This window comes from Cygnus atratus, chromosome 11 (genome assembly GCF_013377495.2).
Source record: "Cygnus atratus isolate AKBS03 ecotype Queensland, Australia chromosome 11, CAtr_DNAZoo_HiC_assembly, whole genome shotgun sequence".
Taxonomy (NCBI): domain Eukaryota; kingdom Metazoa; phylum Chordata; class Aves; order Anseriformes; family Anatidae; genus Cygnus; species Cygnus atratus.
The window spans coordinates 21425523-21699899 of NC_066372.1; the positions used below are offsets into that span (position 1 = coordinate 21425523).

At 56.8% G+C, this 274377-nt stretch overlaps 13 protein-coding genes and 1 long non-coding RNA gene across 28 annotated transcripts in view; 5 read left to right on the forward strand and 9 right to left on the reverse strand.

The window, feature by feature from the left end:
• The first annotated feature begins 9950 nt into the window (after positions 1-9950).
• Positions 9951-91215, forward strand: FRMD5 (FERM domain containing 5). Of its 9 annotated transcripts, none has more exons than XM_035568943.2 (15): positions 9954-10296; positions 73664-73768; positions 75777-75819; positions 75947-76025; positions 78296-78393; positions 80088-80211; positions 80770-80857; positions 83092-83180; positions 83871-83934; positions 84587-84678; positions 85997-86071; positions 86624-86692; positions 87164-87270; positions 90311-90660; positions 90840-91215. In XM_035568943.2, the coding sequence occupies exons 1-15, from the start codon at positions 10195-10197 to the stop codon at positions 90885-90887; spliced, it is 1533 nt and encodes a 510-aa protein (XP_035424836.1). In that variant the 5' UTR covers positions 9954-10194; the 3' UTR covers positions 90888-91215. The 9 variants fall into 9 exon arrangements, with proteins under 9 accessions (XP_035424833.1, XP_035424834.1, XP_035424836.1 ...); XM_035568942.2 differs by adding an exon at positions 61189-61325 and having other exon boundaries at positions 9955-10296; positions 90311-91215; XM_050713040.1 differs by lacking the exon at positions 9954-10296 and adding an exon at positions 34860-35024 and having other exon boundaries at positions 83871-83919.
• Positions 91216-94118: 2903 nt separating this feature from the next.
• Positions 94119-104022, reverse strand: WDR76 (WD repeat domain 76). Its single transcript, XM_050713050.1, has 13 exons — positions 103801-104022; positions 103241-103549; positions 102471-102563; positions 101419-101474; positions 100450-100573; positions 100035-100136; positions 99889-99932; positions 99650-99803; positions 97853-98005; positions 96714-96928; positions 96003-96155; positions 95208-95261; positions 94119-94397 (listed from the first exon to the last, which is right to left on the reverse strand). The coding sequence occupies exons 1-13, from the start codon at positions 104020-104022 to the stop codon at positions 94139-94141; spliced, it is 1938 nt and encodes a 645-aa protein (XP_050569007.1). The 3' UTR covers positions 94119-94138.
• A 1525-nt stretch (positions 104023-105547) lies between these two features.
• Positions 105548-122877, reverse strand: BLM (BLM RecQ like helicase). The gene is made up of 20 exons (XM_035568934.2): positions 122472-122877; positions 121489-121678; positions 120914-121035; positions 120015-120147; positions 118244-118992; positions 117116-117292; positions 116578-116696; positions 115725-115838; positions 114892-114990; positions 114646-114794; positions 113815-113921; positions 112980-113140; positions 112244-112439; positions 111608-111798; positions 110628-110775; positions 110060-110259; positions 108689-108881; positions 108235-108357; positions 106729-106933; positions 105548-105766 (listed from the first exon to the last, which is right to left on the reverse strand). The coding sequence occupies exons 1-20, from the start codon at positions 122812-122814 to the stop codon at positions 105589-105591; spliced, it is 3897 nt and encodes a 1298-aa protein (XP_035424827.1). The 5' UTR covers positions 122815-122877; the 3' UTR covers positions 105548-105588.
• Positions 122878-123778: 901 nt separating this feature from the next.
• CTSH (cathepsin H) lies at positions 123779-130986 on the reverse strand. 2 transcript variants are annotated; one of them, XM_035568920.2, is made up of 12 exons: positions 130834-130984; positions 130589-130620; positions 130318-130423; positions 130156-130226; positions 129928-130032; positions 129601-129687; positions 128895-128950; positions 127680-127761; positions 127529-127597; positions 126735-126841; positions 125238-125363; positions 123779-124594 (listed from the first exon to the last, which is right to left on the reverse strand). In XM_035568920.2, the coding sequence occupies exons 1-12, from the start codon at positions 130904-130906 to the stop codon at positions 124519-124521; spliced, it is 990 nt and encodes a 329-aa protein (XP_035424813.1). In that variant the 5' UTR covers positions 130907-130984; the 3' UTR covers positions 123779-124518. The 2 variants fall into 2 exon arrangements, with proteins under 2 accessions (XP_035424813.1, XP_035424812.1); XM_035568919.2 differs by having other exon boundaries at positions 129601-130032; positions 130834-130986.
• Positions 130987-132071: 1085 nt separating this feature from the next.
• RASGRF1 (Ras protein specific guanine nucleotide releasing factor 1) lies at positions 132072-164631 on the reverse strand. Its single transcript, XM_035568948.2, has 27 exons — positions 164356-164631; positions 152976-153082; positions 152420-152567; positions 149548-149640; positions 148375-148628; positions 147482-147561; positions 146810-147003; positions 146228-146337; positions 145534-145652; positions 144924-145084; positions 144120-144183; positions 143320-143456; positions 142405-142487; positions 141702-141950; positions 140965-141335; positions 140554-140679; positions 139807-139977; positions 139386-139492; positions 138475-138587; positions 138051-138111; positions 136462-136565; positions 136200-136284; positions 135701-135898; positions 135004-135083; positions 134451-134568; positions 134175-134243; positions 132072-132164 (listed from the first exon to the last, which is right to left on the reverse strand). Exons 1-27 carry the CDS (start codon positions 164629-164631, stop codon positions 132072-132074), a joined length of 3771 nt encoding a protein of 1256 aa, XP_035424841.1.
• A 57147-nt stretch (positions 164632-221778) lies between these two features.
• ANKRD34C (ankyrin repeat domain 34C) lies at positions 221779-223359 on the forward strand. The gene has a single exon (XM_035568925.1). It carries the CDS (start codon positions 221779-221781, stop codon positions 223357-223359), a length of 1581 nt encoding a protein of 526 aa, XP_035424818.1.
• Positions 223360-224820: 1461 nt separating this feature from the next.
• TMED3 (transmembrane p24 trafficking protein 3) lies at positions 224821-227894 on the forward strand. The gene is made up of 4 exons (XM_035568928.2): positions 224821-224885; positions 225095-225341; positions 225849-226097; positions 226556-227894. Exons 1-4 carry the CDS (start codon positions 224821-224823, stop codon positions 226790-226792), a joined length of 798 nt encoding a protein of 265 aa, XP_035424821.2. The 3' UTR covers positions 226793-227894.
• Positions 227895-229355: 1461 nt separating this feature from the next.
• On the reverse strand, positions 229356-231447 carry LOC118259413 (gonadotropin-releasing hormone II receptor-like). The gene is made up of 4 exons (XM_035568926.1): positions 231414-231447; positions 230457-231010; positions 229962-230166; positions 229356-229792 (listed from the first exon to the last, which is right to left on the reverse strand). The coding sequence occupies exons 1-4, from the start codon at positions 231445-231447 to the stop codon at positions 229356-229358; spliced, it is 1230 nt and encodes a 409-aa protein (XP_035424819.1).
• A 1353-nt stretch (positions 231448-232800) lies between these two features.
• Positions 232801-234199, reverse strand: LOC118259414 (mesoderm posterior protein 1-like). The gene is made up of 2 exons (XM_035568927.1): positions 233294-234199; positions 232801-232863 (listed from the first exon to the last, which is right to left on the reverse strand). Exons 1-2 carry the CDS (start codon positions 234197-234199, stop codon positions 232801-232803), a joined length of 969 nt encoding a protein of 322 aa, XP_035424820.1.
• A 3005-nt stretch (positions 234200-237204) lies between these two features.
• On the forward strand, positions 237205-238943 carry LOC118259441 (mesoderm posterior protein 1-like). The gene is made up of 2 exons (XM_050713051.1): positions 237205-238096; positions 238909-238943. The coding sequence occupies exons 1-2, from the start codon at positions 237205-237207 to the stop codon at positions 238941-238943; spliced, it is 927 nt and encodes a 308-aa protein (XP_050569008.1).
• Positions 238944-239280: 337 nt separating this feature from the next.
• ANPEP (alanyl aminopeptidase, membrane) lies at positions 239281-248612 on the reverse strand. 2 transcript variants are annotated; one of them, XM_050713029.1, is made up of 22 exons: positions 248469-248612; positions 248237-248293; positions 244346-245310; positions 244006-244148; positions 243793-243929; positions 243589-243715; positions 243291-243445; positions 243104-243217; positions 242803-242946; positions 242617-242682; positions 242403-242468; positions 242025-242197; positions 241851-241927; positions 241599-241732; positions 241445-241500; positions 241202-241349; positions 240970-241061; positions 240677-240787; positions 240431-240598; positions 240216-240356; positions 239989-240070; positions 239281-239726 (listed from the first exon to the last, which is right to left on the reverse strand). In XM_050713029.1, the coding sequence occupies exons 3-22, from the start codon at positions 244987-244989 to the stop codon at positions 239574-239576; spliced, it is 2931 nt and encodes a 976-aa protein (XP_050568986.1). In that variant the 5' UTR covers positions 244990-245310; positions 248237-248293; positions 248469-248612; the 3' UTR covers positions 239281-239573. The 2 variants fall into 2 exon arrangements, with proteins under 2 accessions (XP_050568986.1, XP_035424824.1); XM_035568931.2 differs by lacking the exons at positions 248237-248293; positions 248469-248612 and adding an exon at positions 247045-247167.
• A 638-nt stretch (positions 248613-249250) lies between these two features.
• AP3S2 (adaptor related protein complex 3 subunit sigma 2) lies at positions 249251-256228 on the reverse strand. Of its 2 annotated transcripts, none has more exons than XM_035568932.2 (6): positions 256023-256228; positions 255658-255749; positions 255453-255564; positions 253937-254008; positions 250711-250818; positions 249251-250039 (listed from the first exon to the last, which is right to left on the reverse strand). In XM_035568932.2, exons 1-6 carry the CDS (start codon positions 256089-256091, stop codon positions 249908-249910), a joined length of 585 nt encoding a protein of 194 aa, XP_035424825.1. In that variant the 5' UTR covers positions 256092-256228; the 3' UTR covers positions 249251-249907. The 2 variants fall into 2 exon arrangements, with proteins under 2 accessions (XP_035424825.1, XP_035424826.1); XM_035568933.2 differs by having other exon boundaries at positions 249251-250036; positions 256023-256225.
• A 6256-nt stretch (positions 256229-262484) lies between these two features.
• Positions 262485-264439, reverse strand: LOC118259430 (uncharacterized). Its single transcript, XR_004782028.2, has 2 exons — positions 264332-264439; positions 262485-262777 (listed from the first exon to the last, which is right to left on the reverse strand). It is a non-coding gene; the product is annotated as an uncharacterized LOC118259430 (long non-coding RNA).
• ZNF710 (zinc finger protein 710) overlaps positions 263850-274377 on the forward strand; it is a 27255-nt gene continuing 16727 nt past the window's right edge. Inside the window, exon 1 of one of the 4 annotated variants that reach the window (XM_035568945.2) lies at positions 263850-264014. The gene's annotated coding sequence lies outside the window, so the exon portion shown is untranslated. Of the gene's footprint in view, positions 264015-264234; positions 264312-264526; positions 264700-265408; positions 265978-274377 lie in introns of those variants that run through there. The other 3 variants (XM_050713035.1, XM_050713031.1, XM_050713032.1) reach the window with 3 other exon arrangements.

Genomic DNA, 274377 nt, shown 5'->3' on the forward strand with positions numbered 1-274377 from the left:
AACAGCATTGGGTCAACAGACTCTTTTCAGATTCAGGTGTTCCCGATTGCTGCTGCTTAACATCTTCCATGGCCTCGGATTTGTTCTTTGTTCTCCTGGGCTGGTCGCTGCCCTCCGCCCCTCATACCTTGGATGACTTTTAATTGACCAGCTAATGCCTGCTCCCCCATTTCTCATTTTCCAGGTATTGGTTTTTCATTTCTGACTACAGACTCAGAACAAGAAGACATTTTTACTCAGAAATACTTCACTATTGATTGCAGAGTGGCAGTTATTGACTGCCTGCTGAGCTCCTCACAGAGAAGCGTTAGCTTTCAGTCATATTTTCCTATCTGTGTTTTCTTCTCAATCTCTTTGTTCGTAATTCAATTGATTAGAAGCATCAAGTATATATAAAAATATTCCTGCAGTTAATGACTTTAATAAACTTATTTAATAGGTGTATTTAATACCATATTATATATAACTGTGTAAATGTAATGCACTTTCATTTTTGTAGAGGTTTGGCTTGGTGCAGAATGACATTCTGATTGCAGGGAGACGTTGGCTGTGTCTGGACACTGGGCACACCTGTCTGTCCATCCATATACACGTCCTGGGCTGGACCATCCTCTTCTGCTCACACTAAATGCAATCAGGCCGTGATTGCTGATCCCTAGGCAACCACGCACAGCCTGCTCGCTGATCATTTCTTCTTTATTCCTCCTAATAAAGGCCAAAAAAGAGCTGCAGCCTTTGGGGTGTACTTCAGGTGTCCCTGTGCTGCTACTGTTGTTCCCTGAGCTGCCGGCCCATGGTGCAAGGCGAAGGCTGGAGCCAGGATGTGGCCCCGGCTGGCTGGTCTGGGACAGGGCAGCGAGGGGGCAGACGATGGGGAGAGCAGAGCGTGGTGTGTCAATGGGGAGAACCGAGCGTGGTGTATCGTAAAGCTGGAAGAGACAGGAGATGCTGGGTGGGGGGGTGTGCAGCATCAGCAGCGAAGGGGCTCGAGGCATATAGGAAATTAAAGGAGGGGATTTTACCACGGTTCATCTGGATGAGCACAGCCACGGTCCCTCGAAGCTGGTGTCCCTGCAGCCTGCAGGAGCAGCCAGGCTGGTGGGGCCATGCTCCAGCTGCCCCCAGCTTGCAGAGTCATGAGCGTTAAATGGTTTGGAAACTGGTTAATATAGATGCCAAATGCTTTCCTAAATATTCTTCCACTTGGGTATTTTTTCTTACGGGAAAGACTTATTTTTCCTATGCACAATACCTACTCTTTAATTTCTTTTCTGCGGCTAAGCACAATCTCTGAATCCCAGACAGCAGTCAGAAATCTGGAGGGACAAGGGGATTTCATATTGACTCTAAATAAAAGGATAACTATACACAAAGAAAAAAACAACTACAAAAGCAGAAGCAAAAACCCAAGGGTTTCCTAAAGTGGAAGGGAAAGTTTAATTTGCTACCCAGCACCACCACTGCAGCACCAGAGAATGGTCCTGCTGTGGCTCCGAGAGCTGCGCAGCTCTCACCCTCCCCCAGCCCCTCCGGTGGCTAAAATCCCCTGAAATGCATCTTTTTCCTTGTAATTCATTAACCTCTAAAAAGGATCTGTTTTCTGGAGAAAAGGCTATTTACCGAATAACCAGTGTGCATCATCACTGCATTGATTTTCCAGAGCCTTATCAATAGAAACAGCAGTAAGCGGCTCTGGCAGACTCAAGGTTGGGGAATAACACACTGGATTCACCTTGTTAGATTCGAACGCCAGCTCTGTGGATGGTGCATTTGCAAGAGGAGAAAACAAAGAAAACCAAAATAGAGGAAGAACTGGCCGGTGGCACCGCCCCTGGCCTCAGCTTCAGCAGCTGCCTTGCCCAGCCCGACTTTATTCTCTCTGCTCGCTGTGCAGCCTGAGGTGGTCAAATGTGGTCGTGCCACCAAAATGCTGGAATGTTTGAAGATAATTCCTAGGAGCAGCAGTGCCTGAAAAAGTGCGTTTGCTGCCTCTCAAGGTGGGCCCCTAAATAGCCTTCACAACCCTCCTTATCTCTTTCCACCCGAAATATGCAGTAAATGCACAGGCCTCGGAAATGTGAGGGATTATCCACTCCCTATTGACAACCTAATGACATGGTTGTAAACACACAAATTATCTTTGCAGTACCCTTGCAGCTGAAATGGCCAAAAAATCTGTATATTAAATGATGATGATGAGCAGTAAATATTCAACCCAGGCTGTTGAATTTTTAGATGCAGAAGCACCCCAGGAATCCATTTACTTCAAACAGAAGGGTTCTACTAGAAATGCTTTGAAGGAAATAATTTTAAACATATTTAAGAGAAAAATAAAAGCAAGCTAAAAAAAAAAAAAGTGATGCCCATTGCCTGAAACACTCTCATCATACAAATGTGTTTTCCTTACACCATGCCCTAGCGCTGGTCATTTTAGCAAGGCCTCTGACTCACTTCCTTCATGCTCCTTACACAGTAAATGTTGGTTTGAAGTGCATTGGACCTGTGCAGAGTGCCTTCCGACACGTGGGGGGTGCAGGCTGCAGGTTGCAGGGTGCGGAATATGGGGTGCAGGATGCGGGATGTGGGATGTGGGTTGTGGGATGTGGGAGCTGCCGCAGCACCCCCAGCCCCACCGCTGCAGGAACCAGGCAGAGCCCAGTGCAGCCATGCCTCAAGTCGTTGAGATTGAATCTAAATTAAATCCAGCGCTTGTCAAACCCTATGAAGTTACCGCGAGTGGATGGAGCAGCATTTGGCTAGTTGCTGTTAATAGGGTCAGGCTGCAGCTGAACAGACTTGCTCTGCCTTTGGGCAGCTTTTCCTCCCTGCTGACCTCAAGAGAGATTTTGGGAGGGCTCCCGCAGGCTCGTACCCTACCATCCGCTCACGGGGCTGAGGAGCAACCTTGAATTAATGCTGCGGGATGTGTCATGTTTTTTCCTGTAGAAAAGCATGGGCTTGACCGCACTGTGCAGCAGCTCTCTGAGCCTGCTAAAACCTGCTGGAGCATGGTCCTGGGGGGACAGGAGCCTCGCACAGATCAGGATCCCCGCGGGCACCCAAAGGATGGGGCTTAATAGAGTTTTGGTGCCCAGATCCTGCTGGATTCTGTCTCTGGGTCCCTTGAGCTTCCCTGAAAATCCCTTCCTGATGTATTTACTTATGCTTGAATTCTTAAATGTTGGTGGTAGCATTAGCAAATCCAAGACCTCATGCCTGAAAATCAGGACCCAGGGGTGTGAATCATGGGACGGAGAGCAAAAATCCCCAGGGCTGCATTTCCCTGCTGTCTTATTTCTGACCCCCTGCTGAGCACACTCTGCTGTGTATGCCTCACATTTTCAAGCATTCTTTCTCAATCAAGAGAGAGAAATATATATATATATATATTGACAGAGACTGTGATTACTTCTCAGTCATGGAGAGCAAGAAGCAGGACTTTCAGAAAAAATACCACTAAATATGACAATCATAAAAGCAGTCACAAGCACTGGCCAGGATGCATGGCATGGTGGTGGGGCACAGGAAACTTTCACTGGTCATGTTGGTGGGGATGCAGCTTCTCACCGTGCCCAGTGCCAGCACCCATGGACACGCACACCTTTAATGCATTTCTGAGAACCCCCATTTCACAACCCCGCTTCTGCACAGCTGTGCACGGCTCTTCTGCAGAGCTCTGGTCTTAGAGCCGCTACTCTGCAAGGAGAACGATGCAAGAGAAAGTTAAATGTGTGCTGCATGCTTCCAAGGGAGGGCCTGGGCTTCATTGTCCCCTGCCCTTCATCTCGATCTCCCTCCCCTCTGCAGTGTGCCCAGCGCCAAGCTGAGTCCTGCCTGCACGTGCAGTGCTCCCAGGGAGCAGAGAGGCCTCCTACCTGCTGGCAACAATGCTGACAGAAGCAGCCAGTAAACAGAATTATAGGAATATTTTAAATGGATTGCTGGGCTGGATTCGGAACTATTCCCCAGTTGTATTCTCTAGATATAAAACAGAGTGTACCTTGCTAGCACAAAACCAACAAGAGCATTTTCTCGTGTTACCTCCATAAGTACCCAAGGAGACTGAGAGTTGTATTTGCACTTTTAAGGACTGGTGATGTAAATGTCTGCCAAAGCAGTGACTCAGAAAGAGGATAAATCCTGCATGCCCCATCCAGCCAGTCACAAGAACAGTGCCTCCAATCTGGAGTCTCTGCTGCGAGCACATGGAGCAAAGCTTTTTGTGACAGACTTATCATTAGCTCTGCAAGCGGAAAAAAAAAGTCAAAGCAATTGTTTGCTGTGAATTGCTGGCTTGAGCAGTCACACTTCTGTGCTGTCTCTCTCCTTTGCAAGTGAAGTGAAGAAATCCATGCATAGAGAGCCTAAAAATGATCTCTAGGACCAAAAAAAGGCTGGTGGCTTGGAGCCCACAGGGAACCTTGCAGGCTCTGCCACAAGAAGGAAGGGAACTGTTTTTCAAGAAGCCCCGAGCCCTGCTGGATACGATCAGGAGTGAAGGTGGGGAGATGTCTGGCAGCCTGCACACTGCCCGAGGATGGCGGGGCCCCCAGGACGGGAAGGAGAGCTCAGTGACGCTGCACCATGAGGCGCTGGCCTGCAGACACAGTGGGAGGCAGAAGGAGCAAGGTGCTGCAGTGACCAGTGGCACAAACCGCATCTCCTGCAAGAGCCCAGCATCCTGGGCAGGCATCCCCCCGGATGAAATGCTGCCTGCTTCTGCTGATGGCTGGGCAGTGCGGTACCTAACGCCCTCTGGAGAGATGCTCCTGCTCCGGGTGACAGATCGTGCCCAAGAAGCAGGGTGTTATACGGGGTGGCATCAGGCTGAGGCTTGTAAACGCTGCTAGCACAGAAATTGCACTGCTGTAACCCAGGTTGTTTATGGAGGCTTGTTGCTGGTTCCTGCCGAGCAGAGGCTGTTTGGTACCAAATCACACCGCTCACAACCGAGGCTGGAGCATGCCGTCCCCTGTACTGCACCCGTGATGGGGTTCCCAAGCACAGGACCCCCCAGCCCCTCTTTCTTCACCGTCATTGCAACGGGTGACCACAGGGAGGACCTGCCCTGTGCCCGCCCTGCGTGGGGCTGCAGGGAGGGTGCCTGAGCTTGGTGCTGCTCCCCCAGCCCTTCCCAGCTCCTTCCCCACGCCGCGAGCTGCTCCAGCATCCCTGCAGCGCCAGGAGGCGTGGAAGGGTCTCTGGGGCCGACTGCTGTGACCTGTCTGACAGCACAGCTCCGTAATTACTCCCTGAAACACCCGCCTCAAGCCAAAAACTTTGTGCTAGGACTGAAGGAGACCTCAGCCTAATGAGCCTGTCCCTGTATGTCAGCAGTAATTAATCTGCATCGCCCTGCAGGTTCCCACCTCCTCCTAACAGGCTGAAATGCTATCTTCTGGTTATAATTGCAAATTATGGCTAAAATTTTACATGCCTGCAATTTGGGAAGCTCGATGCTACAGCCCATTCCCCCCTGGGTACTTGCGGGGTGGTTGCTGGGACGGTTCCAGCCCCGTTTTCACTTCTGGCCCTCTTGCACCTGAATCTGTCCTCACTGCCCTGCTCTCCTCCGTCATCCCCTGTTCTTCCCTTTCTCCCACTTTCAGCCTGCTCTTCTCCTCACCTTCCCTTGCCCTCTGTCTTTTCTCCCTGGCTCAGCAGGAAACTCACCCTGCAGGAGCGTGGTGGGAGATGCAGGTCCCTCATGGCACACGGAGCCCCGCCGAGCGCAGCAGCCCTTCCCCATCAGATGCTGCTGCTAGAAGTGGTCTCAGGACATACAGACCTAACAAAGGGACCCCACGTCTGCTAGCGGGGTCACGCCAGCACACGACAGGCAGCGATTCAGTGCAATCGGTCACCTACCTGGGGACGATGTATTCCCCGGCTAGCACTTGGGAGAAGGACCAGACTGCCATTGCTGCCCCGTGTATCAAATATAATTCATTCCAAGCTTAATTCACCTTGCCTGTAAGTCACTGTTAGAGCATTTTCTCAGTTGCAGCTCAGGCAGACACTGTGTCTTTGCACAAAGACGCATTTTGAGGAGGTTGGGAACAGAGAGCACCCTTTGCCAGCCGCCGTCCCCCAGCCCCGGTGCAGGGCTGAGCCCATCCTCATGGGCTGCCTGCGGTCTGGGGGACATCAGATATGCCTGAATGAGTACAGCTTGCTGGCCCAAACCTGCTGGAGGAGGCAGTGTGGTTGCTGGCCCCAGTGTTTCCTATGGCTGTTGGTGTTCAGCTGAGGACGGAGACGTGCAGACACGTGCTGAGGGGCTTCCATGCTCTGCGAAGACCAACCGGCAGCACAGCGCTCCCCAGCTGCACCCCTGGCAAAGTGTCCCGGCTGTAGCCAATGTGCAGTCCTAAGGTACTGGCCTGGAGCCAGTGATGGGTCCCCTGTTGGTTACTGCAGTGTTTGTAACTGCTTGTTATTCTAGAAAAATACTGTAAAATAGTACAAGGAATAATCCAGTATTTATTCCAGATTCAGACCAGGTCAATGTAAGGGGACTCAGACATGAGAGTGAGCTGGTTGCAATAGATGCAGGGGAGGGAGCCTCTTTCTGGAAGAGGTTAAGTCTTACCTTCCAAAACTGTTCATCAACAAGAAGTAATTAAAGGATAGCAGAGATTTTGGTCTTCGGTTTCTATCCCTTCTCAGTGTACAGACACTGAGAGCAAGTGTGAGTCGATGCCTGCTTCACGCTGCAGATAGCCTGGGAGAACAGGCCAGGGACTGTGAATTCAGCTGATTTGGAAGTATAATGACAGTGATGACGGTACTGTTGGCTATTTAAATGATGAGCAAACCCTGTGAGCTGGGCCACATTTTGACATCTCATCTGGATGGCACTGGGTTCATGTTGGAGCTAAGATAATAAGGACCATTGCTTTTCTGTAATTTCAGATGGGGGTGCCTGCTGAAAAGCAAAGCAAAGTTGACAGCCTCATTTCTCGGCTCCAGATGAAGAAAATGCAGAAAGTATCTAAACAGAACAGGTTGCAGTTAAACAAGAAATGCCAGCGAAAGCAGAGGTCTGTATTTCGGTCATCCAAAGCCCAAGAAGCAGCTCTTACTGCCAAACTCTGGCGTACCTTAAGACGAGCAGTTGTCGGTGGAGGCTGTGCCAAGCTGGTTGTTTGTTACGGGTGATAAATACGATGTGTGACATTTTCTACTGAAATACCTGAGACAGGCAAAGAGTAAGGCATGGCTTTGAATTTAAGGCAGTTTTGGGGTCTTTGGCCTCGGTAACATTCAATAGTCGGACAGCTGAGCACTTCTGCGCCTGTGGGGAGTTCTGCTCCTGCCCTCCGAGCAGCGAAGGCAGCCACGCTGTCTCCTCCCCTGGGTTTTAAGGCTGAGCTCTCAGTGAAATCTAACTGACCAGAAAACAAATGCATCTCAGATTTTGCTTTAAATATCCATTTGGAAATCTGCCTTTTGGATTTTTGAGCTCAAAAGTGCAAGTCACGGGGAATCCAAGTATGGAGAATTGGTAGGATTTACTGTGTTAATTATTAAAAAGGGGAAAAAATGACATTACTCATCCGAACTGCATTCTTGTCGATCAAAGCTGGGGAACAGAGAACACTGTTATAAAGGCATCTCCCAGTCTCTGATATGCTCTGCAGAAACCTTTTAGGTAGGTTGAGAGAGAAGAGCAAAGCTCCCCTCAGGTGTCTGACTGTCGCCAGTGCTGCTCCCTGTTCAGAGACGAGTCCGAGGCAGCAGAGGGGGACGAACGCGGCCAACAGGCTCCTGCTCGCCCCAGCGATGAGCTCTAAAAAAATACAGTTTCTCTGTCGAAAACTGGAATCTCAGCAAAACTGTTCATTTGGTTGAGGAACAAAGTTAATAGCCGAGCTGTGGCATGGGTGAGAGGCTCCCTGACAAAGCCGTGGCTGCTGTGGCATGAATGCCGCTCTTCATTAAGCCGCTCAGCTGGCTCAGAGGCTTCTGTTCTTTATGAAAGCAGCACCTGCTAATGCTGAGGATCCCATTCTTCATTAACAGTTCAGCTGGTTCAGAGGGGGAGCTCTAAGGCAGATGAACAATTTATGCAGAGTGGGATACATGACAAAGTAGCAGCTACTTTAGTGAATACAAGCATCTTTGTAAAAGTGCCCAGATGGTTCAGGAGCAAGTCCCATTCTCTGTGAAAAGCGCCGTTGTTGTTCTGGGCTCTGCATCACGCCTCCCAACAACACGCCGGGCACAGCTCACCTTCCCGGGGGGCTGCAAAGCTCGGGGTCCTGACAGGCAGCCCATGGAGGCCAAGCCTCTGGGTTTGCCTTGAGTTCTTCCAGCAGAATAAATTCCTCTCCACAATGCTGCCCAGTCTGTGTCTCATTGCTGCAGTACAACCACCTGCAACGTCTCGTTCCCACTCTGCCATTCACATTAATTGGCCATTTGGAGTAATTGTCTTTAGGATACTAAGGTAACCCAGCCTGGTCCCCTCCATGGTCCCTCCTGGAGCACACAGGGCTGTGTCCAGCCTGGCGGGCAGAGCCGGTGCAGTCGGATGGGCTGGGAGCAGCAAGGCTGGCCTGGAAAGACTTTCCCTGCCACCTGAGTGGGGACAGCTCCCAGCCTGCATGGCCCCAGAGCGCAGGACCCTGCCCTACGTGCCGCAGCGGTGCTGGGTCAGTGGCACCGCTCCTGCAGGGAGGCCAACAACGTGGCTTTGTGAGCCATCTCTCTGGCTGGGAAGGCAGGGAATGAGCAAAGTGGAGCGGAGCTGTTGTGGGACAAGGTAGGACAGCTGCATGGTTGGAGCTTAAGGCTGGGGCGCATGAAGAAGGGACAGGAGCTGCACTGCAGCCTGGGAATGCAGCTGGAGGGGTAGAAGCTCTGGGCACAGCTGAGCTGAGTCAGGAAGGCGCAGCTGGATGGGATCTGTGCTGCCGTGGGCCAGACCAGCAGCTTAGCGCAGCCCTGTGTCGTGGCCTGTTTGAGGTGGGCATTTGTCAGCTCCTGCAGAGCCGGGTGGTGGTGGGAGCGCTGCTGAACCCTCTGGTGGGAGCCGTGCTCCGTGCAGGGGTGGCCGTGGTGTGAGCGTGACACCCAGCCGGGGTCAGCGAGGGCCGGACGGGGGGAGATCTGCAGTGCTGCTGGGGGGCTGCCACCACGAATTTCACTTCTCCAGAGCAGCACCGACCGCACCTGAGTGAGCACCGATCACTTCTAGAGTCCATTTTGCCCAACAGCCACAGATACAAAAGTTTCCATCCAGAGGGAACGAACACCGGGAGAGGACCGTGTGCCCTGGGGACTGTCTCAGCTCGGTCTGCAAAGCGCTCTGCTCAGAGGGCCGGCAGCTGCCCCCCCGTGCAATGCCCCCTCCTTGCCCAAACCTCTCCCCGGCAGCAGAGCAGAGCGCAGGCGGCCCGGCAGTGCCTGGCAGTGCCCTGCAGGCCTGCGGGACCGTGCTTGTTCACCCACCGTCCCCAGGGACGCAGCCTCCTCTCCCCACAGGACGGGGGAGGCCGCCCCCCACCTCGCTCCCCCCCCGGCGGGCCCAGGGCGAGGTGCCCCGGGCTGCGGGGAGCGGGACGGGGGCCGCTGTGCACAAGCGGCGGGGCCGGCGGGAGTGGGGGCTTTTTTTTGGGGGGGGGGGGGAAGGCGGGCGGTGAGCGGGGGCTGCCCACCCCCGCAGGGCGCACGGCACAGCCCCAACGCCCCACCGGGCGCCCCGCTGCCCCCGCTACGGGGCCAGGCGCTGCCTCCGTCCCGGTGCCCCCGGGGCGCCCCCCCCCAGCCCGTGCCGTTGCGCCCCCGCGAAGCCCCCACCCGCGCGGGGCTGCCCGGGGGAGGCGGTGGATCCGCGCCGCCCCTGCCGCATTGGTTTGCGGCGGAGCCCGTCACAGCCGCGGCGCCGAGATTGGCCCCCGCAGCCGGCGCCCCCCCGGGCCGGCCTCCACCCCGCCCGCCGTGCGCCGAGCGCCGCGGCCCGGGCACGGGCACCGCGCTCCGCTCCGCTCCGCACCGCTCCGCCCGCAGCGGAGGCAGGGCCGGCCGGGCCGAGCCGAGCCGAACCGAACCGAACCGAACCGAACCGGGCGGGGGGGACCCGCCCGCAGCACCGCACAGCACCGAGCAGCTCCGCGCCGGCTGCGGGGATGTGAGCGGAGGCTCCGCCGGCAGCGCCGCCGCTCCGCGCCCGCTGCGCGCCCCGGGAAGATGCTGAGCAGGTGGATGAGTGGCAGCAGCAGGAACCTGGACCGCGAGTACAACTGCACCGTGCGGCTGCTGGACGACAGCGAGTACACCTGCACCATCCAGGTCAGCGCAGCCGCCGCGCGGCGCGTCCCGGCCGGGCGCGGTGGGCAGCGGGGGCGCGGGGCCGGGGCAGCCCCGAGCCGGGCGGGCCGGGGGCGCGGTGCCCCCGCCGCCGCACGGAGCCGGCAGACAAAAGGCGCCCGGTCCTGCCCCGCCGCCGCGAACAAAGGCGGAGCGGCGGCGGCCCCGGAGCCGCGCGGAGCCCCCTAGCCTCTCCCCCCATCCCCGGCTCCCGGGGCGGCCGGAGCATCCCATCCCCATCCCCATCCCCGTCCCATCCCGCCCCTTCCCCTCGGGGTAGAGCCCGGTGCCTCGGGGCAGGGGGAGCCGAGCCCGAGCCCCGCCGAGCCGGGGCGGCCCCGCGCGGCCACTCCGGGACCGGGGAAGGCTCGGGGGGGCTCGGCCGTGCCCCGCGGAGCGAGGCGCTGCTCGCCCCCCGCTGCCGGCCGCGTGTCGCGGCGAGCGCTCGGGTACGAAGGGAAGCCCGGGGGCGGCTGCCGAGCCGTGCCATGGCGAGCCGTGCCATGCCGAGCCGTGCCGAGCCTGCCCGCCCCGCCGTGCCCCGTTCCGCCTCCCGAGCGGAGCCCCGGGCCGGGCCGGGCCGCGGCAGGGGGCGGCCGGCGGGCGGGGACCCGGAGCGGGGCAGCCCCGGCTGCGGCGCCCTCGCTTTGCGCTTCTGCCGTGGCGGCGGGGGCGGCGAGGAGCCTGCCGGGGGCGGCTGGCACGGCGGAGCCCCTGTGCGCCGGAGCACTCGCGGCTGTTCCCTGCTGGCATCGGCTGGCTCCGCTCCAGTCCGTAGGCAATGGAAAATTCGGGGCAGAGTTTTCTGAGTAAAGGTGACTCAACGTGTAAATAGCGACAGCTCCCACCTGCCGGTTCGGGTTGTGGATCTCCCGAGTTCCCCGCTGTCCTGCAACTCCGAGGAGGAGGGAGCATCTTTTAGTTTGCGGGCAGAAGCGTGCTTTAAAATGCAAAGAATGGTGAGGGAGGAATGCTGCAGGCTATGGGAGGCACGGTCGGCTTTGCTTTAATAGTCTAAAATGGGTAAATACGGTGTTTTGTACAAAGAGCAGCCGAAGAACACTGAAGCCGCTCGTTCCTCACTCACCTCCCCCACCTAGGTTGTAAAGTGTGACCCCGTAAACAGCTGGGGTGGCAGCCGGCTTGTTTCGCACAAGCAAACTCATTTGTCTCTCAGAGGTTGTTTTTGATACAAATGAAATAGAAAAATGTAGTTTGGAAGAGAAAATGTAGGCAATGCAGTTTAGAAAAATCTGGATTTTCTGTCCTTAATTTCGTTTAACAAGGTGTCTTTATTTTGCGTGCCTTTATTTATTTTTTTTTAAGAGGAAATAGTACTTGATCACGTATTTCAGTGGGTTATTTCATGTTTAGCATAGTAAATAGCGAGTCCTTGTGTTTAGTATGGATGACCTAAGGTATACAGAATTAGCTGTATTACCCTCACAATCAAGGTTACCGTAGTTAAATATTTGTTTTCTATTTCTTTCATGCTGTCTTATAAGCAAAGTATTTATAGTCCATGCAAAATTAAAGCATGTATAGTGGGAATGTCTAATGTGAGAAAAACCGTCAACGGAGAGGCAGGGAACAGTGAATGAGTTTTGAAGGTCATTCCCTCACGAGTGCAGATATTTCATGTCTTGCTGAGATCCGTAGTGTTTCCTCATCCAGGCTGTTTCTACGCCCGTTGTTTCTAATTTATACATTTCTATTTTTACTTAAATATGGAGAAACCGTCCAAAGCAAAAGTCATTGTTTTCGACTGCAGTGCTGTTGATCACAGTGCACATCTGGGGAGAGAAGCTGCTCGGTGGAAGTTTGTATCGTGCGTTTGTGCGGCTGTGCCCGTGTGTGTGTGTGTCGCTGGTGCCAGCAGCGCGAGGATGTGCGTGCGCGCTCTGCCCTCCTGAGCCGCGGCCAGCCTGACGTGTTGTCTGGCTTCCACATCGCTGTGAAAGAAAAAACACTCAAGAGGCCGATCTGACTGTAAGAGGTCTTATATATGTTTCAGATAATAGCACTGGTTAAACCTGTCAACAGAATTAACCTCTGGCTGTGCTTGACAAAAGGCGTGTGAATAGGGTTTCTGTGCTGCTGGATCATAACTTGGAATATTCTCTTTCTAAATAAAATCTTTTTTATTCGATTATCCAAAGTTTACTTTGGTAATATTCCCTTGTTAAACAAGCAGTTCATCATCTGAGCTTGGACGAGTCCTTCATCTCTCTTGTCCTAATTTTCACTCCCAAACACCCAACTGAGCAGGCGGAGGAGCCTCGAAAGCGCTTCCCGCATCCGTCCCGCTTGGGGTCAGCTTGGTGGCTGTGCTGTTGGTCCACATCTGTTGGAGGCAGAGAGTGTTTGCAGTGAGTCTGGACCTCCATAAATATATGTATATTTATATATATGTATATTTTCCTGTATATTCTAGTAGTCTGCCCCTTCGGGGAGCAGGAGGATGCGGCCCTGGCTGCGCTGTGCTGTGGGGACGGGGCCGTGCCTGCCTGTGAGCAGGGCTGTGCCTCAGCCGCTCGCAGGACCTGGGGCTCCCAGCAGCTGTCTGGAAGAAGACAAAGATGTCATCCTGTCTGGACTCAGAGAATCTTGTATTTCAGTAATATTACGTGCCCCTGAGGTGCTTTAGAAGCAGTGGAGTTGGTGGTCTGTGACATGGGGCTCGCCGGAGGTGGGAATGCCGCGGTGCCCATCAGCGCTGCCCCTCGGTGTGGAGCTGTTGCAGCTCGTGGTGGGCTGCTGGGGTGTCCCCGCTCCCCGTCCCAGGGCTGCTGGAGGTGGGCAGCCCTTGCTGACGGCTGTTTGCTCAGCTCAGCGGCACGCTCTGGTCCAGCACCGTAGTTACCGTGTGCTCGCCGTGCTGCGTCCCACGGCTCTGGGCGCAAAGAACGCGCGGCTTGCCAGAGCGGGCTGACAACAATCGGAATAAAGCGTGCATTGAAGACAGCAAGAAATGCTCTTGTGCTGCGGCTTCTGTGTGACTGAGCTGCTTGTCTGAGGAAATGTTTTAAATTCTTCTCTGTGGTGTCAGTCGTAGTATAAAGGGCTTGAAATAATTAACGATTTGCCATTGCTTGATGCATCAAGTATTTTCCTGAAAAGACACTGGCATTTTGTTTCAAAACTCACTCGTACTATGAGAACGTGGGGAAGTGAGAAAATAGATAAAAAGCGAGGTTTCCTGGGTTCAAAATGCAACAACTTTCTTATGTAAGACTGGAAATAAAAGAAAAAGAGCACTTAGCCATGTGCTTGGACAAAACCCATGTTTTCCACATGAAGCACGAAGTTCATTAGAAGACGTGACAGGGTTGTTAATAACAGGCAGTCAACACGAGAGAAACCTCAACTTTTTGCAGCGCTAGCTACTGTGAAGGTTATTTGTTCATTATCTTTTTATCTTCCCACAGTTTCCAATTGCCTTTGCTGGGAAATAGGTTAGCGGAGCGCTGCGTGCGCAGCGGGACCTCTTGTCAGAAGCCCGAAGCAGGTGATGCGTTCGGTGTCTGAGGTTTCCTCCCGCTGCCGAGGGCTGTGGAAGCCACGAGGCTTCGTGGTGAGATGCTTGTGTCAGCTCCCAGTGCCTTTCTTCTCATGCATGGAGACGTTTGTCCCTCCTTGTCCCGAGGCCTGGCTGCGGTACCTGAGCACTGCGCGGTCTCGGGGCTGGGGAAAGGCCTTAGGGCACCATAAGGGCAGTGGTGGTGGGCGAGGAGAAATCCTGGCCCGTGGGAAGTCTCTGGTGAAGTCTCCTGGGCCACAGAGGATGTGGGATTGCACTGCTCCTAGCCCATGGGTGCCGGTGGGGGTGGCAGCCACAGCGCCAGGTTGCTTTTGCCCGTTTGCTGTTGACTCCATCAGAAGTCATGTTTTTATTTATAACGTTTGAAATGTTTTTGTGACAAATCTACCAATCTCGCTCAGCTAAATCTCTGCAGAACGGCGTGCTGTCTGTGCAGCACCCTTCGTTCCCTGCTCAAACATTTAAACACATATGGCTCGTGGGCTCCGAAAAAAGGAGGGCTGCCTGAAATGCACAAGTTTGGAGACAAAGTAACAGTCAAAACTGAGAGTTTCTTGCGTTTCATCTCCTTTTTCCTTTAAAATTCATTTCCAATTTTAAATACAAGGGATACAAAAGCCAACTGATGAAAACATCCACTAAACGTCCGCTGGAAAACTAGTGACATATTTGCTCACATTTTAATGGGAGGCAGAAACAGAAGTTGTTATGGAGACCTGTTGAAAATATTTCTAGTGCTGCTATTTCTTCACCAGTTGAAATGTCTGTTTTCTGTTAACTTTTCATACTTGTTCTACAACGTTACCTGCTGTGAAACTGCCAGCTATCCCCCTTGGAGGAGCCAGTTTTCCAAAAAGAATTGCTTTGGTTATCACTTTTCCCATATAAGATCCTGAAGACAAATATATATATATGTACACACTAGGTGTTACCACTGTAGAAAAATATGTACCTACAGCATCATGAAAGAAGAAATTTTCTGCTTCTGTCATGTAAAAATTAGGTAATACGCAGTAGGAGGCTGCTTTTGAGTTGTCTGGGGAATACTGAAAGTGCCTTGAACAGCCCACTTATTTTTAATTTTTGACTCACTCTTCAGCAGCTCAAAGCGATCGCGTGGACAGGGCTGACGTCTGTGGCCGTGCTCAGGCAGAGCCGCCTCCTCCCATGGAGACCCCCACGTGCCTCGATCGCCCTGCGCCGGACCAGGGGCACCGAGAGAAGAAGCTCTGAAGCCACCACTTCATAGTTTTGAAACAGCAGAGGAAGCGTGGCACTGCTGTCACTGCTTACGAATGGCAGCTCCTTACTGAGGAAGGCTGGGGAACGAGCAGGGATTTGCCACTTGAGAAGTGCTGTGTTTTATTTGCTACCAATTCTGTCAAGAACGGACAATACCTTGTTAATGCAAAGGTCAAAAGCTGGTGCTTTTATAGAAATAACTGAACTGAGCTGTCATCAGCCATTTGGTCGTGGTCAAAAAAAAACATTATTGTTGAGTTACAAAAAGCTTTGGAGTTGTTTCTGCAAATAAGAAGGTTTCAGGTCAAATTCTTTTCTTTGAAAATTTTCCAGAGCAAATTATCACAGCAGTATGAAAGCAATTTCATATTGATGATCTGGAGTTGCCTGCAAGGCTGATGAATCCACAGCAAGTGTCTGCAGAGACTCAGACTCTTGCATTGCAAACAAGGCAAGGGGACGTCGTTCCTGGCCGGCAGAGATGCTGTGAATGTGTGGGTGTGCATGGACCTGGGTTTGTCCTGCCGAGGCTGGGGGCTGGTTTGAAAGGAAGGGGCCAAACCCCCTCTTGTGGTGGGATTCTCTTTTATTGGTCTGGTTGTTGTCCTTCATAGCCTCTTAGAAACATCAGAACTCAGGAAAAACACCCTAATTTGTTTTCACTTCAGACACCTCTTGTGGATTTCCCCCTTGTGCTCTCAGCAGCATTACAGCTGATGTGGCTCTTTGTGACTTTTTTTATGACTACTAAAATCTACGTGGTGCCTTCATCGTCCCAGGAGATCTCTGCTTGTGTCTCTTCATGGCGGCAGAGCTCTGGCTATTGCCTGCATGAGCACAAAGGGGAAAGGCAAAAGCTGGCTTAATTCAGGACAGAAGGGAATTAGTACTTTGAATATTCACTGGAGCTTTCACCTCGGCATGGCAACGTCTTAACCAGCCCTAGATCTTACACAAACCACTGCTAGCTTGTGCAGTCTGGTTTTGTTATATTCCTTATAGAAATGGCTAAACAGCTACAGAGCAAATTGCTGTTGGGAAGAGGACTGAAGCAAAGGTTTCTTTGCTCAGAGCCCCAGGACCAAACAGGACACGTGAAAGAAGTAGGGTGTGTTTTAAATGAGAAAACTTTGCATGCGCAAGTAAGAGCATCAAAATTAGGGTTACATGGTCTGCATTCGTGCAGAAACTCGGGGTCCTTCTGGGCGGGGGATGCAGGCCAGGTTTTCCTTTGGAACTAACCTTCTGCCAGCCCACGAGTGCTCCGCGGCTGCGGGGGCAGCGTGCTGGGGACGTTCCCAGAGGTGTGTGTGCCCAGGTGAGGAAGAGGAAGAGGAGCACGAAGGCAGTGGCTGCAGTCCTGCGAGGCGGGGATGCGCAAGCTCCTTGCTGTCTTGCTGCACAGGTGGGGTAAGGGGCCTGGGCTCCACCATCCCTGCCGAGCCACCTGGTGTGAAACGCTGCCATTTCTAGAAAACATGCAGGCATGAGACGGCTTTATCTGCTTTTAAAAGCTTGTGCTTGTAACAATTAAAAATGAAGTGAAGTCTCACGAAATACATTATCCGAGAGATGGTTCTTTTCTCATCAGTCCTTGGCATGAGGTGGTGTTGTTCTGTGAAACCAGTGCCAAGGAGCCGTGCCCAGATGGGCAGGCACATGCCTACCTGAGCACCTTTAATGAAAACGTGCTTTTAAGCTTCACACTCAAATCCTGTGTGTCTCTACCTGCTGCCATCACGAGCAGCCTCCTATTAGAACAGGTCTGTCTCTTATTTTTTATTTTTTGGGACATTGGCACAAGGAGTTCTCGCAGTTGAAGGCAGATATTGAATATTCATTATGGTGCTTCCATTCCTGGGCAAGAGCAAATGCCGCCTTCTGCATTCGGTGGCAGCAGCGACTGGGAAGCAGAACAAAGTGGTGCCGGTTTGTGGGCGCACGGAGGTTGTGTGATCTTCCTGTCCTGTGGCCCTGTGGCGCGGTTTTGCGATGATTGGATTTCCAGTTCTCTGTTGGGTGAGATGCACCAGGCTGTGGCTTTTTCTCAGACAACCTGTGGGATTTGGGGCTGGCTGGGCACTTTTCCTGCATACAGTGCAGGCGTTTTCATGTTAGTTGTATAATTATGGGCAAGGCCAAACTGAGAATCTGCAAAAAATACCTGGTCTTTAGTGTCTGATTCTTCTCTGAAAAGGGAGAATGAAGTTCTGTGAACCACGCTTCAAGCTGGCAGTGGAGAATTGCTCTTTTTTCTAAGCAAAGATAGGATTTTTGTAACTGCCAGTGGAATGAACTCGCGTAGTCCTGGGAACAGCGAGGCTCTTTGTTCCTCCCGCATCATCGTTTTTAAAGACGCAGACCATGCTTTGCCCTTAATTACACTTTGGCAATTACAGTCTGTGTAAATTACCTTCACTGGTATCCATTGCCTTCATTTGCAGAAGTGACTCGGCAGCTGACATTTCGCAAGGAATGTGGTTCATTCCCCATGCACACACAATGCAAGATGCCATTGTGCTTCCTCGCACTTGTTATCCGTAGAGAGGCAGCCGGGATAAAATTCAGTAAAATCTTATTTCACTCAATAAAGTCAGCAGCTGTCTCTCCAGGTACACATCAGGAGTTGTGCTATTGAGCAAGATGGGGCCATTTTTACATAATCAGGCTTTAGAGCAGAGTCGTATTTTAAGCCACGGGATCTTTTTGCTGCCTCAAGGACCAACATTTTGTATCCTTCGGTGTCTGTCCCAAAACAGAGGGCTCTACTTTACCGAGCCGCTCGGTCCCTTTGGTCCTGGCCAGGGAAGTGGCAATAACGTTGGCGAAGATGGAAACTGCTCTTCTGAGGGTGAGGGAGCAGAGCGAGGAGTCTGTCCATGCACTGTGGGATGCGCGTTAGGCGGTGGGAGCGCGGTGTTTCCATGTGCCGCTCTGGGGGGACGGTGTGCGTTGGAGCCTGACCCAGGCAGGAGGAGGAAAAGGAGCAGAAAATGCTCTCCAAAGACGTGAGAGCCCCACAGGGCCCTGCCAGGGTGAGTGAGCTAAGCCTGCCTTGTAAACAAGGGTGAGGACAGGCCTCTGTAATTTTAACATATTTTCTTTAAATTCCTGAGCTGGGAGCACGGGGTGTCTTTGCTACCTCCCATCACCTCCCTGCGCGCCCGGCTGGGTTGTGCTCTCGCTGAGACCATTTTTCTTCCCTGAGAGAGCCGGGTTCCTGCATCGACCGAGCATCTCATTGGAAATTCAAGGTTGGCACATATTGTAATCTCTCATATATGGCAGAAAAGAATTTCATCACCAGGCCCCTGAGAGCAGGGAGGAACCTTAGGATGCCTTGGTGTGCTGAGGGAAGGAGCATACTGTTGTGGCCGGCACTCGCCAGGTGCCTGTGCCTCAACAGACATAAGAGGCACTTTTATAAATGATAATTAACAAAAGCTTTGTGGCATAGTGTTTTTTGAGTCCAGAGAGAGCTCAGCTACTTAATATTGGTTGTCAAAATTTGATCAATGCTGCAGCTGGAAATAGAAAATTTTGGCTGCATAATGTCTGTTACCAAAGACTTTAATTATAGTGGCATATCTGTCATATTGATGAGGGCTTTCTATTTTTCAGAGGGTTTATAACGGGGCTGTTTCAAATCAGATTGGCTTTTAGCTTGGCACATAAGCTGTGGTCCCAAAGGAAATATCCATCTAGCTGCCTATATGAAATTTTTCTTTAATAAAAAATTACGGAAATTGATTAAGCTATTCCGGAGCTAGAGAGAGACTTTAGGAATATACGGATTGGGTAGTTCATAGAGGTACTAACTATACGTTATCTATCTACTTAACTCATAGAATGGACAGTGCATTGGGACTGAAAAAAAAAAGGCAGAATCCAATATAGTTATGTTTGAAAAACAGATAATAAACATGCTGAGCAGGTACTTCTCATGAATCGATTTAATTCTCATTAACATTGCACTATAGAGCATGCTGACTAATATTTCTGGCTTGCAAACAACAATGGATTTCCAAAGGAAATGTGTAATGAGAACAGAATGTCTCTGGGACCTGAAATTCGGGAGGTCCTGGAGCTGTTGGAGTGGAGCAGAGAAGCTGCGAGGGCAGCAGAAGGCGCAGTGAGGGCTGGGGCTGGAGCAGGCTGGGGGGGCAGAGGCAGGGCAGTGCCCGTGTTGTGCTGCCCTCCCCAGCCCACCCACCTCCCTCCATACCGGGACAGCTCCGAAAATCTGCATGTCCCTAACCCCAGTGCCATCCGGGATGGCTGTTCCAAACAAGCCTTTGTCACAGGCTCAGCTCCTGCTGTTTGCAGTGCCCTCAAGCTTCCCCAGAAAGTACCTCCAGAACCGATTTCCTGCCTAAATCATTGCATTCCTGGGCTGTTCCTCAACATTTAGGTTCTTCTCCCGACCCAGAACGGATTTTCCTTTCGGTCTGTTCCAGGTCCCTGTTAGTACCGTGCTTTCCTTTGTCCAGCTGTGTTATCACTTGCATGTTTACAGTTTTGTGCCATTCTTATTTGTGGGTTGGTACCAAACCCCGAGACCTACAGGGGAGAGATTCCCCAGCCTGTCACCGCACCTCGGAAGCAGCTCCCTGAGCCCGCTGCCGGGGCTTTCACTCATTGTGACTTCTGCTTGCAGATGACAGATTTCTTCATCTGGGGCTTAAGAATGAAACAGAGGGTCCTTGGGGCAGCTGCCACTTTGAGAGGATTAGCAGTGACTGACAGCCTTCCTTCTGGATTTCCTTGCTTCCCGAGGCTTAAGTTGGAGCTTTCGTGTCGCCTGAGCAGTGCTTTGATTTTATTTGGATGCTGTGTCCCCCAGCCTAGCATCTGGTTTTGTTACAGACATAAATAAGGCGCTAATACAATATTAATCCCAGTGTAGTGTGCCTTAAATAATGGTGACAGTGATCTCTCTCTGCCCTCATGGGATGCCTTCCACCATCTACATTGGCCGCTTGGGCACATCCCACGGAATTAAAAATGCCACCAGCAGGGCCTGGAGCACAGAAGGGAGCTTGGAGGCTTTCCCTAGGAAACCCCAGTGCCAGCGAGCGGAGAGCGTTCCTATTGCTATAGGGCTTTTTAATTAACACGTGGCATTTTGTTATGAGGATGTCAGTGAGCTTAATGCCTGACCCATTTTAAGTTGATTTGGCTTTAAACTTTTCCTGGGGACCCAGTGCTGCCTGGTGAAGTGCTTGGGCCTCTGGGCTGGCCAGGCCGGGGCAGTGGGCAGCGGGGACAGTTCGGTGCACGAGGCCTGCGCTGCTTTTGCAGGGCAGCGAGGCAGGGGAAGGCAGAGCAGCACAGCTCGTTGTGTGTCCCAGCGCAGGACGTGTCCTGACCATTTGTCACACTGGGTGAGGAGGCTGCGCCCCTGGCTCCCCAGCGAGGGGCAGCTCCAGCAGCCTGGTGCTCCCAGCTCCTCCTCCGCATGTAACCCGGGACAGTGCCACCACCAGAAACGCCGTTCTGTGCCCGAAGGCTGAGTGTGATGTTTCTGAGGATGAGGTGATCCCTTCTGGGGCTGAATTGCGGCCAGAAGTGCAAAACCCCGCCGTGCCGAGTGGGTGCCCCATGTGGGATGGCTGCAGAGGGGGCAGCGGCGCTGAAGCCCCATTGGCATCGGTGACAGCGCGGGGACGGCTGGGGCCTGGGGCAGGGTTTGCCCCCAGGAACCTCACTGCAGGAGCGCTCATCAAGGCAATCCTGCAACTCCATTACGTTACCGCATCGCTGGGCAAAGAGGGAGCAGGCGAGGGCTTTGCCACAGGAGTGCATTAGTAACTGATAGCATAAGCAATTAAACCTTGCGCACTCAAGACAGAATTCCCAAATCCCTCTGGCTCTGTGTTCGCCCCCCAGCAGCGAGCAGGCAGAGGACGTGTTCTCGGAGCCTAACGCGTGTGCTGCGAGCTCTCAGTGAGCCCTTGCAGCTGGAGCAGTGGTGCTGGGGCTGGAGGAGCCCAGATGGGGAGGCTCTGGCCACGGGGTGGCAGCTCAAGGAGGAGCGAGAAGGTGGCCCTGGTCATCTGCAACCCTCTGGTGCCCCCTGCGAGGGTGTTGCCAGGGGGTTACATGGTTTCGGGGGACCCAGCCAGGTTTTGGGTGTCTCACGCTGCCTGGATGTGGGAGGACACCAGCTGCACTCTGCCAGGCCACCACCTTCCCTCCATGGCTTTTGTCTGTTACAGCTCATTGAGCTCTCCTTGACTTGAATTTGGATTCCCCAGGGTGGATGCAAATGTTGTACCCCAAGTCCAGAGCTGGGCCGCTCCTCCCAGCACTCAGGTGCCGTGACCCCGAGCTTCCCCGAGTGCCACGGTGCTGGTGTTCCCTCGCTGAGCCACCGCCAGTGCTAGGTGTCAGCTGAAATCACAGGCTCGTCTTTTAAGCAGTCCTGTCAACACAAGACTTCCCTTCCCTCTTTGTTGTGTGCTTGTTCTTCCCATACGAGGAGCAGTGCATCCTGAGGCACGGCCTCGGGCTGGGCAGCAGTGGTGCCACGGCGCCTGCTGAGCAGTGAGAGCAGCCGGGGAGCGGAGCCTGCTGCCGTCCTGCGCTCCGTGGGGTTTCCAGAAGAAGGGAAAAAACAAAAAGCAGCTCGCGATGGCTTCCAAGTTGGCTGCTGCATGGGGCTGGGGAGACCGTAAATCAGCCCGAAGGCTGTGACTGCGCGCTGACCCCACAGACACTGCCCGATTGTTGGTGTGGTTTTGTTCCACGGGTTTCTAAGGAGAGGGAGAAAAAATCGGCGGTGCGGTGCTGCTGGGGGCCGGGGGCTGCCATGGGAACAGGGCAACGCGGCCAGTGGGGCACAGGCACAGCCTGGGAGATGCCCTCAGCCCTGCTGCTGCTGGTGGGGACGTGGTGCTGGGGGCTCACCCGAGGGGCGCCCACGGCCCCCCGTGGATGGGATCTCATCCCTCCGCTTTGATCCTTATTTATTTCCTCTGTACCACCTGCGATTGCATCCGGGTGGGACACGGAGGTGCTGAGCCCCAGTGTGAGTGTGGGAACGTCCCTGCTTCTGGGCAGTTTTGCAGGGGCCGGTCAGGAGCTGTGATCCTGCTGCTGCTGGCGATGGTGCCAACGGGGGGAGCGAAGCGCTGGAGGGGCACACACGCTTCCATGAATCTTCTTGAAAGGGTTGCTTGGGTTTAAAGCACCATTTAGGCAAGTAAGTTGCACTGAAATAGCGTTTCTTTAATTAATGCAGTCAGATTAACCGGTATGGCAGATAAACCTCTCCTTAAATTAGATGTTACTTGAAACTTTATTGTCCTGGCATAGTTAGGTTTTTAAAACACTTCCATCAGCACAGCAGCAGCAATTCTGCTCCGACAGTGAGCGTGGGGGAAGGCGGCGGTGCCTGCCCGGGTGCTGTGCCCCTGGGCAGAGCCTGGCAGGGAGGTGAGCGGGACCCCCGGGTGGCAGGGAGGGGAGCAGGACCCCCAGGTGGCAGGGCAGGGCACGGGCGCCCACCCGCAGCATCCAGTGCAGGGCACCCGAAGAAGTGCCGCTGCTGAGCAGCATCTGTAGGGCGTGCGGGGAAGGAGCCGGCTTGCGCTGTAACAACAAGCGAAGCAGGTAAAAATAAACATGCAAAGTCAATAAATCAGCTCCTTCGCGCTTTTGGAGGAACTACACACACGGCCGGTAACTGCCGTGGTGCTGAGCACATCCCCATCGTGGTGCCTGCTTTGTGCTGCGAGCTGGCGGTGGGGACAGAGGCGTGCGGCAGGAGGATGCACCAAATGGCGTCTGGGCGCTGCAGCGTGTGGTTTTCCTTTAGGTCCTGTGGATCCTGTGCTGAATTACGGCTACCTGCCAGTTACTGTTGGACATTTTTATGAACTTTTTTCACGCCTGCCTTGCTGACATGGTCTCCTGCTCTACGCTGTCTGGTGGGCTTCTGGAGCGACTGCACGCAGCTATCGGTGGTGCTTCCTCCTTCTCTTTGTGCTGGTATAACAGTATCCACGCATAGACATTTATTGTGCTACAATGCTAATAAACAAAATGCGTATCTGAAGGATTCTATTGAATCCTTTGAATTACACAGAGAAAGGGAAGTTCATGATTGCAGTCGTATATCTGGGGGCTGAATAGGACCAGAGGTGTTTGTGATGCTCCCCTTTCTGCAGTGCTGTGCCTTACTGAGCACCTCGCTGCTGGCTCCCTGTGTTCCCGAGCAGGTATCTTGCTGCCAGCTAGAGCAAGGTTACTCCTAGCCTGGAGGCAGGCACCGAGATGCTTTTTTCTGGGTATGTAGATACAGTGAAGCTGCCATATGTTGTGGGGAGGCAGTTGCGCACGCATTATATAAGTCCTGGTGATTTAAAAGGCTGTCTCATTTCTGTTCACGGTTTTCCAAATGCTGGCTGGTGGCATTCTCAGTGTAGTTGGCTGCTTTACATACCTGTGGCTACAATCTTTATATTTTTGGCATACGATGATGATTATAAAGGATCTGCTTCTTTTGCCAGCCTCTCACACACTCAACACACACACACAGCTCGGCAGGCTGGGCTAGGACGTGGCGTACTGCGTGGCATGGGCTGCTTTGGCAAAACCTGGGGTCCCTCTGATCATACCTGGATAAAAGTTGCAGGGCAGGGGTGGGTGGAGGTTTGCTCCTCCACCTGGCACCAGGCTGGGACACACAGAGCCAATGCCCCGTGCTTGCTATAGGGCAAGATTTTTGCATCCTGCTCTTGCTGGATGCTCGAGTGTGCCAGATCCAAAGGGATGGATTTCTCTTTGGCCCTGGCCAGAGCTGACCCAAAGTGCTCTCAGTGACGGTAACAGCTTGTCTGCAAATAATAGGATTATTTAAGATCTGTGACAGCTTCCTGGGCAAAATTGTGCTGGTGCATCATGTACTGTGTGCGTGGAGTGCTGGCGTGTTGATATTGCTGAGAGCTGTGCGCTTTCCTTTCCCGATGTTTTCTCACTGGCTGGGCAGAGGAAACACGGTGCCATTTTGCTGTTGCAGTCTTCCAAGTGAGCAAGCTGGCATGAATTAAAACACTTGATACAGAGCAAGCATGAAGAGGATGAGTGCTTACGGCATGCTGTCTTTTAGGTGTGTTTGGGAAAATAAAATCGTCTGATAAACTACAGAAGCCAGAAGAGGCTATTTTGAAGGGACTTGGTTCTTCTGTGAGTGCTACAATTATTCTGGCATTTGTTTAGAGTGTCAGTTAGACACAGTGATTGCACCAAGGGGGAAATACGGCGCTTTTGCCTGGACTGTAGAGGGAAGGGCTGCGAGGGCCAGTGGAGCTTGGTACAGGTTAACAACAGAGTCACTCCAGCCCTTAAAATATTTACCGTGTTGTAATCCATACACGTTCTAAGCATATTGGACAGCGTCCTGCACTGCGTTTGTATCTCTTGTTGCTCATGGAGAGGCTCCAGAGAGCATTGCTGCACGGATGGCAGGAGGTGGCTTCAGGCAGCCTCGTGCTGTTTGTCTCTGCAGCGGGGTTTGGGAAGAACTCAGCCTGCTCCTGGGGGGCTCTCGGCGGTGTGAGGAGGGGCTGCGCCGCACCCCAGCATCTCCTGGCCACGCACGGGGCTCTGCACAGAGCCACACAGGAGGCAGGGTTGGTCCCACAGGATAGGTGACACTGGGGGCTGGGACAGCGCACGGGGCACATGGGGCTCCACGCCAGCCTGGAAGGGAGCTGTGAAACCCGGACACCCCAGGACCATGGCCTGCCCTGGGGACCAAAGTCTGCCTCTGCCCCTGCACGAGGTCTGCTGGTGGTGCCCCGCCTGCGGAAGGGACAGGAGCTTGCTTGCCAGCCAAAAGGAAGCCAGTTTCAATAAGCCGGTTGCCTCGTTGCTGGAGGGATAATTCTTGTCAATCTGCCACTTTTTACTCTGATGTGCTAAAAATAGTGCATTATTTCCAGGCAGTAATTGCACATCCTGTAGTCATAATGAGCTCTTAAGGTAATTACCTTTTGGTGAGAAAGAGCTGAAGATAAGGTGTGTTTGGCTGGAGAAGAGAGGGTTTGCAAGAAGCCCATCCAGTCCTGTGCTTCCGTTGGGGGCAGGCACCCCGTGGCGGGGACGGAGCGTGTGCTGGCAGGGCAGCAGCGGCACGCACGGCACGAGGACCCTTCCCTGGTGCACCCCGGTGCTGGGAGGTGATGGCCCCATTGCCCATCAGCAAAGTGCACTGCTTTTAAGGGAGATCCTGGGATACACAGTGCCAAGGTGGCTGGGCGTGGGGATAAATAAAAGGCAAACATTATCGGGAACAAGGTGCGCTGCCAAGGTGATGGGAATCCGCTGTCTGCATGGACACCTGCAGCTTCCCATCTGTAAAAGATAGCCCAATGTGTTTAACGTCTTCCAGCCGGTGTTTGGAAGTGCTTTTCCAAAGCTTGGGGTTGCCTTAATGGGACTTAGGATGCAAATTGAAAAAGGAGGATGTGCCACGCACTCTACCAATTTTTTCCCTACAAGAGGTGACCCTAAAAGCCACCACCTCGTGTGCCTTTCGAGGCCCCCTCCCGCCCCCGGGCAGCTCTCGGTGCCGTTGCATCCCGCAGCCCCACACGGAGGGGACCCGATGCCGCCTGCTCCCCTCCCGCCCAGCAGGTTGCTATCGCTGGGTCAATAATCATCTCTTGTAGTACTGTTTTGCCTCCCAGCTTTATAAATCAATTTACCGTGTTGTAGAGTATCTCGTCCTTGCACGGAATAGGTAAATTACATCTACCGCTGTTACATCTTTGTAACTAATTTGATAGCATATTAAGAATGTAAACCATTTAGAATGCTTTTGTCTGAATCAATTTTCCTTTTGTAAGTCAGAGGTGCCGATCTCACAATGCAATGCGTTTTCCAATCCTGTGTAATCCTGTGGCTTTTCTTTATCTCAGTCTCCAACGTATTTCCACAATTACAGCTAGATTTATATATCTGCAGTTCCTCTCAGGCACCGTGATGCTGGCCCATAACCTCCCCAGCAGCCAGGTTCCTGCAGCCACCCCGGGCGCCGGAGTCGTTGCTACAAGGGGAAAAGCTTGTAATGCCGTAACTCATGCTTTATGGGGACAGTATTTCCTCATCTTTCCGGTTTTTCCGAATGTGGCTATAGCCTGTAAAGTGCTTATATAAAGCCGCCCCCCTCCCCGCTGCCGTTAGCAAGTTCAATGGCTGCAGGCTGGAGCTCTCCCTCAGACATCAGAGTCTGGCGGGGGGGCGCTTTGGACAGGAGCTGCCTCTGCACGGCACTGTGTGCGCTCGTGCATCTGCCCTGGGCTGCTGTGAGCAACGTGATCTTTTGAAGTCCTGGACTGTCAGCGTTGCGCATTATTTTGCAGAACCTTCTTTAAAAAGGGAAAAAAAAAAAAATTAGAAATCGGGCTTCACAGCCCTGTCGTGACCATTGTTCTTCAGGACGAAGCTGTCAGAGGAAATCGCACGGGTCTGGTTGACGTGCCGGCTCTGGCTGCAGCGCTCTGAGGACAAAAGCCTGCTGCTTATGTAATCCCCGCAGAGGGGAAGAGCATCCGCGCCCTCGTCCCCGGCCTCTGAAGGAGCCCTGGCCGCAGCCAGCAGAGTGACGGGCGGCGTGAGGCAGACTGACAGCCGGAGCTGAGGCGCACAAAAGCAATGACGCACCGCGCTTAACGAGCTCCTCCTGGCAGGTCGCCGGGAAGGCTGGATGTGTTTGCCCAACTTTATCTGCTGATGCCAACAGGCTCCCCCTGCCTGCCGTGTCAGCGTGTCCCCGTGCCCCGCGGGCTGGTGGGGACAGGTCGGGGCCTGGAGCCGAGGCAGCAGCAAGAGGCAGGTGGACACGTGTGGACGGGGCACTGGTCCGAGCCCACGGCGGCCCCGCGGGTGGGTGTGATGCACGGGGCGTGCATCGGATTGCAGCACCTTGGGGAGGGGATGGAGGCTGCGGCACCCTCCTGCAGGCAGAGCCACCTGCAACGCCAGCATCAGCGTGGTAATAACACCGGTGGCCTTATGTTGCTCACAAATAACAGCTCCGTGTGTTATCGACGTGAGCGAGGCATTGTGTTAGCAGTGATCATGGTCCTAGCAGTCAAAGGGAAGTGGCAATGGCACGTGCTTGTTTCAGGCTGCATGCGTGCAGGCCAAGGCATGAAATGTTTATCTTTTAGCTGGTTAATGCTGCGTTTCAGCACCGTGGCTGATGCAGGACATTCACAGTAATTAATACTAATGGGCATGTCCATTGGAGCATGCGGTGGGAGGCTCTGCATCCTTGCACTGCTCTCTTCATCTCTCGCTGCTTGATTTTAGACCAGACACCCAGTGCCATCCACCCCTCCCTCTGTTCTGGGAAGGGTGCGGAGCTGGGGCTGGTGGCAGTGCCCACGGCAGGTCCCTGCTGGTGGCAGAGCCTGGTGGGCTGGGGGCAGAGCCCTCCTCTGCCCGACCACCCCTGCACCCCCAGCCCTTCCCGTGGGTGCTGGGCGAGAGCCTGTGCTGTCCCTGGGCAGGCAGGACCTGCTCCGGAGACCGGGGAACTGCAGCCAGGGGCTGCTCTACAAAACCTATTTTTTTCCCCTCCGTACCTTATCTAAAATGTCTTTCTGCTGGTTTGCTGCCCTTCCAGGCTGGGTTTGCTCGATACCAGGCCCTGGGTATTTTGCTCTGAGTATTTTGCATTCTGAGCATTGCTGGTGCAGGGCTGGCACCCGGAGCTGGCCTGCCCCCGGCTGACAGCCTCGCTGTGTGCCCTGAGCCCCAGCCTCCCCCCCACCTCTGCACCACCTCCTCCACAGGGCAGGCGGCGATGGTCCGCGAGCACAGTGCCGCGACCCCGCTCAGACACGCGCGGGGTCAGCCCGTGGTGCTGCGACATCCCGCTTATATGGTGTTTGCAAAACCAAGCTGCATGTGGCAAAGCAACCGAGAATGGGTAAGAACGACGGGTTTCATTACCTTATTTCTGAGCTTTCGTTGTCATTGTGTAATGAAATGCTCGAGCTGCTGCCTGGGTGGAACAAACCATCCTGTCTAGGAATGAGCAAAGTCGCTGAGTGTCTGGCAAGTCCATGGCAGCCCATTTTTTTGAGAGCAATGTTATGTAGGGTGGGCTGCTGTGCTTCTGAGTGCTTGCCATCAGCGTGCGATTGGCATGCACAGGAGGTGGATGTTTTCATCCAAGCTTTGAGGGCCAATTTGAGGGCTTTTAGTGCTGGCTGGGTAGCCTGCTGGCAGGAAGACATCCTTTGGCAATCACTTACCAACGGGTTTTGATTCAGGGTGTATTGGGAGAAGATGGCCTGAAAGGCTGAGAATGTTTATTTTCATTACAAAGATGCTCGCTCTTCTTCTGCGCCCCATGAGCAGCCTCTCTTTGAAGCCGTGCTGCCTCCAGGCTGCTCCTGGCTCTGGTGCTCCTCTCCCCTAAATGTCCCAAGGATCCAAGGGCAATGCCAGCCTCCATGGCAATGCCTGCCTCTGTGGCAATGCCAGCCTCCATGGCAATGCCTGCCTCCCTGCCAGCACCGTCTGGCTGCTCCCAGTCTGTGCCTTGCCCTGGGCTAAACTGGGAGCACTGGGAGGGGAAGGAGACTGCTTCTGCTTCCTTGGTGAGTTCTCCTGGTCCCCCCCACCCTTTGTTTGTATTTACAGTCTCTGCGAAGGAAGTGTTTCTGCCAATGATTGACTAAGCAAACGTGCCTCTGGGCATGCTGAAATATTCCTGCTTTGCACCCTTGTAAAATCTGGGTGTTTCTGAAGACAGTTTAGATATGTGCATCTTCACAGAGGCTTTAAATTAAATCTCAGACAGCCCAGAGCCTCTGTTTCTTTTCCTAAACTCCAGCAACTTTGTCTGAGCGATAGATAGCGAGTGGATCTTGGAGATAGTGAACGGCTTGGAAATGTGTTTCTGTATCAGGCCTGATACGAAGGCTTGCTTGCAGGGAAAGGCACTGCCCTGATTCCAAGGGGAATTCACAAATCTTAAAACGCCGAGCAATGCTTGTGCTTGAGTCTCTCTCTCTCCTCTGCATATTTTTGACGTGCAATCAACACTGACCATGCAGCCTTCTTAATTTTTCAGGAGCTGAGAATGACAGGGTTGTACTCCTCGATCTATTTACCCATCTATTTCTGCAGAGTAAGGACCTAATTGAGCGAATAATGTACGAGCTAACAGCGCTGAAAAGCAATGGCACAGCACTTTATATTTTAGGGAAAGCTTTTTATTCTGAGCCATTTGCAGTGTGCCTGCTCAGGGCGTTCAGCGGCTGACTGATGGCCCCGGTCAGAGTGTGGGTCGTGCATCCTGCCCCCCGATGGTCCCGGGGGTCCCCGGCAAGGGGATGCCTGCCTCACGCAGCTGCGTACCGTGGGGACGGGGCCCTGCAGGGAGCAGGATTTGGCCACGGTGAGTGCCCGTCCTCCAGGACCCCGGCACGTCTGTGGCATCCCTGCAGCTCCTGGGGGAGACCTCGTGCTGGGGACCTGGCACTCGCGGGGCCTGGCAGCATCCCGAGGAGCAGCACCGGCCCCCAGGAGCAGGTGAAGGACGGTCCTGGGCAGGGTGCTGGAAATGTGTTCTGCTGAGCCCAGAGAGAGAGAGGCTCCTTCTGGAACCCAGTTTGGTTTGCGCTCTGCAAACACAGCGCATGTAGCTGGAAAAATGAAATCTCAGAGCAGAAAAAGCCCCTGTGTAGCTCAGTGAAATACGACTGCGTTGTCTAATCAGGCAAGTGACTGACACAATTTGAAAAGTCCTTGAGGGTGTTTTAAAGGTCAGTAACATGAAATACGGAACCAGCCCAGCGTGAGTCACGCATGCTAAGCTGGCCTTTGCTGAAGACACAAGACGGTCCCCTCAATTTTTGTTTTACCTTTCCTGCTTTTGCATAGAAAGCAACATCTGAGAACGGATCTGTATCTTCAAGGTGTAATTGAAGTGGTCTCAACTGCCATGAGGTGACAGGGAAAATCCGTGCGGAAGAGATCTTTAATAAGGCCTGGGGAACAAGCACAGGCGTTCTGAAAAACAGACTACACTCTTTAGTAGTTCTTTGATCACTGAAGAGAGGCTGGCAGTTCAGGAGGCACGAGGAGGGCAGCACTTCGCACTTAGGCCTTGGACTAGAGGTGGCATGGCTCTGCGGCAGCTCCGCTCTGCACAGACACGAGGGGTGGGGATCCTGCAGTGCTGCACGCCTGAAGGCAGCACCCACCTGCAAGGCCAAGATTTACAAATACTCCGTGGTAAAGCAGCATTTATGGCTTTCACAGGAGCAGGCGTGAACAGTGGCTGAGCTGGGTCTGCCCTGTAAGTGATAAGGTGTGCGCAGATCACTTTTATGGGCAGCAGTTTCTCCACTGCATATATAATACAGAAATCATTTCTGTCTCTTCCTCTGCCACCAACATGTGTTTTGTGTTTGCGCAGAGACACGTCGGTATTTATGCTGTTGTGTTGCAAGAAAGCACCGCTTGTCTCGGGCAGCAGCCAGGGTGCCAGTGCTGTCTGCATGCTTTACTGTGCTGTCTTTTCTCCTGTTAATGGATTAGAGATTCATGTGGCCTTGTGACTCTAATTCTTATCTCCTTTCTCCAGTGTAACTTGGTCTGAGTTTGTGGGATGGCTCCACTAAGTATTTCCATGAGCAGCGTCCCTGCATGTGCGGGGACTGAGTGGGGACATGCTGTCCCCTGTCCCCGCTGGCAGCAGTGAAGGAGCCCTCTCCTCTCTGACTCCCCTTCCCCAGCTCTTTAAGCCCAAATTCCTCTGTAGTGCCTCAGTAGGTAGGAAACACAGCCATGCTGCAGTGCAACTTATTCAGCACACGACCAGACAGAATAGCGCTTGGTTGCATTTTTTTTTACTTCTGCTGTCAGCAAGAGCGTCTCATTTTGCAGAACTGCACCTCCCAGGAATTTTCTAATTTGGGAGTTTCTAAAAAAATTGAGGTGTTCTGCGTGGTTTGCATCTCAGCTGCATGACCAGTGCTGGCGATGCTGAACCATGCAGGCTGGGGCAGGGTTACTCCTGGCCCCCAGGCTGGAGGAGGGAAGGTGCCACTGCAGGGCCCCGTGGGTGGGGGTCCCCTGTCCTCCACGGGTCAGGGATTCCCTTCGGCTGGGACAGACAGCCAAGATCAGTGAGATCGAGAGCAAGATCCTCCCTCTGCCTCCCCTCCGTGCATGCGTATGGGCTGCCCGCTGTTCTAAGGCTCTTGGGGGGTTCTTACATTGCACATAAACCATCAAACAGAAAATGTAATTAGATTTTTTACTCTTGATCAGATTAGTGTAACTTGCTTCAATTTCTCTAGCCTGTGTGAGCATTTCCTAGGTGTACTCTTATTTTTCTTACTACAGGTTTCACAAAACGTTGCTTTCCTTCATCAGAGACACTCTCTAATCATATGTGAAAACGTGGTCTGATGTGAGTAAGTGGAACAGACAGCCAGAACCTTTTTTACATTAAACCTGAGTAGCAGAGTCTTGTGCACACGCTGTGCTGGATGAGTGCTAGCTGTAGACATGATACCTCTGGCTCTACGTGCTCTCGGGATGCGCGGATCCACATCTGAAACATCACAGCTCGCTTGCTTCTTGAAAATTATGAGGCTCAACTATTCAGAGAGAGTCCCTAGTTCTCCTTTGGAGTGACCATAAAAAATGCATCCTTTTGCCCAGCACGGGTTTCTTCTCCAGTCAGGTTACCCTTTGTTTTCAGTGCAGCTCATTCGGGCAGGTTTTCCTAAGGGCACGTTCAAGGCTGGCATGCCCAGCAGCTGTCCCGTCACAGTCCTGACACATCCCGAAGGTCCCCGGAGGCTGCAGCCAGTCTTTGCTGAGTAGGAAGCGTGGAACAGGATAGCTGAGACATCGTTTTCTGTTGGACTGATGATGAAGAAAGTGCTTTGTGTGCTCTCTGCCCTGTCTTCACGTCTCTGCATTGCCTGTGGCAGCCCCTTTCCATCCCAGCCCCAAAACACCCCACCAGCACCGGCGGTTCTGCAGTTCTGCGGGGTGCAAGAACAGAAGTCAGAGCAAACTCTTAGCTCAGACAGCGTGTTAAGCTCTGGGAGGGAGGTGGCAGAAAGCAGCCCCTGAGGTGGGGCTTGGGGTGCTGCTGGGGGCAGGTGTGAGGGCAAAAAGAGTGAAGTGGGAGTGAAACAGAGGTGTTTTTGTGCCGTGTCCTCGTTCTGCAGGTGAGGAGTCGCTGCAGAGGAGGAGGAAGCAGGTCGCACTCTGTGTGTGCAAGCGGGGTGGAGGGAGAAATTGCGTGCTGGAGGTGCAGCGAGGGAGAGTTGTGTTAGAGACATGGAGAAAGTGAACGCTGGGGGGTGCCAGGAAGGGTGCCTGGTACTGGGGGGCTCTGGTGGGGCTCAGGGTGGGCAGGGGGGGCCCGCAGAGTGCCTGGGCCAGACCTGGGGCTGGGGCTGGGGCTCTGCCTGCTCCCTGCTCTGGGCTGTCTGGGAGATGCAGTGGGGTGGGCGGCTGCATGGGGTGGGCAGCAGGATCGGGCATCCTTCCCCCGGATGCCATTGAAGGTCCCGGTGGAGCTGGTCCTGGGAGAGGATGGCTGCAGGACCCACTAACATTTGCTCGTGGGGGCCCAGCGGTGTCTGCAAGGTTTAAGAGCTCAGGGCAAAGCGTTTGCAGGAGCTGCTGAAGGGTAAAGACTCATCAGCCTGGGTAAATATTAGCACAGCTAAGAGGGGAAGGAGGAATGTGAGCGGGAAGAAGACCCAGAGGGGTGAGGAGATCGCAGCACTCTGGGGACGGGCCGAGAGTTGGGTTGTGCCCAGGAACGGCCCAGCAGGAGGCAGGAGCAGCTCCCGGCCCTGCAGCCGGCTGCTGCGCGGGGCTTTGGTGCCCGTGGTCACAGCAGGCCGCTTCTTTTCTTTTCTGGTTCCCAGTTCCGCATTCCGCTTTGCAATCAGCTTTTGCAGCGCTCCATCACCAGCAGCACCTCAAATCATTAAGCCTGAAATAATTTTAATTGGATCCAGGATTCACGAGGGATTGTTTTCTGTGTCTCTCTGCTCCTGCCAGTGTCGGGAGCTGGACTAGTTTCTCCAGTGTCGTGGCAGCCATCCGAGCACGGTGAAGCTTTGGAGTGCCTTTGGATCGTATGTTGCTGTGTCTACCTCCAGTATGGCAGGGTTTAAAGACTGTGGGAGAAATACATATATAATATATATATAATATATATATATTTATAAAATATATATATATTTTTCCTTTGGAACAGGTAAACGGCACTTGAAAAGCTCTAAATTGCAGATTTAATTTCTTGAGACAAATTCTGTAGTTTATTGCAGAGACAGCCTCTTGGCACCCTCTCACACGGGAAAAAGATGTATATCTGGGGGAGACGTACCCGCGGCTTCTCCTGGGATTGGTTAGGTATGTGCAGAAAAGATAAGATTTCAATTAAATATTTTGCATGTCCCAATTAAAAATGAGGCATTTGTCTTTGCAAATTGAAAAACAGATCAGTAACCCTCACCCACACAGACGGACATTTCGGTTAACGTGTCTATAGAGTACATGGACTTCCTAAAATAAATTAGGAATTAATCAAGCAGAGATGATTCAGAGACTACACAGAAAGGTGGGGAAAAAAAGTAAACATTAAAAATTCCATTTAAATAGACTGCCCTAAGAACATTTGCAGCCCATAATGCAATTTTTCTCTATATAACAGTGATGAAAAGCTTTAGCTGCTTCTGCACACCTTGGAGACAGCAATGAATTAATGTAGGAAAATTCAAGAATGTCATGTGGTTTAAAAATTAAATTGTCCCCTCGCAGAACTGTGTCGTATTTTCAGAAGGATATTTGTGCAGCTGCTGCTTTGGTTCCTGCACCTGGCCAGGTAAGGCCCTTGCGCAGAGCTCTGCAGGACAAGGCACAGGGGAGGCACATGAGAGCTGGATCCCTCCCTGGCACACTTGTTCCTCTTTTCAAACATTATAGAAAAAAATATAGTACAGGGAGCTGCTTGTACTGAGAAGCTTCTTTAACAGAGAGCTGTTTCTGGGAAGAGAGCAGGCAGCATTTTCCCGAGCTCCCCCTGCAGAGCAGGATCATGCCCGCAGGCTGCAGGGGCTCCTGCGCTGAGCCCTTTGCTCGGGTGAGGCTGCTGGGGACTGGGAGAGCCACTTCCAGCGCTGCACCTGTGCTTAAGCTTCAGCCAGGATTTGGAGGTTCCCCAGGTCCGATCACGGCAATAAACTTCCCACGTCGTGCTTTGAGGTGAATGTCAGAACCGCGGTTGCAGAGGTTCTGCCCACGCCGCCTGGGGCTCTGCTAAAATACAGGCACAAGGCAGAAAGCTGGACGGAGACTTTAAAAAGACTGGTGCTTTGTTCGTCCTGCTAGCTTGCTGGAATCCAGCTCCCATGAGAGTGCAAATTCCTGGCTTTTGTTGCAGAAATCTGCAGCGAGCCTTGAGCAGGGTCTGTCAGTGTCAGGCTGTGGTCTAGCACCCCGAGCCCAAGCTGGGTTGGAGTGAGGGTGCCCCAGGAGGGTGCCACAGGGCAGTGCCATGGGATGGTGCAATAGGACGCTGCCATAGGATGTGCCACAGGATGGCTGCACAGCCGTGGGGAGAGGAGGGTGATTTGCTTTCTGAAGTGCCTGTGACAAGCAGGGTGGTTTGAATGGGAGGAAGCTCTTGTTCAGGCGTCTGCATCCCTCTGATAAGCAGCGAGAGGAATTAAAAGCTGAAGTTATATTAAGAGTCCCTGTCTTATACCCTGTCACCTTGCCCATCGACAGGATATAAGACAAGCACGAGCCACTGGCGCTGGTGCAGCAGTGCGGGGCTGCTTCCAGCGTGCTGGGCTCGGCACAGCACCCCGAGGCGTTCGCTGAAACGCGATTACAGATGCAGTGGTTTGGAAACGCCAAGGTGATGTTCCTCGTTTTGCTGAAGTTCACAGCGCACTGGGCAGGAAGCCCATGGAGCGCGCACCCTGGCTTACGGCTGGGTTACGGGGGGCAGGGGGCTCTGCTGCGTGCTGACGGGTGGCGCGGGGCTTGCTTCCTGGGAGCAACCAGGGGATGCTCTCAAACATATGTCCCAGGGACAACCAGGGGTGTGAGGAGGACTCTGGTCCTCAATTTAAGTGATTAACAAGATGCTTCAGTACTTAACTGTACATTGTGTGCTATGGGCGTGTGTACCGTGGAGACGACACACAGCTGAACGATGTTACTGGATGGGAGCTTCTGAACAATGTTACTGGATGCGGGGTTTCTGAACAATATTATTTATTTCACCGTGCTGCCCCAGTTTGCAGAGCCCATTTTTATTCTTTCCGCCGACTTCCCCACAAGCCCCCTTTCTGCTGCACCTCGGTGCAGGGGTTTGGGCTCTTGGCCCCGGTGCCTCCTTGGAGAGGGCTCAGCAGCCGCGTGCCGCCTGCAGCTGGGCTTGTGCAGAGCCAAGCTCAGCACCGCTCCATTGCCTCCCTGCTCTGGGCCATCTGCAACTTTCCGCACTGTGGTAGCGTTTTTGTCCTCTTTTTGGGATCAACTGCCAGCCCAGCTGAGGTCACAGCTCCGGCAGCAGAACAAAGCGCAAGGCACGGGAGCTGTAACGAGCGGTCGGAGCTAACCCGAGCCTCCCCAAGGCTCGCTCCCTGAGCCTTGTTCTTTCAGCTTGCGACTCCTCGTTATGCAACCCAGAAACTCTAGTCCTATTTTTATTTGTGATTATTGGCTTGATCCAGTAGGAAGCTCCGTGTGCATTGCTGCGGTGGGGTTGGCGGGCCCTCCCGTGCCCTGGGAGGACGGTGGCAGTGCTGCAGGCGCACGTGTGCCCTGCCCCTTCCCTGTGGGTTTCAGCCAGCTGCCACTTCTGGGGCTGGGGCTGCAGCGACTCTAGGGAGAGTCCGAAGCATCCCTAAATTTATGAGCTGCCCCTGTAGCTGCCCTGAGGTTAATAAGCTGTTGCTGACCAGCTGGCATGGCCGTACATCTGACAGGAGCTTGGTGATTTTGAGGTGCTGCTACTCTAAAGGTGCTCAAGCCTTATAATATTGTGTTTTTTTGCTAAAACAAGTGGTGTGCCCCTGTGTCAGAGATGCGCTGTGCCTCTGGAGCCCCGCAGGTGCTGGGATGTGTGCTGCAGGCAATGCACCTTTGCTCTGTTTTCTGCTCACATCAGACATCATCTCTGGAGCGGGGAGAGCCTGCTCGTGGCAAAATCAGCCCAGTTCTTATCCGCAGAGCTGCTGCCCGAGCTACTGCAAGACCACCAGGGAGGACAAGCACCATTTTCTGTGGAGTGTTCATTGCTCAGTGAGGTGCTCATTGCTCTCCATAGCCCGGAGGACAGCAGGGAGCGGGGGCCTCCAGTGCCATGGGCACAGTGGTGCCCTTGGCTCCATCGTGCTGGGTCACCGTTGTGGTGGTTTCCTGGGCTCGTTTCTCCCGTGTCTGCTGAGGAGAGGAAGGGGCGCGTGTGGCTGACCCCACCATCTCTCAGAAGGGACCTGTGGCCATAGAGCAGGGTCTCTCCCACCCCGTCTGTTCAGCAGCACCGGGCTGGGGCCTTCCAGCAATGCAGACATCGGTGCTGGAGGCAGCGGCAAGTGCCTGACACTTCTTCAGGCAGATGGGAACCTTATCTACTGCATGGGTTGTTTCTGTATATCCCGTTCTGGGGATGAATACAGTAGGTTTATGGAGGGAAGAAATTAAACGTTTCCTGGGTTTGCATCCTGGATTGTTTCCCATCGCCCGCAGAACACCGATGTGACCAGACTGCATAATCAGCCTGCCAAGCAGAAGTGCCTACCTCAAGGCCATTTCGTACTGTTGCAAGCCCAAATCAAGCTGGCAAATCTCTTCAGCTACTTCATTTTTCTGGAATTTGAAGTCAAAATCTTCTTTAGTAAATACTTACACATTAAAAAAATTCCCAAGGCTGAGCTCCTCCACTGCGAGCTCCATTCAGTACGAACGCTTTCAGTTAGCGGCCCTGGAAGGCCGTTATCTCCCGTATAGATCGTTACACAATCCTAATTCTCATGCTGCAAATGGCTTCATTATGAAAACATAACATCAAAGTAGACCCAGAAACAATCAAGTTTCTGTTCGGAATCCGAGATGTTTGGGGAGGATCAAGAGTTCAGCCTTGCAAACTGCTCCAGAGGGCAGGTTGGGCTGTCCCTGGGAGGATGAAAAGCAATTTCCTCCCCCGCCACCCCCTGCGTCCCGACAAAAAGTTGTGGTTTACCCTGAATTTGTAAGCGGAGATAAACGTGGAAATCCCTTCATGACCCAGCAGGCATGCTGAATTAACTTGAAGTGAATATGAGGAACGTGTGAAACAAACGAGCAGGGAGAGCTCCGATCTGCCGGGTACCGGGCGCGGGGCTCCTCCGCCTCCCAGCACCGCGCTGCGGGGCCGCAGCCGGCTCTCTCGAGCCCCGGGGCTCTCATGGTGTGGGGTCCCACCGTGCCGGTGTCTCGGGGCGAGGAGGGCTTTTTGGTGGGCTGACTTGGGGCTCTCCCCCCGGGGCCCGGGATCTCTGTGTGTTCAGGGGTGGTGTGGGGCCATGGCGGGGAGGGCGATGCCCAGCACCGACCGTCCATCATCCTGCAGTAATGAACTGCTTTCCTGGCCAGGGACTAATTTGGTTGTGTATCAAAGAGAATTAAGTTGTGGCTCTTGACCCTGAGAGTCTGTTTAGCTGAAAGGGAAGTTGCTGCATCTCTGCAGTCTGCAGCGGTAACCACGTTACGCGAGCAGCGCCCCGTTAGCCCTAATAGGAAGTAATGGCAGTGTAGCTTCCCATTAGAGCTAATGGGCATCACCTCGATTACTTGCACAGTGCAGGAAAGCCCTGCTGTGCTGTGCTGCTCCGTGCCGTGCTGTGCCAGGCTGTGCTGTGCCAGGCTGTGCTGTGCTGCTCCATGCCATGCTGTGCCATGCTGTGCTGTGCCAGGCTGTGCTGTGCTGCTCCGTGCCGTGCTGTGCTGTGCTGTGCTGCCCAGGCTGTGACATGCCACATGACGGTGAGCCATGCCACACCATACCATGCTGTGCCATGCAGCACTGTGCCACACCCTGCCATGCCGTGCCGTGCCGTGCTATGCTGTGCTGTGCTGTGCCATGCCATGCCGTGCCGTTCCATGCCATGCTATGCCGTGGGAGCAGCTGGCAGACTCGGGAGCAGGGGGCACAGCAGCAGGCAGGACGGCAGCAGGGGCGCACTGAGGCAGCTGCCAGTATTTTAAACAGCTTTGAATTCTCCGATTTTACAGGTTTTTTGGCTCCATGAAAGGACAGCAAAGCCACATCTCCTGCTAGGTCTTTAATCTGCACTACAGCCGCCAGTGCATCAGCTGTGGGATCGCCGCTCACTTTCAGGCTGTGTGTGAGCAGCCTCTCCCCTAACCATGGGTCCCAGCGGCCCCGTGCCGTGCTGCGCTCCCTGGGGACCAGGCAGGGTCTGGCTTTGGCCTGCTGCTAGAGTTATTGTGTTCAGGTAGAGATGCATCACGGGCAGAAAAATACAGCTACCTGCTCTCTTTTCTTCAGACTTCAGAATTTCTTTCTAAGCAGGAGACCAGTCCCGGTCACTCTTGCTGGTCATACCGAATCCATTTCCCTCTGCCAAATTAGGGTGAGGCTGAGATTTTCAGCGTGCCCAACGAATCCAGCATCCCTTCGAATGGTTTGGTATGTGTTGTTAGTCAGTCTCTGTCATTTCTTCCCTTCCTTAACATAACACAGTGAAGAGGGAAGAGAAATTGAGAGCGCGAGTGACCACGACTGAGAGATGTTGGCGGAGAGAAGTCAGTGGCACGAAGGGAAGCAGCTCGGACGTGACGGGTGACTCACGCTGCCGCCAACCTTGGCAGCGCTGCAGGGCAGCCCTGGTGCGAGGACAGGCAGGCAGGGAACAATGCCCACAATGTGCGCCGCACAAGGGGGCCGTTCTTCCCCCAGAGCAGGCACATCCACTTGTTCCAGCTCCTTCCCCCCCGGACAATGCAAGGAAAACCCGTGTTTGGGCCGGAGTTCCCTGCTCATCACCTCCCCAGGCAGGGACTGCTCAGCCCTGGCTGCATGGGTCCGTCCGCGGCACAGGGCAGGTGTGGGAGAGCTGGTGGAGAGAAAATCTTTGGGTGCAGCAAAGGGCTTGGCTTCCCGTTCTTCTGATTATGGCTTTGGGTTACGATAGCAGGGACAACATCTGAACTACAATGGCGATAATGATAATAATTAATGAAAATGCTTTTCCGTGTTTAAACCTATTGCTTGTATCTGGCTGAGAGCTCTGCAGATGTCTGCGGTGAAGCCTCCTGCCCTGCCACGGCTCCCGGGGACGCGGGCAGCGGGGCTCGTGCTGTGGTGCCCCACGGGTCCTTGCTGCTGCTCTGTGTGTCTGGCTGCTCTGCGCAGAAGCTCAACTACTGCAGCCCGTTTGACAGGCTCCGCCTTTAGTTCTTGTCATGTTTTTGAAAAATTTTATTTAAATAAATTGCCAGATAAAATGCGGCTTTCAACTTGTTGACCTGCTGGGGTGTTATAGCCTTCCAGCCGTGCCATTGGGGAAAATTCAAGCCTTAGAAGTTTGCTTGTTATAAATGAATTGCCTTGTAGATGTTTTGATGTATCAAAACTGCATTAACTAGAAAAGGGGTTTTAGTGACTGTGGTTGTTGGTTAAAGGAGAAAATAAATCTTTCCATACTTCTGAGTGGCTGGGTTGCTGACCACAGTCGGCCTGGGCTAGCAGTGAAATGAAGAGCTAGGAGCACAGCATGGAGCTGGGCGACAACACGCCATGGCAGATGCTGAATGCGGAAACAAATCCAGTGCCCGGTTCCTGCAGCTGGCAAGAGCTGTACAGAAACTGGGGAACCGCTGTGAGGTGGAGCCCCGCCGCTCTCAGCCGCTGGGATTTGCTGGGCCCGTCCCCAGCGCTGCGACGCTCACTGGGGTTTAAACTGGATGACAGGCGGCGTGCTGGTGCGGAGGTGGGGGTGCTCCAGCCCCGCTCCCCTGGGCCCCCTGGGAGGGCACTGGGGTGGGTGCTGAAAATGGTGCCCCAGCTGAATTCAAGTCAGAGCGGGGCGGCAGGCAGCACCTCGGAGCAGAACCAATGCTCCTGCTCGCAGACCGTAAGGCCGGCAGTCTCACGGCATCCATCCGACGAGATTACTCCTAGAAGTGGTGTGGTAACTGAAATAAATATCAGTCAGTGGTGGCATAAACATTTTTCATATGCGAAGATGTTCAGTGCTCGTAAGTGCTATGGAACATGCTTACAGAAAATCACTTTGCACTTTTCCTGGCCAGCTTTATTTCCCACAGCAAATCACCCAGGCAGACACGGGCGGCTGCTCGCTCACCCTTCCACAGCACTGCCCCTGTGCCGCCTTCCTGGCAGCGTGTGATTTACAGGCACTGTCTGGGCTCCGTAAGCCACGCGTGGCTTTTCCTCAGCCATCCTGCAGTACCTGGGATAGCTGCTGGTCCCCTGCCCTCCCGAGAGGCTCTTCCCATGCCGTGCAGGTCTTGCAGGCGCGGTGTGACTTGTGCCGGGGCTGCTGTGCCCGGCAGTGCTGCGGGTGCTGGAGGTGAGGGCAGGGCACAGTCCGTCCCCTGCACCTTGGGGGACTTCTCCCCAGTTCACCGAGTGCCGGGAGCAGCCAGCGCAGGTTTGTTTGGTTTGGTCTGCAGAGAGCACGTGGGGCACGTCCCTGTCTGATTACAGCTCCCGTATTTATGAGTGGGAAGGGAATTCAAGGCTCCGCTCACATGGCTGTTACATTCGGGTGCACTGGGTAGCTTTGTCATTCATCACCATCACCACGCACCTGGGCTGATCCTGGCACAAGCTGCTGGAGCGCTCGGGGTGCCACCAGTGCTACCAGTGCCACCCCAGCTGGTCCAGGTCACTCGGACTGGTGGCACTGGGAGAAGCAGCTGTGGGTCTGGTGGAAACGTGACTGCTGTGGTGTTTGCCGGCCCCAAACGTGTTGTGGCCAAGGGTGAGCACACAACAGGAGGTGGCTGTGCCTGGGAACATGCTGCGCTTGTGGTGGGTGGCACCTGGGAAGCCTCGCGGGGCTCCACCGTGCAGCCACCCCAGCACGCCCGCAGCCCCCGCGCTCCCGGCGTGCTCGGAGCAACGTGGCACAAAGCAGGGCAGGGAAGGTTGTTGTAGCTGTCCTGTTATTAATAGTTCATCAGCCTGCTCTGCGTTCGAAAGCGTGTGGGCAAGGGAGGGAACTGCCTGCAAAGCAAACGGCTCCGCTCGGAGCTCCATGGCTGGCGTTCATCCTCCGAGGAAACGCTCTCCAGGTTTTCCTGGAGAGCTCATTAAAGAGACAATAAAGGCACATGATAAATAGGATGCAACTGTTATTAACACGCAGTCCCTGGGAACTGCTCTGAGAAACTCGGTGCCTGGACAACGAGCGCGTGTCCCGGCTGGTGCTGGGCTGCTCAGCCCCGCATCTCCATGGCTACGGCGCCCTCCGAGCGGCTCCAGCTGGTGCCGCCAGCGCCTGCTCGCATCAGCGTGCGCGGGGCTGGGGACAGCTCTCCGCAGGGGTATTTGCATTTCAAACCAGCGGGAGAGCCTTCCCGTGGACCTGCGGATTCAATTCCATCTCACAAAGCATTCCTGCTTGTTAGTGCCTGCTTTTCAAAATATTGTGCTTGGTGTGAGCGAAATATCCTTCCTGGTGGCCAGCCTCGTGCTGGCGTTGCGTGCTAACGCCCCACCGTGCAGGGAGGGTGGGGGTGCAGGCTGCTGCCTCCAAAGCGAGAATCACAGGGAGTTGGATCCTTTGCCTTTGGTTGAAAATCGGTGCTGCGAGCAGTGGCAGGCAGGCGGGTGCCCAAGGCCACCTCTTGCAGCGGAGGCGAGGGTGCAAACCTCCGTCCCACCAGCCTCGGCTCGCTCCCATGCAGGTCTGTGCTCAGCCCCCTCCCTGGCTCCCTTCACCCACAGCTCTCTGCTTTTGTTGCTTTTTGTGCATAAACCTGTGCCTGCCTCGTGCAGGCGGTGGTCGCACCAGGAGGTGATGGAGGGGTACTTGTTTTTGGCAAAGGCCGGTCGAGCTGTGCTGGCACACGTGCACAAGGGGTTTGTGAAGCAGAAGGTACCTGGGCCGGGGCTCGGAGCAGCCGTGCTCTGGATTTGGGGCACCATGAGCTGCAGGATCCACCCCTCCTGGTGCAGCTTATTCCTCTGTTTAATCACCTTCGTTTTTTAAAAAAAAAGATCCCGTTTCCAATTCAAATTTGTCTGCTCCCAGCTTCCAGAGGCTGCTGCTTGCGATGCTTTTCTTCACTTGATTGAAGAGCCCTTTAGTAGCTGGTGTTTTCTCTCTGTGAAGGCACTTACCAATGATAATCATGTCACCTCTCACTCTTCTTTTTGATGCATTAGAGAGGCTGAGCTCTTCAGCACTCCCACTGCCAGGCGTTTTCTCCAGCTCCCAAACAATTTTTGTCTCTTTTTTGCACCCTCCCCGGTGTTTTCATCTCCCTCCTTGTGCTGCAGCTATCGAGTCAGGGCACCGCCTTCCAGCATCCCGCCCGCTGACGCTGTGCAGAGTGAAACCCGCTCCCCAGGGCTGATTTGGACACCCCCAGCCACCCCCGGCTGCTCCCCACCGCCAAGCCCTGGCCCCCGCTGCGCTGCGTGCTCTGCAAGCGCAGCCGAGGAGCACGGGGGCGCAGACTTGTTGCACGCTTTGTGTGATGATCTTCCCCTTTATAGAAGCAGCTCATTTAGGCAGGCAGCACAGCAGGTCCTTTCTGCTTCTGCACCCATCCCCGGCAGCCCTTGGCAGACACAGGGGATGGGGATGGGGACCTTGGTCCGAGCTGCTGTGACTGCGCTGGTGACATCTCCCCGTGGCACATGCGGCCTGTTCCAGCCCTTTTCCTTGAGAGCAAACTTGCAAAAAGCAGCGCTTTCACAAGCAGCCTTTAATGGTGATGAATTCCTCACGGGCACTGGTGTGCTTGGCACTGCAGGGAGGTGAAGTTACGGTGTCTCCAAGCACAGGTCTGGGGGTGACAGCCCCTGGCTTTGCCTGCTCCCCCTGGGAAACCTGGTCATGCCCGTGCGTGCTGCCATCAGATGGTGGTCTTGTGGGTCAGGGGTAGGCAGTCTTGCCCCTGATAATGGGTAAATTATAGCAATCTACCATTTTTTGGAGCAAAAAAAGATTTCTCTCAAACAGTTTGCAGTCAGAAGAGTATATTTGCACAGATCCTGTGTGCGGGAGTCTGGTAGGGCTTCTTCTGCGTTTCTGTGTGCGCTTTTCCAATTATCACTTTTGACAGCATCCTTCCGTGGGTCTGCTGCCACGTGGCATTAACGCCCTTGTGTACTAATCCCTGACTGCCTGACTTCTGGTGCCCCGTGCCAACGTCTCCTGCAGCCTCAGTGGGTCTGGCCTGATCCTTGAAGCTGCCCATTTTATTTGGCTGAATGGGAGAGCTCAGCGTAAAGCAAAATCTTGTGGCAATATTTTCTCTGTGCTGGAGAACAGACAGAAGCTCGTGTAAATGTTTCCTTCAGCAAAATACGCCTATAATTTACTTTCAAGCCATGATGAAAAATATAGAGGGGATAAATTGAATAGATGAAAAGGGAAAATAGAGGTTAGAAGCATCTTTATTGCTGTGGGTGTTTTCTCAGCAGAAGGGACAGGCGCATGGGTGGCTCCTAGCAGAGGCGGGCGCTGGGGTGCTGGGGGAGCTCCGTGCCATGAGCTCCGTGCTGTGCCTGCCGCACCTTCTGCCTGTGCGGAAGCAGACGATGGATGTCTGGCATGCAGGCTCCCTACTTGGGGTCAAAGGCACCATCGGTGCATGTGCAAAATTAAATTTAAAACTGGATTTTTGCCGCACATTTATTTGCTTACACCACTCAGGATTTCAGGTGATAGAGATAAAAAAGTGACGTTCATACTAAGTGTCTGTGAATGATGAGTTGATAACTCATCAACGTCCTGCAAAAGTGCTGCTGGTGAACAGCCAGCGCAGAGCTGAGCTTTACATGCTCGGCAGTGCTGAAGTGCTGGAGGGAGCTGTGGTTTGATGTCAGTTCTAAGTCATTTCAGACGAAAGTCTCTCAGACACAGGGAGATTGCTGGCCCCGAGGTCTCTGTTCCTGTGAATTACACAGCGCAGAGCCTTGGTGCCTGGGAAGCCCTGAAGCAGGGACCCCAACTCCTCGGTGAGCTCCCCGTGCCCATTTGCACAAACTTTGTTATTTTTCAGAACACAAAGCGTGCCCGGCACACACCTGAGAACATCAAGCACCGAACAAACACGTAGCAAAATCAAGCGTGTGTGGTTTTTGAAGCCACCCCTGTGTGTGCTGTGGTGTGGGTGCCCAGCATGTGGCTGGGCAGTCGCTGTAGCGAGGGCAGCCCCTGCGGCAGGGACCCCGTGGCCCACGGGTGCTGGTGCTCAGCAGAAGCTGGGCTCAGCGTGGGTCCTGAGCTGCTGGTGGTGGGGAAGAGCGGCTCACGCACTGCAGGGCTGTGGCCGGGGCAGCTTCGGGGCATGGCTCCACTGCATGCCAGCACCCCTCCATCCCACGGCCGGCAGCGGCCCCGAGGTGCCATCACCGCGAGCCTTGGCAGGTTTCTCACCTCCTGCCTCATCCGCAGGCTGTTGCTCGGGAAAGCAATGAAGGTGAAAATTTAAATGAAAACTCAGAGAGAGCCTTGAGAGCAAACAAATTGGAAAATAAACTCAGTGGAACAATAAGAAAAGGCCCGTGACATATAAGAAATGGCGTGGTTAGAAATAGAGCTAAGCAGAAAACGAGCCAGTTGCCCCTGAGAGCAGGGCAGCTCAGCCCCACGGGCTCCGGCTGTGCTTCCCTGCCCCAGCAGCGGCCTCCAGTCCCTCCCAGCCTCGTGCAGACTGCTCTGAAGGCACAACCTGCACATCTGTACGCGCTGTATGATGGACGCACGTGATGCACATCACTAAGGTGCCACCACTTGGATCAAAACCAAAAGTACCATCAGAAACTTCATTTACAGAGGACATTTTGTGAGCAGTCCGTGGACTGGCCTGGAGCTACGCAGTTCTGTGACATCCACCCCAATGATGTGTAGGGCCCGTGGCACCTTTTTGGGGCCTGACTCCCTGTGTTTTCCAGCCTGCTCTCAGGGCACAGGAGCTGTGTCTGCCCGGCACCTGCCCCATCGAGGGCTTTGCAGCTGGTGCTAAGACCCAAGAGCATCCACCCAAAAAGAGGGGGTCACGGAAATTTTCAGGGCATCTCCCCGCCGTGTCCAACCAGCCCCAGCAGCTCCCGGGCTGTTTCCAGTCGGGCTGCACCTCCCTGTGTGGGCTTGTTCGTAACGCTGCATCTGGTTGGGCCGCGGAAACAGATTGCTGCTTAACCTTGGCAGGAGTGCAGGCTCCTTCATGGATGTCCGTGTGACATAAAACAATGTGACACGTTTGCGCATGATGTCACGCTCATATAAAAATACTTGAGCCTGTCCACTGAGATCTTCGTACAGCCGCAGCCAGCAACAGCCGAATCTGGGGCATCTGTGACCGTGTTGCCCACGGCGGTGAATTTCCATATTGTCGTATGCAGTTGTTAATTTTATTCATCCCCAGCCCGTCTCCCCCAGGAGTGAGGGGGAGACAACAGAGGTCTCAGCACTGTGAGACCTGATTGCTGCCAGGCGTTTGCATGGAGGCAGCGGGCAGCCAGAGCCACCGGCCGTGGGCTGTGGTAGGGCAGGACGGGATGTCCGAGGGTTTGGGCAGATAAAGGATTGTCGTTTGTCTGCGGTGCCCGCTGGGGTCACGGCACCAATTAGCATCATGCACTGAGTGAGCTGTGAAAGGTGCCTCTTCCCAAATCCTGATCTTTGTCCAAAATCTGTTCCAAGAGCTCCCCCTCGGCACCCCAGCATCCAGCCCCCCCCCAAGACCATGCACCCATGGTGGGACTGCGCTGCCTGTGCGTGCCTGCTCTGTTTGTATCTATATTTATATATATTAGTGTCTTTACAAATCCTTTGCAAAGTCACCTTATGTGACAAAGCACGTTAGCACTTCAGCATAAGGCACTGAAATTATCTTGAAGGCTCATCCAGACGCCAGGCTATTAGGAGGGTCATTCTGTACGCGTCGCAGTGTAGGGACACTTCGTGCTGAGGCGTATTGCTAATTCATGAGAGAGGGCTCAGGTTGCCCTGTGAAAGTGAGTGGGGAAGGAGAAGAAGGAAGGAGGAGGAAGAAGGAGGAGGAGAAGAAGGAGGAGCAGGAGGAGGAGAAGGAGAAGGAGGAGGAAGAGAAAGGTTGGATGATGGTTAATTGTGCAAGGGGAATGGGAATGGCATAAAGAGCAGATAGAAATATTTACAGCTAGAGGGAAATATTTAAAATAATTTTGCAGCTGAAGGATAGACTTATGGGGGTAATGCATGAGGAATGAAGCTGCTGCTCCTCTGTACAGGTGCCGTGGCTGGTAATAAATGAAGCTTTAGGGTGACACCTGAGGGGAGATTTGGAAGCTGCCTCCTTCACCCCACTCTCCCTGCCCGTCCTGGGCCCGGCAGTGACAGCACGGACGGGGCACGCCACCGAAAGACAGCTCTGTTCTGCTCAGGTGCTCTGAGTAATAGGGGCCCTTTCCCAAACACCTTCATTTCTCTTTACTCTTGTGCCCCGTCCCAAAGCCAGCACAGAAGGCACCGTGATGGCGGCCGTGTGCGAGGGGCTGGCAGCAGCTCCCGTTCAGCGCTGCTCCTCAGGGCTGAGGCTGGCAGCCGGTGTTGCACCCAGGGGAGCCTCTGAGTCACTGTGTTTGCACAGAGGAGAAATAAACCCTCAGAAAACAAACTGCCTTTTTAAACACTGCTTCTCGGAGACCTGCCGTGATGAAGCCCCCCAGCCTGCGCTCTAGGTGTTCTCCTGGGGGCGTTTCCTGGTTGACCCAAGCTGACCAAAGCTAACTTGCCTTTTTCCCTGCCTTCTGGAAGCACCCCGCTGTCCCCCCAGGAACCCAGCATGGTCTTCTCCTGTGGCTCCTGTGCCCCCGTGGTCACACAGTTACTGATGCCCGTGGGTTTGTGTCTGTGGGATGTCGGGGAGGTACGGCTATTCCTGGCACTTGTCTGCTCGTAAGAACTCGAGTCGCGGCTGCAGCAATCTCCTTCCGTGCCCTTGGGAGATGTGGAGATCTTCAGCCAAGGCAGATCTTGTAGCTCTGCCTTAGTCTCTGCCCCGTTACAGATGCCCTGCACGGGCAGCTGCAGCCAGCCAGGGCTTTTTTGGTTTATGTTATTCAAAAGGCTGAGTTAGGTGGTCAGAGTTATCTTGTGACTTCAAAATCGGTGAGGCCAAGGGGAACTGGAGGTGTCTGGGATTTTTTTCAAAGAGCCAAGATGGAATTAATCCAGTTTACTGCAGCCAATTTAATGCTTTTTATATGTCACGGAGCTGTGACTCTTTGTGCAATGTGGGAGTTTGCTACCTGTAATTCACAGCAGCGGTGAATCGCTCTAACTCACATGTACCCAGTGCTGGTCGGCGTGCACTGAGCCGCTGCCAGGGCTGCTCGTTGAGATCAACGTCTTCATCACACCCGGCAGAATTAGGGAAACAGTGAGGAGGCATTTGTCTTCCTTTTCCCAGGACTGCACAGGGACAGATGATGTGATCCATGAGGTCAGAGAAATATCTTCAAGGAGATGGATCCTTTTGATCCTTTCTCGTCGTTAAAAGCACACAGGCTGGTCTGCGAGAGCTGAGCACTCTTGCTGCATGTGGCAGCGGTGATGCAGTGCAATGCCATGAGGTGTGATGCGGTGTGATGCGGTGCAGTGCGATGCAATGTGATGTGGTGCAGTGTGATGTGATGCACTGCAACGCGATGTAATGCAGTGCGATGCGGTGTGGTGCCGTGCAGTGTGGTGCAATGTGGTGCAGTGCAGTGCGATGTGATGTGGTGTGATGCAGTGTGGTGCATGCAGTGTGATGCAATGCCATGTGGTGCAGTGTGGCGCAGTGCGGTGCAGTATGGTGTGGTGTGATGCGATGTGATGCAATGTGTACCACCCTGCCTCCCCCTCCACTGCTGCATCTGAAGCAACTTGGAAGGTGCAGCCATTAGCCATGCAGATGTTACCGTTTTTATATGAAAACTACATTTTGCACTTTATTTAAAGGGGGGAACAAATCATGCGTTGGTATCTCTTCCCAGTCTCATCCAGGTGAAGAGGAGGAGCAGAACGTGTGCGGTTGTTCCTGCAGGCATGTGCTAGTGCCTGACCTTAGTGCACAGCCCCGAGCCCTGCCAGGGCCAGCCTGCACTGCTCCCCTGAAGCAGGCGGGGCTGCGGCAGCTAAGAGCAGCCAAGGCCTACCTTTTTGTCCACAAATGCATGAGATACAAACATACACAACTTCTGGTTCATGCAGAAATGTTAAGGATCAGTAATAACAGAATAATGATGGATATCACCAGTAGCTGTAAAATAGGTCCATCATGGAACAATATTTTTCAACATTCCTGTTTGATTGACTCCTGTGGTGGAGCAGAGCAGAAAAGGTGATTAATAATAATCTGTGCTGCGGCTGGATGATAAAGGTTCGCGAAGGATGGAGTAGAACTGCTTTAATAGACTGCTTAATATGCAATTATTGCTAGGGGCCATATGTTATTCTGTGTATAAATAATCAGCAGATATTGTCGCCTCAGCTGCTGGAGTGCAGCAATTTGGCACCTCTGGCATCGTCTCTCAGTCTTGGCAAAGGCACAGAAGCCAGAGATCTGTTAAACACAGACTATTACAGCAAACAACTTCAGCCGGCTCTCCACTGCTGCAGTGTCCATGGGCCCCTTCTGCAGCCCCAGGAAGCTGCTGGGTGAGGGCCACCCCGCTGCAGAGCCCCCAGCCGAGCTCTCCTGTTTGTCCTCGTTTACGGCAGCTCCATCCTGGGGGCCCCCAAACTCATTTCATGCTGCTGGGGCCAGCCTGGCCCTTCCGCACCCTGCTCCGTGCTGCCCCGCTGCTCCAGCCTGCGACGGACTCTGCTGCTGCCCGAAAGCTCTCCCTGCACTCGTGCACCCAAAAGCAGAGCTTTTTGGCCAGGGTTTGCGGTGTGATCATGGGCAGTGCCCCACAGGAAGGGGCAGGTGGGTTTGGGAGAGAAGCGTCCCTGTCCCCTCTGTCACAGCCGCTGCACACAGCAGGACCGTGGCCTGCTGCTTTGCTGTTCCAGCATGAACCGTGCTGAAAAGTTCTGTTTTACCCCCAAAAAGATTGTCATTTGTATGCAGCAGGTAGCTTTGCTTTTTCACAATATATCGAGATGAATTGTGAGTTGGTGTTGCAGCTCGGTGGCTATCACAGGACTCCCAAAGGAATGGAAGATCAGCCTTTGCTGAATTTTTGTAGTTTTGGACTACTTGGCAGTGAAACCTGGAAAGGCAACACTGTGAGAAACGCAGAGCTGGAGGTGAAATACAAAAGTAGCAGAAGGAAATCTGGAGAGGGAGGCTACCTTCTGCCAGGAGGTCCTTTTGGGAGTGCCAAGTAACCCGGTGTTACCTGGGGATATGGGGAACATGTGGGGTGTCTACAAATGGTGAGGTGGTTCGTCCCCTTGCACATGTTGTGCAAGCTGGTGCAGAGGAGCGTTTTCCCTTCGCTCTGATTAGAAAAACAACAGCCCCCGGGTGGGAAGGAGGAGGTGTCCGGGGCAGAGCAGCTCCTGGCCAAGCCCCAGCTGGCCATGGGCAGTAGGGCTGCTGCTGAATCCAGCGGTGCCGTGGTGCCAGAGGCTCCCGGTCCCCTCCAGCCCTGCCCCTGGGGTCCGTCAGCATCGCTTCTGGCAGGTGGTGTCGCTGCCTGGGCCATCTGGTTTTGTGGTGAGGTGGAAGTGGATGGGTTATTCATTGCTCCTGAAGAGACTTGCAGCCAGTGCTGCTGTCTCTGGGACAGTGTCTGGTGCTGAGTCATGAGCGTCTGGGTTTTTGGAAGATTAAAAATAGCTCTTGAACCTGGCAGCCCTTGGTGCCGTTTTTCTGCTGGCTGTGCACGGTGCTGCCTGCGCTGGGGGTCCGGGTTCCCCTGCACGCGCTGTAGCTGGGGCAGGGTTATCTCCTTCGCTCTGCTTCTTGCTTCCTTTGCCTGCTGGGTGTCGGGGCGGGCACAGGGAGGGCTGGAGCTCTGCTCTGGCCCACGGTGGATGTTTGTGTTCTTGTGACATTTTTCTGGATGTTCTGGGGCTGACAGTGCTCCTGCATGCGGCAGGCAGGCGGTGACATCCCTGCCTCGGAGCAAGGCTCCCGTCGTCCCCGTGGTCCTCAGCACTTCTCTGCCATGGGGCAGGGATGCTTCGTTACCTTGATGGAGGAGGTGTATGCATGCACTTCCTATTCCCAGATGTATGCACTTCATTTGGCAGGGAGGAAATGTTTGTTTTTAATTTGTCTTTAGTTACCAAGCAATGCAGGCTGCTCTGTACCAGTGGCTGAGCATCTTGGTGTTTGCTGCTCTGTGTTGTCTGCAAACTTCACAGCAGTGTTTTTGCTTTCTGGTAGGTTTTTGATTAAAATCTTAGGAGCTGGACCTGTTTTCTGGAGGACTTCTGTCAGAAACACCTGCTCAGTGGTTTCAGCTTCTAATTGCCTTTCAGACAGGCAGTCAGCTTCTAATCCGTTTAGTGCGTGTCGTGTTGATTTTGTATCATTCTAATTTTTAATCAAAATGTCATGCGATACCAGGTTAAATGTCTTACGGAAGTCTAAATATATTAAATCAACACTGTTGCCTTTATTAACCAATTTTTTAAACTCATCATAAAAAAATCAAATAGATTTGACAGGGTTCATTTTTCATCAGCTGTGTTTGGCGTCCGCTCTCCAGCAGCAGCAGCTGGTATCAGCATTTCCTTTATTTTCCCCGTGATCAGTCGGGCTGGAAGGACGACGATTACCCATGCTGACACCATTTTCAGTTATCAGCAAAATGCTGCTTTCCTTCAGACTTTTGGAGCTTCCTCATGCAGAGGTATGAAATGAGATCGGGTTTATACAATTTTCTTACAATCAGAAACTCAAGTGATGGCCAGTCTGTATCCCAAAGAAATTGCCATTTAAATGCTTAAATCCCGAGTCTGCTGAGCGCTTACTCCCTGAGAATGTAAATATTTGAACTCTGTCATCGAACACAAACCTGTGAGCCGAGTCCTTGCCCTGCGGGCTCTGCAGGGCAGCGAGAATCTTAATTAGGCATTGACTAATTATTTCAGTTTTGGTCACCTTGAAATCCGTGACTGGGGTGAGGAATGCGGGGGGAAGCACGTTTTGGGGCTGGGGGAGGCAGCAGCTCGGTTCTGTGGTTGCTGACGGCCCTTCCACGGGGCAGGCCTGGTGCGAGTGCAGCTCTCCCCTGGGAGCCGTGTCTTGGCCGGTGCTGAGGGGGCTGCAGGCAGAACAGCTCCGTGCCTGGCCTTGCCAAGCTGTGCCTGGCCCCACCAAACCGTGCCTGGCCCTGGAGCATCCCGCAGCAGCCAAGCTGCCCAGCAGTGCGTCCTGGTGGGGTTGGAGCCTGGTGAACCCAGGCACAAAGCGACTGTGCATCACCTGGGGCATGCGGTGAGTGCTCAGCCCTTCTCGGGTCACCTCTGAGTGGGTTTAGTGCAGAAATGGGTGCTTTTTCCAAACAGTGTCCAGGCCAAGCTCCTGGGGATGCTGTTGGGCACCTGCTGCTGGGGCATCCTGGGGATGCTCAATCATGGAATGGCTGAGGTTGGGGGGGCCTCCGGGGGCATCAGTCCAACCCCTGCTGCAGCATGGCCACCTAGAAATGGCTGCTTCCAAAGGGGGAACCCCTCCTTGGGGCTCCGGGACCCCCAGTTGAAGGGCTGTGCGTGGGGACAGCACTGGCACTGGCGGGTATCTCTCTGCCCCCCACTTTTCCTCCTGCTGCTGCTTTGTGCCCATGGTAGTTTCAGCCTACCCAAGCCTAATTTATGATAATTATTTTTAATACCACTTTTATGTGGCAATATATTGTTTTAATTTCATAACAATGCAACATCTGATATTAAGCGTTTCCAGCTCGACTCCCAAGGATACACGAGCTCCCCGAGGCAGTATTTATTAAAATCCTTTTTTGTCCATATTTCATGTTTATTACTGCCATCTTTAATTAAGGGAGGTGAATATTGCTGATGTGGGTTGAGGGGCCTGTTTAACACGAGTAATTGGAAATGCACTCGGCAGTACGAGGTGCCCCAGGAGGGGAGGGCGGCTCCGGGGTGCCCCAGAGCAGGCGGCTGGGAGGGGACGGGGTCTCGGTGGTGGGGCTGGACCCGGGAGCTGGAGATGTTTTAAAATTAATGATAAGTTTCTCGTGAAGATGCTTTTTCTGACCAGATTCTACTGAGCGTGCTGCCACAGCTGTGAGGATGGGGGAGCCCTGAGGTGCTTTCAGGTGTGGAGCTGGAGCCTTTACTTAGAGCTGGCCTGCAGGTACCGAGGGGCACTACCCGAAGCATCACATTATTACAAGAGGCATTGCAGTTCCGAGCGTTACTATAAGAGGCATTGCTGCTCCGAGAGCCAGGTCTGGGGCCCGTTATGCAGAGAAATGGGTCTGGGAAGAGGGAGGGAGCTTGCTCCGGCCACAGCAGGAGCCCTCAGCCCCTTGGAGCCGTGCAGCAGGTGCACGCACTCTCCTGTTCCGGGCCTTTGTGTGAGTTCTGCCTTTTGAAATCAATTTTTAATACCTCTGTGAGCCTGACACTAGTCTGATTCATATTTTTAGTGAATTATTCTATATTAGTCCCTTCACATCTCTGGAGCTTTTTTCCATGTAGTTCTGTATTCCATGTTTATACCCATGATGGCAGGAAGGAAAGCAAAAAACAGGCCTAAATCCAGTTGAGTATATTGCTAGGCCACTTTCCATGACACGTGTCCTAAAATCATTCTTTCTTATTGTCAGACAACGTTTCTGCATGTGGGAGGATGACAGGCAGTGCCAGGAGTGGCACTGGGCACGCAGGCGGCGCAGTCCCCGCGCTGTGCAGGGTGCTTGGTGGGGCTGTGCCGCAGCTTTACCCCTTCCAGCCTCGCTTCTTCACTTGTCAGGGAAAGAAAGGGCTTTTTGTCGCCCGAAGGCGTCCTTCCCGAGTGCCTTGCAGGTGAGGGCAGCGTGCTGCAGGAGGGGAAGCGGGCGCTGTGCACGGACCAGGCTCAGGGAAGATGGGCGCTGCGCTGCCTGGGGTAGATGCAGCCATAGCTGTGGTGAGGAAGGGCTTCACCACCCTTGTTTTTGTATTTGAGGCAGCAATTGATCTCTGAATTCAGATGCTTTACCGCCTTATAGACCTTCTGCAAAGCCCATTTCATTAAGAGACCTCCATTCAAATTAATGGGTTGAACTTCATGCCTTGCATGCAAACAGCAGTATGTAATTGCAGGTTTGCTCATAATTGCAGGGACTCTGGAATATATTGTGGTGTTCGTTATTCATGCAGTTGTTTGTTGTAGGGAAAATTAGATTAATTTATATTCCGGTAATACTTCAAGTGCATATTTTCATATGATTGTATAAAGGTGGAACCTTTAGGGAGCCCTCAGATATTGCAAAGTGTGCCTTAAGATCCCTGGCCTTGGTCTCAATGCCATGGTAATGAGGATCTCGGGCTGTACATCAGGAGCTGTGGAGAAGCAGAGCAGACTTAATTCAGGTGTAATCTCCCTGGCTTTGGGAGGCTTTCGCAGGGGCTGATTTTTGGCCTAGTAAGCCAGTCACAAAAGCTAGGTTCCCAAATAATAGCATACCACAGTTCTGCAAGATTGGAGGCTGCTGAAAGATGATGTGTTGTGGTTTAGCCCGGCTGGCAGCCAAACACCACACAGCCGTTCGCTCACCCTCCCCCCTCCCTCTCCGGGATGGGGGAGAGAAACGGGAAAGTGAAGCCTGTGAGTTGAGATAAGGACAGTTTATTAAGACAGGAAAAATAATAACAATAATAATAATAATAATAATAATAGTAATAATGTGTACAAAGTGATGCACAATGCAATTGCTCACCACCCGTTGACCGATGCCCAGCCTATCCCCAAGCAGCCGGCCCCCCCCACCCCGGCTAGCCACCCCTATATATTGTTCAGCATGACGTCCCATGGTATGGAATACCCCTTTGGCCAGTTTGGGTCAGCTGTCCTGGGTCTGTCCCCTCCCAGCTCCTGCTGCACCCCCAGCCTGCTCGCTAGCAGGACAGAGCGAGAAGCTGAAAAGTCCTTGGCTTGGTGTAAGCATTGCTCTACAACAATTAAAACATCAGCATGTTATCAGCGCTCTTCTCATCCTAATCCAAAACATAGCACCCTGCCAGCTACTAGGAGGAAAATTAACTCTGTCCTACCTGAAACCAGGACATGATGTTTGCCTGCTTCTCCCAGATATTGCTCATTTGAAGAACTTTTTCTCTCCATGTACAGCTGTATGTATATGCAGGGATGAGAGACTTTGTGGTCAGCTGAAACTTCAGTACAACGCCCCTTACAACTTCATTTGTGAAGTACGCCTTGTGCATCTGAATACTGTCGCTGCCCCACCCTGGAAAAAAATATTTCCTTTTCAAACATGGGCTGCGCCCCGCAATGCCGTGAGCTGGCCGGATGGCAGGAAAGCTCTGCACCAGCGCCAGCAAGCCTTGATCTCATCGCCACCTGAGGTTTCCCATCAGGACCAAGGAAGAACACTTTGGTCCCCAGCTGCACGAGTGCAAGGCTGCTGTCACGAGAAGGCTGTGCTCAGCAGCTGGGCGTCCCCACTGGGTGCTGCCCTGACCCCAGGGTGTGGGTGGGCACGGCTCCCTGGGGACAGCCGGCGGCTCGTGGCAGCGAGACCTCCCTTCCAACTGGGGTGACGGTACTGTGATTTTGGGGTGACGGAGCTGCAAGAGCAGCGGCACCTTTGCCCGCGGTGGTGGGGGGCAGCAAGGTGCCGACCACCTGCTCACTGCGGAGGAGGGATGGCAGCATTTGGACAAAGCCAAACCTCAGCAATGTGGCTGTGGGGAGCCGCCAATCCCCGGGCTGCTGGGGCAGCAGCGTCCTCCCCACTGCCAAGGGAGGCTCGTCTTTGGGGGCTGATTTCTCCTCAGCTTGAAGTAGCTGGATCTGGTAGTGCAGGCACAGACAGGCTTCATTTCGGTAATTATTTTTAATTCTACTACAGTCTGTGTTTTAAAATAAACTCAGGAGTCAATGCACTGAGTTGCATCTTCATCTCCTTTATTTCATTTTACTTAAGGGGTTGAGATTTTAGTTGTTCCTCTGAATTCCAGATTCACACAGCTTTGTTTACTGTTTCCCCCCTCCTCCCCAGATTTTTGGGATGGGTTCAGGTGTTGCCACATGAGTGGCATCCCATTCCCTGTACAGGCTTCCTGAAGGCAACGCTCATCCCGTGGGCACCCAAACCTGCTGGTGTAAAAGTGTGCACTGCAGCAGGCAGGCTCTGGGGGAGCAGACCAGGAAAAGTCTGTATTTACTATTGAGCTGTCACTGGTGAAGTAATCTAGTGTTTCGTGTTTAGATATTCAGCTTGCATTAGCTTCAATCAAGCTCTCGATCGGAAGTCTCCTTCCATTAAGTTGTGCAATTCTCATCCGCTGATCCCGGCTGCGGTAAAGCTTACGCAGCCATCTGGGCTCAAAGCACTGCCTTTCTACACGAACATGAGTAATCCTCCTGCCTGACATCATTTCATCAGTAATTTGTCTGAATTCATCGCAAATGCAAAGGGCCGTGGGTGGCACCTGGGTTCCCTGCAGCTGCTTCTGCTGCTGGGGGCAAGAACCTGCACAGGGGGGCTGTGGGGGGGATGGATCCTGACCGGGAAGGGGGAGCCCCAGGTGTGGGTGCTGAGGTCGACCCCTGATGGGTGCTCAGGGGAGTGTCTGGGGCCCTGACCGCTTCCTGCGGGGATGCACATGGGCAGCCCCTCTTGTGAACTGTTGCCGGCAGGAGAAATCTGACCCAAAATTCAGGTTTCTATAAAAATCCAGCTTCTGCTGAGCCTGTGGACCAGCCATTGGCTGTGTTTCTGGGGATTAGTTTTAGCTCTCAGTATTAATTTCCCTCTAAATAGCATTTCAAGCTCATGCCATTGCCACGCAGCAGTGGGTAAACAGACAAGGCTGTCGTGGCTGTCCAGGCCACCTCAGTGAACACAGAGCGGGTGCTGGGAGCAGAGCAAAGACCTTTTCTGTTCTTGCTTGAGCTTCTCAGCATTGCGAGAAGTTGTTTTTTAACAGTGGTAAAGTTTGAGCTATTGGAGGCAGTTTAATGACATGGCCAAGCTCACGCGGGACGATTGCGCTCTGCTGGCAGGTGGCTGGCAGAGCCGGGTCTCCGTGCTTGGCATCACTCCTGGGGTGCTCCCAGGCACTGCCCCAGCATCTGCAAGTGCTCTGGGGTGGGGAGGACAGAGCTGTGGGGTGGGAACATCCCCAGCCATGCACCAGCCCTCACGTCTGGCGATGGTGCAGTGCAGTCGGCGTGCTGCCAGGGCTCTCCGCACCACCAGGCTGCCTGCGGTGGGAGCCTGGAGCAGGAGCGTGTGGGGCAGGACCCTCGTGGTGCTGGGACGTCACTTGGGCAGGAGGAGCTGTAAGGGCTGAGGGGTGTTTGCCCACCCGAGGTCTCCACATGTCAGAGCATGCTGCCACGTGCCTGCATGGAGCTGCCTGTCCCAGTGCCACGGCCCCATTTCTGCTGGAGGTGCCGGGAGCAAGCAGCAGCCCTGGATAGGAACGTGCTCTGGGCACGTGTGCACATGGCCAGGGTCAGCTGTGGCCTTTGGTGAGCTCTGGGCTGCTGCAACTCATTGCTGCAAAGCCACTGGGCCATACCCAGCAGAAGCAAATATTTGCCCTTTAAAACATCGCTGGAGAAACCACTACGCAAATTTTTCAGCACTGCACAAAGCGGACAATGATGCAGAATTCAAACATGCTTTGGATTTCAATTCTAAATGAAAATCTCAGTGACTTGGAGTGCTTTTGCTCACTCCTGTGGCATTAGTCATAGCTCCTGGTAATGTTTTCTGCTGCAGTATTGTCCCAAGCCCTGCTGAGGCCAGGCCCTGCTGTGCTAGCTCAGTGCCTGGCGAAGGGCTCACCAGGTGTGCGGCAGCCTTTGGAGGCTGGGGAAGGAGGTGGGCACAGAGGCCTGAGGCCTTTTCTGGCTGGGACACCCACAGTTTCTGGCTTTTAGCCACTTCTCCACCCACTACAATGCAGTGCCTGTGGATGCTGCTGCCCCTGCCGCGTTTGCAGGGCCCTGTGCGGCTGCAGCGCCGATGGCTCCGTGCTCGGTGAGCGAGGTACCCGACCCTGCCGGAGGGCGCAGAGCTGCAAAGATGGGATCTTTAATTTGCATATAAATGGTGGGCAGCCTGGCCAGGCCGTGCAGGGAAGAGGGATTGCTGTGCAGGTACATGCTGCGGGCACGGAGCCGTGAGCTGCCAAAATCCCCTTCAGCCTGCTAAACACAGTGCTCCCGGGAGCAGAAGTCCTAAGGGTGCCCGTGGGCTCTTCCCCACAACTTCATGGCTTCCGAGGCAGGATTGTGTTACTCCTAGGTACGATAAAAAAATGTGGGAATTCAGTCACAAGAACTTTTGTAACTGTAGTGACTAAAGGTTATGCAGAAATGTCACGGCTGCAGCTGGCAGATCCCAACTCCCCGCGCACCTCTTCCCGCGCCGCCTGTTGCTGACAGCGGGCAGAAACCTGGGACCTGGCATTTCGGGGGCCGGGCCTGTTTGCCACCTCGGCCAAGTTGTTTCCTGCTGCAGTTTCCAAAGGCGCTGCTGGTTCTGAGTGCCTCAGCTCTGGGTTGCGGCAGGAGGTGCTGGAGCTGGGCTGGGGGTCTCCGTGGGGGCCAGCTCCTGCCCTCCGGGGCTTTCTCCTTCTCGGGTGCGGGTTTGTTTCCACACTTGCTCTTCTACCCACTGCGATGTGGCAGTGCTTTCTTTCTATTCTGTGTTTTCCCCTTCGCTGTGCAGCCCGGGGGCGGCGGCTGCAGCGCTGTGGGGGCTCAGCGCACTGCTGACGGGCTGCCCGAGAGGCTCCCCCCGCGCAGGGCTGCTGCTGCTGCCGCTTGTCTTTTGTGCAAAGGCAGCAAAAGCGTTTCTTTAAAATGTCAGACCGCCCGTCTCACTGTTTCTCATCTCTAAACACGATGCTTTGTCAAACATTTTTTTGTTGAGTGTAGCTAAGGATCCTTTATTCTGTCTTTTTTTTGATATGGAAAGTAAACAAGTTACTGTGAAGGCATCCTTCTAGCGCGGCTGGATTTTAGTATGCAGCGAGGCTGGGCCTCGTTTCCTTCCCAGCCATTATCTGAACCCACATGAGCACTTAGCATTCAGGAAGTATGTGCGTGGTGCCCACTGTACATATGGAATTAGATTATTATAGATGGTGATGAAAGAAATATACTGCCTGTGATGTTATTAGCAGGGATTAGATCACTTATTTTACAGAATATGATACAGAAACTGCTTTTGCTTCTAGAAATGAAGGTTGTTTCCTGTTCGCTCTTCTGGTGCGTGGCCTCTTTACAGGGCACTGCTTTGTTACTTCACCATAGGATTCGGGGACGTGCAAAGGGCTTCTTGTCTTCTCATGGGACTTTCCACTACCCTTCCCAGTGCAGTTACAGGTGCGCTGTAGCCTCTGTAGGAGCAGAGCTGTGCTTCGCCCCTGCGGCTGGCCAGGCGGGGGGTGCAGGGGGGGAGGCGGGGGGCCGGGGTGGGCAGCGAGGGGCTGGCACCGGGAAGCGGCCCCACCGGGTGCCTGCTGCGAGCTCAGAACAGCCTGGAGTCTCCTGATGTGCTTTCTGAAAATACCACCACGCCGTGGCCTGTGGGTGTTCTCAGTAGAAGATGTCAGCCTGCATAACCATTCCCCAAATCACACTACGAAGGAAATGCTTTTTGCCCTCTTGGGTTAATCTGAAAAAGGTCATATGTGACGTTGGCATGTGACTGCTGGCTGGAAGGACTGAGACCTTTTTTTGGGCTTTCTTTACTAAAAAAAAAAAAAAAAAAGGCAACAACCAACCCAGGTGCCATCCCCTTGCAGCTGGAAATGCCCCGCTGGCACTGCAAGTGCACCATGGCGAGCCTTCCTCTGGGCTCAGCCCTCTGCAGCCTCATGCTTTTTGTGTTTTCTTCAGCAAAATGGCAAAATGGCCCCCAGCTCTGGGCACGGCGAGTGGTGAGCGGCGTGCTGAGGAGCAGCAGCAGCCCTGGGTCTCCTTCCCCTTCCCCTTCCCCTGTTGTGCTTTCTTCCCGGCGAGGTCTGAAGGTCCGGGTCACCTGTACAGGCTTTGAGGTACAGAAGAAAGCAGGGGGGAATGGAGGGTAAATAGGAAAGTACAGCATTCATTTCAGCAAAAGCTTTGGTTGGGTCCCAGGTGAAACCAGAAATTTGCATTTAAATGAATATGTATTTGGAGACATTAAACCCACAGGCAAAAAAAAAGGCCTTGTGGAGATGACAAACGCATCACTTCTTGTGCTTGCTCCTGATATTATGCCAACCAGCCCTTGGAAGTAAAACCACACGTCAGCTGAAGTAGTTTTTCTTCCTTTTCATTTCTGAAAACCACAGTCATTTGTAAACACTTCACTCCTTGTGCGGAGCTGTGCTATCAAAACTTCAGGTGATAGGAGTATTGGCAGACGTGTGGGGTCTGCATGTGATGGGCAAGAGAATGATCCTGGGACTGTTCTGCGGTTCCAGGTCAGCTTCTCCTGGATCCTAAAATCCTGACAAAACAGGGAAAAATGTGTGGGGAGCAAGTGAGCTCCGTCCGGGCAGCCTGGGAGGGAAGCAAACGGGCTGCAGCCGAGCCGAGCGCTCCTGCTGGCAGGGGAGAGCGGCTGCCCTGTGGGCATCTTGTGCTGCCAAGAAACATTTCTAGGAAACAAAGGCGACGAACGAGATTCCCTGAATTAAACAACCACCTGAGAGCCAGCTGGAGTCAAGTGGCTCGTTTTGGACCTGAGCTGTTAGGTGTTAATTGCAGTTACGGGTGTGCCAAGGAAGCTCGGGGCAGAGCATGGACGGGTGCCCGGGGCTGGAGGACTGGGTTTTGGGGAGGCACTTGTGTGGCTCCAGGTCTGGGTGCGCAGCCCAGGCTGGGAACGGGAGCACCTCTGGAACTGCCCAGGGGCACCGTGCCAGCGCCCCGGCCCTGCTCCCTGGGCTGGCGGGCAGCAGTCCCTGCCAGGCCTCCTCCCAGCAGCCAGAGCCGAGCCTTCCCTCTGAGCTTTTCCTTCCCGTCAGAGCTCGGCGGGTGTCACACAGCGCTCTGTGCACTGGGAAGATGAGAGCTGACCTCTAATCTGCCTTCGCAACGAGTTACTCCTTGCCAGAGCTGCACAGTTATTTCTCCCTGGGATGGAAACGCCGTGGGTTCGCTTTGCTGAGACAGCCCAGCAGAGGGGCTTTGCCCAGGGGAGGTGTGGGCAGCGCTCTCGTGCAAACCAGCGCGTGCCTCCAGAGAGATGGGCACGGTAAACCAGCAGTTACGGTGCTCCGCTGCCATTACGGGCTCTTACTGGACATGTTCTTATCCCAGCCTTTTGATGAATAAAACAACTCTTCTCTGCTGCGCTCTGATGTCGACACCCAGCTGCTCAACAGGCTTGCTGAGCGCTTAGTGCAGGAGCCGGGCTGTGAGCAGGAGTGCTGCAGCCTCCCCACGCTGCCCCACCGCAGCTCCCCGCCCGGCAGTGGTGGTGATTTGGTGCTGGTGCCCCCCGCTCCTTGGAGGATTTCGGTTCTCCACAAACGATGGGCTCCCGGTGCTGCCACCCCAGGTCCCGCAGCGTCCCCCCAGCTCGGTGCCCCCAGCCCCACAGCCTGGCCTGGAGCAGCCCCTGTGCGCCGGGGGGCCGGGACCCCCCTGGTGTGCATGGAGCAGAGGGATGCTGGCACTGCCTGCCCTGTCCCCCTCTGTGCTAGGAGGGTTCACAAAGCGTTTTCCTCCAATTTAAGCTGCTCCAGAAAAGATACGAAGAAGGCACCCCGCGTAGAGGGACTGCTCTAACCGAGGGGGGACGATGGAAAGAAACCGTGGGGCTCCTTGCGTCGTGCCCAGCGCGTTACCTGAAGTTTGTTCCATGGTGTTACAGGTAAAACAACCTTGTCGTCATGCGTTGCTTGTCTCTAGATTTCACTTCCCACTGAAGGCAGTATCAGATTTATTGAAAGTTTTCACTGTCTGCCCCTATATTAGCGTAGATCATTTATGTCTTAAAATTGCTCTCCTTTATTTCCCTGTGAAATCACCTTTTGGGGAGGATTAACAATCTTGCACTCAAGTGATATCCGTGGTTATAAAAAAAGTCATCTTTCTCAATATTCAGTGAGAAATGCAGTGTCTCTGAGGACAAAGATCTTCCTATTGCTCAGTAAATAAGAGTTCATTATCATGTTAATCTGACTGATTACAGTTTCCCAAAAGGATTCCACATATGGTCATTTCTGTAGCACACAAATAAGATCTGTTTTGCCTTAATCACAAGGCTTGCATTTGTCAGTTCGTTCTGTGACAATCTTTATTCTTGAGCTGCAATTCAGGGAGATTTAAATATTAATTGCTCCTGAGCCTGCTTTTAGTTTGGTTCAGAATCAGGGTTTTGAATTTCTTACTCTTTTGAAATCAGAATTTGCCCTTTGTTGTTGTTTTATTGTGTTTTTTTTTTCTTTTTTTTTTTTTCCTTCAGTCTTTAGATGCATTAGCTGTACTACTTTCTCCTCTATCCAGGAGACTGCACAGATGAATTTATTTTCAGGGAAATAATTCTGGAAGAAGTCGTAAACCTCAGCGTTACTTTTACCGGAGGACTGGCGTACCAGAGGTCCTGTGTCCGTTTCCTGAGAAGCTCTTGGCATGGAGCTGTTAGTCTGGCTTCTCACAGAGAATTATTTCAGAGCCTTGTTAAGTACAGTACCAAGTGTGGTGGGCACTCGACGTGGATTACCAGCAATTAAACAGCTCGCTCTGTGCTGCGAGCGGCTGCGGCTCCGCCGGCTGCTCCGCACTGCACCTCCGGGGCTGCCTGGGGCTTGCACGTTGTTTGCAGATCTGGAGATAAAATGCGGACTGGAAATGCAAACCACGTGTGTGGTTATACAAACAATGGGCAGAAATTGTCCACTTTTCTCAAATCTACATCAAAAACTGAGACGCAATCCCTGCAAACCAGATAAAAGCTGTTAAATACAATGAGCCCCACTGTGAATGGGCCTCATGTAACCAAGTACGGCACGGGTTGTCATAAAGATCTGGTTACATTCGTGTTTCAGAAATACAAAAGGAGGCATGTCGAGGCTGTGCATATATTGAAATGCTGCCAGTTGCCATCCCAAGCCTTTGGTCATGCTGCAGTGGCCATCGGGTGCCAGCTTTCGGGAGGTGCTCTGGGATGGCAGAGGGTGAGGCAGAAGAGCAGCTGGGCTTCGCTGGGCCTTTCTGTAACTGCTGCTCTGTTTCTTCTAGCGCCTCGCTTCACTTTCATGAAAAGTAAATTTTTTATGAACCATTTATACTTTTTTTTTCTTCTGTGAGCTTTTTGCTGCATTCAGTTGCTTGAAGAAAAGCGAGCTGCTCAGCAGGAATGTTGCCAAGAAAGCCGAAGGTGCCTGCTCTTCTGGTTGTGAGTAGCACACACAGCTTATATTTTTGGTTGTTTTTTTATTTTTCATCAGCTGTGTGTGCAGCGGTGCTGACCACAAAGTGCAAAGCTCAGCTCTGGGGTCCTATGAGAGTGCATGGCTCAGGTCCACAAACCTGTTAGCAGTTTGTTCAAGCTACTCTGCAGCCAGCATGACTCCCAGGGACAGACTTCAGGTGCTTCTCATGTGAATTTGGAGATGCAGTGATCCAGTTTTTCATTTGCAGCACAAAACTAGGCACTTCTGCTGTCCCCTTGGTCATGCAGCCATTGCAAGTGCAGCTGTAGCTGAAGCACCTTCAGCTCCCACGTGCTACTCACAGCACGACTCGCTTGGAAGTCTGTTCCTCTTGTGTGCAGCAAGCAGGGCTTACTTTCTGACAAAGCAACACTCATCGTCAGATGATCACTCTGAACATGTTTATCAGCCTCCAAAGAATGCATACCAGAATTAGTTGCACCAAGAATATTTTGCGTGCTTTATGGAAAACGGGTGCCAATTTAAACAAGAGCACACATGGAGCCACTCCAAGCTTGCATGAATGAAAAAAGTGAGTTTGAGTTATAGGAAAAACCAATTTGCTTTTATGGAGGGAGGTTTTCAGTGCCACTAAATTATAGACTTATAAATTCCCAATTTAATTCATAAACGTTACACAGCAGCAATAAATACCAAAATGTAAGGCGACATGTCATCAGTCACTGGGCCTTGGTGCGTGCCTCGCTCCGGGGCTGTGCTCAGGCTGAGGAGCGCTTTGTGCAGCCTTGGGGGGAGGCTCTGCGGCAGCGCCATGCTGGTGCCACCAGGGTGTCACCACGGCTGGCAGCTGGGGTGTCCTGGGGTGGTGGCTGGTGATGGGGCATGGGGGAGAGGTTCCTGGGGACGGAAGAAATGGCTAACGCGGGGCGGTCCCGGGACTCCAGGTGGCCCCGCGGGTGTGTGGGGCAAATGGAAAAAGCTATTTCTTGCTTCACATGAGCCAGGGTCATGGACTCTTTGTGAAATAAAATGTCAGTGCCTCCTCGGGCTTCGCAGAGCAGAATCTGTTTTTCTTGTTCCCAGCCACCCGTGGCCAGGTTCCCATCGCCACGCTGCACACTGACGCTATGGAGTACTTGTAGACAAGGCCGGGCTCTGCCACGGGCGGGGAGGGAGCCCCAGCCCCAGCCCCAGCCCCAGCCCCAGCCCCGGTTCAGTGCAGCTCCACCACCGCAGGCTGTGGCTCCAGGGACCCCGGGTCCCCCCGCGGTGAGCAGGTGGACTGGCAGAAAGCCAAAGCAGCTTTGTGAGTGTGCCACCAGCTGAGCTTCTCTGTGTGATGGCCTGGGCTCCTCCGCTGCATTTTTGCATTATTTTGGTGCAAAAAAATCCCCATCTGCTGCCAGCTCCGCAGGCATGGGGCATCACCCGCTGCACATCACAGCCTGGGACACGGGGAGAGCCCCGACGACTGCTTGGGGTGAGCCAGCTGGAGGCTTCATCCGGATGGAGCTTGTCCAGATCGTGCTAAAAATAAGTAAAAGTAACAATGGAGTTTGCATTTAAAAATTAAATACAGCTTCGGGACTCGGATTTGTCATAGGGGACGCAGATCTCCATTACACAGCATTAACTTCCCACTGCTCCTGCATGCATTGCCGAGTCGGGCCTTCGGCAGAGAGAAAATTTCCATGCTCCCAGTTTCATTGTCAGAAATGAGACTGCTCCACGCCTAGAGCGCAGCTCACGCCTCTCCAGGGGCTCTCATCTCTGCCTCTCAGAGGGTTGGGATAGTGCAGCCAGCAGCAGGCTGTCTGGGCGCTGTGCGACACGGGGTGGCCGCGGCCGGTCCCCTGTGCATCCACGTGCGACGTGTGGGCACCCGGTCCCATGGGAGCCGTGCTGCCGGGCCGGGGGCTGCGGGGCTGGGGGAGAGCAGCAGGTTCCCTGTGGGGACACCTCGCTGGAAGGGGGACACCTCTGCAGGCACAGCAGGGGATGGGCAGCCACTGCCTCTGTGGGGGCTGCGTCCCGGCTGAGAGAGGATTCCTGTCTGGTTCGCCATCCCAGAGCGGGGTCTTTCTGAAATGGAGACGTAAGCAGAAATTACAGCGACTGGAATTTGGTGATGGAGAGCCATGAAGGCCCTTTCGTATATCCCAGCACATCGGAGGTATTCAAAAACCCGCGTGTGGATTAAGGCAGGGAATCCATCGTCTGGAGTTTAAGGCTGCCAAGTCGCTTCATTAGGAACTTTCCTTCTCAACAGCTTCATAAACTTCTGGAGCAAACTCCCATGATAAGTCCTGAAGACAGAAATTACTGTGTCAGCTAGGAAGAAGGATTACAGATAACAGGGAATTAGCAGCAAAATGCACATGCTATAAATACACCAGGATTACACTCTGGTATTAAATCAAGCCCCTTCCCCTTGCTGGCTGCCTGCCTGTGGGGGATGTCGATGGCTGCTGGGGGGCTGAGGTCAGGCTGTGGGGCACCAGCTGCATGTCCCCGTGAGCATCCCGGGGGTTAAATCTGCTCTGGTACCCCCTTGCTAAACGGCAGCTGCGTTGCCTGCGGTGAGTCGGGAAGTGCCGTGGTGGTGAGAGTCGTGTCTTCTGCCTGGCTCCCCTGGCTCGGCGCCCCCCCCGTCTGCAGTTCTGCGGAGCCACCTGCCCCTCCTTGCCTTCTCCTTGCCTCCCATCCCCGTTTTCCCCGCTCGCTGGGGCTGCCTCTGGAAGCCATCCAGGCGTCGCTTGTGCACAGCAGCCCTCATTCCCCGCTGGGCAGCGTGGGCAGATGCAGCGACGCTACGGTGCCAGGAGCTGGGGCACGGCTCCGCTGCTCTCTGGGCATTTGGGAGAGCCCACAGCAGAGCGTGGGCGCAGAGGGCCGTGAGCAGAGGCCTTGCTCGCAGCGCCAGGCGTGGCGTGATGCCAGCACGGGCTGCCTGGTGACCTCCCTGCAAAGGGGCTTTCCGAGGCAGCAGCTGGCGTTGGGCAGCAGGGCCACCGAGGCTGAGTGTCACTGCCTGTCCCTGCGTGTGCCCAGCACGGCCCCATCGCCTGGTGGCACCTTGCTGGGGCGGCTGGGACCCGGCCCCATGGTGCCTGCACTGGTGGGTGCTCGGGGCATCCCGCGGGGAGAGGTATTGGTGCTGAGGGACGTCTGCTGCAGCGATGTTTGCAGCCAGCGCGGGGTGGAACTGCCCTTGCCTGGCCTTGTGAAGCGGTTTGCAGCCAGTGATACGCAGCCAGGCGATTGTCAAATACTTAGGTATATTGCAGGGGACGAGCAGGGCAGGACTTGTGATCTGAGCTGTCGTTCTTGCTGCGCTCAGTGCACACCTGGAAGACGTGCTGCACCGGCAACCTCCGAGGATGCTCGGATTGCACGAGTAGTCGGCGGCGTGCTGCCGTGGGGAGAGGCTGCGAGGAGAGGAGTGTGCCCCGCTGGGGGCTGGTGGATCACAGCTCCCTGCTGCAGCCAGGGCTTGCTGAGCTTCCTCCTCCTGTCTGGATGTGAAGCACATTTTTGCCCATTTTCAAGCACATTTTTGCCCATTTTCTCCCCATGCCACAGATGAGGCGCCGGCTTACTTTGAGGGCAAAGAGAGCTGTCAGGAAGACTTTGCCCTGCCTGCAAATGGAACATTAACTTTGTCTGAGGGATAATAAATCCCAGGCTCATACAATACAATGCAGAATTTTGAAAATGAGGCATTTAAACCACAATATTGCAATCAAATTGCTAGGAAAAATCTCCTTGTGTTGGCAGCAGAGCTGGTGGGTCTTTGATCTCTCCCAGCTCAGATGTTGCTGCTAAAGAGATTTAAGCTTCAACTTCACTTTGTAGAGTAGACTTTTTTTGACAGTTTCCTTTAAAAAATAATCTTCTCCTAAGCTCATGGAGCAGGGAGGAATGGCCATCTCCACAATGAGATTTTCAGAAGCGAGTCGGGCAGAAAGGAGCTGTGTTCAGCCACTGCTATTTCCTTCACAAATCCTGCACTTAATCCCTGGAGCGGGTGCCGAAATTCAACATTTCAGCTCAAGGAGGGTGAACGCTGCTGTGGGCTGGGCTGGCCACAACCGGTGCTGCCCAGGTGGGAGCAGGGTGTTGGGGCGGCCCTGGGGCCACACATGGAGTAGGAGCCTGGCACGGCCGCTTCCCATGGCCCTGGTGGATGGAGCATGAAGGGGGATGTGAGCCTGGTGCATCCCTGCCGGCAGCGGGGATCCAGCACGGGCAGGGCACTCGGGCACCCCTGGGTCTGGCTGTGCAGCACAAGGCACTGCCCGTCGCTGTCACACCACGTCCTGGGGCTGCCTGGTGGTGGTCTGTAGAGAAAATAAGAAAAATTAGTTGTGGTATCTGAGCAAAGCTTTTGCAGGGTCTACCGGCTATGAGCCAAAGCAGCAACAGGCCAGTGGATAACAAATCACACACTGAAGACCTCTCCATCACCTGCACGGCATCGTGCATCCCCATTACAAAGCAGGCTGTGGTGGGAAGGGAGCCCTTGTCTGCAGGCGGCTGGGTCTGGCCCTGGGGACCAGCGAGCACAGGTCCTCCTGTCTGCTGGGTGCAGGGGGAGGCGTGCTCGTTAGCCGGGCTGTGCCGTGGTGGTGGTTAATTGAATCTCTGCCAGAAAACGCATGGGTGAGCAGTTTCCCTGCCGCTGTGTAATACAGCTTTGTATAATTTATTAAATGATGAAGTGTAACACATTCAGGCTGCTCGGAGGAGTAATTCAACAAAATAAAACCACGACACGCAGAAACGCGTAGAGCAGGACATGCGCACAGCCCCGGGGGGGAGAAGGAAACGAGGGAGCTCTGGGCTCTGGTTCCAGTGCCCGTCCCTGGCTGGGCAGCTGGGGGGGAAGGTGCAGTGGAGCCAGGCTGCCTCCTCTGGCAGTGTCTGTGCCCAGCTGGTGATGGGCTGGGGACCATCAACCCACCAGCAGTCCTCTGCCATGTGCGTGCAGCACTGAGACAGCAGCTCTGCACCCAGCGCCGCGGTCCACAGCAGCAAAGCTTCGGTCCCTCGGGCAGTGCCAGCTGGAAGCGTGGGGTGGCTCCGGCTCTCCCTGGAGATGTTGAAGTTGTGCTTGCCAAGTCCACGAGAATAAACCTGGCTTTCCCACCGGCGTGGTGAGCACCGAGCCTGGGCTGGTCCGTGCTGGGACTCTGCAGGGCTCTGCCAAGGGCATCCCTCGCGGTGCGATGGCACTCCCAGCTGCTCCCGCAGCACGCCGGTGCCGTGTGCTAGCGCCTCTGTGCTCAATAACAACCGTGGTGCTGAGCCAGCACCCAGCGGGGGGTCTTGCCAGAGAGAGACAGCAGCTGGCAGCCTCCCCACGGAGGCTTCGTCCCTCCCCACAGCCAGGGCACGGCTCTGGAGCCGCAGCTCCCGAGGCTCAGGGATGTGCTGCTGGGACCGCGGTGCTCTGTGGGCCGGGACACGCTCCTGCCAGAAGCGAGGAACGCTGTTCATTTGCAGATGAGCTGCTATTATTAACTCTCATTTTATTTTAGCTGTGGATGACCCTAATTTTGGCTGAGGAGCTTAGAAAAACTAAGAATGCAAGGTTACTTTAATCGTCTTAAAGTTTAAAAATCATCTGGGATTCCTCTGTTTGATAGTGCGTGCAGCGCTTATCTCCCTGCGGGAGCCTTGTTTCTGTTTTGCAGTAAGTCACACAAGGCTGCTCCGCACTAATGGGTGTCACACATCAGAGTTGTGCACTTTACATCTTACAGATATGTTACGGAAGTTAATTCTCATCCTGACAAGGTGCTCGTGGGCTCCTCTGCATGTGCCTGACCAGGCACTGAGACAAGGGCTCCCAGCATCCTTGCTGCCGTGCTGCAGGCCTGGGGCCAAGTTGGTCAGAACTGAAGTTTTGTGACCTCTTTCAAGAAATAAACCGTGTTAGAGAGGTGTGAGCCACCACACCACCGGCTTGGTGGGTTTGCTGCTGGAAAACCCCAGGAGGGTCCCACTGTGCTGTGACCAGCTCCCCCGGCCCCTCCCTTTTGTGCTGTTGCAAGGCGTTTGGTTTATATTTATTTACAGTGCAGCACCTGAAGGTGAGACCTCCTCGTTCCCCTTTTCAATTGCTGTGGTTTTCCAGAAGGATTTTATGTTTTCTGCTTTTGGATCCGTGTCTTTCTGTACCAACGGTACTTGCCTGCCTGCTGCTCTTCGCTTCTCCCCTGGATGTTCCTCAGAGAACCTCTGCTGCTTTGCCGGGTGCTGCACCACCGCGCCAGGTGACCTGCGTGCCAGCAGGGTGCCGTACCCGATAGGAGAGCGGTGCTTGCTCAAACAGCAGTCCTTTAATCCTGCTTTCATCCCCCGGTGAATGATTGATAAGGAACATGGAGATGTGGAACCCGACCCCCGTGCAGTCCGTGTGAGCTATTGATCGTGTTTGTTTTATGCAGAAAAGAGTATCGCAGTTGTGTAAACATTATCTTTGCAATTTTTTTTAAGACTCAAAGTGGCTTGAACATGGAGGTCGTGAGCAGTGGTGAGACCGTTGTCCTCCCTGCACTGCCAGTGAGCATGGGACAGACCCCGAGGCACCATGTGGCACAGGATTCTCTCTCGCACCTCTCCTCCGCCCGTGGAGCAGCGGGCCCGTGTCTGTCTGTCTGTCCATCCATCTGCCCTGCTGTCTCACACGTGGCTGAGCCTCCCCAAGCCCTGGGGAGTGGGGAGCATGCTCGGCAGCCCTCACGGGGATCCTCCGCTGGCTGCCAAGGCAGGGAGGCTGCGAGGCAAGAAGTCCCCGGGCTCTGTCCCCACCACTCGCCAGCTCCTCTCCCACCTGGTTGCGCGGTGCGGGCAGGGTTTGTGGCAGCACGCAGACCCTGCACACCGCTGCTGGGCGCCCTTGGGTGAGCCCGTGGACAGCCAGCCTGTGTGCGCTTGGCTCGACATCCGAACTCCTCTTCCAGTAATCGCTGGGTAAAATCTGAATTAAGACTTGGAGGGCCAAGCACTCTGCAGAAGGCGTTCGGGCACAAGGCGTTGCTGTGGCTCAGCAGCGCGGTGTGACCGTCCGGCGGCAGCCCCACAGAAGGCTTCGGGTTTGCAGATCTTCTGAGCGCCTGTGCCGTGATGCAGCCTTCTGCAAACAGCAGCACATCTTCGTCTCATTTAACACGAGACCAGGCAAAATTAGGAACTATTATGAATCAGAACAATGCCGCGTGGTACGCCGCCAGTGATTGGCACTCTGCATTATCCTTCGCAGCTCGGCACTGAAGCCAGCCACCCGCAGCAGCGCTACGAGGCGTGGGCTGCCGGCACCCCCGCGGCTCCGTGAGCCCGCCTGCGCCGGGAGCGCTGAAATCTAGAGTGGTGATGCTGCCCTGCCATGTCCGGCCGTCCCTGGGACGCAATGCTGTGTTTATCTGTAGTTCCTCAACTTTGTAACTGAAGTTTAAGACAGAGGAAAGCAGTTATCAGCAGGAGTGCCAGCAGGGAATATCGCTGCGTGGTGTCAGCTTAGCGCGGCGCTCCCAGTGCGAGCAGGGATTACCGGTGGTGGCACTCAGCGATGGTCTTGCTGTCAGGCTGCGGTGCCCTGAGAGCTGGCCTCAAAAACTTGCAGATGCCAGGACAGATATAAGCCTTACTTTATAAGAACATATAAAGATCAAAACAGAGAATATTTAAGCTGATATTATGCAATAGACAGCTCTTTCAAGTTATGATTTGTAAAGACAGCTCGGATAATTTCCTGAAAGACATCCTCATAATGATTAATTTAGAATATGTTTAATTCAAGTTAGAGAGATCAAAGAGAAAAGATTTTCCCCTGTAATGCCATTTGCGTTTTTACCCTTAACCATGTTTCGGTGGACGGGGGGGGACGTCTGCTTTGCACTTCCTTGTGATTTCTTTGTGTTAAAATTGCAGAGGAAAATATTATGCAGACATTAGCACTAATTTGGGACACGGGTAGGGAAAGGGAGAAGAGCCTGTAGCAAATTCCTGTGAAAAATGGCTCCGGGAGGTGAGGGGCGTGATGCTGCGGCAGGGACATCTCCTCTGCTGGTCCTGTCGAGCTAGAGTCACTTTTTGCAGTTTCCTCTGGCATTTCCATGCCTGTAGCAGGGTGTGAAGCTCAGTCAGCATTCACACAGCAGGGGGGCTCAGAGCAGGCAGGAGCTGCAGGGCTGCCTCTGCTTGCCAGCCCCCACCCGGTGTGAAGCAGCACACCAGTGTGCCCTCGTTCATGCAGCTGCAATTTCTGTTACACGGTCAGGTCTTTTAACCTCTGTGGCCATGTCCAGCGTCCCTTTCATTCAGCCTGGGAAGTAATCTTCTCTATCAGAAGAAACTAAAACCAGCATTTATTTAGTGCTGCTTTCTAGGTAATGTTGTGCTGTGGGAAGAGGTCTGGGCTTCCTAACACAAACAGCGGATGATCTGGGAAGGTTATTGGGGGCCTGATACTTGAGCCAAGCTCTGCTGTTTGCTTTCCTGCTCACAGGATGCTGCTGCAGTTTCTCTTCTCGAGCTCCATGTTGCTTCTTCAGTTCTCCCATTGAGAAAACAAACACTGTTGTTTGAGTAAAGAACAACGGCTTGCTCTAACTGAGGCTGAAGGAATCAGGTTGCTGGCAGGTTCATTTATTCCTCTGCATTTTGTGCCCTTGTATCCGAGCAGTGCGAACAGCCTGTACCGGGCGGTGGCTGACAGTGATGAATGATACACCCGGAACCTCAATTAGCCTATTAATAAAGCAAAATCTAGGCCACGGTTTTCCGAGTTCGGCACCCACATCCACAGTTAGGAGTCCGCAGGTATGGCAGGGGCAAGGAGGTGGGCGACAATGGGACACAGACCTCAGTGTCCACAGGGTTGGGGGGGCACCGCCATGGCTGCTGCAAGGGTGGGTGCAGGGAGATGGGGGTGGCCCTGGTGGCACCGTGCGGCCAGGTGCTTGGGCTGCTCGCTGCACTGCTGCGTACCGAACGCTTCTCTTAAGTGACTCTGAACAACTAATTAACCATTTCAACCTTTCATTAGATTGGAAATCCTGCCCTCAGGGCACTGCTTTATTTGTTTGTGAGCAGACCAGAACATAATTGCAGCAGTGAGATTGGGCTCTTTGAAGAAAATGGAAGTGTTTTAGCCTGTGTAAATGGGTATAGCGCTGCCCCATGTATGTTTCCTTGACCGCTGTTATTTTCAAGGTGTGTGCAGCACAGTTAGACCCCTAAGGCATGTCATTTACATTTCTGTTTGCTCAAAGATCAAGCAAAGCCCAGCCCATGCCTCCCCCAGGACGAGCCACTTAAGCCATGGCCACTTTCTAAGCCTTCAGTGGAATGCCTGGTGACCAACTACGTCCCAACCTGCTCTGCGGGATCGCACCGGAGATCACATCATTGTCTTCCAGGAGCAGCAGGGCTGCGCAGCACCGGTCCCCTCCCTCTGCTGCCCCACCTGACGCAGGGGCTGGTTCTCCCATTTCCCCCATTTCTCCCATTTCCCCCACTACAGCTGGGGCTGGGGCCAGCGTTGCACACCCCACATCTCCGGCACAGCCGCTTTCTCCTTGCTGTGTCCACTTCTCCTGCTCACTTCTGTTTGTCCCTGCCCCAGACCCTCCACCAACCTGCTCCAGTGGCTGAGCACCGGCGCGCTGCAGCAGCCGCCCGTGCCGGGGGTGCTGAGGTTTTCAGCAGTGTCCCCACGGGGCACACCCAGGCACGGGGCCTCGCTGCTGGCCCTGTCCCATGGGCAGAGGGGGCAGAGTCAGCGCGGTGCCAGCGAGGTGCAGAGCTGGTTGCAGCCCATGCTGCCGTGCTCTGCCAGCGGTGCGCTGTTTGTTTCAAACCAGCAACATCGAGAGCAGCACGTCACACCCCAGGAACGGGTTAATGCCAGACCTGTAGGAGTTCCCTGACTGCACGGCCTGTGTCTGCTGAGTGCTTGTTTGATCAGATAATGTACACGTTAAATGTATTTGTAGGAAAAGCGAAACCCGTGTTCTCCTAAGGAGCAGTGTCATCTGTCAGGAGCGGTGTTTGATCTGCGGAGACGAGTCGCTGCCGAGCAGGCTGTGCAGGGCTGCAGTGCCGGGCTGTGCGGGGCTGCAGTGCCAGGTTGTGTGGGGCTGCAGTGCCGCCATGCCCGGGGTTGCTCCGCAGGCCCAGCCGATGCCCCGGCCGCAGGGACAGATCCTGCCAGCACAGCCCAGCTGCCCCACAACACAGGTGTCCCTCCTTCAGGCCTGCGCTGCTGCAGCCGGGCAGACAGCAGTGTCTGGGCAGCTTCAACACCTCCTCTGGTGGGAAGGGCATGGGTGTCTCCAGGGTCCCAAGCTCCTGGTGTCCTCGATGCTGTTTCCTCGCCGCACTCAGGACAGGCCTGCGTGTCCTGGGCACAGTGCTGCTGTGAGGCAGCTCGCAGGGCACCCAGCAAAGCCTCTGGTGCAGTCTCTGCAGTGCCAGAAGGGGGGATTTTAACGAATTTGAGCTGTATCAAATTTTGTATCTATAATACTTTAAAATTCCTTGTTAACATTCAGCGCAGTGCTGTCTGTACGTTGCACTGGCACACAGTACATTCCCATTGCTTGGAAGGGAGCAGATTGTCTGAGCTGGAAACATCGCTGTGACACTGGGGGAGCTGGTGGGATCTCCCCTCCCTGCTGTGACACTACAGGTTTAATGCCTTTGTCTCCCCACCTGGCTCCTTTCTGCACTAATTAATCTCACCTGAGCTCCTCGGCTCAGCCACCCATCTCCCGCTGCTCTGTAAATGCCATTTCTTGTCTTGCAGAGAGATGCCAAGGGTCAGTACCTGTTCGACCTTCTGTGCCACCACCTGAACCTGCTGGAGAAGGATTACTTCGGCATTCGGTTTGTGGACCCCGACAAGCAAAGGGTGAGTGCTGCAGGGCGCAGCGCTGGGGTTTCCTGCAGCTCCGCACCGCCAGCCCTGGCCTGGCCTCGTGGGGCAGCTCCTGGCACGGGGCAGGAGCAGTGCCCTCGGGCCACATCCTGCTCAGGTCGGCCCCAGAGTAGCGAGCTGGGAGGGCAGTGCCAGCTGAGTTCTGTCACTCCTTCCAAGCGCCCTCCAAGCCGGATTAATCTTCCTTCTAAAAGGCGTGCAGAACGCGAGCTCTGCACAAACGTGTTCAGTCGCTGCTTGCCATTAGAGCACTTGAGATTTGTGAATGAGGAGCATTGTGAAAGTGCTCACAGGCGGAGCTATTAATAACGGGCTTGTGTTGTGTCTCCTGCTGATCGATATAAGCCACCGTAACAAATAATTTCTGCTCCCCAAGGCACCTTCTGCTGTGTCTGTGCAAGGAGCTGCTGAGCAAGGAGCTGCTCCCTCACTGCTGCCATGGGAGGGGGCTGCTCAGGGCCCCACTGCCCCCTGCCCCCAGGCTCCCCAGTGCAGGACCCGTCCCCTTGTCCCCCTTGTCCTGGCGCTGGTGCTGGCTGTGCCGCGCAGCGTTTTGCTGGCGGCATCATGGGCAGGTCGTGCGCTGCTGCTCCGCCTGTGTCGGCTCTTTGTCTCCATGCGTTGCGCTGAATAGCCTCTTTAAACAAATTTAGGAATGAAACGCTGTGCATAATGCATTATGATGCATTGTCTCTACGGGCACAGTCACTTGAGGGAGTGCCGCTGAAATTGCATCCAGCGACAGTGGCACAGTGCTCCTGGCAGATGGGAGCAGCTTCTACCAGAGCAAGTGAAAGGGCAGGGGAAGAATGTGGGGCCGTGTCCTGCCCTAACCAGTGCAAGGCGAGGACATTTCTGTGCTGTTGTGCCCAGGGCTGGATCCTGCCCCTTGCTCCTCCTCCACACGGGCTGCAAAGCCCAGAACAGGTTCGGGGGCAGACGTGTAAAAGCCCCTCCAGGAAGGGAAGAGCGGGGCTGTGGGGGCAGAGCTGGCACGCTCGGTGGTGCTGGGGTGCTCCTTTTGCTGGTGCTTTGCTCCTCCATTAAATAATGTGATTCAGTTCTGCGCGCTGAGGAAAAGACATTGCTCAGGTTTGAGCAGGGGCCCAGGCCGTGACAGCTTGAGGCTGTCTCAGTGACCACTGTGCTCTTCTTTGGCACCTTCAGGACGTGTGTGCAGTGATGTGGCACCAGGCAAGGATGATTTTAACAGCTGGGGACCAGACGCCTTGGCCAAAAAAAAAAAGTTTTCTTTCTTGCTGTGACTCCTTGTTCAGCAAGCTGGCGTGCAGAGCTGTTCAGACAGGCTATCTGGGAGCGGGGGCTGCTCAGGCTGCAAAAGGCCTTGGGGTGCACCTTGACCAAGTTGTCCCCGCTGATAGGAAACTGCCCTCGGCCTCGGGACAGCGTGCCTTGCTGAGCAAGGGAAATGCCCCGGGGAGCTCCTGTCTGGGATGACAAAGGGTTCTTGTAGGGTGCTGAGCAGGAGCAGTGCTGAGCCTGACTGTGCCCCTGTGAGGCTGCTGGGACAGGCTGAGGATGAGCTGGCTGTCCCTGGGTGCTGCAGGAAAACCACACAGCATGTGGGACTTCAGGGCTCCCCCGTACAGCACCCAGGGGTGGGACGTGTCCTCTTCTCCTCCCCTCCCCTTGGCACAAAGACGCATGGACACCACTGAGACCTGCCAGTGCTGCATCGAGGCTTTGCTGCCGAGGAGAGAGGTGTTTGTTAGACGTTCTCCTGTCTTCCCATTCCTTGCCACAATGGGTGCCCCCCCATGCCGTAGGCAGTGCCCTGAGGCCGTTCCCTCTTGGCCCCTGCTGCCTTCTCCTCGCCGTGCAGCCCATGGGTCACCCGGGCAGCAGCCTTTTATTTCAGGCAGAGGTGCTTCGTTTCTTTAATCTTGCCCTGAATGTTCAGTGTTATTAATTCAAAGTGTTTGCTGCTGAGCTGACTAAATGACTCTCCTTCTCGTTTCAGCATTGGCTGGAGTTCACAAAGTCGGTTGTGAAGCAGATGAGGGGTAAGCAGCGCTCCGGGCGTGCGGATGCCCCGCGTGGCGTCTGGCCGCCTCCTCGGCCGGGTGCTGGGGGGACGAGGCCGGCAGGGCCGGCGGGCTGGTGACGGCGGTGTCGCTGTTCTCGCTGCAGCCCAGCCGCCCTTCACCATGTGTTTCCGCGTCAAGTTCTACCCCACGGACCCCGCGGCTCTGAAGGAGGAGATCACCAGGTGAGGCGGGCACCGCGAGGGCTCGGCGGGCATGGGGAGGGGATGGCCGGGGGCCTGCGGGTGTTGGTTTCGTGTTTGAGTTACAGCGACAGACATTTAGCGCCAAGGATTTCCAAACCGCACTGTCACAACTGGGGGAAGAGTGTGGGACCCCTCCGTGTGTGTTGTGTTGGCATTTAGTGCCGTCGTGCCTGGCAGGGGGCGTTAGGTGCTGCTTGAAGCCCACGGCTTGGATGTCTGCAGGTGGTTGCACAAACCCATTCCCAAAGTGCTCAGGGTGCCACACTTCCCATTGTAATGTCCAGGGCCACTGCAGCTTCTGCAGAACGGATCCCGCTCTGTGCCACGTGCCTACCTTTCCCTGCGGCTCCCCGAAACCTCTCCTTACAGCTGGAAGTCCTTGGTCCTGCGCGGAGGGCTCCGGCTGGAGCAGCAGGGTGCCCTTCACATCCATTTTCTGCTTCTCCCGACACTCCTGCCACTTCTAAACGAGCTCTCTGTGCAGCCGCCTGAGCGCATCCTTTGCTCAGACGGTTGTTGCATGTGCTGGGGCTGTCTGGAGGGTTTGAGCATTACCAGTTCCCTTGCAGTCCCCTGGAAGTAATTACCTACATCCCCTTTATGTAAGGGGAATGAATGCTGTGGAAGAAAGGGATGATGAACGGCAATTCACAAACTTGACAGAGCTTCTATCAAGTTTCTATCTTTAGGGGCTCTTTGTGCTGTCTTTCCTGCCAGAAGGAAGGGCGGGTGTGCGGGATGTGCAGAGCCCTTGCCGAGAGGTCACAGCACAAAACAAAGCGCGGCTGTGGGTCCGTGGCGAAACTTCCCCCGGCCTGGAGGCTCGGGTCATCCTTTGCTGCAAGTTTCCAAATTTCTCCCCTGGTGCCTTTTGCCATTACTGCTGCAAATTACTCAGTTGTCTTTGGTGCTCCAAGGGAGAAGCCAACAAAGGTGCTGGGCTGCCCTGGTGCCAGCAGGCGCCCCCCACGTCCCACAGCTGGAGAGCTCTGGGGTTTGCCTTGCAAAGGAAGCCCCTTCATCGTACCTGTTAAAAACAGGGACAAATAGCACGAGCTTCTCCTTCTATTTTCAAAGCAGGCCAGAAAAGCCATCTTACACTGCGGACAGGCAGCTACCGCAAATTAGAGAACTGCCAGCATCAGCTACTCTTGCACCAAATACGCACCAAATGGTGACAAACAGCCCGTGACACCTGCTCAGCCCTGCTTGGCCTCAGCAGCCCAAGGATGGGCAGCACGAAATCTCCGCATGTATCCAGCCCCACACAGCCAGCCCCACACAGCCAGCCCCACGCCGGGCTGGGAGCACTCCATCAGCTTCTGGAGGCTGGGGGATTGCAAGCTCTGTGTGCCGTTAAATATTCTGGAAGAATACGGTCCGTGCTAAGCGCATGGAGGTTTAAGTTGGCTTACTGATACAGCTAAATATATTCCAGGATTTCACTTTTTGGATTTTCAGTCTATTTTTGCAGGCAGCCAATGACAGAGGATCTCTGGGATTTTGCAGTCTGCTCAGCTTTTTACTTTAGTTTTGCATTTATGAAATCTTCATATTTTTAGTGGGCAGATCAAGTAGGAAACAACATAGAAGATGCTGAGGTGCTCAGAAAAGTCTTCTGAAGTTTACTTTCCTCTTGATGATGTACAAAACCAATGAGAGCCTTGCTTGCGTTCCACGGAAGGTACCCCCCAAAAAATAACAAAAAACAAAACGTAAGATTTTTTTTGGGAGAGTGAGAAAGTTGTGGTCCTTCCGGGGTCTGACTGTAGCTGGGAGATGCCCGTCAGGGTGAGAGCATTGTAAGGAGCACCGTGCTTATCTGCAGAGCCTGTTTGGAAGGGTCTCTGTGTCCAGAATGCAAGTGTTCCTGCTGCTAGCAGGATATATGCTGTAACCAGCTTTCTTGGATAGTATCGATCTGTCTTTTTTATACAGGCATGCGTAGAAGTACTAGGAGTAGATCTCACATGATACTTCTTGTTTTTCTTAAAAAGCATTTATTTTGGGGACTCATGCAAGCTGCAGTTTGCCAGGGCACAAAGCCACCCAGGCGCGCACCGGGTGCGGCAGGGACGTTTGCTGCGCTCTGCCACCGGCCGTTCCCAAGCAGGAGGAGTGTCTTGTAAATGGGCTGCTTGGAGAGAAATGCTACTGCCAGTGTCTTGTGGCAGATGTTCCCCACCTAAATTGCCTGTTTAGGTAATTTAAGCTTTGCTTAATGACTGGACTCTCTCTGCTGTCCTCAGGTATTTAGTCTTCCTGCAGATCAAACGAGATCTCTACCACGGCCGTCTCCTCTGCAAGACTTCAGATGCTGCTTTGCTGGCCGCCTATATCCTTCAAGGTAATGCTTTTTGACAAGATAAATTTGCTTTTCATGCTAAGTACTGATTACATTATTTCATTTACAACAGATCACTGCACCTAGCATACAAATGTCACCTAGCCAGTGCAGGGCTCATACTTCAAGACTTGCTCGTGTTGTGCTGTGCTGGGCTGGGAGAGGATTGGAATTGATGCCGTGGTCTCACCAGCAGCAGAAGCACACACGGCCATCCGCTCTCTGAGCTGCCTCATCACTGCAAAGGGCCCATGGCTCACCTAGTCCACGTCTCCCTCTTGTGATTGTGCAGTGGCTTTTATCCAGGGGTCACAAAGTGGTCAGCAAAACTGCCATGGGCTGCTCCAAGCTGCACCCCCCAGGCCTGCTCTGCCCCTCTGCAGAAGCAGCCCCGTGGCAGCACTGCTCCTCTCCCGGGGCCATGCACAGCCTGCGGTGGTTCTGGCAGCCCCAGGGGTTTGCAGCTGCAGATCAGAGGTAAATGCAGTTCTGCTGATTCCTGGAACGGATGAAGATGTCCTTGTGTAGGCTCATTGCTGGCCGCTGGGTGCCTGAGCAGAGAAAGTGCTTTTGTCAGCGAGTTGCAGAGGCGCTGGTGGAGTTCAGAGCAGGAGGTGGGAAAAGCTCCGAAAGCCATCTCCTGCTGACCCGCTATCCCATCCGTGCTCCTGCTGCGCTGCTTTGCCCGCTCCTGCCCACCCCATGACACTGACAGTACCGAGGTGCTGGCACGGTGCAGCACCCAAAGCACTCGGCGTGGGCTTTCCAGGCTCCTTGGGAGAGCTGGGTGGCATTAGAGGGACACAAAAGCACATTGAAGGGCCGTTAGCATCGCCATACCAAGTGTGTGGTGTGCACGACCTTGCTGCAGAGATGCAGCTGTTGGACCCCGTCCATAGGGCAAGCACCTGGGGGGGCTGCAGGCACAGACGTCCCGACCTGGGAGCGCTCACCCTGGCGCCCTGCCAGGGCCACTACTGAAGCCCCTGGGCAGGCAGGTGGGTCCCTGGGAAGCTGGGTACGTGCGCCTCTGCAAGCAAAAAAGACACACTTCAGTTCCAAAGCAGCCAGTCTATATCCTAAACTTTTAGTGTCTTAAGCAGGGAGCATAAAAAAATTATGTAATATTTCCCTTGGGACCTGAGGCAGGAGGGAATTAAATGAGATCAGGGTGGCGAGGGGCTGCAGAGCTGCTGCAGGTGATGGCAGGAGGCGTGCAGCTGCGGGACATGCCATGCAGCACGCGGTGCCGCTGCGAGGGGCTGGAGTGGTCTGCCCATCACCAGGGCTGGAGCACAGCCGCCACCGCTGCCGGCTCCCAGGGGACAGCAGCAGCATTGGTGCAGGTTGGGGGCCACGGGGGTGCCCCTGTGGCACTTGGAGCCAACAGCCCCAGGGGACTCATGCTGAAACATGGGCCTAGCGCAGCTCTGGGGTATTTGGCAAAGACTTTGAGGAATTAATAAAGGTGGGACAGTGACCATCTGCTTGCGGGCGATTCCCAAGCAAACGGTGAAATGAATTGGATGCAGTTAATGCCTGACAAATGAGCCTTCCCGGTGGGACGCACGGCCGTGGCAGTGCAGCGTGCCCCTGCTGCCCTGGCACTGGGTGCTTCGAGCTCTGGCCCCACGCCTGGCATCCAGCACCGCAGGGCCCGGGGACGTGCACGGCCACTCATTGCCTCTCCCCCCCAGCCGAGATCGGGGACTACGACCCAGGGAAGCACCCGGAGGGCTACAGCTCCAAGTTCCAGTTCTTCCCCAAGCACTCGGAAAAGCTGGAGAGGAAAATTGCAGAGATCCACAAGTCGGAGCTGAGGTATGGCTGGTGCCATGGCGCGGGGACGGGGATGCTGTTGAGGCTCTGCTGATTTTTATTCCTGTTCAGGACATTGGGGCATGCCAAGGGATGGGCACTTAGAGCTGTTGTGCATCATGTGCAGCTGAAAGCCAGCGGTGCTCTTGGCAGCACTGGTAGCAGCAGAAATAGAGCAGAGGGGGTTCAGAAAGGTGCTCGGTCAGGCCTTACAGGAAAGCTCCCCGCGAGCAGCAGCTGTCTCCCTCCCCAGCGCCCTCCCCTCCCGCCTGGATTGAAGCTGGGCAGTGCACGTAACGCAGCCCTGGGCCTTGCAGGGGCTCCTTACCCTTGGTCCTTTCCCGAGCTGCTCGCTCGCTGTGTCGTGCACCAAACGAGCTGGCAGGAGGAGGGCCGGGCTCTCAGCGCTGGTTCCTGCCGCAGGTTGTGCTCGCTGGTGTAACCAACACAGGCCGGGACCGATGCCCCTTGGTCACAGAAACCATGAAGCCGAGGACTGTTTTTCACATGCGTACCTCCTATGAAATACTCATTTTTTCCCCCCCTTTTCCCCTCCTGCAGTGGGCAGACACCAGCTACTTCAGAGCTGAATTTCCTAAGGAAAGCCCAGACTCTGGAGACCTATGGAGTTGACCCACATCCCTGCAAGGTAAAACGGCTTCCTGACCGCTGTTCTGGTGCTGTGTTCTCACGCTGGCAGGTACCACGTTGCAGAGGTGCCACTGATGCTCCCAGGCACAGCCATTTGTCACCTGCTGGGGGGCTCTGGCACTGGGAGCACTGCGGAGTGTGGCAGGCGCTGGGTGCAGCCCTTGCCCTGCCATAAAAAACAGCCCCAAAGGGGAATATGTGCACAGGGGGCAGCAGGGAGGAAAACTGCCCCGACGGCCTTCCTGAGGAGTATTTAGGGAAGTCCTAAGAAGGTGTTTGTACATGCAGACAACTGCAAAAGACAATGGCCGATCATCTGCAAAAGCATGTAATTTGGAGGCAGCAGCAAGGTCAGTAATGTGTCTGAGAAACCAACAACCATTAATCTGCCAGAGACAGTCTAACTCTCTGCTCTTCTCTGGCCATTAATCGAATTTTCTGTTTGAAATGCTTTCTATTGACTCTAGATGTCATTGCATTTGGCTCTCCGTGGTCCCTTATAATCCCATCACATGCAGATGGACATGGGATGCAAAGCAGGCGAGGAGTTTTACCGTAAGGGAAGCGCCTGCTCTGAGCTCCTCCAGGCCTTTAATGGGGTTACACCGTGTAAATTCCCAGTCACAGCAAGTACACCTGGCCTGCGGGGGGAGCCCGGCCATTTACTGGCACAGGAGCTGGGCTGAGCCTAAATAAAATCACCAAGGCAGAGGACACGGGCAGCACCCTGCGGTCCTACTGCAGCCCCTGTGGCTGGGTGCTGTGCGGCTTTGCAGCACGGGGTGCTGGAGGGGCCAGGCTCACAAATGCCCAAAAGACAGCAAAATCCTGCACTCTGCTGCTGGGCACTGGGCAGGGCTGGGGCTGGGGCTGCAAACAGTGGGAGAGCACAGCACGGAGAGCACAGCACGTCGGAGCTGGCTGTGCCGATAGCCCGAGGGACCGGCACTGGGAGAGCTGCGCCCACACTTGGCTCCCTGCTGATAATGTTCGTTCTGGCACCCCCTTACCAGCGGGGTGCTGTGCCTCGGCACTGCCGTGCCCCCCGGATGGTGTGGGGCAGTGGTGGGGAGGGGGTGGGGGTCTCCACCTCCCACCTCTGTCGAGGAGCCACAGCCCCGGGCTGCGGGCACTGCCAGTCCCATGGAGCCGCACGGAGATCTCGTCCCCCTCACCACCCGCCTGGGCACGATCGGCTGGGGGCTTTGCGCCTTGCTTTGTGCAGGAGGCTGGAGGTTCAGGGCTCCTTGCTTTTGGCCATTCACCCTTGGCAGATTAAAATGAATTTTGATCTATCCGGATTTAAAACTGATTCATTCTCTGCACAAATTCTGAAGATATCAGGAAAACTGTCTCCTGCACCCCTCTGATGTGCATTCAGGTGGCATCTCTGTGCCGGGCCAGGAACCAAGGGCTGGCAGCTGTGCCACGAGGGTGGAAGTGACCCTTCAGAGAAAATGCCTGCAGCCGCACGGTGGGACCTGGGCAGCACACTGCAGGAGGAGGGCAGGCACCAGGCGGGCATCCTCCCCTCTGAAGTCCTGCGTCTGCTTCTCCTTCCAGTGCTCTGGACATCCCGTGTCTCCTGTCAGCCCCTGTCGTGCCCGCTCCCCTCACTCAGCATCCTGCTAAAGCAGCCTGAGCGCAGGGCAAGCATCTGCGGGCTGAGGAAAAGCCTCACAATTAAAGAGCAGCCACAACCGTTTTATAATATTTTTAAAATTCAGCATATATCTGCTTTTTTTCATGAGCATCAGTGCAGTTAATGATCGCTTCCCTGGAGTCTGGTTGTTATGATTAAGTTACCGCGCCGCCTGGCTCCGCACACGACACTAATTACTGGTTCTAAACTGCCTTGGTGCTGCCCAGCTGCACTGGCTGCGCAGGGCTCTGAGGGTGTCAGAAGTTTAACAGGTTTTTACCATTTTCCTGTTTAATTATTAGCAAAAGGATTGGTTGAGCACTGTCATCTTCCCTGCTTATTTGCTTACTTGTGAATTGATGGGACCACGAGGGCTGGGAGCTGCCCTGCCTTTTCTCAGTGCTGCTGGAGCAGCCGGATCTGGTGCTCTGCTGCGGTGCCCCGGTCTGAACAGGATCACCGGGGGATGCTCCGTGCAGGGCTGGGGCTGGGGGGTCTGTGAGGCCCCGATACGGGCTGGGGGTGGACGGTGGCTTGTGAACGTTGCTGGCTTGGCAGCACTTTGCTGAGGAGCCGCTGTTGCCTTCCAGGACGTGTCGGGAAACGCGGCGTTTTTGGCCTTCACTCCCTTCGGGTTCGTGGTGCTGCAGGGAAACAAGCGAGTGCACTTCATCAAATGGTGAGCGGGCCCCGCTCCACCCTGCTCCTCCTGCACCGTCACGGTGCCCGTGTCACCCCAGGGCGCTGGAGGGACGCCAGGGCTGGAATCCCCCTGGCAGGGGTGCTCGGGTGCTCCCAGTGCTGGTGCCTTCCCCGGGCACTTGCTGGGTGCTGAGTGGAGGCAGTGGAGCCCCCAGGGATGGCGGTGAGGGGGCCACATGGGCACATCTGAGCAGGGACAAGGCCCGAGGAGGGGATGGGAAGGAGGGCGATGTGGGCAGCTGGAAGCCCCGTCCTGTGCCCTGCACACACCAGTGCACCTGTGAGCTCCTGCTGCCCAAAAGCTCTGGTGCTGGGTGTGGGAACGCCCAGCCTGTGCTGCTCTGCACCATCCTGCCACCACCACCCAGCACCACCGCACGGCCCCGCAGCGAACCTCGTGGAGGCGATGCCTCAGCTGGGGACTGCCCCAGCGCACAGGGTGGGGACAGCTCCTCGCCTCTGCTGCCCCCCAGGCCCTTGGGTTTCTGTCCATGGCAATGTCGGTCTCCCAGCCACACGCCCTGCTTGCTGGCCTGGCCGGTGCCACCAACCATCTCCAGGCCATCCCCGTCACGGCCAGGCTGCGGGGAGGCTGCGTGGCCATGTGCTCAGTGGGGCCAGGCAGCCTCTCATGTGTGTGTCCTTGTCCTTGTCCTTGTCCGTGCAGGAATGAGGTGACCAAAATGAAATTTGAGGGAAAGACTTTCTATTTATACGTAAGTCAGAAGGAGGTGAGTGCATTCTCTTATCTTGGGTCCTACTGAGCACGGCCTTTCTCATTGCCCCGGCATGCAGCAAGCTCCTAATGCACCCAGGGGGCTGCAGCCTCCGGCCGTCCCCTCGGAGGGGCCCTGCAGGGTGGGTGGCACGGGCTGCAGCTCTGCCATCGCTGTGGATGCGCCCACGGCCTGCGCTGAGCCCATTGTGCTCTCCCCATGGCTGCAGTGCCTCGGACACGGTGCGGGTGCTGGGGTCAGCCCCGTGCTACCCCTGCCCCTTGGTGGGGGCACTGGAGCTGGAGGTGGCAGGGCTGTGGCGAGGAGGGTGCAGGGGGAGCTCAGCAGCGGCAGCAGCATGGGGCTGAGCTGTGCCACGGCCCGGCTGTCCCACCGACACCCCTGGCTGACCGAGGCACCCTGAGAGCACCACTGAGAGCTGCCAGCATGCACGGCAGCCACAGGGGTGCTAAAAATGTGCCTGTACAAGCCTGCCCGCCACCCATGCAAGGGGACGTCTCCGTGTCCCAGCAGCGTCCTTGCAGGGGGTTCGCACCCTGTCTGTGCAGGTTTTCAGCTCCCGCTGCTCCAGGCCCCACCACATTCCCTGCACACTGCCTTCTGGTCACCACTCACTCCTTTCCCCATGGACTTCTTTCTCCTTTAGGAAAAGAAAATTGTCCTTACCTATTTTGCCCCAACGCCAGAAGCCTGCAAGCACCTCTGGAAGTGTGGGATCGAAAACCAAGCCTTCTACAAGTGAGTGCAAGGACGGCCATCCGTCTGTGCGCTTTGTTCCGTGTTTCCCGTGAGTCAGTCCCGGGGCAAGGCGAGGTGTGGGGGGCTCGGGCAGCCCCCTCCGGGTGGCCCTGGCAGCCCCACCAGCCTCCACAGTGCCCGTGCCCCCCGGAGGCTCTGTCCCATTTGCTGGGCGATGGGGCTGGTCCCACCGCAGCAAACCCTCAATCAGGAGATTAAAATTAGTTGTTTGGAGGTTAAGCCTCTAACACGAAGCGACCGGCACACGTCCTGTCCACAGCACCAGATGTGTTTTAGCACTTTTCCCATCAATCACGGCTCGTTCGGTGCCAGTCAGGGTGTGCCGGTGCGTGGCTGCTACCTGTGCTGCTGTCCTGTGGCCAGCTGGGCTGGTGGGGGTGCAAAGGCAGCAGAGGAGGTGGTGGTAGGACTCAGGGAATGTTGTCTGACCTAAGATTCAGGGCTGGATTTTCAAAATAGGTCAGGGGAGGGTTTGGAGCGAGGTCACTGCTCTTCCCCAGGGCTGGAGACCACTGGGTCTCCACTCTGGTTCAGGCTGCCCGGAAAGGGTTGGGTTATCGAGCACAAGGGGCTGCAGGACAGGCTGTGGGCTGGGCTGTCTGCTGAGAAACCAGGGCAGAATGCCTTGGTTTTACTGTACGGTGGTTTACTTAAAAATAGCCGTCTTTGTGCTTTATAATGAGTTTTATTCTAATCAGTGAGATGTGAGATAAAGTGTCTAATGTGTTCTCTTTGGGAATACTGCAATCAGCAGCTGCAATCAGCAGGTTTCATCTCTCATTATATTAACATGGAATGAAATTGCAATATTGCTTTACAAATCTTTTTATGATTAATGCTATCAGCACACTACGGCGGCATTACGCGCCCAGCAGAGTGGACCACGCAGGCTTGTGGCGGTGCTGAACGGCCCCGGCCTGGGGGCGAGGGAGCGGCTGCCCTGGGGTGGGAGCAGGGGGGGGGGGATCAGCATCCTGGGGCTCCTCGCACTGAGCAGGAGCAGAGAGGGGGCTGCTTCCAGCGGCTCCTTGCTCTGAGCGGCCCCAGAGCTGCCAGCCTGCCCATGCGGGGCCGATCCGTGCGTCCCATCTGGGATGGGGCTGGGGGCTCCTGTCTGAAGGCACCGATGGGTGTCCTTCTGCACTCCCCAGCCCCGTAGAGCCATCAGTCCCCAGCTCTGGGTGCAGGTGTAAAAGCAAAGCCAGCAAGGGCTCTGCCCTTGTGCACGGACCGTGCCCGTGTGCCCAGCAGCGGGGCGGCAGCGCGGGGCGCTCACGCAGCTCTCGGTGCCTTGCAGGCTGGAGAAGTCGAGCCAGGTCCGGACGGTGTCCAGCAGCAACTTGTTCTTCAAAGGAAGCCGGTTCCGATACAGGTGAATAACGACTGCGAGTCCCTGCTGGGTGTGCTTTCGGATGCTCCCTTGGCTGTGCTTCGGGTGCTGTGGTGTCAGCCCCTGGTCCTCCAGCAGCAGGACACCCACCCATTGCTGCTGCAGCGAGGCCATCGCCACGTTCTCCCTATTTCACTGCTGACGTTCATCTCTCCAGCTATTTTTTGTAGGAACAGGGCTGAAGAGGAAGGGAAAGCTCTGGGGGTTTTGCAGTGCCAGCTCCCTCCTGGCTGGCACGGGAGGGTCTGGATGCCTGGGGCAGAACCCCCTAGAGGGGAGGGGGCCCCACAGTGTCCAGCACTCCACGCCAGGAGAAGCAGCCAAGGGAGGCATCAGCCTGGCTTGTCCCTGCTCTTCCGATAACCCACTTGATACCAGCAAATATTTCTGCTTTCCCCTAGACCCTTGGGGAGCAGCCCATGTGTGTGGGGATGGGGGGGGGGGGGAGCACTGTGCCCGCATGGCAGGCAGAACCCCCAGGTCAGCGGGGTCCTGCCCACCTGGTCACGGCTGCTGTTCTTCACCCACCTGCAGTGGCCGCGTTGCAAAAGAAGTGATGGAGTCCAGCGCCAAGATCAAGCGGGAGCCGCCGGAGATACATCGGTAAGAGCCCGGCAGCAGCACCGGCAGGCTGCAGCCCACGGGGCTCGGGTACCATGCTGCTCGGGGTGCAGAGGGGTCCCTTGGGCCCTGCTGGGTTCTGCTCAGCCCTGTTCCATCAGCCCAAGCCCTGGGAGGGAGAGCTTATGAAGGGTTTTCGGAAGCACGCTCCTATTTGCGTTCTCCAAGCTGCCAGAGCTCATGGTGCGGGCTGTGTTCGCTGGGAAGGACGCAGGCAGCGTCTGCAGCCGCCTCCCGCAGCAGCCCTGTCCCTCGGTGCCGTAGCTCTGCGGGCGTCCCTGAGCCCAGGGCAGGCATGGCCCCACCGCTGCTTGGGGCAGGAGCAGAGCAGAGGGAGATCTGTGCGTCAGTGGGCGTTTTGGAGGGACCTGTCCAAAGGCAGGAGGAGATGTCCCCGTCTGGGCCACGCGGGGTCCAGCCCGCGGGCTCTCACTGTCCCTGTTCTGTCCCCAGGGCAGGGCTGGTGCCGAGCCGGAGCTGCCCCTCCATCACCCACGGCCCCCGCCTGAGCAGCGTGCCCCGCACCCGCAGGAGAGCCGTTCACATCTCCATCATGGAAGGTAGGACACGGGGCGACCTCCTGGGGGCTGCAGCCAGCGCAGCCCTGCACACGGGCACACGCACGTGGGCACACACAGGCACACACATACACAGGCACACGCACACGTGCACACAGAAAAAGCAGATGCACACCCAAATGCATGTCCAGCTAAGAAGCCTGTGTGTGCTCATCACATCCAGTGTCCCCAGGGCGAGCAAAGCACTGACAAAATGCAGCCTGTCACCGCCGCCCCGGCTGGGGCCGTGCCAACAGCACCGTGCCTGCACGCAGCCCCAAAAGGGGCTGGAGAGCACAGCTAGCTGCCGGTGGGTGTGGAGAGCAGCCCAGGGTGCTCTGCATGGCTGCAGATGTGCTTGTGTTAGCTGTCGCCTTCTGTTTCTCGGCATTTAGAGTCTCTGAAGTCCGGCCAGTAAGGTTGTGCTCAGAAATATTTAATGCAAAGGCGACCGAGACCCTGCTCCTGCCACCCCAGCCGCCGCAGGGTCTGACCTGCTGCCCTGCAGCCCTGCTGCCAAACCACTGGCACCCGCCTGGGGAACAGGGAGGGTGGTGAGGGAGAGGAGGGGACGGCCCGGAGCCTGGGAGACCCCCTGCCCGCAGGGCCCCCTCAGCAGAAGCAGTGTTTGTGCCCGTCGGGGGAGTCTGGGGCAGGCACCTGTGTTGATTTTTGGGGCACCTCTGCTGCCCTATTAACAGTGAGCGCCCTCTCCTCACCTCCCATGGGTGCCGTTGCAAAATGGAGAGGGCATTAAATAGCCCCACACGATAAATCACCCGGCGCCTGGCAGCTCGCACCCTGCCCTGGCAGCTGCGTTTTGTCGCTCTCACTTCAACGGGGTACCGTGAGAGCGCAGAGCCCAGAATAGCCCTGACACGCAGCCCACGGCACCAGCACTGCCTGCGTCAGCCGAGCCGCGGGCGGGCGGCCGGCCCCGCGCCTCCTCGGTCCCCGCGGGCGCCCTGTGCCACCATGGTGAAGTGCCTGGTCAAAATCAAAACCAAAGTCAGCGTCCACCTGCGGCTCATCAACCACTGCTGCCGGGAGGTGCGGGTCCGGGTGCTGGCCCTGGGGCCGCGGCTGCTGGCCCGGGCTCTGGGGGCTTTGCCTCTCCTGCCCGCTCTCCCTGGCCCCGATATTCGGCACGCACCAGGTGAGGCGGCGGGTCTGTGTGTCTGGGGGGGGGGTCCCACAGCCACAGCCCCAGTGCGGCACGGGATACGGGCCAGGATGTGGGGAGTGCCTAGTGTCTCCTCTGTTGGGACGTTATTACCACACACCCTCAGCAGCCCCAGTTTTGGGGCTGGTCCCGGCTTTCCCCAGGTTTCCTAGCTGTTTGTGCCGGTCCCACGGAGCAAGGAGGTGGCAGGAGCGGTTGGGCTGGGGGGAGCACCTCTCACTGAGTGGTGATCCCACCGGGGGTGCAGCGGGAGCAGCGAGGGGATGTTTGTGTGTGCTTTATGAGACACAGAGAGCAGCTGTCAGGGTGAGAAGGCGCCGGTTCCTGCGCTGCGCTTAGCGCCCCAGCTGCCCCCACACTCGGTGCCTCCGCTGGCACCCGCCTTAAGCCCGGCAGGATCCGGAGGCATCCGGGGAGGATTTACACGCGGGAGGTGGCAAAGCCCAGGGGAATGCGGGCAGGACGGCTGCTGGGCTCCTTTCCTTCACGTTTTGGCAGGGGGCATGGCCGGGGCAGCCAGGGATGCCCTGTCCCACAGAGCATCAGTGCACGGTGTCCTCCCCACCTGGGGACGTGTCCCCTGAGGCTCAAAGCGGGGCCGGCACAGCCCGGTCACCCTCAGCGGCTGCGGGGCGGCGATGGGGCTGCGCTGAGCCTGGCCAGCACCGCGCCAAGCTCCCTCCCTCGTGCAGGGGAAGCTGCAGTGGCAGCACCTCCCGCCCACTGCGGTCCCTGGGGACCTCTGCCTCTCTTGCTGTGAAAACTGCAAGAAGCAAGTGGCACTTTTGCAGGTCTTTTTGGTATTTCTGTTTTTTCTGTTACTCAGGAGAAAGAGCTCCCCCTTGCCCTGCATGCAGGGTTCGGACTTGTAAAGGGCAGCCCTGGCTGGGCTGTAACTCTAGCTCCACCAAGCATGTGGCGGGGCACGCTGCCGTGCGGCTATTTCTGCTACTCTGTCTGTGTGTAAGAGATTTTTTTGTAGTGCATCAATAGGACCTGGTGCTGCTGCAGCCCCCGTCCTACGTGCGGCTGCTCCCAGGGCTGGGCTTGGGGCTGGGCTCAGCCCGGAGCCACCTTGGCATTAAGGAGGCCCTGCCGCGGCCCTCAGCTGGTGCTCGCCACCGGTTCCTCCCTGCGGGAAGGCTCCACATGAGCCAGAGGCTTCTCCGTGAGGCACTTGCAGTAGGACGGGGGCATAGGACACTCTGTGCTATTAGGTGGGGGTGTCTAGGGACGGGCACGTGGGGCTGGAGGCAGCAGGCGTTTGTCCTTCTCCAGTGCCGTGCTTCACTCCCAGCTGAAGGTTATCTGCGCTGAGAGCTGATGGCAGGGGTGCCTTTAAGCAAGCCGTGAGCAAGGGGAAGCTGTCGCCCTCCAAGCGGTTGCAGCACAGCGAAGCGGTGGTGATTGATGACAAACCCGGGCCCCTGCCAGCAGCCTGGCCGCGGTGCAGGCGAAAAGCTCGCGGCTGCTCGTGGCGGTGACAAGTCACGCGCCCGCCGGGGAGGTGCCTCTGCAGTCACAAGCAGCACAAAAAAGGTGCTGAGCGCTGCCCAGGGCTGCTGCGCAGGACCCGGACTGCTCTGCAGGTGTCAAAAAAAACACATCCGCCACCAATCAAACAGTAAAAAAAAAAAAAAAACAACAAAAAAAAAACACCACCACCCAAAAAATAAGTAAAAAACACACAAAAGCCGAACAGGGTGCCATGGGCTGCTCTCCCAGACATCACCTAGTGCTTTGTGCCCACCCTGTGCTGGGGACACCGGGTAGGGCTGGGGGCAGCGCGGGGCGTGCGGGTGGTGTCGGGGGACTCCCCCCGGCCCCCCAGCACCACTGAGCACTTCCCTCCCCGCCCAGGCCTGGAGTCTCTGCGTGACAGTGCCCACTCCACCCCGGTGCGCTCGGCCTCCCACGGCGACGCCTTCGTGCCCCCCGGCCGCGGCGGCCGTGCCGAGAGCAGCGAGCGGGTGGCCGTCATCGCCGACGAGAGCTACAGCCCGGCCGACAGCGTGCTGCCCACGCCGGTGGCCGAGCACAGCCTGGAGCTGATGCTGCTGTCGCGGCAGCTGAACGGGGCCCCGTGCAGCATCGAGGAGGAGAAGGAGTCGGAGGCCGGCACGCCCAGTGCGGCCGAGGCCGAGGAGCTGGGCGAGCTCCGCGCCCTGTGCCTGGGCGCCAGCGGCCGCGGCGGGACACGGGCGGAACAGGTGAATAAGTTTGTTTTAAGTGTCCTCCGTTTGCTCCTTGTGACAGTTGGACTCCTCTTTGTTTTGCTCCTTCTCCTGATCGTCCTTACCGAGTCCGACCTTGACACTGCCTTTTTCCGCGATATCCGCCAGACCCCCGAGTTCGAGCAGTTCCATTACCAATACTTTTGTCCCCTCAGGCGATGGTTTGCCTGCAAAGTCCGCGCCGTGGTAAGCCTGCTCATTGACACCTGAAGGCAGGAGCCGCCACAAAACTAGCCAGGCGGACTCGGGAGAGACCTGCTGTTGTCCCCAGCGAGCGGGACCTTTGTGGCACCTTCGGCTCTTGCAATAACTCCTTCTCCCATGACCCCGAGTACAGTGCTGCCTAGGACGTTTCTTTCCAGGAGGACGAGAGGGGTAGACGCAGACCAGACACTTGTCCTTCCCTAGCCTGCTCGGCCGCTGCTTCCACCCCCTGGAGCCCGCAGAATAAGTTAAGGTTTCCGTTTTGATTTTTCACAGCCGCGTGTGTTACTTTTGGAAGTACCAAATAAAGAGAGGAATTTATTTTACTATTACCACTGATCATTGTACAAGCATCAGCCAGCGGCTGAGAGGCCAGAGATGCTGTATTACGCAGGAGCTTTAGCAATGGTGCTACTGAGTTTTAATTTAAACACTTGTGTATCGTTACGTTATCGAATCCGCCACTGTGCGCCACGCCACCGCCCGCCAAGCACCGCTTTGCAGAGCGCGCTCCTTCCGAGCCGGAGCCTCCCGCGGGGCACCCCCTGGCCGGCCTCACCCCGCGCCGGCTCCTTCTGATGCAGGCGGCTGTGGCCCTCGCCCTGCGCCACACGCGGCCTCCTGGGACTGACCGCGCTTCGTAGCTGCGGCTCCAGGCCCCGCGCCGGTGGGCAAGAGCTCGGCCAGCCCCTGGCGCACAGCCGGGGATGGTTAGTAAGCCAGCGAGCCTCGGAAAGCTGTACTCCTTTTGTACAAACAAAGAGACTGTTTCAACGTATATTTTAACAACGAAAAGCTATTTTGTTATTGAACCTAACCGAGTCTTTTTTTACTTTACGGATTGGGTGAATGCGGTGCGCTGTACCAAGGGGCTGGAGCCGAGCGAATGGTGTAAATGTTTTCGTAGACTGGAAGCCTAACGTCAGTTTAACGTGTTACTAGTTTTGGAATACAGAGAGGAGCTCTAATTTTATGACTTTTCTGAAGATAAAAAGGACAGAACTACCGGAGCAGAGGTAACACTGGAAAAGCCAATGGATAACCATTAGACCTATCTATTCTTAAGCAAAAATAAACAAAAAATAGCTCATTGTACTTGTGTCATAGCCGCCGGGACCTTCAGTTACCTGGGAAGCATAACAGTCTCTTACACAGGGAGCAATAAAAGCCAGTTCTGTTAAGTTTTGGACGAGAAGTTGGACGTACTCAACGCAGGGAGACCAGACGAGCGAGTTTTATTTCATCTCAGGGAGAGATTTTACGTAAGCTGGGGCCATAACTGCAGTTTTAAGCAGCCCGATTCCCGCGTTCCTGCCCGAGCAGCCCGCCAACCATCCCCGATGGGGCCGGCCCCGGGCAGTGGCGCCCGGCACAGCGCGGTCACCGCTCATCCCGACGCCGCCCGATCACGGCCCAGCAGCCGAGGGGGTTGGCGTCCCGCTATGGCTCTGAGCAGACAGGTGAAGTCCCGAGCGCTGCCAGGAGCCGGAGGATCGGTTTTTACATGATACCCTGTTTTATGCAACATAGCGAAATTAACTCTTAGTGTAGTGTTCCTACCTCAGTCTGTAGTTAATGGTGTTTCTATGCAGTGCGTGATAGTCTCAAACTTGACATTTTTCACCCCAGGTTAAAGATGCAGTATTCCCTTGTTTCAGCTGCTGCCGTACCCGCGTGGTGTCACCTCGGCGTACCGCCTGCCCCAGCGGCCGCCCTGCTCTCAATACTTTGTACGTTAGGCACCTTCCTTTGAAAGAAACGCGATGCGTCCGAGTATTGACCTTGAAAACCTTTTCCATCAGCTTACTTTAGGATAGCTATAAATGCCAGACCTAGGTTACCTCTGCAGTGTTCACCCAGCATTTTACTGCAAAAACCACGAGAACTGGTAATTTTTCATTGTACGTTTTTCCTGTATGTTCCATATTATGTCTTGTGTTTCACTACCTGTTAGTTTTACCTGTCTTTATATTAAAATGTTGTTTCCATAGATTCTTATATCAGAAAAAAAAAAATCTCGTAATAGCATACTGCATCTTTAAGCAGTAGACGGTAAAATACCTGAAAATGTGAATTTCTTAGTTTTCATAAAAAGAAAAATCTAGAAATTAACCTTTCATGTGCCAAATACTGTAAGTTACATTTTCCTTCAAAATGTACCTTTTTCTACATACTCAATATCTTAGTTAGCATAAAATCATTGGTGCCATGAAAAGTATTTTTAAATTTAAATAAATATTTAAATATCATGAAAACCCGGAGTTGGTATGAGAGTCGTTTAGTGCTTGCAGTGTCAGTGTTCATTGCTCAAGTACAAACCGTACCCGAGCGCAAGGTGCGGGCAGAATTTGGCTGCCCCGAGAAGCCCGGGCTGGCCGCCGGGGCTCAGGGCAGCCCAGGGAGAGCCGAAAGCCGGCGCTACGAAGCGAGGCCTGCACCCCGCGGGGCTGCGGCCGCGCTGGGGCCTGCAGACCAAGCGCAAAGCGCAGCGGCGCTGCCCACGCTGCAGAACTGCGGCTGGGGCTGGCAGGCTCCCTCCCTCAGGAGCTGCATCAGTGCAGGGCCGGCACGCAGCACGGGCGTACAAACCCAGCAGCCTCTCACCCGTGTTTTGCGTTCGATGTCGGCCACACGTGGCACGTGAAAGGGCAGCTCGTTGAAGGTGGAGCACTTCCCGGTGCAGGAAGGGGAGCTCGGAGCCAGCGCCCTGCAACCCATAGCCCAGGAGCTCAGCTCCGCTTCTGCGCCCACCTCGGGGCTCATCGCCGAGGGACTTCTGTGTCTGGTCACCGTGATGGCAGCCGAGGGACCTTCCCTCTGCCCCCTGCAGGAGGGACACCATGAGGCACCAGGCAGCTTCCTTACGGGCGCATTTCACTGCAGGCAGGGACACTGCAGGCGTGCCAGCCTTGAGGTTTTCCCACGAACGCCACACGAGCTGTTAGAGAACAAACGCTGCAGGTTCTTTAACAAAAATCATTAAGCAGTGTCTCGTACATTTAGCAAGTGTTTTTTTCTTTTTTTGAAATATGACCTAAGTATTGAGGAAAAACACGTTTTGGTACAAACCACTGTAATTGACTGCAGCAGTAGTATTAACTTCTGTTTTTAATTACAGAAGAGAATGCCAAAGCTAGTCTAGAAAATTTATTTTAGAGCTTTTAAAAATACACTTGTCCTGAGAGAATGCAATTAGCTTAAGAATTGCTTAATAAAAATTAAACATATCATGCAAAAAAAAACCCAGCATTTATTGTTCTTTGAACACATGAAGGCGACCACTGGAGTTGCCGCCCACTAAGACGTTCTTACTGGGATGAACAACATTAACGGAGCACACCGAGCCCAAGTAATCAACGTTATAAAAAGAGTGCAACAATTTTCCAGTATCTTGGTAGACTTCTATCTGTCTTGGCCGTGCCATACTGCCCACCACAAAGCAGTCTTCTTGTTTAGGGTCCCATATCGCTCTGAATCTAGTTAACCAGCGTCCTGTGTTATTGTTATGCCTTCAGAGAAACAAATAGGAAGAAAGAGAGAGAAATATTCTTATTGAATTCAGTACCATCATTTACATCATATTTGCTCAAACCCATCTCCCCTGCCTCCTCAGCCAGCACCACTTTCAAACACTGCACAGATCCGTTCAGGGCATCGCTGTCCTGTGACGGGTGGGACATGACAAAGAAACGTAAGGGAGCAAGAGAAACCAAGCGATACTTTGACACGAATGATTATTTGTCAGAGTAGTTAGACTTACAGCTGCACATTGTAGGGAAAATTGGCTAACAATGCATCAAGCCTGTCGATAAACTGCAATTTAAGAATTTTCAGGCCAGTTGCTGACCAGTGCCCTAGTGAGGCAAGCCTGACAATTCTTCCTTCCGGAGAACAAACCTATTCCACAAGTGTTGAGACTCTACTCAGGAACATGTTCCTCACCGTTAAGAAGTAACCTTTGATATTAAAGCCAAAAACAACAAATAAAACAACAACAACAAGAAAAAACGCATAAAGAAAAAGCATTCTGAAACAAAACATTTCAGAAGTCACAAAAATGTCTGCTCCCGGTACACAGGAGACATTAAAACTTTCCTGCAGACTTCACGGACTCAAGAGCAGGCTGTGTTGCAGCCTTGCCTTACGAACAAAGCCACCGCAGGCAACCTAGAGGACCAGGGCAAGTTCTCAGGCCAGGAGAGCTCCGCGGCCGTGCCCCTGCAGCAGCTGCTAAGTGCACCGCGCTGCAACCTCTCCTTGCTGTCACTCCCACAATTGCTGCTGAGGGCCAACTCTTCAGCCCCACACGTTCAGCTTACCTGACAGTGCTGAGAACTGCAACAGTAGACGATAAAGAGCTGGTGTCGTAGACCCTTTAAAATGAATTAGAGTGTTAATAAGAGTAACGTGTTAGAAAAGGCAGCCCTTTCCTCATAAAGCACTTTGCACTGATCAGCTTGGCCCAGACCAGACAAGACTGGAATACAGCGACAAAGAACACAGCTGTGTTCTGGGATACGAGCGCTAACATCCCAACTGCGATTTTCAAATACTTTTAAAATGGATTTGCTTTTAGCTAGAATTGAAGGTCATCCTTTCTCAAAGTCATTAGAAGGGTAGAACAACAGAGGCTTGCGACAACAAATGAAAGCTTTCTCTAGCCCAGGATCTTGTCTATTTAGTCACTGCACAAAAAGGATGCCCAGGGAAAAAAAATGCAAGAGAAGGGAAATGCAGACACTGCTAACAGCTTCCAGTGTCAGGACTTCCTCAGCCAGGTGTGAGCTCGATTGACTGAGAAACCATCAACAGCAATCCTGGGCTCTCCTTCACCCCCTGTAAATCTTTAGGATCCCCAGCGGCCTGGGGAAAGTTCAACAAACTGCTGAGTGAAGACTAGCAGCACCTGCAGGTTTTCCTGTTCATTGTTAAATATTCTTCAGGAAAATAACAACTTTTAAAAAATTAAAAACCATGCAGCATTAAAAATGCCTAGGCAAAAAAAAAAAACAAATCAAAACAGGATGCTTTCAATGACAGGTAACGAAGGCAGGAAACAACAAACTCTCAATTGGTATTCTCCATAATGTTTATTCTTTCCCACACAGTCTTACCTCAGTTTATCATCAGCACACACTGTCACAACTCTGTTGCCAGTTACAGGTGAGAAGTATGCAGAAGCAACACTTTTTGTGTGTCCATTAAGAGAGCTCACAGGCTTGTTCCCATCAGACTTCAGGTATCGAACATCATAAATACGAACATCCCTGTAACACACCACACAGAACACTTTACCAGGTGGCAATTAAATAACCAGTGGTTTTATTTTCCATTTGCCAAAAAAGGCTCAAAAGACTGCCACACATTTTACATGAACTGTGTTTAGAACTTTACTTCAGCAACGCATATCAACAACTACAACAGCGAGTGGCTCTACAGGATTTTGTGAGCACCAAAACCACCCCAAACGAACAGCACAGTAAAACACCTCTCCACTGGGATCTCTCAAAAAACCAAAAACAAAACAAACAAACAAAAAACAACAACAAACCACCAAAACACAGCGACTCCAAAGCCTATTTGAAAGGTGAAGATAAGTCAAATTATATTAAGTTTTAAACTCTGCTAAGAACTAAAAACTTGTTTTCTTAAAAACAAACAAACAAACAAAAAAAAACAGACTATGCACTGAGACTGAGAACCTGCCTCCCTCCCCGACAGCTGGTCCCGCTCTCCAAACCTGCCACTTATAGCTGACGTCAAACACCGATGCAAAGGGAACATTTCATACACACAATAACTGCAGTTCATGTTGAGCTACATACATGGAGCCAGCAGCAATGAAATACTGTTTATTCACTGGGTGAACATGGACTGTCCTCGTTATTTTGAAGCCAATGTTAGCAGAAAGCTCTAAAGATGTTCCTGGGGTCCTTCTGTCCACAACAGCGACGCTGCCATCCCAGTATCCTACTATTGCAGTAGAGGCGTTATCTTCCAAAAAATCAAAGGAGGATAAGCTTGCTTCACTTCTGCATATCTGCATATAGAAAAGGTCAAATGAAACTGAAATTATTCAACTAAATACACATTCACAATACCCAAAACACTGTGGGCATTTTTGCTTTTTAAATATACTAAAAATACTAACTAATACTACCTAACCTGATGACTCCAGCCTTAGCTATCCATTTAGGGAACCTTTCTGTTAAACTAGTATCCTTATTACAGCGTATATAATTAGCCATCCAAACCAACCTGACAACAGCTTGTTGTGAATTCTCTGTTAAAACTCTTACAAGACCCTATCGCCTCTGTGTTCCTGTAATCCAACAACCGTTATCGTGAGCGAGGACTAATGATTGCGCTCCGTTCTCCAGTGCTGCAGAAACCTTTTCATCGTGTGCGGACATGTGAATTAGGCTTCCTGTAATTTGGGAGATGTGTCGGGACGCCACGCCATCCTATTGCACAGCAGCTTCCCCTCAAAGCAGCGATTAGCCCCAAGTACAATAACACTGCAGGAGCTTTCCACGTTCCAGCTCTGGCTGGGTGTGCAGACACTCTCCCCGTTAACAGCTGCATTCCCAACGGCAGCACTACTCCCTGAGGTATCACAAGATTCTTTAAACCACTCATTTCCTACCTCTAAATAGTACTGGTTTTGGAAAGAGGCGCATACTGCCTAAGTAAGGAGGTAGGAAACTAAATTCAATATAAAATTGCAACTGCCTCACCCACAAGTTGGGAGTGACCAACTTGTTACCAAGTTTTATAGACAGGGAAGCATCTCCATACTTCCATGGTAGTTAGAGGTTCCTTCATGTGCCCTTGTGGAAATTGAAAGTTAAAATTTCATGCTAGCAACCATCAAACAGTAACTCGGGTGCAGTGACACTAAAACTTGGCAGCACACACTACGACATTTCTACGGAGTCTGCAGCACAAGCGAGGGAGCCCTCACCTCATCAAAGATCGCCCTAGTAACGTCACCGCATCGTAGAACGTCGTGGCTTAGGGACAGCAAATGAGCAGGGTTAGATGGAGAGAAGTGCATGCAGTTGACCGAGTAGTTGTGTGGAGCGAAGACATGTGCTCCTTCTTCAGTCTTACAGTCCTGAAAAACAAAAGCGAGTCGACGGACACATACAGATCATTATTTCCATTAATTCATTCTTCCTATTAATTACCGCAACTTTCAGAGTAAAGTCTCTTTTTCAAACGCTGTCTTCCCGCATAGCTGTATGGAGGAGGCAGCAGGTGCTTGGTGAGGGGAGACACAGTGCAGGCAGCAAGGCAGCCAGGCTGCTTTGGGGCACAGCTTGCCCAGGCTAACGTCTCACTGGGACTGAGGGAGTTTCAGCTTAGCAAGGAAGAGGGAACCGTCCTCACGTGCACTGTTCAGCACACTGCTGACAGGCTTGGGCCTCCCTCCAGTACCAATTTCACCACTATACAAGTAATTTAACTCAAAAGAGCGCCAAGTTACCACTGAACCCCTTGCTGAGTATGCTGATACATGCATATGCTTTTAACAGCAGAACATGGACATGCTAAGTTGCTTACAGCTCAAGCTAAACTACATTCACCCAAACTGAATGTAAAGCACCATCTCCTGTATCTTCTCTTCAAACCTTGGTATCCTTCCAGCTCTGATAATTTAAAAGAAACCAAGCGCTCATTTTGGAACAAGTCATTCCACACAGACTACTCCCAACTTGGTAAAGTCCAACTCCCTTCATGAAGGGGAAAAAAAGAAAAAAGGAAATCACGAGGGAAGACAGTAATTTTAACATTTCTAGGCTTGCACGTGAAATGTCTTTGCAAGGTCACAAAGAAAGCCTGTGGCATTCAGAAACCTCAACCAGATCATGCTTCTCAACAGGAAGCAGCAGCAGCTCTGCAGTCTCAGCTTTCCACGCTGCACTTTAAACATCTTTACAATTGAGCCGAGTCTCATAGCTGAAGCTAGTCAATCAATTTCCTGAAGCTGTCAAAGTTGAAATGACTCAAGAGAAACTCCACAGAAAAGGTTAATAGCATTGCAAACAACGAAAAGAAAATCTGTATGTGTGCAAACGTCAAGCAGCTGGTTTAGATGATGTGGGATCAGAGAAGAGGGTGGGAGGGAGGCTAGAAAGGTGTAAGTCATGGGCACGAACAAAGATTCTTGCTGCAGGAATAATTAAGGCAATTCAAAATCCATAATGAGGCTATCTGCAAAGCCCTCAGCAGTTTTCAAACTCCCAAATGCTAAGCTATTTTTCAGAAGCAATGTGTGTAAATATGTGTCAGCATATACTAGTACAGCCAGTTTTATTTCTGCTATCTGGAAACACAGCGACCCACTGCATCTACCCAAAATTTATATAAAAACCCAAATACTTGAGCATCCATCTACCCTCACTCTCCAAAACCTAAGTATTGTATTGCTAACGGGGTACTGTACCTAGATCCCGAATCTTTCAACTGTGAGTTGTAATTTTAACCCTCACTGGGTTTCAGCTAGTGATCCATTTTCTTCCTCTCTCCTCCCTAAAATTACCAGTTTCTTCCCATAAAACCAGGGCTTGTGAAGGACCAGACTTTTCGAACAACTGCAGTGAGCCTCAAATTAACAGACACCCTGGTGTTATCCACAAAAAATAACGACTACAAAACACCTTTTCAAGCCAAGAAAAGGACACTCCAGCCTGTGCCCCACCCGCGCCCATACTGCCACAGACACTTCTGCCAGGCGAGGGGCACGCAGAGGACTTACGACGTTCCAGAGGCCGATCTGCCCGTACTTGTCTCCAGCTGCCACAAAGATGATGCTTTCAGAAGGATGGATGGCCACAGAACATACTCGATTTTTCACAACCTTCTTGACATTATCTTCGCTGAGGACCATACTGTTCAGGCTGTATTGGTATCTAGAGAATATCATTAAAATACGAGCTATGAAAGAGAAGAAAGAACTAGACAAGATCCAGTTTTTAGCTGCTGCCTTCAGATTACCTCTTCATGTCACACGTATGCTTTTCGGTATCATTGGGTTTCGTCTACAGATTGAAAGGAAAAGAAGTTATAATATCAGAATTAGACTACTTCAAAGTCTAATTAATTTATGTAATCTAAAAATCATTAATTATAGCTAGTAATACCTCGCTTATTTTCATCCATGTAGCCAGAAAATCCTCTGTCAATTTGCTGTTCTCCACCTGATTTTCTGGAACCATTGGCAGAGGTCCGGCTGGAACCTGAGGCTGTGGAATGACATTAGCAATTTTCGTAACTCAAATCAACTAAAACTATGAATAAGGTGAAGTGTAATTTTCTGTACACCAGATATTCTGAGAACACATCCACTCTAATTCCACAAACATTTCAAAAAAAAAAAAAAAGATTTTACCTCAAGAATTTACTTCGTTATTGACAATAACACACCCTCCCGAATGTCTGAAGGTTTTTACAATAAGCTTAGCAATGGCAAGTGTTATGAATCTACTTCACTATAGCACCTTTTTTGTAATGCTTCTGTGCATATGCACAGGCTTCTCTAACCCGTCCCCATCTTACATATGCCTCCTCTGCTCCTGGCTGGGCAGGCAGCTCCAGCACTGGGGTTCCTGACGGCTCTACTTTTTGCAGGCGCATAGATCTTCGACGTACTGTTTCATCTTCTGCCTTCTTAGGCTTAGGTCTACAACACGTAAAACATTTCAAAAATTAACACAGTTAGATAACGTAAGCCCTTGGCATTTAAGTAAAACACTACAGAATAGGTTCTTATCTGCAGCTCTGACACCTCAATGTTCTGATCGACTTTAGGAGCATTGCGATTACTTTTTCTTTCAGCGATTGCAGCAACAAAAAGAGCAGTTAGCAATGCATATATATACTGATGACATTTATGTTTCCCTTGTAATACATCCTGCCACTGTTGCTTTTCTTCCCCACCCTCATTTATGATTCATCCTTCCACTCATTGATCTAGTCACCTTTTTCTCTCCTTTCCTTGCTTATCTTACTCTCTATTTTGCATTTCAGCTCATTTTTCGGCTTTGCCTAACACTGCTTTGGCACTGCCAAATGTCTTTTCTTCAACAATTGTTTATCCTATCCCTTGCATCTGTTTCTACCCCCAAACCCTTTCTTTCCCATGCCCTTTCCCATCATTTGTTCTCATCATTTAACATTTATTTCTTTAGCCATCATGCAGAAATATCACAAGTGGAAAAAAAAAACAACACAAATTACCTTAATACAAATATCATAAAAATAGCAAGTTCTGTAATTTGATGAAAAGGGTATTAATACTAGCATTTTCTTTCCATAGGATGGCAGAGGAGAGCCGCTACCTAGAGGAGCTACCTATCTACAAATTCATACAGCTTAGGATAATCAGTTATGCAGATTCAGCTTTGGAGAGTGACTCATCATCAGCTCTCCCTCTTGCTGGTATCTGCTATGTGCAGATGGTAGCGCTAAAACAGTTAACACTCAATGAAGGAACAATGATACGAGTCTCATACGCAGTTGTTTTACCTTTTAGTGACATTAGATTGTCTTTTAGTTGCAATTTTGTGAAGTCTTGCAGCTGACTTAAAAAGAAAAAATAAAAGATTAAAAATATATCTAACAAGCATAAAAGGTCAACCTGTATAAAGGCTGCAAGGCTGCAGTAAACTATATTGTAATTGCTCATAACAGTAACAAAGGGGGACTGTTAAATATCAGACTCTTTTTCCTGCTTTGCACTGGTCTTCTGCGTACCCGCAAGAACTCCCCCATTTCTGCAAATGGTGCAATGGGGCACAGCAGAGCCTGAACGCTCTGTAGGCATTTCTTCCCAAAACAAGATTATTCCAAATGTTGTGCACCAGACACAGAAAGACATTTAAAGCAGAAAACGGAACCACAGAGGCCTAGGTTCACAAGGTTTTCGTCATCACGTTTTGAAGATGTGCATTCAGTTCATTCAGACTGCAGGAAAGCTTAGCCACGTCTAGCCCACTGGCAGGACCACTGCCCCTCCACTCCTCCAGCCCAGCAGCACGACCCCTGGCGCGCACGGTTCCAGGCGCTGCTGGGGCTGGGCACCCCACGGCCAGGGCCACCCTAGCTGATGGCTCTGGCCTTCATCCTGCAGGCAGCGCTGTGACTGCAGGCAGACCTGCCTTTGCTGACCTCTCTGAGGGTAACTGGAAGAAAAGGAGTTACTTTTACTCAAGCTGCAGTCTTAGTGGTAAGGAAGGAGTCTCACTGCCTCCCAGACAGGCCCAGCTGCAGCAGTGTGCTTGACTGCCCCCAGGCTGGTGCTCACCTGGCCCTGCTGGAAACAGGGCACCAAGGGGATTTTGCTCACCCAGCTTTCCGTAATGTCACCTAATGGCCTCCCCTCCTTGGAGGGAGCTAACTAGCAACACGAAGTGCCAACATTTAATCCAGTCAGGGCAGTGCTGATGCCCTCTCCTGACGCCCCTGGTGCTATCAGGGCAGGGTTTCACAACGAGAGGGGCGGCAGGCTGCTTCTTGGGGCATGAGTGTCCTTACGGTCAGGAGGGAGCAGAGTGGCACTAGGTAGGATCTACACAAACCTCGTGCAGCTTTAAGGCAGCGAAGAATTTCGCATTTTCTGTGATGTTCTTTAGTCTTTTCCTTTCATAAGCTGATAACTGCGGGTATCCATCCTACAAAAAGAAAAGCGAGACAGACCTCAGCATAGTTACATGGCACGCCAGAGGTGGCCCAGGCTTCTGGGCCGCGAGCCTCTAAGTTGATTGTCCGGACTGTCCAGAAGTGATTTGATGTACTTTTAAACAAACAAAAGGCACGCTTACTGGGGTGATCCCCTACCAATGCCAGTCTATAGAGGTACTAGCATGTGTTACAACACCGACTGCTAGCATCGGTTCTGCAAGAGGGGCCAGCTCATCAGAACCTTCCTACAACTGAACCAAAACTGGAGCGAAACAACAAGCAACTTATGACTTAGCAATACGGCAAATGTGGCACCTGAACACAACACAGCTCTGCTCCGTTTTGTCTTTTAGAGAAAAAGGCGGCCCAGGCAAATTGAAAATGGTGATTTAAACACAAACGAGCACTGACAAAACTTTTGTATCTCATCTCCGTACCCGGCCACAGAGCTCCCCGGGAAGTGGTTATGGCCCACGGGAAGGCGCTGGTGGTTTTGGCACCGGGCTGCACAGCCTGCGGCCGGCAGCGGGACTTTTCTCACCCCTCAGACATTCCGAAGGGGGTAAAACGAGGTCTGCCGAGGTCCGAAGAGGGAAAACGCTCCCACAAAGAGGCGAAACGCCCCCGGCTTCGCCTTCCCGGGCCCCGCGGGGCGCCCGCCGCTCACCTGCGCCGCTCCTCCGCCGTCGCTGCCGTCGCTCTCCGCGTCCCAGCCGCCCTCCGAGCCGCTGCCGGCGGGGGAGGCGGCGGGGGCCGGGCTGGGCGGGCTGCCGGGGGGCGTCCCGGGGGGTTCGGCGCGGAGCCTCTTCCCCGCCGCCTCCCCGCCGTAGGCGCCCAGCAGCCGCTTCTGGGGCATCTGCCGGCCCGCCACGGAGAGCGGCGTGAGCAGCACCCGCAGCTGCCTCCCCGGCCCCGCTCGGCGCTCGCCCTGCTCCGGGCCTCGCCGCGGCTCGGCGCCGCCGGTCGGGGTGCGCTCCTGAGGGGACGAACGGGGAACGGTGAGCAGGCCCCGCCGCCAGCCGCCCTCCTCACGGCGCCCGAGCCGCCCCCCCCCGCCCCGGTACCCCCCAGCCCCTCGCCCCGCTCCCCGTTGCCCCAGCCCCTCGCCCTCCCAGCCCCGGATCTGCTCCCGCTGCTGGCTGAGCGGCGATAGCCCCTCAGGCACCGCCGAGCTGGGCTCTGAGAGCGCCATGGCTGGGCTGGGCTGAGCCGGGGGCCGCCCCTCACGGAGCGGGAGGCGGGAGGCGGGAAGCGGCGGCGAGAGGCCGCCGCTTCCCGCCTCCCGCCTCCCGCCCCGTGAGGGGCGGCCCCTGGCGCGTGTGGTTTTGTTCCACCAGCACCGGGGGGCTCGAGCAGGGCTGTGGGTGCACCAGGAGGGAGGGATGTCATCCAGAGGGAGCTGGGCAGGGCGGGGAAGGGGGCCTGCGTGAACAGAATGAGGTTCGACATGGCCGAGGGGAAGGCGGTGCGGCTGGGCTGCGGGAATCCTGCTCTGCCTTCCTCGTGAGGCCCCGGCTGGAGTGCTGCGGGCAGGCGTGGGGACCCCGGCACGAGAAGGATGTGGGGCTGTTAGAGTGGGTCCAGAGGGGGGCCATGAAGATGATGAGAGGCTGGAGTGCCTCTCTTGGGTGGATGACTGAGGGAGCTGGGGCTGGTGAGGCTGGAGAAGACGACCAAGGAGGCCTTACAGTACCTAAAAGTGGCTCTGAAAAAAAATAGAGCAACTTTTTGCGCAGTCATATAATGAGAGGACAAGGTGGAATGTTTTTTTTTAAAAAAAAAAAACGGGGGAGATTTAGATTAGAGGTTAGGAGGAAATTCTTCACTCAGAGGGTGGTGGGGCACTGGAACAGGCTGCCCAGAGAGGTTGTGGATGCCCCATTCCTGGAGGTCTTCAAGGCCACGTTGGATGGGTGACCTGATCTAGTGGGTGGTATCTCTGTCCACACAGGGCAGGGGGGTTGGAATGAGATAATCTCTAAGGTCCCTTCCAACCTGTGCTGTTCTATGATTCCAGTCCACATGGGCACCTAGCACTTGGTGGCCCAGGACTGATGCATGAGATCAAAATCTTTGCTGGACAGCAAAGAGAAGTGATTAATTATACTCTACAGCTTTATGTTGCAGCTTGGCACGTTCAGGATAGAAAAAGTGTACTTTTTTTTTTTAAACAGTGAGGTTAATTGAAACAGCCTTGAGCACACTTCAGACTCAGAGGATGGGTTATATAAAGTACTTGCTATCAGACTCCTTGCTCAGCAACAGCTGATGGAATCCTTTGCTGCAGTCAAGCAAAAAACAGTTGATTTTGCCCCTGCAGTGTCAGACATGTCATTGAAATGCACATGTAGAAACAGATACACATCTAAACTCCTCCTGAACTTATCAGGGCTGCCTTATGTAAGGCAGGAAGGTAAAAGAAGGGCATATCAAACGCCCTTATCACAGCATGATGATCACACAGCTCCACACTGTAAAAACAAACAGGATGACTAAAAGAGCATACCTAGGACAGCACTTGGCGCTTCAGCAGACATTCCAGCCCCAGTATCTGGGGGAAAAAAAAAGGAAGCTTACAACTGTTAATCATATTTTATATGTCAGGTTAACATCCCAAGACTTACATTTTCAGAACTCCTCTGTTATGTAGCTCTGAATTACTTAGACATCTAGCAAGGGAGAAGAACAGAGGCAACCACATCTTTGGGATTGACCATTCCAGTAACTGCTTTTGATTTGCGATCTCAAGTGTATCCCAGAGATAGCTTTAATGCAGGCTTACAGGGATTATTTTCCCTGAATCAGTAGGGCATCTAGAACTAGGCAGAACTCATATCTGTTTGTAGTAGAAAAAAGGTCTGAATAAATTTATGAGTTTAAAAATATTTATTTAACATGAACTTTTGGACTTCACAAGTGTACAAATCTAAGAAGGTTCAGCAAATCAAATAAAGATTTATAAACAATGATTACAGCTTCATGGCATGCTTTTATACAGTATTTACATTTTCCTAGTTACAATATCGAATATGAAGGCTGAAGGAATTGCCTGTTTTTCGGCTTCGGTGGTGCCATAATCCCCAGCTTTCCAACAGTTCCTTGTGTGGCACCGTAAGATGCTGAGCTGTAGCCAGATGAAGGTGGAGTCTTAGAGTTGGATGGCCTTTTGGTCCTTCGGTACTTGCTGTAACCACTGTAATATTTAGAGAGAAATTACAGTATTGTGTGTCAAACATTTGGTTTACTTGCCACGTTCCCTACCCGTGGTGTATTTATACAGTTGCACACCATGTAAGATTTTCTAGACTACTATATATTTTTTGAACTTTTTTTTTTTAAAATAAACATGGCTGCAAGAACACCTTTGAAATGTAAATTTAGTGTAGCTGTTGCTCTGACATCTGCTTAAGGGCAAGAAGCAGCCTGAAATATGAACACAGAACGCTAAACCAACCTAACTCCTATTAATCTAATTAGAGTATCAACATTAAATGACACTTCAGGGTCAACAGCATTTAATGACTAATATTTTAGGTAGATGGAAAGCAGAGGAATAAAACATACTAAGCTGGAACTGCTATTTCCTAAAAAAAACAAAGCAAGACAAACAGAAAAAATAACTGAGTGAGGAAGATGAGTACAGAAAAGGAGATATACCTGAAAAAAAAAAAAAAAAAGCAATGGCAGAAAGCAGTGAGTTTCATTCCAGTGCAGTCACATAATCTAATTACAGGTGAATAAGCGTTAGTATGAAAGTACATTGAGAACGTATCTCTAATTTGCCCTGCATATTAAGATTTCAGACAGTGGAAAGGGGCATCATAAAATTATGGCTTATTTTTGCAGCAAATTCTGCTCCTGCTATAAGCTTAGAAACTTAGTACGTTAGTTTGAGGAATACCAATATCCCACCACAGAAATGGCAAAGGTAAGCAAGAGCACGTTGGCAGTAGCAGAAGCAGCATAGTGGTACACCTCCTACTGAGAAGCCTGAAACTGATATTTAATTAATTTTTAAAGTTCAGTATTTGATGAACTAACCTACATATAATCCCATACAATTACTTAAGAAAATGCATTAAGATAACAGAGCAGTTCTGGGATCATCATCATCTCAGGAAAAAAAAAAGTTACAACTGATCACAAGCAACATACCCTTTGGGATGAAACTGCTGGCTACCAGCACTGCTTGTCTTTTTCTTCTTGGATTCTCTGAAGTTTGGCGGCCTTTTCCTTTTCCTTCTTTGGTTTGCATTATTGCAAAAATAGCTTGAGGTTGTAACTCCATCTCCTGCTTCTTCTTCACTCTCAGGTGCGCCAGTACTCCCCGCAGCTGTGTCCACACTTTGGCAGGCAGCATCTTCTGCAGACAGATGATGAATTAAAACTAATGAAATCAAAACATTGCCTGGGGCAGCCAGAACTGTCAGCTAGAGCACGCTATTTGCGCCAAACTTCTGTCCTTGCCATTCAAATACTCCTTGCACCACAATCCTCCAGGTGATGCTCCAGGCTCAGCTAAAGACATTTCTCAGGTTGTTGTAAAGCAAAGACAGACAGACAGAAGGCAGTTTTGGTTTAACTCATCATGATAAAAAAAAAAAAAAAAAAAAAAGAAAAAAGACCAGCCCTATTTTCACTAGCTTGGCTTCTTTTCTAAACTATTTTGGTAGCACTGAGCTTTCTGCCTTTACACCCTCTTCCTTGTGTCAGCTGGAAAGAATTATGGAATATACCATAAATAATACACTCAAATACAGCACTTGTTTTTAAAACAGCACCAGGAGACACTGAAAGGCTCAGACAGCTGAGAGTTCCTCCTCAATCAGTTGTAAGCAAGAAGGACATGATTCTTTGCACAGGCAGTCAAATGAAACACTTAAGTGAGGTTTGTAGACATGAATTTATTCACATTGCAGCATATGAAAACACAGCCTCCTTAAACATAACTATGAATCGCTTTTAAACTGATGGCCAAGCTATATAAAATATTCTAATTACAACACAGGCTACATGCTATGCTCATGTGACACTGCCAGATTTACTAGTCTCATGGCTTAATTGTCCACTGAGCTGAACTCTGTGTATAAGGTTAAAAGCTGTAAAAAGGGACTGTAAAATACTGGCATACTGACTTGCTAGCTTTTTTTTTTGCCCCCTCCATTTAGTTTTGAAAGTTCTTCGCATTTCAGCAGGAGCTAGTCAGTGTAGACTTGGACTTGCTGATCTCAGTTACTATGAAAAATAAAAGGCAGTAGTTATTGATGGTCTGCCAGGCTACAGCACTACCCAATACATAGTAGATTCAGAAGGAAAATATGCGGGGGGGGCAAGATTTTTAACCTGAATGCCCTGAAGTCTCTGTCTAAGTATATTACATAAACCCCAATAACTCACAGGGAAGGAGCGCAGCAATATGTTTAGTCCTTCTTTTTCCTTTTTCAGTCTTTCAGAACTATGATGAATTTAACCAGTGAGAAGATAGCAAAGACCTTTGTACGTTCTGAGAATGTGAAATTGCTCCCTTTTTTGTAATCATTAAACTCCAAGAAAGTGATTGTGTTTAAAACCAGGTGACTTTTCACTGGAACTTCTTATGCAGAGAAGGAGGGAAAAGGATTATATAGGAACACACACATTTACATGCAAAGAATACTAAACCTGGTATGGTCCATTCAGAGTACTTATCCATCACTTTAATTATTTCTGCGCCATATTTTTCCAGTTTATCTTCTGTGACTCCATCTATCTGCAGCAAAACCTCCACATCAGAAGACAAGGTTTCTGTAACGTAACAAGGTACCAGTTAGACACAGCAAAGTAACTTTTTAAGGTAGAACATTCTGGAGGAAATCCATTCCTTTTAGTGCCACAGTGTCCACTAATTCCCCAGGGACGCAAGCCTTTTTTTTCCTATACAGATTTACTTCCAGCTGGTTAGTACACACCAGGGGAATGTATGCTGTATACACTACTCGCATGGGATTCACTCAGCTGCGTATAGGTAAAGCGTCTCTCTCCAAACTTTAGGAAACTATAGATTTTCTCTCAGAAAAGGCTACAGTTGCACATGCAGTCTACTGCCTACAGGGGGTTAATGAACAGTTGACATTACCTGCTATTTTCTTTAGAGTTGAAGTACTGAAAATATTGAAGTAATGCACATCAAAGACCTTCCCAAGAGTTTTGCACATATCTGTAAGTTCACTGAGGCACTTTTTAACCATCTCTTCCCGCTGTGACATTTTTGTCACAGAGGCCCTTTGTTTTCTAATGGCACTGGCACTTTCAGTTTCATGAAATTCCACCTGTTAAGATAAGCCAATCAATAACTTCTGTCAGGGGAGCTGCTGCAGAGTAGTCATTAGAACACAGATGGATAACACAGAAGAACAGTGAAAGAAACCAAAAGTATTCTCTGATGGACCAAAAAAAAGCTGTTTACCCAGTACACACTTTTAAAGTGATCTTTTTTACAGGCCAGTTGATAAAGCACCCATTCTCAACCACCTGTAAGTTTCTTCTACAAAGAACAAGCAAAGCAAGTATACACAACACAGGAAAAAGCCCTGTGAAACCAATATGCAGCTAGCTTTAAACAGAGGTCACTAGGTCTATTGCTGAGGGCTCTTCTCCAAACACAGCACTAATGCAGAGGAGGTACTGCCTCAAGCAATTCTGAGACTGGTTTCATGACCTTCTTGGAGGAGTGCATTTTATTTCAGAGAGCATCAATGGCTGGAAAAAAAATAGAGCATAAAATGCAGAATAAAGTAGTGCTGTTCCTTATTTTTTTTTTCCTCCTTAGCTAGCACTCTCTGCATTGGTCAGTATCACAGAATGGCTGAGGTTGGAAGGGACCTCTGGAGATCATCTGGTCCAGTCCCCAAGCTCAAACAGGGCCACCAGGAGCAGGTTGCCCTGGACCACATCCCCCTGACTTCTGTAGGTCTTCAACAAGGAGACTTCACAAGCTTTCTGGGCAACCCATTCCACTACTCAGTCACCTGCCCAGTAAGGAAGTGCTTCCTGATGATTAGATGGAAACTCTTGTGTTTCAGTTTGTGCCCATTGCCTCCTCCTGGCACTGGACCCTACCGAGAGGAGCCTTGCTCTGTCCTCTTTGCACCCTCCCTTCAAGTATAGACATTAATAAGATCCCTTCTGAGCCTCCTCTTCTCCAGGCTGAACAGTCCCAGAATCCTGCATTCTTGTCATGATGGAATCAAGCAGAAGGAGAATGAACATAAAGATTTTACCCTCTCCAGTACTCTCAAACTCACCTTTTGCTTCATGACATTACTATTAGAACACTGGACTACAAGTCATGATTGTCAGATTCTGCTCCATTAATTTACTAAAGATCAGTTACTGTACTTCAGTGGGTACTCAAACTATGTTAAAAAAAATCACAAGGTATATGCTGCACAAAAACTGTAGCATATTCCTTAAAACAGTATGTTCAAGGGAAAAAATTGTTACTCACCTGTAGTGATCCATTTAACACAGCCTGTGCTCGCTCTCCTAGAATTACATAAGCTACAGCTTGGTCATTAGCTGTAATATACAAGTCTTCATCCAGAATCTTGTCCAATACCAGTTTTCTAAATAGTCTTTCAACATTATGCCTTGAGTAGGCAGCCCCCTTCCCAAATATTCCAGACTGAATCTTTGCACTCTTTGCACCTGTGCAACAGAAGTCAGAGGATTAGCCTGCAATTAGAGAGCCTTCACAGGTATGTGTTTAGAAACACATCAAAGACTCCCAAGAGTATTCTGTGGTTTGAGCGCGTATGCACACACACAGCATGCAAGTACCAGAAAGTCCAAGCACCAGCAGAAAACTAATATTATCACTATAGCAACCTGAAAGAGATTAAAGCTTTAGTCTCATTTATTTTCAACCATTTAACCATCAAGAGATTCCTGGGAAGAATAATTTTGCCAAATATATGTTATTTTAAACCACTGCTGATATTACGAAGACCTCCTGATACTCAGGAGTTTATGCACCATGTATATTTAGGTGTTGTTTCTGGAAAAACAATACTTACCTAAGAAAATGTCTACCATCATATTCAATGTGTATCTTCCAGAACCTGCATTTCTCCTTGCATTTATTCCTCTCATCTGTCCACAATGTTGCTGTACAAATCTTATAATGTTTTTCACTTCATCGGTCACATTTCTTGATTTGTAATCCTATTAAAATAGACTTGATTAGGAAACAACTGGATGTGGTTCTATCCTAATGCAAGTTGTGTTACTGACAACCTTGTTTTTCATTATTGAGCTTTTTCCAGTCATGAATTCATTTTGTCCCAAACACAAAAATAGTGATTTGCTTGTTAGTACAGCTACGGTGATATAGTCACAGGTTAGATATTACTCTGAAAAATGCAAGACAAAAGACATACCAACTGACTGTATCTAACCTTTAGTGTGTTGATTCTATACAGAGAGCTGCAAGATTGCTGAGTCTGTACTGATGATCAAGGTAAATTGTTTGCAAAGCATTCCCGTAATTTTTTGCTGCCATGCACTAGAACTTACACTTCCTGCACATGTTAAAATGAGACGGCTGGACAAAATCTGCATTATTCTAGTCAATTTTTGTTACAATCACAGACGTATTATTTTCTGATTTTTATGTATAGGGTAGTGCTACGAACATTGGCTTGAGAAGCAACATCATCAGGTATAGCCATCATAGCCAACATCAGAGCCATTCTAGTTGATCTTATATTAGTTCCTGTCTCCAATAAGCACAGTGGCCAAAAAGCAACACTAAGGGACATCCTTATACCTCACTAGTCACCCCGGGCCGAAACAACAGCGTAAGTCCACGGATAGTTTACATAATTATACTCTCATTTAAACCCTGAAAATAATTCAAAGCATCCAGCATCACAAAACTACAAGACATCTTACTCATTTTCTCTATTTACCTTCCCAAGTGTAATGTTACCATTTTTCAAACGCAGCAAAATACAAAACCAGTTTAACAGCACTATAAATAAGAACTGATTTTTACCTTCTTTCTACTGCAGTTATCACAAATTACTTCTGGGTGATCTTTACAAAAGTTAGGATTAAAATTAGTTTCCCCGAAGTAGGCCAAAAGCTGAATTCTCCGGCAATCAACTACGTTCTCACAGTAATGAACCATACTGTACAGGTTGTTAAAGTGGGTTTCTCTCGTGTGAATGTTTCCGTCTTTCTCCACTGAAATGCAATAAGTTCAATCACATTTGTTTTATCTTTACTTCTTTTTACATATTATCAGATAGACAAAAAGACAAAACATAATATTCTGTTGCTTAAAAAAAGGACAAGTAGTTTAGTACAGAACTAACCTAAACCAGATTTTACCTCTCAAGCTTTAAAGGATGGAGAAAAATCTATAATGATAAAAATCGAGAGATGAATACACATAAAGAAAAATGGCTTTGACTAGAACTAAGCACAAGTATTAAAAATCTTTCACTACAGAAAATCATTTGGGTAAATAATAAAACAAAGGTGCACAGTTCTCCCATCTTTGCAATACCATACACCACTTCACTTCTAAGTGAGAAAATAACTCAGTCTAACTGAAACAGAAACCAGCAACTAAGTGACCTCTTTACTATTGTCTCAATTAAGCTACAAATACAAAAAAATCACTTACTTAGTATTAGCCTTCTAAGTCTGGTTACATCACTGTAGCTGTAGAAGAGCAGACAGTGAGACATTTCACCATCTCGTCCGGCCCTGCCAGACTCCTGATAGTAACCTTCTACAGATTTAGGAAGGGAAGCATGGATAACATATCGTACATCAGGTTTATCTATTCCCATTCCAAAGGCAATTGTTGCACATATAACCTAGAAGAAATCACACTGTGTTATGCAGAGTTACGAAAACCATTCATGCAGTACTCTGCACCAAAAACAGGTATGTTATCAGGCTTATGAAATTATGCAGAACAGAGAATTTCAACTGGAACCCTGCAAGACAAGTACAGAACAGCAAAAGTCCCTCTCTCCTTCTTTTAGGAGACCTTTTTGCCATAGAGGGAAAACTCCAAATTTGAGAATCTCAAGATACAATTCAGCAAGCGTGCCTAGGGCTGTTTCAGAAGCTTTGCACAGCTCAGTTCCTTATTCCCAGAGTATCATACCTTGGTGCAGTACTGCGGTCTTTGATTTGTAAAAGTCACAATGAAAAGACGACTGACATGTTTGGGCAGATCTCTTATAATCAGTTATTTAACCCTGCATCTGATTTTGCAATAATGTTACACAACTTTGTTTTCCTTTACTAGGCCAAGAGTAATACAAGTGCTCTAAATTCTTCCTTCCACAAAATACTTTCCTCTAAATACTTCCTTCCCCTCCGCCTTTTTTTTTTTTTTTTTTTTTTACCTGACATCCTTCTTGATTAATCCACTTCTTTTGCACAAGATCTCTGTTGGAGTCAGGGAGGCCAGCATGATAGGCAAGCGCAGAAAGACCTTCCTTCTGCAGAATGGCTGCAGTTGTGTCACATTCGTGACGTGAAAGGCAGTAAATTATTCCAGAGTCATCTGCGAATATAAGAGATGTGCTAAAATAAAGCAGGTGATAGGGAATAAAGCTGTAACAGTCATACCTGTGTCAAGACAATACCGCATTACACTTACGCATCTTTCCCCTATTGGAATCAACGTAACTGCTCAATAAAGCAAAATAAGCTTGTTAATATTGGATGGTTTAGTTAGTTTCTCCTCACTCAATTCCTCCCTGATTTACTAGGTTACAGCACTAGAGAAGCTATGAAGGGAGCTTCGTGTAGTCAACTTCCAACAGCAGGAGGTGCAGGACTCCAAAATGAGAGCATAGACAGATATGGCTCACAAAAGATATAATTAAGGGGAACCACAGATAAGCACAGACAAACAGAATTAAACTATTAAAACTGTATGGGTATTAGATGACACTAAAAGGTCTGGCAACCTCCAGATAGATTACTCAGAGCACTACCATAATTTCCTTTTGCATCTTATCTTGAACTCTTAAGTTTAGGATGTCTGCAAATCTGATTCTCATTATCAGCAATATTTTTTCCTCCTACTTGTTGTTTCTGTAAATGTACGAGTAGCTTGAAAAAAGGCACAAGGCTTTTTTTTTTTTAATATATATAGTATTGTGAGATAGGAAAAGCTTTTATAAAGTAGTTCATAAAAATGCATAGAAGCACACTACATTACTCAGTACTCACGTGGATGATATTTTTTAATCCATTCCAAGCAATCCATTGCCACCCTCTTTGGCTTCTTGGGCAATACATCATATTTCAAGTTATGCCTGTTGAAGCTCATCGTAAACCTAAAAACAGGACATCTTATTGGTACTCAATTTTATGAGTGCAGTAGTCCGTTCAACAAGCTAGGAATTGACTGGAATGTCTCAAATTCAAGTCATTACTACTAGTCCTGTGTTACCTGCACAGGAATTACTGTTCCACTATCCTCACTGAGATTCACACCACTCACACTTTGGGTCTAAAATTTCTGTTTTTCCTGTGGCTGGAAAATAAAGAAAGCTACATTGCACTGTGGAAGTCAGCATGGAAGAAATGCTTGTCATTCTAACATTCACACAGATTTCTAAATTTTTTTTAAAAAGTCAACAAAACAGTATTTCTAAAATTAAAAAAAGTCAGAGTGCTTTACTTTTCCATCAGGTACACTGAAAATGTTCAAATGTGATCCAGACCCAACAGTAACTCATAATCTAAGTTACTGCCAATGTTAACTAAAAAACACTTCCTGCTTTTGGATTTTCCAGCACTCTCATGAAAAGCACTCTAAAACGTAACTTGCACACTTACAGCTTCCTTAATCAAGCAAGGAAGAGTTTGGCAAGATTTCTTATTATTTTAATAATCTGCATTTAAGTCTGATTAAATGAGAATGCATGCGTGGAATTTAATCTGATACATCTATATAAGTGTTTCAGATGGACCTCTAATGCATTTCTTGCTTTCGTAAGTTTTCCATTCAAACGTTCTGCAGCTCAAATTGTTTCAGGAAACTGCTGGACAACTTACACTTGTGGTCTTAGCATCTCAAGCTGATTCTGAATATCCTTTTGTACTCTTGGGTTAGCAGTGGCAGTAAGAGCCATCATAGGAACAGAGCGAAACTTCTTGCGGAGCATGTTCAGTCGTTTGTAGTCTTTTCGAAAATCATGACCCCACTAGTTTAAAAAAAAAAAAAAAAACAATTGAAAAATAACTGAGTATGATGCTCCAACTAAGTTTTTGCCATTGTGAAAAACAAATCAAGGTTTTCACCTGGCTAACACAGTGGGCCTCATCAATGACAAAACGTGCTAGGAGTTTCCGGTTGTAAAGATTTTCCAGGGCTGACATCAGTCGGTTGCTTGCACAGACCTAGGTAAACACCCACCGGTGGCATTAGAAAGCAAACAAACAAAGCCAAGCGTCACCCTAGCTAAGACTGCAGAAACAATTATTCTGTACAGCTAAGTTCATCTGGACTGCACAGGTAAAGCCTGAAGGCATAAAGGTGATGGCAGTCACCTTTATTTTAATTGACAATGAAGCAGCTGATGTGGGATTGCCACAAAGCTCTAGGATCAGCTACCCAGAGGTCCAATAATCTGATTGAATTTAAATGACTTATGTCATAGAAGACAGGGAAAGGCAAAGCTGTAGGAAGAAACATTCAGCACACTAAGTAGTCCCCTCTCGCAATGCTCTTGTGGAATATCATTTTTTAAGGCAGCATATAATTAACTACAAGACAGTCTTTTGACAGTCACCTGCCAACTTGGTAGTTACATGTTTCTACCCTGTAGTATCATGTTCAGAGTAGCCTAGATTCCGACAGCCACTAGTACATGCTATGATATATTGAAGATGATACAAATGGCCTTTTTGCTTTAAGAGTTTAAATTTTGCAGACATTACACTCAGTTCTCATTCTTGGTTAATTACTGACTGAACTTAGTTGCATCCATATAGAGACTTACTGAATTCTATTAAAGTATTTCACGCTTATTTTTTTCAAGAAGCCTACTCTAAGTTCTATGTTTCCCCTTTATTCTTATAGCAATCCTCCTCTTGTTGCCTCCAGTACTTTACAATTCAGATCGAGTACAAACCTTCTCAGGGGTAACATACAGAAGTTTTATTATAGGATCTTTTTTTGACAATTGCATATATATGTTCGAAGCATCAGTATCTGTTCTATCACCAGTCAGGTATGTTGCAGCAATCTGTAAAAAATAAGTATATTAAGTTTTAATATGTGCAAAATGAAAGTATCCTCAAATGCTAGTCCTATAACCGGTTATAAAGCAGGTAAAAAGTATATCCGTTTACTACCCTTAGCGAACATTACACAAGATAGCATTGAAAATGTTATTACAGATAGCATTTGAATCCCTGCTGTACAGAAGCCATTGCATTATCTTTCTGATGATAAAGCCAAAAGATTATAAACCAAATTCTATTCTTCTGCTCCCAATTCTACCAACAAACAGCTGACTTAGAGGGTACATCTACTTTCTTTCAACTCTTTCCAGTAAAGAAAACAGATGTGATACTTTTCACTTACATTTTTTTTGTCTAGGTATTACTTATCCAGAAATGATTAGCATCTTCAGAACCCTCTTACCTCAGGAATTATTAGTGCTCGCTTCTTCTACCGTCCCAGACTACTTCTATTTACTTGTCTAAACACTACTCTTAGAATCTGAGAATCAGGTACATCTTCTCGAAAACTAAGCTTCAACAACAAATACATGAGCATCAATAAATTGATGAGTTAGACTGCACATATATTCTAGCTCATCTAACGTAGATCTTCCTAGACAACTTTAACAGGTGTGCCTTCACAGCTTACGTCTAATTATTTTTTGGAGTTTATATCTGAGACACACAAGATTTATTGTAATATTTCAGATTTCTAGTGCACTTATCTGCAGTTTAACTAAATAACTTGTTTGAACTTACATCTAAAGTATTCAGCTTCTGAACTTGATCTATTATCAGTGATCTCAGCGGAGAAATGACAATAGTGACTCCAGCAGAGACACAAGCAGGTAATTGGTAGCACAAACTTTTACCACCACCTGTAAGAATTAAAGAGTATGCAACAAATATTAGATATCTAGAGGAAAGGGAGACTAGGCAGAGAAAGAGCAGAAGAAAACAGTCCTATTTCTTACTTTCCATTTAACAGTGCTTTAAGAAACAAACTTTTACCAATGAGTCTTTAAGACGCTACCTTTAGGTGAAGGAAGAGTTGTCATGTGATACATTATGGAAGAGCGAAATCTAATCACCTTATTCAAAATACCCAAGTGCATTAAAAATTCCGGAAATCCTGTCGCTACACAATTCAAGCAGCACAATTTAGCAAAACCTCCGTAAAGGCACAGAGAAAGAATAGTTTGTCATGAGCCTTGCAAAAGGAACTACAGATCTTTATTTCTCGACTGCATGTCAGATCTCAAAAGCCTGTAGCCGTGTGATGTTTGTAGATACATACCAGTGGGCATTAAGATGAAACAATCTTCTCCCAGAAGAGCAGCATTGATGGCCTCCAGTTGATTCGTCCGGAAAGTGTGCAAACCAAACTTTCTGTGAAATATAGTCATCATTTCTTCAGAGTGGGAAAATTTCATACCCCTGAAACGTTCTAGCGCGGGGTTATTAACCAGTGGCTCTAGTAGACAGAGAAAGCGTTCTTAAAATAAGTTCCAATACCAAATTGTACTTTACCTCTTACAACACAGAACTCCTTTGGTGTAACAGGTTGCCTAGCGAACACTTCAACTCCTTAAACCTTTTATGCTAAAATCGTAAGTTAATATAAATAAATAAAAATGCATACAACTACAATTTAAGGCTGGCTAAAGTATGAATTTTCATTATACACTAATCTCTGACTTTTTTTTAAACAAACTTGCCCACAACTGTATAAAATGCATAGTCTTATGCTGTAAAACTTTATCTCTGCCACAAAAAAACATTAGTATTCTCCCTGTATTTAACTAGTACTAGTTAGAAGCCAGCTGCATCAGCAGCAGAGAAGCGTGCCTACTCAGACAGTGAACCTGCAGTCAGAACACCTCTCAGCATGGTTAGGTCTTCAAAAACAACTGCTCGAGTAAGCTTACAGCATGATAAAAGCCTGCATGACTTAAAAACACCTCTGCTTTTACCTCCTCATTCCTGCAAGAATTGGTAATACTGACCTACACTCGTGCACCAGAGGGGTTAGGTTTACTTCAACAAGTACCCAAATTTGAATGTTTTGTATAAGCAGCTAAGACTATTGTATGGCTTTGAATTAACAACTGCAGAGTCATCATTTAATTAAACCACAGAAGCATTCCAGTTTCCAATTTTAGCAGCTTCATCTCCCCAGCACTTCATCTCCCCAGCAGTCTGCAACCTACATGGCAAATAAATATTCAAATTTGGCAACACTCTGAGGAGAAAAAGAGAGGAGAAAGATTCTGCAGTGTCAACTTTACAAAGAGAAGTAAAAACAAATTTCGATACGACCAAAAAGGCACTGATGTCATCTACAGTAAGTTACTTGGTCTTAGACTTAGCATAAATACACACAAATTAAAAAGGAAAAACAGTAATCCTCATTCGCATAATTTACCTGTTTGGTTCTTTGTTGCCGTCAAGAAGCTTGATTTTGGAGCAACAGGATTTGATACAGGAGGAGATCCTTTGGCTGCTGAGATGATCTTTGAGAGCAGGGATTTGGCAGGTGGCCCTTCCCTGACCGGCTGATACAATGGCGCAAATGGTGTTTCAGGTGCCGAAACAGTCACTGAATTCTCCCAGCCCTCATCAAAATCATCAATATCAAAATTATCGAGATCAAAGTCTGTATCGTTTACATCTAAACAGTCTGATGCAGGAGTGCCAGCAGGGGCTTTGCTCAGAACTTTCAGAGCAGTGCTCGTAATGGGCCTCTCCGGAAGATGCCAGCGTTCACCGTTTCTCACCACTGTGTTTTCACACCAGCTGTTGTTGAAAGACATCTCCGAAGGATGGCTGAGAGAAGTTCTGTCTTTGCTGTTCACCTCAGAAGAAGAAAGTTCTGCAGTTTCTAGGCAGATGACCTCCTGAACTGTTTGCTTCGAAACATAAGAGGTATCCAAGACATCAAGTGTTTGATTATTTTCTGTAGAAAAATTGCTTAAGTTAACAGTCCCAGAAAGCGTAGATGAAAGATTTGTAGATTTTGGTGAGTTTCTGACAAAACTCCTATTAGGGCCAGAACACAAAGAAGTACCAGAACGCACAGAAGAGTCTTGTTGCACACATGCCTTCCCATTTCTAGGAAAAATGTTGCTTGTGCTTCTTGTGTTCAAAGTGACAGAACTAGCTAACAATTTTCTCCTGGAAGAGATGGCAAGGGAAGGAAGAATGAAAATGAATATTTAAGTCACAAGCAATGATATATCACTTTCTACAACATACATTAAACATTTGTCTCTTTCTTCCTAATTAAAATATTAACATATGGTGGTTACATTGTTTTTTGTGTCCAACACAGGACATTACAACTCTATATTTTAAAAATATTTCAAACAAATCTAGGGAAAAGAGAATAATACCAGAACTCAGTTGAACACAGTAATTACAAAATTAATATGCGTTCACCACAAGTATTAAAATAAAGGAATTCTTAATAGTGAAGAACTGATTCAGGCAACGCAGAGCATAAAGTTCTTAAAGGCACAAACCCAAAGTTAAAGAAGTAAAAAATACGCTTGAAACAAATTATGTTTTTCTGTACTTTCTGAATACTATCACTGACTACAGTAATAATAGAAAAAAAATAGTTTTACCAAGAATGTTTAGAAAAAGCACTGTTTCAGCCCAGTAAAGACACAAACCAAAACGCCAGATCTCAGTATTTTGTCTATGTATAGTGTCACCAAATTACACGGGAGGAGGCAGCCTGTAGTAGCAATACTCAAATTGAAAGATGACAGGTATGCAGATACTAGAAGTCACAAATCGTTATTGTCAAGGATGGTGAGTCTCACAGAGAGATTATTAAATTAATGCCTCAGGTTACAAGAAATCAGGATGACACTTAGCAGATTATATCACACCACTCAAATTCTTCAGAAGCACCTGGTAATAGTTACCTTCCAGAGAAAAGATACAGCACTACCTGTGCCTCAGGGTGAACATGGAATCAGATTCTTTCTTCTGAAAGTATTAACAACTCCAGGATTCTGCCAGAAAGTCTTCTGCTTTTTTGTCTAAAACTTTATTTGGTCAGTTATTTTAGGCTTTTTATCAAAAAAAACCTTTCTGTATCATGGTTTCAGTGTGATGGAGACACCTAGAGGCGTGATATGGTTTCATACAGAACTTGGCAATAAGAAATACTACTTATTAAAACGTACCGGAGATCCCTGTGCTGAAGTAGTTCTTTTGCACACGACAGAGACTTAAGCTCATGAATAGGAATGGCATCTACCAGCTTACAAATATCATCCATGACGCTGTAAAGTTCCTGTTCCAAATGCGGGCCTTCACCTGCAAGACAGAGCATATTTCAGCAAAGAGTAACACTATTTTTTATTGGAATGAAGTAACAAGAGGATCTCACTTTCTCTCCCAAAAGACAGAACACATCGTGTAAGTCTAAATAGTTTACTTTTGACATATTTTAATAGCCCATTGGCATAAAGAAATTGTGTTCACAAACTGCATTCTCTGTAAAAATACTGTTAAAATACAAAGACACTGCTTTAGCATTTATAAACAAAATTTTATATGACACTGGTATGGTCATAGTGTATTATAGCACAAACCGCATTTTTATGAATCTTGAGAGTAAAATCTGAATCTGCAGCTGTAGAACCATGTTGTTCTACACCTATACTCGGTAACTTTCTATTCTGCAAGTTCAACCCAGAAACCCGTTACCTCAGTAGTTTCCAAAGTCAGCATCTGTAGGAATCAAATGGAAGACCAAAACCAGCTCAAACTTAGTGACGCGTCTTTCTGTCATAGTGGACTTTGAGAACTATTCAGTAGATGCGTGCTTTTAAGATCTGAAAAGGAGTTCTGAGCAGTATCCCAAGCTGGCGCTGACAAACCCAGAATCGGAACACAATTCTGAACCTACACAACTTATGCAACATCTGAAAATTCTGTACAAGACTCTGTTCCATACTTCCTCGTCCTCATCAGTTGTTATTAGAAAAAGCTCTCAGATTACATAGGATACATCGGAGAACAAGAAGTTGCAAACCATCACCAAAACCTAATGCATAAAATTTCAAATTATTTCACGTACCTGCATCCTCTGCCCTAGAATCACTTTCAGCAACAGGCTGTTTTGCTGTAATCTTCTCAGGCTTAGACTCAATGCCATTTGCTGTTGATCTTCCACCAGTAGGAGATTCTTTGAAAATATTACTAACATTAAAACAAAAAGTCATTAAAATACGGAAATGCATTGGATTTACAGACATATTACTAAAAATCCATAAAAGAACGTTATCTTTTGGACTAGCAGCATTTGAGTATAAAAGATAAATTTCTCATCTAAGTAACATCAGTAAGCTAACATCTAACTGTTACGTGCCAATTTGTAGAGATTTGTTTCAATAATTTTTTTTCCCTCCCACTATGACAGGAAAAATAACTCAGCTTTTTCTGAAGCAAAAGCCACATTTGTTATGACCAATGTTTAAGGTGTTTCAGAAGACATTAACAGCAGCTGTCAACTGCTAACCTGCCAAGCAAGAAGCAGTCAAAACCAACTCAAACGGTAACTTTTTAACAAGCACTAGTTTCATATCTTTTTTTTTGTTAGTTTTAAAAAATCATCCTAACAATAGACAGCTTTGTCTATTAGCTTTGTTTTACCTAATGCTTTTTACAGATGGTGAGAAGGAAGGCAGCTCTTCTTCAGGGGAAGGTGGAACTACATCTAAGTAATCATCCTCTTCAAACTCAATGTTTGCTAACAGCTCGTTGCTGATCTCATCCGTCTCTGGTTGGCTGTTTTTCTCACTGTTGCTTAGCTTCTGGCTTCCACCACTTTTATCAGTGGTAGCTGAAAGAGAAGCGTATTGATATTGTTGGGCAACACTGAAAACTCTTTCTGGTATAAACAGAAACACAACGGAATAGAGGAAAAAACTATTAGCCGTATTTCGAAACAATAGATTAATATAGTTTCTGACTTTTAAACAGCAAAGAAATAAATTGTCAGAAAACAGTGTTCAGTGTTAATCAGTTACATCAAGATGTTAATTTCACAAATAAGGACCAAAAGTTTCAAACCATAACAACTAAGAAACTTAAAACAGAAAAGCTAAGTGAAGCAGAGAGCTGCAAAAGATGCATACTGACCGATGGCCGTGAACTTTTCGGTCATAACTGATGTGTGGTTGTTTCTTTCATTTGTTTGCTTGTTTTTAAAAATCAATACAGATCTTTTTCTGGTTTAATATTTCTCATTGTTTCATTTAGGCATAAGTTGATTTTAGATCTCTTTCGTTTGAATTATAAAACTGTCTTGGTTTTTTTTCCCCCTGTAACATCTCTGCAGATTATTGGTACATATTTCTGGAATGCCATCTGGAAAGACTTGCACCTCCAATGGTACCATACTACCTGCTGCTGCAGAGACAGGTCTCCACTATCTGCAACACCGCACATTTGCAAAGCACAGTTACCAACATGAAATCCACGTGCCTATGACTGCTGTCAGATAGGTGTGTGCTGCTCCCTCTGATTTCATTGAGAGCTCGCGAGATGTATATTTCTGAAAAGCGAAGTCTTCAGGTGTGCAAACACAAACACGTTTTATTCTAGTTCATCGATGCTTTAAAATAACCCCTCACCTGTGCGAGCCTCTTCCCTCTCATCATCCAAAGTCACGTCAGTTGTTAAATTCTCCCGAAGATCCTCGCCCACAATCTTGTCGCCGCCACAGTGGACCGAGTCCCCAAGACAGATGACAGACCCTTGGGATGAGTGCTGCTCTTCCTCAGCGGGAGGCGTTCCTTTAGGCTCCCAAGCGCCAGGTTTTGGGGACGCTGCGTCGCCATTCACGGTCTCGGACAGCTTATCGATACGGGAGCTCGGTCTCCGGGGAGCCTTGCAGGCGGCCCTCTGGCCTTTGGGGGACAAAACGGCTGGTTTGGAGAATCTCTTCTCGATGCCCGACAGGTCGAAGTCGTCCATATCGTCCCACTCATCGTCCGCGGCGACGGGGGGCCCCCCCGGCGGAGGGGGACCCCCAGCCCGGCCGGGAGCGGCCAGCGGCCTCCTGCCGGCCCCGACCGGCTCCTCAGCAGGGCGCCGGGACACCGGGCAAGGACCGGGGCAGAGCGCGGCGGGGGCCGTGGTCGGGCCGCAGCCCCCCGCCGGGAAGGGCTCCGCGGGCCTCCTGCGCTGTCCGCCGGCCGGCGCCGCGTTCACGTCCTTGTCCCGCAGCGCCGAGCTCCCGCTGCGCTCCCTGCCGCACGGGGCGGGCTTCTTGAACGTGAAGCCCCTGGAAGAGAGGCGAAGGGCGGGCGGCCAGTCGGGCGGTCACCCAGCCCGGTCACCCAGCCCGGCGGCCCCCCGCCGCCCCCCGGTACTCACCCGGGCCGGCTCCGCGCGGGCGGCGGCTTGCTGAGAGCGCCGCGGGCCGAGTGCAGCTGCAGCTGCTCCCAGAGGTTGTTGTGCGGCACGGCCGCCATGACAGGACCGGGCGGCACCGGGCGGCCCCTCACCTCGCCTCACCGCCCCCCGCCTCACCGCACCGCCCCTCACCGCCCGCTCCCGCCGCGCCGCGCGCGCCCCGTCCCCCGCGCCCTTCGCATTGGGCGCGCAGCCGCCGCCCGCCTCCCCATTGGACGGGAGCGAGGGGCCGGAAGCGACGACACGGCGGTTCCGTCTCCATGGCGAGGGGATCTCGCCCCGCCCCCCGCCCCGCCCTCCGCCCGCCTCCCCCGCAAAATGGCGGCGCGGGGCCGGGGGGCCGTGGTCCCCGGGGTTTTGGTACCCGCGCGCGGAGCCCGTCGGAGTGACGGGGCTCTTTATTTTTCGTTTGTTTTTCAACCACGTTCAATCCACGTTCATGATCAGAAAGCAACACTTCCAATGTTAGCGCAGCGTCTCCCACACGTGACCGTGCGGCTAATTAATTAACACATCTGTTAACTAGGGGGAAACGTGGAGGTCGTTTTTATTCGTTTAATTAACAGGCAGGAGCGGGGGCAGCGGCAGGCCAGCACGAAATTACACACAAGTGCCCTCTACTGGCAAAAGGGCTTCTCACAGTCCTGCTTTCAAACAGCAATAAACTTTTTGCTTCTTCATTGATTCATAAAATCATCCATTCCTTCAGTGCTCTCCTTAAAATAGCCTCATTTTTTTCATCTTTTACAAAAATACTAAAAACATTAAATGAGCACAGATAAAACTTACAAAATCACAGCACTCATCTTTCTCTAGAGAAAGGAAAAATTGCCTTCAGAGAAAAAAAAAAATCCCTAGACGTTGCATCTGCTGATTGAGAAACAACTGACACAAGGAAGGGGTGAGGTTGTGGTATGGCATCCTAACGTTGTGTGACCGCGTGGCATTTTCACCTTGTGTGCTCCTGGATCTCCCCCGCCCCTTGTCCTCACTCTCAGCGCAGGGGAGCCCGGCACACACCACCGCCTGCAGCCAGGGGTTCTGGCTGCCGGTGCAGGAGCACGCTTGGTTTTGGGTAGGGAGAGCAGGCACAGATCTGCCTACCACAAGAAGCTTTGTGCAAGCAGAGGAATCCACCTGCACGTAACAAATATCAGCAGACTTCTTTCTTCTTCATGCTTTCTTGATTTTAGCATTTAGAAATTCACACATGATCAATTATTCCTTTTTCTGTATCCGCTTTCCCCAGCCTGTGCTCTCCTCTTACACCTGGGGAATAGGGTAAGATGCACAAGCAGCAAGACCACACATATTCTTGCCGCGTTCAATTAGGAAATACCTGGCAAAAGAAACAAACAGGTGTGAGCGAGTATTCCCTGCTCCTCCAGCAGTCAGCATGCCTCACACAGACATACGGTGACTGCTGTCATGTGTGAGTTCCTTTCTCACACCAATGCAAAGAGCAGATACATGTCACAGAGCTGTTATCTTCAGTAGGTCACCAGGAGATGCCATTCCCTGTCCCCCCGTATTGCAAGCTAGCACCCAACTATAAAGTTTCACTTGCAGCTGGAAATGCACAAGATATTCTGGAGCTGGAGTGAACTTGCAGCACAACCTGTTCTTCTTTGGCTGTGTGAGCACAGAAGAGGCACTGCACCACCACACAGCTCCCGCAGCAGCCAGGTGCATCAACTGCACGGGTGGCCTGGTCGCTGGTGACCTCCCAGAAGCTGATCTGAGGGCCTGGCCTAACCAGTCACCCCAGATCAGTTTTCAGAACCAGCTCTCCTTCTTCACTCCCAAGGCTCAGATGATTTACCTGCCTTTTCACGGATTATGAAACAGCGGTGAAATTTCAGCCTGAGAGCATCGGGGTGACCTGGCAGCTCACGTGGGCAGGTGGAATCCCATGCATGTGACAGTCTTTTACTAGATACTGGGAGATCGTGATGTGTTTAGCAAAGCTGGGACCTCCTTACCCATCCATGCCCCACAGAGGGCCCCAAGAGTTCTTAACGATCCAGTAAGGAGTCCCATTTTCTTCTCCATACCCAACAGCTAGGACAGCATGGTTCACCTTGTCGGGAGTGTGCTCACATCGTGGGCTGCAAAAGAAAAATAATGCAGATTTTTTACATAAAACAATAGCCTGTAGTTAATCATGGATTAGCCAGCATTTTTGACTGCACTCCAACTACAAAAAGAACTAATGGATACTCTGAACTTCCAGTTGTGGCGAGTAGGGAGGAATGACAAGAAAAGGAGATACAGCTCTGTTTTCTCACTCAGGAATTATTACCGGCTGTATGAGGGGTCAGGGTGTTAGGCTATATGGACCTTTGATCCTAGCACCTGCTCTGGCCTTTTGTTCGGAATTAACATCAACATTGTCACACAAGAACAACCTACAACACACACACACAAAAAAAAAAGCAAAGGAATTTTTCCAATGAAAAACAAAGTTCTTAGTGCATTTCACATGCTGCACAAGCAACAGTGAGCTCCTCAATCTTACTACACATTTTCTTGTATTTCCTTTGCATTTCCAGTTTTTAAATTGCACTCAATGAAAGTTGCTGCCTTGCAATCAAGACAACACAAGGTACAAGCTCCCATCTACACAAATACTGTTTTGTCACAATTTCAAATTGCAGATCACTAAAAGATCAATAACCACCACTAAAGATTTACTCTTTTGAATCTGCTAATAGTTGGTCTGTGGAGCACAGGCTGAAACCCCTGGGACACCAATTGTTCTATACACTTTGACTTTAAATCTACCTTAGACATGGTAACTTTACTTGAGGTGTTCCTTAAATTAGAGTCCCATTACAAAGTATCTTGACTGTCTCCCTGCTTTCACACCCTACATCTGCCTGATGCTGGCAGTCAACTTTTTTAAGTAAACACTTACTGCGTTTATTGCAACAGCAAAGCCACTTGAATTCACGACACTGCCTGCTCGTTCCCTTGCAGCTCCCTGGGGCAGATCACTCATGCTTAGACTCTTCGTTTAATTTTCCCTGCAGTTCTACGTGACTGGGGATTCATTACCCTAAAGCGTTTTTCTAGTTCTCTCCAAACATGCACTTTTCCCATTTCTTGCCTAATAGAAATCTACCCTGTCACCATTAGCTTCCACAGTCTTTCTAAGGTATACTAATCAACCCTTTAAGTAGCTTTTTGCCTTTACTATAGACCTGTGTTTCAAACACAGCCTGGCCTTGAGGTCAGCCTGGCTCCCAGCAGTAAACTGTCTGCAAGCACGCTGTTCCCTCTTCCTCATGCTGCCCTCTTACCCCCTGGGAAATCAGCATTTCAAGGCTCAATTTGCTTATATTTTCAATTTTCTGTTTAAAAGGAAATGCAAGAATACAGTCCAGCCCCTGTGTCCAGTGCCACGAAGAAGGAGAAATGGAGATGTGAGCGATTCAAGCCCCTCTTCCCTCTCACCCTCCAGGCTCAGAAATACTCACTTTGAATAGACTCCTTTTCTGTAGTGCATGAAGTTACTCGTCACCTCGAATGCAAAGCTCACCGGGTTGTACTTCCCCACAGCTTCCACCATGCCAGCCTCATCGTACTGCAAGAAGAGGATCCCAGGGTCATTTATCTCCTGGTTACACTGGGACCAGTCACGATGCCCCGGACCAGCAGTCAGAGCACAGTGGCCAATCCTGGCTTTCTGCTCACAGACAGAAGTGTGCCTCTCCTGGGCACTGAAATACAAGAACCAATAATTTCTTATTTTCTGGTGGTGCACCCACTGTGGAAAGGAGGCAAAGACCCTAGTGCCTGTACATGACTGCAGCACTCCACTGGTGCCACCTTCAGAAAAGGGAGCAGCAGGACTTTTAGGGGAATTTTAGTAGCCCCCACAGGCGCACTCAGGATGCAAAGTGTTCCTGCCAAGCAACATAAGTTGGTGGAGAGCAGCTTTCAGAGGCAGCCATCACCGCCACGCTGCCCAGCCCTGTTCGGACGCCTCCCTGCAGGCGCTGGAGCTGGTTGCACGCTTTATGGGTGCCAGAGCTCACTGCAGCCTGGCGAGTGCACACCCTGCTGCGGGAAGGGGGGCGCAGACACCCCGCGAGCTGGGGACGAGGTCAGCCGGGCCCATACGAGATCAGCCGGGCCCCGTACGCCTGCGGTGCACAGCAGGGAGGAGGAGCTGCAGGGAGCAGCACGCAGCCGAATGCTTTCCAGGTCAGGCCTGGCACAGCGTGAACAAATGCCCTGAAGTTTGGAAATGTCACCCTCAGGGACTTACCTGTGTGATGTTGATAACATCTTTGACGAACGCAATAGCCTTGTCTGGCTGGAACTTGCACGTGCCGTTCTGTGCAGACAGAAAGGAGTCAGTGCCAGAGCCTGCTCTGCACCCCCTGATGCAGAAACACGCCCGAGCTGCCCGGCAGTACCTCAGCCCGGTACGGGTAGGCGTCCTCCCCCATCAACCCTTTGTTATACATTATGTATTCGAAAGCTTGGCTTGGCAGGCCCCTGCAAAACAACACAGCCAGCATGCAGATTAATTAGGACAGCAACGCGGCAGCTTCTGCAGAGCACACCATAAACCTTCCTCCACCACCCTATGGGCACGGAGAGGGAGCGAGGGGGAGGGCAGCGTGCATCCTGCACCCTCTGAGGCACAAATTCTGGCCTGTTCCCACAGCATCTCCTCGCCTGGGAACCCCGGCCCAGTCCATCACATTGCTGGGCACGGTCCTACACGTGGTCCCGCACAGGCACCCAACACCTCCTTCTCAAGGCTCCCTGGGGACAACGCCAATACAGGAGCCCGAAGGCATGAGGCCACCGGGCCAAGGCCACACCGCTAACCCCGCCAACCGAACTCCACCGCCGGGGGGACTTTGGCCTCTCCTCCCGTGAGGAGGTTTTCCGTGCCCTGTGCCCAGCCTGCAGCTGGGACGCAGCACCCAGGGCCCCACAACACAGCCTGGGGTGGACGGGAGCCCCCTGACCCCCAGGGGGTGCACGTGGGGAGGGAAGGAAAGGGGAGCGTGACCAGGGCGTGATCACAACGAGAGGGCTAACAACGAGTCACATAAAAGAGAAAATGCACCAAAGGGGTTTTGCTCAGCTCTCTGAGCATTCCTCAGGGACCACTTATCTTACAGAAAAAAGATTTCAGAAAACCCTGTTTTCTGCTTCTTTTAGCAGTGCCAACAGGAATTTACCAAAGGGGAAGCAGAGGTTTCTGTGGGTTCCTTAGAGCACCATGAGCTATGTGTGACCCATGAGCAATGCAGTAGATAAAACTTCCCTTGCTTTCCCTAAGCACGTTAGAGCCTAGCTACACAGCACTCGTGACTGGTATCTGTTAAAAAAAACAAGTATCAGAACAAAAACTAATAAACAACAGAAGTTAGGAAGTGTTGGAGACTTTGTGAAACATTCTAACCTTCAGAGAGGGTGAAATTAAAACAAAAAAAATGAAACAAAAAACCCCAAACCGTTTTCCCTGATAGGTCTCAGCCCAGGGGAAACAACATTTCAAAGACTCAAAGGAACAAAAATTCCAAGGTCTGGAAGGATCCTAACACCTGAAGAAGGCTGTCAAGCACGGACCACAAGATGCTAATGTTTATTCTTCACTACTTCATCTTACTTACCCACTGCAGCCATGGTTGTTAAAAGCCTGAGCGCAATCAACTAACTGCTGCTCCGCCTGCAGGCAAGGTTTTTGAGTCAGAGTACGTACAAACAACTGCATTCAGAGCAAGGGAGACAGCACACAACACACACAACAGGTAACATCTGAGCGCTGTTCCTATCGGTGCAGCCCAGTGCGATCTGGAGTCACCCCTCTGGACAGAGCTGGTGCTGCCTGAGGCAGCAGGAGGAGGAAGAGGAGGGGGCAGGCGGCTCCAGGGGAAGGTGCCTTCCTTCTCTGGCCTGCTGACACCACCTGGCCCGCAGGCACTGGCTGAGATCTCTTTCAAAGGTCAAGTTTGTTTTTAACACTTACACTCAGCCCTCAGGTATTCGGGTAAGTCACTTAAGCGGCTGCTGCCTTTCCAGCCCTTCCAGGACGGAAAGGCTCCGGGAGCTCAGGATCATCCCCCCACGCTGCTCCCGGAGCTCTCGCAGCAGGGAGCTGCCACAGGCTGGCTCCAGCCCCCAGCACCCGTTCCCAGGGACCCTCAACGCTCAGCCCTCGCGGCCTCATCCTGCTCCGAGAAAGGCTCTGCCTGGGGCTGGGAGCAACAAGGCACTCGGACCACGAGCAGGGACAGCAATGGGCACATCCCCAGGGACACAGAGCTCCCGGCTTCGTGCAGCTGCAGGGGCTCTGCCCGCCGCAGGGACCTCTCTTACCAGGGAGAGCAGCTTTCCTGTCGCAATCGCGATCGCCGACTCCAGGCACCCCGTGGTAGAAAAGGTCCAGCAGCTCCCGCAGGGGCCCTGCGTTGGGAGCCAGAGAGGAGCTGGTCTGTAACGCACGGCGGGGTCACCAGCCAGGGCAGGAGGCACGGCAGGGGCACGGCGCTCCCTGCAGCCTCCACCCGGGCTCAGCCTCTGCCTGGGAGGCTGCAGCCTCCTCCTGCCCCAGCACCGAGGGGCTCCCTGGGGAAAAAGACCCGCAGCGGTGGTCCCCCCTGCGGGCCCGCTCCTGCCGCGCTGCCCATCGCTCCCGCTCCCCACCTGGTTTTTCACAGGCGTCACGTAATTCCCTTTCTTCCTCCAGTCAACAGAGTCAGGATACGGCCCCGAGCTGCGCAGGAAGTTCCCCTTCGTGGCCGAGCAGTTCTGCGAGCGAGGCGGGAGGGCTGCGGGCTCCGGCCACGCAGCCGCCGGGTGGTGGCCCTTGGGTGGGCGCAGAGCCCCCCACGGCACGGAGCCCCCCGCGGCACGGGCTCCCGATTAACTTACCTGGGGCTCTCTCCACAGGTACATCTTTTTGAACTCCGTGAAGGTCAGATCAGAGAACTGGTTGAGGCCCACTTAACAAAAAAAAAAGGAGGAAGGAGGAGTGCTGTATTGGCCGAAGAACGGCGCTGGGGGGACGAGGCCGGGGGCAGAGGCAGCTCCTACTTTCGAAGCTGTGGTTGCCGGCGTTGTGCTCGTCGATGCGCCGCTTGTTGCCCACGAAGACCCGCAGCCGGTGCCCGTACTCGGCCGGCCCGTAGCGCCTCCCGTTCTGCCACGAGGCGCACGAGTGGCAGCGCCCCGCGACGGAGCCGCCCCCGGGCGCCCCCCGAGCCGCCCCCGGCCCGCACGGAGCCGCCTCCGGCCCCGCGCCCCCGGGGAGCCGCTCCCGGCCCGGCCCGGCCCGGCTCGGCCCCCGGCGGCGGCGGAGCTTTACCTGCAGCATCCAGGCCTTGAAGAGCTGCTCCTCTGCGGGAGAGAGGAGAGCGGCGTGTCGGCGGCTCGCCCGGCTCGGCTCGCCCCAGCCCGGCTCGCCCCGGCTCGGCTCGCCCCACCCCAGCCGAGCAGCTCGGGCAGGGCCGCGGCCCGGCAAGCACCCGGAGCGGCGCAGCGAGCCGTGCCGACCCGAGCCGTGCCATGCCATGCCGTGCCAAGCCGTGCCACCCCGTCCCCTCCCGGTACCTTGAGCCGTGATCGCCGAGGCGGCGGCGGGCGCCAGGAGCGCGGCCAAAGCTAGCAGCACGGGGCAGCCCATCGCCGAGCCGTGCCGAGCCGAGCCGTGCCGTGCCGAGCCTCCGCGGGGCGGAGCGGGGCACCCGGTCCCTCCCCGGGGCGGGCCGGACCCGCCGCCGCCGGCCCCCCCCCCCCCGGGCACGGCCCCCCCCGGCCCCCCTCGAGCCGTGCGGGGCCGGCGTTCGGCCCCGGCTGATAAAAACGTCACCAGTCCGCGTTCACCCTGAGATAGAATAGATTTATTAGCAAGAGGTAATCAGGAAACATATATTTTTACAAAAATGGAAATATTTTTCCAAACAAGCTGTAAGTTGAAATATTTTAGGGCTTGAAATAGAATTCTCATACCACGAGGTATTGCTTACAGCAAAAGTTTTCTGTCTGTTATAGTGGAGCATGCCTGCCACTTTAAAGTTAAACTGTGTTTATATACTGTACAATGTAAAAAATACATGGTAATATTCACAGAATAAGCACTACATTACTATATTCCTGCTAGAAGGTGGTTAGACAGGATTACAGTATATGTAATAAAAACACTCGGTCATTTTGTCTAATTCTACATCATGTTACTCAGTTGTCACAAGGAATACGGAGCTGTAGCATATCAACAGGAGCTTGCAGGAGCAGAATGCAGCTAAGGGCACGAGGTCCGTTTCCTCTCCCCGCTCGCAGCGGGAGGTCCGCGCAGGAGCCCCCTGGCAGGGGGTGGTGGCACACAAAGAGAGGGCAGCTTCGTACGGTGGGATAACTTTAATTGATGCTGTTCCATTGCCTTACAGAGACAGGGCCGCAGACAGCGCCCGCGGGCGCCAGCCGCGTCCCCCTGCCCTGCAGCCCGGCGCCACGCAGCCGCTCCCCGTGCCAGGCTGGGCGAGGGAGGCGAGTGCCCGCGCGGCTCGTGTATGTCCCGCCGCCCCGCTGCCCCCAACCCCCTCGAGAAGAACAAATGACAAAAATAACATCATCGAAAAGAAACCGGGACTCCAGCAAAGTGTCAACGCGTGAAACCTCAAACAACGCGGGAAATCCTACGCGAGGGCTACTGTGGCCTAATACCGAGGGGCTGGGCTTGCTCGGAGAAGCACATACGTGGGAGTCACTCCAGGGCGTCCGACATAAACAAAGAGCTATGTACAGTATGGTATAGCGTGTGTACACGAGCAGCCGCCGGCCGCTCTCGGGCTTCAGGAAGGCAGTTTGGGCTCTATTCGCAGAGACGCTTCGTAAAGGGTTTCCTCATCCATCACGAACGACTGGTCCAGCAAGTACTGCGTCACCTGGGGACGGAGTCAGACCGTCAGCAGCTGCACTCACCTCTGCCTCGCGCTGCGGCCAGTGATAAACGCTGAAGTGAGGAATGGAGAAAGGCCGAGAAGGGCCTGCCAACGGACACAGGCATTGCACGTGCTTATCCCACCCCAGGATTGCAAAGTCATCCAGTCCTCAGTTGCTCTTCTGCTTTTCTTGCCTAGCTGTCCTCTCCCATGCTGTTTTATCAGCCACACAGCTCTCTTCAGTTGAGAACACAAAATCCTGATAATTAAGGCCCTCTAACCTTAGCACAGGGAACGCAGGCTCTTGCTGCAGGAATGCTGCTGACAGGGCAGGACATTTGCTCTGGCGTTAGCAGAAAACCTGCTAGCAGTTCTGGGAGAGTTTTTCCCCAGTGCCATTTTGGGCTCTCTGGCAGCGCCGCGGCACAGCTGGTGCTGGCTGGGGGGGGCACAGAGGGTGGGGGGGGTCATGGTCAGCTGGCAGCAAAAAATCAGCAGGAGTTGCACTCGGGGTGGGCAGTTTTCGGTGGATTTCTCAGGCCTGGGGAGCTTTCACAGACACGTCTCTTTTCCTCAAGCACTGGCAGCCAGGAGGAGGCAGGGATTTATCTGGTGCGCCCCGGTGAGACCCGGCTGCAGCATCAGCCTGGCCCCTCGCGGGTACCAGGCTGTGGGTACCCAGCGCTGCAGAAGTGAAAATCAGAGCCTGCATCCCGCAGCCTGCACCAGCCCAGCTGGGGGTCATGGTCTGGAGGAACATGGGCAGCTCCCGCCACCACCCCAGGAGCCCCCAGCACTGGGGGGGTTTAGTGCTGTGGCCAGGGCACGGCACAGGCTCAGCGGATGGCTGCGGTGCAGAGGCACCACTCCAGGATGGGCCCTGCTGCTTCTGGAGAGCAACAGCCCTGCAGGCAGCGGAAACCCCGCACCAAGACGATGCTTCCTGGGTGGTTCCCCTGTGCAGCAGCAGAGGAAGCACGAGGGTGGCCACAACCTGCCATCTCCTCACGCATGTGGGGGACACCGCATGGCAGAAGCCACCAGTGCCAGGCTGCATGGGTGGGACGGTCTGTGCTGGCAGCCCACAGCCCTTGGCACGGCAACTCCTCCACATCTCTAGCCTGGGCTGGGACAGCCCAGCTGCAACTTTCGGGGGACCGGGGGGGACACAGAGTGGCTCTTCTCTGTGCAAAGCTGCTGCAGGGAAGTGGCAGCACCAAGGGAGAGCACAGCTGCTGTGGTGCATCCCACTGTAGTCCCTGTAAGCAAGCAGTGCGCGCACTTTATAATCGCTCCAAGCAGCCCCAGGAGCACCCCAGGGTGCTGGCTGCTAACCGCCGCGCTGCCTGTCCCGCACACAGCTGGCCAAGGCAGCCCTTGGTGCATGCATTGCAGATCCCGTGCTGTTAGCCACGCACCACGGGTGCAAGGATGCTGAGTGAGCACAGCCTGGACACGACCCCAGCTCTGCCGAATGTCCACAACGGCAGGAACCACATCAGGAGAAAGGTCAATGCTCAGCTGGTGCTGAGCCTGTTGCACCCAGGCATGGTGGCTGTCTGAAGCAACGCCTCCCCTGCAGCACCCAGGGGAGCCGCTGCAGCTGCCCTCCGTCCCTGCAGCCCTGCTGGCCGCCTGCAGCACAGCACCAGCACCAGCACCACTCCCAGCGGGGAGGCACCAGCCATGCTTCTGCTGCAGCAGCAAACACCAAGGGAGCACCAAACGCGGTCCCACTGCCACTTGTTACGCATTCCTCCTTTCAGCCCCAGGTAAAACACGAGCTCTGGCCAAGTGCCTGCCCAGGAGCAGCTCTCCCGCATGGGGGAACCCACCCACCAGGAAACCCACCCAACCCCTTTCTGTGCATGCCTCTGACACTCCCTGGCCACTCCAAGCACGGGGAGCACAGAAGTCCCACATCTTCCCCAAAGGAGCTGCCAAAGATCCAAGGCTCGGGCGCTGCAGTTCAGGTGGGGCACGAGGAGAGGAGGGAGCGTGCGGCCCTCGTACCTTAGGCTGGTGCTCGATCTTGTAGGAGGTTTGCTGGAACTGGCGGATCTCTCTTATGATGTGGGAAATCTGTCCAGGGAGAGGAAAAAGCTGACGTTTACGGTTCAGCCATCACCACTGCCACCACATCCTGGCACTAGTGGGGCAGCGAGCCACCGCCCTGCCCGCATCCTTCCACCCCAGCACAGGAGCGGAGCCGCCTGGTCCCCTTCGCACCCGTCTGGTGCCCAGACCCACCAGTCTCACAGCCTGGTGCAGCAGGGCCACAGCACTCACCATCCTCATTTTGGAGAAGTTCACCAGCCCGTCCTCGGTGTAATTCGGGGTCCCCTCCTCTATGAAGGCCAGGTCGGTCAGGTACATCCCCAGGTAGGGGACACAAGGAGGGTCGCAGCTTCAGGAGCGAATTGGAAACAAACGAGAGAGAAAACTTCCTTACTCAGGGCTTGTCTGGGCTCTGGAGGGGAGGAAGAAGGGCCGGGCCCTGCAGAGGTCAGGGTTTGAAGGGTTCTCTAACGCACAGGGACTCCAGAGCTCATCCCTACTGCCTCCCTGCAGGCTGAGACAATTAACGAAAATCGCACGGGAGGCCCTTTTGTTCATGTCTTCCCGCACCGCTGCTCAAAGGAGCAGCGCATTATTTGGGATTGCTCTGCAAGCTGCTGCCCCGTGCCTGCTGGACGAGACTTCCCACCAGCACGGGCTCTGAAATGAGCTCGTGAGCGAGGTCCCAGCCCATGGTGCCTGCGCAACGTGGGAGCCTCCCGGACGGTGTGCACCGCTCGGCCGGGGCCTGGGCCAGCCACGGGGCATCGCCACCTCCACTTACTTCTTCAGCGCCTCCCTCAGGTTCTTGAACCTGCCCTCCGACGACACCAGCTTTTGCAGCTTGTCGATCAGAGCCTTCGTCTGCAAGAGACCCAAGGGTTTGGGGCAGGGTGGGAAGGGACCCCGTTCCCGGGGCCACCCCATGCTGCGCACCCCGCTGCAGCCCCTGCCCGGCCATGGGACACCCGCAGCCGCTGCCCTGGGTGCTGCACACAGCTCCTGGAGACCTCCAGAGGAGCTGAGTGAGCACTGGAAAGCAAAACTCCTCCAGCATGTAACAAGGATAGGCTATGCACAGTTCCCCTCCCCTACCTCCCACCTGCTCCTTCTCCAGTGCCTGTCTAAATTTACAGGTTTGGCTTTTTGCAGGAAAAAAAAACAACACAAGATGTTTCAGATTCAGAGAGGAGCCCACACAGCGGCTCTGGCTCCGGCAGCCCCTGGGCTCAGTCAGACTCGATACAAGCTATTTCTGTACCAAGTAAACCAACACGTGAATTAATTTTGCTCATCCATAATTGGTATGAGGAGCCCCCAAAAAAAAAACAGTTTAAAGAAGCACACGTGTGTGCACTGCAACTATCACGCTTTAGAAAAGGCTCCTTTAGCTGCAGGCACATCCAGCCCACCGGACGAACAGACCCGGTGGCGAGGCAGGGGCTGGGCTGCTCGGGGGACGGCTCAGCCCCACACCGCACCTGCTTGGAAACCTTGAGCCAGGTTTTCTTCAGGCGGAAGATGGCACTGCGGTTGAGGGAGGAGGTGATCTCCAGCACGGCGTTGTAGTTGTGCAGGCACCGGCAGATGTCCGCCACGGCCACCCACTTCTCGATGGAGCTCACTCGCGCGTTGATCTCCTCGTTGCGCAGGATCTCAGACGCTATCAAGTTACTGACCTTCAGGAAGACGACAGCCCCAGCCCGGTGTCACAAGTGCTTCGGGCAGCAGCCTCCCCCCTCAGCTACAAGCTCTCCAGCTTCTTTACAGGATTTCCCTTCTCTGCAGTAGCAATAGCTGCAGAGGGAGCCAGCATGCCTGCACCGGGAGGTGCCCCACCTGCAGTGGTCCCCCAGAGCCCTGAGCATCCATCGAGCACAGATGGAAGCAGATAAAACTCGTGAATCCCAGCCAACACTGGGGCAGGTGTGGCTGTGAGGCTGCTCCTGCACCCTCTCCCTGCCCCATGGCCGCACTTACGTCGTTAAAGTGTTTTGTGTTTTTCATGATGTAAGGAGTCCTTTCGTTCTTCTCAAGCTTCATCCAGCCTTGCCCAAAGAACTCCCTGTGAAGGACAACGTGCATAGCAAGGCCCGTTCCCCACCGTCCCGCAGCACCCAAGCCCTAACAGCCCTATGGGTGGCCGGGACGCCGCGTCTGGGCTCCAGGTGGACCCTGCGGGTGGGTGGGCACTGGCCAGGGGACGGGAGGAGACCCCCCCCAGCCACCCCGGGACACTTACTCGTACGGGATCTTCTTGAAGACGAGGTGATCGAGCAGCGTCAGCTGCTCTGCTATTTCCAGAGCCGAGTGATTTTCAAAAGGCTCTGCTTTGACTCCCTCAGCCTAAACAGCAAAGGTGACAATTAGGGCTAATTCATTAAGACTTCTCACAACTCATAGACATAAAATAAGGCCAAAGGCATCTCCAGTACCAAGAAATCCACCAAGCAGCCAGGAGGGAGCTCACGGGGCAGGGTCCCCATGTCCCACATCCCACCAGCACTGGGATCTGCCAGCTTTGTGCAGCCTGGGGAGCTTTAATCACGTTACCACCCGTGCACATGTACGAACACAAAATTAACTAATCTTCTCGACTGCAGTAATTAGGCGTCAGCTCCAGAACAGGCCCCGGCACGCTGATTTCTGTAACCACTGCCTTTCTGCTCTACATCTGTTTAATTAATAAAGCACCAGGGATTCCCAGCTGGAGCAGCGCCGCTCCACAAGCATCCGTGGGGTCAGCAGAGCGAGGACCCGGAGCTGCTCGGGATGGCTTTTCCAGGGGACGTCCATAAAAGCAGCACGAACAGGGATGTCCTGGTCCTCAGGCTGCAGCTGCCCAGGTGCCCGCAGCCACCACCCAAGCTGGGGGGGCTGGGGCCCAGCCACAACTTCTGCCCCCAGACCCTGCACAGGGACCTCACGCAGGGACTTGGCTGTGCTTTGACACTAACACGTGCACCTCAAAACCCTGCACTGCCTGCAGGTCGCTGCCTTTCCTGGGTGTTTTCCTTAAAGTTCGGCTCCTCAGGAGGAGGGGCAGACTGAAAACCTGGGTTTGTTTGTGTTCTCTTCAAAGGCAGTTTGCAGCACCAGTGACTGCAGACAAAAGCCTAAAAAACCCTGAAGGGACTCAAAAACTCCAGAAACCAGGAGGCAGATCCAAAGGCCGGAGGCACTGTTATTTCAGGTGCATCAGGCCAATTTGAAGTGGCTCTTGTTTTTTGCCTGGGAACCGGCTTTGTTTTTGCTAAACACGCAGAAGTGGCACCCGTGCTGCAGCCACCCTGACGTGTGTAAGTTCATTGCACGCTCCCTGGGCTCTGCTTGCGGGAGCAGCTCTGTGCTGAAGCCAGCTGTGCTAACACTCGTTGCTTTGAGCCCGTGGGCAGCAGCGCTGGCACAGGACGAGGACACGGGGGACACCAGGAGCCACAGAGTTCTCCTGCGCCCCTCGGGCAGACGTGTCCACGTGCCTGCTGCATCGGCACTGCTGGGGGTGGAGACGGACAGACGTGGCTGGGGCAGGACCAGAGCTGCCGGCAGCAGCAGCAGACCCAGCTGTGCTCACTGCTGGCCCCGTCCTCCTGAAACCTGTCCCTGTGCTGTAACGCCCTGACAGCAGCCCTGGAGAGCTGCTCCCTGCCAGGCTGGGTGTGCGCAGGTCCCGGGGGGCAGGAGGAGCCCTGCAGGGCCCCGTGCAGCCTCCGTCTGTCCATCTGTCTGTCCAGCTGCAACAACAGGACCTCATCAGGGCTGCTGTGCCGCCGCTGGCCTGGCACCATGTCAAGCAACCAGAGGGAGTGAGGGGAGGGGAGAAGTACTCACCATCTGCACCACCTCCTCCAGGGTTATCTGGTTGTCTCCGGGATCCTCCTGCGTCAGAGTCCTGCAGCACAAAAAGGCAGCGCTGCCTTAGCTGGGGAAGCGATGGGTCTGCATGCACCAGACGGGGCCATGGCGTGACTTCATGTTCATGGGTTTTTGCAGGTTAAGCACTCAGAGTTAAGCACCAGTGAGAGGCACAAGGGACGGAGGTGGCATGCCCCGCTTGTGGCCCCCCCGCTCCCATTGCTGATCGGATGCGCTGGGATGCAGAGAGCCTTTCCTCTTTGCAGGCACCTCCTGAACCTGCTGCCAGACCCCATGCTAGGGTTTCATGCCTGCTTTTATCCTGGGTGAGAGCTGAAAGCAGCCGCCGAGAGCCTGGCACAGCGTCCAGGAAAAGCAAACGGCACCAAGAGCCCTTTACCTTATAATATTGGCTGCCGCTTTCCTCTCCTGGGTCAGGAGCTCAGGATCGTGAATAACTTCCTCCAGAAAGCTAATCACTCTGAACTTCAGCTCCTCGTTGGTTTCAAAGTCCTGCCAAAATGGGCACAGTTACGATTTTAATCAATGTTACTCCCATTATAGCCCGTTCCAAGCAGCTCTCCTCGCTGCCTGCTTAAAGCCTCTCCGCGATTAATCACCCGCTCGCGCTACTCACGGAGCGGGCACAACGGGCCGGCTGCTCCCACCCTGGGGAAAACCAGCAAGAAATGCTCTGGGCTCATTTTGTCTTTCTGCATTGGCATCACCTGGACTGGGAGAAGCCTGTGGCCTTCCCAGTAACAACTGGGGGGTGCCTGCCCCCAGCGCCCATCCCCAGCCAGCTGTGCCCCAGCCCGGAGAAACAGGCAGCAGAGGGGGACGAGGAACAGCAAGGGAAGCCCCGGGCTCTCTGACCCTGATCGCATCCTGCAGCCTCTGAGCAGGAATCAAACCCAGCCAACCCACTTCCAGCAGCCCCGTGCCGTGGTACCCAGCAGGAGGATACCAGCAGATCCCACCTCTCCTCACGTGCACACTGAATATGCAAACACTGCAATCAAATCGCCTCGTCCTCTGTGCCATGCACGAGGAGCTCCAGCTCCCCTGCTTGGCAGCTTTCATCTCCTCCCCATGTCCACTCATTTGCTTAATTAAAAAAAAAAAAAAGGCAAATTGCCTTTCCAGCTGGAGCCTGGCTGAGCCCACAGGCATGCAGCCGAACCTGTGCCAGCGCTGAGCGACCCCAAAGAGCGCACCAAGGCCCCTGAGCTGCCCCAGCCCCTGCGCCACGTGGGAGCCCCCTGAGCCTGGGACCCCCCCAGTGCCCATCCCAGCCCCCCCGCACCACACCTGTGAGTGTTTGGAGACCCAGTGCCGCAGCACGTTGAGGACCCTGTTGGTGGCCGCTCTCCGGATCACAAACTCCTTGTCCCCGTTCCGCTGGTCGGTCGGGAAGCCTGAAAGGATGGCCCACCATTTAGCGCAGCCACAGCTCTGCCAGGGATTGCTTAGGGCTATTTTTAGGATTGCTAGAAGGCAAACCCCCAGCTCTCCGAGCACCGTGAAGATGCAGGAGCCAGCAAGGCTCTGTGCTGCAGGGCAGGGGGTGCCTGGGGCCGTGCACACAGCCAACTGTGGGTGCAAAAGGTCTGGCCACTCGCAATGTGCCGACCCCAGAGCCAGAGTGCTCCTGGAGGAAAACGGCCAGACACAACAGAGATGGGCGCCCACGGAGCTTGTTCCCACAGCGGGGCAGCCCGGGGCCGTGTACCTGCGCTGGCAAGGGACATCCTCCGGTACTTCTCCTTGGTGGGCGTCCCCTCGTTGGCGCCCGCCGTGGCTATGGCGAAGGCAGAGGCGGCAGACAGGGCGCTGCGGTTGCTGTCGAGCTCCCGGCAGGACGTCATCACCACGCCGTTGTTGTAGGAAAACAAGGAGAAGTCTGGGGGGAACACAACAGCACTCAGCCACGGCAGCAGCCCCAGGCAGGTCCCCTCCCCGCAGCACCCCGCCCCTGTCCCCGTCCCCATCCCATGCCGAGCCCCCCGCCCTCACCAGCCTGCATCTTGCCAAAGGAGGTGAGCGGCTCTGGGTTCTGCACTGCTGTGAGGTTTCATCCAGCACAGCTTTAGCAGAGGTTAAGCCAGCAGAGTGCTGTAGGTAACATTCGGGTAGCTACAGGGGAGAACCTATCAGATGAATCAATGCTTGGTGCCAGATCAGGCCCACGTTTTTGCAGTGTAACTCACTCCTAAAATGCCAGATCAGCACAGAGACGGGGGGAGAGGGAAGAGAAGACCCAGTAAGGAGTGCAGATGCAGGCCAGCTCTGCGATCTGGGCCGGGGACTTCGGCATTTCCCTGTTCCCTTGCAGCTAACTAAAGAGTGGAGCCCTGCTCCTTTCCACGTCTGCCTTAGGTTTACGCCTGTGTCTTTCAGCAGATCTGTACGGCAGGCTCGAAGGCAGAGGACAGCTGCCCATGGCCCATGAGCAGGACACGCACAACTCCCTCGTTACCTGATGAGTTTTTGCACTTGATGGACTTGGGAGTAGTCGGAGACTTTGTTGGGGAAGTTTCAGTCTCTGCCTCGTCGCTCTGGTTGGGGTCAGTGTCGGACTCCTCCCTGACAGACACGTCTGAACCTGGGAGAAGCAAGGAGCACACACGATCACCGCTAGAAATGTGCATGGTGCAGCCCCATCTCAGCTCTTCCAGGTTTTCCCTGCAGACCCGGCTGCTCCTTCCAGCGGGACGTGGAAGGCGCTTGGCCGGCAGCCCAGGACAGGACAATTGAAGCACAGACGTTACAGACGGGGGGGCTGCAGCCTTTTCCCGTTCTCGTTAAGGATGGGGAGCATCTCGTTAAGGATGGGGCCACTGCTCGCGGTGCCACAGCCATGCACCCCCGCCAGCCCACAGGGACTCACTCTGCTTGCTCGGCAGCGATTCCTCTTGTTTTTCTGAGGCTGCTTCTCCTTCGTCAGGGATTTTGTTGGGATAGTTACTGGACACGTACAGTTTGTTTATATCCAGAGTGGTCTTGCTGAATGGAGCCATGGACGAGTACATGCTTGCATAGCCGTTGGAGGAGCAGCTGAGTGCAGCCAGGTCCAGCGCCTTCCCCCCCGTGATGATGGGGATGTTCAGGGAGAGCTTCCTGCGCCGGCTGGGGGACGAGGACTTGGTGATGGAGAGGGGGGGCGGCGAGGAGAACTTGCGGTTGGCCCTGGGGGACTTGGGGGGCTCGCCGTAGAGCAGCTTGTTGTTCTGGCTGTTGGCAAACAGGAGCTCCAGGGACCTGGGCAGAGAGAGGGGGAGAAGAGCGAGCTGGCACCTGCTCTGAGGTGTCGGTGGTGGCTCCAGGGCCACTCAGCAATGCTGGCACTGGGGGGGCTCCATGCCACAGTGGGGGCAGCCCCAGGGCACGGCCCCTGCAGGGTGAGCCCCTGCTGTCCACTTCTGCTCCAAGGCAGGGCACGGGCAGGGTTTTCCAACAGGGTGGGATGAACACAGGGCAACCCCAGGGCCCAGAAAACCAGAGGATGGACTGGGGACCAACAAGGGCACCACGGGGGGTGCAGCCTCCCCGCACTGTGCACCCTGCAGGCCCTTAAGGGGCAGAAATCGTCCCCACCACAGGCGGCGGAGCCGTGCGCAGCCTCACCGGGCAGGGATGGCGCTGATCGGCTTCTTGTAGATCGTGATGAGCTTGTCGAGGACGACCAGGGCGGTGGTGAAGACGCGGTACGAATGCAGGAATGTGTTCAGAAAGTCAATGCTCAGGAACCGCAGGTCCGTCAGCCTCTCCAGGAGCCGTTCCACGCTTGCATAGCGGATCTGGAGGACCTTGCAGGAATTCATCGTTTTACTGAACCTAATGTCAACATCATCACAATACAAGCTGGCATCAGACCTGCAGAGAAACAAGATATCTGTGGTTCCAGCCTGGAACGAAACCAAGGGCTGCTGAGCGTGAGCAGCTGCACCTGAGACGTGTGGGCCACAGGAAAGGGGTGGGGGCTCCTCGGTGGGAAGGAGCCTCGCTCACATGGAGGTGCCATGGGAATGCTCCCAGGGAAAAACAGGAACTCAGCACCCCAAAATGGGTGGAAACACTGCACAGTGCTCAGCGGGCAGATGGAAAGGGTCAATATTTGTCAGGCCGTAATGCCTTCTGAGCCTCGCCCAGCACCAGTCTGTACAGCATCACTGACTGGGGGCCGCAGGCAGGGCTGCACACCTCTCCCACCTGCCACACGGTGATTTCGGCAGGACTGGGACATTCAGCTGTGGAGGGAGCTGTGCTGGAGCGGGGCAGGGCAGCGGCCCTGCAGCACCCAGCTGTGCCCGGCTCTGGCAGCACTCACTTGATCATCTGGGGAACGGTGACCTTGGAGTTCTCCTCGAAGGCGTTCATCATGAGGCCGTTGCAGCGGATGTTGTCCACGCACTGCAAGTGACACGGGTGGGACGTGGGAGAAGGCAGCCGCGGCGAGGACAGCCCTGCTTGACTTTCCCCAGAGCTCTGCGAGGCCCCGGCTGGCGCAGTGTGCTGCCAGGCACTGGGCACCGCAGGAGACCCCAGAAACCCGCGCTCACCCCTCACCACCCCAGCTGAGCTCCTCCGCGCCCACGCTGCTGCAGAGCGCTTGGCAGGGACCCGGGGAGCTGCGGTGCCGCACCGCTCCCTCCTGGCGCTGCTGGGGACCACGGTGTGGGCAGGACCAGGACTGAGCCATCGCATGGCATCAGGATTGTCCTGCCACGGGGCAAGGGACCGGGTGTTGTGGGGTGACAGCAGCCAGGAGCCGTCAGCTCCCTGCCGCGGGTGGGCACCAGCACCTGCCCACGGCGGGCCTCGGGCACTGCTGCTCTGCAAGGGGACGCAGGCAAGGACACAGTGGCTATGAGGAAACCCCTATTTGATAACTTTTCTTCTTCCTCCCACCTGGGAAAAAAATGTGTCTGAAGTCATTTGTCTAAAGGAAGCGCAGAGCAGGTGCAAAGTGTTACCACATGCGGGACTCAGAGCAGAAACCCACTGCAGAGCACAGAGCAGGGCAGAGCGCAGCCCCTGCCGACCTGCTGCAGCCCTTGGCACCCTCCTACTCCACCTCCTCCTTTCCAAGCTACCGGGCACCGAAGGCTCGGTGCCTCCCAGCACCGGCCACCCCTGCACAGAACTGCGCTCCTGGTGGCCTGCCTGCCTGCAGCCCCCGCGGGCGGCACCGCAGGGCCAGGGCTGCACCTCCTCCCTCGGGGCCTTGGCGGCTCGGTCCTACCTGGCTGATGTCACTGGTCCAGGCAGCCTTCTCCTGCCTGGACGATGCCACGAGGATGACTGTGAAAGATGAGGCATCTTTTGGCTCCACCACAATTTTGAAGTCGAGGTGGTCGATGTCTTGCCCCGACGCTTTCGCTTTGGAATAGAAAAAAACAAACAGTGATTTCGGAAAGATTTCTGCACCCCTTTCTCCCCCAGGATACGCTGTATTAAGGTTTTAAGGAGCTCGTTGCGTTTTGAGGGTTGTCTGGGGTGAGGACACGACAGGTTCCTGGGGAAAGGCTCTGTGTTTGCAGATCAAGTCTGCACGCCACCAGCGCAGCATGGCCTCGTGTTTGGGCCCAGTGCTGTGTGCCAGGAGAGAGTCTGGCTCCCGGCTGAGGGTTAGGAAACTTGTAATGAGGACAGGAGAAAGGGACCTGTGCTCCTCCACAACTAATCTGTAATTAAGCAGGCATGGCCGAGGACATCCAGCATCTTTGCCTTTTTCGACTTGCTAGCACCGAGTTGTGCGATGCTCGCTGCCTGCCTGGGAAGGATTATATTTACATACAAGTGCATCTGTTTGGTACACAGTAAATAATTTACTTAATTACATTCAGCCAGTAGATTATGACTTCCTTGAGTCTATTCAGGACCTGAATTTCCTCCAGGAGCTCTGTGCAGTCAGTTTTACCCCATACAGAGGGACTGTAGGAGTTTCCAGGGGGGAATTTCCACACCAGTTACAGAGGACACCAGCAGCACCGAGCACGCTGCGACTGCCCCCAGGGCCGCGGGGGCGCAGAGGGCACCTACCGTCCTCGTCGGTGCTCTCCTGCTCCTCTATCAGGGTGCAGTCAATGAGGGAGATGACGCCGTTCTGCAGAGCAGGGGTAGGAGGTCAGAGGTGGGACGGCAAACCCCAGCCCTCCCGGGGTGGGAGGGGGCCCTACCCCTGCCCCAGCCCCCCGCCCTGGACCCCTGCTCACAACCCCCGCTCCCCAGCCCGGGGCCAGGAGGTGCCGCAGGGCTCCTGGTGCCGCTGCCAGCGCGGCGAGAGATTTGAGTGGAAAAAAGCAGTTTCTGACTGCTGGGGTGTCAGTTTTCCTTGTATAACCGATCAACTGTTTGTTTATAAATTATTTAATATGAGCTTTAAATTAAATTTCCCAAAAGTCTGTTGTTGTAATTATCAACTCTTCGCCACGGACTGTCATTTTTCAAACTGATAATTTAATGCCAGCAACGAGCAATTTCTCTACGATTCTTGCTCAATTAACTGCAAAACTTCCTCCAACAAAAGCCTGAGTCTTGGGAAGGGACTGGAGAAGACTGCGAGTGCTGCGTACAAACCTAGGCTGTAATTTAAGTTTCTCGCTGAATAGATTGCCAGGGCTTCTGCTGCCAGGCAGCACACCTTCCTTTACCGAGAGCTGGCAGTCTCTCGTCTTTGCACATGACTCAGAGCTCACACACCGCTGACGGACGCCCGGCCACGCGGAAGGAATGTGACCACCCAGTGCCCACAGGGGGCTGCGGCCACGCGAGGGTGTGCTGGCACCTGAGATCCCCCGTGACCGTGGCGAGCACCGGCCTCTGCCCCCGGTGCCTCGCGCCCACCTTGGTGAGGTGCAGCTTTCCGCCCGAGCCCCGGGTGCAGATGATCAAGTGCTTGGAGAAGAGGAAGCACTGCCGCTCGCCCTCCTTCCTCAGCGAGAGGGACCCCAGGCGCCCCCGCGTGATCTTCCCCTTCTCCGACATCGGCACTTGGATGAGGGACCCTGCGAGAGAGAGGCGCCGTCCCTGGCTCCGCCACCACCGGGCATCGGCGGGGATGGGGATGGGAATAGGGCACGGTCCTGGGGCAGGGCAGTGGCAAGTGTGACTGCAAGCACAGGGCTGGGACGGGACCAGCAAGCGGTTATTGAGGCCCCAGAGACCGAGAGGGCACTGGCTGCGGCACCCGGTCTCCCCCGTGCCCGCCACCTGTCTGGGGGAGGAGACCAGTAACCGCAAAACGCACGCTCTGCCTCCGTGCTGCACTACACCGCGACGCTGAGCCTGCCTGAAAGTGAGGTGCTTTGGACCAGAGAAAAGTGGAAAAGGGGCAATATTTTTGAATTTCACAGCTCGCCAGACTGCGCCGCAGAGAGGTGCTGTGCCCAGGGGCGGGGGCCGGGGGGCGTTGCGTTAAGCGAGGAGGGGAGGAACGTCAGCACAAACACGGTACCTTGTCTGACAAAAGTCTGGCTGGTATCCAGCAGAATCTCACAGCCTTCAATAATCATCCTCTCTATCGCCAGATTTTTCCGAATATTTTCGGTCTCGCTCACTTCGTCGTGCATTATCCTGAAGGAGGGAGAAGAGAAATTTGGAGTTGGAGTGAAATGTGCCCGAGCTCTCCCAGTGGATCCCTTCTAACACTCTGGAGGGCTGCACAAGGTAGGATTACAAATGAAGGGATATCAAGAGAATTACAGCCTTCATCTGTATTTATACAGACAGGCTCTGGAGCTCAGGAGATAACCTACATATTGGTCCAGATTATACCTCTAGATTTCTAAAGATTGAAGTGCTTCTTGCACTCCCGTTCTTGCTGGGAAATCACAAAATTGTGGTTCAGGGCAGACAAATTCCCCCTCATCATGAAACCACCTCCAACGTCCCTGCTCCTTGAGGAGCAGAAAAGGGATGGAAACTCTTCACATGAGCAGGCTCAGGACTGAGGATCAGTGGGTTTGGCACAGGAAATACCTGCCAATGCTTCATTTCTCAGCCTGCTGAAAGCACCAGACACTGAGTCCCGGGTGCCTCCAGGACATGGAGCCCCTGCCCCATTGCCGCCCCCTGCCCAGCCCCAGAGCCCCTGGCCCAGGGCCCCCCAGCAGCGCAGGCTGACAGCAGCCGACGCCAGCAGCTCTGACCTGGACAGCTCTTCCAGCTTGGACTTGGCATAATCCAGGCTGTTCCTCTCCACGTGCTCGTGCGGGGTGTGAGCCAGCAGCTCGTGCAGCGTCAGGATGTACCGGGGGATCTGCAGCACAGCAAACCACAGCAGGGAATCAGCCGTGGCAGCGAGGGGATGCGGGTGGGCAGGGAGGGTACAGAGGGCTCTCTGTCCCCACCCAGTGCTGCCTCCAACCCCCTGATCTGGGAGGTTGTGAAAGCTCCCCAACTCCTTGTGCTAAAACTCAGTAACGGGAGGGAAGGCTCTGGGTCTGCCCAGGACCCTGCCGTGGCCCATCTCTGTCCTGGCAGCGCGGGGTCACCCACACACCTCCAGCCCAGCTGTCCCGGGCAGCACCAGGGGCAGACGATGCTCCTGAAGCATCTCTGAGCAGCCCCATGGGTGCTGCACCAGCTCAGCGGTGCCCGAGCAGCTGAGGCTCCGCACGGGTTCCAGCCCCTGGTCATCCTTCCCCAGGCTTCACCTCCCCACCACCAGATGCCTCCCACGGGGCTCGGGCTTTGCACCACCACGTTGTGCCTCTGGAGCCCGCAGTCACCTGGAACATGGGGTAGGTCAGGAAGGTCTCCAGGGTCCTCTCCTCGCAGTCCGGCTTGGCCTCGTAGTGCTTCAGCAGCTTGTCGAAGTCGCGGTTCTGCTTGCAGTGCGCCAGGATCTGCAGGCTGTACTGGTGGTTCCTGACGAACTCCTGGTAGATGTTCAGCATGGGCAGCAGGATGTCGAAGAGGTCGGCTGCGAGCAGAGAGGTGCAGCAGGGAGGTGGGCGCGATGCTCCAGCCCCGCCTGGCCTGGGGTCTGCCCGCCGCTGCCCCCGGCTGAGCACGGGGCTGGGGCTGCAGGGGCCAGGACACCCGGGACATGGGGACGTGAGCATGCCTGGGATGAGTGCATGCACCCCATTAAGAGCCTCTGACAGCTGCTAGCTGGGGGATTGATCAGCGCGCTCGCATCGCAGAACTGGGATCACAGAAACCAGTTGTTTTTTTTTTGTCTCTCTCTCTCTCTTTTTTTTTTTTTTTTTTTTTTTTTGCTCAAGCCCTTGCCTCCATGCCCGACATTACCAAGGCTCAGGGGCTAACAGCGATGTGCCATGCTGCACTGCACTGCTGCCACCAATTAGCAAAAAGTCTGCTAAATCTCTTTAGGATGAGCAGTGCAAACCAGAGAGTGGAGCACGACCTGCAGCAGGGGTGAGGTGAGGGGCACTCACCCAGCACAAGTGTTGGCCAGCTGGATATTCTTGCTTTCAGGCCTTGGTAAAAGATTTGGTGCAAAAACATGATCGTTTCGCTGGAAGATAAGCCCAGAGGTGAAAGGCAGATGAACGAGAAGCAGACAATGAATAATTAGACCAAACCACTAGCCCAGCTGGGGAACAGGGGAGCCCCCAGGTAGCCCAGGGACATGGCCCTACAAGGGAGGTCCCCTGGGGCACGCAGAGGGCGGTGGGCAAGGACACAGGAGCCGCCTGGAAGCTGCCCTCAGCCCCCCCCCGTGTGGGGACGAGCCCCCTGCCCCTCCCAGCCCAGCTCCACGAACACCATCCGGTTCTCTGTGCACAGCCCCACGAACACCATCAGTTTCCCTGTGCACAGCACCACGCCTTGCTCTGCAAATCCCGGTCCCTCCGGCTCAGGCTGGGAGCTGATCAGGATTCCCCTTTGCTCTCACTTCTGCTCCCGTTGGGAAATTGACGCCTTCTGCTGGTAACTCGCCTCTGTTTGCTGGATTTGTTTAATTTCCAGCGGCTGATAAATCACCTTGGTGCTCTCCCCGCCAGGCAGCCCTGCCTACATCCCTGCCCGATGCGCCTCGGCCCACAGCCCTGCCCGGTGGCTCCAGTTGCTGCACTGCACCGTGCCACCTCCCTGCCACATGCAGCTACGCTGCCTCCGTCCCCTGTGCCCTGCAGGACATTTTCACCCCCTCCCAGCGCTGTCACCGCAGACATCTCCCCAGCACACCTCCACCCAGGCCCTGCATCGCCCAAAGCCCTGCTGCGGGCTCCAGGGAGCACCCCAGCACCCGTCCCTGGGAGCCCCGAGCCTCCCCAAGCGCCCCCTGCCCCGTCCCCTCCCACGAAGCCCCCAGGCTGGCGCCCACCTGTTGAGGAAGATGCTGCTGACATCGTCGTGCGTGATGGGGGGCTTCTTGGAGCTGGCTGCCATCCGCAGGGGCCGGAGGAAGTTGTTGACGAGGATGTGCAGCTGCTGCACGTACTCGGCCTCGGCCTCCAGCATGCTGAACACCACCTGGTTCCTCTTGCGCATGCTGTCGGCGTGGGGGGACCTGATGTAGTCCTGGATGATGGTCTTCCACTTCCTGCGGCACAGCCAGCCCCGCAGGAAGCTCTGCACCTGCCGAGCGAGCGGAGGCTTCGTTAGGGCGCGGGCTGACGACCCGAGCGACCGTGCTGCGCTCGGCATGGTCGTGCTAGGGGGGCTCCATCACACCGCCTTCGGGAGGCAGAGACACCTAGCGATGTTCCCCCTGCCTGGTGCACAGTGTTATTTATACTTCTGTGACGTCTCCCGGCTGGGAAACAAACAGTAATTCATTTTAACGCACTTCCTTATTGCAGACAATGTCCTCTTTCGCCTTTTACAGAGGGGAATGTAAAACTCCTATGAAAAGAAAGGCTGTTGCATTAACTCCTGCCCCCCCGCTGCACAGAAACCGTGCCAGGCACCTTCCCACAGCAGGACAACAGGCACCGAACCCAACCTAAATGCAGGTTTCACTGCCCGTGCCCCACAGGTGCCCAGGGAGGCTCCTGGGCAGCACCCACGCCTCGATGCACTCGCCCCGTGCCGCCGACCACTGCGGGGTGCTGCAGGGTGCTGGAGCAGGGCGTGCAACGAGTGGCGCCTGCTGCGCAGCACGGCGTGCTCTCGCCAAGGGCAGCCGATTTGCAGCAGGTTTCGCTGCAGGGGCTATTGCTTCCTGCGGAGAATTCTGCTTGGGTGGTGGTTTTTCTTCTTAAAAATAAAAGGGTTAACCACAGCCCCTGGAGAAGTGACACATAAGAAGGTGCGATTTATGTGTGAGCTGGCCAAGACTGCTTGGTCACCAGGGGAGAGCAGAGAGCACCCAACAGAGCAAACAGCCAGCAGGACGCCCAGATTTACAAGACACGTTCACCTCCTTACAGTCTCTATGAGCAGCAATGTTCCCTGGAATCTGCTCGAGCAGCTCCCCCGCAAGCTGCTCCGAGAGCGCAAGGATCGCGCTTCCAGCCCTCAGCCTGTCCCCGTGGGTCCCCCAGCTGGGGCAAACCTTTTTGATTTTCTTGATGTCGCTGTCGTCGTCACTCGGAGCGCTGCTCTGCACGGACTGGATGCGCTCGTGGTCCTTGAGCAGGGAGGCAATCTGCGGACACAGGGACAGCGTGAGCGGGGCTCGCCGCGACCACCCCCAGCACCCCTGCGCCGTGCCACGAGCCGGCACATGCTCGGGACGCCCTGCGGATGTGAGCATCGGGCTGATTCTGTCGTCAGTGGGACATCAGCAAAGAGCCAAAAGGAGACGTGTCCCACACCCATCAGGTGCTGGTGCCCTCCCTGCCTCACCGACCACACGGTAGGACTGGAGACCTCGCTGGGCACCAAACGCCGGCTGCACCACTGGGAGCGCCTCCACGTGCCGTGCTTGAGAAGTGAGTCGGAGAGAAAGTGGCAGAAATATCTAAAGTCCCTGAAGCTTGCAGAGAGGGACAAACTTCATTTCAGTCACAGCTTTACAGCACAAATTTGGTTGAATCTATTTTTAGCTTTACGCATTTGAATTTTTAGTTTCTTGCTGCCATACTCATCGCCCTATCCCCAGCGCTGCAACTATTCATGAAGCTACAGGGAAGGGTAAGAAAAACAAAAAGTGCTATCCAGAAAATAAAAATCAGGAAAAAAGTGAAATTTGATTTTATAGAAAAATAACAACAAAAAGGAAACAATTTTCAAGAGAACTTCTGTGGAAAAAAAGTCCAATTTTGGCTAGAAAGGACGAAAAAGGAATGTTTTGGTACAGTTTTCAGTCAGGGACCGCTTCCCAGTGAAGCGGGAATTGGGAGCAGCAGGAGGGGTCACACGTGCCAAGCGTGTGCTGGTCTTTGGGGAGCTGGGCTGGCAGGAAGGAAAGAAGGTCCGTGAGAGCACGGCTGCCCGGCGGGCGGGCAGAGGCAGAGCTGCTTCTGCCGCACGGTCGCAGCCCAGGAATAGGGAGTTATTTCTACAAATTCCTGAGCGTTTTAAATGAATTGCCTCTTCCAAACTTTAACAAAATACTACATTTTTCATGCGATCATTAGGTAGAAAACGCTTCGTGTCCCTCTGATCACTGCCTGTGAACGAAGCTCAGCAGCCACCCTTCAGTGTCAGTTCTGCAGAAGAGCCCAGCACTGGTGGATGCTCCGGATCGAGCCATGAGCAGGGGAACCCCCTCACCCTTCAGGGCCCCGTGCGGCCGTGGGCATCACTGTGGGCTTCCCCTGTTCCCATCCCTAGAACTGCTTTTGGGAAGAGGTGGCTGCGAGGCCTCCAGCGACTCCTCTCTCCTCTGCTCTCACACGGAGCCGCAAGTCTCCAAACAGCGTCTGCACTTCGAATCTCAGCGTCTGCCGGTGTCATCCCCTGCTCCGCACCCCGGCTGGCCGCTGACACATGATTAGGGCTGATCAAACACAGCTTATTAAAAAACTAAGTGGGGTTAGTTTGGATTCCCTATCGATTAATGGCTGGAAATAATTCTTCCCAGGGCTGGAAGTGAAGTTTAAACTGTTTGGCTGATGAACACACACAGCATGGGAAAAGGACTGGGGGTTGCAGGGTTTTGTGCTTTTTTGTTGTTGTTGTTTTGTTTAATTGAGTAAGCAAAATTTGCACATTAAAGTAGAAGATGATTATTTGATCTCTACTTCAAAGCCTGCAGATGAGTGAAAAAAAAACAGCACAAGGTAAAAGCCCACGTACCCATGGTGGGGAAGCGCTGGGGAGCTGCGGCTCCCTCCAGCCCCTGCCCCATGGTTTTAACCCACAGCCCCAGGCTGGGGCTGGGCGCTGCGACACCCGCATCTCCCCGAGCAAAAACACCAATGGCAGCAGCGAAGCCTTAATCCTGGGGGGAGACATGTTGGGAATTTGGCCCAGGGTGGACCCAGAGGGGGACAGGGAAGTCACGTACTTAAGCACCGAGCGGGTGGAGAGCTTGGGCACCGATCCTGCTGCGCCGGAGCGCACAAGCTCAGCGGTGCCGCGGCTGCTCCCGGGGCAGCCCCAGGGGCGAGGAGCCGACAGCTCCAGGCAGCAGCCGCAGCACCCCGGCGGCACCCCTGCTGTGCAGCGAGGGGATGCCGGGGGCTGCAGCCCTGCTGGGGGGCAGGCGGGTGGCTCCGGGTGGTGGGGGACGTGCTCGGCCCTTGGAGCTGGCTGCTGAGTCACGGCGGTGTCTCGGAGCTTTGCCTGCCCTCGCCCGTGCCACTCAGCCTGCCCACAGCCGAGCTGCTGCGTGCCAGCCACCAGGAGAGGTCCGGGCAGCAGGCCTCGTGAGCAGCTCCCGTTGGAAAGAGAACCCCTTCCGAGTGAACTGTTTTGTTTACAGCGTGGTTTATGTTAAATCCCTGATGTATTTAGGTTACCAGAACGGCTGCAGCTTGCAGCTGGCAAAGGCAGCATCCCTCCCCAAGGCGATCCAGCCTCCCCGTTCCCGTTCCTGTTACTCCTGCAGCTCTGCAGTGCCCGATAACACCAGGCACAGCCTGCACAGACGTGTCCAACCATGGTGTGTACAACGAAAATTACAGAAGGCACAATGTTATGGCAAGGAGTCCCCATCTCTCCCCAATACCTAACACCAGGACTCGCCGGCCCCTTCCCCAGCCCTCTCTGATGGAGCAAATGTTCCCCTGCCCCGGCAGTCACAGCCACTCATGTAACAGGAACCCCAAATTCTGGAAACAGCTCCATGCCCGTGACACCCTCACCCCTCTCTGCATGAGGATCAGGCTGGGGATCACTAAAACAAGTGTAAAAACATGACTGAGGTGCGCGCAGGCCCACGGTCTGAGCTGGCGCAGGTGCCACCACCGCTGTGCCCACACGGCCGCCCTGAGCCCCCGGAGCTGTGGCACCAGGCGCAGCGAAGCCAGGCTCCATACCTCTGCCTTCAGGCGCTCGATTTCGATTTCCCCATCTTCAATCTGTTGTCGAAGTTGCTTGGCAACAGTTTTCTCAGTTTCCACGATCTGAAGTAAATGGAGGTACTTCTGCATCAAAGCCTCGTGCTCCGTGGCCAGGTTCCTGTAGCTGCAGACAGACGTGGCCGTTAGCACGGCTCCTGGCTCCCAGCTCCCTGCCACGGCCCCCGCGCCTCCCCAGGGACCCCGCCAAGAGCCACTCGGGCTAGCTGGGGTCACATCCTGCCCTCCTGGCAGTGTGGGTTTGCCACACACTCAGGGGGACACACGGGTAGGATGGCACAGCCGAGGTTTGCTGCCGCGGCGCTTCCATCGCTCACTGCCACCAGCCCCACGTATGGGACACTTACTTCGGTTTGGGACTGGTCAAGGAGGAGAGGATTTGGGTTCCGCGGGAGGGTTTCAGACAGTAAAGATAATGCAAATTTTAAGGGAACGGCAGGGCAATAAAACAAAACAAAAATCATGGCCAAACCTATCTCAGCGCAGGGCGACACGCGGGGCCCACAGCCCTCACCTGGCGTGAGCGATCGCCGCCACCCACTCGTCGCAGTCCTTGGCGTCCTCGGTCCGCAGCTCCAGGGTCTTCTGGTTCTCGTGGGTGAAGTTCACGGTAAAGTAATGCTGCGTGGGCAAACGGGGGGAGTCACTGCTCGCTCACACGGCCGTCAGGAAGGCCCCTTATGGTCAACCGCACACTGCTTGGTTTTAAATAAAGCCCTTGGAAGTCCTGCCTCGGGGGCACACCGGGATGTGGGGCCATGGGGGTGGAAAGATGCTGCCGGCCGGGCGGCTCAGCCCCACCGCGGGCACTGACGGAGACACGAAATGCTGGGAGGTGACGCCCTGCTGGGCGAACACTGTTTTCAACCGCGTAGAAGAGCCACGGCTGGGAGGCCGCAGGCCTTGGGGAGAGCCTCGCCACAGGGAAGGGGCCGAGCAGGTCTCGGTGCCGGACCCGCCGCGTCCCCTCGTGCCAGGACGAAGCCGCGGCCCCACGTGTGGCAGCGCCGGGCGGCTCTCGCGGCCGGCAGCGTAGCAGGACTCGGCACAGCAGCTATATTTAGCCTCCCTTGACATTTACAGTATTTGTGTTAATTGTGCTGGCGGTGGCAGCCCGCGCTGGCTCGGGGTTTGTGCCGTTCGTGTGCTTTCTGCTGTCTCCTAGGAAACAGGTAACACACGGCAGCGCCAGATACTACCAAAGGTGCCTGGACCAAGGCGAAACCCCCTGGGAGCAGCTCCTCCTGACACGAGCATCTAAGCCGTTAAGTTTAACGAGGGTCCTGAATCAACGGGTATCTGGGAAAAAACAACACCCAACAAAAATAGGGCTGACTTGCAGCCGCAGCTCTGAGGATGGCAGGCAGTGAGCACGAGCTCCTGCACTTCTGTCCAAGAAGCCCAAATTCTCCTAAAGCTGTTGGTTTCTCGAGCCGTGCAGGTCGTTGGGCCTCTCTGGGGCACGCCCAGCTCTCTTACAGCCCCTTCCCCTGCAAACAGGACTGAACAGCTTGTCCAATTCATGAGCCCAGAAACCCTCCCCTGGAGCATGAGTCCCAGGAGCGTCTCCAGCCCCCCAAGGGCACGGCCACAGCACCCCTGGCCCCGCTGTCTGCCCGTGAGGACACGCAGTGGGGGCAAACCCAGCTCAGCCCCCACATCCCCGGAGCCCCCACTGCAGCAGGACGTAAGGCTGGTGCCGGGCAAGGCTCACAACACAAACGGCCCCAAAAGGCAGCGGTGTGCGCAGCAAGCAGCACCGAGCCCCCCGCACACCGAGGGGCTGCTGCCCCCCAGCCATCCCTCGTGCGCTCCAGAGCCGGGTCCTGGGAGCCGCGAGCACGGCGCAGCTCACGCTGTCACTCCATTATTCCCATACAATACCCAGGAAGTGCAGCGTGCTCGGAAGGAGGAAGTTATTTTATATTTGAATAATAAAAACTCCCACCACCTGTTATCTCCTCCTGAATTATGAGCCTTCTCTGTTATCACAGCGACACATCACACTCGACAGCCCGGGAACATCTCCAGCGGCGCCTGGAGCCCAAGCCAGGGCTGGGGCACAGGACAGGAGCTAGGAGGGCACCGGAGCAGCACCGTGCCCTCCCCACAGCACCATCCCCTGCCCGCTGCCCTGTCCCCCTGTCCCCCTGCCTGCAGCCAGTCCTCCCAGCCCAGCTCCCCGCAAGGTCTGTGCAGGCAGACAGACCGTCCCCACACCACTGCAGCTCGCATTTGCTGCTTCTCACTCCCTTTCCTGCTCATTTGAAGACCTCATTAGCTCACAGCTGCAGAGGTACTTACAAATCAAATCACCTTTAATCAAACCACCACTCACTCTGCTTTCTGAGAAACGAGACATATGCAGCTCCTTAAGTCCCTCATTATGGGGCATTTTGCAGCCTCCCCCTGTCCCTGCGGTGCCTTCTGCAACCTGCAGGTTCTGGGTGCCAGCTGCAGGATGCACGTTCCCCCCCAGCACTGCGGAGGTTTTATCCCTTGGTGGGGGGGGGCAGCAAGTCTGCCTGCAGGGCGACACGGGAGCATTTCAGGTCACAAAGCAAAACGTTGAAAGAAAGAGCAGGGAACGCCACCAGCCCTGTGCCCGCAGCGGGACAGAGGCAGCCCTGCGGCCATCACCTGCCCTCTGCAGGCACCAGAAGCCCCGACGTGCAGAGCCCCCTCAGTGGGTGCTGCCCAGGGACCCTCGTGGCCGCCCCTCTCTGCCCGCCGAGCCCAGCCCGCTGTGCAGCCCTGGGGATGGGGCAGGCTCCCTGCAGCCTGAGCCAGGCTCAGCACCACATCCCTGGCAGGGCTCTGCGGGAGCTGGACCCTTCTTTCAGAGCCTCGAGCCACCCAGGCGTCACAGCGAGGCAGCCGCAAGCATTTCTCAACACAGGCAAACAAGGCACTCTGCTTTAGCCTCAGCCTCTGAAACACTTAACTCAAACATATCAAGATAATGCAGCCCGAGGCAGACAGCAGCATGAAAAAATCTCAGCTCCAGCAGCCTGGCAAAGCCCAGCACCTGGATGCTGAGCGTCGCTGCTGGGTGCTGAGCGTGGGAACGGCAGGCGGGACGCAGCCAGGACCACGTCTCCACTGCACAACCCCTCCTCCTGCGGGGACCTGCGGGACCCCGCTTGCCCCCCGCCATCAGAGGTGTCCCCTTGGCCCCGCGGCGGCACAGAGCAGGGACCCAACCCAGAGGGACCTGGCCAGCACCTGCCGCAGCCCCGGCACCGTGAGCCCCGCTCCAAAAGTCCACTCCCTCTGCCACTTCGGCAAGGTCCCCAGCGCCAGCGTGGCTATTTTTACTGAGACAAGAGTACAATAGCAAAATGCTGCTTGGGAGCTATTTCTGCTTCCAGAATCTCAACAAACGACTTTGAATTAATGAAGGAGACTACCCGAGTGATTAATGTGCAGGGACTAGCTCCACAGAAATGTCCTCCCTCATGTCTGATGTCCCCGGGCTGGCGCTGTTAGCGCAGCCAGCGGCTCTGCCTTCTGCCAAGCAGCGTGCCGTAGAGGCAAGGCCTGGGTGTGCACACACTGCTCGTAGGGGCTGCGCTGGGGGGCCATTAACAGGGAACCGGTGTATGAGGTCCGACTGCTGAGACCCTCCCTGAGGGGCTGGAGCATTTGGGGGAGAGACGGGAGGGAGGAGACCCCTGGTCCTGCGGCTGTGCCACGCGGCCAGGGCCCTGCACACCCCAAAGCCCAGGTCCCTGCTGACCGGAGGGTGCTGAAACGTGGTGGTCTTCAAGGGAGGCAGATGTGGAGCAATGTGTGGGGCTCTCCAGGGCCGTGCCTGCCCTGAGCCCACTCCAGCTCTCCGTGGGGCTCAGCGTAAGCCCGGGCAGTCTGGAGCCCAACCCCAGCAGCACTCGAGGGCCACCGCTTTGCCTCTTCCCACGCCTGTGTCCCGTTCCCACCCCCGTGGCTGGGATGCTCGGGCTCCTCCATCCTCCACCTCCTCAGTAAAAGGCCCCGAGATGATCGCAGCGAGCGCGTGTGCCACTGCACCTGGGGTTCCCGTGCAGACCGCAGAGACGCCTCCATGCTCATGTTGTGCGAGGACGGCCAGGACGTGGTTGTCACCTCCCCCCAAGTGCCCCAGGGCAGGCTGATCAAGGGGCTGCGGCCTCACCGTGGGACCTGGGGACAGCACCGGCACTGCGGGCACTGGGGACAAAACATCCCGGTTTCCAGTGTTCAGAACAAAGAAAGGAGAAGGGAACAGCAGGGTCAGTCCTGCCATAAGCAGAAGCACTGCCGTTGGCCCAACCACACTCCTCAATGGTTTTGTTTCTTACCTTTTACTAAGTAAACATATTTAAAAAAAAATCAAAGGTTTAAAATGATGCATTGTTTCAAAAATAGGAGATTGAACCATTCCAGACTTTTGTAGAACTTGGAGCCGGGCTCTTTTGGCAACAGCTGGCCAAACCTCTCTGGGTGCTGCTGCTGGCTCAGCCGGGCACTGCTCCAGCAGGCGGATTTGGCTGGGGACGCTCGCCCAGCTCTGCCGAGGAGCCCAGCGAGATGCCGGGGTGCAGGCAGGAGCTGGGGCACTGAGCCCTGCTGCCTCTGGGAGTGGATCTCAGGACCCCTGAGCCCCTCCGATGCCTCAGGCGCGGGGGCAGGTTTAATTACCAGCCACGACTTGAGGCAGCACCTCTGTGTGCCCAGCACCACCTCCCAGCTCCCAGCAGGTGCCGGCAATTTGCTGTGTGGAGCGGCTCTGCCCAGCCTGGCCGTCCCGCGGGGCTCCCCACCGGTGGCAGGCACTGCCCCACGTCCCACAGCGGGGTGCTGCCCCCTGCACGGGGACACACACATCCTCTCGTCGCCCGTGACACGCAGGTATGCCCACATTTGCTCATGCCGCTGATGGTTATTGCAGCTGACATAAAGGGCAAGGGAGGAGAAACGTCCCGCTTTGGATGGATGAGTCTAAAAATCCACAGCCAGCAACAGCAGCTTTTAGCTTCACTGACCTACATACCGTGGGCGCTGGGGAGACGGGACCTGTGACTCAGACAGAGAGGGGTGGCCGGGCCGCTCGCTGGCTTACAGACAGCTATCACAAAAACCAGAGGCAGCAGCTTCTCTCCTCTGCCACAGGACGTGCTGTAAGGGGCTCACGCACAGGCACTTCGGGCAGGCTCTGAAGCCGCGCTCCCAGGAGGGGGAAAGCCCCCTCGCCTGGTGCTTTCCCCCACGTGGTCCCACCCCAGTCATTCCCTCTTGTCCAGAAACACCTGTTAAAAACGGCAATCTGTTTTTTGCTCTCTGGCACACTGATTATCAGCTGTTTTTTCCATTCAGTCCTCACACCTGGCTGCTCCTGCTGCCTTGCTTTCTGATGTGGCGGGTGCCGACCTCCTGGCAGGACCGGGCAGGATGGGAGCACCACGTGCGTGTCTTCGCCGTGAGGAGCAGCGGCAGCGCCGCTCTGCCCGGCCAGGGCACCCCCAGCAGCCCCGGCACGCAGCCAGGGAGCGCAGCCGTCACCTCGGCCTTGGAGTGGGGCACGAAGGGCACAGCGGCACACCAAACTCCTGACCCGGGGCGCAGCAGAGATGCAAACCTCTGCCCAGCTCCATGTATGAGCATCGCCGTCGCTGCAACGCCTCCGTGCCCGCGTGTTTGTGGGAAATCTGTACACTGTGTCTGTGCAGCTGAGAACACGCACCTCCAGCTGCTGAGCCGAGGGACCGTGCTGGGGAAGGTTTCTTCCTCCTTTCCCCTGCCCCTCTGGCAGATTTCACAGATCTCTTGGACAAGAACATGTAAAAAACAGGGAAGGACTGGCATCAGGCTTAGAACACAAAAGCCATCAGGACCATCTGCAGACTGGTGAATAGTTCAGCTGTACAGTTCACAAACCGTAATTTATGTTCATAACTTCAGATTTCATGTAAATACGCTTAGGTTGCCTCGGGTATGGAGGCTGAGTTACCGCCACGTTCATCTCATTGCAGAAAGCCTGGCTAAAAGCGCATGGTTCTAGAAAACTGTTTTAACTCCAAGTTTATAAAATCCAGCCGGACAATAGGCAGAGACCGAATGAGCCAAAGTGAATGAAGCTGACGGGAGAAGCCAAGCAGTGGTCTGTGGGCCAGGAGGTCTCCTGTTCTGAAGCGGTCCATACATTTCCCCCCGCAAAAAAATCACACTGAAAAAAAAATCCTTTTAAGTTTTGAATAGTGTTTTGCTTTTCAGATCTTTTGGTTTTGTTTCAGATGTGAAAATGCTCTCGGCCTTTTTCCTTTATCGGAAACCAGAGTGTACTACTGACTTCCAGTCTTTGGTGATGAAAATATCCCAATGAGTGTTTTATGACTTCAGCTGAGGGTTTTGATGCACCAAACCACTTTTTTCAACAACCCAGCAACCTGACAGCTCCCGGGGCAGCAGGGATCTGGGCCGCCAGTGCTGAACTTTCAGGACTGGATCTGCCAAACCCTGGGGAGGCATTTAGTGCCTGCACCCCTCCGTGGCTGGGACAGCTGGGGACTTACTACTGACCACACAGTAACCAAACATACCTGGAACACCACCAAAACACACGAGCTTGGAATACCCACACCAAAGGAAGCCGTGACACAGCACGTCATTTACTCTTTTGATGACGTGCGAGCTGTGGATTTAGGTGGATCTGAGACTTTAAAAAAAACATTTGTAAATGTGTAGACGAGCACAGCCCCGAACACCACCAGCAGATGACTGTTTAATGTGTGCACCCTGCTCAGACTGGCCACAGGCACCACCGGCGCTCATGGGACCCCGCTGCCGGCATGGTCCAGGCTTCAGCCGGGCAGAGCCAGCACCGGCAGCACCGGCAGCACCGGCAGCGCAGCCCCGGCTGCCAGCTCGCAGCGAGTTTTATCCTTCCGACTGGCTCATGTTATGCTTACTGCTGGGGGGATAATTTATTCAATGACTTTAGCTCCTTTGTTCGCAGAACATCTGTAAGAAGGCCACGTTGTCCCCAAAATTCCTTATTTGGATTTATATGAGAAATTTGGGGAATGGCTTTTTATCCTATGACAAAGCCAGTTACCGCAGAGGCAAGGTGTCCTGCACTCACTCACAGCTACATCGCTTCATCGCGATCAGTCACACGGATCACATTATATTATCCTGTCCTTTGAATAAGCATAATGTGAATAATCAGAAAGACTGCAATCAGACAGCAGCAGGCTCAGACAGATACCCCCAAGAAAAATCAGACTTTTCTAGAACACGGCAAGCGCAGTACCTCCCTGTGCAAAGCGTGTTTGGTACAGAAACTCAGCTGCTGCTGGATTCAGGGCCAATGACAGCATCTCCATGCGGCTCGCTGAGTGCTGTCTCCACGCAGCCCTGCTGCATGGCCCGGCACCCACTGGTTTTGTTTTGCTGCGGCTGGCAGCCGCCCTGCGTTAGCGTCCTCACCCCACGCCTGCCCCCGGAGCGGAGCCGTGCCCGGGACACGTCCCTGCACAAGCTGCTGGTCCCAGCGGGGAGCTGCGCCGCGGGAAGGAGCCGTGTCCCTGCCCACAGGCCCAGCGCTGCTCTCCCTTTCCTGCCACTCATTTTGGGACCACGTTCAAAGCAGCTTGCGGCTCCCCTGCCGCTGCTCCCACTCCCACCCAGAGCACTGCCCGTGTCCCGGGTGGTCCCCGCCAGCTGGGACGTGGCAAAGGTGCCCGACATGGGTGCTTGTCCATTCCCAGCAGCTGTACTTGCACCTTTTCTCCAGTTCATCCATTATTGCCCCTTTCTGTGGGCTCTGTACCTGTGAGCTCTGCCTGGGCTCCCCATCCATCAGAGGCAGGATCACGGGCTTGGCCGTGGCTCCCAGCCTGGCCAGGGCCGCTCGTCCCAGTGAGGGCAGCGCGCGCTCCGTGGGCACCGGCTGGGACCCTGCAGGGGGACATGGGGCGAGGGCAGGCGGGGACAAGGAGCATGAGAGGACAGCACCCATGGGAGGGCAGCTCAGGGGGTTGGAGCTGCCCCAGCACCCCTCCCCTCCAGCCCCATGGTGCAGGGACAGTGCCATCAGACGGGGTGCCCTGGTGCCCACGGTATCTCCGCTTGGCACTGACTCCTTGTGCTGCTGGTGCTGCGGAGAGACGCGGCTTCCTCACACCCTCCTCAGCTGTGCAGGGAAATAAACGAGCAGGGTGGGATGGACGGGAGCAGAAACCTGCCCCGAGGGGCTGGAGGGAGCTGCTGCCACCGGCCCTAACGGCCCCACCGGGCAGCCACAGCCACACACGCCAGCAGACGGCCAGCTCCCCTCCAGCCTCGCATCTCCTCACAAAATGCTTCCTCCGGTCTCCACTGCCTCCCCGACAGCACAGACAATAAATTTTATGCCTATCACTGGCAAAAGCTTAAGAGATGGGGGAAGAAAATCCAGAGTTATACGCTGTGTGCTCACAAGAGCAGCCTTGTCTTTGTGGGAAAAAAGCCTCCTCGCTTCAGAGTGCTCCCGAGTTTCAAGTCAAGGGTTTTCGCACAGCGCTGCCACTTGACTCAGCATCATCTTGGCTCTCGCCTGAGCCACAGAGGGCTGCCGCTGGAGAACAACTCATGGCACCGGGTGCAGGCCTGCAAACCCGCCTCGAACCTGAGGAGATGGGGGAGCCCGGCCGTGGTGCCTGCAGCTCTGCTCCGTGTGGGGAGGGACCTCGCGGGGCCTCGGGGTGCCGGCACAGCCCTGAGGGCAGGCACACTCTGGCCCCAAGCCCACCTTCCCGCTCCGCTCCTCCTGCTGAGCTCCCGGGGGCATTTTCATGTGTGCCCCCCTCCCTCTTCCTCTGCCCCCCGCGCCTCCCACAGCCGCGATGTGACAACGCCAACATCCTCGCTGGCTGCGGGGACGGGGACAGCAGGTCCCAGGGGAGTGCCCAGCCCAGGCACAAGGGGGGGGTCACCCCGCAGGCCCGGGCACCTGCCCATTGCCCTGTGAGAACTGCACCCCAAAGCCCCCCCAGCAGCTCCCGGCGGCAGAGCAGGCCCTCCCCGGGGCCAGAGCCTGGTGCCCCACCCAGACACGAAATATTTCGCAAAAGCAAAGTGATTTGAAGAAAATTTCATCTGCAGAAACACAGGGCTAAGAGAGAGGAGTTTCCAGAGGTGCCCAAATCCCTGTTCAGTGCCTCAGTTTTTCAAATAACTTTGCTCCTTTATTCTCCTATGTACTGCATGCTAAAAATACACTGCATTCACAGAAAAAAAAATCCACACCAAAGCAAGATATATGAACGTTAAAACAGAGAGGGTTTTGGAAGACCAACTTTTTAAAATTTCTCTTCTGTGGAGAATCTGAAACCTTCCAGGTTTTACCCCAGTTAAGAAGGATTCTAAATGTGAACCTCCTCTGTGAAGGGAACCCTGTCCTCCTGGCCTGACCCACAGCTGCCTGGATGGATAAATTCCCTCAGAAAACAATTAATGGTGATCATGGGCAATGCTAGAAATTTCTTTAGCACCTTCCTTCCAGAGAGACACCAATGCTGAACAAGGCTCAGTACCAGGTGAGCTGGAGGAAAACATCACATCTGTTCTGCAGAACTGACACCTTCCTCTCAGAAACCTGCCGGCTTTGCTTGCCGTTTGCTTGCCTTCACCGTCCTGCACAGCCCAGGTTGCAGACCTGCACCATGAATATTCTGCTGCTTATCTCATCTGGTATGAAATTAATTGGTTTGCAAAGCAGTGGGTATTCAAGTGTTTGAGCACTTTCATTTAAAATCATCCCAAAGAATTATACAAAATCACGAGCCAGGTGCTAGCCCTGACTAGCCCGGTGGCCTTGCAAGTATTTTGTGTGGCAGGAGCTCACTGCACTGTCTGATAGCAGCCCCTCGTTTACACCAGAGGTAAATCTTCCAGGTGCGTTCTGAAATTGAAAGGGATGGTGACAGCCTCCCCTTAGTGTTTACCTGACAGAAAATCCCTCCTGTACAAAGAGTCAAAACCTGGCTAGCAAGCCTGATTTAAGCCAAACGAGGGACGAGCAACAGCATCTATTAAGCTGCCACAGGGGCACAGCTGACAAAACAGGACAGCAGCGCGACCCCCCTGCAGACACACACCCCTCGCTGCTGCTGGAAGCAGACCACGTACCACGAAGGAGGCCACTTGAATGCAAGAGCCAGGACTGTGAGAAAAAAAAACAACACAATGGTATTTCAATCACAGCAGTGAGATATTCCAGTGATCCTGCTGGGAGTGCCAAGACGTGCCAGGGCCTGGTGGTGCTGCACTGCCTCGCTGCCGTGGCAGGGCTTCTGGAGTGCTGAGCACGCTGTGATCAGCCAGAGGTGATTAGGTGGCTTATTTCCTTCTAGCCTGTCCCTTGGCCGAGCCGGGTCGCTGCAGGGTCCGTCCCCTGCAGGCATGCTCGCCACCGTTTCACCGTGAGCCTGCTTAGCCAAAATTATGCAAGACCTGCAGAGCTGGACTCAAGATGTGCGGTGCCTCCTGTGAGCATGCAGCCTGGGCTTTGCACGCCGGGAAAGGAACGAGCACTGCTCCTGCTGAGGGGCTTCTCTGCGCCCTCCAACGGGGGCACTTGGCTTGGTGCAACACACTGTGTTTGAGGGCTGAATTCATCCACAGCGAGCCAGCTCCTGTCCACCTCCACGAGACTGGAGGTAATTTTGGAAGCAGTGGCAGCGATGGATGGGGATTTGCGTCCCTGGGTTAGAAACCCCCTGCCCACCTGACACAAAGCCCTGTACTGCCCGAGTGCTTGGATGGACCAAACTCCAGCAAATGGCCCCAGACAACCGAGCCAGAGGTCTCCGGCACATCCCGCAGTGCTGCTAGCGGCCACCCCACTGACCCGGGGGGGAGCAGCCTGCCCTGTGGGCTGCCGGGGAGCCCAGGGGACCCCGATCCTTGTGGGGCCTGGCAGCGGCTGTGCTCCCTCAGTGCCATTTCCACCTGCAGACATTAGCATCTGGCGATGAGCACTGCAGACAAGTAACAGCCCTGCGTGTGGCATGTGGAGCCTCTGGCTTCTGCCGTGTCCCCGGGAGGCGGCTGTGCTGCACTCGCTGGCAGGCTCGTGGCAGAGGCACAGCGTGGCGTGGGCAAGGAGCAGGCACGGGCTGAAATCCCCGTGAAAGTGGGGTCCCGCGCCGCCCCCGTGCTGAGCGCTGCGCTCCCATTTCCGAGCCGCACGCTCCGAGCGGTGCCGGGCTGCGGATTCCTCGCCGGGACCTTCACAAGCGCCGGGGCCGAGCCCGCACCCGCGGCCAGCCGTGGCAGAGGAAGACCCACGCCCGTGGGTGCGCCCGCACACCCCGGGTTGCACCGGGCTGGCAAATTTTGCAGCCGAACGGCCGACCCCTGGCGAGGACGGAGCGGCCCCGCGGGGACCCGGGGCTCCGCCGGGGCCAGGTGCCAGCGGCAGCGCGGAGGCGAGGCGGCTCCGCGCCGCGGACACGCGTGGAGCCTCGCTGCGCAAAGCGCGGGCCGCGGCCGCCGGGGGGCGCATCGCGCCGCAGCCCCGCCGCCAATTAACGGCAGCTAATTAGCCGTGACGGGGCGGGCAGGGGGGCTCCGGGCAGGACCCGGCACCCCCCGACGAACTCGCACCCGCTGCCCCGGGGCGCGCCGCCAACGCGGCCCGGGCCCGGCAGCGCCCGCTCGGGGCAGCACCCCCCGCACTCACCCCCCCGACACCCCCACTCCATCCCCGGCCGCGGTCACGCGTGGGCACGTCCCGGGCGGCGGCGGCTCCGCTCCGGGGCAAGGCGCTGCCGGGGGCGCGGTGCCCGTCGGCGGAGCCCGGGGGGGGGCCGGGGCCGGGCCCCGCGGTGCCGGGGCCGGTGCGGGGCCGCCGGGCATCCCCCGCCGGCAGCGGCCGGGCCCCGGGCACCCACCTGCTTCTCCAGGGAGTCCTTGGCCGAGAGGGAGGGCTTGGGGGAGGGCGCCCGGTCGCAGACGCAGCCCTCGAGCAGGTAGAGCCCCGAGGGCCGGGAGCTGGAGTCGGTCTCGAAGTAGAAGAGCATGTTCTGCAGCAGCGCGAACCACTTGGTGTGCCATTTTGTGTTGTCGGAGCTCCGCTTGCTCAGATAGCCCTTCCTGGCGCCGTCCTTCTTCGCCAGCAGCCCCAGGTAGGTGACGTGCCCGTCATTGAGCCGCATCCCCTTCTGCATCGTGGCGGCGCCGCCGGCTCCTCACATGGTCCCCGCCGGGCAGCGGGCGGGCGGGTACCTGCCGAGCAGCCGCAGCCCCCGCGCCCGCATCAGCGGCGCCCGCTGCCCCCGGAGAGCCGCCGGCCGCCGCGCCGGCTCATGCCGGGCCGAGCCGAGCCGAGCCGTGCCGAGCCGTGCCGAGCCGTACGGTGCCGGGCCGTGCCCGCGCAGCGCTCGCCTCCCGCGGCGCCCGCGGCGGCTGTGCCGGGGGAGCGCCGCGTCCCGGAGCCGCGTCCCCCCGCGGGCGGCGCGTCACGTGATGCCGCCCCGCCGGTGCCAGCGCCGCCGCCGCGGACGGCGGCACCGGGACGCCCCGCGCCGGGGATGGCCCTGCCCCGCCGCCAGCCGCGGGGGCGGCCGCGCCGCGCTCCCCCGAGCCGCCCTCCCCTCCTCTCCCCTCCTCTCCCCTCCCCGCCGCGGGGAGCGGGGCCGGCAGCCCCCCGCCCGCCGCTCCCCCGGGGCCGCCCCGGCGGGCAACGGCGCGGCCGGGCCCGGGAGCGGCTCCGCGGGGCGCCGGGAGGGAGCCGTGGGTAAAGGGCCCCCCGGCGGAGCGGGACCCCCAGGCGGGGGGGAGCCCGCCCGCAGAGCGCATCCGCGGCCCGGGGGGAGCCCGGGCCTGCCCCGAGCCCCGGCGCACCGGGCCCGGTTAGGTGGGACCCCCGGGGCAGCCGCGACCTCAGAGCTCACTGGCTCGGTTCGGGGGGTGCTCAGCTGGGCGCTCTGACCTCAGGCCTCCCGGGGAAGCACCCCCAAACCTGGCCTGGGGCTCCTTGCTGACCGCGGGACGTCCCCGCTCCCGTCCGCCGCCCGTGGCTTTGGCCAGGTCCCGTGCCCAGCCTGCACCTCCGGGCCCAGCAGGCTGCCGTCCGTCCAGCCCCTGCACGCTGCGGTCCCTGAGGCTGGGGTGGTCCCACCGCACGGCGAGGCAGCAGCACCCTCCAACAGCGTTCCCCCTTCCAGCCCTCCACCTGCCGCCTGCACAGCCACTGCCAGAGGTCACACGTGGGAGAAGAGGACCCAAGGTCTCCATTTATTTCTGTTTGTCTTCCCGTAATCCCTCTTCTCCATGTGGGCCTGGCGTGCCACGCAGAGCACAGCAAAACTGGGCGCTGCGGAGAGCTGGAGCCTGTGCGGTGCAGGGAGAAACCTGGTGCTCCCCGCATCCTGGGAGCTTCCTGCTGCCAGGAGCAATGGGTTGGCCAGATGGGGCAGTGATGGGCGCTGGGTCGGCCAGACACCACGGTGATGGGCACACAGAGAGCTGGGGTGGCTGCGGGGCGGTGCGTGAGCCCACCTACCCGTGGGCAGCTGCCTGCCCTCACCACCAGAGGAACCGGCCCCAGCCTCGTGTGACCAAGCAGACAGGGAGGGCATCAGGAAAACCGTGTTAATTAGCTTTGTTTCCTCTGAAAATGTTGGCACATCTCCAAGGAATTCAGTGAGGTCAAAGGCTGCTATGGCAACAAGAGGGAACGGGCTGGAATTGGGAAGGGTGCTGCCATTTCCAGGCATCCAGAGCCGCTCGCCATGGGACGGGGTGTGGGTGCCCTCAGGGTACCGGGTCAGGCCCGGGAGGGGCAGAGTGGCTGGGAGCAGGGCACCCTCAGCACCTCTGCACCCCATGCCCAGCCGCCCCTCCAGATGACCGACAGGGCTCTGTCCTCCTGGCCGAGTTCTCCCGGCATTACCCCAATTGCGGGTGGGTAGAGTCCATCAAGCTCCAGGACTTACCTGCACATCTATCTCTCCTCGGGGGCCAGGGCTCTCTCCTCCTTCTCCTCCAGCCTGGTCACGCAGCTCCCGCGCCCCGCTTCACCACCCAGCCTCTCTGCTTGAGATAAAAATGGGTCAAAGCGTGTAGCTAAAGGCATTCCCCCATGGCCGGCCCATCCTGCCAACCGAGCACTGATCCGGGTGAGCCCCAGAGAAGGAACTGAGGCAGCCCCCGTCCCTTCTGCCTCCCTGCAGATCGTCACGGGGCCGAGCAGGGCAGCGAGGGCCCTGGCTGCGGGGTCGGGGTCTTGCACAGCTCCTTGTCACAGAGACCCAGCCCCGGGCAGTGGGGCTGCTTTTGTGCCAGGGACAGGCAGGCAGGACCTGCTGCTTACAAAATGGTGCAGCCACGTTCTTCCTGGAATCTGCAAAATCTTAGATCAAATAACTGGGAAGGCAGCACTGCCCACAGTGCCCACACGGCATAAGGATGGAAAGGACGCGCATACCCCACTGAACACACGGGCAGCGGGGCAGTGTGCCGAGCGAGGTCTCCGTGTCAGCACTCCCAGGCCAGGAGGGACGGGCGCTGCTCAGCAGGGGACGTGCTGCGGGCTTGGCTCTGTCCCCGTGCAGCCAAGCCCCACGCCAGGGGAGCCGAGAGGCAGAGTGGAGCAGGAGAGGAAAAGATGTCCCACGCACTTGGAGCGGCTGGCCCCAGGGACGGGTCTGGGGATGTGGCGTGTCCCCTGCCCGCTGCCCCCTGCCCAACGCCCCACCAGCCCAAGCAGGCTGCTGGGGGAGAGCAGAGCTCCCAGCACCAAGCACGAGCAGCATTTGGCTGTGGTGGAGCCCACAGCAGGAATGGCAGCTGCCCTGTGTCTCCAGCCACACGTTAATTTAACCCGGACTCCCCTTAGGTGATATGGAGGGTAATGGAAAAAACAGCTGATAGTTTCCAAGGCTGGCGCGGATACGGAAACTGTGATTTCCTAAAATGAAAGGAGGTTTATTTTTTGAGTGTGACGTTTGCTTCGATCAATTCTAAGGCGTTTGCAGTGTGACCCTTGTGCTCTGGGAAAGCAGAGGTGAAGTATTCATCACTTCTCCCACGAGCTGTGCTGCATACAAAGAGTCAGACCTGCTGCTGATGGCCATGGAGAGACAAGCAGTTTTTCCAGAGTTAAGATTTCTCATCATTTCCAAGTATTTTAATTGCAACAGCTTCTTCTCTCTCCATTTAAGTGTTTAATAAACATCAAAGCAGTTCCTATGGGCATCCTTCACAAAGCCCAGGCTTGAGCCCGAGTATAACTGTGTGCAGCAGCAGCAGTCACTGCAGCAGCACCACGGGCCCGCTCGCCATGCCCCAAGCAGCCATGGCCCCGTGCAGCCAGCACAGGAACGGGGCACCCGTCCTGCTGTAGTCCCCGCACTCTCAGGAATGGGAAAGCCAGCAGCAGGGACGCCGTGCTCCCAGCAGCTCCGAGCACACTGTAATGGGCTCTCGGAGAGAATGCAACAGAGCAGGTGAAGCACGTGGGGTGACACCAGAGGTGCTGCTGGGCCGGGGGGTGCCAGCTGCCGGCTGAGCATGGAGCCGCCGGTGCAGCGCAGCACAGGGCTCTGCACGAGCTGCCTGCGCAGGGAGGCAGCAGCACTGCAGCACGGGGGCTTGCTTGTTCTTCACGTCCTGCTGTGGCTATGCGGGCAGGTGCGATGCTTGTTGCTGGGTGCCGACTCCAGTGAAACACACGTTCTCTTATTTCCATGCCAAAATAATCAGCTGTGTAAAAGGTGGCTCCTGTTGGTTTTAGCCCCTGCTTCCACCTTTTGCATTAGCTGGGCTCACATTGACTCAGCTGATGGCAGATGCTCTTATATGCCAGCATCCTCCTAATCAATTCAGTTCCCTCACAGTCTCCTCCCTCTTTCAAGCTTGAATGTAGGAAATAACTTGTTAATCTATGCACCCAGCTGTAGCAGGGTAGGCAGGATGGGGTGCAGGGGGCTCGCTGCCCACTCGCTCAGTAACGTCTCGGTGTGAACACACTCACTGCAGGGCTGGCTCTGGCAGCTGCCTTACCTGGCAGGGGGGTGAGATGCCCCGGGAGGAGCCCCCAGGACCAGCACCGGGGTCCTCTCGCCAGGTGCCAGCGTGGACCGCAGCGAGCAGATGCACCTTCACCAGGGGTGGGATGGAGCTGGCATGCTGTGAGCACACCTCGGCTCCTCCTGTGCCCCAGCAGCTCCTGTGGCAGTCAGGCTTCCTGCCTGTAGCCCTCCTGTCTCCTTTCCCATGGGATTTCAGATTCCCACTGGCACCTTGGGTGCAAGATACCTCTCATGGGCTGAGGATGCTGGAGCAAAATGTGCACAAGAAAAAAATACGTCCTCCCCAGCTTCCCCCCTGCTGCTGGGTGCTGGGGGAGCTGGTGCTCATCAGCTGCTCCCATATACCCCACACAATACTCCTGGGACCAGAGGGGCAGCTGGCGAGTCACAACCAGGGTGCTGCTCAACGAGCTTGAGCCTGAGAGCACTGAGACCAGCAGTGGGAGGCTGTGCTTCCAGTGACAGATCCGCTTCCTTCATTTGGAGCTGGAAGGAAAGTGGGCACTTTTCTATACAGACAGGCTCAGAGGCATCAAGCCCAGGCTGCAGAAGTGGCCGAGGAAATAGGGCAGGTGTTGACATTTGTGTCATCAAAACATGTCCCCAGGACACAGCTGACTGCCAGGCACACATTCACATTCAGTGCTGGGAGTGGGTACTCACTTCGTGCCCCCAGAGCTCTTCTTCTCCCTGCAGCATGTGCACAGAGAGCTTGTACTTGCTAGAGAGGACTCCAGGCGTGTTGTTGGACTCTGCCCAGGCTGGGCTTTCCAAAAGTAATCAGCCCAAGCTGTGTTCAAAGTCAAGTCCGTTGGCTCGGGCTCCCAAATCTTATAAGCAAGCCTGAAAATCCCATCTTTTGTTGAGCAAGTTGGATCTGCACCTAAACAATCTGGAGGACGGGTGCCTGAGCTGTACGAGTGCGATTTAGCTGCACCAGGCGTGCAGCAGGGACGCTGGCTTTCAAAGTGCTCGTGTGCAGGTCGGGGAGGTCTGAGCTGCTCCTGCAGGGCCGGGCTCGGGGAGCTGATCTGCGGGTGCAAGGGCACGGTGCTTTGGTAGCAGGGAGGCACAGCAAAGCAGCTGGTAGTGTAAAGGCAAGCAAGGCTTTTCTGTTCTTAGCTCAGCAGAAAACTTTGAAGGATAGGAATAGTAACTTCGCATTTACTTCCAAGGCGCCCTGGTAGAGCTGACGGTGTACTGGGGCTTCTGGGGACAGGACAAAGCAACCTGATTCGAAACGCACCCTCAACTACAGCTCCTCTCAAGTGTGCCCTTGATTTTTATCCGATTCCCCAGCAGTGCTCGAATGCTCTGTCCTTTGTGTTCTTAAAAATATTGCCAGGGCAATGGCAGGACAGAGAAGAGAGTTTCAAAGCGTCAGCAGATATCTGCTATGTCCAGCCAGAGTGCCAGTGCTGCGGGCTGGTAAGCAATGCCCTCTCCGACACAGCAGCATCAGCACGTTATTGCAGACAGTTCTCTGCTAATTGGCCCCATCCAGCGTTTCATTTTGGCAGAGCGGGTGCACGTCGCTGGCATCATGCATTTAACCTCGCCCGACAGAGGTGGCCCCAGGGCAGAGAGAAAACCTGGCTCCTGGGGAAGCTGGGGTGGGGGGGGGGAGTTCTCCATGCAGCTCCCCCAGGCTGCAGACGAAGCCATTGCTCCCCAATGGCATTGATCTGCAGGCACGGGCAGACTCCTCGCAAAGGGGCTGGAAGCAAATACTTGTGGAAATGCCAAAGAGCAGCTTCACGTGTGCCGCAGTTCTGTAAGCCACCCCTCCTCGTCGTATACATTTTCCTCCTGCTTAGCCACTGTGCTTGCAGTAACCTGCTGCGCCTCCAGTTCGCTCCGTCGGGCAGCGGCTGATGGGCAGGCTACAGGACAGGGCACCTCCAGTCGCTGTGAAATATCGACTTTCAATCTGTAATACACCCCACGCCTGGAAATAAACAATAGGAGGAACACAGATTTGCCAAGTGATTTACGTGGGAAAAGCATCTTCTCCTCCGTGTTATAAATCCCTCAGTAGCAACTGGGTTCAAAAGCAAAGGCTTCTGGAAACCTACCAGGCACTTCATCTGTTTTGAATGGCCAGTGAAACCAGAGAATAAGCGCTGTGGGGAGAGGTTCTCCACAAGCACAATGGAGCTAGTATCAACCTCCTACCTTTCCTCCAAGGCAACTCATAATATTATGTAAAAATGCAAATAATGTCCACGCAAAGCTGTAGAGCCATAAGTGCCCAGAACAGAGCTCCAGTGAGGAATAACCCATAGCTTCTGGACGTGTGAATCACGGATACAAACAGTTTGGTTTACAAGCATTTACAATGCAATGTGTGTTCAGTGGCCGTAAACGGCCCTTTACGCCCTGTCTGTGCTGCGCTGTGTTAACAAGCATTTTGCCAGGAGGGCAATCAAGACGAACCTTGGCAATTTCACTCGCTATTTGTGAACATTTAAAGGGTTTGCAAATCTGAGACGTGGGTTAGAGATGCCCATGGACTCCTTGGCTGAAGAACGCCAGGAGGTATTGGGAAACCATTGCCCTCCTGGGGCACAGGAGGGGCGTGAACTCGGGTACGGCGGTGGAGCGTGTGTTAGTGCATTGTGTGTGCCGAGGGATGGGGACAGGGACGGGGACAGGGACAGAAAGGTGCTGGGGCAGCAGCACAGAGCCTGGAGCTGGGGACAGCCCTGGGCTGGGCACAGGGCTGGTGCCACGCAGGGCTCCCCAGCTGCACCCCAGTGGTCCCAGTTGCCTGATGGACTGGGGAGAGGAGGGCAATCTGCCCCAGAGAGCCGTCATCCTGCACCTTCATCAACACCCCTTCCTCATCTTCCCAGGTTCTGCCTTTCTCCTTCTGTCTGCCAGTACCTTGAGCTCAGCCAGCAGAGCTGCAGCCTCTCTGGCCAAATCCTGCCCCCCGCCAGCCTCTCACACCGAAGGAAAGCACAGCTCATGGCCTGCCCAGCACCCGGGGCTGTGCGTGCCTTGGGGACACTCTGCTGTCACCCTGGCAGCGTGCAGGGCTCCCGGGGGACAAGGCACCAGCACACCCCGCAGCAGCGGCAGCGTGTGCGCAGAGCAGTCCCTGCCCTTTCCCGCTGCACGCCCGCTGCTCCCACGTCCCTGTGATCCGCAAACTTCCCTCTGCCCACACACCAGATCGTTCCCGGTGCCAAGGACCTGCGTGCAGCCGGTGCCTTGGGTGGCATCATTGTCTTGGAAACAGCTCGGCGACACGCACAGCACAGGCTTGGTGTGCACATGGCTCTGAGCGAGCGGCTCTCGGCAGCGAGGAGCCTGAAATAACTCGGTAGAGGAGGAAACGCGAGATGCTCCAAGAGGTGCCGCGGCATGCCAGGCTGGAACGGTTTCATCACCAAGTGCTCTCCCATCTAGTGGCTAAAATAGAAATTGTTGGTGCAGCCCGGGGCTGGGGTGAGCTGCCTCCCCTCCGGCCGCCCCAACACGCCGCCTCCTGGTCCCACAGAGCGGGGGCTCGGGTCCTGCTCCCCCCCCAGCACCCACCACCAGCACCCAGCCGAGCAGGCGGCAGAGAGACATTTGTGAGAAGTGCTGAGGGGGAGAGGGATGGATAAATCGGGGCTGCTCCCCGCACAAGGATGCTGCGAGTTCATTAGGCTAATTTGTCACTTAGAACTAACCCACGTGCACCGAGTGTCAAAAAGGGGCTGGCTGCACGTGACCCCTGGGTGCCAGGGAGTCAGCCACGCTGTGGAAATCATGTGTTTGTTGACGTTTTTTAAATGGAAAGCTTAAGAACTGTTATTTTGCTGTGCAAAATTATTTCAGCAGCCCTTTGAACTGCTAAGCTATTCTCTGGGAATCTCAGCGCCAGGGATGACAATGTGGTAATTTATGCCAGCATCTCTCGCTCACTTTCAGAGCACGCAGAGAGGGCTGCTGGCACAGCTCCTCGCTCCTCTTTATGCAGTGCTTGGATGCCAGCTTCCTCACCTGAAATACGGGGGAGAAAAGAGCTGCCTTCCATATTGCACGGAGTAAAGACCCGCTTGGGGCCCTTCCCCTGCTGAAAAGGAGCGGGGGGCCGAGCACAGGGGGCACGGTGTGGGTTTTTGCATTGCGGACCTGCATTTGCAGGGAGCCACCGAGCCCCGCGGGGCCCTGCCAGCACCAAAGCAGATGAAGCAGGCAGCGAGTATAATTACAGAGCCTGGAAAAGACTCGGCAGCTTCCCGCGCTGAAGGAGCCTTCCCAGCGCTGGCAGGAGCTCCAGGAATTACAGCTCTGCGCTAGAAATTGCTGCAGGGTGGGGGCTGGCAGGGCCCAGAGCTCCCCCTGACCACCAGCCCTGCTCGGGCCCTGCTCTCCGCAGGGTGCTTGTGGCAGCTCAGCCCCGCGCCACCCCGAGCCTCCCAGCAGGGCACGGCGAGGGCAGCGACAACCAGACCGCGGGGCTGCTTGCCTCCTCTCCTGGCTCAAGCACTCTGGCAGGGATTTGCTGTCTCCACAGATCTTTCGCTGACCTGGGAAGCTACAGTCTTTTTCGGATAGCTGAGAACCCCCAGCACAGTCCCAGCCGCAGCGTGGCCAGGCAGCACAGCGCCCGCTGTGCCACCATGCCGCTGCGATTGTCCCTGCCCCTCTTGTGCTCCGAGGGTTGCAGCACATCGCCCTGCACTGAGTGCTCTGGCCATGACCATCAGCTCGGGGACCCACAGGGCAGGTACTTCCCTGGCGTGCTTTGGGGAGGTCGGTGCAGCCCGTGGCCACTGGCACCCCGGGGACACAGCCTGGGGGGCATCCGGTGCTGTGGAGCTGCTCTGTTCACCCCCCTCCACCCAGCTGTGGACGTCCCTCTGCCACGCTGCACCGCTGGGATGATGGCACAGCATCTACACAGCCCGGCACAGGCACCCGAGGTACGCAGTGCTGGAAACTGGCACCGCCTGCCCGGCAGATGCTCTGAGATGCTGAGTGTCAGCCCCTGGCTGCTGCACGCACCAGCAGCTGCTCCTCGCACAGGAGGGTTCACATCGCCCACGGCCCAGGGAATAAACCCCTGGTTTGCAATCAGATAACGCGAACCATCGCTATTCACGGTGAGCCCCCGGGGGAGCAGCAGCCGCAGCCGGGGGGCCGTGTCCCTGGGGGGGCCAGGGCTGGCACTGCCAGCACCACGCTGGCGGGGGCACAAACCCTGCTGCTACCGAGCTCCCCCAGCTGCCTGGCACGGCTCGCTGCTGCACATACAGCAGTGGTTTGGTAACCAAATGTTATTTTTAGGCATTTCTGAGACAAACCGCAGTGTTTTACAAGCATCTCCGAATGTACTACAGCTAAAATGCATTTTGTATTTTTGTGTGATCCTGTACTTCACCAGCCATGTGGCAATATTTGCCACACGACAGACACAAGGACACTGAAACCTCCCCTGAAAATCACAGCTGCAGACGTTTAAAGACACCTCCTGTCCCCACAGGTACGGGGTGTTCTCAGGTGCACCCCCACTCACCCCGTGTCTGAGTTCAGGACTCGACACCGGACGGGCACCCTGCGCCCTGCAGCCCCCCAGCCGCCGTGCCAGCAGAGCAGGAGCCGGGCTGTGCTGCAGTCACCCAGCCCCGCACGGGTCCATCCCCTGGGCACCACCAAGGGAGCACCCACATGCCTCGGGGAGCCCCTAGGCAGAGCCGCGACCCCCCCGGTTTTGACCAGGGAGGGGGAGGCCTCGTGGCAGACGTTGTCCTCCCCCCGGCCCATCCTGGCACAGACGCATTGAGCTGCTGTTGGCAGCGCTGAGCCTCTGTCAAACCTCCCACGGGCACAGGATCGGATTTTACGGAGTTGCCTCATCTGCGGGAGTCTACGGGCTCCATTGTGTATCAGAGCCCATGAGGACCTGCAGGAGAGGGATGACTGAGAGGAAAATAGCCAAAACCGTGGGCTGAACCAGGGCATTTTCCCCATTTGGAGAACAGGCAGAATAAGTAGAAGTACTTAATAGTATTTACTGCTGATTTCCCGGTCCGTTTACTCCCTGCACACTGCACAGACACTGTCAGTACTGCGGGACCACTGGGCATGTCTGACACTTCCCTGCCTGGGGGGAGGCCTCGGCACCCAACAACCCCGCGGTGGTAAAACCTCTACAGGTCACCCTCGGGTGCGCCGCCAGAGCCAGGCTTCAGCAGGCAGCTTTCCCCACAGCGCTGCTTGCAAGACACTGCTCCCTGCTAGGGCTGGGTGGAAACAACCCCACTGACCACCCGCTGGTGGTGGCACGAGCTGCTGATGGCTGCTCCGGGAGCAAACCCGGCTGCGCAGCTCCAGCACCCCACCTCGTCCCGCCAGGGGCAGCAGCAGCAGCACGAGGGGCATCTTCCCCGGCTCCCAGCGCCAGTGCTGGGCTCCCCAGCAGCAATGGGATGGGAGCAAGCAGAAATCCCCGTTTCTGCTTCTGTGGGAAGTCTCAGACAGTCTGCAGGAAAACCCGTGGATATTCCCAACGCAGCCGGTGAAGCTTTAGTAACTCTTGGGTACACGCAGTGAGCAGAGCCACGAAAATCGTGCTTTTGTGGTTCAGCTCTGTCAGTAATACGATGGAGTGTTCTAGACACTTAGATATTTGCTGCATGAGGAGACAGCTCCAGCAAACAAGCATATAACACTCAAGTTATATCAGTCTCCTGCAGAAACCTGGAGCTTGTCCTCCTTCAAGGCCCCTTCACGCCTCCTTCGTGCCTGCCTGGCTGCCACGGATCTGGCAGCGTGGGAGGCCGTTTCCAGGATTCCCCATCGCCCCCCAGTGCACACACGGCAGCTCTTCCCATCCTGCAGAACGAGGCTAGAGCTGCCCCCCTGCCTCCTGAGCGCACGGCGCGGTGACATTTGCAGATGGAATAGCTCCACGTGTTTTCCTTCATTAGGTTTCAGAGTCAACAGTGCATGGGGGTGAAGCCACCTATCACAGGGGAAAGAAAATTAAGGCTGAAATGTAAGGTGGACCCGAGCTCCCCCATTCCCTGACCCTCTCGCCAGGCCAGTATCAGCACTCGGGCCTGCCGGGTGCCCGGGCCCCCCCTGGGGTCTGGATCCCACGAGAGCGCTGGGCGAGGTGGGAGCACAGCCGAGAAGCGCAGCTCCAAATCCTCCCCTGAACTTCGGTCTCCCAAGGAGGAGTGTGCTACTTTCTGTTCTCTAATTAAACTAATATTGCATCTTACTAGCAAAGGAGTAAACAAACAATTAAAGACTTGATGAGGTGTTAAATGTGGCACTTGCAGGAGCAGGGAAGGAGCTGAACGAGGCAGCACGGCCCCGGCTGCGGCAGGGAGCTCGCTGAGAGCGGGGAGCCCCCGGGATGTGCCTGGGCAAGGGGCGAGCCCTGGGCAGGGTGCGGGTTGGGGCCTCCCCAAGCCCTGCTTGGGGGGTCCTGCCCCCTCCTCCCGTGGGACTGGTGTGCAGACACCCAGCACTCTGTGCCAAAACTGCAGTGCATGTGCCTGCAGGGCCGTGGTCCTGGACCCTGTGCTCTGCAGTGGTGTGCTGCAGGTCCCAGAGCTGCTCCCAGCGAAAGCCAGTAAATCAGTGCTCATTTCAGTGGCTAGCAATCCCCAAAATAAGATACATATATATAAGGGCTTTTTTTTTTTTCTTCTTTTTTCCAATTTGCTGCTTTCACAGAAGGATAAAGAGGGCTCCAATCCTTCCATGCTCTGAAGAGCACGCCAGACCTTTATTCAGCAATACTAAAAGCGGATCTGGCAAAGTCTATTTTTGACATCCCCCTGGATGCTTTGGAAAACCAAGCTCTGCTCTCACAGCTGGGAGGAAAGAAAACAGCAAAACTCTGCCTGGATCTCACCAGGCAGTCCTGGCCTGGAGGGCTCGGGGTGCTCTGGGGCATCGCCTGCCCCCTGCTCGGCACCCAGACCCAGGACAGGCATTTCTCGAGGCTGCTGCAAAACCTCCGATGCGACCCACTCGCAGGGCAGCCCTGCACGCTCAGCAGGGCAGAACTGCTCTCATGCAGGTATCTGAAAATTAAGACCAGGGTGATTCAGCCCCTGACAAGACGGGGTAGGAAGCTGCACTAGTGCCACAAGAGGTTTTGGCAGCCAGGCACCAAGGAGAGGCCCCGAGGCCAGCAGCTGCTGAGCTCAGGCGCGTTTGCTGGTGACAGCGCAGGAAGGTGCTGGGCAGCATCTCTGGATCACCTTGGACAGTCTGTGCCGGGGCTGGACACACCGTGCCTGGGCACATAATCCCCAGGGCCACCAGGATTAGCCCAAGAAGCAAGGACAGCATGCTGCTGCTGCAGGTGCTCCCAGGGACAGAGCTGCCAGCTGGGAGCTTGAGGCCAACGTTACCACACATTGTAGCCCATCTCTAATTAAGAATTTAATAACTGAATCTCAGGAAGCAACTAATTACTTATCATTGTGGAGAAATTTTTTCTCCCTGTCTCTCTACCAGCAGACTTACAAGACGATGAAGTGCTCCTGTATCTGCTAAGTGATGGTGCAAGGTGCAGGAGCCACACGACTGGGTCTGGGTGGGTGAAACGAGCCCTGTAGCAGGCAAAGCTATGGGCCAGACAGCATGGGCAGCTGTGGGCAGGGCACCGGTGTTGTTCGTTAAACTGGTCAGCCCCTCCTTGGGAGCGTTGGCACCCCCATCACCGAGCGCTCAGCTCTGCGTGAGCTGCTTACGCAGGGGGGGATTAGCTGCGCCAAGGGCACCCAGGGATGCCCACAGCAGCTGGGCAGCCCTCCCGCATCCTTCAAACACCGCTGCAGCCGGAGTGCTCCACAAACAAAGCCAAAGAGCCCAGATGAAGCCGATCGTCTGCAGACATCTGTTTATCAAGAGGAGAGCCCCACTCCCAGAAGCACAGCTCCGTTACCTCGCACAAACAGCGCCTGCCAGGACGCTGCTGCACCATCAGTGCTGCACGAGGCTTGTGCACAGCACCCTGCTGTGCTCAGGGCAGGGAGCTGGCCAGCTGAAGGACACCCAGCCGCTGAGGCAGGATGCTGGTGCAGGGCTGAGTGGCCCCCAGAAGGAGACATCCAGCAGCTGGGGCCAGATTCCTGCCAGGAGCCTTGTGCACCCCTGGAGAGCAGCCGCACGTGCTGAGCAGAGTGGCCAGTGGCAGGGGGCAGATCCCGAGGTGAGGATCAATTCCCCATCCCTTCAGGGCAGCCAGGGAGTGCCCCAGGGTCAGGCGAAGTTGCCCCATCACTGCAGCAAACCAGCGTCCCAGAGCAAACACGTCTCCACTATCAGGGGGTTGATTAGCTGAGAGGGAGGGCAGAGTCCTCCTTGCACCCTCATTCTCCTTCCTGGAAAGGCAGTGCTGTGTCAGCCTCAGCCTCATTAACCACCTCTTGTTATAAAAACGACTTTGGAGCTGCAGCACCTGGCGAGGCCCTGCTGTCCCCAGCTCTTGTCCCCTGCCCGAGGGGTCCCACGCAGCCACCGGCACCGAGAACCGTGCCCAGCGCCCAGCAGGGGCCTGTCCCAGGAGAGTGCCCGCGGCCGTGTGCCTGCACACCCGTGTGCACCGCCAGTGCCCTGCTGACCTGTAGCATCCCCCTCGTGCCGAGCCCAACTCCTGCTGTCCCTTGGTTTAGCAGGGGACAAGTCCCACTTCTCATGGCCCCCAGCAGCTTCGCTAGGGCTGTGTCTGCTCGCCTGTGGGTGCAGCACAGACACTGCTCGTTTCTGCCTCGTTCTCCATGCAGTGTGTCTTTGCAGACACACACATCGTCCTCACCGCCCAGGGAAGGTGCACAGGAGCGATCTGCCCAAGGTCACGCCTGCAGAGAGAGGCCCCCGGTCTCCTTGTCCTCGCTGGGTGTTATTTTAGCTGTGTCTGTAAATGGGCACTAACGAGCGCAGACACATGAGCCACGGAGCTCCTCCTGGGACTTGCGGCGAGCGGGATCAAATCTTGCCTGGAGTTCAACAGGGAGAAAATGCAGAGATTCAGCACACATTGCTCACTTCTATTCTACAATAGGATTTGCTGTAACAGGCTCCCATCAGTCACAGAAGAGTGACAGGTTTATTTTTAATCAGATTAAGCATCTGCTGCTGACAGAGCACATCTTGGGCGCAGCCTGGGCACTTTCCAGCCAGCAGTGCCCACGGGGGGATGCGGCAGGAAAACACCAGGGGAGGCAGCGGCTGAACTCAGCTGGCTCCTGAAAGCATTTTGAGATCATTTTAGGTCAGAAGCGAGAGCAACGCAGCAGCAGAGGCCGGCTTTGCCCGCACACTGCCGTGCTCCAGGCGGGCTGGCACCCGCACCGATGCAGATGCCGGGCTCTGTAGGATGTTTTTGTGTTGGTTGCAGAAACAAATAAAACAAAACATTTGCTAATGCAGGGAGATTCTTCTGGATATGGCAAATTCATCAGATGTGATTCATTCCCGTGCTTTCTCTGCAGGACAGGCTGGGATTCGGGGATCATTGGGCTGGAAGGGAACACCGCTCACGGGGACGGGAGCAGCCCAGCGCTGCCCAAACCCTCGCCTGCTTCAGCTCCAGCAGGAGCGCCTGGGCTGCAGCGTCGGGGTCATCCCAAGCACCACTACCAGCAGAGGATCTCTTACAGCCTCGTTAAGTTGTCCTAATGAATCCGGAATAAAACAGGAAACAATTACTAGCCAATTTGTTACATTTCGGTTTCCAGGCACCGGCCTTCCTATGTCATGCTCCTTAGTCCAAGAGGTGTCTGCTGCCAGCATTTCCCCTCTGACCGACCTCCAGCCGTCTCTGCGAAGGCAAATGGACCCAAGCCTCTGTCTGCAGGTCTCTGGCTCCTCGCCCACCCGCGCCCTTCTGCGCCCAGCACAAAGACGGGCTACCCGAGGGGAGCCCAGTGACCAAATGCCTGGATCTGTCACATGCAGATTTGGGTAGGAAAAGAGAAATTTTCCTCTATTACAGCTGTATCCATAGCTCACTAAAAATAAGGATTGCTTTTTTTTTTTTTTTTTGCAGCGGGCGAAAGCTGATGATAAAAATCTCCATGAATACCTCATCAGGCTGCCTACTTTCCCATAGATTTTCTGTCGCAAAGGAAGTGTTTCCAGCAGCCGGCTGGTGCATTGAAACCAGGACTGTGGGGGAACCCAAATCAATTTCATTTGAAAGAGGGATTTTTCTACTAAAGCCTATTATTCCCGATAGCATCATAGAGCCACGAGCCCCACTAGCGGTGGGAGTGATGCTTTTCCCCCAAGACACAGAGCAGGGACGCAGGACCAGGGCAGGATGCGTGCCGGGCATCCCAGCGGGGTCAGAGCACCGCAGCTGCGCAGAAATACAGCAATGAAGGCTCGGCTCCAAAGGTACGGAAAGCAACTGCAAGGATGCCAGAGGCTTCGCGAGCTGGGGCATTGCCAGTGGGACTGGAGAGGGCCCCCTGCCAGGAGGTCCTCTCTGACTGCTGTCTCTGGTGCCATCACGGGCCACCTGCACCCTCCCAGGGCCAGTTGCTGCCTGGGGCTCTGTAGGGGCAGCCTTGGCACATCCCAGCCCCACGTCCCTGCTGCGGGTCACGGCTCTGCAGCAGCTCTTGTTAGAGGGGACCCACCAAGGGGGAAGGAAGAGGGGAAGAAAGAATTGTTCCTAGAATAAGCCCTGAAGAATGGCATCCTTACTGCCTTGCGTCTGCCTGTGCAGACATTGAATCATAAAGCGAGCTGGCATTTAGAGCAGCTGGGTTCTTCTAAGCCAAAATATTGTTCAGTCCTAGCAGAAGAAGCCCAAAGCTGATTTACGACCCCACGGGAGGGTGTGAAGGAGGCTCTTCCAGAGGCACAGGGCAATGAGGGAGGGTCAGCGGCCACACCAGAACCCCCCATCAGTGAGGCAGAAGCTCTGTGATGGGGTGGGGTGGGGGGCGGCCCTGGGGGTGCCTCCTTGCCCTGTGTGGCCCGATGGGGGGTGGAGGTGGGTCCAGCCCAGCTGATGCCCTGCATTAAGAGGGGACCAAGGTGACAACCCTGGCGGTGGCTCCTGGGGGGGCTGTTCTCCTGCCCCACGGTCACACCAGACACCATTTAACACGGGGTGATGCCCCCCCAGCAGCAAGAGCACAGGAGGCCCCTGCCCACAACGGCTGCGTGGCAGGAGCAGGGACAGAGACGGCGCCTCTGGGACAGCTCGCACAGGGAACGACCCCATCGCCCCAGCCCAGGGCTGGCAAACCACACTGCCTTCCCCATGTGGGATACGGGTTTCCAGCCCCACTATCAGGTGCTTTCTGCCTTTAAGTTACCCGCAGAGCTTTCTCCTGCCCTAAGCCCTGTCCCCAGGCTGTCTCTGTGGGCAGGGATACAGCCGCTGCTTCTCCAGCTCCCAGTTGTTCTGCCCAGGCTGAGGCCCTGCTCCGGGGTTTTCTAACTTCAAGAGGTTTTTGTGGGTCTTTCCCAAACCACTTCCCAATCATGGGTATCCTTTCTGAAGCAGAGACACACAAAATTAGACCTGCTTTCCAATAATAGACTCAACGCCATACCCTCCTCCAGCCTTTTTCATAACACCACTGCTTGCACACGCGGGGCTGCATTAGCTCTTATCAGCGGCATTACGCAGAGCAACACAGAGTTCGCTGCCCCCCACAGCCTCGGGAAGCCTTTAAATGACTGCTTTCCAGAGCGCAGCCCACTGTCAGGTCTTCTTTGTTTCCAGGTGCCTGGCTTTATACTCCTCCAAATCAAAACACATGTTCGAGCAGCCCAGCTATTGTGCAACCCAGATCACCCCACCAGCATTTACATAACCTGCAAGCTTCAGTAGCAGTGATTTGTTTCCCTCTAAATTGCTCATAAAAAAAAATAATAATGAAACATACTGATTGCTGCAAGCAGACACTTCCCCCAGGGTATTGATTCGTCGCTTGCAATTGCTTTAGCAGATAGCAAATTTTAGCTTGCCCTAATGCAGAAACCTTATGAACCATTAGCATCCCATGCAGACGTAAGAAATGCTGTGATTGCTCAGGTCTGGTGAGGCTATATTGGGATACAGAGAGCAGAAATCACCTCAGACAGAAACCCACCGTTTTTCCTGTTTGCCTTACATACAAGGAGGAACTCCAGGCTACAGATAGGTATCCCCACAGGAAGCACCAGCACTCAGCATCGGCAGTCACTGAGCAGCCCCACAGACAACACGCAGAGCCCATGAAAACCTGCCCAGCACAAGCCAAGCAGCACTTCTCCCCCTCCTATTTTTTTACTTCAGAAAATGACCCAGAAACACCCACACCAAGGCTGCCTGCACTTCCCATTTATGTAGCTCAGTGCACCTGGTAGCTGCTAATGAGGGATAATTAGCCTTCAGCTCCCTCCTGCCGCTTCCCAAGGAGCAGTTCTGCTCCCCCAGCCTCCAGGCTGGCTTTTTCCCTGCCCTGGCCACTGCTGGGAGCAGGAGCAGTGCTGTGCAGGGTGCCCAGACGCAGCTGCGCGGGCCATGGGGCCGTTTGCAGGGCCACAGGGCTCCCAGCTGGAAGGGGCAGCCGCAGGCTGTGCTCCTCCGGCACAGCGCTCCTGGCCTCGGGCCTCTCCCCCAGCACCTCCTACCCCTGTCCCAGGGTCTGCTGCCTGCTCGCAGCCCTTGTGAGGAGATGGCCAGGCTGGGACTGGCATGGGAGCGTCCGTGCCAGCGGTGCCACGCACCCAAACCGGCCTCGTCCCCCTGTGCCAGCACCTCTGCCAGTGTGGGGACGAGGGGCTGGGGGCCTGTGCAAGCCCCACTACTGCACGTCCTGTCTGGGACCGTCCCATCCCTGCAGGACAAGGCTGGGCGCTGGGTGGGAGCAGAGCCCAGCTGGGGGGGTTGTGGTGCCCTGGGCATCCCTAAAGATGAACAGCAGCTAAATATCAGCTGCAGCACCGCCACGGCTGACGGCACCAGGAGAGGGGCTGCAAGGAAGGGGAATTTCTCCGTGGGCAGAAAGGGGCTGGGGCCAAGCCTTGTCCCCAGGCTGCTCAGCTTCAGGTGCGAGGGAAAGAAAAATAAAGCCCAGTCCCATTAAATGGATGATTTCAAACTTCCCAGCACAACAGGGACCGAAGGGCTGGAGGGGAAGGGACCGAGGGCTGACGAGGGGGTTTGGATAGCAGCAGCACAGCAGCCCGGGAGCATTTGAAGTGCAGCTTCTCCTCACTCCAGGGGAAATGTTTTACATGGATGCACATTGCAGCACATCAGAGATTATTATTTAGTACATGAATTAATTCTAAAAAAGCTAAACATCAAGCAATCTTTGAAAATTTCACATTTCATGTGTTTTAGGTGTTCAGAATAGTGATATAATGACTGCAAACCCTCCCATTGCTTATGGCTATAGGCAAGGAGCAAAGCTAACATGTGGGTATCCAAGAGCTCCCTCTGTGCCTGGAACCACACGGACAATCCAGATTTCCGCTATTTCAAAGCCAATTTTGTTATTACAGCATAGATTTTTTTTAAGCTGGTCTGTTCATAATGGTATGAAACCAGAAAAAGTAGGAATTCCTGCACTGAGAAACAGCAGGAAAAATACAGTATAAAGGCATAAGGTTTTGCCTGGCAGTGAAATAAGTGAGTTTCAAATGTCAAGCCTGCTGAGTTCTGCTGCATACGAAAGAGCCCTTCCAAGCTGTCTGAGATGTCACAAACGTTGGATTTTGTCTCTCTGTTCCAACTGACTTCAGTAAATGGCAAAAATGCCTCTAAAATACAGCAATTGGCAGTATTGGCTGCACAAATAAATAAGCTTGTCATCATTTTATTTTTTTTCCATTTTCTAAGTTAAAAATCTTCTCGCTGCCAAATGCTACCCATTGGACTGATCTGTGTGTATGCACAATTAGCAGGAACAACGGGACTGGAACAGAACCGGGGGAGGTGTAAATACGACCTCTGCATTTCTGCACCTTGGCTAATTAAAACGCATTAAAAAAATGGCCAAGACTTAAGCAAAGCAAATATCTAGAGAGAAACTGGGTCTGGGACAGGGCCCCGCTGTCCACCAGAGTGCATTACCAGCAAGCAGGGGGTGCAGGGACCTCTGGCTCCCCAAATGCCCTGAACTTGCAGGCGCAGCACCAGGCACACACGTCCCTGCGTGGAGAGGACAGGTCCACCAGGGGACACCTCCGCCAGCAGCTCCTCCTCCCTGCTGCATGCCGGAGGCACTGGCACCCGGACTGGGGTTCCCGCTCATCCCAGGCCACAACTTTCTTTGTGGTCTTGGAAGCGGCCGGACAGACCCAGGGACTGCGTGGGGCAGGGAGGGGGCTCCATCACCCAACGGGGTCTGCTCAGCCTTCAGCCCAGCCGCTTCGGAGCCGGGAGCGTGGCAGGGCTGGGGACGGGGGCTGCCAGGGCTGCACGGCCACCCAGGGGCCATGCCAGTGGCTTCCCTGATGGAACAAGAAGAGCAGACAGGGACAAGAGTGACTGTGGGTCATCGTTGTGCTGGGGTCAGGCACGTGGTTGGTTGTAGAGCACCAAAACGGTGCAAATACGCCGTGCAGCTTGCAAAGGCAATAATATATTTAGCTTGTCTCTGCCACAAAAAGACTACCATGGATTCAGGACAGCGTTTTGGATTGCATTTACATTTGCTAATTTAGCAAGGGCCTGTCAAAGCCATTTATCTCAATGTTGACTGTTGTCGTAGAAGCTTGTTAGCAAGTTGTCAGAGCAGATATTGCTGTTGAATCTGAATAACAGATCAGGTGTCAATTGCTGCAGAGCTGTTTGTTTAGGGGATGGATTTAGAAATTCAGCCGAAAGAGAAGGAGCTGTGTCTGTAATAAGAACGTTATGATGTCAGTACTCCACGAGGTTTTGCAATTACAGCACATAATTTTACAAAGCTGCTGCTTCAGAAGTTACGTGCAACGCTTGCACCAGGACAACGTTACTCCACAACAGGGGGTTACTCCCAAATCTGGGGGGGGGTTGCTCACAGTCAGAAAACAACTGGAAAAGCGTGGGGTGAGAGCCCATACCCCTGCTCGGTGTGGGCTGCCCAGGACCCGGCAAGGAATGGGGCCAGCACCAACCATTGCTGCCAGCACCTGGGGTCCTCTGCCCTCCACAGGGAGCAAGCCAAGCTCCAATGCTCAGCGAAATGCCTCATTTTGCTGCTGGCCCACTCTGAGGGATATTTCTTTAGGAGCCACAGGTGCAGCATGGGCTGCATCAGCAGCAGAGCTGGAGCTGGGCAAAACCAGCCAGCGCTTCAGGAACCAACCCGGTGAGGACAGGGGACATCGGGGTGACCAAGGGGAGAGCTGGCTGCAGTACGTACAGCAGGGGTGCATGGGGAAGGGGCTGTCTGGGGGCTCGGAGGGGCGTCCCACCTGCCTGCAGTGCGAGGGCAGGGCATGGTGATGGACAGGGAACACACAGAAGCAATACGAGGAGAGGCTTCGTCCACAGGAGGTAAAAATAAAACTGCCCAGCACGGGCACAGAGGAAGGTGAGGGCTGTATGACCAAGGGGACTGGTGTCCCCCAGGCACCCAGCACACCCAGGAGCTCCCCAGCAGGGCTCTGCAGCCTCCCACTCCCACAGCCCCAGAACGGATCCAACCCAGCCCCGCTCTCCACGAGGAGCGGCGCAGCGTCGCAGGGCTTGGCTCCCAGTCAGACGTGATTCAGTGCGGTAACATTTCCCAGGGCCTCGCTCGCCGAGATGGGCACGTGGGCGAGGGGGACCTGGCACTGCCGACGCTGGGGGAGGCGGGCAGGGAGGACGTGCTGGTGGGAAAAAAGGGACGAGCCTGGTGCAGGTGGCTCCGGCCAGACCAGGAGCCCAGCGGGCTGCAACACCCAGCACGGCTCAGCCCTGCCAGGGCACCAATGCTGCCGGGACGGGCCCTGGCACCCCCTGCTGTTTGGAGGTAGCTGCGGCCATAAAAGAAAAACCCGTAACAGAAATCCCTGCTGAGACCAGATCAGGCACAAGGCCGTCCATGCCCACCCCTGCACGCTCAGGGCAGCAGCAATGCAGGGCGCAGAGCGACGCGCAGCACTGGTTACACCCGCGCTGCTGCAGTGCGGCACAGAGCACACCTGCGTGTGTCCCAAAAAACAGGGGGCGTTCACTTGGGTCCCAAGCACCAAGAACAGGAACAAGAGGTAACGAGGACAAGAAGTCATCAATGCGAACGTTGAACAGAGAACAGCCACTGGGGCACCACTGCCCAGCCCTGACTGTCAGGAGGAGTTTTACATTTAAACCTGTAAAGACGCGGGGCTCTTCTGGGGTTGGTTTCGATTCCGTTCTCCCAGGTTTTCTTTAGCCACAGCCCCTCAGCCCCTGGCACTCCCTCTCCCCGGGCTGGGGATGCCCTGCAGCACCCTTCATCTTCATGTACATGGGGCCAGGCCCCCTCCCAGGCAGCCGGGGCACGAGCCCAGTGCCCGGCCCTCGGGAAAAGCCCTGGTGAGGCACTGACCCCGAGCCCCGGCCCCATGGGAGGCGCTGCCCTGGCCCCCACCGCCCACACTCCTCTTTTCTTCCCCTTTTGCAGCTTTGTAATATAAGTGGTGAATGTAAAACAAAAAAAAAAAAATCATGATCTAATTAGCAGCCTTCAGCTACAGCATTGAATTAGCAAAAAAGAGTGAAAGTGGGTTTAATTAAAACTGTTGCTGGAAGAGAATTTTGATTAACTGATGTAATGCATTAAAATTGCAAATCCCAGAAGCTTAAGTGACAGATAAAATAGCGCAAATGGTTTACAAATTAATTTACTTTTTTTTGAAAACAAGCATGCTGCATATTATTAAAAATTAATTAGTCCTAGAGTGAAGATCTCACAAAGGTTGGAATAGCAGGGGCTGTGGAGATGATGAACACGTCCGTTGGGGGTGCTGGGGCCGTAAGCCCCAGGTGGGAGCTGGCGCTGCCGGTGATGGCTGGGTGTGGGAGGAAGAGGAGCAGCGGGCAGGGAGCGCCCCGTGCCCAGCGCCCTGCCCGAGACTTGCACCCGGACACTGCTGGCCCTTCTGTGTCCCCAGCCCACGTGGCACCACAGGGGGACCTGAAGCTCTCTGTGTCCTCAGCACCACGACCAGCATGGAGGGGACAACCGAGGCTGACCCACTCCACCGCCACGGGAGCACCAACGCTAAGAAATTGGGAGTTTTAGGGCACTTCTGTCTGCCCTAGGACAGGAGGGGTGCGGAGTGGCCCTGCTGCAGGACCCTGCAGGGAGGCCAGCACAAAATTCCTGCTCAGGGATTTGCGGCAGGTGACAAGGATGTGACTGAAATGCCAAGAGCAGCAACATTAAACTGAAATATTTACTGACACCGTTCTGTGTCTATACCCCTATATTTTTAATTCCCCCCGCTCGACACACTGATGATGCCACCGTACCCAGTTGCCATTGGGACTCACACTACCCTCAGTGCTGTCCCAGGGCTTTTCTGCCCGGGTGGGCTCGGGGCAGCCCCAGCAGGGTCTGGCCGCACACAGCCCAGCTCGCACCGCGGCTGCTGGCCCCGGCACCAGGAACACCAGCACCAGGGGATGCCGGCACCAGGAACCATCAGCACAGCTCCGCAGCAGTGCCCCCGGGCCACCTGCACTCACAGGTGTGGTGCTGCCAGCTGCTCTCCCTGCAGCATTGAGTTTGAGTGACCGTGGCCCTAATTACGCTGCCCCGACCTGCAGCCTTGTTGGACAGCCAGACAGTTCCTTCGCCCCGGTGACACGGGCTGCAGGCCAAACACCTGATTCTGCTTCTAGATGCTCACTGTTTTCCATGGTACTTTAAGATTCTAGTGCACAGTTACACCAAAAGCACAGGACCAGCCTGTTTCAGGTGTACCTTACGTGCTGCTTTTTACCTGGCTCATCACTGGGTTCATGCATGTCCTTGAGGACTTCAAGGAGGCACTGTTTCTGCTGACAAAATTAGCACCAACAAGTAGGACATAAAACAGCATCTAAAGTAAATCCAGTACCTTCCTGTGCTGCAGGAGCCGCAGCTCAGACAGGAATTTAATCGTACCCTTTAGGCTTCTGCTAAAGTTTTTAAAAGATACAGCAAAATATAAAGCAATGCAAATTTGCAAAAAGCATTGCATTTCTCATTGAACACAGTGGGGGGTGTGTAGTTAGAAAATGGAATATCCTTAAAGAAATGCGTTAACCCTTCACGGACGGCTGTGCTGCCAAGCTGCAGGCAGCTCTGCCTCTGGCACAGTGGCACCCGCAGCCCCTGGGGACAGCGCGGGTCCTTCCTCAGGCTGCGAGGGCTGGCGGCCGCTCCAGCAATCCCGTGCCCGGCCCCACTTCCCACAGCACCCTGCAGCGCTGCACCTTCTGTCCCCCGCAGGGAGACGGACAGATGGACTGCCATTACGCATGCCTCCTTTCCCTGGGAAACCTGGCTAAAAACCCCACAGAACACAAAAATAGGAAAGCGCTCTTCAAGGAAACAGGATCTAGAGCAAAAAACACAGAATGCGTCCAGGTCATCCCCAACCACTTGTCCTACCAAAAACATCCTTACAGCCTGTGTGTTGGCTTTCTATCCAGCTGAGACGGTCCCATCTTCAAAAAAAATAATAAAAATTAAAAAAAAACACACACAAAACCCACTGACTACAGCCAGAATGTGAACAAGTCAGCTGGGACGAAGCCCGGGCCTCAGCGCCAGGTTGAGCCCCAACAAGGCAGCCCCGGTGGAGCCCAGAGGATGCCGGTGGCTGGGGAGCGCAGCCCTGCGTGCAGAGCTGGCCCAAAGCTGGCCCCAGCTGGAACCCTGCAGGCAGCCCCATCTCCGCGCCTCCCTCCCCACCACACAGAAAGCCCCTCCAGGGGGCAGGCCCCCCCCGCGATACCTCTGGGTCTCGCTTCTGCAGCAGGGGTAGCCAGACACTTGTGCAGTGCCAGCACGACCCTGCACCTTTTGGCACTACCCACCTGCTTTTGCAGGTAAAAATGAACCAGGACAAAGGCAGCCTGTAACCCCAGACACACTCGTGGCACAGCACTGCGCACTGAGCTCAGAGGCAAAGGGCTCTGCTGCCTGCATCGAGCAGGGAACGTGAGCAGCCCATCGCTCCTGGTTTAGGAGGGCCAGCTCGGGGCCCTGCACGGGCACGCGGGGCACCGGCAGCCACAGAGCGCGGCGCGTTCACGCGGGGAGCTGGGGAGGCTCGGCCAGCGTGAGAAATGCGTTCTGATTTAGTGGTAGCTGAGTGGCAATTCCAGCTGGCTGATCTCATTTTATTACAGATTACATAGATGTTCCCAGGAAGATGGGTTGTCAAATCTAATCTCATTATGCATTCCCGGTATGTTTGCCGCACGCCCTGCTGTAGCAGCACACAGAGTGCCAGCACAACCCAGCTGACAGCCCAGCCCTCGGTGCTAAGGGCAACAACGGCTGTCGTGAAGTGGTCGATATACCCCAGGTGGGGAACGCAGCCCCTGGAAGCCCCCGCTGCCCCTTAAGGGTCATACCACTGGCTACCTGGTGGGAGCAGCTACCGCAGACACCTTCTGCCAGGAAGCGCAGACATCGTGGTCATTTGCAGCATCTCAAAGTGACACTGAGCTGCTGCCTCAGCCTGCAGTCAGCTGCAATAAAACCCTCTGCAACCCGCCAAGCACTTCTTCCTCCCAGACGCCTGAGCGGGTGTCCCAGTGCCCTGCAGCCAGCACAGCACAGCAAGCAGCGCTGCGCCATGCCGCAGGCCGGGGCCGCACGGTCACAGCCCCACAGGTACCTGGAGAGGGGTCGGCGGCCACGGCTCCTGCTTTGAAGCTCGCCGAGCTCAGCAGCATTATTTCACAAAAAGCTAGGTCTTAGAAGGAGAGGGAGAAAACATAGCTTGTGTATTACATATACAAGAGGCAGAACATGTTATCTGTCTGGTTGCCACCGCACCCCCAGATCAGACCAGGCACCTCAGCAGGGATGAACAACCTTTATTAACAGGCATTTGGGAAGTGACAGAGGCAGCTAGGACAAAGCTCATGCAGTGTTTTTAAGGCGTCTGACTAGGAACAGGTCAACATTGCAGCACTGCTTACCCTCCCAAGGGACATCTCTGTGCAAGCCCTTGGATGTGACAGGTATTGCACAAGTGCCTCCGTTCAGGTGTTCAGGCTCAGAGCAGATGGCAGCAGCAGCCCTGCTCTTCCTGGGCACTGCTCAAGGAACTGCATTTGGAAACTCAGCTTATGGTGGGCTCACAAACTGCCCAGCTTCCACCCACCCTCACCTCTCCAGCCTGCCCACACCGTGCTCCATGTGCCCTCCCATTCCATCTCTTTCTACACAAGGAAGGTGTTCTGCTGGTGATCACCATTCTGATGTCCTAGGATGGGACACTGTGCATAGGGCTACTTCTGGCCTCCCACACGTGGCTTCCCCACCCTTCACAGCCATGAAGGAGCTCAAACAACACCACTGGAGCAGCTAAACACGGGTGTCCTCCGCCCACCAGACAGCCAGCCCCAACACAGTCAGGCAGCCCCATGCTGCGGCCACAAACTGGTGTCCCCAGGATGCTCCCTGCAGTAGCAGGAGGTGAGGCACAGGGAGCAGCTTCTGACAGCCAGCCTCTGAGACAGCCTTCGGGTCTCAGCAGCAGCAAAAAGTGCTCCCAAGACAGAAGAAAGTGACTATGAAGCCAGGGGAGGCAGCACAGGGCTCTGCGCAGCACAGAATCTGGCCATGAAGAGCCCGCTTGCCTCTCCCCAAACTCCTTGCCCAGCTATTAATAGCTTCTCTATTTGGGGAACATTTTGGCTGGTACACTGCAGCTCCTGCCTGCATCTCATGAGCAAGCATCATGCACCAGCTGACAATTGCTGTGGGCACTGGCTCCCTCCGCAGAGCTGGCGGAGCAGGAGGGGCCCACGCTGACCCAGCACCACCAGCGGTGCCCAGCAGCACCTGCACGCCCCCACCTCCACCGCCTGGCCCCAGTGCTCATAGCCAGCCTCTTCGAGGTATTTATTCTTTGAAATTCAAGCTGTGATCTGGCTTTGGTGGCATCTCATTCCTGCCTAGAAGAGTTTAGTCCTCAGGCTGCAGTGAGGCTGTTTGTCATTCCTGCTCACATGTGGCTGGAAAGCAGCTGCCGGACACGGACCTGAGCCTCCCCACCACGCACCGCCACACTCGCTGCTCACACGCAGAGAAGCCCACGCTCCCTCTGAAGAGGCACAAGGCCGGCTGCTGTTTGCATGGTGGGAGGTTGTCTTGTTTTGCTGTACAGCTGACTCCCATCGGCAGCTTAAAGGCTAAGCAGTTATAATTAACGGAGGCACTGGCATGCACACGCAGACGGGGCTCAGGCAGAGGTCCCCAGAGGAGCTATCTCGGAGCAGCCCTGCCCTGGGTCGTGCCCACGAGAGCCCCCAGGCAAGGGCTGCACCCTCCCAGCACATCCTCAGTCAGTTGCTGACCATGGGGAACGCTTCTGCCCTTCCCAGCAGAGGGGGAACTGTCAACAACCCCTGCAGGCAGAGCCCAGTCCTGCCCCGGATCCTGCAGCCCCAGCCCCATCCTGCCCCGTCCCAGAGCCCAGACCCTGCCAGGCCCCCCCAGCCCACCGCAGGCACGCACTGTGCCAGCCCCGCGCAGCAGGGAGTGGTGCCACCATCCTGGCTGTGGGGATTTTGCAGGGGTTGTTCTGACAACGCGAGCAGCAGGATGTATTTTAACACCATTAAAGATTTGCTAACGGCTGACGCCTATTTTTTGTGCGCCCCAGTCGCCCTTCCTTGCTCACTGCATCCATGCCGCAGCAACAGGCTGCGTTTGGGTGGCACATCCACAACAGGCTCCGCTCAGCACACCTGCAGCTGGGGCTGGCCTCCACAGCAACCAGGTTCGGGGACAGCTCGCTGGGCACCTGGGCTGGGTCACACCACGCGGGGACACGTGTGTGCACCGGGGCACTTCGGAGGGGATGGCACCAGAAGCACAGCACGGCGCTCGCTGCTTCGCACAGGCAGCGGGGCAGCACACCAGTGCCAGTCGCACTGGAGACGAGCGCCTGACCCACTTTCCAAGCCTGCCTCAATCCAGCACTGCTCTGCAAGGAAAGCATGTGAGAGTTTACGAGTGATAACCAGCTCCTTCTCCTCCAAACACCTTCTCACTAAGGCTGCGCATTTCACTGCGGAGCAGCAAAGGAGAGCTGCCGGCACTTTGGCACCAGCCCAGCAGGTCTCAGCCTCTTGCCTGCAGGACAGGCACAGAGGGGCACGTGGCGGTAACAGAGCAGCGTGTACCCGGAGCAGGGAACAAACCCACAGGAAAACACCCCAGAGGAAATAACCAGCAACACTTCGCATCCTCCAAGCTGCGCGTTTCACCGACAGCACCCATGGGCTCACCTGGCAAGCACCGATGTGCAGCGCTGGCTCGGGGGCGGTGGGAAGCGGAGGGGCCCAAGCAGCCAAGCACTGGAGGCCCCCAGCAGTCAGCTCTGATCAGGAGGATAACTTGGAGAGCCCAAGCCAAATCACTGACTGCTTGGATGCTACAAGCAGCATGCCCTCAGGGGAGGCACAGCTCACACCCCTGCCGTACACCGGGGGCTGTGCAGCACCTTATCTCTGCCCCCCAAAAAGCAGGGGGTACTTGGCTGCCTGCAGAGGAGACTCCTCAAGCCCTAGGAACATGGTATAGCCCCAGGCTGGTCAACCCCCCAGTGCCATCTGATATATGAAGGCTCTGAGTCGTTAGTGCTGGGCAGCAGCATGTGTGGGGCCTGCCCAGCTGGTCCCCGTGTGGTATGAGTGCTGGAGCCGGGGGCCCTGTTCTGCCCCTTCCCTCTGGCACCCTCAGCAGGTTTCTGGGCACCTCTCTGCCTGAGGCTCTGCTGGTGCTGGGCCCGTGGCACCGTGGAGTTGGGCGCAGGCAGCATGGGGAATCAGCCCAGCTCCTTCTGTCACCAGCACCACCTGCCTTCGCTTTGGGAACCAGCCCAAAACACCACAAAGGGGCCAAGCTTTCAGGATGAGGTACAGCAGGTAAAAGGGGCCATACGGAAATACCCTGCATAGTGTGAGAAACTGCCTTGACACTGCTGGGGCCATGTTCTCCTCGTTACCTGGCTCTGACCACGCGTGGATTTCTGCTACAGCTGGCTCCAGCTCGCACATCTCCAGCACGCCGAGGAAATCTTTTCATCTCTCCTGACTTCGTGGGAAGGGATTCCTTTCCTCCCAAGCAGAGGAGAGATTCAGCACAAGCAAAGTGGAGGCAAATGGGCGGAAAAGCCCTGTGCTCTGCTCCCAGGGTGTTTGCAAAGCGCAATTGTTCTGTGGCCAGTTGTGCTCATGAATAAACACAACCACTAATAGCGTGTTTTGCGTTTGCCCATGGGGAAGCATTTTTGCAATTTCTTGCTCAAAACCCTCTAAATGCATCACTTCCCCGATTCCCTGTGGAGATGTTTCCACAAACAGAAACTGCGATGCTGCTACATGTGAATATAACCTACTGAATTTTTTTTAAAATCCCATCTCGCTCACCTTTTCAAGGAGAGTCGCAGTGGGGAGCACTCAGCTCCTTTCACCGAGGCATCAGCTTTGCCGAAGCGTACGAACCGTTTTGTCTGCTCGCCCTGTCCTGGGAGCAGGTTGCTGCCTCAGACCACAAAGGGAACAGGAGCTGCAGAAATAACATGAGGGGACCGGTGGCATCGCTTCAGGGTGCACAGGGCAGGAGCTGGCCCCCAGAAGCCACCCCAGGGGGGCAGTGGGACGGGGGCACCGTGGGGCTGGGGTGGGCAGGAGCCATGTGCCCGTCGTGGCCCTCCCAGTTGCTCTGTGCTTCTCCGGCGTTGGCTCCTTAAACAGGCTGCTTCTGAGCTTGGCTCCGGTGCATTAAACAAGCAGCCTGAATTTGAAAACAACCAATCTGTCAGCCCCATTCCTGAGCGTTTTTTGGAAAACCCTGCAGGCAGGTGCAGGTGCCACATCAATATGTCAGTGCTCTAATGACGAGTTCATAATATTTTCTGCTTGCATTCCGCTGTCTCCATGTATTAGCAAACAGGCTACTCCCAAACGCTGCTCTCTGGAGCCAGGGGTTGCAGATTTAATAACAAAATCATCGTTGTAAATCATTAGTTGGTGATTCAGCATGGAAATACCTCATTATCACTTAAGCATGTGCAGTATGTGACTTATGAAAACCTCTGAATTATGACTAATTAAGCGCGGGCCGAAAAATGTCCCAGATCAGAACTATAGTCGCCCACTGTGGGGAATTAAATATTTGAGGCCAACAGAACTCCTGGACATCGGTAGGTAAATATATGCATAAGAGGTTTTAATTGAAAAATATGTGGAGAGCAGAAGTGTGCTCAGAAAGCTTCTTCCATTCCGAAGCGTTGGGATACTTAGCAACATCAACCTCTAATTAACAGAATTTTTTAAATCTGCAACATGCTAATTAATTTCTGTATTAATCACAAGAACTTTGAAAACTGGCAGATCCCAAACCTCTTTGAAATAAATCCGTTTTGCTTTGCAGCAGCCACCCCCCGAGCACTGGGCGCTGCGGTGCAGAGCGGACGGGCGGGAGCCGCAGGGTGGCACGTCACAGCGCGGGGCTGCAGGGCCTGGGGCCGTGCCCACCTCGGCCACACTCAAACTTTGGGTTTTCAACAAGAAAACATTTCAGTGTGTTGCCAGAGCAGAACCGAGGAGGTTTCCCGGACGTTGCTGTGTCTCGTGCAGCAGCGCCGCCAGCACGTGCAGGTTGCTCCCCACCTGCGCCGCTCACTCCCTGCACACAGCTCAGCAGCCGGGGGCTGCTGCGGGCAGTGCCCGGCCCTTCCACTGTGGTGTGGGGCTGTGGGGTGCAGGGCACAGTGGGGAGGTGAAGGGCGAGGCGGGGTCACAGGGCTGTGAGCCAGGTGGGCCCCGGCCCCTGCGGCTCCTGGTCGCATCCCCAGGTCCGTCTCGTGCAGCCAGCAGGAAGCAGGGGGGCTGAACTGCCTCTGAGTGAGCCTCTCACACTAAGAATGGGCCTAAAAATAAGCTTTTAATACACTCTTGCATCCTGTCAAGGCTTTAAATAGCTGTTTGGAGCTCAAATTTTAAAAACTGTTGAGCTCAAATCATTTATGACAACTTGGGAGCCAAAAATAAATGGGGACAAGCGAAGAGGAGGAGCCGGTCCCCCACCGTAGCTGCAGAGGAGTGTGCGCCGTGGCTCCGCCGCCAGCTGCCTCCGGCTGCAGCCGTGCCGTGGGTGGGCACAGGGTGCCGTGGGTGGGCACGGGGTGCTGTGGGTGGGCACAGGGCGCCGCAGGGCCCCTGGGTGAGCTGCACCGCTGCAACAGGAGCTGCAGCCTCGCCAGCCCGAGCGCGCTCCTTACAAGAGCTGCTCAACACCCCCCCCCATTGCCTCGCACTGCTTTTGCTCCATCCAGGAGCCGTGCCACACGAGGTTTATCTGATGCTCCTGCAGACTGAAGGCAGGCAGAGCCCCCCGTGGGAAATCACACATGGAGCTGGTGGTGGGCAGCGGTGCCACCCGGTGCTGCGTGCAGCGAGGGGCCGCAGCCTGGGAGATCAGCCGTGTTTACCCTGCAGGGCAGAGGGTGGCAGGAATGCTCCTGACTAGTAAATTAAGTCAAAATGACACGCGAGGCAAGGAAGAAGTATATCCCTGAAATGCTAAGTCACCAGAGGGACAACAAGATTGCGTTGGGCTCTCATAATTGTGATCTATTGCAAAGATGCTCCTCTACCCTATAAAATGTTATCCCCCACTCTAAAACAGTTTGTAATAAGAAAAGCGCAGGGAACGCTTTCTTGTCTCATTCTCCAAAGAAATAGATCTGTAGAACATCTTATGCATTTCCTATCCTTGTTAAAAATAGGATGAGCTCTCTTGTAAAGAGACAAAAACGAACAGCCCACTATATCCCATTTAAAATAATTTATTGTCTAACATGCTAAGAAGCAGCTTTGACCCAGCGTGCTCGCTGGAAAAAATGTACTGTCTGCCAACCGAGCTGTGGATCGCAGGGAAGATGCGCTTGGGACAGGGGAGAAGAAAGCAGCTACTGCTGTGCTGCTGCTACAGGGCAAGGGAATTTCCAAATCAATGCCTCGGGATGGCTGGAGAACGCTGGTTATGAACCAGCCACCCACATGCTGGAGCACAGTGTTCAGGGCCCTCTTCGCCCCGGTGCCGGCACCTGCTCACCTCACCACAGGGGCTGGGGGGCTCTGGGAGCGGTGCCACCGGTGCGTGCCCACGGTGCCAGGCTGTGCTCCCTGGCTGAGAGGTGAGCGCCAGGAACACAGCGTCACAGCCCTGGTTTCATCCCTGTGCCCCTTCCTGGCTGCGGCGCTCCCAGCGCGGGTCCCTGCCTGTACCAGCGAGGGGTCCTGAGTGTGCCACAGCTGCCCCCACCTCACCCTCTGCTCCCCAGCATCTGCTGGGAGGTGGCTGCGCTTTTAAGGAGATGGATTTTGCCCAGTTCTCACAGCAACTTCAGGCTCGGTGGTCTCTGGGGAAGCAGCTCAGGCCTGGAGAAATGTCTCTGAGCGAGCTATTTTAAACCAAACTGCAGCTTCCTAGGGCACGCGGGCACATGGGCACCCTGGCTCTGCAGCTCCTGGGGCAAGACCCAGGTGCATCCCCAGTGTTGAGAACACATCCCTGCGTGCCACTGGCCATTTGGGTGCATGAGCCACCCCAGCAGCCCCTTACGGGCATCCACAGCCAGCACAGCTGACAGAGCCATCTCTGGGGACAAGGGGACTCGGGGCCGGGAGCTCATGCCTGGTGGAAAACTCTCTCTGCTGCATTGTGACACCCAGATCGCTCATCGCATCTTGTTTTCTAAAAGATCACCCAGGGGCAGCGACGATTCCTCCGTTACATGACGCAGACCTTCCCCGGTGAGCGTAGTGCCACTCAGGTTAGGGCCCCGGTTTCCGCAGGGGGCAGGCTGATATCTCCCCTCCCGCTGCCTGCGCCGCCCAGCTGCGCCAGCACCGTGCCGTCGCCCGCGATGCGCGCTGGGCTGGAAGCAATCACTGCTTGCGGGCTTTCCAGAAATATTCTGCTCTCTTGTTCACTGAACTTTGATCTTTTATTCAATTTTCATTCCTCTGGAAAACTCGGAGACAAAAAGGATGCCCCGATGCTTTCAGCCAGGGAGGAGGGCTGTGAACGATGACGGTGCTGGCTGCCTGTAAAAAATCACAAACAAGGCTGAGCAGGGAGGTGTTCCAAGAGCACAAGGCCAATTATTTCATTTTTTTCTGAACTTTGCAGGAACTGACATCTCTGCAGCCGCTGCTCTCTAGATAACAAGGGAAGCGAAATATTTCTCCTCACTCCCTCCCTGCGCTGACGGAGGGCAGCCCTCCTCTCCTGCTCACTGTCATTAGCGGGAGGAAGCAGCGAGCTGCAGCTCCGCGCTCTTCTCCTAAAACAGCTGAGTAGGAGGTGATGGAAAAAACATGTTTTCCCAAATCCCTGGCACTTTCTGCTGCAGCACTTGGCTCTGGCTCCACCTGCATCTTGCCGCGTGCTTAGTGCGCTCCCTGGCAGCACGGGGCCAGCCCAGCTCCGTTTTCTGTCTCACGCACACTCCCCGAGGTTGAATGCAGCCGATGTGCAGGCTCCTGCACTGTTCCTTTGCACCAAGAGCAGGGATTTAAATAACACTGGAAAACCTATTTTTTGTGGGTTTCTCTGTAAAGAGCCCTTGCAAGGGGCTCGGCTGCTCGGCAGGGGTGGGTGTCCTGCACCGGGGCTGCCAGCTCACCGAAACCTCGGGCTCATGCCACACCGCAGAAAATCCCCAGCTGCATTTAATCAGCATTTTCCTTGGTCGTACTGGAAACCTTTCAGAAGCACAGCTTTGTTCCTGCTTATTTATGTTGAATTGCTTTTAGGGGGCTAATTCCCAAACAAATGCCTACGCAGGTGCACGCCAGCAGCATGCGGGCTTTATGGGAAAAGGCTGGATTTGCAGTCAGGGGAAGGATGTGGTTTGCTGCCTGCTGCAGGAGAGGGCAGTAAGGGAGCTGATGCTGAGAGGGGCAGAAGTGGCTTGAGCAACCCAGTTACTCTTAAAAGCCAAGGAGAAGCAGTGGGGTTTGCGTCCACTGTTGGGACATGCGATTCTCTGCTCCAGGGAGCAGGCTGGCAGCGGGGGGGCTGCGAGGTGCTGCTGGGCCCCAGGGGAACTCAGTGCACGCAGCAGGGCCAGCACGGGGCAGGGCGCAGCTCGTCTGCCCCTGCTGCAGGAGGGGTCTGTGCCAGCCCTGGGCAGCCCCAGGAGCACATTCGGAGGCTGGGGCAGCCCTGGCAGCATCTGCCCAGCACCCGCAGCGGGTCCTCTCCCTGGGTGCTGCTGCCACTGCGCTGCACCCACAGGTGTGGGTGACCTGCAGGAGCACCAGGGCACAGCAGGGGCCATCCCCGTCAGACCCACACCGGGGCATGTCGGGCTGAATCGTGCTCCAGCACAGAGGAGATGAGCAGCGCAGCTGTGGTCTGGCTGGGCCCTGCACAACTGCCTGCAAAGTTTCACTGCTTCAGGCGAGGTTTATGAGTTACAGAAAGAAGAAGCTGCAGCCCCCAGGAAGGTTTCCCCAGGCGGCACCATGGCACCAGCACGTCTCCTGTGCCGCACAGCTGGTGGTGGGCGCATAGCGGGGTACGCGCAACCAGCAGCCCCCGTGCCCTGCACCGACCAGAGGTGCCTTGTGGGCAGCAGCAGAGGGACACGGGAGGGAAGAGCTGTGGGCAGAGGGGCTGCAGGTGTGGGGCTGCGGCAGCACCTTTCCCGAGAGGCGTCTGCTGAGCATCAGTGCAGTGCCACGTGCCCGGTGCCCCAGCACCTCCTGGCTCCGTGGCGTGGCGCTGGGGGCAAGGATGCATGAGGCTGCTGGGCGGCAGGCCTGCAAACAGCCCTGCTCACGGACCTGCCGTGTGTGAGCTGGGTGCTCCGGGGAAACAACTTCTTAGAAAGCAAAGTGCAAAATCAAGTGTGACTCTGCACCCTCCTCTTCCACTGCTGCCGGGCAGGGGGGGACGCTCAGCTCCCCAGAGGATCCGGCCCTTCAGCAGCAGCGGAGCCATGAGCTGCACTCTGTCACCCAGCCTCTGATTTTGGGTGCTTTACAAAAGCGCCTCCGTGCAGAAGCTACACTGGAAACAATTTTGCATACAGCCCTTTCAATTACTAATCTCAAATATTAAAAGGATGTATCCCACAACAGCAGAACAATGTGGATGTGAAAATGAAACTTAATAATGAATAATTTGCTCTCTAGGGGAAAAAAATGCCAACTGGAAGTACATTGTACTTGCAGTCATGTCATTACAGATGTAGTAATTTTGTAGTTCTTACCAACCTCTCATGAAAACAGCACTCCTGAAGCACCTCAAAGCAAACTCCCGGGAAGGCTTCCCGAGCCCTCCCAGCGCAGCGCCCGCGGTGCCGCAATCCCCTGCTCAGAGTGCTGCCAGAACGGGATCAGGAATCCAGAAGGGCAAATCGAATGTAAACGTGTCAACAGGAGCAGAGAGGAAACAATGATCTGGGAGCAGCAGACACGGAGCCAAACCTCGGGAAGGCGAATGTGGAGGTGTCAACAGCAGCTGAAAGGAGGCAGCAACCTGGGAACGGCACAGCAGAGCAGGCTTTGTGGACTGGTAAGAACTGAACAAATTCTTGTCTTTTGCCTGTTTTTTGTGTGTGTTTTTTTTTTCCTTTTCTTTCCTTTTTTTTTTTCTTTTTCTTCCCTGCACAACGGTATTGCGACTCCCCGCACATTCAGCGGGGGAGCAGAGGCAGACCCAGGGGAGCATCTGCAGGGCCCGGGTCCCACGGAGGAGTTCTGGGGGGGGGCAGCGGTGCTTCGGCGGGGCGGGCGGCAGCCCCCTGGCAGCAGGTGCGGTGTGTGCCAGCCCTGCCTGCGTGCTGCTCCACGGCAGACGAGCAGGGCGGGTGTTTGCCATGCCGGGGAACTCTTGAAAAGAGCACCCAGAGAGCTGGGACACCCACACAGGGACCGAGCAGGGGCCTGAGCCAGGAAACCTATTTTCTTGGGCTTTTTTTTTTTTTTTAAGGAGGATCGCTGGAACATTTGCATCCACCCTCAAGGGCCCAGCACCCTCCTGCCCCAGAGGCAAGACCCGGCCTTGTCCCAGCTCATCCTGGTGCAGGAGGCACGGCGAGCCCTGGGGATGCTGTGCAGCCCAGGAGATGCTGTGCAGCCCTAGGCTCCAGCCCTGGGCTCAAGCCCTTTCTCGCCCCGTCCGTGGCTCGGCTGTTTGCAGCCCTCTGAGCACCGCGTCCCAGGGTGGGCACGGGGCAGGGCCACAGCGCTGGGGTCTGGGCTCCCAATTTTGGAGGCCCCCCCATTAGCCCAGCCTGGCTCACTCTGCCCATACCCTCTGGAGGGGGGGTGCAGCAGAGGGAACCCCAGGCCCCCGTGTGCCAGGGCTGTGTGCGGGCAGGCCCTGATGAGCAGCTCCTTGTGCACAGAGTCCTTCTGCCCCCTCAGCATCCCTGCCTTGGCGGCACAAAGGAGAAGCTGTGTCTGGACGCCAGCCTGCAGCTCCTCCAGCTCCCTGCTGGAGCAGCCCAAGTGCCTCTGCTCTTTGCCTTCCCTGTGGCTGGGACGCGTGTGGGCAGCCCGGCGGGCGCTGTGCTGTGCGCTGCAGGATGCAGGGGATGGGGCTGGCAGGGCCCACACCAGCGTGTTTAAATACCGCTGCGATTTTCCTGCTGAATAACCAGCACACACCCTGCTGGCAGCAAGCTGGGCGCAGGCGCTGGGATCCTGGCCGTGATCGCCTTGGCATGGCTTGCCTGGGCTGCCAGCACCCGCGGCGGTGCCACACCGAGACCCCTGGGTGCCCCCGCCGGGGGCTGCGGGCAGGGAGCTGTGGAGGCAGCACAAGGGGGTTTGCCAGCTGGGCTCCTCGGCGCACACAGGAGCCCTGTCAAACCCGTCAACATCCCGCAGGGGCTGGGGCCGGTGTCCCCTGGGGCAGAGCCGAGGGTCTCGCCCCATCCCGCTGCACATGGAGCCGGCCACAGCTGCTGCTGCAGGTGACATCCAGCGGCCACGGGCATCACTGCAGCCGTCGGTGCAGCCGTCGGTGCAGCCATCGGTGCAGCCATCGGTGCAGCCATCAGTGCAGCCATCGGTGCAGCCATCAGTGCAGCCAGCCATCGGTGCAGCCGCCGCAGCCCCACACCCCCAGCCCCAGCGCCTTGCAGAGCCCCACGGCTCCCAGCCCTCTGCCACCGGCCCCACTCGGGGTGGAGGATGGCACGGCCGTGGGGCTGGAGGAGCCTCGCAGCACGGAGCTGCCGGGCTCCCAGCATCACTGCGCTGCCCCACAGCTCCGGGGCCTCCATGCTCGCTGCACACAGCCGAGCCCTGAGCCCTGCACGGGGCAGGACAGGGGCTGACGTGTACCAAAGCCGTGGCAGAGCCCAGGCCATGCCCCACTGCCCCCCAGCCAGCTGCCCCCCGCCTGCTGGCGCCCCACACACCCCTCCAGCAGGGCCGCAGCAGCCATCAGCAGAGCCCGTCCTCCTCCCCTTGGCACCCAGGCAGGACAGGGGGGCTGCTGCTGGGGGGCGGGCACAGGGCAAGAGCCCCTGTGTGGCCCCAGCCTCACAGGGTCCCGGGCTGGATGCCCGTCTGTGCCTTTGCTCTCCTGGGCACAGGGGGCTGGGATCCCCTGCGCGTACAAGTGCCAGCGGGTGCCTTCGATCCAGGGAAACGTGGGATGTCCACACCAGGTCAGGCCCAGTGAAAACCAGTCGGGAGGCAGCCCTAAACTGGAGCCTTGGGAAATTGAGTCTGCTGCCAGAGCTGAGTGATGACACATCACCACGAGGTGCCCTCTGGGCACGAGCCTGAAGCAGTCTCCAGAGCAGGCTGCCCATGCGAGGCACCCCCAGGGAGCCCAGAGCACCCGGCTGTGTTGGAGAAGGGGCACAGCTGGGCTCTGGAGGCACTGGGAGGTATCTGCAATTTCCTCCCTATCCCAGGGGGATTTTGTCTCCCCTCTCCAGACGGGAGCAGGAGAAAGCTCGCTTTTCTTCTTCCCTCTAAGAGCTACTTTAATAACTGAAGTATGTGGGGAAGGAGGCCAGTAAAACAAATAAATCAGCAAAGTGGAGCAGCTGTGGTGGGAGCCTGCCTTGCACCCAGGACCTTGTCCGGGAGCTCTGCCCCAGCCCCTGCAGCTCCAGCACCTTGGTCCCACAGCAGCTGGGGACACGGCGGGGGCCAGTGGCTCCCTGCTGCCACCTCCCCGGTGCTGCTGGGCGCTGGGGGACACTTTGTGCCCCCGTATTTGGGGCATCAAACCCGCTGCGATCACGTCGGCATTATGAATGAGCAGCTTCTGCAGAGAAGCTCATTTTGGGAGAGCGCCCTGTTTACGCTGAAACAAATGTTCACATCCCTGGAAGCTACTCAACGAAATAATCACCAAAACCAACACGGGACCCAGGGCTGTTCTTTCTTTTTGTCCTTGCCCACTGGCCGCTCACAGACATGAAAGGCCCGGCTCTGGCCGGCAGCGCCGGTCACGCAGCCTTTGTCTGTCTGAGCCCGCGGAGCTTTCCCACCGCTCCCTGGCAGCGGCGCACAGCCGGACACCGAGCCCGGGAGCGTGGGGACGCGGGGGGACGTCGGTGTCCTGGCAGCCAGCAGTGCTGCAGGGCTCGGGCACCACTGGAGCGGGGCGTGAGCCTCCTGCTAGCAGGAAAAGCAGCCCACAGGGCGATGGCAAAACTTCTTGAAACCCCTCGCAGCTAGGAGGAAAAAGTCCACCAGTGATTTTCTGCAGTGGGCCAGCCCCAAAGCAGAGATGTGGCCACACACGGCCCTGAGCCCACAGCCAGGCTCGGCCGTTTTGGGAGAAGGGCTGGCATGGGGACAGACTCGTCTGCCCAAAATCTCTCAGAGATTTCCCCAGAGGTGCTGAGAGCTGGGGCCACCAGCCCAGCAGTCGGTGCTCTCAGAAGCCCTCACACTGGCGCACCTGCAGAGCTTCTGCCGACCCAGTTTAACCTGGTCCAGCTTCCCTGGCCCCCAGTCCTGTCCTCCACCGAAACTGCTGTGTGCTGAGCTCCTCAGTCTTTCTACGAACCATGGGCCTCTTGTGTCTGCAGGCAGGACACGGGCATCATGCGGGCACGTGCTCGGCCAGAGCTGGGGAGCGCAGAGAGCGCGCCCCCCCACCCCGGGCCTCCAGCGGCCACGCGCTGCACCACGGCACCAGCTCATTGCAATGCAGGGGAACATCTGTCTGCTTTCCCTCAGCCTTTCCTCCCAGATGTTTCACATGAGGCTGTTTGTCCCTTCCAGCGAATCCAAGGTCGAACACAGCCCCGGTACCGCAGCCCCAGCCAAGGTCCCCGCTGCCTGCCCAGCGCCCTGCGGCACCGCGCTCCCGGCGCAGTGAGGGGCTCCCTGGCAGGCACCGCGTGGCACCGGGCCCCAGCTGGCATTTGGCAGCTCCAAGGTGGAAATATTCACGACCTGCGCTTGAAATGCAGAGGGAGGTTATAAAGCCGTGGCAGGCTACTGAGTCAGCTGGATGTGCCGTGTTTACTGAGCTGGGCGCTGCTGCAACAGACACCGGGAGCCTGGGGCAAGCTGCAGATGGAGCAGGGCTTAACGAAGCACCGGGCGCTTCAGCAGGTGGCATTCCTCAGCAGGAGCTGGGGATGGACAGCACGGCACGGCACGGCACGGCACGGCACAGCTGCCGTGGCACACAGAGAGAAAGGGGGGCCACAAGGTGCGGCCCCACCTAGGCGTTACGAGGGTGAATAAGCCTGGATGGAGAAAACAATGAATCAGAGCCGCAGCTGCCCTGCGTTAGCTGTCGCGGAGGCTTGGCGAGCTGCGCTGCAGGGGTGTGCCAAAACTCACACAGCTCCGTGTGCTCCAGCAGGGGAACTGGGTGAAAGTTTTGGGTTTTGGAAAAAAGGCTGTTTGCACCTAAAAAGTCACACACACACAAACACACGGGGGGGCACGGGGCATCAGTGTCACGGCTGCTGTATCGACTCCACCCTTATCTGCGAGATTTCCTGCTCTCTGCTTTAAAATTCAGCTTGCATTAAAACTGCAAACAACCAGATGTGCTCTGCCAGGGCGGGCAAGGCTACCATTAACCCTGGACTGTGCTGTACGGGTTTAGCTTGTTGCTAACGAGCATCCCTCGTGAACCTGACAGATCCTGAGGTGCCAGACCACCTGGGGAGGGGTAAAATGTCCACATTACCCTGACATGAGACCCCTTCCCTTCCTTTCCCTCCCTTCCTTTCCCTCCATTCCCTTCCCTTGACCGTGCCTGAGGGGCCAGGACCTTTCTAGCTGCAGACCTTGTCACCGACACGGGACGGGGCAGGTTTTGTGGTGCCTGTGGAGCTCTCCCTGGGACAAAGTTCGGTCCCCAGGGCCCCCCACGCAGGAGTCATTAGCAGGATCACGCCGGTCCTTCCACAAGGACGGATCAGCTGCCGCAGATGCAGTTGTGATGGATTTATGCAGTTCTCCCGGTTCCCAGAGCCCTGGGCCATGCCCGGGTCCGGTGTCAGCAGCGGAGCTGAGGACAGGCGGCTCTGCTCACAGCGGGCCGGAGCTGGCATGCAGAACGAGGTGGCAGCTGCATGACTGCACTGGGGCCACCGCTGCAAAGCACCTCGCCGCGTGCCAGCCCTGAGCGCTGCTCTCGCCCCGAGCCACCCCGTCACCTCCCCAGCCCAAACCCCAAGGCCCCGTTGATGGTGGCACACAGCGCAGCAGGTCACAGCGTCAGGGCTCCTGCACCTGCAGCTCTGCAGCTCGCGGAGGGAGAGCCCGGCTCCAGAGAGCAGAGCTGAGGCCTTTGGAGCTGGACGGGACACGGTGGGTGTTGCTCCAGCCTCAGCTCAGACAAAAAATACCGTGCCGTGTCCCTGACACCAAGCCCAGCACCGGCTGTGGCCTCGCACTCTGGTGGAAAACCCTCACCGGTTCTCCACCGCCGCCGAACGCCGCTGTGTCCCAGGGCCTGACCCATGGGGAGCGGGCACCAGGACAGTGTCCCCCCACGTCGGGCACCCTGAGGACAGGAGGAGCCCTGGGTTGTTCAGCAAGGAGCTGGGCGCTGACCCACCAGAGGCCCCCGAGCAGTTGCCGGGGCTCATTTTGCCAGCACAGCCCAAGCATCACCTAATGCGCGCGGTGCAGGACCGTGCCCGTGAGCTCGCCGATCCCTGCACGCATCGCCCGGCAGCTCGGTGTCAAGCCAGCACAAGCCCGAGCTGGGGAGTGGTGATGGGATTCCTCGGCTCCAGCCTCTGCTGTGAGCGGGGTGCTTGGGGCATGCCAGGGCTGCCCACAAACGTGGCCAAGGCAGCCGGAGGCCAGCGCTCACCTTCCCAGCCCTGGGGGCATGCTGGGGTCTGCTTGCACGTTTTGGGGAGCCGCCCTGGAGCGTGCTGAGGGGCTGCCTGCTGCTTGGGTGGGGAAGTGGGGACCAGGGCAGGGACACGGCGCACAGGAGGAGCTGCCCTGGGGCTCGGGATGGGGCTGGCACCGCGGAGCAGGGCTTGGCTCCGGGGCCTGCAGCTCAAAGAGGAGCAACAGCATGCCAGCACGGGCAGGGGAAAAATCGACCCTTCCCAGCCACCACCACGGGGTTCCTCGCCCTCTGCAAGCGGGGGCTCCCCGAGCCCCAGCCCCAGGTTGGGGGCAGCAGCAGCGGGACGCGGGTGCAGGGCCAGGGCCGCCAGCACCTTTCTGCAGCGTCAGACGAATCCGCCCGTCTCCAGCCCCACAATTTGTACAGCTTAATCCGACGGGCCGGGGCGCCGGCTCAGCCCCGCGGAGCGCACCGAGGGGGGGGAGCGGGACGTCCAATCCCACCCGCAGGGAGGGGACTGGAGGTTATGAAATTTGTGAATGGGGAGTGTCTGCGGCTGGAGCAGAGCAGCCGCGGCACGGGCACTGCCGGGGCAGCGGAGCCAGGGGCTGCTGGGCTCCCCGCACAGCATCGCCCGCCGGCACAGCCCTGCCTCACCGCCAGCCTCTGGAAGACGATGCAGACGAGGGCTGGAGAGGAGGCAACCGGTGATGTCTTACGATTTATTTCACTTGTTACCAGCTTAGCTTTTTCTTTTCTTTTTTTTTTTCGTTCTAAAGTTTCAGGGGGGAAGCGTCTTCTGAGGCCATTCTCATCCCCTTATCACTTTTCCAGCCCAGCTTCTCCACTGTAACTGTTGGACGGAGAACTGATAAGGGTATGCGAGTGACACGAGCGACCTCGCCCAGCACCGGCCCCGCACGGCAGCAGCTGGGATGCGCCGGCAGGCGTGCCGTGCCGTGTCTGCCGCAGATGTTGGCTTTAAGTGGAACCGACTGCAAAGCAAACTCGGCGGTTAAAGAAACGTTTGGTTTGTACTGAGAGCCAGCAGGTTGTATTGCTCCCCGCTTTTTATCTTTCAGCATCGACAACAGGTGTCCTGCAGGGAAATGCATTTTTTTAACGAGGTCTTGAGATACTTTTTGTGCGAGGGGTCACAAAATGCTGATTTAGCAAATTGCAGTTTGTTCGTGTGTTGGTGAAGTTAACTCGCCATTGAGATTCTTTGGAATCAGTATAAAGAGCAATTACAAAAGTAAGAAGTAAGACTTGCATAAGTGTGACATGCCTGTGTTTTATTTCTGTTTGGAATTGTTTACATTAAAAGTTATTTTTTTCAAATGTGCACATGATTTTAAAGGTAAGTGGTGGCAACACGGCTCTGCCTGCAGCTGATGAAAGGAATGACAGTAACAGAAAGGCAAACATCCCAGTGAGTCATGAGAACAAAACCAGCCAGTTAGGAAAGCAAAATGAAAGCGTTAGGTAACGGGGGATATTTGTTTAATGCAAAGGTGTGCCTGCAGCCAGCCTCCCACAGCTGCGCACCCCAGTGTCTGCACCCTGGCGGGACCGCAGCCCGCTGCCGGCTGGGTGCACCCGGTGCCGCTCGCTGAGCCTGGCACCCCAGGGGGCCGGCACCCCCACACGCCAGGGAGACCCCCAGCCCAGCCCTGGGGAGGAAACCTTGCAAGTGGGGGCTCAGGGAGCGTGCCCTGCGTCCTGTTTGGCCATCCTGCTGTTTTCTGAGAACAGACTAGGCTCCGACCCACCTGCTTGGCACCAGCTTCGCAGACATAGATCTCACGATCTAGCAGAAATAGGTCTCACTAGTTAGCAAAAACGGGCCTCCTGGTGCCGGGGTGCTGTACCAGGTGCTCCGTCTCCTTCCCAGCACCTGGGGTTGGGGCCCGTTCCTGCTTGTATGGGCACAGCCAGCAGCACCACGAGCCCCATCCTGTGCCGGTCCTGTGCCGCCAGCCCTGGCCCCGCGTGTGCTGCCATGGGCCGGACGGTGCCGGCATGCTCAGCCCCCTGGCTCACAGGCTGCTGGTCCAAGCACCAGGGATGTGCTGCAGATTTCCAACCCGCAGCTCCCTGCTGCCCTGGGATGGAGGGGAGCCCAAATCCTCCACCTCCCGGGTACCGGGGCCAGGACCAGCGTGGACGAGGCAGCTCACGGCCAGGCCCCACGCTCACCGATCACCCCACACAGGGAGCCCCCACCACAGGGGGACGGGGCATTGCCACGACCGGCTGTGCAGGTGAGATTGCAGTGGCCTCTGGGAGCAGAGGGAAATGTCAATATTTGCAGCAGGCTCCGTCGCTGCCAGCCTGAGTCAGGAGATGAAATCCTTGCTGTGCAAATGCCCTGCTGACTCAGACTGCTGAGCACGGGCAAAAAGGGGAAGGGTTGGGCCCTCAGAGCAGCAGGGCTTTGAAGAACAGGGGCTGGGTATGCAGGGGGCAGACATCCCAAGCAGGCTGGCACCGGGGGCCCCAGGGCATCCCCCCAGCTCAGCGGGGAGCTGGAGGAGCAGAGCCCAGCTCCTCTACAAAACATCTCTCTGGCTTTATGCTTGGTACTTCCACGTCTTGGAGGACCATAATTTGCCCCTGGGTATTGCTGCTTGAATGTCTGCCAGGCACAGAGCCCAGCTGCCAGCAGCCCCCACGTGCAGCCCGTAGGTGCCCCAGGCCAGCCGTGGCAGCAGTGAGCAGGCTGTGCCCTGCCCTACAGCACCTCGCTCACCCCGTGGCTCCCCAGGACTCCTGGGGGCTGCCGGGCAGAGGCTGGGCAGCATCACAGGCAGGGGGTGAGGATGAGCCCCGAAAGCCAAGCAGGGGCGAGGAGCTTCCTCTTCCTTTGTGCTCCCCCAGGGCCAGGGGACCGGACCGAGGGTGCTCCAGGTGCTCCTTGGTGCGGTGGCGGTGCAGCAGGGCAGCAGAGCGCAGCTCTCACAGCCAGCATCTGTGAGAGGGGTTCAGCCCTGGGACAGGACCTCGCCTGATCCCTCCCCAGATGGGCCTGCCAGCAGACTGTTGGCGTGCATTTAGCCTTCACTCATCGCAGGCGGTGTGATTAAGCCATGAAAAGCGGGCTTAGCGCGAGCTGGAAAACTACTGAGGCAGCCGAATTCCCTGCAGCAGCCCCGGTTCCAGCGCTGGCACAGGGCAGCTGAGCCATGGGGCCGCCGGGCTGTAGGTGCCCAGCGGAGGCGAAGCCGGGCAGAGCCCCTTCCCTCCCCGAGCACGTAGCCCTTAGATTAAATCCATAAATAGGAAATTCCACTTCTTCAGAAAAAACAGAATCCGGATATTTCATAAGTGTCCCAAGGGACATGAAAGCTGAATCAGGAAATTTCACTCGGCAGAGATATTAAAACCACCGCAGCCCTTCAGACAGCCACGGAAAAGCACCTGCGGCCGTGCGCCCCAGGCAGGCGCAGCGCGAGGGGACACGCACCATGCGCTGGGTCTGGCCTGCCACCACCTCCCTGCCAGCACACAGACAGCATTTTGTCTGCAAGAGGCGACCGCCAGGCTCAGGGAGCCAGGCTGCAGCGTGCAGAGCTCCCACCAGAAAGCAGAGGATTCAGCAGGCAGCTGGAGGGCCAAACGGAGCTGCCAGTGCACGCGTCCCGCACGGCAGCTCAGGTCCCCTGTTGGCCTGGCAGCGGGGGTCCCTGGGGACAGGCAGCGTGCCCAGCCTGCGCAGAGGGGAGTGGGGCAGAAGCGGGTACAGAGGAGGGGGAAGGAAACAGCTCTGAGCCCACCACCAACACCCCCCGGTGCCAGTATCAGGTGCTGGGGCTCAGCTGCAGCCTCACCACCCGGCCCCGGGCATCTGCAGCCGCAATTCCCAGGCCCAGCCCTTTGCAGCCGCAGCCCTGGCAGGGCTGGTGCTGCGGGCTGCCTGCACCAGCCATGGCGTGGGCAGCAGGACCCTGCCTGCACACCTCACACATCACTGGCCCCCCCCCAGCCCCCCTACCAGAGGAGCAGACCGCGAGTGCGGTGGCCAAGAAATTGGCCAGGAGGCTTTTCCAGGGGCTGCCAACAGCTGCAGAGAAGCAAGCAGAAACGCTGCGTGGTGTTGTGGCACAGGACAGCAGGGCAAGCAGGGATGAGACTGCGGTGTAAGGGGGGGCTCTTTCCTGGAGAACGCACTGCTGGCACAGCGCTGCCTGCCCGGGGGGGAGAGCCGTGCCCCCGCAGCTCCCCCGCACCCACCCCGCATCGCCAGCTCCACAGCACGGCGCCGTGCTGAGGCATGCAGAAGTGTCTTCCTTTGCGTGGCTGGACCAAAGCCAGCCTGCAAGCGCACAGATACCCTCGTCTTCCTCCTCTGCTTACACATCACAAGCTTTTCAAAGCAAAGCCAGCCTGCATAATTCGCTTTCTCGCCAGAGAGGCGTTGCAGCATTTTCCCAGCGCTGCGCAGGCAGAGGAGGAGGGACAGATAATCACGCTAAGCTCTCCCACTTCCCGACGTGGCGGCACGTCGGCAGGCAGCCGTGGGAGCCGGGACGCCGCAGCTCTGGGTGAGAGGCTCAGAGCCTGGGGGACCAGATGTGGCAGTAGCAGCAGAGCAGCCCCCGCCGCTGCGTGTGCCAGGATGGGGCTCTGGCATCAGCCTGGGCCGTGGGGAGCTGCTACCTCGGGGACCGGTGACGTGGCTGGCAGGAGGTCGGGCTGCTCTGCAAACCGCTCTGTGCCGGTGCCTTTGTGCCCCTCTCCCCCTGCAAGCAGCAGCCGGGTGAGGGAGGGCACCCCCCGAGCACCCCCGAGCCACCACCGCGCTGTCAGCAGCGCAGAGAAGGGAAGGGAAGTGCCAACCTCCCCCGAGCCTCTGCCAGCAAAGAGCCACCCCCACAGGCTGTGCTCGGAGGTAATTGCAGGTTATTACAGCACCGCTGTTGTTAAATACAGATCACTTCTCTTCCGACAAGCATTCTGTGTAATGCAAACTCAAATCATCTCCCTCCTCCACCCGAGCACCTCTCCTCACCTGCCGGGAGCTGTGGCGTGTCACCGCGCTGGCACAGGACGCAACGTGCATCGGACATAGCACGGGCACCTCAAGCCGCGTGGTTATTTTCCATGCTCAGTGTGTGTTTGTCCACTGGATCAGTTTATGGGTGGCTCTCAGGCAAGCAAAGGATGAGCTATGAATCTCACACCATGCATTTCTAGCACATAACTCAGAGTGCAGTTTTAACAAAACTCCCTGCTGCATCACCCCAGCTAAGTGAATAAATTATTTTACCGTGTTCTTGCAGAGTCCCTGCTGCTTTCCACCCAAAGCTGACTCTGAAACACGATGGCAGCACACACGCAGGGCTCGGCGGAGCTGCCGGGGCCCCGCTTGCAGCCGGGCGAGGCGAGCAGCATCGGCACAGTCTGCTCGCAGGAGCAGGGAGGAGAAATTCCTGCTGACACCTCTCTTGTGTAAGGACCTCAGAACCTGCCGAAATAATTAACTCTGGCTTGTGAGACGCCCGCAGCCCAGGCACAGAGGTGATTGATCTCCTTTGGTGGCTGGGGAGGTGCAGAGGCCCCGGCTCGACAAGTCACAAACTTGAGACACGAGCACGTGGGTGCCTGTTGCGTGCCCTCCTGCAGCACCGCACCGCTAATAAAATAAGGCTTCAGTCCCGTCCTCCCGGCTGCTGCCAGGTTCCCTTGTTCAAACAGTAACGAAAATGAATGTTTCATCGTGCAGAATTTATATGAGGTCAACATAAAATTACTTTCTATATAAACAAGCTTAAACCAAGATGATTTTTAGATGAAGGTCTGTTTGCTGTGCTGGCCTCAGTGCTGCATGCACCAGGCAGGAGTGCGAGCGCGGCTCAGGCGCTATTTACCTAACCTACCTGGAGCACAAAAAAATGCTCGGAATGGGAACTGGGCAGAGGACGCAGGCAGATGCAATGCGGGTGCCAGCTGGTGACCTCGGTCGCCTTTAGTGCAGAGAGCACGAGCAGGGCGACATCGGGTCGGATCAAACGCGGGTGCTTCGCTCCAAGCAGGGCGCGTGCAGCGCTTGCACCAGCACCACCATCACCATCTGCGGTGTGGGAAACTCAGAGAGCGGCTGGGGGCAAGGGGCCCTGCTGCATCCTGCTGGGGGCTCCGCACCACCGGTGCTTCATGTGGCCGGGCACGAGCCGTGCAGCAGCAGGAACCCAACTCCTGTGCTCACCCAGCTCCTAGCGCGTGGGGGCTCCAGCCCCCGGGGGCCACGGACCCCAGGCAGCGCCTGCTGCTCGGTCCTGCTGCTGCTGCCCTGCCGCAGGGCCGTGTCCCCAGGGAGAGCCACCCCAGCCTGCTAGAAATGCTTGCTAGGAGGCATTTTCCTGCACACTGCAATGGATCAGCCTCTGTCCTGGAGCCCTGCCTCCCTGCCAGCCCCAAGGACGAGGCACTGACATTTTGCTTTTGTTGTTTCATGCACTATTACATCTGAGGATCCTTGCAGGGTTAGGAGTGAGACGCAACCCAAAAAGCGTTGTAATGACTTCTCAGTAAAGAGCTCAAGAGAAAATGAGTTTCTAAAATTAAACTGCCAAAATGAGAGAATGGAATATTTTTGCATTGATTTCATTTCCATGAATATTTATAAAACTTAGTTTAATAATATTAAAAAAAAAAAAAGAGTATTGGGTGGGAACTACTGCCTGCATCTCCTTTTCCCCATCAAATTGTAACACTAACATGAGAAAACACTTTAACAGCCAGCTCTGAGCTTCAGGGCTTGCATGCACCTTGCAGGAATCAGGGACTCAGCACCCGGCCAGGAGGCAGTGGGGCAGGTAACGCCCCACAGAGGCTCACCAAAACCCCCGGAGGCCCTCGCCCACAGTGCCAACTCCCGCCCGATGCCCTGGCTGCAGCCGCGTGGGTGCAGGCAGCGGTGCTGGCCCTGAGCAGGGAGCTGTGAGGCCGGGGTCCCCCAGGTCCCTCCTGCCTCAGAGGCCACCAGCACCCCAGTGTCCCTGCCTAACGCAGGTGGCAGGGGACAGAGCAGGGACCTGAGCTCGGGGCATCGTTACGGACACACAGGACACCAGAGTCGCCAGTCCTCATGGGCGCAGCACACGGCATCCCTGGGGCACCGAGCGTGACCCAGCGCCCCCTGTCCCAGGGCTGCTGGAGGCGATGCTCAGCACCCGCATTCACCTACTGCTGGCTCTGCCACCTCCTCACCTCCCCGTCGCAGCCCCCACAGCAGCGATCCCCGTGGGACACGGCTGCCGGCACCGTCCCCATACAGCTCCCCGGGAGCGGAGGCTTCTGACCCGACACCTCCCACAGCCCCCCGGGGCAGCTCCAGGCAGGCACGGCTGCGGTGCTCCCCGCCTGCACCCCAGCTTCTCCCTCTGTCTTGCAGCCCCTTCCCTTAGGCCAAGCAGCTTTTTCCGCCCATTCCAGACATTTGCCTGTGCTAATCTTAATTGGCAAATAATCGCTACAAATTGAATTGCCATTCAGCTCCTCCTACGCCTGCCTATTAACTACTGGAGTCAGCAGGCTCAAAGAACCCGTGGAAAGCTGCGCTGTTCAAGGTGCTCAGCCTGCCTCCGAGTTCCAGCATTTGGCCCCTTGCACCGGGCTGGCCACGTATGTAAATCGTGTGGCAGGGACCCGCTGGGTGCCCAGCCCCAGGAGGACTCGGGTACTCCCCATCTCTTGGGGCATACAGCGCAGCCCCGGCTGGGACAGCCCAGCCTGAGGGACCCAGGCCCTTGCCGGGAGCACCTAGGCTGCAGCTTGCCGTGCTCAGACAGAGCAGTGCAGCTTCACAGGCTGGGAAACAAGGGTCCTCCTCCTCCTCTGCCAGCTGTAAAAATTCTCTCCTGCTTGGGTCCAGGATTTTCCAGCCTAGCACTGACTGTATTTCCATGCCTTTCAATCCAGAGGGCTTCTCTACAGATCCTCTGGAGTACAGCTGAGATTTTTAAAAAAGTGGAGGTGCAAGAATTTATAGATTACAAAGGAAAAAGGATGAAAAAGTGCAAGGAGACAGATACGTTGCCGAGGCAACCACCAACTGCAGGAGTGACAGAGACCAAGGAGAAGAAATGAGAAAGAAGGAGAGAGAAAGAAATGATCACAGTTGTGACATTTTCACACCAACATGCCCAGAAAAGCCGGGCAAGCCGCTGCACCATTAGCCCAGACTCCGAGAAAAGGCAGCCCTGCAGTGCTCAGCTCCACAGGGACAGTGGTGGGGTCACAAACGCTTTCGCAGCAGCTTCTAAAACTCCCGTGCTAGGAAGAAGGCACGGCCAGGGGCAAGGGTGAGGACCCTGGGCAGCCCCGTGCCCCCCGAGCAGGGACATCGCCAGGGGCCTGGCACCGACCGCAGCATCCCGGCACCGTGCAGGACACAACCCCCATGCACTGCGAAGGCAAGGGGCAGAGACTGCAGGGCAGGAAGGCCCGGTTATCTGGGGGGCAGCACACTGGTGTTATTTGTGCAAAATGTCACACAGTAATTAGAAAATGAGCAGCACTCACTGCTCGGTGACACGTAGCAGTGGCATTTCTATTTTCAGACCTTAACACAGCTTATTAGAGTCAAAGTCTAATTAACGCACAACACTGTCAAGCCAGTGATGGAGGATGACCCAGATTTCACCCATCCCTAAACGCTACTCGCTTACAGGAAGGTTTTAAACTTTGTTCACGCCTCAGACGTGGATCAGAAGGAGCTGGCTGCTGAGCTCCCTGGAGCAGAGCACTGGTGCTGTGCAGAGTCACTCGCAGGTCCCACCAAGCCCCACGGGCTGCCCCTCCTGGCTTCGTTTCCAAGTGGAGATGAGAGTAACGAGGGGCTCAGCCCAACGGGGTGGAGCTGGCAGAGAAGTTAGGCAGGGGGAAGAGCTGCAAAGGCGGGCACGTGCACTCCCATGTGGGGCTCAGTCGCTGGGACCCAGGACCCGTACGGACGGATGCTGCGCCCATCGGGCACACAGCACGGGAAGGGGCAGAGCCACGACCCCCAGCCTGTGAGAGCAGCACTCCCAGCCTTCCCCCGTTTCCTGAAGCAACACCACTTGGATGCCAGCAGAACAACACTGCTCCTCAAATTGGTTTCCTGGCAGAGAAAAGAGCTCAGTGCAGCACGGTCTGTGCCCCAGGGCACCCCACACCAGGTCCCAGCGGTGCAGCCCGAGCCCCAGCCACGCACCCAGCGCAGGAGCAGCGGGGCCTTTGCACAGCCCCAGGGCAGCTCCCTGCACAGGGCAGGATGGAGCCGGGATGGAGACCCCCAGAGCGAGCGTCCCACCACAGCAGGGACACAAAGGGGACATGAAGGGGTCGCCGCGGGGAGCAGCCCAGGCTCCGCTCTGCAGGGCTCCCACCCAGGGGCAGGAGGCAGGTCCCGGCCCTAGCACAGCCCCGTGGGGACGGCAGCTCCCCAGGGACAGGGGGACGGAGCGGCGGGGCTCCAGGCACAGGCAGCAGCTCCCCAGAGCATGGCGCAGGGCTCGGCCGCCAGCCCCGCTCCGCAGAGCGCCGCATGCGAGGAGCTCTCCCTGCCAGGCCTGGCAGCTCCCAAATGCTCCGACGCTATTTTTACCCCGCGGTTGCCATAGAAACCCCAGACCCACTTGCGATGATGCAGCCTCTTTCGGAAGCGCTGTATCACCAGCTGCCTCCTGCCTCCGAACGCTCACGGGGCAGGGGGCCGCTAATTTTTGTGCTTCGGCAGAGCCCCCCCAGCAGGAGGGAACGAGCCCTGGGGGACTGCCCGGCTCAGAAACAGAGGTAGGGAGGTGGGGATGGATGGAGGGGGCATTTCAGGGCCCATCCCCTGCCCCCCAGCTGCTGCTCCCCACCCCGGGGCCACCTGAGGGGAGGGCAGCAGCCACCCTCTGTCCCGTCCTCCCCCCGGCTGCCCCAGGAGCTGCCTCCTCGTTTCTGTGCATCCCTGAGCACCAGCAAGCCCTGGCCTCACCAGGTCTGCAAGGAGAGAAGGCTCGGGCTTCTCCCTGCGCCTGCAGCGGGAGGATTTCTCCAGCAAGTCGCGCTCTGGGCAGATGGACCTGCCAAAGCAGCAGCTGTTGGGGGTTCCCTTCCCCTGGGCAGGAGAGGCTCAGAGCTGGGCTGCTTTGAGGCCACGAAAGGAGATGGCACAGGTTGTCCAACACAGGATATCCCAGGAGGGCTGGGGCCTAGGAGCTCACAGAGCTGGAGATGAAGCAGCCGAGCAGGATTTGTCCCTTCTGCCAGGCTGTGTCCAGCCGTGCAGTACACACAGCACTCAGACTCAGAAGTTAGCAGGCAGCATTTTTAAAGGCAGGAGAGGGCTGCTGGTCCACGTGAGCACCTCCTCCTGCCCTGGCAATGCTGTGGGATGTGGAAGAGCCCTTGAGGAGCAAACAGCCACCTACCTGCTGCACCATTTCTGGTGCCCCTGGGCTAAGGGCGAGCTGCTGCCCTCCCGAGCCAGGACCAACCGGGCAGTGACTGTGCAATGTCCCCACAGTCCCTGCATCAGAACAGCTCCCCAAAGCCCCCAGACCCCCACGTGCCCAAGGCAGCCCCGGGCTCTGTGCCCCACTGAGCCCTGTGGGTCAGGGGACACATCCTGCACTGCGGCCGTGCCCCAGCAGGGCAGGAGCAGCATTCGGTGCGGAGGTGGTGCTCTGCGAAATGCCAGCACCAAACGCTCCCTCCAGCACCTGCGTCCATCCCTCCAGGGTGAGCGTGTTTATAAAAAGCTGCCGTGCGTGGATGAGCTGGCAGAAATAGCTGTGCGCAGCCATCTCCGCACGGTGTAAGGGATGATCACCAGCTGTTCTGCAAGAGCACCCAAAATAGAGCCAGCGCCTGCCATCCCCAGGGAGACAGTCTGCATTTAGCCAAGCCCGCCGGCAGAGGCGAGGCTGCGCACCGTGTCCCCGCGTCCCCCAGCAGCCCCCACACCCAGGGTGGGCTGCACAGGGCCGGGGAGCTGCTGTGCCAGGAGGAGCCCCTGCAACAGGAGATGGCCCAGGCTCTGACAAGCCACCGGCTGCATTCACTGCAGCTCCTCCCGTGGCCCCAGAAGCACTCAGAGCTGCGGCCGCCCCTTGCCACTCACAGCTTTGGCCTCCTGGAGCAGCACTGCAGCCCCTGCACAAATGCACCACAGACCACAGCAGCACCAGACACACCAGATGTCCCGTCACAGGCCCTAAGCAGCTGACAGCAGGTCCCTCCTCCCAAGCCAGGCTCTAATTATAACTTCCAAAAGCTGTAATAAACCGACCAGAGCTGCTTGTCTGCAGCGAGGTCACTGGAGCAGCCCAGTGAGCACTCAGCAGCTCTGCTGTCCTCTTCTGCAGCACAGCGCGTCCCCTGCCGTGCTCCCAGTGACTGCACAGGGTGCAGGTGCCCATCGCAGCAGCAGGGGCCAGCCCAGCCCCCCGCCAGAGCATCTTCATAGGCAGCACTCCAGGCACTGCTGGAGTGCCTGGGGACAGGATCCTGCTGGGCTCGGCCCTCTCCTCTGCCACCCCCAGCCCAGGCCCCACACCTCCCCCCAGCACTTCCAGCCAAGCCCCCTGCTCCACGCAGCCTGGCCCGGGGCCACATCCAGCCCCTGCACCAGAGTTTCAGCTTCTCCCCCTGCAACCATCGCTGCTGGCCCCGTTGCCATGGCACCCCCAGGATGCCGGATGGAGGAGGCTGAAGCCAGGATCCGGCCTCAATCCCCGCTCCAGGAGGACCCAGCCCACCCCCCAGATGGCCACTGGCAGCAGTTCCTGGACAGCCCCATGCTCGCTGCCAGCAGCATGAAGCTGCAGGATGAGCTGGCCCTGGCAGCACAGGCACAGCTCTGCCCCAGCGCTGCCCTCACTCCCCTGTCCAGCCCCCTGGGGGCTCTCAGACAGCACCGCCTGCATCTGTGCTAGCAGAGAACCAAGAGCGAGCCACACCGATGTTCCTGCAGAGGTGACTTCAAAATGCTCAGTCCAGAAGGACAGGGAGGGTTAAAGCTGAGATGACAGAGCACTTGCCAGGCATCTCTATGCACCCCTTGGTTCAGCCAAACCCCCTCACATTCATGATAAATCAAGGAAGGAGCAGGAATATTCAGCCCAAATCTGCTTCATAACCAATCACCTGTTTAACCCAAATCTTCTGCTGCAGGCACATCTGTCTGTATGTTCAAGCACCTGGGCCTCACACTCCCAGCCCGGTGAACTGGCACTGGACACGCAGTGCTGCTTACCTGGCCGAGGAGCAGAAGCTGGCCCCGAGCCGGGTGGGTGCAGCCGGGAGCCTGCTGTGCCCCTCGCCCCATCACCAGGGAGAGCACTGCAGCCTGAGGAGCTCGGGCATTACTCAGCAAATCGTTATGAATAACTAATAGTGCTGAAAAAATGCAACCTGTGATAATGTGTGAATAGGGAAGGGGTGGCACATCTCCATTAATCACTCATTATGAATTATTCAACAAAACAGGAAGCAGGAGGCAAATGTTTGGTGTGGAAATGGAGTGGGCTACAACAGACACTCCAGCCCCATCCACGGGGTGTCCCCGGTGTGATCTGAGTTGTCCAGCCCATGCAGACAGCCCCGCCAGCGCTACCCACACCCAGCCCCAACCCAAAATGCCCCGTGGGCAGCCCTCCAGCAGCTCCTCAGGGCTGGAAACCAACGGGCAGATGGAGCGGCATCACCACGCACCCAGGCAGGGCTGGGCAAGGGTCCCGTGCAGGCAGGGGGTGCTGGCTCCTCGGCTCTTGCTGCTGACGCTGTCCCCAACAGAGGAGTGCTACCGGGAGGAATAATTAGAGCCTGGTGGATATCACACGTGACTCACCATGTCTCGGCAGCCCCCTGTACAGCACAGCCAGCTCTCCATGCAGCAGCTGATGCTACATGCTGGAAACGCAGCAGCCCCCTCACTTTGAAGCAGCCCCACCAAACCTCTCAATGGAACCACTGCAGGATGCGACCAGCCCAGGGCACGCCACGCGCCAGGAGCTGGATGAGGCCACCTCCAGCCCAGGCCCCTCCGCAGGGGCACCTTGCCCCAGGGGACAGCCTTGTGCTGTCCTGCGTGGTCTTCACATCGCCCTGCCCTCGCACAGGCACCCACTCCCATCACATCTGAGGTCCCAGAACCTCTTTCCCCTGTTGTGGCTGTACCTTGCTGCCCTTAGCTCTGAAATCACTGGGGCAGGTGGGCGCATTTCCTCTTGATCCAGCCCAAGAATGCCTGCTCCACGCCGGGAGCTGCAGTGCTGCCATCGGGAGCAGAAGGGAGAACAAACCCACACTCCTGGGGAGGGAGTTCTCATCCTGCCAAGGCAACTTCTGTGATTCTAAATCTGTTCTGTATGTAGAGCTTTGCTACAAATAATCTGCTGTGCATGCATCTGTGGAAATGAATGGACAAACAGTTACATTTTCAGAGCTTATATGGCCAATTTAGCAAGTTAGTGAGAAGTCTTTGCTTTACTTGATTTAATAAAGAAGCTGCCATAAAGTTTTCCTAAATGCTTGCTAACGTAATAAGACCTACTTCATTTTTCTGCTGGCTCTGATTATTATTGTTATTATCATCTTTTACCAAAGAAGGCTACAATTTTAGATTATATTTTAGTAATCACAAGAGAATTTCCCTTAATGTTAATCTAGTTTCAGAGAGAGTACTATAATAAGTACCACTACAGGCAGCAGTAGCCTGCTAAATTATAGAATCATGTGCAACGTCGTGTTTGTCACACATTTATGACCATTTTTCCCCACCTTGTAGCCAATTACCTGTTTCTGCTGGGACTACTCCTGAAGAGCCAATCTTCGCAGCAGAGCAAGACGGGCTGGAGGCTGCAGGAAAGCGGTTCTCTGCCTGGATGAGAGATTCAAGGGCCGGAGACTTCTGCCCCTGTGACAGCAGAAGGCCATGGTAGCTTCTCGCCAGACACCGAGGGGAGGCTCTGCCCTAGAAAGCAACACATGGCCTCTGGCTTCCCCCTGCAACAGAGCACTTCGGCAGCGCCCGTGTGCACATGCAGACCTCAGGGTCACATTTTTGTCAGGTGGAGCTCGGGGGTCCCAGCCCAACCCTGCCCCAGGCAGGTCCAGCCGTGGGCTCTGCCCAGTTTGCTCGTGACAGCCCCCAAGGATGGGGGCAGCACAGCCCCCCCCCCGCCCCGGGGAGCCCGCTCCCTGCTGGGCTGCCCTCAGTGGCACCGGGCACCGTGGCACACGCGGGGCACGGCACACCCCGGGCAGAGCTGCGCACCCCGCGCACGGAGCCACACGGCCGCGGGCAGCCGCACGCAGCCCCCCCGTGCCTGCGCACACGCGTGCCGGGACAGAGCCGTACCCGGGACACGCGCAGACCCCCGGGGCACCCGCTCGCTGCGCTGCCTGCATCGCCCCCCCGGGACGGGGGCACCCGGCGTGCACACGGACACACGCGGGCCGCCGGGGCTCCGCACCCAGCCCCGCGCTCGCACGCTGCACAGCCGGGGGCACGCGGGCACGCGCCTCGCCCACTGCCACGCGCGGAGGCGGCCGGCAGGACGCCCGCCCGCTCGCTCCCCCCCCCCCGCCGCCGCTCCCCGCAGCCAGCCGGGGGCGGACGCGCCGCCCCCCGCCTCCTCCCCGCGCAGCCCCGGTGCGGCCGGGCACGGCCGGGAGCAGCGGGCACGGCGGCGGTGCCGCAGCCGCCCGGGGCGCACGGAGCGGGCGGGGGGCGTCGGGGCCGGCCCCTGCCGGGGGCTCTGGCCGGTGCCCGCAGCGCCGAGGGAGCCCCCGCCGCGAGGGGAGGGAGGGGAAGGACCCCCCCCCCAAAGCCGCGGTCCGTCCTGCTGGCCCCCGGGACGGCGGGAGGGACCGAGGCACCGCCACGACCCGGCGCAGGACCGGCACGGGACCCGCCGGCGTCCCCGCGGCCGGGACGAGGGGGATGGAGGTGAGAGCTGCGGGCACCCGGGGAGGGCTGGGGGCGCGGGGGGGCGCGGCACTTACCGGGCCGGGGCCGTGCATCCTCCGCTGGGGAGGCTCCGGGGACAGCCGGTGAGCTGCGGGGCGCTGCGGGCTGGCGCTGCCCCCTCGGGGGGGCACGGCGGGAGGGTTGGAAGCTGCTGCCGCCGGCTGCACGGCCGGGGGGGGGGGGCAGCGGGAGCAGGGAGCGAGCAGGCGGCAGGGTCGCTGTGCCTCCAACGTTCCCGCGGGGCCGGGCGTTCGCTGCCCCTTCCAGCAGAGCTCCGAGCCGCTGCTTCTGCCTCGTGCACGGAACTCAGCGGCTCTCAGAGCTGCAGGTGCTGCTCTTCGAGGAGGCAGGCACAGGGCCAGGAGGCACTCAGATCCTGGGCGGTGGCACTGGGGCAGCACGCAGGAGCCTTGCCCAGCTGAATTTCCTGGAGCCAGCCCCTGGCAGGCAGAGTCAGGGAGCACTTTCCAGAAGAGACCGTGCCCGTTGAGCCTCTTGAGCCAGTCCTGCCGCAAGTGAAAGCTGCTCTCCTACAGTACTCTCCTGCACAAGCGGCTCACACCACCATGAAGCAGCACAGGGTTACAGACAGCATTTCCCTCAACAGTGAGGAAGCAAAGATCACAGCCTCCGCTCAAGAAGCCACAGGAGATGCTCACAGCCTCCAGCAGGCTCTGCCTTACAGCCTGAGGGACCTCCGAGACACGGCGGAAACCACACCAGCATTGGGACCATTCTGATTTCTCTGGCACTCGAGGAAATCAGCTGCATCCAGACAAACACCAGCATGGCTGTTGGAGAAGTAGAGCTGGAAAAGAGTGAGGCAAGATGAGCTGAGAGTTGTATTGCCAGGGGCAGCAAGAGCAGAGCTGCTCCACAAGGGGAGGCCAGCCATAAGCAGCAGGCGACCGTCACGCAGGCAGGTGGTGAGACCGCATCAGCGGGGACAAGGCGGTGACAGATCCCATCAACAGAGAGCATCCGGCCAAGGCAAGGTGACAAATCAGACCACGAGGGAAGTCCAATGAACAACTCCAGTCTGACAGGGTCAGATGCAGCCTTGGGCACCCACACACTCAAACCAGGCCCAAGCCTCTGGGCCTGCATTTAAATAGAGCTCCCAGCCTGGGTAGAGTGGGTGGGGTCCCAGGTGAGGCTGCTCAGGGCAATTGAGGCTGATTGGGGCACTGAGGGCACATGCCTAAAGCAGAGTAAGGCCAGAGACCCTGTGCCTGATGGGGCTTCTTGGAAAAATAAAATACATCCTAAAATTAGATTACTGAGAATGGACCGATGTCATAAAGTAAAAGCGTTGTAGGGGTGTGAGAAGGCTGGGCCAACGCATCTCCCAGCTGCCACAAAGCTGCTCTTTCACTCCAGGAGGTCCCAGAGGAGAACAGGCTTTTCCTCCTGCTGCAGTTCCCCTTGCACCCCAGCAACCCCAGCAGGCAGCAGGAGATGCTGTGCATAAGGCCAGAGAATCACAGCATTGGTTGGGTTGGAAGGGACCTTAAAGATCATCCAGTTCCAGCCCCCTGCCATGGGCAGGGACACCTCCCCCCAGCCCAGGCTGCCCAAAGCCCCATCCAGCCTGGCCCCGAACGCCTCCAGGGATGGGGCACCCACAGCTCCTCTGGGCAGCCTGTGCCAGTGCCTCAGCGCCCTTGTGGGACAAAATTCCTTCCTCATATCTAATCTAAATCTCTTTTGATCGGGAAAATGCATGGGGGGGGCAGCCACGGGAGGCAGAGCAGCGCTGGGAGTGCGGCACCCCAGGGAGGGAGGCAGGGACGGGGCGAGGGCCGGGGCAGAGGCACCAGCCTCACCTCTCCATCCCGGTTGCTTTCCCAGCTGCCGGCTGACGCTGCTGTTCCCTGCCAGTGAGCAGCGGGTGACATGGACGAGGTGACGGTACTGCAGATGGGGGAGAACTCCCTCCTGAAGGCGGTGTGGCTCGGCCGGCTCCGGCTGACCAGGCTCCTGCTGGAAGGGGGGGCTTACATCAACGAGAGCAACGAGAAAGGGGAGACCGCCCTCATGGTGGCCTGCATCACCAAGCACGTTGACCAGCAGAGCATTAGCAAGGCCAAGATGGTGAAGTACCTGCTGGACAACAGAGCCGACCCCAACATCCAGGACAAGTCTGGGAAAACGGCCCTCATGCACGCCTGCATCCGAGGCGCCGGGGGAGAGGTGGTGTCCCTGCTGCTGGAGAACGGGGCTGACCCCAGCCTGGAGGACCACTCCGGAGCCTCTGCGCTGGTCCATGCCATCAACGCGGATGACAAGGCCGTGCTGCAGCACCTCCTGAATGCCTGCAGAGCGAAGGGGAAGGAGGTGATCATCATCACCATGGACAAGTCAGCCACCGGCACCAAGGCCACCAAGCAGTACCTGAACATGCCCCCCTCGCTGGACTTCAAGGAGAGGGCCCCCCCCGAGGCGTGCACGGCAGCCCCCAGCCTCAGCCTGACAGCAGCCGTCCCGTCCCCCCCGCCCGCTGAGAAGGAGGACTGTGCCTTTGGGCCGCACTCGGCCCAGCCCGGGGACAGCCCCCCTGCCAAGGCCACCACCGAGCCGCCCTCCCCGGGGCGGAAAAGCAGCGCTGCCAAGAGAACGCGGCTGCCCCAGCTGAAGCGGCTGCAGTCCGAGCCCTGGGGGCTGGTCGCGCCCTCAGTGCTGGCCGCCTCCGCGCACCACGAGGACCAGCGGGTGCGCACGGATGACGAAGTCATCGTGGGCATCGGTGAGCTCTCCTTTTCCAAAAAGGCTCCCCTCACCCGGAGCAACAGCAGCAAGAGCAAAGACCCATCTCTCTTCCCCCTGGTGGACGAGCAGGCTCTGAGGACGCCGTCAGCCTCGGGGCCGGTCTCCAGGAAGGCGGCCTACGAGAAGAGCCCGGCCGGCCCCCAGCGCCTGCCCCGCAGGAGCACGGTGCCCGAACAGCCGGAGAGCGGCGGCCCCGGCTCCGCGGGCCCGGCAGTGATGGAGGCGCTGCACTGGCGGAGGCTGGGTGCCGAGCACCACGACTGCGACGACAGCACGGGCCTGGCTGAGGTGGGGAAGGTGGCCTCGGAGAGGAGGAAGCTGAACGGGTCCCACCTGGCCCTGCTCAATGGCTCGCGGGAGGCCCTGGACAGCCTCGCCAGCACGTCGCCTGGGGCTGTCCGGCGCCGGCCGCCCAACCTCCTGGAGCGGCGAGGGTCCGGGACCCTGCTGCTAGACCACATCTCTCATACCCGGCCGGGGTACCTGCCCCCTCTGAATGTGAACCCCAACCCCCCCATCCCTGACATTGGCTCCAGCAGCAAATCTTCCTCCCTGCTTGCTGCTGGCTTGAAGTCCCTGGTGCCCATCGCTCCCAGCTCACCCAAGCGGGGTGACTTGAGAACCAAAAAGAAGCTTCTCCGGAGACACTCCATGCAGGTGGAGCAGATGAGGCAGCTCTCTGATTTTGAGGAAATAGTGGCCCAGTAGCCGAGTCACAGTCGATTTCCCAGAAAATTTACCAAATACATGCTCTCTGTAGAAACATAAATGATGGTTCCTGAATAGAGCGGTCGCTGGCTCCGGGGAAGTGCTGGCAGCCCTGGGTGTTCAGCCCCGTACCCAGGGGCTGAGCGAGGAGGGTCTCGTGCTGCTTCCCAGAGCTGGGGAGAGCCAGGAGTCGCAGGCGGCAAGGAATCAAGCCCAAGCATCTGTCATGTACTGATAACTCATTTCTGGACTTTCCCCCAAGAGTAACTATCTGAGAAATCCGATCCCAGAACGTCTCAGATACAGAGTCAGGCTTCACACAAAGGCTCCTGGCTGCAGTTTATTTATTCCTAATTATTTACGATCCGTTTTTCTTCCATCCCACTCATTCTAATACAGAAACCGGTCTGGGAGCCCCACGCCAGGGAGCCGGGGGCTGATGTATTTGTGAAGTGCCTACCAGGAAGGAGCTTACTGCTGCAAGAGGTTGGAAGAGCAGAAATAACCCTCGTTAGCAATTGAATGTATTTATACCCTCACTGTGCTGGAGAAGGGAGAGGATTCCTGCCTCAGAGATTTCCAAGCACTTTGAAATGACAGAGGCTGAGCTAAATCTGTTGCTGGTGCAACCCAGTGTCTTCAGCGGGCCTGCCACCAGGACGGATTTGCCTCAGCATCTTGAGAGCCACCAAGGCGCAGGGGCAGTTCCCACCACACCGAGCAACTCCAAGCACTGACGTCCCGGCTTGTCCCTGCGGGAAGCTTCCCCCAGGGGAGCGAGGGTGCCGAGGATGGCACGTGGCGAGCACCAGGGCTTCGTGCCAGCCGCAGGCAGCCGCAGCCAGGACGCCTTCCTCCTGCTGACCCCGTTGCCACCACGGTCCTTTGGGGTGAAGCGGACACAGGGACACGGCTCCGCATGCCGGGCTGGGGCACGATTGTGTTGCCACCTCCACCCCTCGGCCGTCCCGAACCTGCCCGCGATGAGCTGGTTCCTTACCCAGGGCATTAGTGGTCTTTCTCCGGGCTGTTGCAAAACTTTGCACAGGTCCTGCGTACAGCAGCGTTGTGTTCTGGTTTTATCTGCACAAGAATGTTCCCTGAAAGTGCATTTTAGATTTAAATATGCTATTTAGAGCAAAGGCGGGCTTATATTTTTACAGCCTTAAAGTTTACACTTCCTGTCTGTCAAATGTCTTGTAGATTGAATTTCAGGTGTATTTTGCCTATATCAATGAAGTTTGTCTTATATTTAAGGCTGTGGAATTTAAAATCCCATAGCTTTCGTTTCTAAATATTCTGGTATTTCGTGGTGCGTTTGGTTTTTTTAAAGTAATATTTAACGTCATCTGCCAGTGGTCTGAGAAAAGAATGGTGCCTGCAAACCGCAGCTCACCCGTTACGAGCTTCCCGCGTTCTGTGCGCTGCTACCGGGAGCGCGCCGGGTGTTTCCCCGCGGGAATGTCCCGCACTCCTTCAATGCGTTTGTTCAGCCGGCTGCGGGCGCGCACGGCCGCGAGCGCGCGGTGCGGGGCGATGGCGCCGAGTGCCGGCTCGGGATTTTCGAACCGCCGCTCGCTCAGTGAAAGCGCTGCCCCTGGCCCCGCGGCCCCTCCTCGCCCTTCCCCTTCTCTCCCCCCGGCCCCCCCGGACCCCCCCGAGCCCCGCGGAGCCGCCGCCTCCCGCCCGGAAGAGCGGCGGGGCCGGGAGCGGGCCGGGGCCGCTGCCACGTCAGGGCTGGGCGGCCCGCGGGCGGAGCGGCGCCGAGCGGGGCCGGGAGCGGGGCCGGAGCGGTGCGGAGCGGGGCCGGGAGCGGCGCGGCGCGGTGCGGAGCGGGCAGGATGCGGGGCTGGGCGCTGGCCCTGCTGCTGGGCGCGCTGCGGGCGGGCGGCACCGAGCTCACCTTCGAGCTGCCCGACAGCGACAAGCAGTGCTTCCACCAGGAGATGGAGCGGGGCCTCAAGTTCACGCTGGACTACCAGGTACTGCCGCGGGACCCTGCCGCGGGACCCTGCCGCGGGACCCTGCCCCTTGCCATGTCCCTTCCCGTCTCCCCCCGTCCCTGCCCGTGCCCCTGCCCGCATCCCACCGAGCCCCAGCCAGGGCTGCCCCCGCACCTCTCCCGTGCACTCCCCGCTCCCCCTGCGCTGCTCTGGGGGCCATTCCCTGCCCTGAGCCCTGCCCAGCACTGCCCACCCTGGAGCTGTTTGGCAGAGCCAGGATGGACCCGCGGGGGCTGCAGCAGCACCCAGAGCAGTGGCAGGGGAAGCAGCCCCCCTGCCCAAGTGCCCCACCTGAGCCCTGGGCACCATGGGGCAGAACCTCCCCAGGCCTGGGCTCCCTGCCTGCGGTGGGCAGCTGTGGGCGCGGTGCCCGTGCTGCTGAGGGCATGGCCGTGCTATGGGCACGCGGCAGGACAGCGCCGCTCCGTGCGGGGCGCAGGGATCCTCCGGAGGTTCGGCAGGTGCCACCAGCATCTCCTTGCGCAGGTCATCACCGGAGGGCACTACGATGTGGACTGCTACGTGGAGGACCCCAATGGCAGGACGATCTACAGGGAGACCAAGAAGCAGTATGACAGTTTCCCACACCACACCGAAGTCAAGGGCATCTACACCTTCTGCTTCAGCAACGAGTTCTCCACCTTCTCCCATAAGACCGTCTACTTCAACCTGCAGGTGGGCGACGAGCCGCCCATCCTGCCCGACATGAGCAGCCGCGTCACCGCCTTGACACAGGTGCGTTGCGCAACGTGGCCGCTTCCCGCGGCAGGAGGACGGTGCTGCTGCAACTCCTGCTGGCGGCCAAACGGCACAGCCCCGCAGGACCAGGCTCGCCCCCTTCCCCTCCGCCAAATGCAGAAGTGCCAACCGCCGGCCAACCGCCCCTGCGGCGTGCCAGCCACGTCCTCCTCCCGCTGGCACGAGCACAGCCGCCGTGCCAGCTGAGCAAGCTGGGACCGAGAGCCCTTCCCTGAGCCCAGACACCTGGGCAGGGCTCTCTGTGGTGCCCTGCAGCTCCAAGCAGGCTCCCTGCTGCTGGAGGCCGCTCTGCCTCGAGCACCACTGCGCTCAGGCAGGGGCTGGCAGAGACCCAGCCGCGCAGGGAACTGCTGCCTGTCCCCGCTGCCTGAGCACGGTCCTTGGGCTGGGCTGTGTGGGGCCCCGCGAGCAACAGCGTGTGCTTGTCCCCCCAGATGGAGTCTGCCTGCGTCACCATCCACGAGGCTCTGAACGCGGTGATAGACTCCCAGACTCACTACCGGCTGCGGGAAGCGCAGGACCGGAGCAGAGCCGAAGACCTCAATGGCCGGGTCTCGTACTGGTCGGTGGGGGAAACCGTCATCCTCTTTGTGGTCAGCATTGGGCAAGTGATGCTGCTCAAAAGCTTCTTCACTGAGAAGAGACCAGGCAGCGGCGGAGCTGGCACCTAATGCCGAAGCTGTGCCCATGCCCAAACTGCAGGAGGGGGAGGCAGGAGGGAGCGGGCAGACAGCGTTCCCCTGGGTCACACTCGACCTCTGCTTTTCACAGGGTGCTGCCGTGGGGACATGGCTGGGGATGGAGCAGAGGGTGACGTGACTGCTGAGCTGGATGGAGGACGGTCACCCGAGCACCAGCCCCCCCACGCGAACCCCACCAGCAGCACCTCCCGCTTTGCTGCCACCCCCCCTGCCTGCTGCCCCTCCGTGCCCTGCCCCGCTCCCCGGCTCTCCCAGGGGTTTGGGCTCGCGGGGGCTCTGCACCAACGCTCTGCTCCCGTGTCCGTGCCAGGTGCGACTGCAGGGTGCAGTCACAAGGCCACGGGCACCCAGCAGAGCGCAGGGCAGGGAGCTGTGCCCCCAGCAGAGCCCCCAGTGCCCCCCTCCTGGGTGCTCCCGCAGCCTGCCGTGCTGCCCTGGGGGCTGCAGCATCCGTGCGTCCCTGGCCGTGCGAGGCAGGCGGAGCGGCTGTGTGCGCACAGCTCCCCTCTGTGTCCGCAGCGGGCAGGTCGTTCCCCGTTCCCCTGGAGCACGCTGCAGCACCGGCCGAGGCTGGGAGCGGGGTCCCAGGAGACCCTGGCTGGCTCAAAAAACGGAGGTGAGGTTTCAGCCGGGGCTTTTTGCTTGGTTATTTCACGTGCTTTCACACTTCTCACGATGCAGCATTTCCCAGGCCCTTTTCTGCCACATGCACGGGCGGTGTGCGCCACAGAAGACATTTTCATCCTTACATGAGTCCATGCCAGGGACTTGTGCTGAGACCCAGACCCCTTCCCCGAGCCCCAGCCACCTCAGCAGAGGCTCTTGGGGGGCAAGTTGGGTGGGTTCATTGCACCGTGCGAGGCAGAAGGGGTGGGCACAGCTCCGCTTTGTCCCAGCCAAGGAAGCCCCCAGGAGCCGCGCTCCCTGCAGTCCCTCGGGACAGAGCCCCCCAGCAGCAACGGCTGCAGCACCCAGCCGTCCCCAACCCCTCCGGCAGCTCCTGCCAGACCCATGGGAGATCAGCACCACTGTCGTTCCCCTTCGCCACTTCATAATAAACCATGCGACTGTGCTTCCTGCTGCTGTTTCTGGGCACCGCTCCCATGTCCTGGTACTCGGGGCCACCGTCCCTGCCTGCAAAGGGTGCTGCCAGCTCCTGCCTCACCGGGCTCACCCCCAGAGCTCCCCCAATGCCATCAGCACCTGCACACGGCCTCTGCCCCTCCTGGTGGCCCGGTGTGCCCGTGGCCCTGTACGTGGCAGTGCTGCCCTGCGGGGCCGTGCCATGCTGGGCTGTGCCGCGGTGTGGGCACGGGGTTATGTGCCGTCCTTGAGCCCTCACCAGCACCAGGCTGTGAAGATGTGGGGGCTGCAGCTCTGCCCTCGGCTCCCTCCCAGCTCCCTGCAGCGAGTGCGGGGCTCTCCCGGTGCCCCCCAGAGCCCAGCCCACTCTGAGGCTGCGTCCAGCCCTGCAGCAGCAGCCCAGGGCTCAGGGAATGGTGCCCATGGCTCACTGGGCCCATCCCACCCATCGGTGGAGCAGAGGCAGGCTCAGCACCTGCTGGAGCGGTGCCAGGCTCCATGCTGGCCCATGGCAGACCTCTGTACAAGGGGTTGGGTTTTGGCAGGGCCAAAACATTCCCCGGCCCCTGCTGCCTGCTTGCAGCCCTTGCCAAGCACGGGCAGACCCAGCAATGGCTCCAGGAACTGGCAAATGTGCTCCCAGCACAGGTCCGGGTGCCAGACCCCGGGGGACCTGCCAGCTCTGTGCTGGGACCTGCCAGCAGCCCCCCACCCTCACGGAGACCCCAGGCACAGCTCGCACCGGGGGCTGTAGCTGCAGCCCCCACCCCACAGGAGCAGGGCGGCACAGCCACGTCTCCAGGCATCCGTGGCCCCAGCAGCCGCACTGGCCTTGGAGCAGCCGCCGCAGAGCCGGGAGCTGCTGGGCTCCCGTGCCTCGCAACGACCTTGGGCAGGAGCCCAGCTCCCGTTCCCAGCAGCGGGCACAAGGCTGGGGCTCTGCCTGGGGCGAGCAGCCCCCAGCAGCTGCTGCAGGGGGAGCAGCACCAGCCCCGTCCCACCCGCAGACATCCCTGAAGCTGCCCCCCTGCAGCGGGGGTGTCCCCAGGGACTCCCCGCTGTGGGGACAGGAGCAGCTCCAGGCCGGGTGCCCTCGGGGACAGCAGCGGGGGTCCCTGCACAGCCCAGCCCCAGCCCCATGAGCCGGCAGCCCCAGCACAGCCCAAGCTGGGGATGGATGCAGGCAGCACATGAGTTGGCCACGGGGTGCTTTATTGCTGCGTCCTGCCCCAGCACAAGGCTTAACGGGCACAGAGAGGGAAGAGGAGACCCGGGGGCACTCGTGCCCACCCGACCACCGGACCAGCTCTGCCCCACTGTTTGCAGAGGTGCTTTGTGGCACAGGAGCAAGCGCCGCAGAGCCCCCATCACTTGTGCTCGCTGTTGTGCCATCACGGGTCCCCTGTCCAGAGCCCCCTGGGGATCTGTGCCGCATCGGGCCAGCGCCGGCTCACAGGGTGCTGCTTTGGCAGGAGCCAGCCCCAGCGGGCAGCCCCAGCCCCCGCGCACCCCCAGCGCCCCGCCTGGCCCGCAGGGACGAGGCCGAGCAGTGGAAGGAGCCCGTGGCCGGGGAGGGCGGCTCAGGCTCAGGGCTGTGCCCGCAGGGGCAGCCGCAGCCCCTCCGGAAGGGGATGGTAAAGAGCCCGTAGGTGATGGGGTCCAGGCAGGCGTTGAAGAGGCCGAAGATGAAGAGGATGTGGGTAAGGGACGGCGAGACCCTCTTCTGCATGGCCCGTGGGCAGAACCAGTACCACAGCCCCAGCAGGTAGTAGGGGGTCCAGCAGAGGATGAAGGAAGAGACGATGACCAGGCTCATCTTCAGCATGCGCAGCCGTGCCCGTGGGATGTTGTTCCCGGAGCACCGCAATGGCACGTCCCTGGAGGAGACTGAAACGCAGCAGGGGACCCCTGAGCGGGGGGCTCAGCCTCCTGGCCAGGGCCAGGGACCTGCACACTGAGCGGAGCCTGGAGGGCCCCGCACAGCCCTGGCCTGGGCTTCACCTCTGGGATGCTGCTCGCCGCTCCCCCAGGCAGGGCCCTGCCAGCCCCCACTCACAGAGGCCAGAGCCCATGCGCCGGGAGATCTCCAGGAGGATGCGAGCGTAGCAGCAGACCATGATGAGCAGCGGCAGCAGGAAGAGGCAGGTGAAGCTGAGCATGTTGTAGAGGGTCTCGTGCCAGCGCTGGGGGAAGCTGCCCCGCGTGGTGCACTGGGTGAAGTTGTGCGGGGGCTGGAGGGTGATGGTGTGGAAGAGGAAGAGCTGGAGGCAGAGCAGAGGCGGGATGGTGCCAGCCCCCGGGGGCTGCAGAGGGCACAGAGACCCTGCACCTCCCCAAGGCAGCACGCGGCGATTCTGGCTGCAGAGCACCCGAGCGGCAGGGTCAGATCCTGCCCGTGCGAGTGGGAGCTGTGCCCGAACCCCTCTGGCCCTTCCCATCTGCCGTGCCAGGGGCTCACGGCATCGCCACGCCGGCGTGGCCCCTGGAACCCCCCCGGGAGCCCCAGGAGCAGGGGGTGCATGGGGCCGGAGCAGAGCTCCGTGGCGGGCACCTGTGGCAGGGAGAGCGCGGCGCTGAGCAGCCAGGCGGCACGGAGCATGGCGCGGTTCCTCCTGCGCGCGCGGGCGATGGCCAGCGGGTGCAGGATGGCCGCCTGCCGGTCCAGGCTGATGACGACGGTGACGAAGGCGGAGGCGTACATGGCCAGCAGCCGGAGGTACATGAGGAGGCGGCAGGCCAGGTCGCCCGCCCGCCACTGCAGCGTGATGTTCCAGACGGCGTCCAGCGGCATCACCGCCACCGTCACCAGCAGGTCGGCCGCGGCCAGGTGCCGCAGCAGCAGGCGGATGTGGGAGCGCCGCGCGCCCCGCCGGCCCCCCGCCGCCCGCAGCACCGCCAGGTTGCAGCCGGCGGAGAGGGCGAAGAGGGCGAAGGTGACGGCCACGCGGGCCTGGGCAGCCGGGGAGAAGGTGGGCAGCCGCAGGGGCTCCTCGCCGCCCTCGGGGCGGGGGCTCCAGGCGCAGCCCTGCTCCGGGAGGGTCGGGCTGCCGGGGGGCTCCGCGCTGCCGTTCCCCACCGCGGGGCCTGCGTCTGGCCGGTCCCCTCCTGCCACGACAGGCAGACAGGCAGCGGGGCCTGGCGTGGGGGCTCCCGGAGGAGGCAGGTTGCTCTCAGCGCAGGAGGGCCCCGTCCCCTCCAGGACTCCCAGCCCAGCTCAGTGCACTCCTGTCTTCAGCTGCTCCCTGCAGCTGGGGGCTCTGGGAAGTCTCCAGAGACCCCCCCTCTGCACCCTGTAGACATCTGGGACCCCTGGCATCAGCAGGCAGGGCAGGGGGAGGCACTCTCAGCTGGCCCCAGCCCCCTGCCCACCCCAAGGCACGCCTGCCACCCCATGCCTCCCCACCCCGCAGCATCCCTCGTGGTCCTGCCCGCAGACGGAGACCTCCCGGCGCAGGCAGCCCAGCGCAGGACCCCCCGGGTGCAGCACCCCGCTCCCCACGCCCCTCACCTGCAGCCGCAGCGTCCGGCCCCTGCCCGGCCATGTCGGGGCTGCTGCTCACACGCCGCCGGCTCCCTGCTCCACGGGCTCCCGCATGGGCACTCGGCTCAGCCGCAGCCGGCGGGGAGAAGGGCGCAGGGCAGGCACCGCGGTGCTCCAGCACCCGCAGCCACCTCCGCTCCTGCCCCACACAGCCGGTCGGCGGGACGCCCTTGGCAGCTCGGGTTGCTCCTTGACGTAGCCAGCCCAGGTGGAACGTCTCGGTCCTTCACCCCGAGCCACCCACACAGGCACGGGCGTGCACAGCCTTCATGCACGCACACGCAGGGGCTCAAACGCACACTCACGGAGATGCACGTGCACAGACGTGGCTGTCTGTCCCCACGGCCAGAGCGTGTCCCTGTGGCCAGAGCGTGTCCCTGTGGCCACAAAGCACCCCCGGGGGCTGCAGCCTGGGGGAGGGGAACGTGGTCATTTTGCATCTCAAAGGCTTTGTGCCCCCGGCAGAGGGAATTACGGTTATTAGCAAGTCATTTCACAGATAAGTGGGGCTCATTATCCCTGCAGACCCCCTGCCCCAGAGACCCCAGAGCGCGTTAGCATCTGCCTGCCAGTCCCGGGCAGGGCCCCAACGCCTGCTCCAGACACCCCTGAGCCCGCGTCCCGCCAGGGCTGGGAGGGGGCCGAGCCCCCTGCACCCACTCGGACCCCCCTGCACCCACCCATGGCCGTGGGGTCCCCCCACCCGTGGGATCGCCTGCCCGACGGCGTGCAGCCCCCACCCTGCAGCACCCCAGCCCTTTCCTTGCTCCTGCCCCCGGGCACCCACATCTAACCCTGCGGTGTGGGGGCCCCACAAGCTCCAGGTGCAGGGGGTGAGTGATGCTCAGCCCTCACTGAGCCCCAGGGCCGGATCCGGGGGTGCTGGTGCCACCACGCGTGCAGCAGGAGGTGTCTCTCCTGATGCCTCCCAGCAATTGCTTTCCCAGATGCTGCCCGCAGCTGCGTGTCGTGGTCCCCCGGCCCCATGGCGGTGCTCAGAGGTCCTGCTCATGCCCCGAGGCTTGCCCCGGCGTGGAGCAGCAGTTTCACCACCTCAGCCCTTCTCTCCTGGCCCCAAACTCAGCACAGTGGCCCAGGCACATCGCACCCCATCCCTTGCCCAGCAGCTGCTGCAGGAATGGCCTCATGGCGACACACAGGGTGGGCAAAAGGGTTTATTTATGTACAGTCACAGCCAGCCTGGCACAGCCAGCATGGATCCAGGCTCATGAGGCACCTCGTCCTCCCCACCTCCCAGCTGTCCAAGGGGGGACACGTGTCCCCTGATCCCTCCAAGTCACAGGCATCCGGGCGCTGCGTGGCTCCGGCTCCGAGGAGCTTGGGTTTGCCCCGGTCAGTCCTGGGGCTGCGGCGGCAGCAGAGCCTCCAGGAGAGAGAGGAGATCTGCGGAGAGGTCCTGCGGGGGAGAGAGTGTGGGTGAGATGGTGACCAGCCAGGGCAGGGCTGCAGGGCAGGGCTGGGATGTCGGGGCAGCAGGGATAGGGGCTGGCAGAGCCCACATGCCAGGAGGGCACCCGCTCAGGGACCTGCAGGAGCCTGGCCTCAGGTCTCTGGCAGCTGGTGGGACTCCGACAGACACAAAGGAGGGTGGCACTGGGGAGGACAGGAACAGGGGAAGGTACCGAGCGCCCCACATGCACCCACTGCAAGGGAAAGGGGACGAGGTCTCCATTCCCAATCCCAGACCACGCTGCTGCGACCCCAGCACCAGTCCCACACTGCCTCAGGGGTGCTCCAAGCCCACCAGAGAGGCTGTGCCCTGTCCCGTGCCAGCCCCCTGCCAGGGGCCATCCAGGCTTACCCCAGCCCCGCAACCGTGCACGTACCTGGGTGACCGTCCCTGCATCCGCGACCTCCGGCAGCATCAGTCCTGCATCCAGGATGGGGTCACTGGGGGGGTCCGGCGGAGTCCCTGCCCCTGCGCAGTGAGGAAGGGACAGCCAGGAGGACACGCCGGAGACAAGAGCCCCGTGCAGCTCCGGTGGGGTCCCCACAGGGGGGCTGTAGGGGGGTGACGGCCAGGCCCCCGTCCCCATGTCAGGAACCCCGTGCAGCGCCGGGGGAGTCTCCAACGCCGGACCATAGGAGGGTGACCCCCAGGCCCCCATCCCCATGTCGGGAACCTCCTGCAGTGCCAGGGGGGTCTCCATCACAGGGGGTGACCCCCAGACCCCCGTGCCGGGGGGCGAAGCGTCCTGCGGGGCCGGTGCCGGGGGGGGCGGCCGAGGGCGCGGGGGCTGGCAGCAGCCCAGGCCCTGGGGGCAGAGGGGGCAGTGCCGGGGGGCCGCCCCCCGCCGCCGGGCCAGCGCCTCCTCGCTGAGCCCCAGCAGGGCCGAGAGGTGGGCGATGTAGCGGATGGCGAGGCGCAGGGTCTCGATCTTGGTGAGGCTCTGCCCGGCGGGCGCCAGCGCGGGCGGCAGGTAGTGCCGCAGCCGGTGCAGCGCCTGCGCCAGCCGCCTCATCCGCAGCTTCTCCCGCTCGCTGGCGCTCTGCCGTGGGCCCCCGGGACCCCCGGCACCCTTCCTGCCCACGGGGCCGCCCCGCGGGCGGGTGGCAGCGGGGCCGCGGCGAGGTCCCCGGGCGGCGGCAGGAGGCGAGAGGCCGCAGGAGTCGGGCGAGGGTGCGGGCGAGCTGCTGCTGTAGCCCTCGGGCTCCGGGGCTGCGGAGCGGCCCCAGTGCTGCAGCGAGGCCGTGGTGGGCACCAGGAGGCCAGGGGCTGCCGGGCGGGCCATGGCTGCGGGGCCGTGTGCCGGCGGCCCCCGGTGCCTCGGCTTTATGCCGAGCCGGAGGTGTGAAGTGGCACCTCCATGGCCGGCGTCGGCAGCACTTCAAAGGCCGGGGGGGGGGGCAAGCGCAGCCAGCCTTTGAACACACGGGTGACGAATTTTACCCCAGCGGTGTGAGGCTGCTCTGTGCCGCCCACCCCCCTGACATCCCTCACCCCAGCACCGGCACCAGCACCGGCACCAGCACTGGCACCGGCTGGAGGAGTCCTTGTGAGCTTGGGACCCGCACGGGCCCAGCAGCAGGGTCAGCAGTGGTGCTGGCAGCAGCAGAATGTGCACAGGGGGGTCTGCAGGGGGATGCAGGCTGCAGTCACACCAGGGCCAGCCCATACCCATGTCCCCAGCATGTCCCTGGGTGGGCAGCATGGTGCGCAGCACAGCACCCCCAGGCGCCGTCCCACCTGCACCCTGCTCCCCTGTGACCGGCCAGGCTGGGGGCCAGGGCCCTGCTCCCCCCCCCATGGCCAGCCACGGCAGTGGGCTTTGGCCAGGTCCCCCGCAGCCCTGGCTAATGGCATTTCACATGCTCACACTAATGAGCCCTGACGCCTACAGAGCCGCTCAGCTCCTGCCAGGGCCTGGTGCCCGGCAGTCCCCGGTGCTGTGACTGACAGCGCGGGGCCCCTGTGCTGCCCCCCGCACCCCTCCCTGCTCCCCCAGACTCTGCAGCAGCTCTGAGCCCAGTCCCAGACCCCAATCTCCAGGTGCTGCTCCCCACCTGCCAGGAGCGGCACCCAGGGGTAGCAGCAGTGAGCACAGCCCCACGGGTCCCTGGCCCTTCCCGGCACATGCAGCCCCATCCTGGCCACTGGCGGGGGCTCCGGGGGCTGGGAGGGGGCCCCCCGCCGCGTTCCCAGGCCCTGTGCAGGGGTCGCTCCCTGCGGGTGTAAAGGTTTCCAGGGAAACCCAGCACTGCCGCGGGAAGGAAAACAGATCAGGGAGAGAGCCCGGGGAAGACGGGGGGAGAGCTGCATCCCAACGTGGGCTGCAAGCCCCCCGCCACACTGCCCCCGAAGCACAGGCTGCACAGCCTGGCCGTGCACTGGGATGCACAGCACGGGGTACAGCCCTGTGCACAGCCCCCAGACACCGCGGCTGCAAGGTCCCTCTGCAACACCAGGCAGGGGGCACAGTGCCGGGCACAGGGCATGGAGCCAGCAGCGGGGCACGGGGCACGGGGCTGACCCCTCCCCAGGGCAGTGCTGGCGATGGGGCCGGGTGAGGCAGCGCTGTCACCAACAGGCTCCTGGTTCCCAACGGTCACATGAAAGTCATGAAATTTTCCTTGGAAAAGCAGTGGCATGGAGGCAATGACAGAAGTCCTGCTTAATGGTCACCGCTGGCCCCCGCATTTCCCCACTCCTCACCACGACGGCCAGGGCCAGGCCCGTGGCTCAGCCCCACGGCAGCTGCAGGGTCTGGGCAGGGGCATCTCCATCCTATAAAAGCCATGCCGTGCGGGTCCCACCATGCCCAGGCGCTCGGCGGTGCCAGCACTGCCAAGACAGGCGCTCCCCCGCCTCCAGCCCCGCTGCACCAAGCTCGCCTCGTGCCCAGCCCCGGTGCCGCTCGGAGCCACGTGCACCCCGGGGCACCCCCGGCAGCCCAGCACCGCAGGGGCACCTCGCTGCAGGGCACCCCGGCACCTGCTGCACCCCAAGCCCCCTCCAGGTGACCACCTCCCATCGCCCGCGCCACCCCAGCTTGGCAGCGCCGGCATTAAAAGCGCAGTTATCTCCCTGCAGACACCGCAGGCATAGAAGATAATTGCGGAGGAGTTAATTGTCATTAACCCCTCTGCCCTCGCTGAAGGAAACGCCCTTTTGCTGCCCCATCCAAGGTCCAAGCGTGCCGGGGCACAGCCGACCCGGACGCACGGCACCTCTCCATGCTCAGCCACCCAGCGCTTCCCAGAGCCCGTCCGCAGGGCTGGGGCTGCGGTGGGGTCTGTGGCATTTGGGGGAGCCGGGGGCTCCGTCCCAAGGAGCACAGAGGTGCTCAGTGGAGGGCTCTGCACCCATGGGCACAGCCTGTGGCACGGCCCCTTCCCTGCGCGTCCCTCTGCGCGCCTCTCGCCCTGCTCCCTGCTCCCCGCTCCCCTCCCATTCCCAGACCCCCTCCTGTTTCTCATTAGCTGATGAGCTCCTGGGTAATGAGTTCTGCGGCCCTGCTGGGCAGTCACTTCCCACTTCCCTCCGTGTTTAGACAAGTGCTGAAGCGCGGCTGTGCCACAGCAGCGCTGGGCGTGGGGTCAGAGCCCCCCCACGGGGCAGCGCCCACGACCCCTCCCTGGGGGAGCTGGGGTCACCCCCCCAGCCCGTGCTGATGGAGCGCAGTGGGGCAGCCGTGGTGAGGGCACGGGGATGGAGCTCGGCCAGGGCTGGGGGCCAGGAGCCTCCACCAGGAAGGGGGCACACGGGACTGCCAGACACACCAACCTGGCTGGGCACCCACCTAGCTGTGCACCCCTGCGTCCTCCTGCCCCTCACAGCAGTCATTCGGGGGTGGAAGCGCACCCAGGACATGCAGACCTCAGAGCTGGGAGCTGTGCAGAGGGGCAGGGGCAGCGTGGGGACGCCGGGGGTGTCCTGCGGTAGAAGTTCAAGTCCCCGCTGCCCCTCACAGCACAGCTGGCCGGGCAGAGCTGACACACGGGGCGGTGCGGGCGCTGGCAGGGCTGGTCGGCACGTTAGCATCTCTCACGACCGTGTGAATTGGTCCCTGCACACTTCCCAGCACCGGGCAGTGCCAATTAAGGCCCAGAGGAGTCAGAACTGACACCTCCACAAATGGGTCTGGCTTTCCCAGGCTCCTGGTCCGGCCCCAGCCTGCACTCTGTAGGTTTTGACACCTCCGGGTGGCCACAAAGGTGTCACTTCGCACCCCGGACCCACATAAAGCCAGGGCTGCCGGGGTGCCCCCAGACGTGGGCGACAGAGAGGACCCCAGCCATGGCCGGGTCCCCGGCCCCACTCCTGCCCCATGGCCTGCAGCCCCCGGCGGGACGTGCCCTGCTCTGGCACCGCCTCGGCGGCCTCGCCACTGCCGCCTCCCCAACCCTGTCTGCGGAGCCCCCCAGCGCGTCCCCGTGCCCCCTGCGGGGCCAGAGACCGTGCAGTGGGGCCGAACTGGGGCGATGGGGGGGCCGCGTGGGCAGGAAGGGTGCCGGGGGTCCCGGGGGCCCACGGCAGAGCGCCAGCGAGCGGGAGAAGCTGCGGATGAGGCGGCTGGCGCAGGCGCTGCACCGGCTGCGGCACTACCTGCCGCCCGCGCTGGCGCCCGCCGGGCAGAGCCTCACCAAGATCGAGACCCTGCGCCTCGCCATCCGCTACATCGCCCACCTCTCGGCCCTGCTGGGGCTCAGCGAGGAGGCGCTGGCCCGGCGGCGGGGGGCGGCCCCCCGGCACTGCCCCCTCTGCCCCCAGGGCCTGGGCTGCTGCCAGCCCCCGCGCCCTCGGCCGCCCCCCCCAGCACCGGCCCCGCAGGACGCTTCGCCCCCCGGCACGGGGGTCTGGGGGTCACCCCCTGTGATGGAGACCCCCCTGGCACTGCAGGAGGTTCCCGACATGGGGATGGGGGCCTGGGGGTCACCCTCCTATGGTCCGGCGTTGGAGACCCCCCTTCAGCTGCATGGGACCCCTGGCTCAGTCTCAGGCTCCTGGTCATCACCGCCGTGCAGCCTCGGAGCAGTGACCCCGCTGGAGCCACCCTGGAGCTGTGCAGCAGCCACAGGCACCGGGACAGTCCCCTCCTGCTGCTTGGAACCCTCAGCCCCTGCCCAGCCTCCCAGGGCAGGATCGACGGCCACAGGGGTCCCTGGCCCCCCCCCCCCATGGCTCCCAGGTACGTATGACTCCCTCCCCACCCGCAGGCTGAGCACCAGCACAGCCCTGCTCCCGCACCATGCCACACGGGGCCAGCAGGCTGGCAGCAGAGCCCAGGATGGGGTGGGGTGGGGTCGGGTGGGGTGGGATGGGATGGGATGGGACGGGACGGGACGGGACAGGACGGGACGGGACGGGACGGGATGATGCTCCTGCAGAGTGCAGGCAGAGGTGCACCAGCAATGGTACGTGTGCCATGACTGGGGAGACTGCATGGGGTGACTGATTTAGGGGGTGGGGGGCAGAAAGAAGTAGAGCCCACTGGAGAGGCAGCCCGGGACGCATGGCACAGGGCATGGGGCACAGTGGTGTCGCACGCAGCTCCCCTGACAGCTCTTTCTGCACAGCTCGGCAGCCCGGCCCCAGACTTGCTCCTCTCCTCCGACACTCCTGGAGCCCCCATCCTGACTGGTTGCGCCCCAGCACGGTGCTGGGGGTGGTGGAGCTGATCCGGAGCCAATGGCTGGCAAGGAAGCACGGGGGGGACATGGCGCAGCGGTGCCACGGAGCACCATGGGGTGCTTGGGAAGGGCTCCTCATTAAAGCTGCTGCTCCTCATTAAAGCTGCTGTGCACCACGGTGCCCTGCCTCGTTACTGTAGGGATCCCACGTGCTGTGCCCCAGCATGGGAAGGAGCTTGGGGCACCCCAGGGTGGGCTGTGGAGGGGCAAAGCTCAGCCATCGCCCTCCCCATACACACTCATGCCCGGTCCCAGCCCACCCGAGATGCCCTGGGGTGACGGAGGGGCCCCCCACCCCGGTCTTCCCCAGCCCACCGCCTCCCCCAGCCCCACTGCCCCCTGTGAGGGCAGTGCCCCCCTGCCCACCACGTCCCATCTCTTCTCTGTGCCTAAGACCCAAGGGAGGGTTCGGGGCTGAGGCTCGCAGGCTGCTGTGTCTGTGCTGCTCCCCCTGGGAGCGCAGCAGGAGAGCTCACACACAGCCGTCAGACGGAGGGGCCGGGCGCTGGCGTCGCAAAGCCCCCAGAGCCACTTAGCACCGGGCTCCTAATGCCCAGGGGCTCTGCCCCCCCACTCCCTCACGCTCTGCAGGGTCCCGGACATTTCCTGCCTCACCTCCCCTCAGCCCCCTGGGCCAGCCCGTGCTCCCCACGCCCCGCTGCCACAGCCTCTGCCAAAGCTCCTGTGCATCCCTTTATTTACAAGAGCTAAGGCTTGGCACAAGCGCCCGCCCTCACCCATCCCTGCCCATCATTCAGGTGCTGGGCACTGCTGGGGCCCATTCCCATCATGAGCAGCAGAGGACGCAGATGGGCTGGCCCCAGGGGCGTGGGCAGAAGCGCTTTGGGGTGGCCGCAGGAGGGGGCCGGAGTGGGCGAGTGTCCAGTGTGGCCGCTGAGAGCAGCGGGTGCAGGAGCGCCGTGCCGAGCCCCCACGCCTGTCCCATGGCAGGAAGGTGTGCGGGGCCAGGTGCGGTTATCTGGAGTTTTCCGTGAACCAGGCCAGCACAGACTCTTTGTTCTCATTCACCCAGTTGATGTTGGTCCTTGTCCTCTCCAGCGCCTGCTCCAGGGCGCGAGTACCCGACCCGAAGCCGACGTCCTGGTTGTCTGCCTTGAACTGCTCCAGCTGCAGGGGGACAGAGGGGCTGGAACTGGTGCAGGGACCCCCGCGGCGAGTGCTCTCCCCCCCGATGGGGCCAGGCAGCTCAGGGCAGGGCAGCAGCTGCCCAGACCCCCAGCCACACAAGGGGCAGGGGCAGCCGTCCCCTCCCTGGGGCTGCTGGCAACGGGCGGGCTGCAAGGTGCGGCAGGATGGAGATGGACCCAGCCGTGGGGAGCCTGGGTGCCAGCCGCCCAAGACCACAGACCCTGCCAGGGCCCAGCCTCACCTGCTGCAGCTCAAACTCCGTGGAGAACCGTTGGGTCACGGATAGGATCAGATTGGAGAAGGAGAAGGAGCCACCCCCGTACCTGGAGAGCAGAGAGGGACAGCTCAGCCGGGGGCTGCGGGCTGCACAAGCAGGGGGAAGGGACGGAGCCCCCACCCCTGGGGGCACAGGCAGCCCACCGATGCCCCCAGCTCCTCTGCCCCCCCTGGCCCCCATGTGGTGCTCACTGGCCAAAAAGAAGCTTCCAGTTGCTGCGGATGAAGTCCCAGGCCAGGGGCTGCCCCACGACGTTGCTGGCGATGCTGTTGATGGTGGAGGTGGCATCCTGCTTGCGGATCTTGGTGGGGTCGATGGTGTACTGCAGGTACCTGGGGGGGGGGAGCCACCGGGTGAGGGGCTGTGCGAGCAGAGCCCTGGCCCTCGCCCTGGCCCCTGCACCCACCGCTGGAGGATCCAGGTCTCAGTGCTGCAGGCGAGAGCCGTGCGGATCTTGTCGGCCTCGGACACGATGGTGGCCTCGCGGAACCTGTCCCACATGAAGTCCCAGGCCTCCTGACCGCCTGTGGCCACCGCGCTGCAGTAGATGGCGGAGCGCAGGTTCGCGGTGATGCTGCAGGGGAAAGAGCCGTCTCAGACGGGGAGCCCTCGCCATGCCCAGCCCGGCCGTGGGGGCACCCCAGGGACTCACGGGTTGATGGCGGAGTTATTCTGCCACTGTTTGAAGAGACTGGTGGCCAGCTCCTGGCACTCAGGGATGCCGTAGGAGCAGGCTGTGCTGATGGCATTGATCTCATTGTACCTGGAAGGAGAGGAGCCCATGGGGCTGGGGATGGGCACGTGGAAGCCAGACACCTACCGGCCAGCGACAGGCCACGGGCAGGACCCTGCGCCTCCTCCCTGCACACGCTGGGGGTGAGCACCCTGGTGTGCCTGGGGAGATCCCAGGGGCCCGGCCAGGCAGCGGAGCCGTGTGACACTCACTGGTCCATCAAGCCATCGGGGTTCTTGGTCCAGTTGACAGTGATGTTCTTGTAGTATTCGAAGAGGGGCTTCACCTGCTTCTGGATGTATTTCTGCAGGGCAGGCGGGAGGTCAGTGCGGGGCAGCACCAGCAGCATCCCGCACCCCAGCCCCGGGTGCAGACCCAGCCCTCAGTCCCCATCCCGCAGCGCAGGGTCTGCCCTGCGCCCCCCCGGCGGGCGGCACAGCTCACCTTCATCACCCCGAACACCTCGCTGCGGTCGAACATCAGCTGGAAGTACTTCAGGTTGCTGAGCGCCGCCTGCCATGGCATGTACGCCGTCTCCTGCCTCAGGAACTGCGTGGTGTTCAAGGCCAGCGTCACGCCGATGTACTTGGCCCTGCAGCAGGGACAGGGCAGCGTGAAGATCCCCAGCCCTGCGCCACGCGGCCCCGCTGCCCATGCCTCTCATCCCTGCCCTGCCGCGCCGCTCACCTGGCCAGGTTAAAGGCATCGTCGATGATCTGCGCCCGGTTGATCACAGGGATGACCTAGGGGAGAACAGAGCCGGTGTTGCCGGGTAGCCCTGGCACAGGGTGCGTGGAGTGGGTGCCCACCCCCAGCCCATGGCCCAGCCAGTGCCATGTACCAGGTGGTCTCTGGAGAGCTGCTGGAGGAGCTGGTCCCAGTTCTCCTGGTTGTAGTTGACGCGGAAATAGCCGCTGACGTTGAGGTTCAGCAGGAGCCAGTCGGGGCTGTCCACCTTGAAGCTGGAGTTGGTGTCTGGAGGGGGAGAGGAGGGAGGTCTGCTCTCCCCTGTGACCTGGGGAGGCCCCGAAACCCACCAGGGCAGGGGAGGTGGCAGCAAGATCCCCACAGCCAGACCCCCCCAGCACCGTACCTGAGACGTCTACCAGCCAGTACCTGCTGCCGCTCGTTTTGGATGTCATCCAGGTGATGGGGACAATCCAGGTGTAGCTGTGCCAGGGAACAGGAAGAGAGCGGGAAATTTCTCACCCTCTGCACCCCTCGGTCCTTCTGTGCCCCCCAGCACTATTGCCGCAGCCCCGCTCACTTGAACTCGGAGGGTCTCTCCACCTTGGAGGCGGGGTCCAGAAGGAAGTGGCTCTGCTGGATGCTGCCACTGAGCGTGTTGACGGTCACCACAGGGAAGCCCATCTGCAGAGTCCAGCGGTCCATGACGGTGCTGATATTGCCGGGCAACAAGACGTTGTTCTTATCGACAGCCTGCGGGGAAAAGTTGGCTGTGGGTCCCTGGTGCCACGGGGTCTGGCCCCACACAGGGGCTGGTGGCATGGGGCTCAGCAGGTGCTGCTTCCCTCACTGAGGGCACAGCAGCTGCGTGCCCAGCACCCCATCCTGCCCAGCCCCGGCAGGGAAGGGGCTGGGGGAGTTTGAGGCAGCAGCTGAGAGCAGCCCACCTCCCTCATACCTGTTGCAAGTGCTCCCACAGGTCTGTGTAGATGGTGTTTCCATAGGAGTAGGTATGGAGGTAGGACTGCGGGAGAGCACCAGAAGAGACTTGTGGGCAGGGGCAGATCCCGGGTGGAGGCGCCCAGGGAGGCACCAGCCTCCGTGAGGCTGCCTGCCAAGCCGCCCACCCCGCACAGGGGCCCGGTGTCCAGCCAGCACCGGCAGATCCTCACCTGCAGCCCCTCCTTGAACACGTCCTCGGTGAGGAAGTCGGAGAGCATCCGCAGCACCGACGCTCCCTGCAGACACAGTGCGTGAGAGCCGGGCACGCAGCCCTGTGCCTCCTCGCAGCCACTGCCCCGAGTCCCCACGCTCCCAGCCCCCTGCACCCAGGGCTCGCACGTGTGCTGAGCACCCACCTTGCTGTAGGCGATGCTGTCGAAGACCTCGCTGATCTGGGCCGGGGTGTTGATCTCATCCTCGCGGAAGGAGAGCGGGTGGGATGTGGTCAGGGCGTCGGTCGCCATCACCGTGTAGACTTCATTCAGCACCATCAGGTCTTTCTGCAGGGGTCAGCGCCAGCACCCACATCAGCCCTGCTCAGCCCCAGTAGCCCTCTTGCAGCAGGGCAGCCCCTGGGACGCTGGGCAGCGAGAGGTGCCCGTGCCTGAGCCCCACGCCCCACGTCCCATGCCCGTGCCCGCTGGCCCCAGCACTCACAATGTTCCAGGTGGGCTCCGCTGAGTCGGCACCCAGGTATTCCACGTAGGAAGCAAAGCCCTCGTTCAGCCACAGGTCGTTCCACCACCGCAGCGTCACCAGGTTCCCAAACCACTGCCAGGGAGCAGAGCACTGTGTTGGCCGGGCACCGCCGGCAGTGGGGGCGGACAGGGGGACTGGCGGGTACCTGGTGAGCCAGTTCATGGGCGATGACGGTCACCACCCGCTCCTTGTTGCCAATGGAGGAGGAGGTGTTGTCAAAGAGCAATGAGTTCTCCCGGTAGGTCACCAGCCCCCAGTTCTCCATCGCACCCGCGTTGAAGTCAGGGAGGCCGACCTGGTCTGGGGGATGGAGAGGTGCTGTCAGCACACTGCTCCAGCAGCACCAGCCACCTGCCCCGCAGCCAGCAGCAGGACCCGGCCGCCCGCACAGTGCTGCAGCCCCGCCAGCCTGGTCCCAGTGCCCCGGCTGCCCCAGCACCCACCGGACTTGGGCAGCGGGTACGCCGTGTTGTAGTGCTGCTCGAAGAAGCTGAGGATAGGCCCAGTCACCTGGAGCGCGTAGGCACCCTGGTTCTCCTTAATGGCTTCAGGGCGGCCCCAGATGCGGATCTGAGAGGAGAGACGGTGCCGGGCTCAGGCGCTGCCTGGGCTCTGCCCTGGGTGCAGGGTGTCCGTGCCCAGCTTACCAGCACGTTCCCCGAGTCGTTGTGCACATAGTCAAACTGGCTGACGATGAAGGCCAGCAGGTAGGTGGACATTTTAGGAGTGGTCAAGAATTTAGTGACGTTCCAGCTCTCGCCTTCTATCTGCACCTGCTGGGTGCCTGCGAGGAGCAGAGGGACGCATGTCAGCCCGCCCGCCTGCCCGCCCCGGCACCAGACTCCCCCTGCCCCACTCACTCTCGGTGGGCATGTTGGAAATCGCCTTGTGGTCGGAGGGGTGGATCAGCGTGATTGTGAAGTTGGCTTTCATGGCCGGCTCATCAAAGCAGGGGAAGGCTTTCCGCGCATCGGGTGCCTGCATCTGTGTGGTGGCCACAACCCTGCGAGAAAACCCTGTCAGCATCCCAGCGCCTGGGGTCTCTGGCCCCTCTGCACCCTGCAGGGAGATGGGGTCCCTCCGCTCACCCCACACCCTGCCCGCTCAGGGTGGCGTGCAGAAGCACCCTGCGCCCACGGTGCATGAAGGCATGGGCTCCCCAGCACCCACAGCCACCTCTCTGCCATGCCCCCCACCTACTTGGTGACATTTCCTTCCACGTATTCACTGCGGTAGAAGCCCGCCAGGTCGTCAGCCAGCTCCCCCGTGAAGATGCTGAAGAGCCTGTAGCTCTGGTTCTTCTGCAGTGGGGCGGCCAACCGCACCACCAGGTACTGGGTGGTGGTCTCCAGCCAGGTCTGGGTGATGGCGGGTGCATTAGGGCCGTTCACCGCCTGCAGCGAGGTGTGGAAATTCCCCTGCAGGGTGTAGTTCAGCTTGTTGCTGTGGATGATGATGAGGTCGGTGGCTTCCTCGCAGAGAAAAGTCACGCTGCTGTTGCCCTTGAAGATGTACATGTTGTTGTTATCAGGCTTCAGGAAGGGCTGCAGGGTCACCTCATAGAGCTCAGGCTTCAGCGTTGTTGGCAGCCGCCACCGGTTCCAGGGGTTGTTGGGGGCAGCGGTGGTGTTAGGAGCCAAGGAGGTGATGGTGGCAGTGGTAGTGGTGGTGGTGGTGGTGGCAGTGGTGGTGGTGGTGGTGGTGGTGTCACTGCCAGAGCCTGACGTCTTGTTCTTCTCCTGGGCATACACCACCGACAGCGCGATGATGGTGGCCACAGCCCCCAGGGCCAGCACGATGCCCACGATGCCCACGGCCTTGCTGATGAAGAACCCGGCCGCCATGGCGGGGCTGCAGGAGCTGTGCTCACAGAGGAAGCTCTGCCCAGCTGGCACGGCTTTTAGCCTCTCACTCCCCCGGGGTTTATTAGTCCAAGTTAATGGGTGAAGGATTAAACAAACATGAGGCTCGGGGTGGTGACAAGCCCCTGGGATGAGCTTTCCGCCCGCCCACCTCCCAGCCCTACAGGAGCGCTAATCCCAAGTGCTGCTGCAGCTGGGGCGAAACCGGGAGCTCAGGATTGCATCAGCAGGGATGGGCAGCACGGGAGGGGGCACAGCTGCAGGCCAGGGCTCCTGGCGTCCCTCCCGGGCACTGGCCTGGCCCTGCGAAAGGAGGACAGAGCTGGGTCACAGCCGGTGGCCACGTCCCCGCCTTGCCACAGGGAAGGCAGGCAGCCCCAGTACCAAGCCCAGGCTCTTGCTCAGCATCGCACCGTTCACCCTCAAGTGGCAGGGTCTGCAAGCACAGAAGGGTGGGAGCCGGCATCGGCCCCCCGGCACGGGCACAGCCAGCTGGGGCTCCCCACACCGGCAGGGAGAAGCAGGAGGGCGCAGCGCTGCAGACCAGGGGTCCGCAGTGGTGCGGGGCTGGAAGCCCGGGGCCGTGCTCAGGAGGAACCCACCCTGCCTACAGTCCTCTCAAAGTCCAGGTTTGCATTAACTGGTGTGCACTGGGAGTTCAAACTCCAGCACCGTGAACCCAGCAGAGGTTGGCACGTGCCCACTGCGGCCGGCTGCAGGGTGCCCAGCATCCTGCGTGCTCTGCGAGCTGGGGGTCCCAACACAGCACACAGCTGGGGGTCCTGGGGGCTCAGCCTCCCCTGCACTCCCCAGCAGGGGCCCCGGCTGGGAGCCAAGCAAAGGCACCAGGGCTGGACGTGCTGGTGCATGGGGCAGGGGCACACACTTCTCCTGCGCACTGTCCCCCGGGCTCTGCCCTCACAGGGGAGAGCAGCCCCAGCCCCCCCAGGCTGTGCCCCACTGCCTTTTGCCAGAGGCTTCTGTGGGCACAGCAGAAAGCAGAGGAGTAAAGTCCCCATGTGGGGTGGGGTGGGGAGTGGAAACGCTGTGCTTCTCATGCTGGGAACAAAAACTTCCCTGGATCTGATTCCTCCAGCGGTGTTGACCTGGGCTTGTTCTGCTGGCAGCAGGCACAACGGGGCAAGGGGCAGACCGGGGAAGAGGGTGAGAGGTGTCCTTGGGGAACTGCGCCCTGTCCCCATCAGCACCCAGATGCACCCAGCATCGCTGCAGCTGGCAGAGCAGCCCTGGGAGGCTGCAGCGCCCCCGGGCAGTCCCTGCCCTGCACAGCCCCACTGGCCCCGCAGTCTGGGCAGCCTCCACTCCCTGTAGCACAGCCAGGCCCCTGACCTTGCTTTGGGAACTGGGTTTGGGAAACAACATACCCCAAGCCATGGCTGGGATGGCACCCTGGAGACCGGGGGGGTCCCGCACGCCCACCGCTGTTCTGTGCCCTTGCAGAGCCGGCTCCCCCATGCAGACCCCAGTGCCCAACCCCACGTACTTCTCACCTGCTGACAGCAGCCCCCCCAACACACCGCTCCCAGCCCGGCATGGCCACCTGCACCGCCCCACACCACCCCCTGCTCCATCTCCCCCACCCCAGCGCATGCAGGCTCGCAGCCCCCAGCCTCCCCGCAGAGCCCCCACCTCCACAGGGGTCCCTGCAGACAGCGCACGCCCTCGTCCCACACCCTGAGTCCCACCGGCGGGCACCGGTGTCGGGTGCTCCCTGCCCACCACCTCCAGCCCCACGGTGCACACGCAGCTCCCTGCTCCCCGTAGCTCTCCTGAGCCGCACGCTCACTCCATAACCCCTCACACCCCCGGAGCCCCTCCATCACATATGTGCTCCGCAGCCCTCACGCACATGAGCGCCACAGCCCCGAGCACGCCACCAGACCCTGTCCCACACGCCATGGTCCCGCTGTGGCCCCTGCGTGTGCACAGCCCCTTGTCCCCCAGCACAGCCCACAGATGCCCCAGGCAGGCCCCCAGCCCCAGGAGCAGTGGCTGCGGGGTTTGCCCAGCACCCACCTTCCTGCGCTCAGCCGTGGGGTGCAGCAGGCGCCGGGGCTCCCGCCTGCCCTGTTGCCATCGAGGCGCCCAGCGCTCGGCTCTCTGCTCCGCTAGTTCAGGCGCCAGTAGGAAGGAAAGTTTCCTCCTCATGCTCCAAGGGAAGTAACCTGAACCATTCCTCGGCACCTTAACCCCTGGGCTGCTGGCTGCCCCTACCCGGAGGGCTGGGGGGCCACGGCATGGTGCAGGGGGGCTGCGGCACAGAGCCCAGCCGGGGCACCAGGGCTGTCCGGCACAGCACCGGCACAGGGACGGGGCGAGGCACCGCTGTCTGGGGAAGGTGCTGCCGGGCCTGGGCAGACTGAGGCCCCCCAGGGCAGACAGGGATGCCACCGAGCTGCAGGCCCCACCTCGGCCACCACTGCCCCATCAGGAAGGCACTGCTTGGAGGAGGCTGCCTGCCAGCGGCGCACAGCCTGGGCACCCCAGTGCCCCGCTGCCAGGGACAAAACGCCTCCGCCTGCCCAGCCCCCAGCACCCTGCCGAGTGCCCCCTCCCTCACACCAGCCTTTGCCAGAGCACTCGTCCCTGGGGGTAACAAGGAAGGGGACAAGCCACCAGGGGACAAGCCACCACCTGCCAGCAGCGACAGCCTGGCTGTGCACCCCTCGGCATGCAGTGCACCTGGGCACCCCGGGAACATCGTCCCTGCAGGATGGGGGGAGAAGTCTCACCCCGTCCGTGGCAGGGAGAGGTTAAACATTCCTGTTGAGGGTGTGCAGGTGCCTGCGGAAGGGCTGGGCATGTGCCAGGCTCCATCCTGCTGCCCCCCATCGCGCTGCCAGGGAGGGAGGCCAGAGCAGGGGGACGTGCTCCCACAAGCAAGCCCCGGCTGAGCTCAGGAAACCCAGGAACTCGTCAGTGCCAAAGCCTGGCCGGGGACGGGCCAGCCCCCAGCAGCCTCCCAGGGCCAAGGGGCTGGGGGCCAGTCCCGGCTCTCGCCTCGCACTGTGCAGCAGCCCTGCCCCAGGCAGCGGGAGCGAGGTCTCTCCTCTCACAGCGCCACCCCTGCCCCATCCCAGCCGGGGCTGTCCCCACGCTGCTGGGCTCAGGGCTGCAGCCCTCCTGGGTGGGGGCCGGGGGCTTGGCCCACCCCGTTCTCCCTGCCCAGCCCTGCACGCAGGAGGGACAAGGGAGCAGCCGGACTCACCCAGCCGCAGCACCCTCCACGGCCCTCGGCGTCGTGCAGAACCACGGGGCTGAAGCTCTGGTGGGATACAGGAAAGGGTGGCGGGGACGGAGCTGTTACCGGAGGTGCCCGAACGTCTCATCGTCACATGTGGCCAGGCACGCACTGCTGACCACCACAGCACCGGGCTGGAGCATGGGCATGGCCCAGCGCAGCCGGGGCTGCCTGCCCATCGCCCCCTTCCCCCCCGTACCCGGGCTGCCTGGAGCACGGCGGCACCACGCTGAGCCCCTCGCTGCCCTGTCCCAGCCCACGACACGTCCCACCCCGACACGTCCCGCCGCACCGCTCGTGGCTCCAGCAGCTGCTGGGAGGAGGAGGAGGAGGAGGAGGGCTGGCAGCAATGAAGAAACGGCTGCCCAGCTCGGTGACCTCACGAGCTGCTGGGGCATATGTTGGCCAGCTGGGGAAGGGTTAAGTCACAGAGAGGGGAGACAGCAGGAAAATTCCTTCCAAGCAGAGTCACCGTTTCCCTGCCAGGGGAAGTGGAGGCAGAGCCCACAGGAGCGCAGCTGGCCCAGGGCGGGCAGGAGGGAAACAGGACAGGAAGGGGCCCCCGCGCCAGCCCGGATGTTGGTGGCTGGGGGGCCAGGGGGGGAGCCGGGGGCACGGGGTGCCACCGAGCAGAGATGTGGCTGCCACCTTCCCTTCCTCGCCAGCACCCAGCCACAGCTGCGGGGATGGGGATGCTCCGCGGCACAGAAGGCAGGGAGGCCGGCAGGAGGGCAGCGGGCAGGGCACGGGCTGGGGGCCCAGCTGCCCAAGGCCCCGAGCAGGGGACGCCGCTGTCCCGGCCCCACAGCGTGGCCATCCCACACCCCCGCCTGCTGTGGGGACGCAGCACTCCAGCGGGCAGCACCCCAGGCCCCCATCACCCCGCCAGCAGCCTCTGCCAGCCAGGAGCCCCCCGGGCAGAGCTGCACGGAGCCCCCGGCCCCGCATCCCTGTCCAGCCAGGCCAGCAGCACCCACCAGACACGGGTTCTCACAGTGGTTTATTAGGAGGAAGGACATGCCCTCAGCGCAGGCGTGCACGTGTCCTGGGCGCGGCAGGGGCATGCGGACAGGTTCCACCCGGCCCCCCACAGTGTTGGGCAGGGGCCCCGGAGGCAGCGTGCAGCTCCCCAATGCCCTCCCCTCCCGACACCGTGCCCCTGCCCCTGCCCAGCGGGTGCCTCCGTGCTGCCCCGACCAGGCCACTTGGGGCCTGATCCCACTGAGCTGGCCCAGAGTGGGCATGGAGCCACCAGGCACGGCACAGAGCCATCCAGCCCAGGGAAGCAGGACAACCTACGGCTCCTCCTGGAGCCATCAGCTACGGGGGTGTTTTGGCAAGGAACGATCCCAAGAAGCGCTCGGAGCGGCAGGACTCGGCTCTGCCCAGCACAGAGAGAGGAGAGGCTGCACATCCACCGTGGAGGGGGGACACGGAAGAAGAGCCACCCCTGTTGGGCGACCAAAGGGCACGGCTCAGCTCAGTGCCCAGGGTGACAGACACCGCTCTGCTCTTGTTGGGCCCCAACGCCGCTCTCTGCGCTCTGCCAGCCCCGGGCAGGCACGGGGAGCCCAGCAGACACCGGCTCCCCCCTGCCAGAGTGAGCCCAGGCCGTGGTCCCTCCTCGCCTCGGGCCTCTCACATGAACTGGGACAGGCTGGGCACTTTGATGTTGATGTCTCCGATGTTGATGTTGCGAGGGATCTCTGGCAGGTTGATGTTCTTCACGGCCGAGACGGCACGGGACGGAGCGGCCGAGAGGCCTCCCTGCTGGAAAGAGGGGAGCGGTGACCGCTCAGCCCCGCTGCCCCAGCAGCGCAGCACACCCAGCCCAGCACACGCAGCCCAACACCTGCAGCACGGCGCACGCAGCACACGCAGCCCAACGCCTGCAGCCCTGCCCCGAGCCTGCTGGGAAGGGCTCACACCCAAGCTGCAGCCCCCCCCCCCGAGGCTTGGACGCCGCTGACAGCACGCTATCTGCAGAGGCAGGGACCGCGCGGCTTTTCACTTCCTGCTATCACATCACGGTCGCATCTTCACAATGACAGTGCAAACAGGGGCCATAAACTTTTCACTGCCTCACGTTATTAACCTTGACAGGAGCGGTGATAGCCGTGCTCGGGCTGCTCCCTGCGCTCCCAAACACGGAGCACAGCTCGGGAAGCGGTGCCCGAGCCCTCTCCCCGGGGACGTGCACAGGCAGAGGCTGGGTTCACTGGGGGCACCCCACTCGCGCCAGCTCCTCTCACCCCACAGAGGCAGCCCCCGCACGCCGCCCACCCACATCGCAGCCTGGAGGACACCAGCCCCTTGCACAGGCACACGTTTTGCCCTCCTGCCACCCCACGCCGACACCTGAGCACATCTCCCCATGCCCTCAAAGCCCCGGGCTGTCCCTGCCGCAGGCCCCACCAGAGAGCTGCGGCATCGCCACTCACCTCCACCTTCTCCAGCTTGCTCTGGGCCTCTACCTGCGCCACGATCTCGTTCATGTTGGTCTCCAGGACCATGCCGCCTATCACCACCTCCTGCAGGATGTAGTGAACCTGGAACACAAGAGCAGGCTGCGAACCCAGCCCATGACTGTGCCAGAGGGGCACAGGGGCAGGCTGGCGTGGAAGCCACGCTGAGGATGACATCGACCTGAGGCAAACCCAGCTCCTTCCTCCTCTCAGCCAGAAAGCACGGGCCTGACAGCCCCGTACACAGAGCTCCAAGGGCAAGAGGGCAGCCCCGTCCTCACAAAGGGGCAGCATCATCCACTGACAGACGCCCAGGGCCTCCCCGCAGCCTCCAAGCACACCGTTTCTTCCCAGGACCAGGTCCTTCTACACAGAAAGCCAGGCCAGAGGCAGAGCCCAGCTTCATTGCTTTCTCTTAGAAAAGATGGGGCTGTGGCACACACACACAAGGCAGAAAACTGTTAAGAGAGTACCCTTCCTTCCCCTGGGTCACCCAGGCCCAAGGACAAGATGGAGCAGTCCCCGAGCTGTGAGCTGCTGCCTCCCGCCAGCCCCAGGACGCCAGCAATGCCCCACAAACACGGCCCTGGACAGGGCCCATCTTGGTTTGCAATCTGAGAAAAAGAAGAAAAAAGCCGCAGGTGGGCTGGGACATGCTGTGCTGCTGCAACACACCTTCGGTTACCCCAACCCGCACAGCACCAGCTTCCCTGCTAAGTCAGCAGCTTCCAGCACCATCCAGCACAGATAACGAGTTTATGGCTCTCTAGTTACTTCCGCAAAATATGCTATTCCTGGAAGATGGTTAAGTTATTACATTGTTTTATGGCTGCACGAGGGCTGATTGCACTTGCGAATATTGTGCGACAAACACTGCCAGAGCAATGCACTGAAAAACAAAACAGTACTGAGAACCCTTCCCCGAGGAGGGGAAAATCCAGCGTTGTGCAAGCCACGGGCCCGGTGCCCCCACGGCCCCTCTGTCGGCTCTGTTGGATCCGACAGCACCAGGAGCACCACGGCGAGGGCCCGGCACAGCCCAGCCTGCCCGGGACACCCCGGCACCCAGCCACCTCCGTGCACCCCCCTCAGCACCACCCTGGTTTGCGCCCACCCCCTGCACACACCAACCCGCACGGCGCTGGCAGCTCCCCGCAACCCGAGAGCATCTGGGATGCAGGAAATGTTGTTCCTTCAAGATCTGGCTTTAGTCCAAATTGGAACAAAACCAGTAGGGCAGAAATCCCAACAACCTTTTGTTTTCCAAACTGAACACAGGGCTTCCTGAACAAACCACGTCCTCCCCGGGAGCTCGCAGCTGCTGGGCGCAGCTCACGTTCTCCTCTGATGCACGAAGCGCAGGGGCTGGGCAGCAAGGCCACCCCACCCCGCAGCCTCCTCGGGGCCTCCCCACGACTTCTGTGCCTGCAGCCTCCCCTTGTGCAGGGCCGGGGGCCACGAACACAGCTCCAACAGCCCGGACCCCGCGCTGCTGCCCCGGGACATCCGCACCCCAAACCCAGCCAGAACCCGCTGCATTCAGCACGTTCTCAGCCAAAGTCTCCGCTCAGCAAACCAGCATTTTCCAGTTGGTGTCAGCCTAACTCCTCACCCCTTCTAGTCAGGGAGTCACAAAATTTGTGCTGGATTTGTGCAGCGCGGTGCCCAGCCGGTCCTGCGCAGCCCCTGCTAGGGCAAAGCCCCGGCAGCGGGGGGAACCCGGCCGCACGCAGCCCTGCCCGGGTGTGCGAGGCGCAGCGGGGAGAGCAGCGGGCACGGCCGTGGGCCCCACGTCCCAGCGCTGCACCGCCACCAAGCACTTGGACAGCGGGTGCCCGACCTCCAAGAAACAAACAAATGCCAAACAGAAAGACAGCAGGGCCAAACAGGAGGGCAGGCCGATAGCGGCCAAGGACCAAAGTCAAGGCTGGGAAACAAAGGGAGCACAGCACCGGATATAAACAAGCCAAACACGCGAGCCTGGGGAAAGTTGAGCCCAGGACTGTCCCTATCAGAAACCCTCCCTGACTTTTCTCTCGTTTGAACTCTCAGCTTGGCAAAAGGGTTCGGAGGAAGGACAGTTCGTGCTACTGCTGGCTAAGCACATGAGCAACAGTGCAACTTCTTCTGCCTGCAGGTTGCTGATTCAGTGTAAAGCTGCCAGGTCTCAGCCATGCCACAAAACAAGTCAATGAAAGTGCACCCTACCCAAGATGTGGCCTCAGATTTCACTGGCTGTCATCACTTCTTCCCTGAATTCCTCTTACAATCTTCCTTACTCTCCCTCTTCTTTTGCTTGCTTTGATAAGAGCACTTTTGCTGACAAAATAATCAACCTTGTAACATCTCTAAAAGTTTACAGCCAGTCAAATAATAAAGTCAAAGTCTTACTTAACCAGTTGCTAGAACATTCAGCTGCTCTAGGTCACCTAAGAACATTTGCTAGTTCTGTTTCTCTGCCAGAAAGTTCCTAAGTTAGAATCACCAACAGGAAGGGAACATTTTACAGCCTTATCGATTTTTCACTCCTTTTTTTTTGTTGGCATGCTTTGTCTTCAAGAAAGCAGGAACAGCCTTATCAACAGCAGCACAAGTCCGGCACACGTCAACTAATCCTCCTTTCCCTAAGGACAGACCCTGCTATCTGCAGCTCCACCTAGGAGACGATCAAAGAGAAGATATTTCCGCCCAGAGGCTCTGTCCAGCTAAAGAGGAAACATTAGAGGTTGTGGCTCAAATGAAAGTTTACCAAACACTTTGTATTCCAAATACTTCCATTGTTTCTCCTTTTTTTTCCCTGCAACTCCCCCGAAACATTAACAAGGCTCCAAATGGCGTCCTGCAGCACAGCAGACAAGGTGAAACGCCCACACACAGCCAGAGCCGCGCGCAGCTCCGCCAGCCCCGGTCCCTGTGGAAGGTGAGGAGCAAAGCCGCAGCACGGAGCCTGCTGCCCAGGGGCAGTCCCCAGGAGCAGCCCTCAGGCACAAAGCCCTGGCACGCTGCAGCAGAGCACGCGGCCCCAGCAGAGTTTCACTCTGGGCACAGCAGCCCCGAGCTCGTGGCAGCCCCTGCACGGCCCCCCAGGCCTGGAGCCAGGCCCTGCACTCGGGGCCGCGGGCACTGCAGCGGGCAGGGCTGCAGAGCAGCGAGGGGCTGGCAAGGAACGTGCTGGTGGAGCAGGCAGAAGCCAGGAACCCACCTTGTCCATGTGGAAGATGAGGTCCAGCTCGCAGACGTTCTCAAAGCACTTGTCCAGCGTCTCCACAAACACCTGAGGGGGGAGGAAAGGGAAGGTCAGCGCAGAGGAGGACCCACAAAGAGCTACAGCCCTGACCAGAACGCATCAAATCGCTCTTCGCAGCCTAACCAGGGCCAAGGCCTGGCAATCCCACCCACCCCTAACAATCCCACCTACGTCCTAACAATCCCACCTGCCCAGCCCAAGGCTCCCTGGGAGCCATGCCCCAGGAAAGCCGAAGCACCAGGGACAGTTGGGGGACAGGGGTGGCACAGAGCAGGCTGGGCAGACCTGCGTGGGGCGCAGCCAGACAAGGAAAACACCTTTTACATGGGCACTGCCTGATGGTGCTGGGACAACAAAAGGCAGTCTTCCCCCAAAGAGATTTTTGTACCCGGCTGCTATTGTCTTCCGCTGTTCCTGGTACTGCCCTTGGCACCCAGAACATCCAGGTGCAGGGATCTGACCCAGGGCCAAGCTCAAAGGGCCTGGCACAAGGACAACTGCACCGAAATTCAGAACTTGGCCTTTCTGGGGGAGAAACCCAGGTGTTGGTGCCTGGATCCACTGCAGCCACGGGCACCAGCTGGGACAGGGGCTGGTCACGGTGCTCGGGGCAGGCCTGCAGCCAGCTGGAACTGCCTGAAAGGGGCTGAGTTCTGGGAACTGCGCAGTCACAACAGCTGATCCGGGCACGGCACGCATCCACCCGCAGCCTGCTGTGCCAGCACTCTCACATGTGCCTCTACTGGATTTAGCAAGGGTCACTTTAGAAGTCTACGCAGGTTTTGAACACGATTTAAAAAAAAAGGAATAGTACGTTCATTGAGGTGCACTTCCCTGGTGTTTCCCCACAGGCGAGTTCTAAGCCGTGTGTCAGCCAACACATGCAGCACCTGGCTGCGTTCACAGAGCAGCTTCTGTCACTTCCATGCACAGACAGGTTTCAGACGTGTAAGTGCCACAGGGAGGCTGAGGAGACCGGGCCGGCCAGCAGGGACTGCACACGGGGGAAGGCACCCCCCTCCGGGCCCAGCAGAGTGCTGGTGCTGCTACAGAGGCACAGGCCGAGGGCACAGACACCCGGTGCTGGTGTCACTGCACTGGCACCGGGCTCCCTGTGGACCTGGGCACCGCTGTCCTGCCGGTGCCAACACCCCAACTCGGGGTCCAGGGGTGTCCCCAGCACTGGCACAGCTGCACCCAGTGCGGGCACAGCACTGGGACGCAGCCTTTGTGCACAGCATCCAGCCCCATCACGCCTGCAGCACCCAGCCAAGGAGGAAGGGTCTGGGCACGACTCATGGCAGGGAACACCATCCCACGCTGTCCCCGCTGCTGGCAGCGCCCGCTGCCCATCACAGCGCCTCCAGCTGCTCCGGGCGAGGGTCTCTGCCCAGGCACCCGGGGGCTGAGCAGCCGCACCCGCGCTCACGGCGGCCACCCCCTGGCAGCGGGGTCCCCCCCGCAGACGGACCTGGATGAGGTCCAGGATGCCCAGCTCGCTCTCGGAGGAGTCCACGCAGAACACGAAGTACAGCGTGGCGTAGTGCCGGTAGATCAGCTTGTAGTCGGCGCCGCCGAACAGGCTGCGGAGACACGGGGACGGGCAAGGGGCTGCAGGAGCGGGGCCGGGGCTGAGCCCCCCAGGGCCGGCCCCTCGCCAGGGGGCAGGCGGTTACCTGCCGCACTCGAGGAAGTTGCAGACGTGCTCATCCCGCTTGAGCACCAGGTGGAAGGTCTCCCGGATGAGCTGCTGCTGGACCTCCTCCGCCTGCGGGGAGCCGAGGGCAGGCGGCCATGGAACGGCGGCCCGGGGAGACGCGGAGCGCCCGCGCTGCTCGGGGCCGGCGGGGCCGGGAGGGCACGGAGCCCGCAGCCGGAGCACGGAGCCCGGAGCCCCGCCGCCGCCCGGACCCCCCGCGGGCCCGGGCCCTGCCCTCGGGCTGCGCACCCAGCGCTCCCCGCCCGCCCCCGCCGCCCCGGGCCCCCAGTCCCAGCCGAGCCCCGCCGCCCGCCGCCCCCCGCCCCGGGCCCGGCCCCGCACCAGGTGCTGGTAGAAGCGGACGAGCCGCGGCTTGCCGTGGTTGTTGAACACCAGGACGGCGTTGATCATCCCGGCGGCTGCCCCGGGACGCGCCGGAAGCAGAACGGGGCCGGCGGCGGCCGCAGCCCCCCCCCGTAAGAAGCCCCCGGAAACGCGGCGACGGGGCGGCCCCGGGCCCGGCGGGCAGAGCCCCGGGGTCCCCGCGCCCCCGCCCCGGGGGGGGGCTCAGCGGGAACTCGCGGACCCCCCCGCGGCACGGGCTGCGAGCGCAGCCGCTCCCCCTGGCCGCGAGCTGGGCCCCTGCGGCCGGCCCACGGCTGGCGCGGCGCGGCACGGCACGGCCCGGTACGGCCCGGTTCGGCCGCGGGCCCCGCAGCTGCTCCCGTCCGCGCCGCCAGGGGGCGCCGCCGCCACGGGGCTACGGCGAGCGGGCGGGGCGGGGGTGCCTGGGCGGGGCTGTGCGGCTGGCCACGCCCTCCGGGGGTCGCGGGCGGGGCCCCGTATCGCCCCGCCCCCCTTTACCGCGGGGTACCGGCACCCAGGTGCGCGGGAAGGCGGCCGCCGGCTGCGACCCCCCCGTGCTGAGCGACTTTGAGACCGGTGAAGGAAGGCGGCCCGTCGGGTCACGGGGAGGAACCAGCCCCCGGCCGTGCCAGCTGCCCGAGCGCCTTCCCCACCAGAAAATCAGAGAGAGACAAAGGGCACGGGGCCGGGATTAACAAAGGGATGGCACGGCGGTCACGGCTGGAGGGACATCAAGGGCTGCGAGAAGGATTCAGCGCACTGTGCGATGGAAGAAAGAGGGAACATAAAGATCATTGCTTGGTGGGAAAAGGGGAATAAAATAACCTTGGGTACAGAGAAGCCATCTTTGCTACAGCCTTCATACAAAAACCTCGTTTGTGACCAGGATTTAACACTGCTGATTTGAAGAGGGGCAAGATGGCAAAGATCCAGGCGAAAGGACACCAGGCTCTGCAGGAGGGGGCCACCTGCACCCATGGGTGCAGACCTGCCCCAGCACTGTGCCTGTCACCAGGGTGACACCAGAGCAAAGCACCGAAACCGCAGCATGCATGCCCCATAGGGCATGGTGGTGAAAGGAACAACCCATGCCCTTTTCACCAGAGAAAACTACATCAATGGCCACTGGCTTGTAATGGCTTCAAACTAAAAGAGAGGAGATTTACATTAGATATAGGGAAGAAATTCTTCACTCAGAGGGCGGTGAGGCACAGGCACAGGCTGCCCGGAGGAGCTGTGGGGGCCCCATCCCCGGCAGGGCCCAAGGCCAGACTGGACGGGGCTGGGGGCAGCCTGGGCTGGGGGCAGGGGGCCCTACCCATGGCAGGGGGGTGGAATTAGTTATTTTTTTAGGTCCTTTCCAACCCAAACCATTCTGTGATTCCGTGATTCTAACACCTTCCTACAAGGATCACATCGGTGAGTGTTGATTGGCTGAGGCTGCTATCGGCAGCCTCATGGGTGGGAGGATACGCGCTGTGATTGGTTGAGGCGCAGAGGCTGCCGCAACCACCGTGTCTGTGAGCTTGGACTGGCTGGTGCGTCAAATTTGATGCACGGATCATGGCCCTGAGTTGTGACTGCCTGAACCTGCAACACTGCTGAAGAATCAGGTCTGCAAGACACCGCCGGCTGAGGCTGTGAGGCTGCTGCAAGGATCATGTCCACTGGTCTTGATTGGCTGAGGCTTCAAGGCTGCTGAAGAATCATGTCTGCAGATTTTGAGTGGCTGGGGCTGTGAGGCTGCTGTAAGGATCATGTTCGCACGTTCTGATGGGTTGATGCAGTGACGGTGCTGGAAGCACCATGTCCACAAGGTGCCATGGTCTGAGGCTGTGAAGAAGCTGCAAGAATCGTCCACCAGTTCTGACGGCTGCGGCTGTGAGCCTGCTGAAGAACCGTGTCTGTGCTTTTTGACTGGCTGAGCCTGCCAGGCTGCCACAAGCTTCGTGTCCGCAGATGTTGGTTGGCTGAGGCTGCCAGGCTGCTGCAAGGATCGTGAGCGCGTATTGTGATGGGCTGAGGCTAGCATCTTCCTACAAGGATCATATCCGCGGCTTCTGATTGGATGAGGCTGCTATTCCCTACACACGTTGTGTCCTTGAGTTACGATGGGCTGAGGCTGCAGGCCTGCTGAACAACCATACCCACACTTTTTCATCGGCTCGGGCTTTGAGACCGCTGCAGGGATCATGTCTACACGGTTTGATTGGTTGATGTGGAGAGGCTGCCGCAAGCACCATGTCTGCAAGACTCCGTTGTCTGAGTATGAGCAGCTGCCGCAGGCATCATGTTCTCAAGTTGTGATTGGCTGAGGCTGCAAGGCTACCGCGAGCATCAGGACTGCAAGTGTTGATTGGCTGAACCTGCAAGGCAGATGACAAGTCCTGTGTGCACATTCGGATTGGCTGAGGCTGTGAGGCTGCTGAAAGGATCACGGCCGTGCGTTGTGATTGGCTGAGGCTGCTATCCTCCTTACACAGTTCAAGTCCCTGAGTTCTGATTGGCTGGGGCTGCAAGCCTGCTGAGGAATGTAGCCGTGCTTTTTCATTGGCTTAGGTCGCAAGGCCACTGTGTGGATTGCGTCTGCGGATTGTGGTTGGTTGATGCGGGGAGGTCTCTGTAAGCACCATGTCTGCAAGTTTTGACCGACTGAGGCTGTGAAGCTGCTGCAAGCATCATGTCCACCGCTTTTGAATGGATGAAGCTGCTAGGCTGCTGCAAGGATCCTATCTGGGAGTTTTGATCAGCTGAGGCTGTGAGCCTGCAGAAGAATTGTGTCCCCACTTTTCAATTGTCTGAGCCTGTGAGGCTGCTGCAAGCATCGTGTGCACCCGTTCTGACTGACTGATGCAGCGAACCTGAAACAAGAATCATATCCATGAGTTTTGATTGGCTGAGCTTCCGAGGCTGATGAAGAATCATGCCCACAAAACACCATGGGCTGAGGCTGTAAGGCTGCTGCAAGGATCATGTCCGCTCGTTGTGATTGGCTGAGGCTGTGAGCCTGCAGAAAAATCACGTTCACGCTTGTTCATTGGCTGAGGCTTCAAGGCTGCTGGAGAATCCCATCTGCACGTTGTGGTTGGCACAGAATGTCAGGCTGCGGCAAGGATCGTGTCTGCACGTTCTGATTGGCTGAGGCTGCAAGCCTGCTGCAGAGCCGTGTTCATGTTGTTTGATTGGCTGAGACTGCCGGGCTGCCGCGAGCATCATGTCCGCAAGCTGTGATTGGCTGAGGCTGCTCTCCTCACCCACTGGTCATGCCCCCAAGTTCTGATTGGCTGAGACTGAGAGGCTGCTGAAGAATTGTGTCTGTGGATTTGGATTGGCTGAGGCTGCAAGGGCACTGCAAGCACCGTGTCCACGCGTTGTGGTTACCTGGGGCTGTGGGTCTGCTGACATCATTGTTTTGTTCGACACGCCATTATCTGAGGCTGCGGAGCTGCTGCAAGCATCATGTCTGCGGGTTTTGATTGGCTGAGGCTGGGAGGGTTGTGGCTGCTTTCTTCCTCCAGGGGCCATGGCCTTGAGCCGTGGCTGGCTGAGGTGTGAACCCGCTGGAGAGCCATGTCGACACGTTTGGACTGGCTGAGCCTGGGAGCAAGGCAAGGCTCACATCTGCACAAGGTGATTGGCTGAGGCTGCTCAGCCACCGCAGGCATTGTGGCAGCCAGCTGTGATTGGCTGACAGACACAGACACAGACACAGATTTCTAGGTTGGAAGAGACCTCAAGATCATCGAGTCCAACCTCCGACCTAACACTAAGTACTCCACTAAACCATATCGCCAAGCTCTACATCTAAACGTCTTTTAAAGACCTCCAGGGATGGTGACTCCACCACCTCCCTGGGCAGCCCGTTCCAATGCTTAATAACCCTTTCGGTAAAGAAGTACTTCCTAACATCCAACCTAAAACTCCCCTGTCGCAACTTTCGCCCATTCCCTCTCGTCCTGTCACCAGGACACGTGGGAGAACAGACCAGCCCCCACCTCACTACAGCCTCCTTTAAGGTAACTGTAGAGAGCGATAAGGTCGCCCCTGAGCCTCCTCTTCTCCAGGCTGAACAAGCCCAGCTCCCTCAGCCGCTCCTCGTAAGACTTGTTCTCCAGACCCCTCACCAGCTTCATCGCCCTTCTCTGGACTCGCTCGAGCACGTCCATGTCCTTCCTGTAGCGAGGGGCCCAAAACTGAACACAGTACTCGAGGTGCGGCCTCACCAGAGCCGAGTACAGGGGCACAATCACTTCCCTAGACCTGCTGGCCACGCTGCTTCTTATACAGGCCAGGATGCTGTTGGCCTTCTTGGCCACCTGAGCACACTGCTGGCTCATATTCAGCCGACTATCAACCAATACTCCCAGGTCCTTCTCGGCCAGGCAGCTTTCCAGCCACTCATCTCCCAGCCTGTAGCTCTGCTTGGGGTTGTTGTGCCCCAGGTGCAGGACCCAGCACTTGGCCTTGTTGAACTTCATACAGTTGGCCTCAGCCCATCGCTCCAGCCTATCCAGATCCTCCTGCAGAGCCTTCCTGCCCTCGAGCAGATCGACACACGCACTTAGCTTGGTGTCGTCTGCAAACTTACTGAGGGTGCACTGGACGCCCTCATCCAGGTCATCGATAAAGATATTAAAGAGGACCGGCCCCAGTACCGAGCCCTGGGGGACACCACTTGTGACCAGCCTCCAACCAGATTTGACTCCATTCACCACAACTCTCTGGGCCCGGCCATCCAGCCAGTTTCTAACCCAAGCCTCCTGTGAGCCTCCTGTGAGCCTCCTGTGAGCTTCGTGTCTACATGCTTTGACTGGCTGTGGCTGCGAGGCTGCCGCACGGATAATGGCTGCTAATTTTGATTGGCTGAGGCTTCTGGGCTGCCCGAAGGATCGTGTCTGCATGTTTTGATTGGCTGAGGCTGCAAGGCTACTGCAAAGGTCACGTCTGCCCGATTTGATTGGCTGAGATGGGCAGGTTGCTGCAAAGATCACAACCGCAAGATTTGATTGGCTGATGCAGAGAGGCTGATACGGGATCATATCCGCACGTTTTGATTGGCTGTAGCTACGGGCCTGCTGACGAATCATATCTGCACGTTCTGATTGGCTGAGGCTGCGAGGCTCCTGCAAGGCTCATGGCTGCGGTTTGCCATTGGCTGAGGCATCGCCGCCGTGCGCTGGGCTGCCAAGGCCAGGGTGCGATGTCCGAGGGACAGCAGGAGTGCCCCCCGCGAGCAGAGCCCAGCAGCTGCCCCCCATGAGATCAGAGCCAGCTCCAGACAGCTCCAAAGGGGACCCGCTGCTGGCCAGACCTCAGCCAACGAGCGATGCTGCTTGGGCCTCCATGAGAGTGTGGTTAAGACATAGAGGGGAAGAAAATGCCACACAAGAGCAGCTGGGAGAGAGAAGTGAGAAACAGAGACAATCCTGCAGACATGAAGGTCAGTGAAGGAGGGCAGGAGGTGCTCCAGGCACCAGAACAGAAGTTCTCCTGCAGTGGAGGAGCCCCCGGTGGAGCAGGTGGATATGGCCTGGAGAAGGCTGCAGCCCATGGAGAGCCCCTGCACGAGCAGGCCCTAGCCCAGAGCTGCAGGCCGCGGAGAGGAGCCCACGCAGGAGCAGGGGTCTGGGGGGAGCTACTACCCATGGGGGACCTGTGCTGGAGCAGTTTGCTCCTGATGGGTGAATCCCGTGGTACGGAGCCATGTGGGAGCAGTTCTTGAAGAGCTGCTGCCTGTGGGCAGTCCCCGCAGGCTCAGTTTGGGAAGGACTGCATCCTGTGGGAGGGACCCCACGTGGAGCAGGGGCAGAGAGGGACCGTGAAGGAGCAGCAGATGAAGTGTTACGGGCTGGCCGTAATCCCCATTCCCTTGCACTACTCGGGGAGAGGAGGTAGGATGGATGGATGGATGGATGGGGGTGGGGGGGTACTTTGCTTTTAGTTTCTCACCACACTAGTCTGTTAGTAATAGGCAATAAATTACATTAATCTCCCTATGCCGAGTCTGGTTTGCCCGTGACAGTAATTGGTGAGCGATCTCACTGTCCTTATCTCAACCCTGGAGCCCTTTTCCATCGTACCTTCTCCCCATTCCTTTGAGGAGGGGCAGTGAGCGAGCGGCTGCGGTGACACCACCGGGGGCCCCACGGCTGCATCGGGGCTGCCAGGGCGCTGCCGGATCGCGTCCGCAAGGCGCCATTGGCTGCCGCTGCCCAGGGGCCCCTGTCCACGCACGCTGATTGGCCGAGGGGCTGCTCCCCAGCAGGCCGCCTGGCTCCCCAGCCGCTGCCCCTCCTGCCCCAGCGCCCTTCCTGCTCCGCGACCCCCATACTCGCCCCGTGCCCACCCTTGCCATCTCTGCGCCGCTCGTGCGAGCGTCCCCATCCTTCCCCAGCCACTTCTGCGCCCCCTGTACTGCGCGGGGGGACACCAGTCTGCTTCAGCCCTACTGATGATCCTTTAATATTTGCAAATATTTGCACAGGCAAACTGCATCCTTAACAAAGCCCACGCAGTGAGCAAGGATTGCAAGCACAAGGAGACGAGTGTCAGTGCCATGAATATTCACATCAGATGGGTCTGGTTTCCAGCAGAGCTTTGAACCAGGCCAGTCAGAGAGCAGATATAACGTTCCAGGGTTGCTGGACCAGCACTCCACATGCACTGTAGATATGTGAAGTAATAACCATGATTGCTGAGAGTTTACGCATATTAGCAACATCAGTTTTCACCTAAGAACACACAAAAAAAATAGTGAAAATGAAAAGTCTGTCTGCGAGACAAAGGACTGCATTTTCAGACAAACTCTTTGCTGTGATTAGTCTGTCCAGCTCCCCCTGCTTCCATGGAGATGAGTCTGTGCCTTCACATGCATCAGCTGAATCCCCGCTGCCTTCGCTCCCTCTTCCACCGCTCCCTGCAGGAGAAGACCCTCACCTCCTCCTCCTCTCCCATTGCAGCCCCTGTCCCCTGGCAGCAGCCACAAGGGGCCTGGCAGCCATCACCACTCCTTGCCACAACCCTGTGCCCCCTTCCTGCCACTGCAGCCCCCTCCCGCTCCCCAGAGCCCCTCCACCCACCCCTGGAACCTCCAAGGGGCCTGAACAGCAACCCCCAACCACGGCATGCTTTGGGGTTTGGGGAACAGGGAAAATTCTGCCCATCGAGGGGCGGCCGGCCTTTCCTTCTGGGGAGAGCCGAGCCCCCCGCGGTACACACCGGCCCGAGGGCCCCACCGTGTGGACAGGACGGCGATGCCCAGCTGCCGCCTGGCGCCAGGGCAGGGCTCTGGGGACGCGCGCCGGGGGCGAGCCCCACGGGCAGCCACGTGCTGTGCTGTGCCCCCCCCCGGCCGGTGACCCCGGGAGCGGCCCCCGGAGCCCCGCCGGGCGGGAGGCCCCGCACACGGGGGACGCGTCCCCACGCACGGCCGGGACCGGGGCCGCCGCCGGTGGCTGCTCGCTCTCCCGCTGCGCCCCGCGGGCCGGGGCCGCTCCGCCACAGGTGGTCGCGGCCAGCGCCAGCCCGGGCTCGGCGGGGGGGTCCCGGTGGTCGGCGGCCGCCCCCGCTACCGGCAGCGCTGCGGCCCCGGCGGGCGAGCCGCGCCCCGCAGCTTTGTTCCCCGCGGCCGGTGCCGGGGGCGGGCCCGGCTCCGGGCAGAGCCGGCGGCCGGAGCGGGCCGGGCGGGGGGCGCGGGGCCGCTCGGAGCCGCTCGGAGCCCGGGAAACTTGTCCGGGCGCGGCGGGGGGGACGCGGGGGCACGGCGGCGAGATAAAGGGCCCCGCCGCCGCCGCCGCGCTCCTCGCTCCCGGCCGAGTTAGGAGGAGCTGTTTTGCATCCCTTCACGTCAGCCTGCCTCATTCCCTCCTTCCTTCCTTCCTGCGCGCCCAGCGCCGGGCCCACGGGCCCGCAGCCGCCGCCGCCGCCGCCGCCGCCCCGCGCCCTGCGGAGCCGCCGCGGGAGCGCACGGTGAGTCCCCGCCGCCCCGCGCCCCCGGGGCCGCAGGCCCGCGGCCGGGGCCGCCAACATGTCGCCCGCTCGCCCGCTTCCACCTTCCCCGCGCCGAGCCGGGAGCGATGGCGGCGGGAGGGAGGGACCGGGGCGCCGGCGGTGCCCGGTCCGCACGTGGGTCCGCCCGCCCCGCTCCTCGCCCACAAGTTTCCCCGCCGCCGCTCGCAAACTTTCTCCGCGGCCGCGGGGCCGCCAAACTTGCGGCGGGGCGGGGAGCGGGGCCGGGGGCGGCCCGGCACGGCTCGGCCCGGCACGGTGCGGGGCCGCTCACGTACCTGTTGAGGAGGGAGCGGCGCGGGCCGGGCGGGGGGCGGCGGCCCCGCACCGGGACCCCGCACCGGCACCGGGCGCGGCGGCCGGGGGGGAGCCGGGGGGGTGGGGGTGCGGGAGCGGGGGGAGGGGGGGGCGTGCCGGGAACGCGCGTGGCCGGGGCCGCGCGGCGGGGGGGGAGGCGCTGCCGGGACCCCCCCGCGCCCCGGGGCCGGTCGCGGCTGGCAGCGCGCGCGCGGCGCTGTCGCGAGTGTCGTCGTCGTCCCCCCCCCGGCCCCCCGCCTGTCGCCCGCTCGTCCCGCGCCGGTGTCCGGGGGGAGCCGCGGGGCTGCGGCTGCACCGCGCGGCCCCGAGGGGCGAGGAGAGCCGGCAGGTAGGCGCTGCGCGGGGCCGGCCCGGGGCGCCGGGGGGGGGCACGGAGCCGCCTGCCCCCGGCGCGGCCGCCCCGAGTTTGGGAGCGGTCGCGGGGCTGCTGGAAGTGGCGGCCGATCGCCGCCGCTGCCCGGGTGGGGACCTGCGGAGCGCCCACCGGCACCTCCGACGAGAAGGGACGGGCCCCGGGGCCGGGAGGGGCAATAACCGGGGATCCCCGGGGAGCCGTGCCCGGGAGGGAGAGGCTGCCCCCGGGCCGGGCAGACCCCGGGGCTTCGCTCCTTTTGTCCCCCGGCGCCCCGGGGGCTCCGGAGCCGCGGGAGGGGCCGGGCCCGGGGCCCCGGCTGTGTCCGGGCAGCGCCTGCTCGGTCGCGCTTCGGGCCAGGGAAGGCGGCTCTCGGAACTTTGTGCGGCCCCCTGATAGCTCCTGAGAATCAGCAGGATGCGGCGGTTGAATTAGTTACAATTAATTAATTAGTCAATCATTAGTAGCTCCTTTGTCAGCACTCCGTGTGGGAAGGGAGGGTGGGATGATGCAAGGGGAAGATGGCATCCGAGGAGCCGAACTTCTCACCGCGCCCAGGGCCCGGCGCAGCGGCCGCTCAAACCGTCCCGGGGTGCAGGCGGGAGGACGCTGCCCCGCGCAGCAGGGACGAGTTCAGCTTGTTTGCTCCTGGGTGGCACTGATGTGAACCAGCCTGATGAGCTCGTGCGCTCAGCGGTTCCAGTAAGCGCAGTTCCAGTCTGGTTTGTGCGGGCCGTCTGGCCTGGCCATCGCCTGGCTATGAATGCGCCTTAGGTTGGTGGGAGACCCTAAAAGCATGGCGCTCCTAGGGAAACCTCAGGGAAGTCGCAAGCAGGGGCACTGGTTTCACCGCCCCTGTGCAGCCCTTCGGGGGTAACGGCCTTCGGGCAGTAAATTGAGGAACAGCAGCTGTGGCACCGCGTGTCCCGGCCAGCAGAGGAATGGGAGCGCGTTTCCCCACTCGCAGGGAGCAGTCATGGGAGTCTGGCAAGTTCTTGTAACTGAGAGCCACCAGAGATAGGGGCTAAATAAATATGGTGCTGAGGCTGCTTGTTCTGCCAGCAGGCTTAAATGAGTGCCCTCTGTGAACACTGATCGCCTTATCTCCCTATAAAGTGGTGCATTAGATTATAGTAACTTGGGCTCAGATACACACCAAGAAACGTTCCCAACCTGAACTTAGGAGGGAACTCAGGGGATCAGAAGTAGATGCCTGCGGTTGATAGAGGGAGAGCCTTCTTCCACGGTGCCCAGGTAATGTGTCTGCTTGTTTCTTCTGACATCACCAGGGTTGGGTTAATCTTTGAGAAGGTATTTTTAGTTGGTTTTATTGGACTAAAATGCAAAGAAGGCTTTTTGTTTATAAATTAGCTTAGGAAACAGTATGAGGAGGGATGAGCACAAATGTTGTCCTGTACTGAACAGCTAGAAATGTTAATGAACAGGCAATACAATGGGTTTGTACCGCAAGGAGCATGCCAGCATACGATCCCAAAGTGAGCGTTACAGGCAAACGTGCCGTGCTGATAAAGGCCGTGTCTCTGTACGCTTACTGTTGCTGTGAGGTAGGCTCCAATTCAACATCTGCTGAAGCAGTCTTAATTTCAGCCGAAGCAGTCGTGTACTTGGATATTTTGCCAAATCAGGGCCAAAACGAGAGAAGGGAGGCAGAGTAAGCAGAGTTGTGCATGCTGTTGCTGCCTGGCTGGATCAGTGGGTTTCCTACGGTTTTATGACCATTGCTCCCCTTTCCCTCCACTACCTGCCGTGGGTTTTAGTTTTTCCTTGACCTTTTACATCTCGTCCTGCAAACTGTTAAGCACAGGCAGACAGGAACCACAGCTTTTGTCCTGTGCCCACAGAACCCACCCAGCCTGAGACATGGGTGCTGTGGCCACATGAACACTGATGGCAGCAAATAAAATGTCCCAAAATACCTGCACAGGGCTGGCTTGCCGTGGAGACAGCCACAGCTTTGGCTGGAAGAAAGTCGCTGGGTGGCTCAGATGTGCTCAAGGAGCTGCAGTCATCTCCTTTCTGCCTTGCCCGGGGTGGCCGGCAGCCCCCATCCCCGTGGGACTTTTCCCTTCCAGTGCAGCTGGACCTCGAGACACGGGGCTGGGATCGAGTTGTGAGGGGCTTTTCCCTGTCCTGCCATTCCGCATTTCCCTCTTCCATCCCTGCACACTGCTCTCACACACCCCCAGGTCCTTCTCACAACCACGCCGTGGTACCACACGGTGACTTTGGTGCTCGGAGAGGCAGGGCCAGCTCAGCCTGCCTGCCTTTAGCTGCAGTTTCCCTACAAAAATAACCTCTTTCAAATGTATACGGCAATGGAGTGAAATACATGGTGGTGCTCAGTACTCTCTCTGGAGTGAATCGCGGAGGACTTTTTATTTGAGAAATTAAGCAGCCATCACTCTTCTTCCCCTTGATTTTGGTGGAGGCCTGCTTAGAGAATGAGCAAGTAATGCATTTTCTTTCTCAAACTTTAAATTGAAGGGGACAGAGGGTGATTTTAAATTTTCCCCATGGTGGTCTTTGCTCTCAGCTGTCTGACAGTCATTTGAATGACAATAGAGCATTTTAACAACAGAAATAGAAACAACATATAAGCAGCCTGCCTAAAAATTTCTTTGGAAAGTACACGGCTTCCTCGTAGCGCTTGTGATAACGCTGTCCTCCCATTTCCCTCCCCATTTCTGTAATGTTCTTCACAAGATATCATAGTCTTTTTAGTAAAGGAGAAGTGAGCGGGAAGGAAGCTTCTCTTTTTTAAACATCAGGTCTTCTGAATTTCTGTGAATGTTCTCAAGTGGGAAGAAGAAACATAACTTCCCACTCTCCCTTCCCTCCCAGGCCACCTCTAGTTTCACAGCAGAGAAACTGAGGTAGAAGGGCAGTGTCTGAATTACTCCTCTGTGTGGGGAGAGGAAAAAGCTCGTAGAAAGTTCATCTGAAATTTCATAAGTCTTGCTTAGTTTGGGAGTAAAAAATGAAATAGTTCAGTAACTGGGGGAGCGCAAGAGGCACTGCAGAGGCAAGATGCGAAATTAAACCGAGGTAAATGGAGGTAAAAAACCGAGGTAAATTAAACCAGTGCGGCGAGGGCACGGGCACCGCGGGGCTGCACCGGGCCTGGCACCGCTTGGCAGCATCTGGCTGGTGTGGGCAGGGGATGGCTGGCACATCAGTGAAGCCCTTTCCACAGTTAAAATCGTTAGTTATGTTCCAGAAGTTACTCGGAACTAGGGAATCCACACCGCATGACGTGGAGTGCAGTGGCAGAAGAAATTCCAAGTCAGTAGCTGAGAAGTAATGTACAAAGGAAGAAAATTTGTAACAATTCGTCACCTTCTGAGGTTAAAAAATAACTAAATTAAACCACAAAAGGGACCTGAGCATTGCTGCTGACAGCTCAGGCAAAGGGCTTCGGTGTGCAGCCACGGCTGGAAACGCGGGCGGGATGGCAGGAGGGGTGGCAGCGCGGACAGCACCACGCAGCTGCCGGGCCCCCGTGCCCGGGGCTGCTGCCCCCAGAGAGCCCGAGAGGGCTCCTGTGCAGCGGTGGTTTCGTCTCGGAAAAGAGGAGCGCAGGAGGGCAGGACACCAGCGGTCTGTGAAGTAGGGTTGTGCAGAGCAGGGGATGCGCTGCGCTGCCCCGCTCCTCCTCGCTGTGCAGTGCTGGGGAAGGCAGACGTGCAAGGAGACGAGTTTTGGTGGAGAACACTTGCTAACAGGAGTTCCTACAGCTTTGGCACGGCGGTGGTTGAGCAGACAGGCGGGTGGTAGAGGTGAGCAGTGAGTGGAGCAGGTTTGGTCTGCGCTGTCAGGCCGGGAGCCTTGTGAGAGGCGAGGCTGATGAAGAGGAGCTGGGAGCTGGGGCCGGAGGCTGGGGCCATGGCGTAGGGATGGCAGGGAGTGGGGTGGCTGGGGCAGCAGTGGCAGCTCCGAAACCCAGGCTGGTAGGAGTGCCCAGCAGCCAGCACCGTGCTGGCCTGAAAACGGCCTAAAAATGGAACGGCTGGATGTGCTTTGAGGCTTCAGTACTGCAGCAAGAAAAGTGAGTTGCAGGGCAACTGTATTTTAAATTAATTCTGTGACACAGAGCGACTGAAATGAGTAAATTCAGTTAAAATCAAAACTCTATTCTTCATCTTTTTCCGGTGGCTCTTCAGCATGCTCCGTGTGCCCCCATGCCACCGCAACCAGTGTGCTTCCATGCTGCGTGCGGCCAGGAACAGGGCAGGCACTGGGAGCTTTGACCTAGGGAACGCCAGTACGTGCTCTACAGGTTTTATCTCAGCACGCCAGTTTTGGGGAGGGAGTTACGTTGACTAGGAAGCAGCGCGTGGACATGTTCAGGGCTTTACTTCCATGGCTTGTCCGTATGAAAGCCCAGTTCCACACCTGCACCGTGCCCCGGACTGTCCCGCTGTGGTACGCGGGGTGGTCTCAGGGCTTGCAGGATGAGGCCGGGAGCAGCTGATGCAAAAGCCAGCAGCTGGCAGGGGCTGAGTGCTGGCAGCCCCAGGGTTTGTCCATCCCTGGGGTGCATCCGTCCCCTGGGTTTGGCCGTCCTGTTTGGCAGCAGCAGCACTTCCCGGTGCGCCTGCGCCACGGGGCCAGGTTGCTTCTCCCCTCTCTGCCCCTTCTCTCAGCACTGCATCACTCACCGGTGCTTCCCTGGCATTTATCAAGGTCCCTCCTTTCCCCACTCTTTTCTCTCCTATGTTCATTTCTCCAGGGGCTCCCCATTTCTTTCCCCTCCTCCTGCCCTCGCTCCCCCCAGCAGAGGGTTGGGGTGCGCGGGGTCCCCGTTGCAGAGCCCCGGCTCCATCCAGCTGCGGGTTTCATTCTTGAGCGGTGCCTTAGCTTGTGTGAGCTCAGCACGAGCAGGGCTGGAAATAAAAGAGAGCTGGAGGATGGTGTTTGGAGGTTTTCCCATGGGGAGGCCTTTGTTTAAAATTTAATGTGCTGTTCTCTTTCTCTCAATGAGTAAGAGAAGGATGCCGGCTCTCTAACGTGCTGCCGTTCAGCGCTCCACCCGTTCCTCTCCTTCGCCTCGTCTTTCTGGCACAGTCACACCGCAGCTCTGTCTCGGCTCTCCCGCTGCTTCCCACTTGCAGGTGCTGGCCAGGGCTCAGATGTTAGTGCTGGGGACAGAGTCGAATGGAAATTTAGGCCATGGCTTGCTGATAAGAGCCGGGCCCACGCAGGAGGCAGGCAGGTGCCGGCCCTGCCGGTCCGTGGCCTCCTCAGGGTCTGGGTAGGAAGGTGCTGAGCTTTGCCGGGTGTGTCCCAGGCCCGATCCAGCCGGCTGCTGTTGGGAAACACAAATGGTTATTTAAGAATGGATATTCTGGGGAGCTGGCTCCCTTTTCCAGGTAGAACCCAAACAAAGATGGTGAGACTTGTGCTGGTCCCTGACAGAAGCCTTGCTGCTCTCCAGCGCTCGCCCTCCGGCCATCTGCCAACGGGTCAGCATAAGACTTGAACTTCAATAGCTCCATACGTGGCTGATTGCAATCTCATTTCTCTGCACCACCTGAGAGTTATAATTTTCAGGAATTGATTGACCTGTCCTTTGTTTGCCTCTTCTCAGTCCCCTGTAGATGTCGGTAACACGTTCCCGTTGGCTGTTGTGCGTTTACGGACAGCCTCATCCTGCAGCCTGTGCCCGTGCGTAGCCTCTGCTCAGCCCTCCGGCTGCTTCCCCAAGGGGCTGCAGGCTGAGGGCCTGGACTCGTAGGCACTGCTGCACTCCAGGGGAAAATTACTGTCCAGAAGACAGAACTGTGGAGCCTTTTTGTCAGTGGTGCCAAGCCCCTTTGTTGAATTTCTTCTTCTTCCCCGTTTTATGCTTCGGCCATTCAGCATGTGCTTCAGAAGCCCATCAGCGTAATTGCAGAACTCATCTGCAGAGAGTAAGCCTTGATTTATGGGGGGGTTTGAGTGGTTTGGTTTCATTTTATGATTATCAACAAGGGACACATATAAGCAAATTATTTCAACAGTTGAATATTCTGTATATTTATAGGACTTTCTTGCTGTAAGAAGAAAGAGTGCAAAATATAGCAATTATGCATATTGTTTTGAAAATGCGGACTGGAGGTAGTTCAAGCAGGCCCTTGCAGTTGCCAAAGCAAGGGGAAAATGTGTTAGACAAAAGCAGCCTTGTGGCCATGGTATAAAAGGTATAAAATATTTATAAAGACTAGTAAAAAGTACAAACATTTCCAGCCTCCCCCCAGCACGGCCAGCAGCTTATCCGCTGCGTTTTCCATGCCATTAGCCAGCGAGCTCTGCCTGTGCAGTGCGGTGCTGGCGCTGCCACCCGCTTGCAGCTCAGCTCCCTCTGCTTTGGTCAGCGTGGGGCCGGGCGAGGGGCAACAGGGAGCTGCCAGGGGCACCACCAGCCCTTCGGTATGGGTGCTGTGGGGCGCCAGTGGCCCCGGAATCGTTAAGGTTGGAAAAGACCTCCAAGCTCGTCTTGTGCAGCCACCCCCTACCACCACTATCATGTCCCCAGGCACCACGTCCAACCTTTCCTTGAACACCCCCAGGGACGGTGATTCCACCACCTCCCTGGGCAACCGGTCCCAATGCCTGACCACTCTTTTTGAGAAGAAATTTCTCCTAATTTCCAACCTGAGCCTCTCCTGGTGCAACCTGAGGCCATTCCCTCTTGTCCTAAATATTCGTTTCACTGTGGGCAGATTTTTCCGGGCCTTCCATCCTTTAAGTGCGGGGAGCACACAGCTTCGTGTGAGCACAGCGGGTGGCCCTGGTGACACCCTGAGACCGTGCCGAGCACCCCGAACACCCCGTCCCCCTGGCTTGGGCACTGCCAGGCCCGGTGCCGGCACGGTGCAGCAGGAGCAGCGCGCAGCCATGGGTGCTGCAGGAGGGGACCTGCACGGGAGCGGTGCGCAGCGCTGCCTGTGGATCCGTGCAAACGCATAGATAAATGTGCAGCTCTGGTGTGAAATTTCAGTCAACGCAGCAGCTAGGAGGGCTGGTAAGCCCGCAACGTGTCAGCACGCAGAGGAACACAAGTGCAATAGTGCCTGAAAGCAGGTGGGAGCTTCTTTCCGAGCCGGCAGTGAAAGCCCCGCAGAAGGGCACCGCTAGCAGGAGAACCAGGCCTGCCCCCCCCCGCCACACGCCACAAGGACGGTGTCTGTGCAGGAGAGGCGGCGGTGCATGGGCTGGGGTCTGGCATCGGCGGGTGGCTGGGGCACTGCACTGGGGGGGCTGCAGCAGGGGGTGTCTGGGGCACACGTGGGGAGCTGAGTGCGTGCAGAGCTCCACCAGAGCAGAGATGCAGCTCAGGACAGCTCTCCCCCTCCGCTGTCAGATATTTAAATCTGAGAAGCCAATACATTGCAGGAGTTGTGTTTCTGAATCTAAATTCCTGCTCCCCTGAAGTCATCAGAAATGTGAAAGAAGTCAGATGTGGAGCCCTTTATGCCAGTGAGTCTTTATGCAGAGATAACCCAAAAGATTCCTCACTGATGTATCTGAAGTAGAGGAAAAAGTAGCTCAGCTTAAAAAAAAAATCCCCCAACTCAATTCTCTCATAGACTCTCAAATAGTCTTAAATTACATATACAGCCTTTATTTTCTGAAGCATCCTCCATCTGTGTCTGCCATACATTTATTATCCTTCATTAGGGCAGAAACAATGCCTTCCAGCTTGGGAGAGGTGTTTTCCATATCAGTCACTTTGACTTCAGTGGCTTGAATTTTACCTGTCACTGTTTCGAACTTTTTATCTGTGTTAGGTTAGGCTCCATGCTGGAGGTTTTTTTCTTCCTTTAATGACAAAGTTCAGTATTTTGAAACACACTTGCTTTGTGCTCCCACAGTGCTGCTTCTCTGGGCTCAGAGATTCGAGAAAGAAACCACCATCTCTGGCCCTAGGCAGAGGCTTAAAGAGGATTTTTTAAAAAGAGGCCCATGTGAGTGCACACACAGTTGCTTGAGAATGTGTTTGCTGAACTTTGATAAAATAAAAGCAAAACAGTGCATTAGCCACATTCCTTACTGGAACCCCCAACATACACAAATGCAGTTAGGAGGAGCGATCACCCTGCTCGGACCCGGAGTGCACGTGCAGTTGTGCTCTCGGAGATAACAGCAGGCAGAGCGCTGTCGGCTGTGGGATCCCGTATTTGCCAGGGCAAGGCTTGGTTAATAAAACACCCGCCGTTTGCTGTTGGTGAGCGGGCTCGGTGTCTGGGGTTTCCCTTGGAGCTGCGGAGCAGGGCCTTGTGCTCACCGCTCTGGCAGTCCCTGGGAAGGGCTCTCCAAACATTGAACACTCACTTTTCCAAACTGCTTCCCGGCTCAGTAAAGGATCTGAAACATTTTTCACCTTGCGGATCTGAAAATAATGTGGTATTTGCAGCTGAGCAATCAGTTTTGCTCCTAAAATGGTGCAACATGTCCAACAACGTTGCTATTAGAGGAATCAGAACCGGGACTTTCCCACAGGGCTGACGCCTTGTGTGAATAGGAAGAAGTCAAGCTGCTCTCGTGTTCCTGCACGCTTGCTGCGAGAAAGCTCTGTGATTTTCCCTCCTCCTTTTATCTATGGGTTACAGAAAAATACACTTGATGTGTTTGTTATTTAACATCTCCAGCCCACGTGACTGGTGGCACCTGTGAGTTCTGCAGGGAAAGATTTTGTGTGCTCAAGATAATTCTTCGAGAAAATGCGCTGGGAAGCCCTGCTTTCCACTGCTATCTTGGCCACGCTTTGCCTAGCCAGGGCTGCCGCGGGATCTTTCTGCCTTGCTGCGATGAACCCGTGGCAGCTGGTGCTGTGCTCGGGGACCCCACGAGGCCACTGCTCCTCTGCGGCCTCTGAGGAGACACGGAGTGCCATTCCCTCTCACCTTGGCAGCTCCATTCCCCTGCTCAGGGATGTAGCGCAGGCTCTGGATGAGCCTCCATACAAGCAAAATGAGGGGGCTCCCTTTCTGAACAAGAGTGAATTTCAGAAGTTCTACTTGTGAAGGAATATCCAGGCTGGTATTAACTAGCACCCTCAAATTAAAACCTCCCAGATACTTTACATGTCGTGCAGGCCCCAGCTGTGCTGCGCCTCCCTGCTGCCGCGTGTCCCAGACACAGACACGAGGTCCCTTGGGATGGAGCCCGTCCGTGTTGTCAGCGTGGGCAGCTGGGGGCTTCCCAGTCACAATCTGGGCAGGGCTGGCATCCCTGGGGACAGGTGGCATCCCTGGGGACGGGTGGCGTGGCATCCCCACAGGGACCAGCCGGCTGTGCTCCTGCCGAGGGCCGCCTGTGTCTCTGTGGCCACTGAGAGAAACGTCCCGGCCCCTCGGGGCTCGGGCAGACCCCAGCACCCAAAGCAGTGTCCTGAACACCCAAAGCAGTGGTTTGAAAAGCAGAAGAAAGTTTTACATGGCTGTATTGAATGCTGTGCTGAAGTTCTCGTCCCTCTTCAGTCATGGGGTCACAGATGGCTCTGGTTCCTTCCCTTAGCAGAAGTAAGAGCAAAAATACATGGTACTTGCAGCTCGGGGGGGATATTTCCTGGCCAGCCATTGTTCAGTGTATGGAAGGACTGGAGTTGTCAGCAAAACCATCTGCGTTCAGTAGCTATCACCTTCCTTCTGG

Excerpts from the sequence above, each read along its gene's own strand:
- FRMD5 (XM_035568940.2), top strand. The coding sequence starts at position 10,195 with ATGCTGAGCAGGTGGATGAGTGGCAGCAGCAGGAACCTGGACCGCGAG. Across the intron at positions 80,212-80,769 it reads ATCCACAAGTCGGAGCTGAG|TGGGCAGACACCAGCTACTT; the intron begins GTATGGCTGGTG and ends CCCCTCCTGCAG. Across the intron at positions 86,693-87,163 it reads GAGCCGCCGGAGATACATCG|GGCAGGGCTGGTGCCGAGCC; the intron begins GTAAGAGCCCGG and ends TTCTGTCCCCAG.
- WDR76 (XM_050713050.1), bottom strand. The coding sequence starts at position 104,022 with ATGTCGAACCTCATTCTGTTCACGCAGGCCCCCTTCCCCGCCCTGCCC. Across the intron at positions 103,550-103,800 it reads CGCCTCCCGCCTCCCGCTCC|GAGCGCACCCCGACCGGCGG; the intron begins GTGAGGGGCGGC and ends TCGTCCCCTCAG. Across the intron at positions 101,475-102,470 it reads CTGCCTTAAAGCTGCACGAG|TCAGCTGCAAGACTTCACAA; the intron begins GTTTGTGTAGAT and ends TTTCTTTTTAAG.
- BLM (XM_035568934.2), bottom strand. The coding sequence starts at position 122,814 with ATGGACGACTTCGACCTGTCGGGCATCGAGAAGAGATTCTCCAAACCA. Across the intron at positions 110,776-111,607 it reads ATAACTGCAGTAGAAAGAAG|GATTACAAATCAAGAAATGT; the intron begins GTAAAAATCAGT and ends CTATTTTAATAG. Across the intron at positions 110,260-110,627 it reads GATGGTAGACATTTTCTTAG|GTGCAAAGAGTGCAAAGATT; the intron begins GTAAGTATTGTT and ends TCTGTTGCACAG.
- CTSH (XM_035568919.2), bottom strand. The coding sequence starts at position 130,906 with ATGGGCTGCCCCGTGCTGCTAGCTTTGGCCGCGCTCCTGGCGCCCGCC. Across the intron at positions 130,621-130,833 it reads CTCGGCGATCACGGCTCAAG|AGGAGCAGCTCTTCAAGGCC; the intron begins GTACCGGGAGGG and ends TCTCTCCCGCAG. Across the intron at positions 128,951-129,600 it reads CAGGAAAGCTGCTCTCCCTG|GCGGAGCAGCAGTTAGTTGA; the intron begins GTAAGAGAGGTC and ends CCTTGCCTGCAG.
- RASGRF1 (XM_035568948.2), bottom strand. The coding sequence starts at position 164,631 with ATGCAGAAGGGGATGCGGCTCAATGACGGGCACGTCACCTACCTGGGG. Across the intron at positions 152,568-152,975 it reads GCGGCGATCGCTCACGCCAG|CTACAGGAACCTGGCCACGG; the intron begins GTGAGGGCTGTG and ends GTCTGTCTGCAG. Across the intron at positions 141,951-142,404 it reads ACCGTTCCCCAGATGATCAA|GTCTGATGCCAGCTTGTATT; the intron begins GTGAGTGCTGCC and ends GTTTCTCTGCAG.
- ANKRD34C (XM_035568925.1), top strand. The coding sequence starts at position 221,779 with ATGGACGAGGTGACGGTACTGCAGATGGGGGAGAACTCCCTCCTGAAG.
- TMED3 (XM_035568928.2), top strand. The coding sequence starts at position 224,821 with ATGTCCCGCACTCCTTCAATGCGTTTGTTCAGCCGGCTGCGGGCGCGC. Across the intron at positions 225,342-225,848 it reads AGTTCACGCTGGACTACCAG|GTCATCACCGGAGGGCACTA; the intron begins GTACTGCCGCGG and ends CTCCTTGCGCAG. Across the intron at positions 226,098-226,555 it reads GCGTCACCGCCTTGACACAG|ATGGAGTCTGCCTGCGTCAC; the intron begins GTGCGTTGCGCA and ends TTGTCCCCCCAG.
- LOC118259413 (XM_035568926.1), bottom strand. The coding sequence starts at position 231,447 with ATGGCCGGGCAGGGGCCGGACGCTGCGGCTGCAG. Across the intron at positions 230,167-230,456 it reads CCGCGCTCTCCCTGCCACAG|CTCTTCCTCTTCCACACCAT; the intron begins GTGCCCGCCACG and ends CTCTGCCTCCAG. Across the intron at positions 229,793-229,961 it reads GCGCATGGGCTCTGGCCTCT|TCTCCTCCAGGGACGTGCCA; the intron begins GTGAGTGGGGGC and ends GCTGCGTTTCAG.
- LOC118259414 (XM_035568927.1), bottom strand. The coding sequence starts at position 234,199 with ATGGCCCGCCCGGCAGCCCCTGGCCTCCTGGTGCCCACCACGGCCTCG. Across the intron at positions 232,864-233,293 it reads ATGCAGGGACGGTCACCCAG|GACCTCTCCGCAGATCTCCT; the intron begins GTACGTGCACGG and ends TCTCCCCCGCAG.
- LOC118259441 (XM_050713051.1), top strand. The coding sequence starts at position 237,205 with ATGGCCGGGTCCCCGGCCCCACTCCTGCCCCATGGCCTGCAGCCCCCG. Across the intron at positions 238,097-238,908 it reads CCCCCCCCCATGGCTCCCAG|CCCACCGCCTCCCCCAGCCC; the intron begins GTACGTATGACT and ends GGTCTTCCCCAG.
- ANPEP (XM_050713029.1), bottom strand. The coding sequence starts at position 244,989 with ATGGCGGCCGGGTTCTTCATCAGCAAGGCCGTGGGCATCGTGGGCATC. Across the intron at positions 242,469-242,616 it reads TGTTCAAGGAGGGGCTGCAG|TCCTACCTCCATACCTACTC; the intron begins GTGAGGATCTGC and ends GCTCTCCCGCAG. Across the intron at positions 241,501-241,598 it reads AGCTCTCCAGAGACCACCTG|GTCATCCCTGTGATCAACCG; the intron begins GTACATGGCACT and ends GTTCTCCCCTAG.
- AP3S2 (XM_035568932.2), bottom strand. The coding sequence starts at position 256,091 with ATGATCAACGCCGTCCTGGTGTTCAACAACCACGGCAAGCCGCGGCTC. Across the intron at positions 254,009-255,452 it reads GCATCCTGGACCTCATCCAG|GTGTTTGTGGAGACGCTGGA; the intron begins GTCCGTCTGCGG and ends CTCCCCCCTCAG. Across the intron at positions 250,819-253,936 it reads TCATCTTCCACATGGACAAG|GTTCACTACATCCTGCAGGA; the intron begins GTGGGTTCCTGG and ends CTTGTGTTCCAG.